Here is a 272,318-nt window from a genome sequence, read left to right as displayed (position 1 = left end):
AGTGAATAAGGGTGAGTCTAAAATAAATTTACTACAATATGTATAATAAATTAAATAAATGTGTGATGAAAGAATATCACAATTTTACCTCGTTATTGATTTAAAAAAAAATATTGTTTGAACTGGACGGATCAACCGATTGGACTAGTCGGATTAAGAACCGATTCGGGGAGGGGCTTTATGGTTGAACCAGACAAAAATACTGGTTAAACTAGGCAGTTGAATAGAGTTTTTAATTTATCATTATTATTTTTAATTTTTAACTTGTAATCGTTAATACATTGCAACTAAAATCAAGTGTGTTACTTGGTTTGCAGCGGGGAAATCTTAGAGGAGAGTGATGTAGATTTTTAAGTGCAAATGTTAGGTTATTAAACTGATGTGTGTTAAAACTTAAATCACTTGTTATACGAGATTGAAAGATAATAAATTATTTCTTTGAATAAGGCACCACATACATTAAAAAAATAAAAAGAAAACAACGTAAATAACTTGTTATGTTTCATATTTTTGTACACATATAAATCAATAATTTTGTTTAGAAAAAAATGAAAACCAACAACTTCCTCGTGATTTTACTGAAATAAATATTTTGGAAATGGCAAGTGGGTGAGAGAGAATATGCATGAAAAACGTGCTATTTCATTGAAAAGGAAAGGAAAAATAAATGAGTGGTTGGATTTGAATATAAAATATTATAATTTGAAATTATTTTTTTAAGGGTTTAAGATTTTATTATTTTAGTACTTTTTTAAATCCACAATCAAATATGAATGGTTGAGGATGTAAGTTTAAATATGTGGAGGATAAGAAATCTTAAGGGTGTGTTTGATTGGATGGAAAAGTAAAAGGATGAGAGAAGGAAAATAAATTTTAGGTGTACTTAATTGGGAAGAAACGAGAGAGGAAAGAAAGTATCATTTTTCATCCTAATGCTTCTAAATTGGAAAGATAAGATGAGAGAAAATAAGAGAGATGTGTATCTTAGTTCAAATCCATCCTTTTAATTTTCTACCCCTTCAATTTTCCATCATTCTAATTAATTTTCTTTCCACTTTACCAAACAAAGCTTAAGGGACCTATGAGTGCCTATAAAAAAATTTTTTGGTTTATGTTCTCAAGTTACGACCCAACGGGTGACAAAAGATGATTACATGGTATTCATTCTGCAGAGCACACTCCTTTGTATTTGACAATGTAAGTTTAAATTTATAGAGGCACACTTAAAAGTGATAAAACCTTAAGAGACCTATGAATATTTTAAAAAAGATAAATTTATATATGTTATGATGCCATGACCGAACAAGTTGAATTGAATCGTGACAAAAAAATATTGCATGAATTAATAAATTAACTTGAGCATCATATTAAAAAAAATGTAAAATTACACGTTATTATTTTTATCCTTTCTATCCCATTTTAATTTATCAAAAATTTAAACATAAACTTTGATTATTTTAATTAATTATTTTTATCAATAACAAATTTTATCACGTTTAGTACCTAATTGAATTAAAAAAAAATTATATACTAAATTGAAATCGAGTTCAAATATCAAAATGTATATAAAAAGCAACTCATGATTTTGCACCACATATGAATGGCTCTACAATTTGACTCTCTATCATTTCCATGTGGGTTGTGAGTTCCATTACATATATTGCCTCTATAAAAAAACCCCTCTCCTCACATGAACTCTCCAACCATTTTATATTCTCTCTTTGTGTGCGCGCGCGTTCCTTAGAGAGATGGCAGCCGCCATGAAAGTTGTATGCATGATGTTTCTTGTTGCCATATTTCATAAACACCATGCCCATGGCGCAATATCAGCAGATACACAAAAACTTATCGATGAAGCCAACATGAATGGACCTTACTTAGGCTTGCTCATTCCAAACCTTTTCGAAATGAACCCTCTTCTTCAACATCCAAACTATACTTCCACCAACTTCACCATTGATATTGCTGGTATATATATATACATATAGTTTTGAATAGGGATAATATATAATTTAGTCCTTGAATTTTTCTATTTTTACCTAGTTGTTCCCTAAATTTTTTCTGGACCTAATTGGTCTCTGAACTTGTATTCTGTTAACCAAGATGGTCCCTCCATACTAGCACCATTAGTTTGTGCTGGCATGACAATTTTAACCAATCTGGTGATGTCATGTGGCGGCCTCTCAGAACGACATGTGACAAACATAATTTATATATTTTTATTTTTATTCTTTTAATTTATGTTTGTCAAGTGGTACACTAAGAGGCTACCATGTAGCACCATCGGATTGGTTAGTAGTGTCACGTTAGTACAACTAACAATGTTAGTGTGGAGGTACCAACTTGGTTAACGAATACAAATTCAAGGACTAATTAAGTAAAAAAATTAGCGGCCAACTAAGTACAAATAGACAAATTTAAGGGCCAAATTATATATTAACCCTTTTGAATAAAACCAATCTTTTTTCTTATTCTTTTCTATATAGTTATATATATTTGTGTTTGTGGGTTTTCCTAGGAAGGAGATTTCGGTTCGGGAAAATTGTTGAGAAAAATGTTATATTAGTCATGACGGGACTGAGCATGGTATAATTACTAATCCATGTTTTTTTATTTAGACTAAATTATATCAGTAGTCACTTAACTATATCTTTTTTTATTATTTAATTATAAAAAATTACAAAGTCATCCTTCAATTATTTGATTTTATTTTTTTAGTCACTAACAGACTAATATAAAAATAAAAATACTCAAAAATTTAAAATAGTTAGATGACAAAAAAAGTTAAACTTTTTTATAATTAAGTTACAGAAAAAATAATCGGATGACTACTAATGTAGTTTAGTAATTATTTATGTCTAACTTGTTATAAAATAGATAAATGCAGGAATAACGAGTCAGCTATTGTTAACTCTATTCAAAATCGAAGGAGTTGTCCATTATGGAATAGCTGGAAATGCCAACCCCTCCTTACACATTGGCTTTGTCACTATTCCTCAATATTGGTCACACTCTGCCCTTTGGAGTTGGCAGGTACACTACCTTCGGACCAATTTGAATTTTAAAAAATCTAAATTAAGCCTAATTGTTTCATATTATAACAATTTTTAAAAAAGATATTGACTAAATTCAAATCTATCGGACTTAGACTCTTTTTGGATTCTATCACATTTTGTTCTTTTAATTTAAAGAAAATCTATTCGAAGAAAATTGGTAACATTATGAATCAGTTGAATTGAATTAAAAAAAAATTGATTGAACTGGTTTTCTTTATTTTCTAATATTTTTATTTTAAATATTTTTAATAAATTATTTAATCAAATTGGATCAATCATTCAAACCAATCAAATTGAAAATCAATAATGTGACTGGTTCAACCACTAGTTCAGTTTTAGAAACCTTAAATTTTAATCTAATTTTTTTAATAATCAATTTTTATTCTCCTCTCTACCGCTACATTTGAATTCGAAGATATATTTCAACATAATTTTAAATATACATAAAAACGTATACACGGTTTAAGATATGTAACATAGTGCAGAGATATGGATATGGACCCTCTGACGAGCTCCCCCTTGAACCAAATGGAGACTATACAAGAAACATCGGCTACATAAAATTTGCAGATTATGCCGAAAACGTGACTGCCTGTAACTTACACGACAACCTATTGAACAATGTTTGGTTCCAACCAGAGGAAGTCTTCCCCGTTGACGGTACTCCCGAGCAACGACAACACGCCTTTTGGATCCCTGTCGATCCTCTTTATTTCAATATTTCTAAATCTCTTGAGGTATGAGCATTGGATACATTGATAAACACAACGCAATCAAAAACACAAATTAAAGTTCATATATGTGTGTGTGAACAGGACATGGAACTAGAGAACTGCGTAAACGCAACGACATGTTTGGACGAGACACCGAGAGTAGTCCAAGTCCACCGAGGAACAAGCGCAGGCATTTACGTAGACAACGCTGCTTATCGAAGCTTCATTTACAAAAAGTTCAACGTAAGCCCGGTCGACATGGAGAGTGCAGCAGTGGCACTGATATGTATGCAACAAAGGGTTCCTTTTATCATCATTAGGGCTCTCTCCGACTTGGCCGGTGGTGGCTCGGCTGAATCGAATGAGATCGATACTTTCATTTCCCTTGCTTCAAACAATTCAGTTAATGTTGTTGTGGAGTTTATCAAGCGCCTTGTCAGTGACCATTAATGTAGTATCCGTATGTGGCCTAAAAATTCTAAAAACTTAAATAAAGAGATGTTCTGAAATGATCTCAAATCATTTTCAGAATTTCCCATTTCCATGCCTTTGATTTTGCTTGTGTAGTTATGCACTTATTTTGGTGAGTTGGGGGGTTTATTGTTATGGTCTCAATGGCACCACTAAAGTAGACAAACTACAGAACGGAAGCCATGACATTAATGGAAGATCATGGTTCGAGATGATGGAAAACTTATTTGCATCATGATTCTAATAATCAATCGATTTAAGATTTAAAATAAACAAAAATATAGTAATACTTAAATAATAAGAATAATAATAATTTTTACTTGGAAATTGCAAGTGAACTTGTTTATCAGATATTTGGATTATTCTGATGACATTATTCAAAGAATTTTATTTAAAATACCACTCGGCCTGAACAAAATTAAATATATATGCATTCTAGATATCAGGATTTTTAAGCTTTCATATGTTGTTTCTATAATTCTTCTTTGACATGGGGCATACAGGAAAATTAATATGTACCTAATTAGGGTGAGCAAAACTCGATCCCATTTGAAAAATCGAAAAAAAATTGAATTCCGAGTTAATCAAATTGAGTTATTCGATTTTTTTGAGTCAACTTGAATAAATAATTTGAGTTTCAAGTTCGAGTCGAGTTGAATTTTACAATTCGAATAACAAGTTGGTATAAATACTCCTTTGGCCCCTGTCAATTTTGAAAATAAGCAATTTGGTCTCTCTCGACAAAAATTACAAAAAAAATTAAAATATTTATAAAAATTCTAAAATTTATATATAGTTTTAAAAAATCTAAAGAATATATAAAGAAGGTTAAACATTTAAAAATTGTCTAAAATAATAATTTTGGGATCTAAATAAGTTAATTAATGATTCAAGTTTATCAGACTAAAGTTTCTCTCTTCTTCTTTTTTTTCTTATTTTGCTTTGAAAAAGTTTTCAAATATATATGGTTTCAAATTTACGTGCTCTGGCATTGAATTAGTTATGGCATGTTTAATTTTTTTAATTTAACTCGAACAATTTCATTCGACTCGATTTGAAAAAAAATTCAAATCAATTTAAAATGATAAAATAGAACTCGTCAACTCGATTAACACAAAATTCTTTTATTCGATTTGATCAAAGGTTGACCATTATATCTAACATAGAAATTATAACTCTAATGTATTTGGGCTAGCACTATATTTTATTGCCCAAGCGGTCATAACTGAAAGGGAATGGGTTTCTACTTTTTAGTATATCGCCAGACTTAAAAAAAGTATATAAAATATAGGTAGGATTCAAGTATTTACTGTTTGAGTTTGATTTTATATATCAAATTTCAATCTATATTAATAAATAATACTAACGTGTAAACATATTAAAAATTTTAAATTGCCTACATATAAAAATTTATTGAATATTAAACTTAAAATAGAATAGCGAATTTAGAATGAATTTAGGTTACCTATTTATAACTATGGTGAACATAAATAAAAACAGAATGGAGTTAATAAAAATAAAAAATATTAATATTATTAATAAACCTGATGGATAAAAGCCTCTAGTTTGTTCACATGTCGATGCCATTGACATTGGTGTTTCAAGGCAAAACAGAGCAAATTTACTTGTTTGAAATTTGCTTTTTTCACATATTTTCTTTTGGTTTCTTCAGCAGACTTGAGCATCCTTGTTATTATTACATAATAACTTTGAACGAATTAAACAAACCCTATGTTGAAACTTCAATATCACTAAAGTGACCAATTATAACATGAAGTTGAGCAACGAATCTATGTGGACTTATCATCGCCATCTAGATACAGTACAAAAGCTTAAACTTCAGCATCTGGTTCCCATGAAAACCAGATCACAATTAGTTACATTGTTTCTCTCTCATCAGATTCTATTCTTTCATGGTATATAATTTGGATTTTCTGTACCAGACAAATTACAAACTTTTATATATGTCGATTACAAGAAATCCCGAACTATTTTTCCGTTGCTTAGCTTATACATTCGTCATTAACAGTCAGATTTAGTGGAAATATGGAAACTTAGATTATTATATTTGTAAGAACTTTAACCACGATCATCCCTTTCATTTCATATGGTCCACGGATTTGTCCATATTCAATGCTGAAATCGCTACAATTATTATTAATGTAGTTGGGGGGTTATGACATGGTGGAGGCGTTGAATATTTATACTATGGGTTTCATTGCCAACGAGATGTTGTAATTTTGTGTCCGCTAATGGGGCTGATTTATTTATGGTTTGAGTGCCCGAATATGCCCACTCATGATTGGGGATTTCTGTTTGGGTCCTGGGAAGGACGCAAGAAAATTTGGCTTCATTAACAAGTTGTGGTCAAGAATCGACATGATTGGCAGCTTAATTTTCAACACATCACTATCCAATTGTCAAACACTAATTTGCAAATTGCTAGGAAACAAAATGAAACTGACAAGATGTGTAATTATATTACAGGGCATCCATCTTGAACGGCTTAAACCTAGGCTATCATGTTTAATTATATTACAGCGAAAAATAGATGTTGCTTCAGCTTGTTCTATGTTAGCTCGGGAAGGAGAGGACCATTGGAAGACATCGGCTGGAGTGGATTTGGTGCCTGTCTTGTCTCGAGCGGGTAAAAATTTTATTTGGCTAATGGCCGATAACCGGCTTAATACAAATGAGATACGTAGAAGGACGAATACTGCAGCTGACGCCGCATGCATGGTTTGTGGAGCGGCGAATAGATCTTATATTGCGTCAGTGTATCTTTGCCAGGGATGTGTGGGCGATTTTAAGGGTGGATTGGGATCATTGCGATTTCTTTGTGTTACCGTTTCGATAGTAGCTTGAGCAGCATTATCGACGGTGACTTCGTGCTGTCTGTTACCATGGGGCACTATATTCACTGTGATCCTCTGGGGCGAAACTCATCGTTGAACTCGATGCTTTGCTGGTTGTTCGGCTGCTGTCTCAGCCAATGAATGATGATCACCCGCTGTATACATATATAAGGGACTGCTCGACGCTGATGGACAGGGAGTGGATTGTGGAGCTGCCACATATCCTCCGGGAATTCAATGGCTTTAATTTATCCACAAGAAAGCATCGGTCCACTGCTTCAGGGTGATGCAGAGGGGCGTGGGATGTCGAGGTTCTCATGTTTCTGTATTTTGTCTTTTGTACAGGAAAAAAGAGTTTAAGCTTTGGTGACCATGATAGCCTAGGATTAAGTCACATTATGGAAGTAGCTTTTTCAATTTATTTTGTACTTAAATTAATTTTTTTTAGGTTTTATATAAAGGTAAAAATAGCTAAAATGAAAGTTTTATATTTAAAGTTCCCACCTTTTCTTTTTTCAAAAAATTCACCAACTTATTGATACGTGAATTAGCTTCAAATTTTTTTTTAAACAAAACCATCGAAATGCTTCCTGATGCTTTGTTCAAAAATTAAAAAGAAAAACATTTGTCAACGAGGATTTCAATATTATTAATAAATGTTAAGGTCTTGAATTTAAAATATTTAGGTTCGAGTTTCATTATGCGTAATTATGCATGTATTAATCTTTGATCTCATCATATACAATTGTGAATACATGATTTTAGTTCAAGTGGAAGTTCTCTCTACATATTTTGACCAAATTTGATTCTTGAAGTCCACATTGTTAATTGAATTTATTTAAATATCACCTTTGATCTAAACAAAAATTAAACTTAGTTTATAAAACAAGAGGACACTTGTGATTATAAAAAAAAAATTACATGATTTATTTATTTATCATATTTACTAAATATGAAATATATATTATATTTTGATTTAAATCATTATTTTTTTATACTTAAAAGTATTTATTTGTTATAATTTTTAGTATTAAAATGAAAAAAAATAAGTATGAAAAAGAAAAAACGAATATACTCCAAAAAATCAAATCATAAATCATATACAATATTTTTAATCATCATACCAACATTAGCAGCTCAAAAAAAAAAAAGAAGTTGCAAGCAACACTGAAAATGTGAATAAACACTGTTTGAAATGGATACTCATTGCAATCATTAAAATTGGACCCTCCAGTCCCCACTAATTAACAAAAATTATTAACCCTTAATTAAAATATAATGGAATTGCTTTTGTTGTGGGGAAACCCTAATTTTGTCTGCCACGAAAAATGAATGAAATAAATACTATATTATAAATGTAGGAATCAGGAGAGACAGGAAGAGACCATAGCAATTACAAGTGTTGATTTCTTAGTGCAATTGAAACAGTAATCCCTCTTATGCCAAACTTGAGACCACCTTAATATATAAACTTAGGGCAAGTGGGTCGTCCATATTTTCTTTAACCAATTTCACCCATTGCGTTTTGTATAATCTTGTTCATGAAGTGCCCACTGCAGCAGCCTTTGCTATTAATCTTGTTGTTTTCAACAATGGGATGATTAATCACTTCTTTTCTTTTATTGATTCACACAACCGCATCATTGAAAAGCTTTGAGCTGAGATTAAGCTGATTCAATATATTAGGGATTGAAAGATTAACTTTCTGACTTGTATGATTTTGTTTAAAAAAATTGCTAATAAGTTGACAAATTTTGAAACAAAATCTTTGGGCTATAATAGATGTTAATATTGTGAAAATAATCAAGCCTATCAATAAAGATCAAGTCATAATTTAGAAGAACACATTCTAAGGATTGGATCGAATCGAATTTTACAAATCAAATCCCTTGAATTAAGGACGTTTGAATTGAGATAAACTTTGAAGACTTATCTCTAACAGCCCACTTTATATTGGTCTTTATTATTATATTGCATTTGTGCTATTTTAGTTGGCGTTAATAAGGGATTGGATTGTAATCGGTCTCTAGTATGTTAGTAAATCTCACATTTTTACATATTTGAAAAACTTGTATAGGTTTTGTCACTAAGCATTTAGAGCACTTACCTACTCATGAAGGAACATTTTTGTGAGAGTACATTTGATACAGTAAAACCAATTTGTTGTTTGGTTTAACAAAACTTAGAAGTGAGAGGTCTAGTCTTTAGATATAAAAGTGTGATAGAATTTAGATCACTCGTTGTATTGGGATTAAAGACAGTGAATTCTTCTTATCAAGCTAAACTTTATAGACATAGGGAATTGAATTGTCTAAACAATTTCTCATCTCCTATATATTTTTATTACGTTTCACGTAGAGCCATTGGAAGTGTCCACTTCTATTGTCACTTTCATTCATATTCTATTTTACTTAACAAACTAACAACTGTTCGAATGTACAAAATTGGTGTCGAGTTGATTTGTAACATTAATTCAACTAATTATTTATATAATATATATTTCATTAACTGTTTATAAATCAAACGCAAAATGTTTAATTTTTTTTTTTGATATTAGTTGGGCTACATATGTGTATATATATGCATGTATATTTGGACCAAAATCAGAAGGATCCAGAAAACAAATTGATTTATGATTTTATGTATAATTAAGCATATGCATGGTCCCAAGTCTTATCTTTACACAGAAGCAATAACTATAATTAAAAATTACATATTGAGCTGACAAAAGTGAAATGCTTGCCATTTCGAGGCAGATTGAAAGTTTTTCAAAAATGTATTAATTTTTCAATCTTTGGTACTGGCCAACACATGGACCCCCAATCACACTTGTAGTCAACCTTACTCGTACTCTCTAATTATTATAAAGTATGCAATATACCCAATTTCCCAAAGGGGTATGGACTATGAATTCATGATACACAAGGCAGAATCATCGAATTTTGGGGTTTTCTAAGAAAATTTGTTCATGGAATAAATCATCGTGGCTTTGGAATTCAAAGGGAAGCTTTAATTTGTTTAATATTCCACTTTGGACGGTGACATATTCCAATTGGTGCTGCAATATCGATATTATTGACGTAAGAATTGCTAGGTCTGAGTTCATAATAAGGTATTAAATGTTTTTAGAAATTTAGTGATTCGTTTCTCATAAAACCCTCAATCATGCGTTCATGATTTCAAATATACAAGATATGTCAATTAAAGTTTATTTTATTAGGAATATTTTAATTTTTATATATTTGAAAAGCTGGCATTAACTTTATTGTTAACGGGTATTAAATCAAATTAAAAAATTTACGAGTCTTGGAAAAATTGAAATAACATGGTTTAATGGTAACTAACGTAGACAAAGCTACAAATAATTTAAACACAATAAAAAACTAATCATTCTTTGAAACTGTTGTTTGGCCTTTTAATTTAATATTTGATGCCTTCGTTAGTCATTGTTAATTAGTCATGTCATTCCATTAACAACAAAGTTAGTGTGCAGGGACTAAATATTAATTTGTCAACATACAAGGACAAAAATATTCCTTTAAATAGTAGAGGGATTAAAATGAATTTTATGATATGGTAAAGAGACTTGTGATAAACTTTAACCATTAGTTATTAGCATCTATACTATATCTAAATTTGTGATTGAGTTGGTATTGATATTGTAGTCTCCAAAGTTTTAAATTTACCATTTCAATCAAAGCCTTATTTTTTATAAGCGAAATTTATAAAACAAAACTATTGAGGCAAATTTTTGAAGTGATTGTCTATGTGCCAATAGAAATGGCCACTATGATCATCACCGTGACAGACAACTTACCATATTTGAAATTGTCAATTTTGAAACACAATCTTTTGATTTTGAATGATGCTAATAGTGTGAGAGCATGCAAGCTCGTCTACAAAGATCAATATATTTGAAGAAAATTATTTTGAAGATTGCATTGGATTGAATCATACAAATCGAACCCCTTAGATTATGGAAGTTGGATCGAGACAGACATTGAAGACTTATCTCCAACCATCCACCTTACTTTGGTCTATATTATTATATCATATTTATGCTAGTTTAGCTACTAAGAAGAGGGGATTGGATTGTAATTGATCTTTTAGTATGTTCGCAAGTCTCAACTATTATATATTGATAGACTTGTATAGATTTTGTAACAGGGTATTGAGAGCACTTATCTATTCATAGTGGAATGTAATTTGTGAAAGCATTTGAAAGAGTAAACAAGTTTTGTTTACCGCCTAAGTTCTTAGGAGTGATCTAGATCTTTAAGTACAAAAGTAAAGTTACTATACTGGGTGTGATAGAATTTGAATCAATTTTTTTTATTGAGATTAAAGATATCACTGAACTAGTTTACACAGACATAGAAAAATCGAACTATATAAACAATCTTGTATATTAATTTCTTTCTTTGTTTTATTACAATGACGACTAAAGTGACTATTGCAATCAACACTATTCTACTTTTACTTAATAATTAATGGTGGTTCATTAGTAGGGTTATATAAATAACATTAAAAATCAATTTAAAACGTGGATACTAAAAAACTTAAAAGGTCCCAATATTATCAACAAAACAAAAATATCATTTATAAAATTATTTACATTTTTTATTATCTTATTAATTATTATAATTTTTTAAATAATTTTATATTATATTTATTGCTTCCATCCATATAATATAAATAGGTGTAGGATAGAATAATTATAAGTCTTTAGCTTTTTATGATTATGTATCTCTCTTTAACAAGTTCAATGTACTGGCCAAAGAAAAAAAAAACGAGTTAGAATGTAAAGTATGTTAAAATATTTTCTCCAAAGCAATCAATTGGAGCCAAAAATATCTCAATCGTTAGAGATTGTGTGAATCAAATTTCGTCACTTGTTGAATCCGTATAGTATTAATTTTTTTCTATTTGACTTTGATTAGAACAAAAATTTTAACCCTTAAATAGATGTAGTTAAAACTCCTCTTGTATAATTTGTTTTTCAACATTAATAAACTTCTCTTCATCTACCCGTGATTTTTTCTCGAAAGAGATTCATGTATGTTCTTTTTTTTTATTGCTTTATGATCATTCTACCGCAATTATCGATGTTTATTATTACACCTCCTAATTGCCTTCTTCCATTTCATGGCATTTGACCTCCAAATTTATGTAAGCTGGTTTTACGAACGTAGCTCTTAGTTTAGCAGCACTAAGTTGTATACCCTAAACACTTACATTAAGTACTCAAATTACAAAGCCCTATTTGTAGTGTTATAATTGACAATAATTTACTCATGGTAAAAGAAGTGTAAAAAAGATATTATCATGAAATTAATCAATGTCCCCTCATTGTATTGAAAATATGTAACTTGGTCATTGTTATTTTATGTTGGTAAATACGGAGAGAGATAGAGGTTGTTGACTGGCAAACCCAAAGCCGCAATCGTAGTCTAGTTTTGACCTATATATCTTGTTGGTATTTGGTTAAAAGGCTACCAAGACTTGTAAAGCTACAATTCATTGGGTTAGCTCGAAATCGTCATGAAAGACGACGATGTCGACACTACGCAATGCATGCTTTTCCCTCTTTCAATATCTTTTCCAATATTCATTTCCTTTCTTCAAATATGTTTGACTCATTACGGAATCTTCAGTCACTGTACATGTATGTGTATATATGCACACTAGCTTTATGACGCTCAAAGTATTGTAGAGATTTTTGTATTAAAAGTTTAATTATATTATATTTTTTTATTAAAAAATGAATAAATTAATCGTTGTATGTTAAATTAAATATCAATATTAATCCTTCTATTAAAGAAATTACTAAATTCAGTCATTCTTCACAAAATTCCATTCGTCTCATTACTTTTTCTATAAATTTAAGTTTAAAGAAATTAATGAGATTACATATTTATATATTGTTAGAACTTTGATTTTTTCTTTGTTCAGTTCAATGTTCAGACAAATGTTTGAACAGAGGTTTGGACAAAACCACTTAAGCATATCAACGCAAGAAGCAAAGTAATGAGAGAAATAAATACAAATTCAAAATGTAACACGGGATATTTGTTAATGCAGTTTGAATTCACCAATTCTCCTCTGTAAACCTTCGCTCGGAGAATGAATTTATTCAACAATTCATCCGGTACAACTATTGGTTTTACGGTAATGTTGAATAAGGAAATTAAATATATTTTCTCATATATTCTTTTAAGTAAAGTTGTAATGATTTTAACAAAATTAGAATTGGGTTGTGAGAAAATTATTTAATTGAGAAATTAATTTAGTTAATTTAATTAGTTTAATTAATTAAATTAATTGAATAAATATTGTTTATTTTGAAAATAGAAAACAAATATTAGGTTAGTTTAAATTATAAAGTGTTGGGTCAAAAGTCCAAGAAGCACGTATAATTAGACCTAATACATGAGAGATCTAAAATCCCCTCCTTAACTAGAGAGGGGCAACAACCCTATTATTGTTAACTACGGTGTGACACCCACCCTTTCTCTAGTTAGACTAGGAGAGTGTTTTCTATTAAATAAATATTATTCCTAAAAGGTTTGTTCATCCAAAAATCTTCTATCTCTCTCTATAAATAGATTGCATCAGTTGACCTAAAAAAAATATTTTTAATGATTGAATTATCATTATTCTGCCAAAAAACAGTGGTAGTTTATTTACTTAGAATAAATTCTATTTTTTAGGAATTACAATCTTTATCGATTTCTATTGAGAGAAATACTTTCCTACTAAAAGTAATAATAGTATTTCTTGTTTTATGTTCGGTTCGTGTTGCTTGAGCCCACACTCAACACAATTTGTGGTACGAGAACAGCGAAGAAAATTGTTTGGTTGAAAGTCAAGATCAACTCGAATCTGTCTCGTACAAAGCATAGTTACTTTTCGGTAAAATTTTTTGTTATAATAAATGTCGATAACGGTAGAACGATCACAAAGCAATAAGAAAAGAAAAATAAGAACACACAGATTTTACGTGGAAACCCTTTCTGGAAAAAATCACGGACAGGAGAAAAAATTCACTAATGTTGAAAAACAAATGATACAAGAGGAGTTTCGACTACATCTATTTAACGGTTGAAAACACATATTCTAATCAAAGTCAAATAGTAGAAAGATAGTTCTATATGGACTCAACTTGTGCAGTATGGTCCGTACTGCGGGGGCTCTGCCTCACACTCCCAGTCGCAACCCCAGTCCAATTTTGTCAAAAAGCCAATAAGAGGAGGTGAATGATAAGGAAGAGTTTGATTTTGATGTTACTATTTATATTTTTGTTACCACTTTAAAAGTCTTATTCCCTTGATATCTTTGTTTTATGCATGGTGAAAGGAGGAGCTAAGTTGATTATTTGCTAATAAGTTGTGTCAAAAAAGCCAAAGCGAATGATTGTTAGGACCTTATTTTTTTATTGTATTTATTTTTTCAACAAGTTATGGATTCGGGCCACACAATCTCTAACAGTTTTTATTGCTATAAATGTCATAAACTAGCTTGATTTTGAAAATTTTAAACTTCTACTATAATTGTAAATCGTATTCTTAACCAGATTTTTCCAACATGAACATGAGGAAAAACTTCATACACAGTACAAATAAGGTCCCAACTGTAACATCCCTTACTCGAGACCATTTTCGGAGTCAAGCATGAGGCGTTATCTAACTTAACTTACTAGTTCGAAGCATAAAAATTTGCTTTTAGAATTAATTTCACTATTCACAACAAAACTGTCCACTTGTGCGACTGTCACTAATTTAATTATAACTCGAGTTAAAAAACTCAAAATTTAAATCCGTAAATTTTCCCTGAAACTAGACTCATATATATTCTTACCATAAAATTTTTAGAATTTTTGGTTTAGCCAATTAGTACAGTTTATTCATTGACGTCTCCCATGTTTCCCTGTCTGACGGTTCTGACCACCACTCACTAAAAATCAATTATCTCAATATACAGATTTCATATGATGTTTCCTCTTGTTTCTATAGAAAATAGACTAACTAAGGAATATATACATATAAATTATGACTCATAATTATTTCTGTATAATTTTTAATGAATTTCTAAAGTCAGAATAGAGGACTTCAAAAATAATTCTGACCCTATTTCACTAAAATTCAAATATCTCAAAATATAAAATTCCTTTGCCTACACCATTTCTTTCATGTAAAAATAGGCTTAATAAGCTTTAATTTTATATATCATTCACTCTCTAACTCCATTTCTAATATTTTTTGATTTTTCAAATTCACATCACTACTGCTGTCCCAAAAACTGTTTCTTTGCAAAACTTTTACTTTTTATATTTTCTTTGTTTTCATTACCATTTAAGCATACATAACACCAAAACATATTCTTTACTAACCATTTCAATAGCTAATCTTTAGCCATATCATATGAACATACTCAAAATGAATAAGTCTCTATACATGCCATAACTTTAAACGTTTTGAAATCACATAATACCGAAATGTCTGTTGATAGTGTGATACAAGGCTCTGACAATCCCCAATTCGAGCAAGCTCAAAACACTATAAAACAAAGGAAAGGAAGAAAGATGTAAGCTACTAATAGCTTAGTAAGTTACATGTAAACAATAAGTACTCATTTAATAATTAACATTTTTAACATATAACTAATCAATACATTTCTTAGCAATTTCAATCACTTACACATGCACAATCTTACCAATTCACTTGCACATACATTTACAAACTTAACCTTTATCACATATGCTCATTCTTTCAAATGTACCTGCATACACACTTCATTTCATGTTCACTTTAACTTATTATTAATCCCGTTGAACACTCGGAATATACACGGATACGTAGAGAATTAGCACATAAGTGTCACACTGATATGTAGCCAAAGCTACCACTGAAATGTAGTCGTAGCTACCACTGAAATGTAGCCGAAGCTACCGCTGAAATGTAGTCAAAGCTACCACTGATCAATAACACTAGAAATGTCCACGGGCCTGCTCACACAAGCTGTCAGGTGTCCGTAACACATGCTAGATCACCCAGCACCCAGGACTCACTGTAACACTATAACACTGGTCTCTAGTGACATGTCACTTGTATCCACTTCTATTCCAAAGTTCAACCGGGAATTTATACTTAATACTTTATTTTAAACACTTTATCACTTGAATAATTCATGAATAATTTTCCTTCCGCATTCAATACTAATTCACATATCAAATATAATTCATAATTTATAAAAATATAACTATTATTTACACGTAACTTACCTCAGATGCAAAACGACTATTTTCGTAAATTAGTCGATAACCTTCTCTTTTCCCCGATCACTTCCACTATTTCTTCTTTCTTGATCTATATTAACACAATTTAATATATTTTATCAACATTCCATTCAAATACAATTCATACACAATATTTTGGCAAATTTACATTTTTTTCCATAACTTTTCAAAAATTACACTTTTGTCTCAAAGCTCGTAAAAATAAAATTCACTAAATTCTTAAATTTCAAACCTCACTAAATCATATTTCATGCTCATAACAACCCTCAAGTTCACAAAATCACAACTTTATGCACACTTTACTATCTTTCACAATTTAGTCATTTTTCAACGTTTTTATCGAAATTTATCTAGTAAAACTCGTAATTAACACTTCAAACATTCATTATCTAACATCACTCATCAAATTACAACTATATCATGAATGGGTCAATTTTTAAACTTTAATTCCATTTAAAATAAATGGTAGAAACATGAAATTCAAGCTTCAATAAGCATAAAAATACGAAAATAATTAAAAACGGGGCAAGAAATCACTTACAATTGAGCTTAGAAAAATCAAGAACCCTAGCTATGGTAACATGAAATTTTTGGCAGCAAGCTCCAATTTTGAAGAAGATGAACACTTATTTTCATCTTATTTTGTCTTTTATTAATTTTGACAAAAATGCCCTTGACTCATTTACTTAGATATTTTTCTAGAATTACCCTTATGTGTCCATAACACTAATTTATGGTCTATTTGCCACATAAACACTTCCAATTTCATGCAATAATTCAATTAAGTCATTTAATCACTAATTAGACACACTTTGCATTTTTTCTCAATTTAGTCCTAAAAATTCAATTAGGCACTAAATCATTAAAATTTCCTATCCATATTTTCACACAATATTTCAATCAATCGGTAATTAATAAAAATTTATAAAATTAAACTATTTCACTTTGGATTTGTGGTTACGAAATCACTGTTCCGGTTAGGCCCTATTTCGGGCTACCACACCAACAATCCTTCGCTTTGGCTTTTTTGACACAACTTATCAGCAAATAATCAATTTAGCTCCCCCTTTCACCATGAATAAAACAAATATATCAAAGGAATAAGACTTTAAAGTGGAAACAAAAATATAAATAGTAACAACAAAACCAAACTCATCATTATCATTCACCTCCACCTGTTGGCATTTTGCCAAAACTTACTGTAAATGATAACACTCACAACACATGAATGAAGTACAAACAAAGGGAACTAAATTAGAACTCCTCTTGACAAGATGCATCATGCTAAAAACTCCCTCTAAGAGGTAAAACCAAGCTCGAACATATATTCCCCTATTAACATGTTTGTTCATCACATTTTCACCCAAGCATTAATTGACTTTATTATTGCAAACCAAACACAGGATCACCTTTAAACAACTCTTAAGCCGACTCTGATACTAATTGTTAGAACCTCGATTGGCTTTTTGTTTAGTTAAATGTTCAAACAGAGGTTTGGACAGAACTGATTAAGTACATCAACGTAAAAAGCAAAGCAAGGAGAGAAATAAACACAAATCCAAAATGTGAGTCATAAAGATAAGTAAAAAGATAATCAACACACGATATTTGTTAATGCAGCTTAGATGCACCAATCCTATTATGTTGAGCCTCACTCAGAGAATGATTTTATTCATCAATTCATCTAGTACAACTATTGGCTAAAGCCTAATCTACCCTCTCCCAATGGATAATTTCAGCCCCAAAGTCGAACCCAAATTGTTACAAATCACGCTCTCCAAATACCTCACATTACATGTGATATCTCTCTATAAAAATTCCTAAACAATGAGTGCCCAAATGCACTCCCAAACGACTCAATGAGGAAGTAGCTCAATAGCATATTTATAGGCTAATACAAGAGTCCCTTTAGCATAGCTTTGATAGACTTTGAACTCTCATTTAAGACCTGCATATATCACTTGAATTATCTTGAATATTTATCTCAAAAACTCTTTCATAAGCAAGCTCCCCAACAGATATAAATTCTTTAAAAAGAATAAGGATAAGGATAATGCTTGAGATGAGATGGTAGATCCTTCTTCCTCCTACTCTTCCCAATTTCAATCAACAACATTTAAAATATAATAAAACATGGCTTATGGATCATTTGCTGATGGTGTACCATACTATGAAGATCAAAGTAAAAAAAATGCCAACTTTTAACTACACTTAGCTGTCTTGAAGGCATATCTAGATTATTGCCCAAATGTTTGTACATACAGTTGTTCAAACAAGGGATAAAACATGGTGACAAAACATACAGTTCAATGAGCTATTTGAACATAAGGAGAAACTTCATATAAGGTCCCAACAATCTCTCACTTTGGCTTTTTTGAAAAAAAAAACTAATCAACAAACAATTAATGTAGCTCCCTCTTTCACCATGTATAAAACAAAGATCTCAAAGAAATATGACTTAAAGTGGCAACAAAAATAGATATATCAACGACAAAACCAAATTCCTCTTTATCATCCATCTCCTCATTTGGCTTTTTGATAAAACTTGCAACAAATGGCAACACTCACAACACATATAATTGAAGTGCAAATAAAGGGAACTAACTTAGAATCCCCTCTGACAAGGTGCATCATGCTAAAGACTCCCTCCAAGAGGTAAAACCAAGCTCAAACATATACTCCCCCTATCAACATGTTTGCTCATCACATTTTTACCCAAGCATCAATCGGCTTCATTATTTCAAACCAAAGACAAGATCACCTTCAAACAACTCTTAAAGCCCACTTTGATACCAATTCTTAGAATCTCGGTTTACTCTTTGTTCAGTTCGAAGTTCAAACAAAGGTTTGGACAGAACCATTTAAGCACATCAATGCAAGAAGCAAAACAATGAGAGAAATAAACACAAATCCAAAACATGAGTCATAGAGATAAGTAAAGAAAGAATCAACACATGATATTTGTTAATACAGTTAGAATGCACCAATCCTACCATGTAGACCTAAAGGTGCTCATGGGTCGGGCGGTCCGGCCCGGCCCGATGGCTCACCCGAAATATGGGTTTGGGCAAAAAAAAGGCCCGTTTAGAAAACGGGCCGGGCCTCGAGCACCACTTGTTTTGGCCCGGGCCCGGCTCGAATATAATAAATATTTATTTTTTATTTTTTATTTTTAAAATACTTTTTTATTTTTTATTTTTAAAATAACTTTTTGGTGTTTATTAAAAAAATGGGTCGAGCCGGGCTGGGCTCGGGCTTAGGAATTTTTTCTCAGGCCGGGCCTGGACAAAATTTCAGGCCCATATTTCAGGTCAGGCCCAGGCCTAGAACGCCGGCCGAAATTTTTTCTGGGCCCAGCCCATGAGCACCTCTATGTAGAGCCTCATTGAGAGAATAATTTTATTTAACAATTCATCCAATACAACTATTGGTTAAAGCCAAATCTACGCTCTCCCAATAGACAATTACAACCCAAAAGTTGAACTCAAATTAATACATATCACTCCCCCCAAATACCTCACATTACATACAATAGATCTCCATAAAAACCTCTAAATAAGGAGTGTCTAAATACACCCCAAATAGTTCAATGAGGAAATTGATCAACAACCTATTTATAGGCTACTACAAGAGTTTCTTTAGTAGAGTTTTGGTAGTCTTTAAACTCTCATTTAAAAGTTGAATATATCAATTAAATTATCTTGAATATTTATCTCAAAAAGCCCTTCATAAATAAACTCCCCAACAATTAGAAATTCTCTGAAAAGGATAAGGTTAAGGATAATGCATGCAATGAGATTGTCGATCATTGCTCCTACTCTTCCCAATTTCGACCAACAGCAATCAAGATGTAACAAAACATGGCTTAAGGATCATTTTCTGATAATGTAACATACCATGAAGATCAAGGTAAAAAATGTCAACTTCATACAATATTTAATTGCCTTGAAGGTATGTCTAAACTGCTGTACAAAGATTTATCCAAATAGTTGTTCAAATAAGGGATAAAACATGATGACTGATCATGCAAAGAGCTATTTGAACACGAGGAGAAACCTCAAATACAGAACAACTAAGTTCCCAACAAATAAAATAACTTCGTTAATTTTAAAACATTTAAAGGAGTATTTATGCTAATTATTTTTTATAGTTAAATTCGAAATTGAGAATATTAGAACCTATTAGATTTTAATTCGACTAAATAATAGTATAGATTGGGTTTTAATTGGACTTTGGTAAATAACCCTAACTTTGTTATTATGGTATGATCATTTGAGACATAAAATTACCTAAAACCAATGCCAACCCTCCACATTTTCATATATTCCAGTGATCAGATTGCACATATTTAATAATATGAGATTCCAAAAACTGCAGATCCCTAATGAAGCAGCACAACCAAAAGCTTGGCAACATTAGCATCACCAAAACCAAAAATATTATTCTTTCTTGCTGGGCCATCAAGCACAAACAAAATGACAATATTTATGTGATGGCTACCTTTTATTTTCTTCCAAGAAAATGAAAACCCCCATGTGCTGCACACTCATAAGCTGCACTCTCCTTAAAACATCCCAACTATATTCAAATACACTACATAGTACATACCTAGATGAAGCCTCTAAAATATATATTAATTTACCATGTAATTTTTATAGAATTTATATCTCATATAAATATAAAGAGATTAAACCCTGTGTCTTGTAGTGCAAAGGAATTCCACCAATCAAGATTCCAAACATGTTGTCCCTTACCTTCTTAACTTTTTCTTTCCCCAAGCATTTCTATAAATAGCATATGGCATTTTAGCTCTTAATTAACAATCCTAGCTGTTGTCCTTAATAGTTTCTTTTTTTGTTTCTTCAGCTGCATATACCTGACCCTATTCTTTATCTCCCTCTCAGATGGACTCCCTATCACTTTCAGGTATTTGCAGGCACCAGTTTTTACCCATAACCATGTTGGATTTCAATCAATCCAATCATAGAATAGAGAAGGCTGGTTTTGTTAGGAAACCGGAGACGGGAGGGTTAACAATCACTCAAGTGGCGAGTCCGTTGCGTCGGCCGGTGATTGTTCCATCGTTAGATAACGAAACCGTAGACCGTCGTGATCGGAACCACGTTGCATGGACGAGTGTGAGACAAGAACGATGGGAAGGGGAGCTAGTTGTGCAAGGAGAAATACCTTTATGGCTGGTACGTATACTTAAGAAAATCATGAATTTCTTTAGAATGGAATTTAATTTTTTATTTATTTTTCAGATATAAAAATATAAGTCTAACAGTTAATATCTTTAAAATTTTTATGTTAAATTTAAGTTTATAATATCATTTTTTTATCACATGGCTATTGTATGGGTATTTTTTATTTAAAAATATCACAGTAATGAATTTAATAAAAAATTAATATTATGCATGTTTATTTTACTGTTTATATCCAGGGTTTATGATTGTGTCTTCCAACAATTTAATTTAAATTATAAAATATAAAAAATATAGGTACTAAATTTCTATAAATAAAAAAATTCTAAATATAAAACAAAAAATAAAATACAAGGACACATTTTAACTTTTTTTTTTTTGGATAAAAACATGTTTATTCACATCATGTTTACTTCTGCGGGTCCTTCTTTCCTTGAAAATGTCGAAGAAAATATTTAAATTTTGCTTCCAAATAGCTTAAAACACAAAGAATACATCAAACTTTGTATATTTCATCATAATTAAAAAGAAAAAAAAGGTCCTAAGGGTCCCTTAGGCTGCCACTGAAAAGCAGAGCTACTTTTTTTATTTGCTTCTTTCAATAAAATTCTATTTCTTCCCAACACCTACGTTGGTCCACCGTCCACTTAAAAAAAAAACAATCAGATTATACGTGGAATCCATAATTCATCGTATTTTACATCACCTATGTATATAAACTATATAGTCTATATGGCATAAAATCTTGACGACTTGATAATATTTTTATGAAAGGGTTTATATACCAGATTTATATTAACATAAAAATGTTTATCTTATATGGTGATTAAATCATTAATTAATTTACCGTAATGACATGCAGAAAGGGACGTACTTACGAAATGGCCCAGGTCTATGGCATATAGAAGATTACAACTTCCGTCACCTCTTTGACGGTTATGCAACACTAGTCAAGCTCCAATTCGAGAACGGCATATTAATCGCCGGTCACCGACAAATCGAATCCGAGGCCTATAAGGCTGCAAGGAAAAACAAAAAGGTTTGCTTCAGAGAATTCTCAGAAGTACCTAAATATGAAAACTTCATGGCTTATGTTGGGGACATCGCAAAGCTTTTCTCCGGTGCTTCATTAACCGATAACGCCAACACCGGCGTCGTCAAGCTTGGAGACGGCCGAGTAGTTTGCCTGACGGAAACTCAAAAAGGGTCCTTAGTTATCGACCCTAACAGCTTGGAAACATTGGGGAGGTTGGAATATAGTGATAGTTTAGGGGGATTGATACACTCGGCTCATCCCATAGTGACTGATGCCGAGTTCTTGACCTTGTTGCCTGATTTGGTGAACCCTGGTTACTTGGTGGTGAGAATGGAACCAGGGACAAATGAAAGGAAAGTGATTGGGAGGGTTAACTGTAGGAACGGACCAGCTCCCGGTTGGGTTCATTCATTTCCAGTGACTGAACATTATGTTGTGGTGCCTGAAATGCCATTAAGGTACTGCGCTCAAAATTTACTCAGAGCTGAACCTACTCCATTGTATAAATTCGAGTGGCGTCCTGAATCTAAAGCCTTCCTTCATGTTATGTGTAAAGCTAGTGGAAAAATCGTAAGTGATTCATTTTCTTTTTCATTGTGTTATGTTACTTATATGCTGAACTGAAAGGGTTTAAAATGTGGGGAAATCTTTTTGAAGGTGGCGAGTGTGGAAGTGCCATTATTTGTTACATTTCATTTCATCAATGCGTATGAAGAGGAAGATGAAGACGGTCGGGGGACTGCTATAATCGCCGATTGTTGTGAACATAACGCTGACGCCACCATTCTTGATCAGCTTAGGCTTCAAAATCTTCGCTCTTTCAATGGCAAGGACGACTTATTACCGGATGCAAGGTAATTTTCATCTTGAATGGTTTTATTTATATACATATGGTTGATGTCTCCCGGCTCTGTCGAGAGCTCTATGGGTTCATAGGCCAAGGGTACATCATAAAAGTTAAGTATCTTCTCCGATCAAAGTTTTATCTTTTAGCAGCACTGCTGAAAGCCCTGTCAAGTTCATAAGGTAGAGTGCCAAAACAAGAGAAATAGAGAAAAGAGTTTGTGCATGATTAGACCCGACCCTATACTTTTTTTTTTTGTTGAGGATTAAAACTCTCAGCAAGTTCAATATTGTTCTCAATCAAGGTTTTATCTTTCAACTCTAAAAAAAAACACGTTTTGGCTCATAGAGTGCCTTGGAATTCCATAACAAGTGAAACCATGAAAACTGAAGATTTTTGTGCACAGTTATACTTAACCCTTAACCTATGATCTAAGTAGTAGCATTCTCACTTATAAATGACTTGTATGTCATAGATCATAGAGTCGAACTTTCGACAATAAGAGGGGTCATACGTATATATAGCTGAGGTCAAAAGGTGTAGGCCAGCATAAAGTCACATCCTTGGGCTATTTATATGCTTAGATTTAGTGATCTTGATTTTATATAGCATAAAGGGACTTCCTAATTATGAGTTCAGAGATTAATACAGTATGATAGAAATTAATGACGTTGTTAATTGATTAGCAGGGTGGGAAGATTCACAATTCCGTTGGATGGGAGTCCCTATGGGAAGTTGGAGTCAGCTTTGGAGCCTGATGAACATGGCAGAGGCATGGATATGTGTAGCATCAACCCTACAAAGTTGGGTAAAAAATACAGATATGCTTATGCTTGTGGAGCCCAACGCCCATGTCATTTCCCCAATACCCTCACCAAGGTAAATTTTCAATTCTGATGATGATTGTGGCGGTGGTGATGATGATGTGCTGAAGTTCATTTGTGTATGATATGGCAGCTTGATTTAGTAAAGAAGAAGGCAAAGAATTGGCATGAAGCAGGAGCTGTGCCGTCTGAACCATTCTTCGTGGCTCGGCCAGGGGCAACCGAGGAAGATGATGGTGAGCTATTGATTGTATTCTTTCAAATGGATTTTCAGCAAAACTATTGATAATCTAATATGATTGAATTAATCTTCCTATCCCTTTTGGTTTTTTCATAAAATGTTGCAGGTGTTGTGATCTCCTTGATTAGTGAGAAAAATGGAAATGGGTATGCTTTATTGTTAGATGGATCAACATTTGAAGAAATTGCAAGAGCAAAGCTCCCTTATGGTTTACCATATGGACTACATGGATGTTGGGTACCCAAAGAATAAAAATCACTACTTCACCTTCCTCACAACCAGAATCTTCTCATGGTTCATATATAAATCATGACCAAATGCTGGTGATAGCCTTGCCATATGATAATACATATGCATTTGACAAATTAATATGAAGAAATAGAAAGAAAAGAAAAGGCACTAAGAACAAAAGAGACTATATAATCAGCCATGAGAGAAGTTTTGAACTTCACAACCGAGATTATCGACTGATACATACGTTTTTCCCCACTTGTGAAGTTAAAAAAACTCCATTACCAAAGTATGAAATAGAAACTCTAAGAAAAAAATAGAACGTATAGTTAGTTTGTGCTGTGTAGGAGTGAAAGATATGTAAGCATTCTTGACAATATATGTAAGCAAAAGTAATAAACTATCAATCTTATTATAAATATAGCAAACCAATCAATGCCATAACCTTTACAATAATAAATATTACTTATTATAAAAAATGAGAAAGAGGAAATAGTATTTTGTACCTGTAATAGGGGAAGCTTATCACAGTAAATAAAATGCTGAATGTACCAATGCTTCTGTTGTTTTATTATGATTTTAAATCACTATTTTCCTTGTGCTGAAGAAGGAAGGCACTCCTTTATTAACTCCTGGATCCGTTTCTTCAAAATCTTATCCTTGACACCTGTCAGCATGTTTCGGTAGAACAATTCCAACCTAACAAGCCCACTACGATCTGATGACTCCAACATGTTTTCCCATTCCCTTGCAATATCAAAAGTGCCAGAGTTCTGCAACGAGATCGGAATATCTTGCACTTCAAAAGGTTTACCAAAGATTGAACCATGAAGTATGCTTGCATAGCGTTCCATGGTGGAAAGTTTTGATTGGAGGAGCTTCATCTCTTCCATGGCCAAAGATAACTTCTTCTCCATCTCCGAGACTCCATCAGAACCCTTTTGATCTACAATTTTATCATCCTGATTCAGCTCTTCTTGCTTGAAATCCTCATTCAGTGGTGGCCACAGCACGATTGTTGGGCTGAAACAGTCAACAGTTTTACCATTTCCAAGAACTCCACTCCTTCCCCTGCCCCAGGACCATAGCTTGTATCCATCATGTGCAACAAGAACAGTATGTGCAGCTCCACAAGATACTTGAACCGGATCATTAAATTTAGGTCCGTGTATCCTTAGGGGAGAAATGGCGTCACCTGAATCTGTTCCTGTAAAACTAGCATCGGGGCATAGACCTAGACCCTTTTCCATTCCCCATGACCACACATCTCCGGCTGATGAAACAACACTAGTGTGAAACAATCCACAGTCAACAGAAACCAGGTATACAGGCTGCGGTAACTCTTTCACAGGTTCAGGAACCAATGCACTTCGGGTGGTTCCATGCCCAAGTTGCCCCCTGTCCCCAAGGCCAAACGTCCAACACATACTCTCAAGTGTGTCACTTGGTCTCTTTTTACGAGTAAGCAAAGCAGTGTGGAAGGCACCACATGCTACCTCATAAACCGTCCATTGAATGTCCTGGCTAAACGTTCCAACAATTTCAGGACGAGCCCTACTCTCTGTATCTCCTAGGCCTAATTGGCCATGGCCGTTGCCACCCCAAGAGTAGCATAGGAGATCATCACCTTTATGCCTTTCTCCAGCACTGACTAAGGCTACAACATGCTCATTTCCACATGCAACCTTAACAACAGTATGGCCGTGAAAATCCCAAACAGGAGTTGGAGTAAAACAACTCACAAATGTCAAGCTTCCGTCACCATTGTTATTCTCCTGTGGACAATTGCCCCACATCCAAAGGGCTCCAAGATTATCAATAGCAAGAGAAGTCATTCCTCCAGCCTTGACTGCACAAATCTATGGTAGAACAAACAATGAGAAGAATATAGAACATAGCATTTGAAGTGAACTCCAACAGCAAATAACTTATGACATACCTTAAAGGGTGCTTTACTCTTCGTCTCTAACTCATCTTTTGATTGACCAGGGGAGCCCAATTCAAGAAACCGCTCCATCAATTGAGGTGCCAAAGAATTCTCCCCATGTAGACCAAGTTGGCCATCCATATGGCAGTCAAGGGATACACCAAAATATATAAATCAAGAAAACATATAAAATAGATGATAGCAATGCAGTTTCCAGGAACAAATTTTGCCATAAAACCCACGATAAAAAGGATACATACGTTATAACCCCAAGACCAAACTGATCCATCATCTGCCATATATTCAGTGTAGCATTTTAACAAACATAAAAAAGACTGATTCAACAAAGAACAATTTGCATAGTACCTAAGAATATAATAATAAACCTGCAAGAGCAAGACTATGATAAGCGCCAGCAGCGACAGCTATAAGCTTAAGCTCTGAGTTCTGGAACTTGACCCGAACCGGGAAAATCTCGTCGGATTCTGAACCAGTCCCGAGTCTCCCAAACATTCCCCTGCCCCATGAATACACGTACCCATCCCCTGCAAATTCCATTCATTGCAAAAACACCTTAACTTTGAAAATTCTTATCACCATATAGAGATTAGGGAAGAAGGAATTGAGGTAATAAACGAGAGCTTACCAGAGAGAGCCAAAGTATGAGCTTCACCGGCGGCAACCGCAACAACTTTGTGCGGCATGTTGCCGGAATCATCGGCTGTCCCGGCGGCGGATTCCATTTCTTTTCCAGAGAGTATGAAGCTTTAGTATTGATATAGTTGAGAGAGAGGTAAACACTACAAAGCATATGAAACTGATATAAATCGCGCTGGTTAAGCATGAAATAGAGAGCTTCGTTGATGTCTGAAAACGATTTGACTGCTTGGTAATTATCTCTAAACATTGGGGACAATTTTGACTAAAAAATAAACTCTAGTGTTTTCTCATTTAAAATTTTTAATATTCTCAATTTTTAATTAATGAAGTCTGTTTTTTAAAAATTAAATGAAGTCTTTTTTATTTTTATTTTTATTTTTATCTATATATAAAGAATTTGTAAGAACTATGTATCTGATAGCAGAATGAATCAAATTTATTTAATAAGTATTGATTTACATGAAAACTCACATTTGATTGAGGATCCATATTTGATCTATATTTTAATAGTCTATATTTTTATAATTTTTATCATTTTTAAAGGACAAAGTGTAATTTTACATTTACTAATTTTAAATTTTAAATATTTTAAAAGGTCTAAATGAAATTTGTTTTTATTTTAGGGAGGACTGGGCCCTGGCCTTGGCCCTGCCAACCCATAGCTACGCTCCTGGATAATTTATATTACAAATCTGATCAAAACTACTAATTTTTTTATCAAAAATTTGTGATTTAGCTTTTGATGCAACAAGTAAGGGAAAACTGTTTTTAATTGTTGGTATCAAAAGTAAAGTTGTTGATTCGGTGGCGTGAGCTGTAATAAGAGCTTAGTGACATTATATTAATAAAAAAATAATAGTGTGGTATGTTAAAGAAATGAGACTTTGTAAACTCAAAGGCTTGAGAACATACTAAAATTAAAAAGAGACGTAACTGTATTAAAGAAGCAAATTCAAATATAGGATCGGTTAGTAAATAGTGAGCTATTGAGGAACAATAGGACATTAAGGATGTTAGTATAATTATACATGTGTATGTATGTATGTATGTATGTTATCAACAGATTAAAACTAAATATAATAGTTTATCTTTATCCAAAATGTATGATCATAGTTGGAATTTACGTGTAAATTCGTTAACCATTTTTTTTTTCATCTCGCATTTAAAAAAAAAAAAAGGATGACGTCCATTTTATAATTTAAAGCGAATTACGTGTTGGAATTCTATATAATATCGGTCCAAAATGAATGAACCAATGAAATTATTATAAGGTTATGGAATCAAATATTCGGACTTAGCGTACGTGTGCATATATGGTTGTCACCAAAATGACTTGAAATTTGAGGGGATAGAGACCAATTTAATTAAATAAACAAAAGTATTCCAAGGTTTTATCTATTAAGGTGTTAGAAAATTAGGATAAGGGCAGCTAATCGACATATTTTACCATATCAAACCCAATTTCTCTTTTATTTGCTAAACTCATTGCACGCTCCAAGTGCATATCATATGGTTTCAATTCACCGACTCACAATACGTATTATTTTCTCATAACTTTTTTTTTGTGAGAAACAGTATAAAATTTTGTATCCGTTATTAATTATTTAATGTTATTGAATCTTAGACCTTGAATCTAGGGTCTAGAGTTTAAAAGTTCAGGATCTAAGGTTCAAATTAAAAAGATTTACTAAAATGATGTGTCAGTAACATGAAAAAATATTAAAATAACACATAATGATGTGACATTTCTGTTTTATACAATCTTTTCCATTACTTATAATTAATTGTATTGTTATTAAATTAATGGAAACTTTTAATTGTGCAAGGTGTATGAAACTCTTACATTTAAACGGTAGTTTCTTATTCAATTCTATGTTATGACTAAACGATAAGTCAAATGCTCTCATCATAAGATAGGCTATGAGTAGAGGTGTTTATAGGTGGATCCGATCTATTATTCAAAAAATAAAAAAAAATATATTAAAAATTTTATATTAATATTTTATATATTTTATGGTAAAATTAAATAAAATATTTTTATTACTTTTAAAATAGTGAAGGGAATCATTTTGGCTGGCCAAGTCTATTGGGCTCGGACTTGAATTTTTTTAAAAATTGGGCCTAAGCTCAACCCAACATGAATGTTTTAGTTGAGTAAGGATGATGGGAGAGAAGTTAACAACAAAAACGGTCTAGTAATTTTATTTTTAATAAGTTTTCTTTAAATTTTATAATTTTATAATATTTAAATAATTTTAATAAATTTACATATCTATAATTTTATAATATTTAAATAATTTTAATAAATTTATATATCTTTTAATTTTTTATAATAATTTATAATTTTTTAATTTTTTTATAATTTTTATAATTTATACTTTTTTTAAATTAGAATTTTAATTTTTTTACTTAAATAAATCCCTCATAAAATAATTAAAAGAAATCAAACCATTGTAAGATAATAAAAATTTATTTAAGCCTTCAAGTCATCATTCCATGTCCGCCGTCATGTCATTATTTTTCATGTCAATCAATACGTCAACACTTAACAATCCATTAGGGACTTCAACGAAAAAATGAATTTAAATAACTTAATTGAGTACAAATCATGATTCAAATGGCTCAACTAAATACACTTTTCGATGAGAAATTTATTTAAAATTTTATTTATTTTTGGAAACTTTTTTAACATTTTAGCCCAAAATTAAATAATTGAAAGTTAAGTAGGGTTGTAAGCCTGCTGATAGGATGAATACCGCACATGAATCCTGAATCCAGACTGGGCGTTTGGGTTCTAATGTAGGCTTTACCGCTCATTCCATTCATTATTCTACTTCACTAATCACTCCATTGGGGGCTTTTTTTATTATTATGGTTTTTAGTATTCTTTTTAGGTTTGTTTTAAGATTTGTGGTTGCCCTTTTAATAATATTATCTCCAATATTTAAATTTATGTTCTTTTTTTTAAAGTAAAATATGTCTTAACACTGTAATCAATAGTTATTAATTTTTATTTATTATTTTTAATTTTAAATATACATTTAGTTCACCATATTTGTATTTCACTGAATAATTAACTAAATATCAATAAATTACTATATGAGTTTCAATTTCATTAACATCATATTTAAACTCTTACGAATAAATTTATCTTTTTTAATGTGAAATTCATATGTTCACTTAAACCATAGAACATTTACACAACTCAATGTAAATACAAAATTTATTACGATGAAATTTGAACATAGACTTTCAAAGTTTTAATTAGGGTTACATTCGATCCGTTTTGTTTTCTTATGCCAAAAATTGAATAAAATGAATTATCTATATAAATCGTATAAACTAATCGATTCGATTTTTAGAATTTATTTTATGTTGTTTGAGTTAGACAAAAAAATATTATTTTCTAATTAAGGTCAATTTTCTTCTTTTTTTTTTCAATTTCAATTTTTCTTTTAGTTTTTTTTTATGGCATCACTTTTGATTTTTTTTTTATTTTGTTATTGTATCACTTTTAATTTTTTAGGTGAAAAGTTGATAAAATGGATGAACTAAATTGAGCTTTAAAAAGTAAAATTTTATTTTTTTTATATTTTGAAAACTCTAAAAGAATTTTTTTTAAGCCATTTGCTTCTTCTTTTTTGTTTTGTCTAGCGACGATGTCAACCTCTAAGTTAGCTACTGTCCGTCTTTTTCTCCCTCCCACCAACCCTCTATTTCTTTCTTCTTTATGTCCACTCCATGTGTTTTCTCTATTTTTAGTTTACAAATTTATTTTGTGGGTATCCTTATTATCTTCACAAGTTGTGAATGACAGATTACGATTTTTGTCATTGTTGAAACTCCAATAGCCACCAGCAGTTTCTCTTGAAAAGTGGGTGGCTTTTCATCGGCTTCTTAATCTATTTCTATTTCTTTTTTGATTGTATTTCAGAATAATAAATAATTTCACGAGTCGATTTTGATCCATGTTATATTAAGTTTTATATGTTTTTTTTGTTTGTTTTCTATTGTTTAATAAGTCTTCACTTTTAGAAGTTTTTGTATGCTCTTGTAGCATCTTTTTTTAGTATTGCCTATGCATGTAGTCTTACTTTTACAAGTGATTTTAAGAATAGTTTTGTCGCCGTCCTCTCCAATTTGGTGGATGCTCGGTTCTTTTTCCAATTTTTGCCTATCGCTTTAGACCATCAGGGGTGAATTTCCTTATCATGTTAAGTGTTTGCAATCACTCTAAATATCTCGTGCTTGAGTTGTGACAGGGTCAATTGTCAACATGTCATAATGTTGTACAGATTCTGAGGCTGAAGCCTTTATTGTGTTGATGAAGATTGTCCTTTACCGTCTATGACGGTGAATAATCCTTTATAGGCTTTTTATTATTTAGCTTATATACTAAATGATAAAATGAATATCTTTTCAAATTCATTTTTTTTACTTTAATTTGGGTTTTAAAGTTTAATGGGTATTGGGTCTAAAAGTCTTAATAGATTTCGGCTTTTAGGAGTATTGAAATTTAATGGGTTATTTAAGTTTAATATTTAAATTTAGATATTAAAACCAAAACTCGACTAAATAAATAAATTAACCAAATTTTAAAATCGATTAAACCGAAAATTTTAAAAACCAAAATTGAATCCAATACAAATACAAATAAGCAATTATATTACCATAAGTGAAAGGGTTTACAAATATTTATAAAATGATAATAAAATATCCAATACATTATTATGGAAGTTTTTACACTTCACTTCTTAAAAGTATAATAAAAAAAATTAATCAAGCGGCAAGTAATTTTAATTTAATTTAACTTTATAAAATTAAAAAGAATTAATTGCCATCATCATTGCATCTAAAATAAATTGAAAATGCATGAAACATGAAGTATTGGCAGTAGCAAAATCATAATGATGGGCCAGAAGTGGGCCAAATCTCTCTATTTCCCCGCCGTTAAGTGGGGCCCCACTTCGTTAACGGCCCGCCCTAACATCTACCTTTTTTTTTTTAGACCCCCATCTCACTCGGAAAAATCTCATTTGACTGCGCGTGCTTCTTCTTTGATTCTTCACAAAGTTTGAAGCTATTACTATAGCTCATGCTACGTTACTCCAACATTTATACTGTATTATATATATATATACATGAAAGTAGGTACATTGAAAATCATGTCCAAATTTTGGTGCAGTCTCCTTTCTTGTGCAATTCACATGACAAAATCCTATGAGACACCCTTCTTTTATTCACCCAAGATATTGCTATCTCCATTTTTTATTCTTTCTTATTTTTAAATATTTGTGTCTTAAACCATATATTTCAACATTAAATATATACAAAGCATATAAAAGAATAGGAGTGAAAAGTAGGAGAAAGTTTACACGATGTGTGGAGAGTCGTTGGTGATAGTTTAAAAGTATTTGGACAATTGTGAGCAGAGTATCTATGCAGGAGAGAAACTTCGCGTTACTAAAATGAGATGTCATATATAACCCGATCATACTTTGAAAAATGTTGGTACTAAACTTACGGGGTCTTATCTTTGTTGCATGTGAATCTAGATGTTATAAGATCAGTCTTCGAATAGATCTTGATGTGATCTGACGCCAGTCTATAAAATAACCTAATAAGAATCTTTAATTAAATCAATTTTTTTTGTCATCAAAGTGACTGATTTGATGAGATATATTGAGCAACTTTTTGTAATGATATAGAGAAGATTAAAGAAACACAAGTGTATGATATACTTAAACTACACGCTTGTCTTGTTGCTGTTAATTGCTCACCTACTTTTTATGATGTTCGTCGTTAACTACAATCTAATTTGTAAACATGATTAGAGTTATAGGATTCGAATCTTAATCCCATGATGATATGGGAATTTGGAGGGCCAAATCTTATAATTTGCCACTTAAGTTTTAAGTTTTCTTTTCTTATTTTTTTAATTATTTTTTAATATATATCAAATATACAAATTTCAATCTATTGACGATATTAAAATATGGGTCACATATTACTGTTTACAATCCTTGTTTTGGAACCAGGTTTTGAAGAGTTGGAACGAGGGCCAACGATGGCGGAGACCTATATATAAGGAGGAGGTCAAATTTTTGTTTCGGTCTCTCTAATTTTGATATTTTATATAATTTGATCACTTTATTTTTTTATAATTTTTTAAATAGTTTATTTAATTTCTATAATTTTAAAAATTATTTTATATGTTTCCTATCAAATTATCCTCTCTAAATATTTTAAAATAAAAAATTATAAAATAATAATATTTTTATTTAACTAAATCTATAAATAAAAGTATTATAAATCATGTGATAAATATATAAATAAAAATTGGACAAACGGGATATATTTACTACAAAGCAAATATAATTTGAAATATAATATATTTTTAATGAATATATTATTTTTGAAATTACAATATTTAAATAAAAATTGGATGTCTAAACTAAAATTATTTTAATTATTGTTTATAATTATGCATTGCACGGGTATTAAATCAAATCACTAAAAAAATTAATATTAAACGTAAATTGTTTAAAATTATATAGAAATTATAAAACAATTTAGTATGATTAGGTTTAAGGAATAATTTATTAATATCATAAAAATATAAAATTTAAGTTATTAATAATATAATATTGGTGTTTAATAATTATTAATAATTTGGTTTAAATATATTAATATGTTAATAATGTCGATGTTTAATTAATAATTTTAATAATTTTTTAAATTAAATCATAAAGTTAACTTATTTTAATTATAAAAAATAATTATATATTTTAACTAAAATTTAATATTTTTTATTTTATTTTATATTTTTTTACAATCATAAATTATTTATTTAAAATTAACATATTTATTGAAGACTATAAATGATCTAAATAATCTAAGTCATTAATATATTATTAATAAATTCATCTAAATAATTATCTAAAAATAAATCATTTAAATTATCTAAACAATTTTTTTCTAAAAATTATCATAAGTTAACTATGCATTTTTTAAAATTAAAAATAAATTAATAAATTATATGCATAAATATTATAAAAACTATCTAAGTAGTAAATCAAGCTAATATAGGAAGAGTTTCAAAAGTTTCTATTAAAAGTAGCATATGAGAAAATAAAAAGGCTACAGATAACTTTTTAGAAGAATACCAAATCCCCAAAAAGAATTCCAAGCAAAATACCCATAAAAAACACCAATCAAATTTATCCAACCAAAACCCTAAAGAGATTCCTTGGAATTTCGATGGGTGTTCCAGGGCGAAGACGGCTCTAAGGTCAAGTACAACAAAAATTGGTGACATCGACGATGATGGGCCGCATCAAGCTACGGTGAACTCCAAAGATGAGGATAGTTTAGAGCGTTGTTAAAGCTCTTGAAGTCCATGACGCACATAGAAGTGACTACGAAGTACATTGTCCTTTTGTTTTATGATTTAGATCATTAGATATGTGTTTGTAGATACGACTTCACAAATATGCACATATATTGGCAAATTATAATAAAATTGCATACATATTTTATTGATCTTTGATTTTAATAGATACGACTCCATAAATATGCATAGATTTTTAATCATTTTATTATTTTAATAAATAATTAAATACACAATATTTTTCAGGTATTATTTATATTAATATATATGTGCACAATATATTTTAGTTAGATATTATTATATATTTATCCATATATATATCTTTTAGGTATTATTTATATTGAATATATGCCCAAAAAAATAGTATATATTAATAATTATCTATGTATAAATTCACAATAATATACCCTAAATGCACGTATAATATCAACTATTGATTAATAATCATTTTAATCAATAAAATCTATATATGCATACATATATATATTATATGCACAGATAATATCCATTTAATTATTTATCCTTAAAAAAATGGTTTAATGTTCAAATTTTAAAAAATTAATACAATATAAAAATGATCATCAAGATAAATAATATTTAATTAAAATAAAGATAAATAATATTTATCTTAATATTTAAATTTCTTATCACTAGATTTTTAATAATTGTAATTATTATTTAAATTAATTATAAAAAAATATTTTTAATTATTTCATTAAATTAAAAATTATCTTAAAATTTACATTTAAATTAAAATTTGGTGATTGATTGCAAGAATACCAATATGTTATTTTTTAATATTTATTGTTGAAAAATACGAAACTAGAAGTGTTAATAAAGTGCCCACTTTACTAGTACTGGAGTTGTTGAGTGACAATTTTCATATTTGAGTATTGACAATTTATTGAACGGTTTGAATAGATCATATTATTCGCGAGACTCTTATTGAAAATTAGATCGAATTAAATCACTCAAAAGAACATGGACATTTGAATTGGATTGAAATTCTATATGATTAACTGACAAGAGTCCACGGTTGGCTTGTGGGGTGAACTTAGCTGCGAGAGTATTGTTCTTCAATGTTCGAAAGTGAGAAGAATCATCATGGGGTGTATTATAGATTAGGTTCACTTGTTGTAACTGGTGAAGAGGGTGAATATTTCTCACCGAGCTAGGCTCCACTGACTTAAAGAGACTGAACTATGTAAACAATCCCATGTGTTCTTTGTGTTTTTAGTTTCCAGATTCGGTGCCAAAGAAGTGTCTACTTTCCTATCACTCCTTTCAAGCACTTAGTCTAATAACTAGTTTAATAATTTCATTTATCATACAACATAATTTAAGGATTATAAAATACATAGTTAAACAAAAATCAATGGCCAGCTAAGCGAGAAAAATTGAAAACCGACTTGAATTAAGGTATTTAGACGGTTAATGGAATGCAAGTTAAAAATTACCCCGAAGTCGAATTGAATTCTATTGTTTTATTTAATTTATAATTTTAAATAAAAAACATTTATTTTATATCGTAAAATTAAAATTAATTATATAAAAGTTATTGATTATTATTTATTTAAAAATATTTATGAAAAATACTTTAAACCTTTTCTAAGTAATATTCAAAAATCATAAAATAAAAATTTAAAAATTTAAAATCTAAAATTAATATGAAAAATCGAAAACCTAATTAAACCAAAATGAATTATAAGGTATGGTTAAAAAATAACAATAATAAAAAAATTCAACCAAATCAAACCGATAATTACCACTAGATTTCGCTGCCATTTTTAGAATTTCAAAATATTTTTAAAAAATCTACATTATAACGTCCCAGAAAGTGGATTGTTTTTCCACCTTTGTTTGTAGATTAATGTTTGGTCTTTATAAAACACTATTATACAAAATTAAAGTCATTGCCTTTTAAAAACTTACACAGGCCAGGAGGACATGGTCAGCTGGCGTCAACCTCACGTTACAACCTCTTGTGGGGCACGCGTCAAACCATTATTCGTTGATCCATTTTTAAAAGAAAAAGAGGAAAATTTTAAAAATTTGAGCGCAATCTTCTTAGTGGCACCGTTTTCAATGGAACAAGCGGGAGTGGCGGGGTATGTTAGCACTTTTAGCAGCCACCTTTTTTTTTTTATTAACAGCCGTTGACATCTTGCAATAAAATTAATTAAAAACAAAATTACCACTAAACAACACCAATTTACTCTTCTTTTTTTTGCCCTTTTGTATTAAGCCATTGTTGTGTCCCATTCCACCTTTATCTTTTAAGCTTAAATCAAAGACTTGGTTAACCTAAAGTAGTATAAATTAAGGTTTGACATATTTGGTTAACCTTTATCTTGGTCATTTGTTTGGATTAATTTTAAAGTCATTACGTGTATGGGTTTTTTACCATCAAGTTTTGATAAATATGACTACCATATGTGATTGAGCTTGTTGTGAACAATTGCACTATCTTGTGGTAGTGGTCTATCCCCTTTTGAGACAACATATTCAAAATTTTAGTTATGTACCATGGAGTCTCTGCGAATCTAGCCTCAATACTTTCTATTGTTCTTCAAATTTTGCATCTGTGCTTTCTTTTTGCAAGCTAGTTCCATCCAGTCCAACAATGGTCAATGTTTTCTTAGATTTTTCCGGTTTAAAGTGGATTTTTGTCAGCTCTGATACCAATTAGTAACGATGTGGGTAAATTTGTAATTGAATTTTTTAGAAATTAGGGACATAGAATAGAAAGAATGAAGTTTTAGAAGAGAAATTTCTGCAATTTCATTTATGATTCCGATATAGATTCCCTTTTATAGGTGATTCTGTTACAACAACCTGTACAAGTATTTATCAACAATTGGCTTAACTTATTGCAGTCGTCCTTTGAACTCTAGGCTTGCTGGGCTCATGCTTTCACTGACCCGGTTGCATTTGTCTCTTCTTTGATTTGCTGGGTTTGTTCGAGTTTGGTGAATCAATTTAGGGTCTAGGTCAAAGATAAGTTTCATTTCCCTCTATTCTTTTATATGTATAACACAAATTTAAATCAAAATTGAGGATTGGTAATTTTCTTTACGACGAACCTATTTTAAAATATTTTTTTGTAAAAAAAAAATCCAACATTAAAATTGAAGGTAGAATGATTGAAACAAGAAATGAATAAAATGTAAGTATACGTAAATGTAAAAGAAAAAGACGCGTAGTATAGCCATTGATAGCGGATAAAAAGTCTAATTAAGGATGCGGGTAACCCAAGAATCAAAGCATACCACTTAACTTGGTCTGCCATTGCTTTGCCCTTATTTTTTACCCAATTGCTTAAAAAATTGGAAACCTCGGATTTTTCTTTTAATCCCTTAATGATAATTAAATTGATAGGAGGACCCAAGTGAAAAGGGTTTGAAATTGGGATTCTTGAGATGACCCTTCATTGACTTACCAAATATTTTTTTTTTCCTTTAGTGGCATTGACTCGTTTTGTCTTAGAAAGAGATCCATCAAACAAAAAGGTGAATTCCTTTGACAATTCTATTTTAAGTGATTAACTCTCAAGATATATGTTATAATGAGTATTGGTAAAGCAAATCCGACTGAGTATTAAATAAGTTTGGGGATTTTGAATTTTAATTTACTTATTCGAGGGTTAAAATATTGGCATAATAATTTTTTGGCTTTCAAATTTTACAAAAAAAAATATTTTAGCTCTCCATTTAATTTTTAGTATTTTTTAGTCATTGAACTTGTATTTTTTTTTATCAAACCACCTCAAAATAGATGAAAAATTAACGTTTGTTAACTTGAGGTACACATCCATATGGCAATTCACGTGTATGCAACCTCAACAAAGTTAAAAAATGTTAATTTTTTCATTAATTTTGGGGTGATTCAACAAAAAACACAAGTTTAAGAGCTAAAAATGTAAAAAAAAAATTAAATGAAGAGCTAAATTGACTTTTTTGTAAAGTTGAAGGGCCAAATAAATTATTATGCCTAAAATATTTGGGAGGTCTCTGTATTACATGGATTGGATCAAATTAATCATTTTATTATTAAATAGATCAATTTAATCCGTATGCTATTAAAAATAAAAGAAAAATCCAAATACGTACTAAATATCAACCCATAAAAATATAGCTAGGGATAAACTTCAATGTTTTTGATAAATTTATAGTTTAATCCATTTTCTATTATAAGTTCCGTGCAAGTTAATTTTAAAGAAGGAAATGGTAAAAATTTAAACAGTGAATGTCGCAAAATATTTACTCCCCATTTTAAAAGTTCATATTTTTAATGTTTAATTAAAGTTATTAATGTTTGATAAGTGTTGAAAAAGTTGAGGTTTTGAGATTTTAAAACGGAATTTTGCCCATAATTTGGTGACTCATATTGTAGTTTACTCTTAATGCAAAGTATCGTAATTCAAAATAATAACTAATTAATAATTAAGTGATAATTAATACAATAAAAATAAAATTAGCACAATTTTTAAACTAATAATTTGTAAAGTATAATTATAATTATCACAACTTTTCCTTATATTTTATTTTTAGAGTTGTATTAAAGTAATAACTCAATTTTAAAATCAGTACAACTTTTTAACTAATAATTGTAAATTAAAATTTACTTATTTTTAAATGCGTAATTTCCACAACTTGTATTAAATTATAATTATTTTTAAATGTACAACTATCACAACTTTTACTTTATTTCAAAATTTTAAAATTAATAATTCTAAATTAAATATTATAGTTATTTTTAAACGTAAATTTAATAATATGATAAAAAATAAAATGTATTCTCGTGAGGTCAATTTTTTATCATTCCACTTTACTTTTTGTACATTTATTTCTTCACCCACGTCATGAATATAACTTGACATGATATATATACGTATAATTCACGTATTTCGAAAAAATATAAAATCTAAAATTATGGTGGAAATGGGTACGCTAATAGAATAGACGTTTTCAAATCATTTATGGGGAACAGCCCATTCTTTGGAGTTATTGATAATGAAATTAGGCATTGTAATGGAGATGGCAAAGTATAGGCGAAGAAATGTAGAGCGTTGGGGGTGATGTAGCATAGCATCCTAGGAAAAAGAAAATACATGAAAGCATATATTTGATTATTATGTCACAATATAAGGGAGTTAAGATGATGATGATTCATGATGGCGACGATGATGATGAGAGAGGAAAGGTGGTGTGATATATTTTATTAGAAACCAAGGCCGCATGCATTCTCCATAATTCTTTTTTGGATAATGTAGTTTTTCCTTCATATTCACCTTTAAACTTTTTTTTTATCCATTTTGATTTCTAAATTTGTAATTTTTTATTCATTTAAATTCATTTTGTTAATAATCGTGAAAAAATAGAGACAATAATGTCACTTTTGGCCATTCAACTTGGCGAGTAGATCCACATTGGTCTTTAGGGGTGAGCATTTTAAATTGATCGAATTGAGTAAAATTTTTTTGAGTTAATCGAGTTGACGAGCCCTATTTTATCATCCTAAATCGACTTAAAATTTTTTTCAAATCGATTCGAGTAAAATGAAATTCGAGTCGAGTCTAATCGAGTGAAATTGTTCAAGTTAACTTAAAAAATTTAACATGTCAAATTAAAATCTTGTTACAATGTAACTGATTACATGTTAGATCATATAAATTTGAAACCATATATATATATAAACATTTTCAAAGCAAAATAATAAAAAATAATATACTTTAGTATGATAAACTCAAATAATTAATTAACTTATTTAGGTCCCAAATTTATTATTTTAGAAAATTTTTAAAATTTTAATTTTCTTTATATATTCTTTAGATTTTTTTTAAAAATTTATATATTTTTTAAAATATATAAATTTTGAAATTTTTATAAATATTTTTAATTTTAAAAACTATTTTGAATTTTTTTTGTAATTTTTGTTGAGAGAGACTAATTAACTCATTTTCAAAATTGACAGGGATCAAAGGGGTATTTACACCAATTTAATTTTCAAATTATTCAAATTATTCGAGTTATTCGAATTGTAAAGTTCAACTCGACTTGAACTTGAAACTTGAATTACTTATTCGAGTTGACTCAAATAACTCGAATAGCTCGGTTCAATTAACTCGATATTCAAAATTTTTCGATCGGATCAAGTTTTGCTCACCCCTATTAGCCCCTGAACTTGACAATTAGCTTCATTTTGATACTTGTACTTTTTTTTGGTCCATTTGAACTTAACAACTAAGTCCATTTTGATCATTAAACTATTGAAAATTCTAATAGTTTGATGATGTGGCACAATCTCAGTGCCACATCACCACTTGAAAAAAAAAAGATGATGATGTGATACAATCTCAAAGTGTCATATGCAGTATTTTAGTAATTCAATCAGTTCGACCGTCGAACTAACAAATAATTAAAAATTCATAAAAATCTAAAAGTCCAAGTAAATTAATATTGTTGGCCTAATTGTCAAACCGATCAAATTAGTTGAATTGATAACTCCTGGTCTAACCTATTGAGCCATGGGTTCGGCTATTAAAACACTGAACAACTCTCTTAGATTGTACCACATCATTGTCTAAAATTTTTTTATTTTTTAAACTTAGAGTGCCACGTAATCCAACAAAGCAGATTTAATTAGATTAGAGAACCATGTTAAAGGGAAATTTCACTAAAGAAAAAGAGAAGGAAAGCAAGCGCCTAAGTTGAGAGTGGGGATCCGAGTGAGTCTATCATCCAATATGTAATAGTGTGTATACTATATACTACAGTTATTGAATATTTTAGTTCAACGGAGAACCTTCGAGGGCTCTCCATTTATTTTTATTTTTTCACATATATTTTATGTTGTATATATATTTGATATTCATATAATATCATTTTTAAAATTTAAAATTATATAAAAACATTTAATTATCATTAAATTATAAATTATATCACATTTTAATATAATTATATGTTAAACATAATGTAATTTTCAATTAATATATGTAAGTTTTCTTTTAAGTTATAAGTATAGTTATATTGCGATTACAAAGAATACATTCGGATAACTATAATCAAAATATATAATTTAAAATACGTAATTATAAAAACACCTTTTTTATATACAAATTAAGTTATATTTTATAAGGGTGTGTTTTTATTTTTATTATTATATAATAAATCAATAAAAATTAATAACGCAACTTCAACCTGAAAAATCATACATAATTAATAAATTAACTATTCTATTGTAACAAAATATCAATTAATTTTTATATAAAATTTTAATAAATATATTTATTAAAAAAAATTCACCTACATCGTAGATGTATTATCATCTAAGTTATCATTATTTTTTAATATAATTAATTGAAATGTCACAAAATTAATTTTATATATAGAATTATCTTTTATATTTTAATATAATTATTTTATATACTACAAAGTATAGAGTTTTTTTAGAAACTTGATAAGTAGGTTAACAAAGTAAAAAATATTACTTTATTTATATATTTAATTTTTAAAATTTTTATTATAGACATTTCTTAACTTTAAACCTATTTATAATATATAAAAAAAACTGTTAAAAAACCTCCACATACTATATAAAATAATATTTTCATATTTGATTTTAATTATTTTTTACGTGATCGATTAAGTCTTAACTCGATTGATTTGAACATTATTATTAATGAAACATATTATTTTTCTATTTAATAATTGAGAAAGAGCTATAATTTTAAATATTGTGTAAAAAACCACCTCTATCCTATATTAAAAAACATATTTTGACGTAAAAGGCTGACAACAAAAATTAGGGAGTGAAACAAAAAAGGAAAAAGCAAGTAGTTAAAGAGCGGTTTAAAAGAGAAGTAATTTTCCTTCCAACACCCCCAATCTTCCAGTTTTCAACCCTTCATATCATCTCTCTGACTCTACTCCCTCACTTTCATTTCCTTCAAACACCCATCTTCCTTATTTTAACACCGCCCCCCCAGCCTGAAACTTTCTCACAAACCTCTCTTCTCTTTCTTTGTCACCATCCACAAACAAAACATTAACAAAAACACACCTCTATCATCTTCTCCAACATGTTCCTTCCTTTGCTGTCGCCACACTAACACAAAACCATCTACAACAGCAACCCAAACCAAAGATTTTTTCTTTTTTTTTTCTTTGATCTTTTTGAGAATTCGAATGGAGTTTTGAGGTCCCGCCGGTGATCCGATTGCGTTTGTAAAAGTTCCCAGAGAGAGAAAAAAGAAAAGAAAAGGGTATGTTTTGTTTTTCTCCTTTTTACTAGTACTATTATAGATGTATTCCTTTACGCATGCATTTGAAAAAAAAATTTATTGTTTTTGTTTTTTGATGGGGGAAAGACGTGATGATGGCGGTGACCTCATCCTGCAAAGAAGGGAACAAGATAGCAATGGATAATGGGAAATATGTGAGGTACACACCCGAGCAAGTCGAAGCTTTAGAACGTCTTTACTATGAATGTCCTAAGCCTAGCTCTATGCGTCGTCAACAGCTCATTCGTGAGTACCCTATCCTCTCCAACATCGAGCCTAAGCAGATCAAAGTTTGGTTCCAAAATCGCAGGTCATTACTCTTTATATATATATAAATCCACAACCTTTTTTATATAGTAATTCACTCAGTTGAGTTGATGATGATGATGGGTTTTCGTTTTCCACAGATGTAGAGAAAAACAAAGGAAAGAGGCATCTCGTCTCCAAGCTGTAAACAGGAAGTTGACAGCCATGAATAAACTGTTAATGGAGGAGAACGATAGGTTACAAAAACAAGTTTCCCAACTTGTTTGTGAAAAAAGCTACTTTCGCCAACAGTCTCAACAGCAGGCGGGGTTAGCCACCACAGATACAAGCTGTGACTCAGTGGTGACAAGTGGTCATCAACACCATTTGACTCCTCAGCATCCTCCAAGGGATGCCAGTCCTGCAGGGTTAGTGGTGGAATTCTCTTTTCGTTATGTCACTTTCTGTTCTCGCTTCTCAGAAAATTAAAACCATTGTTGGTGTCTTATATGGTTTGTATGGTTTCTAGACTTTTGTCTATTGCAGATGAAACTTTAACAGAGTTTTTATCAAAGGCCACTGGAACCGCTGTGGAGTGGGTCCAAATGCCTGGGATGAAGGTTTACTGCTTGCTCTCTGTCATTATTCTTTTTACTCATTAAACTATATACTCCATTATGGTTTGTCATTATCCAGATCAATATCTTTTCTGTAAAAAAAGTAGAACAATGTTGCTAATCTTCTAAGCAACATCAAAACCCACATATTTTGTTATGTCAATATCTAGGAGGATAACCCCACTATCCCACTTTCTCTATTGCTTCATGGGTTAAGGGTCTTCATTGTTTAATATACTAATGACAATGAATGCCTCTTTTGAAATATTATATCTGTCCTAGGATAACATGCCTTTTTTTGTGAAGATGAACAACTCTTTCATTTCTAACATGTGATTCTTATCTCTGCAGCCTGGTCCGGATTCTATTGGAATCGTTGCTATTTCTCATGGTTGCACTGGAGTGGCAGCACGTGCATGCGGGCTTGTGGGACTTGATCCTACCAGGGTAACTTTTATTTCGAAAATTTATAAAAGAAGAAGAAGAATTTATTCGAGTAATTAAGTTATTAAATTTGATATTTTACATCTCAAATATCCAAATTTTCAAATAACAAAACAATGTTTTGGAGTTTAGGCTTTTTTTTTCTTTGGTTTAAATTCCTCCTTGATTCCATGTTAATTTTTAAATTAAGTAAATTAATCCCTCAAATTCAAAAAAAAAATCAACTAAACATTTTTATAAAAATTATATACTATTAAAAATATTTTTAAAAAATTAAAAAATTCAATAAAATTTTTATAAAAATAAATATAAAGACAAATCTTTAAAAAAATCATTTGAAAATTGAAAATAATTACATAAAATTCCAAATAATCTTCAAAAATCCAAAAATTTATTAAATTAGAAAAATTATGAAAGAATAAAAATTATATAATATTAAAAAAACCTTAAAAAAATCTAAATTCTCTTATTTTTCTTTTATGTTAATACCTGTTCTAACTTGGAATTTAGTCAAATTGTCATCAAGGTTGTAATTTAATTTGTCTATTTTTTTTTATTTAACTCAAGAAAAGTTTATTCGATATAAAATAGGACTCGTTTTCAAATTCTTTCATTGGATTTGACCGAATGCTCACTATAACTTTATGTTTGGATAAATAATTATAAAGTAAATGCATTTTAGTAAAGGAAAGTAATATATATATTTGCAATATTTATTTAATTAAACTTGGAAAGTAAAGGAAATTATCAATTATATCATTTTTTATAACATAACTTACAAAAAAAAAAAAAGAAGATAAAAATGTTAATTTACATTTTAAAATAAACCTACTTTTTTGTCCATAGCTTCTCCGGTAAATAAAAACTAAATAATTCAAGGAAAAGGAAGGCTTTCGAAATTATTAAAAAAAAGAGTGTAAAAATGTTAATTTACATTTTAAAATAAACCCTACTTTTTTGTCCATAGCTTCTCCGGTAAATAAAAACTAAATAATTCAAGGAAAAGGAAGGCTTTCGAAATTATTAAAAAAAAAGAGTGTAATTTTCTCTTACTTTCCTTGTGTTAGTGTAATCCTAACGTAGCCAAGTGTGAGAACATATCTTATTGAAGACTTAACTTTTACATATGTATATATATCCTTCAGGTCGCTGAAATCCTTAAAGATCGGCCGTCATGGTTCCGTGATTGCCGAGCTGTGGATGTTATAAACGTGTTGTCCACTGGAAACGGTGGGACCATTGAACTGCTTTACATGCAGGTACACTCACTACCCCCATTTTCCTTTCCCTTTCAATTTCAACAAAAGTACCATAAAATTTCATCATCTTCTTTCAGCTCTATGCGCCAACAACTTTGGCACCAGCTCGTGACTTCTGGTTGCTGCGCTACACATCTGTTTTAGAAGATGGTAGTCTTGTGGTATGCTACTACCTTTTGTTATTCCTTTACCGTAAAAAACTTCATCTGTTATAGTTTTGATTGTTATTGTGACAATATTGCTTCTTATAGGTATGTGAAAGATCACTTAACAATACTCAGAACGGTCCGAATGTGCCGCCAGCAGCGAATTTCGTTAGAGCAGAAATGCTGCCTAGTGGTTACCTAATTAGGCCTTGTGAAGGCGGTGGATCCATCATTCACGTTGTTGATCACATGGATTTGGAGGTATACATACATACATACATATATGCAACTTACCTTGCTTACTATTATTATTATTTTTATTATTATTAACATGGACAATATATCACATTGTTGCTTGTATGTAGCCCTGGAGTGTTCCTGAAGTGTTGCGCCCCCTCTATGAGTCCTCAACATTACTTGCTCAGAAGACAACAATGGCGGTAAGTAAGACTATTCCTAGAATCTATAACAACTAAATATTTTTCATGGTTTGGATATGACAAGTTTTATGACTTTTTGTCATTTATGCAGGCTTTGCGTCATTTAAGGCAGATTTCTCAAGAAATATCTCAGCCGAATGTTACTGGTTGGGGAAGAAGACCTGCAGCTCTACGTGCACTCAGTCAGAAATTGAGCAAGTATGTTCATCTCACTCTTTCATAATTCGATTAAACTACCTGGCAGGTCCCTATGTTATAAGTCAATGAGTAAATTGGTCCCTTCAGTGTACATTGTTTGTGCAGCAGATCATTTTTCAATATACATATGTATACACACAGAAAAGCACACACACACACGCACACATATATATATGGCAATCTAACTCGTTCTATTTCCAGGGGCTTTAATGAGGCTGTTAATGGATTTACTGATGAAGGATGGTCTATGTTGGAAAGTGATGGTGCTGATGATATTACCCTCCTTGTGAACTCCTCTCCTGGCAAGATAATGGGTATAAATCTTTCTTACAGTAATGGATTTCCTTCGGTAGGCACCGCGGTTCTATGTGCCAAAGCATCCATGTTATTGCAGGTCAGTTCTACATGTGTTGCAAGTATGTGAATTAAAGCAGAAGATCTAATTACTAGTTATGAAGGATAAGAAAACTCAAGAATGTTATAAGAAAACTCAAGAATGTTCTTTCTTTCTATTTGTTAGAATGTGCCTCCAGCAATACTTCTCAGATTCTTACGAGAACATCGATCGGAGTGGGCTGATAGTGGCATTGATGCTTACTCTGCTGCTGCTATCAAAGCTGGTCCCTGTAGTTTACCGATGTCTCGAGGTGGAAGTTTTGGTGGTCAGGTCATTCTTCCCTTGGCTCACACAATCGAGCATGAAGAGGTACAAATTTGTGTCGAATCCTCGCTATCAAATTGGCAATATATAGCCTAAAATTAGCTTTTATGTGTTTATTATAGTTCATGGAGGTGATTAGGCTGGAAAATATGGGTCACTATAGAGATGACATGATCATGCCTGGTGATATCTTCCTTTTACAGGTACTGACAAGTCGCTAACAATCTTTCAATTGAAATTATTTAATGGCGTGAACCAATATAATTATGATCACTTGAATGAATATTTCAGCTGTGTAGTGGAGTTGATGAGAATGCAGTTGGAAGCTGTGCTGAACTCATCTTTGCCCCCATTGACGCTTCATTCTCCGATGATGCACTTATTATTCCTTCCGGTTTTCGCATCATTCCCCTCGATTCCGGAACGGTAAGTGTCTATTCGTTTTCATTCACTATGTTAGTCCCTTACTAATCGAATTCGATTCTAATGTTAGGATGCATCAAGTCCAAGTCGTACACTTGATCTTGCCTCCACACTTGAAGTTGGAACTGCTGGAAATCAAACAACCGGTGATCGTTCTGGTCGATGTGGGAATTCAAAATCAGTGATGACAATAGCATTCCAATTTGTGTATGAGATCCACCTTCAAGAAAATATAGCTGCTATGGCTCGACAGTACGTTCGTAGTATCATTGCCTCGGTTCAAAGGGTAGCATTGGCACTGTCTCCTTCCAACTTTGGCTCTCATGCTGGTTTTCAGTCACCTCCTGGTTCTCCTGAAGCACAGACACTAGCTCGTTGGATTTGTCAAAGCTATAGGTGTGTGTCAATCAAATCTCTCTTTTTTTTTCTCTGTTCATTTTGAACCCAATTCTTAGTTATTAGTATATCTGTTTGAAGGTGCTTTCTAAGGATGGAACTGCTCAAACATGAAGGAAGTGAATCCATTCTAAAATCGCTTTGGCATCACACAGATGCAATTCTATGTTGCTCTATGAAGGTATTTAGGAGAGTATTTTGAATTAATTCAATTTTATTTTATTTATTTTAATATTATATTATCCTATAAAAAATTTACATTTAAAATATAATTTTATTTAGAATAAAGTGAAAAATTTAAAGAAAAAATATAGAATAATTTTTTTTTCATAATTTGAATTTTATATTTATCATATAATTTAGTTATATTGAAAATTTTCACTATTTATATTTTCTGCACTTTACTATGGAAATAATTCTTGATTGGAAAGTTGATGCTTGCTTGTTTGATAAAAGTATGTAATAGGTCTCATAGGGATATTATATTATTTTTTATTAAAATAAAGAGTTAATATCTTTAAAATTTATAGATTTGGAAATGAAATTTTTATTTAGAATTGAGTTATTAATAAAAAAGAATTTTATTAAATAATAATACTAATTTTGTTAAATTTTAATTAATTTGATTCTTTATAGTATTGTAGTGATTAAATTGATCCATTTAATAATAGAAAATCTAATTTAATTTCAGTTGTTATAATAAAGATATAAAACATACATGGTAATATATGCAGGCACCGCCGGTTTTTATGTTTGGCAATCAAGCAGGACTTGACATGCTTGAAACAACCGTGGTAGCCCTTCAGAACGTAAGCTTGGAAAAAATATTTGATGAAAATGGAAGAAAAGCCCTCTTTGCAGAGTTCCCACAAGTAATGCAGCAGGTCATATATTCTTTTAAATCATTTCTCATTTTCCCATATATGAGCACACACATATATATATACTGTGGATAAATGGAAAAACAAATACATAAAGGAGGAATATAATATCAAATCTTCATGCCCATGAATTATCCAGTCTTAACCACTTGGTACCAAACATAAATGGTGATTGAGTTGTTTGACAAAAAATCTATTTTCTAGCTATCAAAATTTCATCCCAAGCAATTATATAAAAGTAACATGGAGACCTCTATATTAGGATTCGGTTCAATTTCTGCTGTACATCAACATAATGTCATTGTTTGATTATTCCATCAGTTACGTCAACTTTTAGCAATAAAAATGACTAATTTACGTATAAGAACTAATTTATTTATTTAATATTGCTGGTGATTTGAGATACATGGTTTGTTTTGATTGAGCAGGGTTTTATGTGCCTACAAGGTGGTATTTGTTTATCAAGCATGGGGAGAGCAGTCTCTTATGAGAGAGCAGTGGCTTGGAAAGTGGTAAATGATGAAGAAAATGCTCACTGTATCTGCTTCATGTTCATAAACTGGTCTTTTGTATGAAAATTCTAAATATATAAAAATAGGGTCTAGATAGCAGATTCGAGTAGAAAAATCTCCCCCTTTCAACTGTTTTCTTTTAGTCTTTTTAAACCTTTTAAGTGATATGATACTGTTACAATGATGTTGAGCCAAATGGTGTAATGGGGGCCTCCATTTTGGTTTACCCTCATTTTCTTTTGTATTTGTTTCATGCTGCATTGAGTGATCACTATCGTTGCCCCGGTTTTCTCTTTTTCTTCTTTATTTTTATTCAATTTCATCCTTTCTTTTAAATATTAACATGTCACATCATGGTTTAAATTTGGGCTTCCACTTGTCTTATTTCCTGCGTGGTTTATTGGAATATAAAGTCAAAAAGCCTATAATACTATGTTTATTCGAATTCTGTCAAGATTCTATTTGCAATCATCTTCAATCAAAGTTGGAGAGAAAATGGCGAAAACATTTCTCTAGTTTTCCTTATAAAAATTAAAACAATTTAATCTCTATATATAAATATTAAAAAGTGAGCAATTAAGAATAATGAATCACGTGTTTATATCTTTCATCAATTATTTATAATTTTGATTGGTATAATAATAAATTTAATTGTCGATGTTGACATATTTTGTCAATTTGATCTTGATTATTCTAAGAAATTCAACAAATTTAGCCTTAATATTTACACATTCACAAAAATATTGCAAGCTATTTGTTAAATTATGACCAAATTGATAGAATGTGTAAATTATGAGAGCTAAATTTGTTATTATACCAATCGAATTTATGTACAATTGACGAAATACATTAACAACATGATTAATTATCCTTAACTGCTCACTTTCGAAATTGATAGAAATTAAATTACTCCGAATTTTTTTAGAGGGATTGGAGAAGCCTTTTTAGCAAGAAAAAACTTGAAATGCTCACTTTCGAAATTGATAGAAATTAAATTACTCCGAATTTTTTTAGAGGGATTGGAGAAGCCTTTTTAGCAAGAAAAAACTTGAAATGACAATAAAGGTCAAAAGGGTGTTGATATTTCTATATTAAATAATTACATTGAACTCCTTCTAAATTTGAAGTATAATCCCATTCAATATTATTTTCTTTATTTACAAAACTTTGAACTCGAAACCTCATTTAAGAGATATCATTCTCCTTCCAATTGAGTCAACAGACATTGATAGTAGTGCTTGTTGAAGTGTGTAATGAGATATGGAATGATGAATCTGTCCAACTTCTATTGATTCTTTTGGTTCAAGATTCAATAGAGTTGCATGACCCTTTCTTCTTATATTCCCATCCTTTTTCCCTGATGTTGAGGATCACTATGTTGTAGAATTGGAGGACAATAATTTACTTTGCTAAAGACTTCCACTAATAATAATAAAACATATTAATTATTATCAAATGTTCCATATCCTTCCAAATATTCCTCAGACTTGGGGCCAAGTACATTTTATCCTTACCTTCCTTTTTTGACCATTTCACATTCCTTAATCTTTTCCACAAAACCCAAAGCATAAACCAAGTATGCAGTCTTATCATCTGTTCATATTCTTTGCTTTATATTTGAATCGTTGGTCTAATTTTTTTCCATTCACATCTTGAGTAGTCAATGTCAATCCAACCATCCACTAATGATTACCAAAGGTTCAAATCCTCTCTCTTATACCTACCCCACCAAATTACAATCTTTAGAATTCCATCACTGGCCAATATCTTGATATCAGGGAAAATATTAATAGTAACAATGTTGTCATTTCATGCAATGCTACACCATGTTATGCTTCAATGCTCCTCCAATTGTCTTGTGTGGTTTTGTGCTCCTGGATTTGATTGTTGTTGATGTAAATACTGTAAATCCAATATAAATCCTAAATAGTTAAACTGATATATCTCTTATAATTGTGGACACAGTTAGGAGAGTAGCGATACCCAATAGTTACCATTACATTTATTATTGTAAGTCTTATAACTTGTTTTATTTAGAAATTGATAATCTTTTGAAATAAAATATTGGTAACGTGATTCCGTTGTATTTTTTATATATGTTTTGGGTTAATTTTGAAAATCAATCCATATGAAGAAAAAATTCATGAAGATTCGATCAAATTGAATCCTCTATTTCAAGTAAATTGGATTGAATGACTTGAAGACCCTTAATTTATCTTGGACTTTATGAGGATTGTCTCAATGCTATTTTTACTATTACACTGACAAGAATTGTGATTATAATTGATCAAATATATTAGCAAGTTAAAAAAGCATATATTCTCGTACTTACATTTTGTAAGTAAACAAGTGAGTCATTTGGTTTATAAATTAAGTTTTCAGGAGAAACTTAGTGGAGGGATACTTAAATCTTGGGTGCAAAAGTAAAATTACCATACCGGTATGTGATAGAATTTAAATTATTGATTGTACAATATTAATGATTGTGGATTATCTCTTTAAAAATTGAAGATAGTAAATTATCTTTTTGAATAAAATCTCGTAAATATAAAGAAGCCGAATTTTGTTGTTTCTTACTTACTCTCTGTATTAACAAATACCGACAGATTTTTCGAAAAAAAAATCATATTGATGCTTCATTTATAAAGATTATTGTTGTGCTTCATTATGAATATGATTTATATAGAATAAAGGACAAATGCCCTTTATTTGTGGGAAACCATACTGGCTTATAGTCTATAAATGGGAACGTCATTAATGGAAAAGTTTCTTTTAAGCAGCCCTGGGGAGCGCTAGCTTGGCTGATTTGATATGGTTGACAGTTTACACCCAATGTATGGGGAACAAAGGCTTGTGGAACTAAAGTTTTGAGACAAACTAACAGCTCATTATTTACCTTTGTGATGAATTATTTTGACATTATGACCGACATTTTTCAAATGATTCAGACTAAAACCAATGTTTATGACACTGTATGGAACACTAATTTTTCTCCATAAACAAACTTATGTTATGGGGTTTCATTCTTTTGGGTTTATATTAATTTATCTCTTGAAATTTTCAGGGACTACGTACTATAGTACATTTTAGTACTCATTAAACTTAAATTTTCATGGATGTGACGGTAAAAGTATTATAGATGCCCTTATATTAGGAATTAGATTCTATTTTGTCATTTCTATTTAAAAAATGAATAAATTAGTCTTTGTATATCAGATGAAAGAGCAAATTGGTCATTTTTATATTGTTAAAAACTGACAGGGCGGATAGAATAACTAGATAATGATGCTTGGCGTGTCATGTGTACCCCATGCTCACGTATAGAGACCGATTCAATTTTTATCCGTAGAGATAGATGAAATTTTTAACAGAAAGACCGATTTACTTTTTTATCTAGTGTACAGAGACTAATTTACATATTTTTTAACAGAGAAATCAAAATACAATCTAATTCCTGATATAAAAGCCTCTATATTAGTTTTACCTGAACATTAGCAAATTATGGAACAACACTAACATTATATAATTTAAAACAATTTTGTACTTAAAAGGATTCGTCAAACTGAAACTCCTCATAGATAGTTTTAAGTAGGGACATGATAAGATAACCAATGGGATGCACGTGTATCCTATTATTACATTTTTCTGCATTAAAACTCGTAAAAAAAAAGAAAAAAGAATCATCTGTCTTAGAACAAAGAAACAAAATATGAAAAATGTTTTGTGATGTGCAAAAGATTGCTTTTGATAGAGTGAGTTGGAAAAACATTCAAAGACATCAAATTGAATGGAAGAAGAAATTAAATGTAAAAAACAAAAAGAAAAGAAAAGGAACTTTATTTTAATAGAAGAAAGTAGTGGAAGAAACCTTTCTCATGGTCTCCAAGAAAGCTATAATTGATATGTTGAGACTTTTAAGATGAAAAAAAAAAACATAATCTATGACAGCAAAACTGAGCTGGGTTTGGTTTTGGTTTGGTGTCCTTGAAATGTCAACCAGCTACTTCATAGATATTATACATATTGAACTATATAGTAATGGAATCTTCTAACAATGTGAGCTCTGGTTGTTGTTATCAATTCCATTATTGCTTGGGAGAGAATGGAAGTGAAAAAAGAACAAAAGGGGGTCTCAACATAATGATGACCACATTGAAGGGCAAAAGTTGGTCACAAGAAAGGTGGTGAGCAGGTCCCTTGGTTAGAAAGATAACACCCACCATCTATTTTGCCTTCTTCTTTTGACAACCCCCTAGTGGAGTGTGATAAACTAGCAACTCATTCAGGTCTTTCGATTTTTTTTATTGAAGACTTAAAATCAAACTTCTTTACTATCAAATATTAGTTTACTGAACTAATTTATTTGATTATAATAATCGATGTAATTTCAGGTACAATATATTTAATCATTACAAGTATTGAATTAAATAATTAACTTAAAATTATTTAATTAACAAACCAATTATAATTAATTAAGAGAATTCACGTATTTTACATAAAGTGAAACTTGAAACTACGAACTCAAGCCTTACATTGCCATATTGATATAGTTGTAACACATTACATAAAATTTGTAAACTGTTTAATCTTAAATAGCTTAGTCCAGCTTTTAAGTGACTTGGGAACTCCAATGTCATAGTGTGAAGGGCAAAAAAGAAAAAGAAAAATGCACAAGTCTTGGAATGCGAGGTCAAAAAGGATACATGGCAGCATTTTTAACAGTTCGGGTGCCTCAGTGCCTCATCTAGCTAGCAAAGCTTCTTTCATTTTACATTTTTGCAGGTAAGTGATTGTCAAATAGTACCTACCAAGTTTGCTAGATTCCAAAAGAGTGTGTTCCGACAGTAGGACAAACCATATCATCAACCCCCCTCAGGATTTTATTACACAGTGTGGTCCCCTTTCGGCATGAACTATGTTCCTGTTTTCTAGCTCTTTGACTAAACCACCTGATCAGGACCTCTCATCTGTTATGGTCTCTTCTCTAATTCACTATTTTATAGCTGCTGGGGCGTGAACCAGGCCTTCACTGCCCTTGTTTTCGATTAATTTATCTTATGATCGATTTCTTTTGTCGGTTATTCTTCAGCATTTAGTAGTCACAAGAATATTGATTAAATTAAGTATCAAGTCGAATTAAGTCGAATTCTATTTTGAGGGACAAACTCTCCTAACATTTTTTTTTATTTACAAAATTTAAACTTGAGATTTTATTTAAAGAATATTGAGCAGGAGTATTGAACTATTTATCCCTCAATGCAATAAGCATAGTTGATATTTACATTGTAGGTTTACAAACAACTTAATCTGTCTCCATAAAAGGGAGTAATTTAATTATGAACATTTTATTTTAAAGCAAAAAATTTAATTTTAAACAACAATACAATAATTTTATTTTTTGAAAGGAACAACAATAATGTTAGTTACAAAAAAAATACTTGTCATGTTTTAAGGTGACATAGTAAGTATGAACCAACAAGTAGAGGCACAAGCTCTCTTCCTCACTTTAAATTTTTGCCTAAATTTCAGCTGATCAGCTCTCTCAATTTCCATAAATATTATTAGTGGCTCTTGACACCATAGTATCAACCATTTGTAAGCTCTAAAATCATATCTTGTATCAATAATTGACACTGTCAATAAAAATTTAACGTGAAATTGTGACTTTATCACACAAAGATATCTTAAGAGAACATGAGAATGAAGCAAGCTGCAACTAACATCGTCAATATGAATAGAACCAATATTACTAACAACAAACTAAACAATGATACTTGCACCATCCTCCTCATAGCTAAAATGCTCATCAAGCTGATTATGATGGTTATCCATACAACTTCCTCACGCCAACAATATTATCAGTAAAACCCACTAGTAGAATTAATTCATGGTTTTGAAAAACTAGCACAAAAATTTGTGGGACGCTTCTCAGCGAACGAGGTTGCACTAAGAAACCCACGGCCTTGTAGGTTGTGAGACAAATGACAATGAACGCCTGTAATATTATATACATCGATTAAACATAGCCATTATGAGCATCAAAGGCCTAACGAATGAATGGGTCATTCAAGCTTTCATAGCAAGGGTAGATCATAATCATTTGAGGTATGCTTTTACGAAACACAAACCAGATAAGCCATATTACCTCTATGAAAAGGCACAGTGAAGCAGAAGAGTTGAATTCCTCAAGTTGAGAGATCATGAGAATCGATGTGAGATCAAGAGTTTGTGATAAGAAGAATTGATGGACTATAGATAGGTCGCCAGCCAGATCAGGAAGGAAATCTCATATGGGGGTCAATACAGGTAGACAACAATCTAGGACTAAAGAGAGATCGTTGATCAGCCAGCTCTCTTCCTCTACTGAAACTCTGCCTAAGTCTCAAATCAGCTTCCCTAGTATTGGTAAACACCATTAGTGGCTCTCAGCAATACTACAATGTAAACCACCTGTAGCCTCCATTACCAAATCTTGTATATAATAAATGATGAGATTCAAACTGTCTTAATGGTAATTAGATAAATCTACCAAATTGGCTTATGAATTTTGAAATAAATTTTAACTTTTGGTATAGAGATATTCATTGGTCGAACTAGATTGTAATTCTGGATCTATCCAATTGACCTATTTTATTGTTTAAAAAGTTTAATATTTTACTGTTATGAGTAGAACATATTTTAGAGAAAAATATTATTTAAATTTTAGTTTGTGAATTTATAACATTTAAAATTATTTATTATGAAAAAAATTAAACTGTAGAAAAAAAAAGAATAAAAAATTTTGATGGATACGAATAAAAATAATTATACAATAATAATTTAAACAATATATTAACTTAAATAAAACTTATGAACACATTTAATAATAAATTTATAACTTTTTAAAATTAAATAACTAAACCATAAAATTTAACATAGATTAGGCAAATGAAAAACCGATTTGAGGATTAAGCTTATAGTCAACAATTGATAATTACAAACGTGGAAGTGAATAAGTTTAAGCTCGGTTTTTGCTGGCGTTGTTGCACCAAATCTATGTCACATTCCGACAGCATGCAGAGATACTGTGCTGTGGAAAATAGAGCTCATCATGATGAGACAAGACGGAATATAGGGGAAAAATTAGAGGGAGTCGGCAGTGTAAATATTTGGGTTTTCATCCAAAGGGGACACAAAAAATAAAGAAAAAATTGCATACTTAAAGAAAGAAAGATTAATTGTATGATTACTAGAATAGTACATTTTGCATGTTAAGCCACCTCATTTGTTTCGAGCGCATTATTTACCAAAACAACTCACTATATATTTACGAGTAACTTAAATAATATAAAATAGATAACCATAAATTCCGAAAATTAATCATAAAAATTAACATAAAATATAAAAAAGAAAAAGCGACTTAGTGAATGAGTCACAATCATGAGTAATGCAATAATCGAAGAGAAAGGCAAGTAAAACAAGATCTTCAAAGATTTACACCATCTATCTCTAAACAATAAAAAGAAAAGGAAAACTGTACTAATTAATTCATATAATGGCATTTAATTAGTTAATCTACATTTTTTTACACTCAGTAGTAAAAAGTATATGCATACCATCAAACAAAACATTTGAGTGACAAAAGAAACAGTAGAAACCCAGGTGCGTAGAACAAAAATAAAATAAAATTTCTGAACAAAATCATGCTATATTATTAGGAATTCAACCCTAAACAGGCGAACTAAAATTTAAGCTTGGGAGACAAGAACTTGTTCTGAAAGCAGATTTTAAGGTTTCGAATACATCAGCCGCGCACGGCCGAGCAGTGGGGTCGCCGGCCGTACAATGGAGAGCTAAATTCATGGCGGCAACGATCTGGTTCTGGTTGTTGATGGATGCTTGGCTTTTAATAACAGGATCAACCCACATATCAAGATGACAATCTGAGTAGCAATAACGAGCCCACTCCACCATGCTTGAATATTGCACTTTAAATTCAGCATCTGCCGGAGTTTTTCCCGTTAATAGTTCTATTAAAATCAGACCCATTCCATATATGTCACTCTTTTCATTCATTTTTTTATTCTCTCTAGCTTCTGCCAAAAAAAAAAAACATTAGCAAAATGTTCACGTGATAATGTTAGAGACTTTAACTCCACCAACGTGATACATGATTTTACCTGGTGCAACGTAGGAGGAAGGAAGGAAGGGCTGGTTGTCAACGAAAGGAAAGATGAATTGTAGCCGAGGTTCATCTTTTGCATCGATGATAATTCTCTCCGGCGACATGTCTCCGACGAGTACACTCGGCGAACAACGAGAGTGCAAAAAACGTAGAGCTTTCGCAGTCCCGATAGCAATTTTCCACCGCCTCTCCCAGCTTAAGTTGCCAAGGATTTCGCTTAAAAGTTTCCCTTCAACGTACTCGTAAACCAAATACGCACCCTTGTCCGACCGGCATTTTCCGATTAATTTCACGAGATTCGGATGCTGAAGCTTGCCGAATTCTGTGATTTCAGACCAAAAACTCGCCGTAAATGAACTGACATGGTGCATTTCTTTGACGACGATTTGCAAATCATTTGAAACGGACTTCCCTTTAAATGAAACGCCTTCCTTGCATCTAGAAATAACATTTGATTCTTTCAAAGAAAGTGTGATATCATCCATTGTTACAGATTTCGAAACCTTGGGATCAAAGAACTGTAATTCCCATATCGATCCGTCTCCTTTTTCTACTCTTTTAGGCTCCAAATTGTTCCTTCCTCTCATGAACAAAAATCCAAACCCAGTAATGACAAGCAACAGTAAACCGGCGAAAGAACAAGCCATAAAGGGCCACCAATTGGCTCGATTCTTAAGCTTCTTGCATGGCGGTAAACCGCTCGTGGTGTCGCCGCCGCAAAGATCATTACCGGCAACCGCACTTTCCTTTATAGCTAGAAAAGCCCCGGTGGATGGTAAAGCACCAGTTAAATGGTTGTAAGAGATATTCACTTGAACCAATGATTCAATTTGTCCCAACTTTGCCGGTATTTCACCGGATAACCGGTTCTCCGACAAATCAAGATGACCAAGAACCGGCATGTCGGCTAAGCCAGATGGAATTTGACCACTGAGTTGATTGTGGCTTAAATCTAAACGTACAAGCTTCTTGCATGAAGATAAATCCTCCGGGATTTCACCACTCAGCTTGTTTTCACTTAAGCTTAATTGCATTAACTCCGTTAAGGTCCCAAAACGTGGATTAATGGTACCTGAAAATTCATTTCCCGACAAATCCAAGAACTCAATCTTCGGTGCATTCAATAAATGAGGCAACAACTTGCCTGAAAACCTGTTTCCGGCCAAACTCAACATCTCAAGCGACGGCATATCCCAGTTTTGCTCTCCGATGTTGCCGGAAAGATTGTTGTTCGAGACATCCAAGAAGTACACTAATGGCAGCTTTGTAAAGGACAATTCACCTACAAGACGGTTGTTTTGGAGCCTAACTCGTTGCAAACTGGTGCAAGTGCTCAAATTCCTTGGAATCTCACCTTCAAGTGAATTCGAGAAAAGAATGAGCTTAAAAAGACGACCGGAGCTGCAAAGTCCGTCCGGTATTCGACCGGAGAGATTGTTGGTGGAAAGATCAACAACGGTGAGATTATTATATCTTCCAAGACTTTGTGGAATTTGACCTGAAAATCTGTTGGACCAAAGTTGAAGAACTTGAAGATTAGGTAATGAAGTTAAAGCATTTGGGATTCGACCCGAAAATCGATTCCCGAAAAGATGGAGAATCTCCAAGTTTCGAAGTTGAGCTACGAGTTCCGGTATCTCACCGGATAATGAATTATCACTAAGATCAAGAGAAACAAGCTTTTTAAGGCCGAAAATGGAGTCTGGGATCGATCCCGTAAGCTTATTTTGGTAAAGGAAAAGATAGTTAAGATCTTTAAGGTTACCAATGGAAGATGGGATTTGACCTGTGAGGTTATTGTAAACAAGATCAAGATGATTCAAGCATGTTAAAACACCTATTTCTTTTGGAATTTCACCACTGAGATTGTTGTACCCCAAGTATATCCATTTCAAACTCTTCATTTTGCCTATTTCATGTGGAATTGAACCGACCAATTCATTGGAAGCCAAAGTCAAGTACTTCAAAGTGGTAATGTTGGATATCAAGATAGGAATTTTCCCAAGTAAAACATTCCCACCAAGGTCAAGAAACTTTAAACCGGAAAATAATCCGATTTCCCTCGGGATTTTCCCGGAAAACATATTGTTTGAAAGATCCAAAATCACAAGACCCGAAATGAAACCATTTGGGATATGGCCACTGAAATTATTATTACTAAGGTTAAGGTACCGAAGTGAAGAGTTGGCAAAAAAGATGTCTGGTGGGATTTCACCATACAAGTGATTGTTTGGGAGATTTAAGGTTTTAACGAAAGGTAAATTGAAAACCGACGAAGAAACTAAAATCCCAGACAAGTTTTTAGCTGAAAGATCGAGTGTTTCAACATGGGACAGGTTATTACAAGTGATGCCATGCCATTGACAAAAGGTGGTGGCTGAAGGATCCCAGTTTGATAAAAAACCAGAAGGGTCGTGGACTATTGAAGACTTGAAAGACAAAAGAAGTTCAAGTTCTCTACCATTGTGGGATTCAGACACAACAAAATTGATCAAGAACATAAACACGAACAACACGACTGCATTAGCTCCTTTCTTGTTGGCCATTTCTATTATGTTTTCAGGGTTTTGAAACTGCCTCCACGAGATCCCAAGCTGCTCGACAAAGGCAAGAAATTAAAGAAAGAATTAATACATACATACATATATTTATATAAAATGAGTGTGCATGAACCTATACTCATAACCAACAATCATTTTAACGGTATAAATAATTTGTAGGTACAACTGGAAACGATATGATTGTGAATGAATGAAGAACATGCATCACATGAAAGCAGTACATTTTTTTTTCTTTGCTCCAAAATAGCATCTTACCTAAAGATAACCATTAGATTAAAGTATAAATCTCAGAGATTTAATGGATTTAAAAGAGAAGAGGAGGAGGAAAAATATTGGGTTTAAAAGTAGGGAAGTGAAGATGGTAAGGAGGGTGTGGGAAAATGAGTGTGTATATATAGATGGTGATTAAATTGAGGGATAATTAGGAGAATGCAGCTGGTTGAATAATGTCTGAACACCAACAGGTTGAAACAGGGACAGATGTTGGAAAAGCCTCTGATTTTGTCGGGTATTACCAAAATCATCTTTTTTGACTGATTTCAGAGTTAGATAGATAGATGATCATACTCTTTGTGATTAGGATTTTGTATCCCTTGAAAAGCTTTCATCAATTTTTTCTTTTTCTTTTGCCTTTATTTTATGAGCTCGTGTTTAATGATATCGTTTTTCTGTTTTTTTTTTAATTTGATAATTAATTCTTAAAAAAATAATCAAATTTAAACAATATAGCATGATAACTTTGACATGTTTTTTTTCGAAATAATATGAAAAAAATATTATTTACCCAAATAATATGGATTGTGCATGAGAATCCCAAATCCACATGACGATTGACGATTTGAGGTGAGAACAATGCATTTATTCTGTCAGAATCAAATAACACAGTATAGTAAACTCAAATCCACAGTCAACATATCGATTTAGAATTCTCTAAATATTATTGTCAAAAAAAAAGTGTACAAGGATTGAATTGAAAATTTCCCCTTTCTTTTAGTTTTTTCTTTCTTTTCAATATATTATTTTATTGGTGAAAGTATCCTGCCAGTTCCTATGTTATTATAAGGAGAGCAGAGAAGTCCCTCCACTAAAATACAGAGCAATTAGATCCCCATATTTCCTAAATATGTAAGCAAATTGATGAATCTGTTAACATTTCTAACGAAAATCATCCAAATGGATAACACGACAAATGATTTTTCGATTTATGATGACATGTCAGTAATGATGCTGACATGGCATTTATATATTATAAGTATTTAGATATGACATGAAAATAATTACAAAATTCTTATACACGTGACGACTTATGATTGACTAGATGTAGGACTTTAAAAATAGATAACTCTTTTTTTATTTTAAAATTAACCTAAGAAAAAAGGAATTAACTTAAAAGGAAAGATTCGTCCCTGGAAATAAAGAAATAAAAAATTGAAAACGATGAACCCTAACTCCACTTACCCATTAAATTTTAACCTAAAATTAATTGAACGTAAAAAAATTCAAATTTGTTGGTTATTTGATACTCGTGAGAAAGGGAATTAGATTGTTTTTAAAATTAATGTTTGGGTGATTTATTTTTTCTTTATTTTTGGATGTATTTATTGGAACAACGAGTGCAGGCACTAGGTATTAGCCACAAATTTTAAAGCTAATAATTCAATATTTTTTGGAAGGTTGATGGTTAAATTTAATTCTTTTTTAAAAAAATTTAAGCCAAATTTAGTTAAAAATAATACCTAGTTCTGGATAGATAGAGGATAAACCAGCTGAATCTATCGAAAAAACATTTATTGATAAAATAGATCAATCTTTTTTTTTAATTAGGGAAATAGGTCATTTTTAGAGAGTGTGTGTAAAAGCACGTTCAGCTAGGTGAGCTTTCCTACTGACACGTTAGGAAATACGCGTTTAACTGGACATGTTTTTCCATAATTATAAAGAAAATGTGTTTAGCTGGTCGCATTTTTCCTAACATATTAGCAGGAAAACGCGTCCAACTAACTTGTAGAAAGCGCGCCCAGCTCTTAAAAAACGGTTTATTTCCTTAAATTTCAAAAAAATTGACCCATTTTATCAATTAATATTTTTCTGACATATTTGGCTAATTTATCTGGACAGATAATTTGATTTATGAATATATCTATTAGTAACTTAATTAATTTACTCAATAAGTATTGAAATATTAAATTTTCACTTCAATTATCTTAAATGTTTTAAGTAATTAATTTTTTGTCGTTAATAAATTTTAAATAACAAAATGTGGCTTTTTTACTTAAATAATACAAAAAATAAAATTAATAACTGAAATGGTATGCCCATAAGATTATTTACCAAAATGGTATGGTTTTATTGGTACCGCCGGTTAAATTGATAGTACCATACTGAAATGTAATGATCTAAAGTATTTAGGGATTTGATATGCAATTTTTTTCATTTTGAGTGGCTGCTGGAAAAAAAGTAAAAGGGTGACGCGTGACAGTGTAGCAGCACCAAACCTTAAATGTAGCTAATTGCCTTGTAAGTCCTCCTTATTTATTATTATTTTTTATTCTTTTTCAACTCACTATATTGTGTTTAAACAAACTTTTAACCTATTTTTGTAGTTAAATAAGTCATTAATTTATGATTTTACTCATAAAATCCCTTTATTTTAATATTAAATTAAATATATTAATTTAGTAAATAATCTAATGTACATGTCATTTCAATTATTAATTTTATTTTTTTGTATTATTTAAATAAGAAAGCCACAAAATGTCAAAGCACAAAATCGATAAATTTAGTGGAACGAAAAAGTAAACAATTGGACCGCTGTATTAAAATTTTTTAAGAAAATCATGAAATATTAAGTATGGTTAAAGTAAACATTTAATTCTTAAATTTCGTAATTTTTTTTACTTTTATCTCTAAACTTTTTATCTACATTAGTTAAAATCATGATTATCTTCTTAATTAATCTTTAAATTTAAATTCCGTTAAATATACAATGATGCAGTATTTTAAAATTGTGTCATTTCATAAATTAAATTTTAGTAATTTTATATATTTTTCATTTTTGTCACAAACAAATTATTAATTCATTTATATCACTCACTTTTTTCTTAAAAAAATAAATAAAAAAGGTAATTAAATTATTAAAACAAAAAGAGAGAAAGAAGATATTAGAAAGCAAAGAATGAAAGGGAAAAAGTTTAATGTCTTTACATAAGGTATGGTTAGACAAAAATGGTGGTGCGATCCATCTTCAAAACTGTGGCATTTTGGCTTTTAAGGGAGACCCCATCGGCGACAATCTTTTTACTGAAAGGAATATACAGCGTGTGGTCATTGTCACACCCCGGCAGGCATGCTTTATAGCTTCCATTTTCTAGGGTTTTACAACCTCGTCATTTTCTTTCCCTATTTTTATTTTTATTAATTACATTATATCCCGATTAAATTAAAAATAAATTCAGTCAAATTTTTAAATATAAGTAAAAAAAATTTAATGTTATTATCCACAATATTCGAATTTAAAATCTAACTTTAAAAATATTAATTCTCTCCTTATTTATTAGTCACTCATTTACAATACCTCTTCTACCCTTCTTCATCTTTAATTTATTTGATTTATTTTTATATAATTCTCTCCTTTTCTTACGTCGGAGTTATGGTTTATATGCTTTAAGTTAGGATCTCGAGATGTCATGTATTATCATGCTATAGGCAATTATAGGTGGATAAGTCAATCGATCTGTCATGGTAGATCTAAGTAGGATGGTTAGGGTGGCAATTGAACATATTGTCAATCATTTTGGATGAGATGTGACAATTGGTGTCATAAATAATGTTTAGATAGGCCCTCATATAACTTGGGGTCCGAGGAGTTCTTTTAAGGGATATTTTTGAGGAGTTGCACTAAAAGGTCAAACACAATGAATAAGAGTTTGGGGAGTTTGTTCGAGGTGCGGGGATATAACAATTTTAATTTTAGAAGTGTTGAATTTTCATTACTTTTAATTATAAATTTTAATAATTCACTTATATTTTTAAATTTTCTTAATTTTAAATTTTAAAAATTAGAAATTTTTTTGGTTAAAAAAACAAAAGAAACAGGTTGCAATGCCCATACAGACACCATTCTAGTCACTTTCTGCCCTTCCAAGTCAGGAAGCTTAGAAAGTTAATTTGTGCTTAATCTGTGAAGAGCATTCACAACAATGAGCCAAAACTAGGCTTAGTGCTCTAATTTTGTACTTATCCTAATTAATATCATCACCTTTTACCTTATACTTTTTTCATTAAAAATCTCTCTGTCCTGATATTTAATATTTTTACCCAACTCAGTGAAAAATTTATTAAAGATTTTTTATTTTTACAAACCAATAAATATTATTTTGAGAGTAATTTTATTTTCAGGCTTAGAAAAATATCTGCATATGATGAAATTTCAACTCAGAACATTATAATTTTTAATAACTCAACGTTTTTTTTTGTATTTTTCATATTTGTTTTACAATCCATATTCGAAATTCGTAGTTGTTCCTTTCAATAATAACTAACTTTACCATTTCAACTAAAGTCATATTTTATTATTTTATCAATTTTTTTTAAAAAAATTCGGTTACATGAATTTTTCAACCACGTCATAAATGTGACATAATCAAATACTATAATAAAACTTTTAAGTGAGTTTGACGTCGGTCAGTTGATAAAGACTAATTCAATTAAAAAATATATATCAAACTCAAATAATACAATAATCAGAAAATATTTATAAGGTTGCATAAGTAATTTATTTTTTATTTTTAACTTATTATTCCTATTTATACTTATAAAAAATAGCTTTTTTTTTATAATTCCACTCACATAGTAAGTATGTGTAACAGACAAAAAAAATTAAATGTATTTGAATTCGTAATATTTAAATATTTAATAATAATTTTAACTATTATTCTAAATAAATATTAATTTTTTTTATAATAGTTGATCTAAATGAGGCATACATGATGTGAATCGACCCATATCCCTAGAACAAGGGTCTAAATCCTCTTTAAAAACAAAATTATATTGTTGTAGGGTTTCATGTTCTTAAATAGTGGTCCAGAAAATTATCACCAAGCTTTAAACTTTAACATTACTTTGGCTAAAATAAGAAGACCAATAGTAGAGAAGTTGGATATCCTACTTTCCCTTTTCACAAAGTTGTGTATTTTATTGCATTGTGATCCACAAATGTTGGGCGTAAAGGTCCACCCGCAAACATTATTAATTGATTGTAAGTTGGATTATTAGTTAGAGATGGATGAACCAAAATGAGGGTCACATGGCAGCTGATCAAACACCCATCAATGAAACCTTTCCCGTTTGGTGATTTGAGTTGAGAGTTGGCCTGGAATGACAATGAAGCTACCTAGCTTTCACCAAGAATATGCCTGCACCATTCTTATGTGTATATGCACTCAAAGAGACCAAATTCTGAACTTGATTTTCATTATGCAATTTCAATATAATATGCTCATTTATACAAAGTTTGAGAGAGCATTGTATCGTTCATTAGAAGAATAACTTGTTTTGAGTGCGTATTGTTTTATAAATAAACTGATTCGACCCATTTGTAAGTCTAGAGAATTATATAGGAATAAAGTTGCAACATGAAGAGTGAGAAAATATTAACTCGCATATTATATTATTAAATCATGACAGGTTCCTTTCTAAATAAGACAGGTAAATGTAAGAAAAAATATTAAATTGCGCAATCATTACTTTTTGGACAAGACTCGATAGACATATAAAATAAATATGAATTACGTAATTAATTTATTTATTTATTCTCTTATTTTCTTAATTTTAGATGGATTTTATTCGTATAACTAGAAATTCACTTAGGGTTACTATTAGTAAGCTTAATTGTTATTTAATCTTAGCTTAGCTTAATCACTGTCATTTTCATGGTGGACACACAAATTTGAATATTTAGAGGAATGGTCCAATCAAATGACTAAAAGCTTTCAACTGTTTATAGAAAGGTTGGTCCATGATTAAGGCTTTTAAACCCTAAAGTTGATATCTATCTCACGTGTGCTCTTCATGTTGGATGTGAGATTTTGCAATCAACCTAACCCTTTGCTTAATTTTTCACCTTAATTTGGGGATTTGAGAATTTGGGGACCATCAAGCAATTATGAATATGAACCCCCCACTTATTCTACACTTTCTTCACTAATCCCTATGTATCATTTTGGACGGGACAAAACAAGCAGTCGAGTTGGGAGTGGAATGATAAAAAATACAAAAGCCCGTCATCATTCTAATCAAGGCCCAAGTATTCTTTGTGGACAATTGAAATGTTTTTCTCCAAAACCCAAAATAAGAAAAAGGAATTTCGATTTTCATTTAATTAAATAAATCATTAAATTTTAATTTAATCATTCCGCATCTGTTTTCGAGACAATCGGTTCAACGCATTTTTTCAAATTAATACCACGATCAATTTTCTATCCTATCAGCCAGTCCAATATTATTCAAACAACCTCGATAATGAATGAAAAAGAATATTGGGCGAAAATATAATGTGTGTTGGTCAAAAATTATATTAATGAACAAAATTATACAAAAGAAATTAATGAGATTTTGGGTGAAAATGATAAAATTGAACTTTCAAATGTATGAAAATACAAAAACACCCTCATGTAATATTTATTACTTGTTAAAATAAATAAATTTTAAGTATTTTTCTAATTAAGTTTATGCTCGGCTTACTCGTGATACTAACTTAATCAAAGACCTAATAATAATTAGATTCTAGCACACTCACGTTGTGGATGAAAATTTTGTTTAAAAATATATTTGTCAAAAGTTTATGTAAGAATTAAATAAAATTTTGGTTCAAATAGTAAATTTGAAAGTTTAAAATTTGTAGCGTGTTCGGGTTCGAGGTTTAGTGTGTGAGTTTTTATCAATTTTATGTAACAATAAAAAGACAAAAAAAAAACCATCATCCTAATAATAATATAATTTAGTTTGTAAAAAATATTTTTCTAACCATTTCACATCTTAACTTTATTAGGGACTTTAAGTAATAACTAGACTAGGTGGTGAAAAAATATATAAAAAGTATATATTTATTAAAAATTCATGTAAGAACCAAATAAAAATTTGTTTGAAATGGTAATGTTGAAAATTCGCAACCACAACTCTCTTAATGTGGGTTTTTAATAATTTTATATAAAATATATATATATATAAAAACTCTTTTATAATAATAGTATAACTTATTCTGTAAAAAATAACTTTTTAATCATTTCTTAATTGAATTGACATGTCATTAATTTGTACCATTAATTTAATTTAGGGTTTTAAGTATGGTATAGAATAATATAATGTAATATAGCATGATATGATGATTGATCATATTTAACTTAATTACATGTATTTAGTTTATAAAATGTAAGATTATCTCTATTAATAAGTATTTTGGTTTTTTTTTTTTGCTTTTTTAATCCTTAGAATCTTTCTTAAATATTGTTTCATTTAAATTCATCTATGTTTTTATTTAACATATTATTAGGTATGACATTATTTTAAATGTTATTTTATTTGTATTTTAAAAATTAATACATGTGTCTAATAAGGTATTAATTTTGTGCATCGTGAGTGTGCTAAAACCTTCTTCGCACATTATTGATTTTCAAACTTAATTTTTTTTAAACTTTAACATAGATCCAAAGTTACCTTTTTTCAATTTCACTTTTTAAAATAATTTTATAATATTCCAATCACACCTAACTAAATTCGTGAAGCACATGAAAAGACCGTTACAATGACGTTACAAATAGTGCCAACGTTATATGGAGAAACTAGGGGTGTGCATTCGGTTAACCGACCCGAAATAGTTATAACCGAATTAACCGACCTTCCAAAATTTTTAAACATTAACCGAACCGAACTGAAAAATTATAAAAAAAATTAACCGACCCCCGACCGAAAAAATTCTGTTAACTGACCGATTAACCAAATTCGGTCGATTAACCGAATTTGTTCAGTTTTACCCAAATTATGCATACCCCTAAGAGAAACCTCAATACTAATGTTACATTTTAGACAATTTTACCCCCATTTTCTAAATTAGTTTTATTCATTTTATGCTTAAATGTAAAAAAGAAATCATAAAATAATTAAAAATAATCAAACAAATATCTAATAAAAAAATCCAATTGAACTATTTGAATTATAAATTATACTAATTGAGCTATTTAACATTTTTTTTTATCAAATCTCTTAATAAGCCATTAAATGGTGACGACAATTGACATGGAGGTTAACATAAAAAATGATTATGTGGTAGGTAACGTAGACAAAAATATTTAAAAATTAGTAAAAATTATAAATATATAATTTATTAAAAATTAATAGAAATGATTAACATATCATGTTAGGCCTAAAAATACCAAGAGGGAATAGAAAATGAGAAATAGAACAAATTGAGACTTTTTTCTTGATTTATATGTTTGGATGTTCATGTTTTGTATATTGGAGTGTTATTGATATGTATATATAACAGGAGAAAATTTTGTGACTGTTTATAACAGTTGGGGATAATTTCTAGCCGTTAGAAGTATTGTAGACAGACTTGTATCGACATAACTCACAAAATGTATGGGTAGAAGTGGACTTGTATCGATACATTTCGGATTGACTCAAAAGCATTTAGATAAATTAAAATGCATTTAAAACATATTTTTGAGTACTTTTACCAGTTTTTGAAATGTTTAACAACACTTCCAATAATTATTTTCACCAAATGACTTAAGAAATATAAATAAAAATTTATCTTAAATGTTGTTATATCAAAAGCTTGAGACATCAAAGCTAACATATTATAATTTTTAAAATATTACAAAAATTATAGAAAATTTTCCAAAATCATTAAAAATATATTATAAATTATTAAACATTATAAAAATTTTGAAATAACATAAAATTTTGAAAGATTATAAAATTATTAATATTTATAAAATATTAAAAAATTAATACTCGTTTTTTCGTCATACATTGCCCTATATCATATATTGGTCTGTCCTTATTAACTTCCTTTGCATCTCCTCTCTTCAACCAAAATTATTATCCATCACTTACCTTAAGTCACTAAACATTAAACTCATTGCTGCTCAAACCCCCACTTACTACCTTACACACATTCGATCATCATTAGACTTCAAGCTCTTAATTTTTTTATATTACTGAAATCAAATGTTTCGAACCTAAGAAATAAAAAATATATATAATTTTTATAACTCTTTACTATGTTTTTTTTTTTAATACTTTAATACAATTTTTTTATATTTTATATTTTTAATAATTTCTATTTTATAAATTTATAATTATTTTACTTATTTTTAAAATAAATTTAATAAAAACTTACATAATTTTCTGTTTTTTAATGAATTCCCTAACTTATTTGTAGTATTTTTATAATTTATCTAATTTTTTAAAAATAAATTTTAGGCTAAATGCTAAAAACGCCCTCACAAAATAATTAAAAAATCAATCAAGCTCTTGTAAAATAAAAAAAAAATTAATTAAGCTACCATATTAGCCATACACCATCACTTAACAGTCCATCAAAAGCTTTGACAATAAACTTATATTTTGAGAGTTTAATTGAATGCAATTCATGATTTGAAGGATTTTTTTTTTTTTGGCATTTCTCAACAACAACTACTAATATTACTAATAAATTAAATTCTTCAATTAAATTCTTTAAATAAAATTTTAACTATATTTATTTATTATTTATTGGTCAAAATTAATATATATATGTATATTATATTAAAATTTGTGTATTATATTATGCTTGGATCATTATGTCATTCTTTTTTTTTTTATCATTTTCATTAGTTTTAATAATTATTTTTGAAAAGAACAAAATATGAAATAAAAAATGTAATCATTTAAACAGCCCAAAACCCAAAAGCAACTACCATTCAATGCCAACACTCCAATCAACGACGTGGCATTTTCCCGTTGGTCAGCCTTTCCCTCACGCAACCCATTCAAATATCCCATGGCTGTTAGTTTATACCTCTATAAATAACGCACCTTAGTTTTTTTTTCCCTCCAAAAAGAAAGAAAAAAGATGGCTCATCGCATGGCGTTTCCCTTGTTTATTGTTTCGCACTTTTTATTCGTTGGTTTCATATTGGCGGAGACTTTCTCGGCCGTCGCTTCGGAAGTTGATCCATTGATCAGGCAAGTAACGGACGTTCACGACGATGGAACCGAGCCGCAGCAGCTCCTGACCGCAGCAGAGCATCACTTCTCGTTGTTCAAGGCTCGGTTCAATAAATCGTACGGGTCAAAGGCGGAGCACGATTACCGGTTCAAGGTTTTCCGGTCTAATCTAAGACGAGCGGCGCGTCATCAGAAGCTCGACCCGTCCGCCACTCACGGTGTGACTCAGTTCTCCGATTTGACTCCCGGCGAATTCAGGAAAAGGTTTTTGGGGTTAAACAGGAGTTTGAGACTGCCTAAAGATGCGAACCAGGCACCGATTTTACCTACCGATAATTTGCCTGAGGATTTCGATTGGAGAGAAAAAGGAGCTGTTACGGCCGTTAAAAATCAAGGTACCTGCGGGTCATGTTGGTCTTTTAGTACAACAGGAGCCTTGGAAGGTGCTAATTTTTTGGCAACTGGGAAACTCGTGAGCCTTAGTGAACAACAGCTCGTAGATTGTGATCATGAGTGTGATCCAGAGTTAGCAGGTTCATGTGATTCAGGGTGCAATGGTGGTCTCATGAATACTGCTTTTGAGTATACACTCAAAGCTGGTGGACTCATGCGTGAGGAAGACTACCCTTACACTGCTACAGATCGTGGGAGGTGCAAATTTGACAAGTCCAAAATTATTGCTAAGGTGGCCAATTTCAGTGTTGTTTCGCTTGATGAGGATCAAATTGCTGCTAATCTTGTGAAGAATGGTCCTCTTGCAGTGGGTATAAATTCAGTGTTCATGCAGACATATATTGGGGGAGTTTCTTGCCCATTCATCTGCTCCAAACACCTTGATCATGGAGTATTGCTGGTGGGGTATGGTTCAGCAGGCTATTCACCTATTCACTTGAAGGATAAACCATATTGGATCATTAAGAATTCATGGGGAGAAAACTGGGGTGAAAATGGATACTACAAAATCTGCAGGGGTAGCAATGTTTGTGGAGTTGATTCATTGGTATCCACTGTTGTTGCCCTTAACACCAAGTCTCAGTAGTGCTCCCCCATTGGCATATATAAATGTTTGCACAGGTATTTGGGAAACTTGATGTTTTACATAACCTTTAAATTTCTCATATTTGGCTTATTGGGTGCTGGGTTTTAGTCAGAGAGATTATCTGTTTGTATTTTATGTGCCTAATAGTAATTTGCTCATGTGTAAATTATTAAAAAAGAATCTCATGCTTCAGAATTTGTGCTCAAACAACTGGAATGCTTTATTTGTGCAAAAATTTCAATTATGTTTGAACAATTGCAAATGCATTTTCATAGGGAGTGGTATCTGCACGAATATAAAAAAGAATAATATGAAGTATAGTGTGGTGGTTGCTCATTTTATTCTTCAATCATATGATTGGGTGTTTAATCCCCACTCATAAGAATGAAGTACATTTCATAACCAACTATTTACTTCTTTGAAAAATACTCATAAAAAAGAATTAGTCATTATTATCAGCGATGAATACCCTAATTAAAAGGAAAAAACAAACAAATATAGATTACGCACTCATAAAGAAAGTATTGCAAATGGTGAAGCATGTAATTGATATATATATTTATATAATATATGTGAAAAATATTTAAAACATCGATAATACTGATATTAAAACAAAAATGATACCATTACCCATATAATTTCAATAACCTTGACACTAATCAATTCAAACCCTCTAATTAAATATTAGATTAAGTCACATCTAAAATGTGGTTAAAAATTATAAAAAAAAGTTAAATTAAAATTTTAGATCATCAAAGATAAAACTTTTAGAAAATAAGGGTATTTAAAAAAAATGTTTTAAGAGGTAATTTTTTTCTTAAATATTTAAATTATTAAAGGATATATAAAATACTATTGTAATAAAATTGTCGATCCTCTTTTAAATGGTTTAAATTTTTTCTTGAATTAACTAATAAATAGTTGGATGCAATGATGACAATATTATTAAAATAGATAGTCATAAATTCTGAATATAAATCGTAAAAAATATAAAATTAATTTATTAAATTAAATAAAAATTTGATTAATTGGTGATACGGTTTTATTATTAACATAAAATGGTTGGAAGTCATAACGATGTGTAATTAGTAAATGCCACGTAATGAAATAAAATAAACCCTTTATTAAAAAAAGGAAAATTAAATTTGTTTTTTAATAAATTTAAATGACGGTTGTTAACCGGTTTCTCCCTCTAATTTTTCGCGCCTCAACCGGTTCGCATCGGAGCTGTCTTTCGCGGGTAATGTAGCGTAAGCTTCATTGTACTTTCCCATTTCGTCAACCAACAACATTTTCAAATGTTAAAGAAAATCACCACTCTCTTACGCCCAAACTGTATATCACGCGCCACATCCTTACACCATCACAGCCCTCCATTTTGTTTACTAAACAGAAAATCAGATCTTTGACTCAATCAAACAAATCCACGTCACCGATCTCATTTTAATTTCGTTTCCTTCTCCAAATTCCTCCTTAGCGCTATAAATACCTTCAATTTTCCACTTCATTTCATATCTATTAGATTTTTGTTTTTGTTTTTGTTTCGTTTTTTTTTTCTAAATTTTAATTTTTTGTTGCCATCTCTGCCATGTCAACGGCGGTGGAGATGGAGCAATTGACGTCGGGAGCAAGCAACCGGATAATCCCGGTCCTGAAAATCCTAAGAATCCCTCTTATTTTCATTCGATCAATGATATTGTGCCTCCTCGTCACCCTATTCCCTCGACGCCGGCACTCTCAGAGGGTGGTCGCTGCCGTTGAAAATTCATTTGCGGCGTCCCCTTCGGCAGCTAAAACCGCAAGGCGGAGGTCGGTATGGAGGTCTGAAGAGGAGGACACCTTGAGAAGGAGAGCTTTGGCGGAGGCTTTGGACATGGGGTTTGAAACAGGGGACGGAGAGATTCAGTGCCGGTGGAGCACGTCTCTGTTCTTCGGGGTTCGAAGGAATGCCTTGTTTTGCCGGTCTTGGTTTCCAGTTACCGATGAATTAAAGTAAGCATTAAGTTTTTAGAATTTAGGGAAAGAAATGAACTAAAATGGTTAAATTTTGAATTAAAATAAAGTGTTTATTTCTCAATTTAATATTCTCTGTTTAAAGATAAACTGAAGTTTTGAAAATTTTGAAATTGCTTATGTCTCTAAAGGACTCAAACCTCTGCACAAATGAACTTAATTTTCACCTTCCTACTTTGAGGACGGTATCGAGATGATCAGATTTTTTAATTTTAGTATAAATATGGGTAAATGCTGGTTTGGTTTTCATTTTTACAATTAAATATTTTGGGTTTATATGCAATTTCAGATACTAGTTCTTTACTGGTTCTTTTTACAATTAAATATTCTCTCCTAAGTGCTGCTTGTTTGTGAATTTAGGGGCATTTTGATTATCATACACGGGCTGAATGAGCACAGGTAACGTTATTTTGTTGATTGAATAGAGTGAACATCTCAGTTTTTTTAATAAATGAATCTTATTTTACATGATCTGTCTTTGTGGGTGTTCATCCACAGTGGAAGATACGTTCAATTTGCAAAGCAACTAACCTCTTGCAAGTTTGGTGTATATGCCATGGACTGGACAGGTACATAATTTGACACAAAATTTTCCTTCTTTTCTTTTCCTTTGGCATTTTTGCACTCGAAATTATTAGTTTTAAGTTGTGGTTTGGCTCTTGTAGTTCTTTTATTCTCTTGAAAACAATGGGACAAAAGTGATTGTTCAAGGGCCAAACATATTAACCCTTATAGTAATGACATAAATTCTCTTGCTATATAGGTCATGGTGGAAGTGATGGATTGCATGGATATGTTCCTTCACTTGATCATGTGGTTGCGGATACTGTAAGTTCTCCTTGTTTTTTCTGTATCTAGGATGTGCCTTGAGATTGAACCATTCTGGTGTTCTTTTTTAAAATGTTTGAACCATTCTGGTGTTCTTTTTTAAAATGTTTGATCGGGTTTTTACATGCTCTTGTAATAATTAAACATTTAAATCGTAAACAATTCTAAGGTTACTGACCATCATGACTACCGGTCGGTTATACACTACTAAAACTTCAACTTGGCAGTCTAATCTTTGTTCTATTCTCTTTCTTAAGGGAGCTTTCTTGGAAAAAATAAAATCGGAAAACCCAGGTGTGCCTTTGTTCCTTTTTGGTCATTCTACTGGTGGTGCTCTGGTTTTAAAGGTATAACATCTACCAATTACTTTAAGTACCTGAAGTATCGGTTACTTTTAAATTAATAAGTTCCGAATTCGCAGGCAGCTTCGTATCCTTATATTGAAGAAATGCTGGAGGGAATTGTTATGACAGCTCCAGCTTTACATGTTAAGCCAGCACATCCCGTTATTGCGGTAACTTGCTCCTTGTTCTTGTTTCTTAGTTGTGCTAAATCATGATGTATTGGTCTCAGAGGTTTATTTCTTGAAGAAAAAGATTAAAAAGTTAGAAGTTACTTAGAACCAAACAATAAGTCTACCAAAATATTCTTTAAAGTAAAAGATGTCTGCAAATAAATCCAGAGAGTTATTGCTGGGATTTGCTGTGGTTTAGGGTTTTCAATACTGATTGAAGCAGGTATGATATATATCAAACCATTTTCCCCGTTTAAATTTTTTACATGGTGTCCTTGTTCAGGTTCTTGCACCTCTTTTTTCTCTGGTTGTCCCCAAGTTCCAGTTTAAAGGTGCTAACAAGAGGGGCATCCCAGTTTCAAGGGACCCTGCCGCAATGTTGGCCAAGTACTCTGATCCTTTGGTGTACACTGGTCCAATAAGGGTCCGAACGGGGCATGAGATATTGTGCATTTCATCGTACTTAATGCGAAATTTCAAGTTCGTGACAGTCCCATTCTTTGTTCTACATGGAACTGCAGACAAAGTCACCGATCCTCTTGCTTCCCAGGATTTGTACAACGAAGCAGCCTCCAAGGTCAAAGACATAAAGCTTTACGAGGGCTTCTTGCACGACCTGCTCTTTGAACCAGAGCGTGAAGAGATAGGACAAGATATAATTAACTGGATGGAGAAGAGATTAGATTCCATAGCCGAAAGTGGTGATCGATCACGCAGGATAGATACAGGTGTTCTTTCTTTTTCTCGAAGTTAGAACACTGGTTCAAAAGCAGTAGATGTTCTAGAAACATTGAAAAGCTATTCATCTCCAAAGGGTTCTGGTTTACAATGAAATTTCTAACCATGTATAGGAATTATAAATAGTTTGTAGAAATATCTTCCATTTTACATGGTGATCTTGTTCATTTAGGAATTATAAATAGTTTGTAGAAATATCTTCCATTTTACATGGTGATCTTGTTCATTTGATTCTTTCATTTTATATGGTTGTTTCAATTTTCTTGAACATCACTAAATAGAAATATATATATTTTGGAGTTTACCATTACAAATTCAATCATAAATAGAAATCAGAATATATTAGAACCCTAAATAATATCTTATGGTGGGTCTTTAATAGAATACAATTCAAAAAATCCATATATATAATGAACTTAGAAGGTAAAAATACTATGAAAGCTTTTATATTGGGATTCAGATTGCATTTGCTTCTCTGCTAAAAAAATAAGTAAATTAGTCTTTATATATTAGACCAAAGAGTAAATTAGTCTTTTTGTTAAAATTTTCATTTATTTTTATTGATAAAAACGAGTTTTCGTATGTGAGCATGAGATACATATAGCACATCATGTGCAACTGTTTAATTATTTTATTAGCTACACCGGTTTTTAATAGTAGAAATTAATACAAATTAAAAAAAAGACCATTTGACTTATTAATATAATTAATTTGTCCAAGAGTAAAATGCAATAGAAAGACTCCACGATACCACTACCTACCAAACCTATGCTTTTACCACTTCAAGACATACCAAACCTCTGCATTTGAGCATTGAGGGCATCCTCCATTTTTTTTGCCATGAATTGGAGACTGTTATCAATGTAAGAAACAAAATCTTCCAATTTCATACCTTGAATCGGATCAGTTATAAACGACCACTCGATCTCGCACCCCGCAGGCTTACCATCATCCCCCATTTTTGCCGTTGGCAAGACTTTGAGAGTGGCAACGTAGTTGTTGAGCCCAAAGTTATTTTCCAGGACCTGGTAGCTTAAGGACCAGTTGGTGGGATCAATGGTTAAAAGCTTCTCGTTGACCCATCCAAACTTGCCTACACAGTGACGGACCAAGCCAGGCTGCCCTGGACTTCCCTCCACTCTATAACAGGTATGGATGTCAGGAAACAACCTGTCTAAGTTGCAGAATTCCTCTAAGAATGGCCATATCTGATCTGGGGTTGAGCGTTTCAGCACTGCCATGGCCTTCCCTTTCCATTTTGGCTGTGTTTCTTCGGCCATTCTTGATTTTGTGAGAGAGGAAGGGAGAGAGATGGAGAGATAAGCAGATACAAAGGAGATAAGTAATTTAAATAAGTGGAGATAAATGATATTTTTTTTCTTTTTTTCTTTTTTTGTGGGCATAGAAGAGATAAGGTGATTAAGACATTGGCATTGAGGAAAGCAATTAAGCTTCACATAATATTTTACTTTAAAATTAATTAAAAACAAATATAGGCAATTAAACTTCAAATAATATTTAAGTCAAATATCAAAATATTTAATTTTTATAGTATAATTGTAAGTGTTCTCAACCGTTTTACGGTCTAAGATCAATCTTAACCGGGATAATAAATAAAGTAATAAATATTAATAACAATATATTTGCAAGTATATTGACACATTTTATGTATTTGGTCATGATTTGATCTGAGAAGAGTTTTACCACTATTGTAATGATCCAAAATTCACAAACATTAGAAAAAGTACTTTATCGGGCATCCGTCTTAGTAAACTGAGTCATAAAAAAAATTATTTGAAGTCATTATGAGTTTAGTTGAGTGCTTAATTAGGTATTAATTGAGTGAATTTAGTTTAATTAAGATAAATTAGAAAAAAAGACTAAATTAAACTAGGGGTAAAAGTTGAATTATAGATTAATAGAAAATAAAAATGACTAAAATGACAATTAAGCCATTAAAAATAAATGGGGCGGCATAAGTGTAATAGTAATAATTATATTATATTAAATAAACTAAATAGATGACAAATGTATGGTAAAGATTAAAGACAAGTGTAATAGTAATAATTATATAGGTACACTTAAAATAAAAATAAATGTATGCTTAAATAATAAGTAAAATATTTTTTTATATAATATATTATTAATTATTATTGTTATTAGTTAAAATAAAATAAATAAAGTAAAGTAAGTAAAATAAAAAGACAAAGAAACAAAAGAAGAACAGAAAAGAAACAGAGAAAAAGACGAAAACAGCGGAAGAAAAAAAGGGAAAGAAAGGAAAAGGGGAAAATTGGGATTTTAAAGCTTCAAGTTTAATTGGTAAGCTAAATTTAGCCATTTTCTCTTAATTTTGATGTTTTAGAAGCTTTAAAACAAAGTTTTGTTGAAATTAAGTGGAGGTTATGGAAGTTCATAGGTTTTTGAACACGATTCATTTTGAATAAGTTGTTAAATTAGGGGTTTACTTGATAGAATTTCTAGTTAGAATAGATAAAAAGATTGAATTGTAAACTAAGTTATAAGTTTTAAGGATTAAGTTATAAAAAGTCTTAAATTAGGGTTTAATTATGAATATTGAATAATTGAGTTAAATATGGCAAGAAATTAAGTAGAAAAGAAGTATGAATTAAGTTAGAAAAGTAAGTAAGCTTGGTTAGAATTAAATTGGGAATAAGTAGGAATTGAATAAAATTTAAATTTTTTTTAATGTTGTAATTAATAGTGAAAAAATTTACTATTTTCATAGCTAACAAGGAAAATGAGGCGTCGGCATCTAAAGGAAAAGAAAAGATCGTTGAGGAGTAAACGCGTATTCCGGGTTTGTATTACTATAACTTAAACTATTTACTAAATGCTATATTGAAATTGTAATCATGGGACATTTAAAGTAAGGTAAGTAATAACATTTGAAATTAAGTAATAATATGTGTGAATATTGAATTATATGTGAATTGAAATAATAGATGTTTTGAATTGTTTGAATATTTGAAATTGTTGTGAAAATGAATTCGAAATTGGAAAAGTAAAATAATACCCTATTAACTTATCGGACTAGATTGGATACAAATGGCATGCCATAGGATTTATGATATGATGAGGAGATTTGTAGTTCGGCCGAGAAGATGATTCTGTTATTATATACTTCGGTTTATCCGAAGAGGCATCTAATGCCTTATTGGTGTGTTTGGGAGGATATGATATATTGGTGTGTTATGGAGGATTTATATTATTCCGGGTGTGTTTAGGTTGGATATTCTGGTGTGTTTGGGTGGAATCCGCGTATCTATCAGAGTCCGAAGCTTGTTAATAGGGTAAATAATTGAAATGAAAAATTGAAAATGAAATTGATTGATTTGGCACTATTGAAAAGTACGAGAAAGAATGTATGAGTTAAATTATGAATTGAATTAGTATGTAATATATATATATGAATTTAAGACTTATGAAGTGATATATAAATATGTATATTTAGTTTAAGTGATTTATAAAGCTTATGATTGATGTTTGAAATTTTATTATTATTAAATAGTTTAATTTATAATAATACCACTGAGTATGAAATACTCAGCGTACGGTTGTTTCCATGCGCAAGTTGTAGAAGTCAAGTACTGAACCAGCATCCAAAACCAGACCCGACTTCAGCAAATTTTGGTGATGTATATTTTCTTTTGGTAATGTGGCATGTACATAGGATGTGTATAAATGTTATTATGTTTTGAATATAAATAGTTAAAAATGTTAGTATTATAAGTCTCAGAATTTTAATGAAAGAAGTTTATCCATTTCCATTTAATTATTACATTGATAAATTTAAATTGATATTAAGTTAATTGAGTTTGATTAGAAGGTATTTAGAATAGAAAATGAGAATGTGAAATGAATTTGTTGAATTGGTTATGTTTGGAAATGATATGATTTTATTTGCAGGGGGTTTTATGTAAAAATAAGCAGAAATGCTGTTGAAATATTTTTAAAAAAATAAAAAAAATTTAGAATATTCGAACAAGTTCCGTTTTTTTTATTTATGTCTTGGGCTTTGAGATTCCATTATATAGATTTTTTTATTAAATTATATTGTGAATGTTATTTTATTTATGAATTATTCGTAAGTTGTCTGATATGTTCGGTAATGCCTCGTAACCTTATTTCGACTACGGTTCAGGATTAGGGGTGTTACAACTATTGATAATAAATAATTCTATTAACTGTAAAGTGATTAAAATTAATTTAACGAGAGTGATTAAATTAAAAAATAATCAAAATAAGAACGCGCTAAAACTTGAATGTATATCTAAATAGTTTACCATTTTTTTTAATTGTTAAGAGGTCGACTCTTTTAAAAGAAGTATTCAAAGTATAGTTTCCCCAGCAATTGATTTAATTTCCAACATTAATAGTAATATATACTTACAAGTATGTGGCTTATGTTTAGGTTGGTGGTCCAAGTCCCTTACGTGGAGGTAATTTACATAATTAACGTTACGTACGTACTATACTGATAAATTTTTTTATGAATTTTGTAGGTCTTATCTCTAACAATTTAAAGTGCCCTCTTATGTGAACCCTTTAAGGCTCTTGATAAATACTAAAGATAAAATCTCGAAACCAAAACAATACCTCCTATCATCAAAATTCAACAACAGATGATACAAGTAATCGACTCTTACAATACTGATATTTCAGATTTTTAAGGAGTGATATTAACAAATATATATTCTCTAAACGGTGGCATTAATTTGTATGAAAGTTTTTTTTTTCCAATTAACATTTTTTAAGTGCAAATAGATTTACAAGTAGTATGAGAAAAACAGAGCTGGGTTCAAAATTAATGGGTAATATTTACAAGTATTATGACAATTTATTATTTTTTATTTTCTAGATATATAATTTTTAAAAATAAAAAGTTAAAAATTCAACAAATTAATAAATATCTGATTTGGGAAAAAATTAAAAAATAAAATTAACTCTAAAAAAAAAATTTATCTGGTGCGGTTAAATTAAATTTCAAAAGTAAAAAATGTAATCGGTAGAGCTTTTCGTCTTTCACATCACATCACATAACATAACATCGCATCCATCTCTCATTCGCTTGGACAATTGAGGAAGAGAAATTTTTTTTTTCAATTTATCTCTTGCAGATCTCCAAAATCCCCAATTCCAAAACCCTGAATTCATCCTTCTTTGTAAGAAATAAACCCCAAATTTTTTGGGGTTCTTTTGGGTTTATCAAAGCCAGGATAGGAATATATATAGCCGATGATTCTAGAACCTCCATGAATCTTCACCAAGCTGCCTTCTTTAATGGACGTACGTAATCCGTACGATGCCTGAGCTGCGTAGCCGTGCTCGCAGAAATCGGGCCCCCGTTAACCCTAACTTGAGTCCAACCCCGATTGATATTGTTCCCCAACCCGACACCAATAACAAGGTCACCACACGAACTCGCCAGAGGAGAACCGGACAGAAGAGGAAACGAGAGGGCGTGATCGTCGCCTTCGTTGATGATAACGAGCTTAACAACAACGGACGGACACAATAATATTGTGAGCGGTGCCGGTTTTGAAACAACGCCGTTTGGAAGAAAGGCAGACGAGGATATTAAAAAGCTTAGGGTTTGGAAAGAACTGGTTGTCGAAAAGAAGATGAACGAGTACGATAGTGGCGGCCGTAGCGGCGATAAGGGCCCTGGGGCTGAAAATGACGGAAACACAGCCCCGCTTCCTGAAAAGGTATCTTTTTTCGTTTATCGACTTTAACTTTATTCTGGTAATATTTCTATTTTTGGTTTTCTGGTTTTGTTATCAAGAAGTCCTTAGAAGAAAGATAAATGAAGCTTTGATTATTGAGAATCATTGCTTTTGGCTTAATTTTTTTCGTGCATTTTTGGTTTGGGGTTCTTTACACTGTTCAATTGGTTACCATGACAATAACGTTTTAGAACAATTTGACTTTTGAGGTTGGTCCTAGTTTTAGGCTATATGATGAAATATAAGATAATGTTGAGAATTAAAAAGAAATCCTGTTTAGAAAGTCATATTAGTTCGAAAAATGAATCTTATTCTTTGTTTTTGTCGCAACAGGTTTCGGTTGGCGGTTCCCCTATGTATAGAATTGAAAAGAAACTGGGGAAAGGAGGTTTTGGACAAGTTTATGTTGGTCGACGAATTGGAGCTACTGGTCCGGGAGCTCTAGAGGTGCCTAATGATATTATAGAAGATTCCATTCCATGCTTGAAATAGTTCATATCCCAAATGCTCTAAACCTTTTATGTTTGAATTTTAGGTAGCATTAAAATTTGAGCATAGAAGCAGCAAAGGATGTAATTATGGGCCACCATATGAGTGGCAAGTTTACAAGTGAGATTCCTATCATCTCATTAATTTAGTGGTTGTTATAGCATCATAGCCTTGTTAATTAGGGCTGTATGTCATTTGTGATTATTACCATGGCTTTCAATTGTTTTTGTGCAGTGCACTTGGTGGGAGCCATGGTGTCCCTCGAGTTCATTACAAGGGCCGGCAAGGTGACTACTATGTTATGGTATGTGTTTGCTTTAATGCAATCTCTTAAGTTTTGATACACACAGATATGCCTGTGTTTGTGCATCAAGTTTCAGAGTATGATCTGAGTTGTTGAAGTGTTTTTAACAGGTTATGGATATACTTGGACCTAGCTTATGGGATGTTTGGAATAACAACTCACACACGTAAGTTCCTTGTGAAGTTAAATGGTAGATTTGCTTTATTTATTCACAGATAAACCATTTAATTGCAGTTCATCTTTTCAATTCCAGGATGTCTATTGAAATGGTTGCATGTATTGCCATTGAAGCCATATCAATCTTGGAGAAGATGCACTCCAGAGGGTAATATATTTTTATATTTTGCTTATGACTTTTCGTTTCTTTTTGATTTTAAGATACGGTTAGGGGATTTATGTTGTTAAGAGAATTGGTATGCTTGAATTGATAAATCTTGATAATCAGTCCACTGATTTGAGGTCTCTATAATTAGATTTGTGTGGCAAGGATAATGGTTCCTCCTATATTAGTTGTTTTTTTTTTTTAATTATAACCTTGTTGCTTCTACACCTCGTAGATATGTGCATGGGGATGTGAAACCTGAGAATTTCTTGCTTGGTCTTCCTGGAACTCCAGATGAGAAAAAACTTTTTCTTGTTGACCTTGGATTAGGTAAACTGTATTTTTTTTTTCTTTTAAGATCTATTTCTGTTCAGATCCAAATAGTTTTTGACAGTTCTGTTTCTATTTTGACTTAACAGCTACCAAGTGGCGAGATAGTTCGAGTGGTCAACATGTTGAGTATGATCAACGTCCTGATGTTTTCAGGTAAATTTAAAAAATTGTTAGCCATTTGCTTTGTTTGCTTTAGTTTCCTTCTGTGGTGGCATATAAATTGATTTGCTTATTCATACAAGCTTGGAGTTTCATTTTCCTTTTCTATTTTGAGGTTATGAGGAACTGCTATTGATTATTTCTGTATCACAGGGGAACTGTACGATATGCTAGTGTGCATGCTCATCTTGGTAGAACTGGTAGCAGGAGAGATGATCTAGAGTCTCTGGCTTACACACTTATTTTCCTCCTTCGTGGTCGGTTACCATGGCAAGGATATCAGGTTTGCATTTTCGTAATATAAATTTGTGCATGTATGTGATTATTATCTCTTGCCTTTCTAATGCAAGTGGTTATTTTAGGGTGAAAATAAAGGCTTTCTTGTTTGTAAGAAGAAGATGGCCACTTCTCCTGAAACTTTATGTTGCTTTTGCCCTGCACCTTTCGGACAGTTTGTTGAGTATGTTGTGAATTTGAAGTTTGACGAGGAACCGAATTATGCAAAATATATCTCTCTTTTTGATGGCATTGTTGGTCCAAATCCACTTATTAGGCCAATAAATACTGATGGTGCTCAAAAGGTACTTCTTGCATCTGGTTATTTGGTTAACTTGATATTGAGAAATACATCTCAATTGTTGGAATTTATTCATCGCATGTATTTTTTTCTTGAAGCTTATATATCAAGTAGGACAAAAGAGAGGACGATTAACAATGGAAGATGAAGAGGATGAACAACCAAAGAAGAAGGTTCGAATGGGTATGCCTGCAACTCAATGGATTAGTGTGTATAATGCTCGTAGGCCTATGAAGCAAAGGTATCTTTCTAAATATCATCATCAAGCTTTTCAAATTATTAATAAGAATAGATGTTGATAATTTCTATCTCCTGTTGTAGATATCACTATAATGTGGCAGATGTGAGGCTTGCTCAACATATCGAGAAAGGAAGTGAAGACGGGTTATTTATAAGTAGTGTGGCTTCTTGTTCTAACCTATGGGCTCTTATTATGGATGCTGGCACTGGCTTCACTGCTCAAGTATATGAACTCTCTCCATACTTTCTTCATAAGGTTGGTTGTGTTCTTTTGATTCAGAGACTTGTCTATTGCAATTCTTGCTATATCTATATATAATAAAGCTTTTGACTTAGTTTGGTGTCAATCAACTTAGTAACACCGACTCAGTTTGAAACATACATAAAAACCAGATAATACAATAAACATATATAAGGTTACACGGGTAATTTAACTTTCTTTAACTATATCTCTTATCAACCCACTATTCCTATTTTAAATCTTCTGAAAAGTATCTACCATCACTTTAAGTTCTTTTCCATTAATTTTTTTATTCTGATTATCTTTGTTTTACTCTTTTTTTTTTAGAAGGTTTATTTTTTTGAAAAAGTTTAGTTCTTGCTATATTAAACATTATTTGTATGCTATTTTGATGTTTTCACTAGAGTGCATTTGGTTCAAGGAATGTAACATTTTTGGGGGATAATGTGAGATTCTGGCATATTATTCCCACTTTTGGATATCAAACATTTCCTTGAGCTGGCAAATCTCACATACCCAATAATGTGAAGATTTCGAAATGATGCAGGAGCTTTTATTTATTTTATAATATTTTATGATTTAGTTATATTTATTGCATATTAGATACTATGGATGGCTAGGATTATTATCTTTAGGGTTCAAATCTAGGGCTAGGATAGAACTTTATTTGCAAGAAAGCCTAGTAACATTACTTGCAAGAAAGAAAGCCTATATAGATGAGTTGTAGGCTTTACAGCCAATATTATTGTTATTATTATTTTGACTAATAAGAAACTAGAGGTTTTCTATAACCTTAAGTTCTCTAAAGTTCTAACTTCTTTCTTACTCGTTCAGCCCTAATTCTATCAATTATTGCTGTCCCCCCCCCCAAAAAAAAAACCACATCATGGAATAGAAGGGTAATCTCAATATCACCTCTTTCTTAGGTAACAATCAGAAATTTTGGGCAATTTTATTCTTTGTTTTATAAGTTTAGTCAATGTTGTCCTTTTTTCCTAGCGAGGCTAACATCTAAGTTTAGTAAACCCAATACCTGATCACACAATAAATGTCACTCATTCAATGATATCCAGACATCATTTGGACCTCAGAAGAGGATTAGTTAGCATTTTCGGGTTACTACCATAAAGACTGATATAACACACCAAAAAAATGAATTTTAGCAAAAAGGAACAAAATTTACCCGTATTTATCAAATGATACATTACTTGTTTTAATATAGATATGCATATATATATATATCAGTCATTTTTGTGAAAATTTTTGTTTCACTTACTTTTTCATGATAAAAGCTACCAAATTCTTTAAACAGACAATTGATAAGCCATATAAATAATTTTGTTCAATGGTTGTTCGATTGAATTCAACTGATAAAATCAAGGTGTAATGAAAATGAATTTCATAAATCATCACAATTTTATGGAAAAATTGGCTGAAAAATGTTGAAGGAACTAAACTTGTTGAAAAAACAAATTGTACAGTAAAGACAATTAAGTAAAATGTGCTTTTAGGTAACCTTACGTTCCGTCAACTAAACTCACAAATCTTACATTCTAGCCGAATGAACCAAATAGGGCAATGTAACATATCCTGTAATGGGCCAAAGTCATTTTGCTTTTTGGTAATTCTATTACCAAAGTGAATCTTACACTCCTTGGACCAAACGCTTCTTATTAATATATGTCGAACATAGTTGTGAATAGCTCTTACTCATCTACCAATTTTATTGGTTATGTTCTAAGTCATTTTGCTTTTTGGTAATTCTATTACCAAAGTTAAACTCCTTGAACCAAACGCCCCTTAGTAATATACGTCAAACATAGTTGTGAATAGCTCTTACTCATCTACTGATTTTATTTCTCTCTGAAGGAATGGATTATGGAGCAGTGGGAGAAGAATTACTACATCAGTGCAATTGCAGGAGCTAATAATGGGAGCTCTTTAGTTGTAATGTCTAAAGGTTAGTTTAGCTATCACTATGGTATGTAAAAGGAAATTTCTATTTTTATATTTATATTTATTTATCTTATTTCTATTGCTTTATTGAATGTAGGGACCCAGTATTTGCAGCAATCCTACAAAGTTAGTGATTCATTTCCCTTCAAATGGATCAACAAAAAATGGAGGGAGGGTTTTTATGTGACTGCCATGGCCACTGCTGGAAGCAGATGGGCAATTGTTATGTCGCGTGGTGCTCCATTTTCTGACCAGGTTCTTATTGGATTTGTAGGATATCTGTTATCTGTTCAATGGCACATCATTGTTGTGTTAAATGAAGAGCTTACAGCCTTCCTTTATATCCTTTTCTGGTGCACTTTCAGGTTGTAGAATTAGATTTTCTATATCCTAGTGAAGGTATTCATCGGAGGTGGGATAGTGGCTATCGCATCACTTCAACCGCTGCAACTTGGGATCAAGCTGCTTTTGTCCTTAGTGTTCCAAGAAGAAAACCTGCAGATGAAACTCAAGAAACCCTTCGAACGTCTGCTTTTCCAAGCACACATGTAAAGGTATTGACTTCAACTTTTATCACTACTTATTTCATCCTTTCTTCGTGAAGGTGTAAATGTTTACATAGGGCTTTTTTCTCCAGGAGAAATGGGCAAAGAATCTCTATATTGCATCAGTTTGCTATGGTCGAACTGTTTCATGAACTGCCTAAGTTTTGTTCAGATTCAGATGCAACTCATTTTGTTCGATCTTGCACTTGTACAATGAGGGACGACTTTACTGCTTCAATTTAAGGAACTAAGCTCTTTAGTCAGATTGATTGATCACAGCATTAGAGAGTTGATGTATGCAAAATTCTACTTTATTGTCACCATGATGTAGCATCTATTCTAATGCCTGTGCACTGTCATTCAATCTAGTCAAAATCTTTATGGGCTAAATTTATATCTTTTTTTCCACTAGATGTGAATGTTCTTACCTGTATAGTTTTGAAATCATAATTTCTAGGTTGAAGGCAAGTGCACAGGTTAAGTTTAATTGTTGATGGTGTTCGAGGAACATTCAATGATGATTTTATGCTAAACTCTAGATGCTTTGAGGCATTAAATCTGTATACTATGTCTAGCTTTGTTTCTGGACTAGAAGATCATTATGATCTTTTATCCTTTTTCTTCTGGGATGTCTGATTTGACCCTACAGAAGAGAATGGTAGTTATTTTGTATATTTTGAAGCAACAGTATGTAATTGGTTATCATTATTAATTTTGGGCTATAGTTTTTGTTAGTATTCCTGTTTCATAAAAGCTAACCCAGTGCATCTGAAACTGCCTCATCCTTTTGCCTGTCCAATTTCCCAAATTTGTTTGTTAGGTGTTTTCCTCCCATTATCCTTTTCCAAAGCGGAGAGCCCATGCTATTTTGTTTTGACTAGGTGCATGCTAAAGGCTGATATATCTATTTCCGAAAAGTTAATCTGTCTGTTCTGGAATGAGCATTCAAATATTTGAAGTTGTGATATGTCAGTGTACCAATTTTTTGTTCCATGCTGGCTATTGGATGCCGTTGTGGTTAATTTGACAGTGTAGTCTGATTATGCCATTTACAATTTAGCTTGTAATTTGATCCATTTATGCTAGCTTAATGCTGTACTTTGGAGTTTGGATTTTAGAATGGTGCTTTGTGGTGTGATTATTTTTCCTAGGCTCCAAAATGTGAGCCTATGAGATGGTTTTGTTGTATTAAGAATAGAGGTCAAAATCTCAAAAGAATAAATACTGCAGAGGCTTTTTTATATGTGGCTAAAAGCTTTTGCAAAGGAACTGCAAGGAGACGAACCAACATTTGATTTGGTAAGGAACTTTCACTGGTTAACTTAATTATAGTTGTGAGACTTATTGTTCTCTTTGCTATTGGCATATATTGACAGGTCTTTTCATTTGCAATATTTTGCCAAACATTTTTCAGGTACAACTTCAAGTACACCTGTCTTAGATTGTTTCAACCGTCTGTTTTTCTTTCTTCCGAAGTGGTAAGCATATCATTCCTTTTTCAGAAATTCATATATTATCTTCAATGGGGAGTACCTGATAAGATTCTTGGCCATATCTGATTTTGCCTTGTGTGATTGCTGATGTTATATAGAAACACAAACATCAACCAGTTTCTTGTGATGTTTGCGGCACTACCACTGGTTTTACATCTGTGCATTGAATCATTTTTGGCATAAGATACCTAAGCAACTTTTGTAGCACGCTAAAACAATCAATTATATTGGTCTACAGGGTGGAGGTTAAGGGAGTGGAGAGTTTTACGTTGTTCAGGGACTTATCATATAATGAAGCAATGTTTTGCGCAACTGATTTGCATTGACTTGCCATCCATGCATTTGTGAACCTTTCTAATATAGTCTCTATAATGGTGTCTGGTAACCTATGTTATTCAGACTTGGATATGGATATGTATCCGACTCTGATAGGTTCAATATCTTCAGGTGTTTGTCCTCCATGTCTAGATGTATCAGACACAGGCAGTAAGCAAAATTAAGAGTCTGAGCAACATCGGTGATTCTGGAAAAAGAAGCCTAAAGTAAGCATATCTTAATGAAGCAGTTTAATTATGCATTATAGTGGTAAATGATGAATGAGTTGACTAATTGCTTTCTCTTCAAGTTAATGGCTAGGAGGCTCGGGAGTTTGCAACTTGTGTTGTTGCAGAGCAAAGTGGATTCTGAAATTTATTTGAGAAATGAACTGCCAGTGACGAGTGGTAGAAACATTACGATGATAGATTGATGATGATCATGTATTTTTGGCAGTTTATCAAAGGATAAAAAGCATGTATTAGGGGTTTGCCGGCTGACCTTAACAATGCTTTGGTGATACGATCTGGTGTGGACTGTAAATTTTGTAATTGAGCCAAGTCTATAACAGATACTTACTGTTGAGTCAATCTGAGGTTGTAACCCAACCAGACATTGTATGAGAATTCATATTTCAGTTTTAATAATTTCTCTGAAAATAAACCAACTTACTTTCAGTCTTTGATTTTGTCATTATTTGATCTAATTCACGTTTGCACTTCTAAAGCAGGGAGTAGGCATATTGCTAAAATTATGTTAGGTATATATTAATATTAGTCCCTGTTGTACGGCACTTCTACCTGAATCAAGTCTGGATATTTTAATTAATTTTTTAATATCATTAAGTTATATTTTTTCATGTTCAATCCCTTTTAAGATTTATGATTAATTTTTTCAACAATCTTGTTCTTTTGAAAGTGTAATGTTATTTATAATAAATTTGGGAGTGGTTGGGTCAAAGGATAGATGATTTGAGGACGACTTGCATGCACAGTTTTTGATCAATTTATTTATATTATAAATTATTTGAGGTTATCATAATCATTAAAAATTCAGTTTAACCTACTTTTCTTTTTATAATATTTTTAGAATCGATCTGTGATCGGATTAGTCAAGCCATTAGTTTGTCGATATGATCGGTCAAATTAATTATATCATTAAAAATATAGAAAACAATAAAAGTGCAATTCAATTAGTATTTTTGTTTGTTTCAATCAATCCGTATTGGTTCCCAAATCAATCTGATTCTTAGTTTAACTAATCTATTTGGTCGATTTAGTCAATTAAATAACTTAGTTTTGTCTAATTGTTAAGTTAATCAATTGAATATCCTTGTCTAGACTAATATTTCATTCGATTTTTTATTCAACTCATCTGTGGATTAATTGGTCTCATGTAATTGAGACAGCCTTGATTGTATTATTTCTATTCTAACTCTTGAATATATTAAACCCTAAAATATTGGTGGAGGCTTGCTGCCTGTTGGTGATATTAGTGAATACTATTAGTTGAAACTTGTTACAACGGCCATGTGCATTGTACTCGCTAATTAGTCAGCCATTTAACATTATTTATATGAAAAATTCAAATAAAGTGGGAATACGAAATGGGTTTTTCCTGTTGAAAATGAGTGTAAAATCCTAAGCTTTCAAATTTGAACATTGAACAATGAAATGCAAAATCCAATCAATTTATAATAATAATTTCGTTACTAGCTTTCGGGAAATATTTCAAAATTGGCAAACAAATTAAGATTTTTTTAGAGGACTAATTGAACATTTAACCATTGATTAATATATTATCTAATTATACATATCTTTTTCACAATTATCTTGTCATTGATATTAGAGGCGGATTTAGGGGCTGACGCTCTTAAAATAGAAAATTTATTATTTTGATCCTTTAAATATTTAAAAATTTTAAATTAGTAAAGATAAAATTATATTTTAATTCATCTTAAAATTGATAAAAACTTTATTTAATCCTTCAAAAATTATAAAGATATAAATAATTTAATTTTTACTTAACTTTGCCCCTAATTGATCTAACTTCAATTAAAAAAGTAGAAAAAAAAATCAATGAAAAGGAGTGCGAATGGGGGGTTATACCCGAGGAAATTCATAAATTATTGAAGGAGACTAGGTCTCTTCCCCACCAACAACAATATTATTGGAAATTAAAAAAAAAAGTCAAAAAGTAATGCTTAAAAATAGCTTCACCAGTTACAACCTGGCGGTTTAAATGGAGTAACATTAACGATACCAGAAGGCCAATGGCAGTGGATTTCAGATTTCTACTTTATCAAAATTGAATGACAAATGTTTGTTGACGATGTATGACAACCTTTTTACTTGGGAGATGAAATAATATGACAACCACACGTGGCATACTATGTTTAGTGTCCCTCCTGTTGAGGTAAATAAATCAGCTTTTAATAGTATAAATAAATGAATTTTTTAATAGAATAATTAATTATTTTTTAATTTAATATATTATCTTCTTTAATAGATAAGACAAAATGCAATTATGAGAGAAATAAAACTTACAATATATGTTGCATATTATGTTACCTGTATATAACACGTCGATTTTAGATTTTGTTATTTATTGAAAATAAATTTTCAAGTATTATTGATAAAATTTTATAGTAATTAATATTTTTAGAATCAATCAAATGCTAATTTTTTAATCATCAAAATAGCTTTTTATCTCTTATATTTTATTACTTTTTATTGTTTTATAATATTTTATTACTTTTCATTTGTAGTAAAAAAATCTAATATGTATAAAATGGTATTGTGACGTGGAAATTAAGTCATGAGAAAGGGTTTCTTCTTAAAAAAAATAGCAATCAAATTAATGAATCAATAAATTTAATTTTTCTATTTTTTTCCCTTATATTGTAATCTTTAAAGGAAAGCTATAAAATCATGTAGCCTTGTCTTCAAAGCAATTTCGATTCCCAAATAAATTCCATAAAAGGAGGTTTAATATGTATATTTCATTTTTTTTAATAATTATTAATTGAATATTTTTTTATATTATTTTCATTTTTCTCACTAGTTATCACTTATTAGTGACAAAATCAAAGCTGTTACTCAATTATGTTTTTTTAATATCCTATTTTATTGATAATTATTTGAATGGAGAAAATTTTGAAAAATAAAAAGATAATTATTTGATACATTTGTATTAAATTTTTTTTAATAAAAATTAAAATGTTGTCGCATATCCGATATTTAAAAAAAATAAATAAAACAACTGAAGATTTTTTAATTCGTTTGTAGAATTAATAAACTCCACCGTCATATAACAAATAAAAATAATAAATAAAAATTTGAATTTAGAAAACTACACTCTAATATATCAAATAAAAATATTTGAACCGTGTTTGTAAAATTAAAATATTTCACCGATAGTCAAAATTGATTATAAGTTACTCTCTATGTCTCAATTAATATTGCAATTAGAATTTTTTTTTTATCAAACATCAATTATTTTAAATATTTTAATTAATTAAAGTTAAATATATATATTTAAAAATTACTTTACTAAAAATTTTATCATCTATACTTAAATTTTTAAAAGTAAAAATTCATGAAATTTAAAATGTGAGAAATTTAGTGAAAAAATGTTTAATTATTTTTAGAATCGGCCAGATCAGTTGGTTGAAGTATTAATTTAAATTGATATACTCGTAAATTGGCATAAACTGATTGAACTAATAATTAAACTCATTTTTTTTATTTTTAATAATTTATTGAATTAAATTAGATAAACCAATTAGATCGAGAATGGACAAGTTTTAATTTTAAGGAATGTTTTAATTATAAATAAAAAAACACATTTTAAGAAAAAAAAGACACCCAATAGCAAGCATCCCAATGACGATTTTTCTATCCGTAGAAACAGGAGACCAAAGAAAAACAGCGGAAAAATTCCACTTTCTCTCTTTTAGGAAAAAAAAACGCGGAAAACAGCCGCCCACAGACCACTGAGTCAGCTCGTTTCCACGTTCTCTCATGCCTAACACCATGCTTTCCTTCAAACATTTGCTGGTATTATCATAATATTGTCTCATTAAATTCCTTTATTTATTCTATCATTATTATTTCCACTTTTCAAGTTTTGTTTTTGAACTTGACAAATCTTTATTATATATAGAGAAAAAAAATCTAACAAAAATTGTCCAAAGGATCTTCCTTTTCAAACACCCATTTCTACGTGGCCTGCAGTCACCCACCTTGTACAATTCTCTGGGGCATTGAAATTTTGATTTTTCTGCCCTTTTACTTCACCTATAAAAAGGGGTTGGCTTTTGTTTTCTCAAACAAAAAGCCTAAAGTTTGTTTCTTCAGTTCTGTCCATTTTTTCTTTGTTTCACAGAGACCGGTGTTGGGTGGAGAAGAAAGAAAATCTTGGTGTTTATTATTGCTGAGAACGATGATGAACGGTGGTAATTTAGTGGATAACGATTCAGCTGTTGCTGGTGGTGTTGAGGATATGTATGGTGAGGATATTGCCACCATGGGTCAGCCTGTTACCCCTTGGACCGTCTCTGTTGCTAGGTGATGCTTTATGTTTTATAATATAATATTCAGTTTGAATTACTTGTTATAATTTGTTGTTCAATGTTCATACATTAATTATAGATCTAAAGAAATCTAAATGTTGTTCATCTGAATACTAAATAGTTGAAAGATCATAGCTTTATCGATCTTTGCAGATAATGACAAAAGTTAAATCTTCTACCATATTTCTCATTATTGTTATATTTTCTACAGGATTGCAAATTGCATCATACAATTTGGGAGCTTAATAAAATTTTCATAAATTTTTGGATTTTAATGAGAGTTCTTTAAAAAAATTGGGGTTTAATTAATATTTTCTAAAAAATTCAAGAGAAAAATAAAAAAATTTCAAATTTTCTTTTGGAGGGGGGAAGGCGGCCTAGGCCACCATAATGGTCCGCCTCTGGCATCATATATGACGTATAAAACAATATATCTGTCATTGTGGTTTGCTGTTGTTGCATCTAATTTTGTTGCAATAATTTCAATGTTGGTATATATATATGATGTGTTTGGTTTTAATGTTGTATGACTTGGTACTTGCAAACTAAGCAAAGTGATTGCTTGTAACATAAATAGAAAAGCTACTTTTATTTGTGCCATTTTATACCGGCTATACCATATACAAGCTTCTCCATTGTTTTGAAGTTTCATATTGGTAATCTTTCAACTCATCTTAGATCTTTCTGAATGTTGTTGCAGTGGATATACCTTAATGCGAGACCCACGTCACAATAAAGGTCTTGCCTTCACCGAGAGAGAGAGAGATGCTCACTACCTACGCGGTCTTCTTCCGCCAATTGTTCTCAGTCAAGAGCTTCAAGAGAAGAGGATAATGCATATGCTTCGCCAATATAAAGTTCCTTTGCAACGATACATGGCTATGATGGATCTTCAGGTACTTGTTCATGCTTGCAAATGCTGTTTTTAGCATGTTTTTCGTTTCGAACTGATGTTCTATTTTCCATTTTCCAGGAGAGGAATGAACGACTTTTCTACAAGCTTCTCATCGATAATGTGGAGGAACTGCTCCCGGTTGTTTACACTCCAACGGTTGGTGAGGCTTGCCAAAAGTATGGGAGCATTTTCAGGCGCCCTCAGGGTCTTTACATCAGTTTGAAAGAGAAGTATGTGTTTGATTATGTCCTTTGTATGTATTCCTTTTATGTTTTGCTGTTGAACTTGCATAACAATAACTAAGCATCACATTCTATCAGGGGGAAGATTCTTGAAGTATTGAAAAACTGGCCCGAGAGAAGCGTCCAAGTTATTGTTGTCACCGATGGCGAGAGAATTTTGGGACTTGGAGATCTTGGTTGTCAGGTAATTTGATATTTGTATCGGTGCTGTGAGTTGAAACTGTGACCATATCTCCCTGTCTGTCTAGTAGATCAACTTAACAAACTTCAACATTATGCTTGTTTCAGGGGATGGGTATACCTGTAGGAAAACTTTCTCTGTACACAGCTCTTGGAGGAGTCCGTCCTTCTGCGGTAAGCATTACTAAAACCACCTCGTTTCGTGATTGCTTTTCTTTGTTTCTTTTCTCGTTTTCCCCCAACGGATGAGTTTGTAATGAAAACGGGGTCACGGTAAATGCCATAGTAGTCTCTTAATCGCATATATGGTGTTGGTTCAAGTTTCTATACGGTTCGTCTTTCTGTAGCTTAACCAAATAGGATGATTTCCTGCAGTGCTTGCCTATTACTATTGATGTCGGGACAAACAACGAGAAGTTGTTAAACGACGAGTTTTACATCGGCCTCAGGCAAAGGAGGGCAACTGGACAGGTTTGGTCTTTGCTTCTATATGTTTATATCCAGTCATACATAACATTTTTATGCCATAAATGTATTTATTTATCTGAAATACCTACTGGATTTCCATGGTGTAGGAATATGCTGAACTTCTTCATGAGTTCATGTCTGCAGTTAAGCAGAATTATGGGGAGAAAGTCCTAATACAGGTAATTATCGGTTCACACTCGTTTAGCCATTTACTTCTGGACTTTTACATCCTCAATTCTCTGAATCAGTACTGTTTCAGTTTGAAGATTTTGCAAACCACAATGCATTCGAGCTGTTGGCAAGATATAGTTCTAGTCATCTCGTTTTCAACGACGACATACAGGTACTATTCTCTAACTAGATTCTCCTCTCTTTCTGATGTTAAAATTATAATTAGAGGGACGGGTCCCTATCAGCCCCTAATTCCGCCACTAACTAAGACCTCTATATAGCTTGAGGCGCAAAAACAAGCGCTCACCCGAGTAACCGAGGCTCAACCATATATATATATATATATAAATATATATGTAAAATGTATATAAAAACATATAATTAATTAGTAAAAGAAAGATAAATTTTAATATAGTTGAATTTATAAATTCAAATCGTTGTTCAATAATTATTAGGATAGTAATTACACTCCCTTGTAATCCTAAAGAATTGTAATGCTTTAGACGTATTTAGCTGACAAAGTGTAATTACAATGTAATTCCTTATATCATGTTTGGTAATTACACAGTTACATAATTTATATTTACAAGTTGTAATTAGATATGGTGCAAGAAAACTCTTTTTTGATTTGCATAATTAGCATTGATTGTATAATATTTGAGTTCAGATGTCTAAATAGTGTACAACTTTAATTATAAAAATTTACATAAACTTAATTTTGAAAAACTTATGTTAGGTTAAATTCCTTTTTATAATATGTAAATTAAATCAAAAATAATATAAATTTTATAATATATAATATTTATAAAAAAATTATAAATTTTCCAAAACTTTCTTAACACTTTCTATAAATAATATAATTTTTTCCATAACTTTAGAAAATTATTTTTTTATGAATAAGTACATTATTTTTATAATATATAGCATGAACACATAAATAAGTTATGTTCATACTTGGCCATAATTTTTTATAAATAAATATATTATAACACTTTTATAACATGTAAAATAAACTTTCTAGCCATAACTTTAGAAATTTTTTATGATTTAAATGATATATTTTTTGTTATAACTGTATAAAATACACATTATTTTTATAATATATACATTTTATTTTTTTTCTATAACCATCCCAGACACTCTTACTGCGCTCATGTTTATAATATAATTTTTATGACTTGTAAAAATATTTTTTAAAAATTTAAATTTGGGTGTAATTAGCTGTGTAATAACTCTAATTCTCATTCTCTCCTTAATCCAATTGCACTCGATTTGGTATTAGAATGGTTATCCAAACATTTTATCTTTATGTAATCACGTTCAATTACATTCAAATCTAATTACTAAGTGGCTTTCCCAACACTATCTTATATCGTAAAATAAAAAAACCATAAGAGCGAAATTAAATATATCGTCAGAAACTAGCTCTAAATTTCCTAAAAATGAATAAACAGAAGAATGGAACAGCTCTTTAGTGGGGCGTGCTTTTTTTGCGCCTGGCTTTGCAACAAAGGCACCCAAAACTAGGCGCTCGCCTGATTGAAGTCACGTCACCTTGAGGTGGCTGAGGCAGTAATGGCCATTTGCGCTGCGCCTTAGCACCCAGGCGCTCGCTTTAACATCAGTGCTTCTTTCTTCCCTTAATGGTGGTAACCTTTTGGTTTCTTATTTGGAAACACTTCCGTAATGGCAGGGTACCGCATCTGTGGTGCTGGCTGGGCTTCTTGCAGCCCTGAAATTACTCGGTGGAACCCTCGCTGACCATAGGTTTTTGTTCCTTGGTGCCGGAGAGGTAAGGCTCGATTAACACATTTCCAATAAGGAAACTGAACTTTTTTAGACCATATTTGTTATAAAGAGAGAAAACCTATTATACGTACTGATAAGTCTTAAAAGTGTGTTCTTTTCGGGTGTTGATAGGCTGGAACCGGTATAGCTGAGCTCATTGCTCTTGAGATGTCAAAGCAGGTAAGAGGTTGCTTTATTTTTCTTATGACAAGGACTCGTTCTCTTGGGTTTATGCCTAAACATGTACTGTTTCTTGACAGACTGGAAATCCAATCGAAGAGAACCGCAAGAAGATTTGGCTTGTAGACTCAAAGGTACTGCGAATCTCGTCTAAAAGATGCTTAGATCTTCTTTCAAAATCGGCTTTTTTGTGTCTACCATTTCTCACTGTGATGAGTCTGAACCGTATGGCAGGGGTTGATTGTCGACTCTCGTAAGCATTCACTTCAACACTTCAAGAAACCTTGGGCTCATGAGCATGAACCTGTCAGCAAACTCGTAGATGCTGTCAAGGTGAGCAACTTTGTCTTAAATTAGTCACGATTCAAGAAAGAACAGTTTCATATACGTACATATATATATGCATGCATACATGTATATATATATTTCCCTCTCACGTTTCTCTTGATTAATCAGGCAATCAAACCAACGGTCTTGATCGGGACATCTGGGGTCGGAAAACAATTTACAAGGGAGGTTGTTGAGGCTATGGCATCCATCAATGAGGTTCTTTATCTCTTTCTTCCTTTCTTTCTAACTATATATCTATGTACAACATGTATGTGTGCATGCATGTCAACATTATCTCAACCGAAGAGTTTTGTACTAACCCCAACGGTTGACTTGCAGAAACCTCTTATTATGGCTCTATCGAACCCTACCTCGCAAGCTGAATGTACAGCAGAAGAAGCATATACATGGAGTGAGGTATATGACAACAGTTTTCTTCTACGTCCTTTAAGCTCAGATGCTTTATATCATGATATAGCTCGGAAGTTTTTACCGATTGCAGGTAAAATTAGTCTTAAAAGAAACTTGTTCTTACCATTTTCTTTTTCAATCATCAGGGTCGTGCAATCTTTGCCAGTGGAAGCCCATTTGACCCCTTTGAATACGATGGCAAAGTCTTTGTTCCCGGCCAGGTACTATCATCGGTCCCTCAAGCATTTTTGAAGTTCGAAATGTAGTTCCTAAAACTAACCGTAACATCTCTGTGTTCAATGTAAATTTAGGCAAACAATGCTTACATTTTCCCTGGTTTCGGTTTGGGAGTGATAATGTCTGGTGCAATTCGTGTACATGACGATATGCTTTTGACAGCCTGTAAGTGCATCAAGCCACCTTATATGGTTTACCATTGGTTATCTTTCTGGTCAAACAAATGGACTTAAACTGGTTTTCTTATTCGTGACAGCGGAAGCTTTGGCAGCACAAGTGACAGAGGAACACTTCAAAAAGGGACTAATTTACCCACCATTCTCCGATATCAGAAAGATTTCAGCCAACATTGCTGCTAAGGTTGCTGCCAAGGCATATGAACTCGGTAAGTCCCTAACCATATCCATTTCTGTAACATGTTCGGGCATGGTACCAAGATTTGATCCTCCAAAATATATATCTTTGTCAGACATATGCTCGTATCTGATACTTATGTTGTTGGAACGTGTAACAGGGCTGGCATCTCACCTTCCTCAGCCCGAAGATCTGGTTAAATATGCGGAGAGCTGCATGTACAGCCCTGTCTATAGAAGCTACCGTTGATAGTCAAATATTTTTTGTTGTTGGTCTAATAAACTCCTCTCCAGTTTCCCACACCTTAGCCTCTTCTCAATCAGATTTTTTGTTTATTGCATAGTTATGGGTAGGATCTATTGATTTTATTTTATTTTCCCCTTCCATGGAAACTGTTGTGAGATACTGTTATCAATATATGAAATGAAGCACGGCATTATTCAGTCTTACGGTGACCGCCAAACCAGTCATTTTTTTTAAGATGGTATTTGTTCACTTATAATTACGTATTTTATTATTAATATAATTTAAAAAATTAATGTAATTCCTTTTGTAAAAAAATAGTTATTAATAAGAACATAATACAAATACTCACTCATGAAAAATCATGGCGTGAGCGAAAAGTACGTAAAAAATATATATTTATTAAAAGTTTATGTGAAAGTGAAACTTTGGTCTACGCTCAAATCTCATGGCGTAAATTATTATTGATTTAATAAATAATATTTTTTAGAAAAAAACATTCTCACGATAATAAAATTTCCTTAGATGGTAAATAAATAAATAAATAAAACCATGTTTTTAACTAAGGAATGTGTTCAACTCAATAAGGAGTTTAAAGAGTAGCATAGATAACCATTTTTTATTTAAAAAAAGCACTAGTAACAGTAAGAGTAATTTTTATTTTATATTTTAAAAAGGTAAATTACTTTTATACCGTTTCTAATATAGTACCCGTCTTTTTTTTATAAATTTGACTTATTTTTCCTTTTATCACACGGAGTTGTGATTTTAATATAGCATAGAAGATATATTGGCTAGAGTTTACACAGAATGCCACAAATTGTAGCTGAAACCTGATGTCTGATGTTTTATTTAGCAAGGCAAGGCTACATTCCATACAAAATACTGCTCCCAGGTTATATACTATATACAAAAGTAACACAATATAAGCTCTTACGGTCTATGAAGTTGCAAAGTAGTTTGAGAAAAGTTTAGGATGTATTCGAGAATATACGGATTCTATCGCATTTCATCCTTAACTTGAGAACTCCTTATACCCCAAAATGATTTAGGCTTCAACTTTTCATTTGTTGCAGTGAAAAGCCACCCCATTTGGACGTCACATGATGCGCAGTTTATGATCGTCCATGCATACCTGTGTATCACGGCACTTAAGTTAATATCGGTTTAAATAGATTTGTCGATTGGGGAGAGAGTTGGTTTTGGGTCTAGTCAATTCAAAATTTAAAATTTTCAGGTCAATTTGGTTTGGATCAGAATCAAGTTTGGGATTTTTGGATTCAGATCATTCGGGTTTGAGGCGCAGGCCATTACGAGTTTAGGCTATGATCATTTCGAGTTCAGGTTATTTCAAGTTCTCAAGTTGTTGACCTTCTATGGCCTCCCTCCTACAAAGTTCCAACAACTATTACATGCACCAATACAAGTTTGTTGTGATGGAGTAAATACTCGCTACATGTACACTAGAAAATATAAACTAGGAATGATATAATGAAAATCATGAATGCCAGATCTGAATCAATCACTCTGCTCTTGGCAACTCTATCAATATGGCATGTTTCTAGCCCTATTGTCTTTGGTTACTAACCGAAGCTATTCTAAAGGATTGTTTGTCCAGCTTGAATCTAAATAAAAGTTGATTATCCCATAAGGAAACATCACCGCTCTTGCTAATAGAACATTGAAAATCTCAACCTTCCCATTAAACCCCAAGGCAAATATGATAATCCAATATGTCATGAAAAGGTGTCCAACAATCCATGGTATTTAGCTTAAACGTGATTGGCTAAATGCTAGTCCTTGAGAAAGAGAGTTGAAGAACATACCCAGGAAACCAGCTGTACTCTTCATGTGGTCGGCCGCTGGTAACTAAGCCCTTCGCTTTTCGGAAAGTCATTACCTCATGAACATAGCCGTATGAGTTAACATAGGCACCCATAGGACCATCAGTAGACATCACCAACATATCACTGCGCCTGGCAATTACAGTCTGAAGGGGAAAAAAATCTGGTAAAGACAGAGACCATAGGAATGCATGCCATGCTTTAAGCACAGTAGGGAGCATGCAACCGTATGATGAGGGTATTCATACACAATAGAAAGTAGTACCTTACAGATCTTGCATCGAACACGATCAAGCCTTTCAAGTAACTCAATTTCCCGGCGCAGTCTATATGAAACACCATCAATTTCCAGAAGCTCCTGCCTTGTAGGGTCAGAGATGGGGATTTTACTTGCAATATAAAAAGATAAAAGATCAGGCTTCTTCACAAAACCATCCATGCTTGGGGTCCCGACTATTTGTTTCCACATATCTGCAAAATTAGCATATCAAACATTTAAGTTTTAACATCGTTCAGACATGAGAGCAAGACAAGACCAAAAGGAAACAACAAACTAAGCAACCTATTACCAAATATGAAGAGAATTTTTGCTAAATAATGCCATAGTATGTTTGTGTATATAAGTTATTTTTATTATTTTTTCCAATGTATCACAGAACAAAGAACTTTCATTACAAGCACACCAAGTACGAGGCAATACTCCCAACAAATGACCAAAATGAGTTGCCTTAAATTAAATTCTAAAATCTGCCATGTACCAAAAATCACATGTAATTACTTCGGCAAAAATTCTCTGTAAGAGAGTTGAACCTTATACTAAATACCAGACAAGAAAAAAAATTATATTTTCATGAATTACTAACATAGAAAAATCTTTAAAGTATACAAAGTGAACGAGGATGTGGCAAAAGAGCATAGGAAAACAACCAAAATCAAATAAGAGATACCTGCTGCCTTTTGAGCAAGACAAAATGAGTCGTACATACGATATACCCAAACGGGCGCGAATGCTCTTGACAATGTACTTGAAAGATGAGACCTTGGTTCTGCCACTTTTCGAGCCACGGACTTGGTCCCAATTCCCAAGTCAGAATTTCTAACCTGTTTCTTATGGCCAGAAGGTGAAGAACCTAAGAAGGTAGAGTCAGTGTCACATGGACTTCCTGATTGGCTGTCTGACTCAGATAATTTATTGTCGTCAGCACTACTTGTCGACTCATCCGTCCTATCAGAATCATAGCAGGCACCGATTGCAGATTGATGAATTCTCCGCTCTGTTTGAGTAAGTTCATTCTCAAAGCTTTCCTCTGAATTTGCTTCTGAATCATTTTCATCATTTCTCCCTCCATGTGATAAAGCATTTAAAGATAGGATCTGTTGGCCTCGCAGATTATTTAACGGTACCAATTTTGCATATGCACCTCGAGGGGTTCTAAATGGTATATCTTCCTCAATAATCTGTATCTCTCCAAAAGGCTTAAAAGAATGAAAAATTACAGCAAATCAGCATTCTACCGCACAAGCACTGACAATAAAGATATTTGAGTATATTTTAAAAAAAAAATTGCTTTCTTACTGCTCCTTCTGCATCAATCCAACAGCGTCTCAAACAAAACCGCTGTTGGCCACGAGTAACCACATTAATAGAACCATCCTCCACTGGACGATATTGCCGAATCTGCAAATGAAGATTAAAAAACTTAAGTAAAAATATTACAAAACAACTGCAGTCAAGCTTAAAATCGTTATGAAATGAGAGTGGAACTTACAAGGTACTCATAAGAGTAGGTACAACACATACACACACATAATCTGACCACAATTTTCTCAGGTCCAGGATTGGCAATAACTTTTTCCACACCTACTTATTTCCACCTATACCTAAACAAGTTCACTGTTCAAATCATGAATAACCTTTTTGGCTTTTTCTTTGTGTATATCTCTGGTGTGTGGGAAAACGGGGTTGTTTCCTCAAGCATTTAACAACTCTTTACACAATGCTATAAGTTGTAAGCAATAAAATGTCATAAAATTGTAAAATACACATTAAAGGCCTATCAACCAGAAAATATAAACAAACAACAGCTTTCAGCATGTATACCTCTGCGGTTGTCCCTACTTTTGCTAGCCTTAATGGTCCATCATTAGAGTCTCTGTAACCACGGACCTGGATAAGGTTCAAATCTTGTTTCATTGTACAAGAATAAAAGATAAAAAGAAAGATATCAATATGCTGAAAATTAATATGGAGAAGATATGAGTTCACCTACCACCCCCATGGTGTAGGGAGCATCAACCTGGGTCATTGCTCTGTTAACAGCAGCTACAAAGTTCGGTTCAATAACTCTAAGTGGAAGTGTGGCCTCGGGGAACAGGACTACCCCTGGTAAATATTATAAAGAAAGGGTTTAAATTCTTTAATATGTTAATACAAATATGAAGATGAAAACATCCAGAGACTAATATGAAACCACGTGATCCAAAAACTGACCATCAGAGACCGGTAAATAAATCAGACTTGTGTACAACGTTTCTGAAGCCACTCTAACAAGTGGCATACAAGTCAAAAGTTCAATAAATAAGTCAAACATCTAATGCTCCTAAAGTTCTTTGATTTTACTAACAAACAATAACACACAAACCATGATGAATCAATACCCTCCAGAACCAAAATTTATGAACATGTACAATCACAAACTCGGAAACAAAAAATACATTGCATACGAGTATAAATACCTTCAAGATAGAACAAAGGAAGGTTCAAAACGGCACCGCCGTCCCAAAAAGCAGATCTGTGTCGCGTATCATCAACCTCTGCCATGCGAGTTTGATAAAGTAAATCTCAAACTGTTCAGATAAGATAAGACTAACCAAAAAACTTAATGCTGATAAGTATAGATTATATATAATTACCGCCGAGATATGAATGTAAGGAAGCCAAGTGGGTATTGAAAGTAAAGTGATCAGGTGAAACAACGCCACTGCAATATAGAACAACGAAGTTACAAACTATTATAAACCGCAGCAATCGGATGAATAAATTATTGATTTCAACTACCGCTTTTCAACACTGAGTGCTTGAAATTTTAAATAAAAAAGAACCAAAAAGAAAAAGAAATCGAAATGCCAACAACAATAATCCTAAATTTAACGATGAAAAAGAAACCGAACCAAAATGTGGAAGAGAAAGGAAAATTGTAAAATGATTAGGGTAATTACGTGGCATCGCGATCATCGTCGGAGGATTCGAGAAGACTTTCGACTTCTTCGATCTGTAACTCTTCGTCGTCGAGCTCCAGAATCTGTTGGATCTGTCGCCTCTCAACTTCGTCTTCCATTTTCTTCTTTGGAGTGTTCCAGTTTTTTTTTTCCCTTTAGGGTTATGTTCCAAAATGAAAGATTTAGGAATTATGGTTGTTTTATTTTGCCCCGCGCCATTTGGCAAAATGAAGTCCTTGCGTTTCATGAACGGAGTTCCATTTACCACTTAAACAAATTAGGAAAATTATCCCAAAAGTCATTCACCTAATAGTAAATTTACATTTTAATCACTCAATGTCAAAAAATTACAAATTAATCACTGATCTATTTGAGAGTTTTAAAGTTTTAGGGATCTTTATTCATAGTTGTATTTTGGCCATCATTCCACTCCTACTCCGAAGAAAATATACATCAAACCAAAGCTTTTTTCTTCCTTATTCAATTTTATAGCTTAATTTTTCATAAAATGATTTAAAATTTCGTTGATTTAAACTTAAATACTAACAGAGAAGCTCTCCAATCTCCATCCACTATTGTCAAATGACCAACGGACTTCGATATATTCCTCTTTTCAGTATGCTTTTATAATATTTTATCGGTTAAATCAATTGAATGCCATATATCACGGAGGCAACACACATTAAAAAATCTCTTCTTTTTTTTCAATTTCTTCAATGATTGCGTGATAATGGTAAGATATTACACTAGTGTAGCACACTAGTTAGGCAACATAATTTTTTTTATACAATACTTAAAATTATCCATGACCTTTTCCCAACTCTTAAATAGGAAGATAAACATACTTCAGACGTCCGAATCCACATTCTCTTACATTAAAAACATCGATATCAACTGAGCTAAAATTTAGTTGGCATTTTAATAAATACTATTGAACCAATATTGTTCTAAAAATAATATTATAATTTTTATATTATTTTAATAAAAATCCCCTAATCAAAATTTTTCACATTCTCTCATACTCAAATATTGTTTTAACAAGATTGAATCAACTGAAAACGACTATTCTAATGGTTCAACCAATTCAATATAATCATATTTTGTAAAATTTTAAATAAAAACTAAAATTGAAAAACGAAAAACCTATGGTAAAATCGATTTTGTCTATATTTTAGATTAAAAATAATGAGCTCGAATTCATTAAACCCAGAATTTGGAATTTTTCCCATTTTATTTTAAATTTTTCCCCAGTCGTCCAAGCCCATTAATGAAAACTCATTATAAATTTCGTAGGGTTTCACAAAATTAAAACAAAGATAGAGTAGACAACAAATTCTTTTAGCAGACCTTTTAAGTTCCTTTAGATCATGTTTTGATTTGCCCTTTTTCTTAAATAAATTTAAATTTGTTAATCAAGTTTTAGCTTGGCGGTGACTAGATTGATTCATGGGTTGGGTTATAGTTTCAGGTCCAAAAGTTCGCTTAAAATTTGAGAGGATTTAGACAAAATGAGTTTAAACAAAAAAAATAGATTTGTTTAAAATATAGACCAAGCTTGAGCTTGAACATTCAAAGCCCGAGCTCGGACCAGTCTATTTTTAAGTTTATAATATTTTATATTATAAAAAATAAATATATAATATTACTCTAATGTAAACATTAAAATAATGTTAAGGTGACTATATAAAAAATTTAAATAAATAAATATAAATTTATTAAATATTAAATTAAAATAATATAAATAATAAAAAATAAAAATTAATATGGACGAAAAACAAGCTTAGGTTAGTCTTTTGCTAATATGGGCAGATTTGGACAGAATTTTAAGCTTATATTTTGCATCGGGCTAAACTTGGACAAGTATAAAATATGTTAATATCATACTTAAGCCCAACCCATGAACACCTCTGATAGGCCCATTATTACGGCAGCAGCCATGAATATGTAAGTTTGAGGGCATTTAAACGTATTATCCTTCTAATTTAAGGGCTGTGGACATAGGTAAAAGTAGACATTGTATAAAAACAACAAAATTAAATTTTATGATATATTTTTATTTGAAAGCAATAATTTTAAAATTTTAAATCAAAATAAAATTGAACTTAAAAACTAGTATGATATCCGCGTGAATCATTATCTCAACTCGTAAATGATTATATATGTTGCTAAATCCATTAATTTTAGAGAAAATATTCAGTATATTATCAATGGAATTTAAAAAATTTACAAATAAAATTGGATTGTTGACAAGTGTATATAATATATAGTAAAAAAATAATATATATAAGAAAATAGGACATGTGACAAATTTATAACACCGCTTGTAAAATTAAAAGAGTACGCTACCAATTTACCAAATACTCATTCATTAATTTTAACTTCTTATGTGTTAATTTTCATGAATTAAAGACTTTTTACAATTAATATTTTCATTTTAATTACATATATTTGTAGAATAATTTATATTTGATGGTAATTTACATCTTAGATTAATTTAAGAGCAATTGATTGATACATCAGTGCAATTTTTAGACTCCACAAGCAGATTGAAGGTGTGAAAAGTGACACATTTATTTATATAATTTTTTTACTACATCATATAATACAATTGTCAAACATTTAACCCGCTTATGGAATCTAAAAGGTTCCGCCGATAATATATCAAACTTTTTTCCTTAATTTAACCAATTTACATCATTCAACTTTAATTATTAATAAAACAACTCGTTTATAGTAGGCATAAATATCAAATTTACACATAAACTTTGACTAAATGTGCAATTTGATGCAATTATACACATGAAACTTTAATTTGGTTAATTGCACACATAAAATTTTGATTTTGGTTCAACTATACACAGTTTCAAAAATAAATACATTCATTTATTTTTATGGTTGATAAATATAATTATTTGTATATACAATACATAAATATATAGTGATGTTGCATCGATAACTATACTGATGATTTGTATAAACTAAATAAAAAATTATATTCCACGTATATAATTATACAAAACCTAAGTACATATATCACATTATATACTTAATCAATATTTATATATAATTTTAATGTTTATCCTTTTATAGAATGTCAACAACATAATATTTAATTGCCATTTTAGATAAATTTTTAAAGCTTATGCCTTATATCAAACCTGTAGACTTGGGCTGAACAGTCCACTCCAACGATTGGGCTTGGATAAAAGTTTCTATTTTCACATCCGTTTAGTCACTCGGTCAATTCAATTTAAATAATAATAAAATAATTTTAAATTTTAAATTTAATTATAAATTTATGAAACGAATAAATTTATATTATATGAGTTTTTATTTATATTAGCAAGGTAATTGCATAAATATACATCAGGACTATACTCTATACTTATATAATGTATGTGTTTAATTGAGTTGGTGTCACGTATAATCGGATTTTTACTCTTTTGTTAAATTTATCAAAACATCCCTACTTTAACAAATCAATAAATATTAATTTAATAGTATTTTTTCATTTTATATAAAATTAAGAAAAAGATTAACTCAAAACACCAAACATTAACTTTCATCACTTTACCATTTCAACGAAAGTAATATTTAGTTTTTACGTCAACTCTTTATAAATATATGGATAATTACTTGGCACATGTACTTTAAAAAAGTGATAATGTCACATTTAGTATCTATACATTCATAAAATGTTCAATGTGGTACATGTACTTTGAAAATATTCAATGTGATATTTGAACTATCAATATGTATTTTATTATGGTACCTATACTTTCATAAAGTATCCAATGTGGTACATATACTTTGAAAATATCTAATGTGGTATATGAACTATCAATATGTGTTTTATTATAGTATTTGATGGTAACACCTTTAACAAATTGTTAAACCAGCTAATGGAAATTTGACACATAAAATTTTATTTTTCCAAATCATCAAGTATAAATAGAGAAACATAACATTATATGAAAAACTAAAAAAAAAAACAATTATTAAAAAAAAGGTAAATACTTGCATGAAAATATCTAGAGATTGAATAATAAAAAATATTATTTAAAAATTAATTAAAAATTTATTTCAAATAAAAAAAACTCTTTAAGAAAATGATAATTTAATTAAACGGAGAAGAGACATTATTTGAATGGAAAACTCTTAATTGGCAGCATGGTATAATAATAAGAAATTTCCGTTATTTGTGATGGTTCACAAGCTTTCTAAAAGGGATAATATAAATTTCACATACTGGATTTTTAGAGCTGTTCGGGTTACCCCTTCAGGTCTAAATGACCGAATTTGGGAGGGTTTGGATAAAAATATTAAGTCTGAAAATATGTTTGGACAAAAAATCTCGGTCTGTTTAAAATACGGGTCAAAACTAAGTCTGACCCGACCTGTATTTAAATTTGTAATACTTTATATTATGTTATTTTTATACATTATGTAATTTAGAATACATTAAAAAATAAACCTATACTAAATATATAATACTACTCTAATGTAAACATTAAAATAAAGTTAAGATGACTATATAAAAATTTTAAATAAATAAAAAATTATTAAATATTAAAATAATATAATATAAATATTTAAAAAATTTAAAAAATAATATAGGTGGGGCCTAAAATTGACTTAAATTAGTCTTTTGCAAATATGGATAGATTTGAGCAAAATTTTAAGCTCATATTTCGGGTCGAGCCAGGTTTGAGCAAGTATAAAGTATATTAACATCATGCTTAGGCCCGACCTAACTCGACCATGAACACCTCTAATTTTATTAAAAAGTTATTTATTTGATTTTTTTTGCCTCTTTTAGCCTTTAAACTTACATTATCAAATTATCCAAAATGGTTAATGTCTCTTAATTTTGCTAACACGATATTTGTGTATACCACGTTAGCAATTATTTATTTATTTAACAATTTTATACTTTTTAATAATGTTTAATTTTCAAATATTGTTTGAATTTTTAAAATTTAGAAAAACTACTTAATAAAACAATACGAGATTAAAAAACTAAAAAATAAAAAAATTAAGTAAAAACTAAAATAACTTTTTTTATAAAATTAAAAATAATCATTATGCGAAATTTATATTAGAAAAAAAACCATATGAATTATCACAAACAATGGAAGTTTCTAATTATTTACCATTCTGGTAAGGCCGATAATAACTATACAATAATAGACAATGCAATTAATAAGAAGAAAACAAAGAATGGAGTCAATGAGACAGGTCCGGCATCGCAGAGGACTGACATCATCACGTTTTCACTTACGAGCAAACCGACGAAACAAAGAGAATTATTTTCATTGAAATATCATATTAAAATCAAATATCTACTCTCTTTCACATGTAATTCGTTTTTGTTGTGGTTGGGCCATGTTATTAGCCCCATACCACTATTTGCCTGGAATCTCTTTCTAACCTATTTTATCCTGATTTTTAATTTATTTATTTATATTAAATTATTGTTAAAATTTTTAAAAAGTTAAAAATATTTTTTTTTGACAATTTCATTATATATTGCGATCATATCTGTTATTTTTGGCACAATGCCTAGAATTACTTATAACCTATCCCAACTCATAAATAGAATGATAATATCTTTCAGCGCCCTTAAACCTACTTCTTCCTGCATTAACAACAATGCCCACCAATCGAATTAAGATTTAATGAATAAAATTAAAATATTTTTTAAATATATGTACATTTTATATTTTATATTTATTTTCGAAAGAATATTTTTTTTACTTTTTAGAATCATAACATTTTACCTACAAATCTTGCAAATTCATGCAGTCAGACGGTTCCTATTTCACATTTTAATTTAAAGTTTCAAAAATTACCTCTGTTAAATTTTAGTTCTGCCCTAAACTTTAGGCTTGAATTGAAATACAAAATGCGAACGACGGTGAAGAGAAATTTTGGTTGCTGTTGTGAAGTATGAACGACGGTGGATTTGGGGGATGGCGGTGAAGGACCCAGGGTGTCGTTGAAAAAAAGAGAGAAGCTTTCTTAATTTAAAATTTTAAATATTTTAATTTGAAGTTTGTATAGTTATTTTATACTAATATTTTAATTTGATTTAATATGGAGTAAATAATACATTTTTGAATTTTTGAAAATTTTTATAATTTCATATATTTTTAATTTTAAAGAGTTTTTAAATTTTCACAATTTTATATATTCTTATTGGAAATGTGAAAAACTTTTCATTTTAAAAATGGTTCTGTGATTGTTTATGTACTTTTAATTAGTAAGAATTAATCTGACCAAAAAATATATATAAATTTTGTGTGCTAAAAGAGTTATTTTATATTTTTCTTATAACAGCCACATCACCAAATATAATGGCAAAATTGATAGAGGGATCAATACTTTTAAATAAAAAATATATAGGGACTAAACCCTAAACCCTTAAAATTAAAATATAAGGACTAAAATTTAAATTTTAGAAGAGCACGTGGACCTTTGGCATATTTAAGCCTTTTAAAAAAAAGTGTATGAAAATTAATTAAAAATTAAATAACTTGGATGTTTAGTATATAGAAATAATAATTCTTAATTATTTTAATTTGAATTGATTTAAAGTTTTTATCATTATTTTAAAAATATATTTTATACTGATATTTTATATATTTTGTAATTAATTTTATTTTTAAAAAAGTTTTTCAAATTTGATTTAATATGGACTGAATGAATATCTTAAAGTTTAGAGAGACATTATTATCGTTCATGAAATAAATAACAGATTTTTTTGAATTTCTAGAAGATTTTATATTTTTCATATTTTTAAAAATTATTTAAAATGAATTATTTAAAAACATTTTTTTAATCTCAATGCATTTTTAATTTTTCACAATTTATATATATATTTGAAAGTATGAAGGAAAATTTAATTTTTAAAACATTTTTTGTAATTGTATATATACTTTTAAAGAGTAAATGTTAAATTGACAAACAACTGTTGAAGATTAAAAGAGTTGTTTTACTTTTTTTATATAACAGTCGCATCATTCATTTTAACTTAGAAAATACTCTCTAAAGCTAAGTATAAGGAAATTATTTGAATGGTTAAAATAGGTAAAAATTCATTTAGGATTTGATTAAGACTTAACTAAGTTAAGTTCGGTAATTTGACAATTGGGGTTTCGAGAATTGTTTATTATTAGAAGTAAATTTATTCTTGTATCGTGATATTTTAGCTTTAAATTAATACGTAATAAAATTATAATTTACCTTTAAAATAATAAAAATTTAATTCAATATTTCTAAATCAATAGCTATACATATCGATACAATAATAAAATTACATTTTAACCTTAATAAAAATATATATAAGGACAAAAAAATGTCTTTTACAGATTGTTTTGCCTCCACCTTCATCGAATCAATCCTACACAAGTAAAAGTAAGGGTGTTCATGGTTCGGTTAAAATCAAATTAACTGGTCGAATCGATCTGATTCGGTTAATCGGTCGGTGGCCGAATTTAGTTCAGTCGGAGGTCGATTAATTCAGTTCGAAATCGGATAATTAACCAAAATAAATAATATATTACATATAATTGTTAACTTTTTGTTTGGTTATTAACTTTCAATAGTTATATAGTGTTTCTAATGTCTTATTTGTTGTTTTCTCTATTTAAAGTTTTTTGAACTATCTAAAAAAATGAACAAAAAAACATATAACCGAACTAATCGAAATATTTAAGTTCAATTAATATATTCGGAAAATTTTCAATTTAATTAATAATTAAATATTTTTATATTGTAAATAATTCGATTAATAATAATTTATTTTTGAGTATTAATCGGCAAAAGAGAAGAGAACTCTGACTTTGCTTTGTGCATATACTAACATTTTGATTCAAATCCATGTAACAAACCTAATCAAAATCTTTGACTATGGTTTTAATTATATATATTAACTTGGTTTGAAACTTGCAGGTTCTCTAAAGTCATCAAATCACCACCGCCTGAAAAGATGGAAAATACAGAAAGCTAACATGATTTGGATGTTGCTCTTTATTATTATTAATCTGATGTATAACAAAAATTGATCCTCATTAGTGAAAATGCAAATGGTCAAATGGTTTTCTATATAAAGTCTAAATTGCTCATAATTTTTTTTTAAAGTAGAAAATAGTACACATTTAAATAATTTAAACCCACATCTTTTAAATTATTATAACAATAAGATATTATCCAAATTAAGATTTAGTTGACAATGATTTTAATTTAATTATTACACAAGAGTTTTACTAGAACAGGTTTTTAAATAACCCTATTAACTAAATTAATGTTAAGTTAATCTGTGTTACAAACTCAATTAAACCTATTATATATGTGAAGATAGGAGCGAAAACCCCTTACCCCTAAAGCCTGCCCCAATCCGTGCCCCTCTAACAAAAACTATGCCACGTCGGTTTTTAATTGTAACTCATTTATTTTATATTAACTAGAGAAAATAAAATAGAAATGAAAGAAATTAAATTCAACTCATTATTTTTTTATTTCATAAAAAAAACCAAAAAAAGAGTTGCAACTTTTTAATAAAAAATTGATTTATGAATAAAGGAAAATTCACTTGTTTTATAAAAAGAAAATGAGTTACAATTAGAAAACGTGGAGACACAAATGAGTGTGGAGGATTTTCGTTCGTATAAATAAATATATATATTTTTTAATTAGTCAGTATAGATAAATATTAAAATAGTATAAACAAAAAAAACTATTAATAAAATTTAAAGGTAAACTTATCATTTAAAACGTTTCCCACAAAATATCCCTTCAATCCATTCAACAATATAACACCTTGTTAATGTATAAAAAATATTTTTTATCAAAATCAAGAAATCTATTATGGATGGCAATAATTTATTTATTTATCATAAATTTTTCCGAAAATATATGATCGACTATAAAATATATTCCATTTCCATAATTAAAATATATATTTATTCTATACTTATTTTATTTCTATTTTTTGAGTTCAGTGAACCGAAAGTACTGTAAATTCATGCATTCTCCCTTGCTTTATGATTATCCATTTGCAGTCCTTGTATTATTTTGAATTTTGTTAAAATATATTAAATTTCAGAACACCCACAAAACGGGTCAAAGAAAAAAATATTATTAAAATTATATTTATAACAATTAAATTATAAACAAGAGTGATAAAGATTTTATATAAAAGTTTTTTTAGGTTCCAATACAATTTTTAGATATTTTCTTTAGTTTTTTTTTATTTTAAATATTTTATATAAAAATAATAAAAAACGAAAATACCATTAAATTAGTATTTATTACTTTGATTAAAAATGATTTTTAAATAATTTTCTGATTAGAGAATTAATGTAGATTAGAGAATTATTGCGTATTCCTTTGAAGTTTATATATATTTTTCTCATGTTTTCAACATTTGCATCCACTTTCCAGAAAAAGTGGTCCATGGCATCTAGATTTAAACAAAATATCCATACAAAGGCTTATAATTTTTTAACTTTGAAAAACTCGAATTAATTTAATATTATTGTTACGGTTTAAAATCCTTTAATTAGATTAATAATTATTGTTTTATTTGATGTAATATAATGATAGGTTTGAATATTGAAAACGATATTAAAAATAATAATACGAACTCTAAATATGAATAGTAAACTGAACATGGATGTCAAGAAAAATATAGTGGAAGGTAATTCTATTGTTCTCAAATTAGTACGGTTTTCACCCACACTTCATGTTGGATTAATTATTTAAATTTTGGCTAAATTATAGTGTAAAAATTTAAATTTTAAAATTTACTTAAAGTTTTTGTACTTTTCGTATATTTGAAATTTAATCTTCATACTTTTATTTTTAGAAATTTTATTTTATTTGTTAACACTGTTAGAATTTTTGTGTTGGTGTGGCATTTTGAAAAAATAAATAAATTTAGTGTCTATGTAACAAAAAATAACATTATAACGAACCTGAATTTAATAAAAAAATTTAACGATGCTAACAATTCTTAAAAGTTCGTATAATAATTTTAATTAGAATAGAATATTTAGACTAACTAATGACATTATAAAAGTTAAGGTATCAAATAATGTCAAAATTAAAGTATATAGATTAAATCTCAAATTTTAGCGAAATATAAGGATCAAATTAAAAATTAACTATTCTTATTATCTAAAAGGTACTAGAGGGATTATAATTGACATCTACCCATATGTTCTCATGTCAAAAAAAAAAAGGAAAAAAAAAAACAATGCTCACTTGAAAAGTGGGACGGTTTGGGTAAAAATATATGATCAAAAAATGAGCTTGGAAAAGAAATGAGGCTCATTTCTAAGCGGGTCAAGCCTCGGGTAAACTTTTTTTGGCCCGAGTCCTACTTGAATTTGCAAAAAAAAAAATTACTTTTTGCTACTGTTGCCTGTTTTCACTATTTTTATTGTTGTTTTGTCACTGTTTTGGTGTCGTTTTGCTATTATATTGCTATTATTTTATTTTATTGTTTAAATATTGTATAACTCTTGTTTTATTGTTAATTTTGTTACTATTTTAGAGGTATTTATTTGTTAAGTTGCACATATCTTAGTGTTATTTAAATATAAATTATTTTTTAAAATTTATTTTGAATTTATTGAGAAACATTTACTTTAATGTTTTTAGTGTATTCGATGTATTATATTTTTTAAATTTTTTTATATAAGTAATACGGGTACACCAAGCTTGATTTTTAGCATTTTATCCGGACTAAACTTAAGTAAAATTTCAGGTCCATATTCCGACTCAAGTCCAAACCTAGAAAACAAGCCTAAAATTCTATTGAGGCCCGACTCAACTTATGACCACTTCTAATTAAAATCTTCAGTTGTATAAATTAAGTAAAAAAATAAAGCTACTCAACTATTATTTGTCAATGAAAAGAATAATACTTTTTGTCGCATTAATTAATGTATACATTTGAGGAGTCAATAATAAAGATTAAGCAAAAAAATCGAAAAAAATACAATTACTAGTTACAACCATGGTTAATTTAAAAATAAATTAGAGATGCATTAAATTGAAAAAACTTTTATTATTGCATCCTTGCTTTATCATCATTTCTATTCCGATCAACTAAGAAATCATTGCAAAGAGCCGCAAAAGGCAGACAGCATCAATGATTCACAAAAAGTCAAGTCTCAAATAATCTACCTTCTTCATTCTCGTCATCTTAAATTATAATTTTACGATCACCACCGTGTTTTATTATAATAAAAATTTTCGGAAACAATTTTCAATAACATTTTACATTGTTTTATTGGAAAACAAAATTAACAAAATAAAAATTAGATTAAAACAAAAAAAACAAAAGAAAATCAATATTGTTAAAAAAGAGCCGCCACCAACGGATGCTGCCTCCAACAAAATAAAATTTTGATTTAAGAAAGTTGAATGCTAATATTCTTTTGCTATATAAAAAAGGAAATTTTATTTCCAACCACTGGATGCATGCAACTGCTATTAGATAGTAGCAAAGATGATTATGACTTCCTTTATCCAAAATAAATAAATAAATAAAACTTGTTGTCTTTATTAAAGAATGTTAGGAAGTTGAAACCATTGAAAGGAAGAAAAATTAATTTGAAAAGAAAGAGGATAATGAGAAAACAAAACGTAATATTTTGTTGGGAGTAGAGCCCGACAAAAATTTCTCTGAAAGAAGTCGACCCCTCAATAAATATATTAATTTCTATTCTCATCAATTCGATCATAAAAACAAAAATTCAAATGCATGTTTAATCACCCACCTTTCATAAGTTGATATTTTCAAGTTTGATAGATAAGTCTTACATAGATTCTATAGATTTGAATGGTGATAATTATTGTATTAAATTAGAGTGGCTCTTAACTCGTGGGTGGAATTTTAATTAAATGGGGTGAAAATTTATGTAAAAATTTTATATAAAAAATAAATTACGTTTTAGTTAAAATGGTAAAGGTAAATTATCAAATACGTCTTAAGTTTAAATATCATCTTGTCTAGCCGGTTGAGTATTAGCTCGATTCACATGAACAATTTGTCAATGCATGAGGACATGAAAGTAAAAATAGAAAAGAAGTAAATACTAAACTTACATGAAAGCAAGTGTACTTTTGTGGATAATAAAAAATATTATTTCAAATGGAAAATACTTTAGAGAATATGGCAATTTATTTAGAAGGAGAAGATGGCTTTTTTTACTTATGTAAGCTTAGTTAATTTGTTTTTAATTTATTTTTGTTTTATTTATTTTTCACACAATGTTATGTTATCCATTTAAACTTTGAAAAAAATATATGTATCGAATTTTCATTGGTTGGTAACATCAAGTATCATAATAAAATACATATTGAAAGTTCAGGTACTGTATCGAACATTTTCTAAGTAGAAATACCACGTTGGATATTGCATGAAAGTATATGTACCATAATAAAATACATATTGATAATTCAAGTACCGCATTAGATATTTTCAAAGTACAAGTACCATATTGAATATTTTATAAAAGTTTAGGTAAAAGTGTGAAACCAACTTAAAAAAAAAAAAGAGACAAAAATACGTTCAACAATTTGACCAAAGAAAATATATAATAAAAGCAGTGGAAGGGAAGGGAATCTTCTCGTCGGTTGCCCAATTCCGTCTTCTCGTTGACTTTTCTGTATGACCCAAGTCTCCTAGCTGTCACAGAAAGCTTTTCATTGGCTTAAGCCTAATTAGCTTAAGCTGGACTTAAGTTCACGTCATTTACACTAACCCTATAATTTACAAGTGACTTTTAGATACAGATGAATTTACCTTTATTATTCATTTATTTATCTTTGTATCTTAATTATTTTTTATTCAATTGTTTTCAAATAAAAATAATTAAAATATAATTATTTATAAAACGTTAAAATATGCCATAAATTCTTATACTTTTCATAAATTTGAAATTTAATACTTGTACTTTTATTTCTAGAAATTTAATTTATCCACTTTTCAGATTTTAAATTTTAGGTCTAATTGTTAACACTGTTAAATTTTTTTAATAAATTTGTTAATATGACATTTTGCAATAAAAAAATACTCACTTGGTAACTATGTAATTAAAAATAACGTTATAATGTACCTGAATTTTAAAAAATATTTTACATGTGTCAACAATTAAACCTGGATTTTGAAATTTAAAAAGTAGAAGGATTAAATTTTTAAAAATAAAAAACTACAAAGATTAAAGTCCGAATTTACAAAGACTACAAAACTTCTACCATTTTTTAACCTTTATAAAATTAATTTAATTATTATTAAATTAAATTATAAATTGCATTATATTATGTATAAGAATGTGTTCAATATATGTAACACCCTTACTCGTATTCAATACCGGAATAGGGTACGAGGCATTACCAAAACACATGCACTTGTAAACGTATTTAACCGAGTTATAAAATTTTATCTAAATTAAAACTTTCAAAATAATTAACATGCTCCTATAATTTTTCACAATATATCCTCAAAATGTTATAATCATAATAATTAGGGCTTACGAGACCCGATACATACTCATGCAATTCAATGCTTCATTTCTATTTCCTTCAATTCGCAATTTCTCATGCTCACGATTTAGATCATATCACTAGCAATTTCCATTTAATTCACGTACAATTCAATGACATCAAGTTCAACACTAATACGTATTTACCATTTAACTCAATGTTTATTGATTATACCATTCAATAACACATTTATGAAATTCTCAATTTTGCAATGAAAATATCACTTTAGCTTAAATAACAAAATCGTCCTGATATAAATACACTACCACTTATCCATTTACTTTAATTCTTTTGGGTCCATTTGTCACTTACCATCCTTAATCAAATTAGGGAACGGTTATGGAAAATTGAGTACTTCACTTTCACTTTGCCATAGTATAACTATGGTCTTACGTATGATCACTTATCACTTGTCCCTGATCAGATAAGTGTAGCTAGGCTATCACTTATCACTTTGTCACTTGATCAGATAAGTGTAGCTAAGGCTACCACTTATCACTTTCTCACTTGATCAGATAAGTGTAGCTAAGGCTAACACTTATCACTTTGTCACTTGATCAGATAAGTATAGCACTTATCACTTTTTCACTTGATCAGATAAGTGTAGCTAAAGCTACCACTTATCACTTTGTCTCTTGATCAGATAAGTGTAGCACTTATCACTTTTTCACTTGATCAGATAAGTGTAACTAAAGCTACCACTTATCACTTTATCTCTTGATCAGAAGTACTCAAATTCGACGTTCCGCTTAATTTGATCATTTATTCGATTTTTGCATTTTTATTTTACTCTCATTTTAACACTAAATACATTTCATCATACAATATATATTTCATGAAATTAACACTTAATCATTAAATTTCAGCCATATGAACTTATTATTTCATCATCTATCCACACTCGTTTTCTATGCACATCACATAAGATATAAACATATCATTCAACCATAGTCGCAAGCTAGTGTATTTAAACATAAATCTTTTTGGGGCTAACCACATGATAAACCATTTCAATGCATAACTTATAAATTTAACATAGTATAATCTAGCCACTACTTGGCCAAAGCCTAAGCATATACACCAAATATGTCAGCCAAATACACATATAGCACAAGCATTATAAGCATGGATGAGCACAACACTTATTCATGTATCAGGCTTACCAACATGTGTTAATTCATAAACCATTCATGATATTATTTCATGCCAATCATATACCGAATATACCATACACGCATACTATGAAACTTTATTTTCACATATGAGCTTAAACCATGACGAATAATGCACAAATATAAGCATCATTTCTATTTCATCGTTTATCAATTATAATCAAGCATATGACCAATTATACACAAATCATTCATATATTTCTCAATTTTCCTCCTCCTCCTCTCCATTCCACATCCTTAATGTGTATAACACACTTAAACAACATTAGCTATAATTCACTATTCACTCACATGTATATTCAAAACTGTTTATCCGAGTCAGAGTCACTAAATTATTTTTATCCTGAGCTACAGAGCTCCAAATTAAGATCCGTTAATTTTCCCTGAAACTAGACTCACATATATTCATACCATAAAATTTTCAGAATTTTTGGTTCAGCTAAATAGTACAGTTTATTCTTTAAATTTTCCCCTGTTTTGCTGTCTGATAGTTCCGACCACTCTTCACTAAAAATTAATTATCTCATTGTACAGAATTCGGATGATGTTTTCATTTGTTTCTTCTAAAAATAGACTCATTAAGGATTCTAACCATACAAATTATAACTTATAATCATTTTTTTACAATTTTTAATGATTTTCCAAAGTCAGAACAGGGGAACCCGAATTCATTCTGACCTTGTCTCATAAAATCTATTATATCTCATGATTTACAATTTCATTGCTCACACCGTTTCTTTTATAAGAAACTAGACTCAATAAGCTTTAGTTTCATATTTTATTCATCCTCTAATTCAATCTCTACAATTTTTGGTGATTTTTCAAAGTTACACTACTGCTGCTGTCCAAAACTGCTTTAGTGCAAAATGTTAATTTCCATTTTGCCCCAAATTTCACAGTTTATACAATTCGGTCCTTTCTCAATTAACCCCTCAATTAATCTAATTTTCTCAATTAATACTTTACCTAGACATTATAAGTTGTTACACAACTATTGAAATTCAGAATTTCCACATATAACTCTATCTTCAAACTCTTTTACTATTAGGTCCCAAACATTCACTTTTTATTCAATTCTTTCAATAAAATCAGCATACGAACAATTTATAGCTCTAATTTCATGATAAATAATCATATAATTCAAGCACATATTCATATCAACTTTCAACTTCTTTCATAAAATCAAAAACTAATGAATTTAACAAATGGGCCTAGTTGTAAAAGTCATAAAAATATAAAAATTTCAAGAAATAGTCAAGAATTGAACTTACTTGTAATAAAAATATGAAGAACCAGCTTGAAGAAGCCCTTCCATGGTGTTTTTGCTGATGAGAATTCAGAAAAATGAAGAGAAATCTAGATAATTCCACTTTGGTCCTAACTTTATTAAGCAAATTTTGTAATATTCCAATTTTGCCCTTAATTCTTCTTACTTTCTTGCTGATTTCATGCCTTTGCCGTCCAGCCCAAATAGACTCTATTTGCCTTTTAAGCCCTCTTCCTTTTATCATTTAAGCTATTTAATCATTTCCCAAAATTTTGCATTTATTACAATTTAGTCCTTTTTGTTCAATTAATTATCGGAACTTTAAAATTTCTTAACGAAACTTTAATACTAACTTTTTAACACTCCATAAATATTTATAAAAATATTTATGGCTCGGTTTAAAATCCCCGAGGTCTTGATACCTCATTTAGATTCTAATTATTTTAATATTTATTTCTAGTGCACTATTCACTATTTCAAAAGTTTTCCTAACTTCACATTTAACTTATACTTACTAAATTAATAATATTTTCTACCCATTTGTCGAATTTAGTGATCTCAAATCACCGTTTCGACACCTCTAAAAATTCAAGCCATTACATTTTTTTTCTCGTCAGATTTGTGGTCCCGAAACGCTGTTCCGACTAGGCCTAAAATCAGGCTATTACAATATATGTAATTTTCAAGTTAATGTATGTAATTTTTTTAATAAATAGTGTTGTCTGATTTTTTTTTGGTATTTTTTTATCATTTCTACGTAAATATATGTTAAACATTATAGTATTAATTTAATTCCAATTAAATATTAATTTTAAGATGATTTTCTTATATTTTCCTATTTTATATTTTAATCAATTATGTTTCCATTACTTGTTTCGAAATAATGATAATTATTTTATTTTAAATAAAAATTTAATAAATTCATCTCAAATTTAATATATAATTGAACTAAATATATGTTTAAAATATGTACTTTTACTTAAAATAAAATAAATTTTAATTAGAACTTAATTTTATAGTACTTCAATATAATTTTAAAGTAATTAAATTTTCATTATTTTCCTATTAAAACAAGAAGAAAAAAAGAAAAATATAAAATATAAAATATAAAATATAAAATAAATGGTAAAAAGTAACAAAATTATAAGTATTTTTTTTATTTAAATTTACTTAGTAAATGTGCTTTTCTTCAAATAATAAGGGGTAAGTGGATATTTTCAAAACTTTAGATAGGTAAGTGTATTTTTCAAACATTAGGCAAATGAGTTATGCTAAGTCAAATATTTTTAATTAAAGAGTTTTTTTATGTGCGGTATATGTTTCAATTGCTTCATCACAATGTATAAAGACGAGTCCTCAAAGAAGGTTGAAAATATATGTTGGTTATAAATTTTCTTCCATGATTATCTTGAACCAATAACAATAAATTTGTTTACGAATTAGTGTGTTGATGATTATTTTGATGAAATAATATTATCAACATTAGGGAGAAGAAAAATAAACAATTGGTAAAAGAAATTACATGGGAAACATCATTTTTATTTCATATATATCTTTAAAGAAAGTTGTTACAGGGCAAAAGTCCACGGATTCGGATAAATTAGAATGGGATGAGCTTGATGAGAAGGCTTTGTCTGCAATTCAGTTGTGCCTCACGAATAATGTGTTGCATGAGGTGCTTACGGAGAAAATGACATCTGCCTTATGGAGGAAGTTAGAATCCCTTAACACAACAAAGTCTTTGGCAAATCGATTAGTGCTGAAATAACGCCTATACACGTTCTGTATGGCCGAAGGTGCGTCCATTAGGGCTCACATCAATGAATTCGTTACTCTCGTAAATGATTTGAAGAATATTTAGACTAATATAGATGATGAAGATCAAACTATGCTATTATTGTGTTCTTTGCCCCTACATATAAGACTTTCAAGGAAACCCTGACTTGTGGTAAAGATAAACTCTCATTCGAGGATATAAAGGGAAACTAAAAAATGAGCTAGATTCGAAAAGCAAGATAGATGGGCAAGCTTCAATTTTGGTTGTAAGAGGTAGACAACAATCTAAGGATTCAAGTCAGAGCAGGTCTAGGTCAAAGTCAAAGTCAATGAATTGAGACAATACCTGTGGTTATTGTAAGAAGTTGGATCATATTAAGGTAGAATGTTATAAGTTACAAAATAAAAACAAAAGGGCTACTGAAAGCAACGAGAAAGGAAAGTAAAAAGTCGAGGTAGTTAATGCTAGTGTAGTTGAGGACAAGGATGATGGTTTGTTGCTATTGTCTACAATCGAAAGGTCTAAGCTTACATCCAAGTGGATATTGGATTTGGGGTGTTCTTACCTATATGTCCCAACAAGGACTGATTCTCCACATATAGTTAAGTTGAAGGTGGAGTTGTGTTCATGGAGAATAATTCACCCTGTAAGATAATCAATACTGGTACCGTTCAGATCTAGAAGCATGACGAGATTATCAGGACATTGTCAAGTGTCAGGCATGTGCCTAATTTAAATAAAAACCTCATCTCTTTGGGTATATTAGCCTCGAACGATTCTAGAATCACCATCGAGTCAAGCGGCATTAAGGTATCTCATCGAGTTCTTGTTTTGATGAAAGGTAAAAAAATTCCTCGTCTATTACGGAGTTGGAGTCAACTCGGTTATGACATATGTGACTTGATCAGATGAGTGAGAAATGTATGACCGTTTTGAATAAGAGTCTTCCAATCTCTAAGTTTAAGCACCATTTGGACTTGGTTAATATCTTGCAAATTTCGAGTTAGGCCTATGACGGGGATCGAAAAAGGAGGCATGTTAAAATACGAGTCAATGTGGAGATTTGTGGAGTGTGCCTCACATTTTTTGGTCAAACCAAAGTCAAAGCAGAGGCGATGTCATAACAAGGAATCATATGACGTCACAATAACACAACGATGTTCGAAATAGAGGCAAAGCAGAGGGCACGCCGTAACGAGGAGCCTGGGATGTCGTGACGACACGATAAATTCCAAACTTAAAGCAATTACGTATTAGACTCTCACAAGAGTTATTTTTCCCAGTTAAACTTTGATTACATTAGAGATATTATAGTCATATTAGAACTCTAATCTTAGCCTATTTAAAGGACTTTAGTAACCCTAAAATAGGAGATAAATAACATACAACATTAGAGAGAAAAATCAAGAGAGAGTTTTAAATAACTTTAAGGGAATTTTGTGTTTTAACCAGAGAGTTTTGAGTTCAGAGTTAGGGTTTGTTTTGAATTTCTTCATTTTATACTATTCATTTGTTTGCTCATTAGTGAAGTCTTCTTTACCCGTGGTTTATTATCCTCTTGATTGAAAAAGGAGTTTTTTCACGTATATTGGCGTGCCCAATTTTCTCTATTCTTTCTTTCTTATTGTTTATTTGAGCCGATTCCCAACAAATATAAAATTCACTTAGAAACTGTCACATGTCACCAATTGATTGATCCATCAATTGATTTTAATGATTAGCGTGGTCAAAGACCGAAATCATTAACGAAAGAATTTAATTAATTTTTTTAATTAACGTGAATCTTGTGGAAAGAGAATTGATTTTTTAAAATTTTTTAAGTATCGATTGTGCCTTTAAAGTCTTCCAAAATTGTCTTTCTAGTTGCTGCCTCAATGCTTTACTAGTGGCTAGCTAAGCCAACTATAAAAGCCATGTTGAGCTTCGGCTCAAGTCAAGCTGCCCATCTTAGTTGACTATTCAACCATGGATTTCACAAAAAGGCCCTGTGTTGAAACTAATTTACGAAGCTACCATTACCTACAATCGCAGGCTTCTCATGGTCGTACCATGCAGCACGTTGTTTAAAAGTCAAAATTATAGTCAAATTTTCCGTGGAAAAAAATGGTCAAACCTGAAAATCTATGTAATGGAGATTTATGTCAGAAGAAAAAGGACTAAAAATGTTAAAAATGAATTTAAACAAATTCTTTATATATATTTTTTGAAAGTTTAAATTTTAAATTTTTATTATTGTCTCAAATAAGCTTTCATATATTTATGTTAAGAATTTTGTTAAATATAGATTAAAGCTTTGGTTTATTTTAGCTACCAATAAAAGATTCTGAAAACAATTAAAAACAATACCTACCTACAAATTAAAAATTTTGAAAAAAAAATACAAGTAATTGGTCAAAACTTATTTACCTACAAATTAAAAATTAAAAAAAATAATTACAATTTTTTAAAAAATAAGAATATTGCATTTTATTATTGTAATCAAAACTACTAGAAGCACTTAAAAAAAAAAACTACTAGAAGCAATCGCAGGCCACAGTTTAAAAAAAAAAGAATTCGTGTTACAACAGAACTCTTAGCACGTGACTTGACTTTTTTTTCATATTTCATTTTATCATTTTTTGAGCACGTAGCAAAGTATAAATTAACAATGAGGTATGTATATTATATAAAGTGATTAAATTAAATTAAAATAAAATGTTCTATAATATAATTAAATTAATATTGTTGCATGCAATTATATTATTTTGTGATTTATGTTGAGATTTTAGTTTTAAATTTTAATTATAATTTAATACATGATGTTTAAAATTGTTTATTATTTAAAATATTATTATTAATGTCAAGAAAATCATATTTAAAATTTAATTTAGAAAATAGAGCCCACTTCAAATAACTAAAAAAGAAAATATTTTTAAATTCAAAGAACTATTTCAGAACTCAGAGTTTTCATATATATACAATCGTACATTCTTTTATATAATATATATATGATTAGCATATACGGTGCTTTGATTAAAAATATGATATAACAAAAAAAATTAAAAATTAAAAATCTATTTTAATATTAGGAACACGATTAATGTATAAAAAATATTTTATTAATATGACCAAAATCAAAGTAGAAAATCATTATACAAACAATACAAATAATATATATAAAAATTAAAAAACTGCTTCTAGTTTGTTTCAAATTTGAAATCTTCCCATTACGATACCGAAAGAAAAAAAATATTAAAAACAACGAAATGTAGAAAAAAATGAAAAAATATATTATACCTCCAATGAAATTATTGTAATTGTGAGTAAGGACCTATTTGTAGGCTGAAGAGAATTAAATTCCATATAAATTAGGAAAATAATATTTACAAGGACCTACTTTTTAAAAGGATAAATTAATTTAAATAATTTATAATCCGAGAATTTAAAATTTCAGGGTAAATTTTAATAAAACTGTTTGATTTTTACTATTATTAATTTCAATAAAATTTTTAGATAATAATTTTTATAAGCGATAATAACAATAGTTTAAAATTTTAGAGAATTTATTTAAAGATTAAATCACTTTTAATTAATTTTATTTTAAAAAATTGATGATATACATTATGATTTCATTACCTAATTAAAAATATAATAATTAGATAAATTCGGAGATGCGTCACTTGTTGCAATATGAATACTTGTGTATCTTGTTATATATATGATTTGATATTTATTTATTTATTATTTTAATTTAATTATTATTAACATGTTTTTGTTTAAATAAATATTTTAAAAATTTATTAATTGTGTTTTAGTTTAATTGATATCGTTGCTATTGTTGCAATAAGAGGGTGTAGTTTCGAACACCATAGAACACATTTTTCCTTTGATTTAAAATTTTAAAATATAAATAAAATTAGATGTTGTATTTTTTTATATATATAATTTCAAAATAAATTATATGATGTTTAAGTAAAAAAATATAAATTACAAATAGAAAGATTGAACACGTATTTAATAGGAATAAAGTATTGATTATCATTTCATTGATAAAATTTTAAATAGAAGATTTTCACTCACCAAAATTTAAATTATTATAATAAAATATCAATGGGTCAAGTAATAAAAAACTGGAAAATGATATGCAAAGTTTAAAATTTGTGTATTGTAAATAAAAAACAAAAAAGGTCCGAATCATAAGCAGCAGGGAATCGAGGTAATGGCAAAAACGTAAATAAAGACACATATACCAAACAAAGAGTCAAAAGGCAAAACAAATCTAACTAAAAAAATTATAAATAAAAAAATAAATCTCAAAACAAAATCAGTGACTCGCTCCCTCCAAACTCAGTCACAAATGAAACTTTGAAAATAAACCCGATCAAATTTCCCGGCGAAACAGAACCAAAACGGAACAAATAAACGGCCTCAAAGTTCGGTTCCCATGTCTAAAACCCGGTTCACATTTCTCTTCTTCATCTTCTTCTTCATCACAGTGATTTATTCACAGTCCGTAAACCACAATGAACGAACCCTTCTTCTCAACGTTAAGCAGCAACTGGACAATCCACCGTCCATATCTTCATGGAACTCATCATCTTCGCCGTGTGATTGGCCGGAGATAAACTGCACCGCCGGTTCCGTCACCGGACTCCACCTCCGTGACAAAAACATTATGACAACGATTCCGCCGTCAATATGTGACCTCAAAAACCTCACTGTCCTAGACCTTTCCTTGAATTTCATCCCTGGGGAATTCCCTAGTACGCTTTACAATTGTTCAAAGCTTCAATACCTAAACATTTCTCAAAACTATTTTGTCGGTGAAATCCCTGACGATATTCACCGATTATCAACTCTTGTTTCCCTTGATATTAATGGTAATAATTTTTCTGGGAATATTCCACCCAGTATTGGGAGATTACCACTGTTGCAAACGTTATATTTACACCAAAACCTTTTCAATGGAACATTTCCTAAAGAAATTGGTGATTTGTCCAATCTTCAAACTCTGGGTCTGGCTTATAATGGCTTTTCCGCCATGGAAATACCTTGGGAATTTGGTTTCTTGAAGAAATTGGTGTATTTATGGATGACGGAAGTCAATTTGATCGGTGAAATCCCGGAAAGTTTAAACAATCTTTCGAGCTTAGTGCATTTGGATTTGTCGAGAAACAATTTGGAAGGTCCAATTCCAAGTAATTTGTTTACTTTCGAGAATCTAACTTATGTGTATCTCTTCAAAAATCATCTTTCAGGTGAAATACCCAAAGCCATTGATGCTTTGAATTTGGTTCAAGTTGATCTTTCCCAGAATAATTTGACCGGCGAAATTCCACAAGGGTTCGGCGAGTTGCAGTATTTGGATTTTTTTAACTTGTTTTCGAACCAGTTGACCGGAGAATTGCCGGAAAGTTTCGGTCGACTGCCTGCTTTGAGGGATTTTAAGGTTTTTGACAACAACTTGACTGGAGTTTTGCCGCCGGACTTCGGGCTTCATTCAAAGCTGGAAGCATTCGAGGTGTCGGAGAATCAATTCAGCGGCAGATTGCCGGAGAATTTATGCGCCGGTGGTGTTTTACAAGGAGTGGTGGCTCATACAAACAATCTCGAAGGTGAAATACCGAAATCGCTCGGGAATTGTTCGAGTTTACTCACTTTTCAACTTCAACACAACAAGTTTTCCGGCGAGATTCCGTCAGGTTTATGGAAAACTTTCAATTTATCGTCTTTGATGTTAAGCAACAATTCGCTTACCGGCGAGTTACCGAGCGATGTTGCATGGAACATGTCGAGGGTCGAAATCAGCAACAACAATTTCTCCGGCGAAATCCCAGCCGGAATTTCATCATGGTCGAATTTGGTCGTCTTTAAAGCCAGCAACAATTTGTTTTCCGGTCAAATCCCCAAGGAGATAACCAATCTTACTCGACTCATCACATTACTTCTCGACGGCAATGATTTTTCCGGCGAACTACCGTCGGAAATCATCTCGTGGGAATCGTTGAATACATTGGATGTATCCAACAACAATCTATCGGGTCAAATCCCTGCTGCAATCGGATCCTTACCCGATTTAATCAACTTGGATTTATCCGAAAACCATTTTACTGGTGAAATCCCATATGGGATCGGCAACTTGAAGCTCACTTCTCTGAATTTATCATCAAATCAACTTTCCGGGAAAATCCCATATCAGTTGGAAAATCCTGCATATGAAAACAGCTTTTTGAACAATGTTGATCTATGTTCAGATGATCCAAAACTAAATCTTCCAAGCTGTACTTCCATGGTGAATGAGCCCAAGAGATTTTCATCTAAACATGTCGCCATGATTGTACCACTTGCAATCCTTGTTTCCTTGGTTATTGTTGTACTGGTGCTTTTCATTGTTAGAGACTACTATAAGAGGAAGAAGATTGGGCAATATTTAGAGACATGGAAGCTGACCTCATTTCAGAGATTGAACTTCAGTGAAATGAACATATTGTCCAATTTAGTAGATGATAATCTCATCGGTGTTGGTGGCTCGGGGTTGGTTTATCGGGTTGAAATCGATCGTTCCGGGGAATTCGTTGCGGTGAAGAAAATCGGGAATTGTGAGAAACTTGATCGCAAGCTTGAACAAGAGTTTCTATCAGAAGTTGAAATATTGGGAAACATTCGTCATTGCAACATAGTGAAGCTATTGTGTTGTATTTCGAGTGAGGATTCGAAGCTTTTAGTGTACGAGTATATGGAGAATCAGAGCCTTGATAAATGGCTTCATGGGAATAAAAGGTCATTTCCTCGTGGTGTTTTGGATTGGCCGACGAGGTTGAAAATTGCTATTGGAGCCGCACAGGGATTGTGTTACATGCACCATGAATGTCCTACACCGATCATCCACCGTGATGTGAAGTCGAGCAATATTCTGTTGGACAAGGAGTTCAAGGCCAAAATTGCAGACTTTGGACTTGCAAAAATGCTAATAAGGCATGCATCGCACACAATGTCAACAGTTGCAGGGTCTTTTGGTTACCTTGCCCCAGGTAAAAAAAATATGCTCAAAACATGATTGCTTTAACCCTTTTAAATAACTAGAACATTTATTTTAACACAAAAGCTTTCATTTGTGTCGCAGAGTACGCGTACACGACGAAAGTCAATACGAAGGTCGATGTCTATAGCTTTGGAGTGGTGCTACTCGAATTGGTGACCGGAAGAGAAGCGAATAGCGCGAATGATAGTATGAGCCTAGTGCAAAAGGCATGGCAAAACTTCTCGGAGGGTGATAAATCCATAATTGAAATACTTGATCCAGAGGTAAAAGAATCATGTTGCTTGGGGGCAATGATAATGGTATACAAGGTAGGGATCGTTTGTACACGCGCATCGCCTTCAACCAGGCCGTCGATGAAGGAAGTTCTGCATGTACTCCAACGCTGGTGTCCTGAGGATGGCTGGAGTACCAAAAGAGTGGGAAGTGAGTTCGACGTTGCTCCACTTCTTGGCGGTGCCGGTGCCGCTGCCGGTGCCACATATTTTTCCAGCTACAAGAATAGTGAAGAGGGATCCGAGGATAGAGTTTAGAATGCCTGGATTAGATTAGCAGTGGTGATTCTCAACTAAAAAAAAAAACAAAAAACTGTGGGAATCAGCTTTGTTCGTCACATTAACATGGGATTTCTCAGCTAAATATTCCACTGACCAAAAGCAACCATGGACTATCGTATAGCTGTAAGTGTGTGCACTTGTGCTACTGTCTTTTTAGAATCTTCCATATTCGTTTTAGATTTCATGTTAAACTCATCTCTTTCAACTTGAACTTAAAAGAGATTGTAATATATTTTATCTATCTTACTACTGTTGATTGTAAATATCAATATATACTATCCGATATATGTTTTTCTTTCTTCATGAAATTGAGAGGTTCTTGAGAACTCAGATGCAAGTATTCTTCAAAACAGAATGTTTCCAAAGAGTACTAAAATCTACACTTAATACACTGACACCTCGTTAAAAAACTACTCGAATAATTGAACTTTCTTTATACAATATACTACCCCTAACTAATTTCTGAAAAAGCTAATATTTATATCTATAAATTTATATTTTATATTATTCTTTGTAAAATAAACCATCAAAATTTATTTTATAATAAGAAAATATTTTGTAATAATCAATGTTATAATGCTTAATTAAAACTTAATTTAAATGACATATATTACATATATGAGAGTACATATTGACACATTAGAGTTGTAAGTAATAAATGAAGCTAAACATTATTTAAACGAATACTCATATTTATATAATTACAATATTCATATTTTTACATTAGGTTAAACTATGTTATAAGTCTTTATTAAATTTGAAATTTTGTATTTTTTTTTTGGATTAGCCCTACTTTTTAGATATTAAAATTTAGGTTCAGTTGTTAGCATTATTAAAAATATTTTGTTAAATTCATGTTCATTATAACCCCATTTTTTAGTTACATGAATACCGAGTATTTTTATTTAAAAATGTGACAACAAAAGAATTAGCAATATTAACAATTGAATTTGATTTTTAAATCTGAAAAGTAGAGTGATTAAATTCTTGAAAATAAAAGTACAAAGATTAAATTCCAAATTTGTGAAGAAAACAAACTTATGACATATTTTAACATTTATACTACAAAACATTTATTATTAATATATTTATAATTGTAATAAATATTTATTAAAATATTAATATTGAATATTTTCAATAATATATGAAGAATATTATTTAAAACTATTATTTTTAAATTTTATTATTAAAATAATTTATAAAAATAATATATTATATTTATTAATAATATATTATATAATTAGATATAGATAATTAAATATGTACATTTAATAATGTTAAAGATTATAATTTTTTTATTAATATTTATTGATTTTAAATATTTTTAAAATAAAAAATTTATTGTTAATGTAAACATAAAAAAAATTATATAACAATAAAATCACCAAGAAAGGAGTTTTGGAAAATGATTTACACTTTTCATAAAACTAATACAAGAAAATACAAAAAGATATTTTTCAAAAAACATTTTCAATAAAACAAACGAAATTTAAATCCAAATTCTTTTCAAGTTAATCCTGAATAGATGTAAATAAAACACTAATGCCCACAAACTATTCGAGTTAAATTTTAAAAAAATTGATATTTACTTTGATAATTGCCAAGTCAAACTCAGACTATCGATCGAGCAGCTTGCATTATTAAGGTTTTTACATTTTATATTATTAAATTACATTATTAACCTTAAATTATTGAATTCAAGCTCGAGCAAACTTTAATCGAGCTCGAAAGACACGACTATATCTTGAGCCAAAATCAAACGTAAAAATTGAGCTAAGGCACAAACTCGGCAATATTCAGACCCGATTACACCCCTAATTACATGTATAAACCCACAACCTCTAGGCGAACACAAAAACATCAACGTCAATTAGCTTGCACTCAATTAGCACAATGGAAGTTTTTTAATAGTTAATTAAATGCGCATTAAATAAATAATTAACGAGTACGCAATATATATACTCTTTTTCCAATCAATCTCTTTAACAAATTTAGCTATCCAGTATCCAACTGTGGGCATCCATGCAGGGGCGTTCCTGTAAGAGAGAGATGCGTATACAGATAATGACTTGAAAGCACTGAAAAACTGTATCACAAGTGTACATAGTATTACATAAGATTAAGAAGAAAAAAAAAAAGAAAAGGTCTAAACGTTACACGGCAACACTCCAGTTTGATTTACAATTTACTTGATGAAGAGTTGTTCATTCTTGAATGGGAGGCAAGAAGCATGCGACAACACTCAAGTAGCAAATATATATATATAAAAAAAGAGATGGCAAAGTCTTAAAAAGAACCAGAGGCACTTTAGTAGCTTCTTGGCTCTCCTCCAAAGGTTAAAATAAAACCCAAAACACCACAACCAAACCTAAAAGTATAAGCCAAACAACGCAGCTCTCCACTGCACGGGTCGAATGTGCTGCCAAGTCCACTCACACTCGGTATACCTGTAAAACCATAATGTAAGCCAGCAAATAATGGGACACTTACTGAGGTGTACTGGCCTTACTCCTTGGGGCAACAAAGGTTTCTCCCGACGCCTCATCTACAACACATTATGCCGTTGACTTCAAACTCAACCTGCTATAAATAAATCAAAAAAAAAAGAAAAAAAAAACAGAACAGCAGAAAGAGATCATAACTTGCATAAAGAAAATTGAAGTTCCAAAAAACACATGCCTCATCACTGGCTTCTGCAAAGTTTCTGACCTAGCTCCATCTTGTGAATTTACAACCTTTCCAACTGAGATACTTGGCTATACAACAAAATACAGGTAAAAAAAAGCTAGTTAGGTAAATAGGTCACCAAAAAAGTTAAGTCATAAAAAATATAAGAAATAAGAGGAAGGTCAAGCATCTGAGCCTTAGACACAAAACACAGTCAAGGTCTTAAGCACAGTTACTGGAAAATAGCACGTATGATGGTGGAGCAGGACCTGCCACCACATATGCACCAGTTAGGAGATTGGCTGATAATTAAGGTGATAAAAACATTACGGAAGACAAAAAGCTACAAAAAGAATTGCAATGATGACAGGAAAATCACTTAAGAGATTCCTAAAAACACGATAAGTAATGAGATTTTCTAATTCTAAATCATCAGATACCAAAATTTTGCTCCCACACCATCAAACATCAGGTCATGAACATTTTTGAAAATAAAATTCAAAAACCAGGATTGACAGCCATAATGACCCAACGATACAGAAAAAAAAAATAAGGAACAAAAAAGCTAGCCTATATAGAAAGCAAACAGTAAGAGAACAGGCTATAAAATAGAAAAAAAATATGCAAGTAATTTATGTCCAAGTGTTAGATTCAAAACCTTTAATTCTTCAGACAAGCTGTTTTGGAAAACAGCACTAGCATTCAGGTGCCCTTTTTCCAGAAGTGAATCCAAATCAGCTCCGCAGACACTACCCTGCAAAGACCCCTGACTCTCACTATCTCCAGAACTTCCAGTATTCTCACTGCCATCTGCTACAATCTTTAACCCAAATACCTCAAACAAAGAAACTCACCTTGCAATTGAGGTTCTGCGCATTGGAACTTGACCCAAATACACTTTCAGCAATTTCTACCGCTGCTGTTTGATTACATGCTTTGACCACCTCTTGATCGACCTCGGCACCCACTCCTTTCCAGTTCAAAATTCTCCTAGAAGATCCAATTTCAGGATCATTGATGAAAGCTGATGTCGAATCTGCAGTTTTCTCTTGATTCAAGCCAGCCTTGCATGTTTCTCTTGTTTCAAAATCAGAAACTTCACATGGAGAAAGCAACTCCTGCCTAAACGGTAAGCCTATCTGCTCAGCTAACTCTACACTTCTAACTACTGATGAATCATCTATGTCTAAAGAAGTCTGCCCTCGTAAGCTATCAAGATCCACAGTTCCTCGATGCTCTACTTTAACTGCTTGACCATTGCTATTATGAGATGTTCCAACAGACTTGCTTGTAATAATATCTGGAGAAACCGACTCCATTCTCAGGGGGCTAATTGAGGCTCGCTTCTCAGGCTTGTTCAATTTTTCATCAACTGTCTCATCATCACGTTTTCTCTTAATTTGTCTTTCCGCAGAGCCTGAGCGGGACGTCGTGACATCTTCACAAGTTTTTCCAGTCTGCTGGCTTGGATGCCTCAATGATCGAGGCCGTCTATATCCATCAGGGAAAACAAACGCTGGGAGCTGCCTCCTACGAACATGAGAAACATAAATATCCATTCCTGGTTTCCAGTACATGTACATGCTTATCTCTTGTCTGAACTCATCAACTGTTCCACGTATGTCAAATTGTTGACCTTCTAGACCACTCACTCCCTCTTTCCTCTGCAAACCCATGAAAAAAGCACAATGTGGGAACTGCTTGGATGTATCAACATACTCGTTTGGGTAAGGGTGACACTGCAACATTCCATTTGTGTCCCGCTCTATCTGCAGAATGATATGGAAACATCATCTTCAAAGTTACCATAATGATTAAATGAAACATAGTAGCTTAAAGTTCAATAGACTACTCCCCCAACACAGCCAATTTTTTACCTTCAAGGTTAGCTGTCTAAGCCGAGACTCTACCCAGCCTTTCCATGCCAGTAAATCATCAGCATCTGCCGAAACTATGTCAACTTGTAGATAGTTTTTGTATGCCTCAAAGAAAAGATGAGGCTCAAACAAAGCACTCCATTGAGCTTTGTTTAGCTCAATCTCCTACATCAAGAAAAAGCAGCTAAATCATCAATAGTTCAAACTTCAACAAAGGCAGCTAAACCTTAACAAAAAGAACCATGTATTGTCTCACCTCACATATTCTATTACCAAATTGGAACTGTTCCATCATAACACGAAGTGTACTTAAAGAGACATTGTAACTGGAATTCATGCAAGGATATGCAGGAGTAATTATTGGCATATGATGGAAACGGTCCCGATGATTCTTGCGCGGATCCCAGACTGGAAAGCCAAGTTCATCCTCTTCTATTGAACACAACATAACAGGGTTTGGCCACCTCCATTGAGTATAAACTCTGAAAAATCGAGAAACCAGCATGCTAGGTACTGCATTGGGATAAAGTTGGCACACACGAGCAACTAGAAGAGCCCAATTTACACCTCCTAGGAATCCAGTAACCTAAGAGAGTAAACTCAGAAAATTAAGTACATAATATGAAAGCAAAGACGACAATGAAGAAAAAAGTTGAAACCAATAAATAGCAATCTTACATTAGAATAAACTCCACGCCTCTTTGCCCACAACTTCAAACATCTAAGTGTCATGCGGAAGTGCTACAATAGAGTGATAGATTAGAAGACTGCAAAATTAGACAAAAAATAGAACAAGTGCCGCTAGGCATACAAATTATTTACCTTGACATTTGGGACAAGTTTAAGGATTTGATCAGCAACCCTGCACCCATTAAGACTTCGAACAGTTTGCTCATCAACATTATGCAGCACAGATTCGCGTGAGATGTCAAGGTCCTGTTGATTAGATTAAAACAAAATATATATCAAAGTAGACAGCAACTAAACATGCACTGCATTACTAGAATTCAAACACTACATTTTTCATCATACATCTATTTATACCATATGACCATATATTGCACAGCAAATTTTACATTATGAAAATTCTGTATTGGTAGTCCCAACAGCAAAGGTAACATCTCTTGTCTCAAACAGAAATGCAGTTAAAATATTCCAAGAACCCTCCAACTCCTGGTCAAATTCATTTTGAACAAACAAAACCATCAAAATATACTCTCTTTTATTTTATTTTTTTTTCTATGCTAGAAGTTAATTTACTTTTTGCAACTATTTGGAAAATACTAATTAAAAGGTACTGATACCGAATCTCATATACTATGATGTATCTATGAGTTGCAAAAGGTCAGAGATGAAAATTATTATTTTTTTCATCAGTTATGAAGGATAATAAGATATTGTATTCAAAAGAATACAACATTAGGATATCACTATATTTAAGATAGCTTATAACTTATTAAAAACCAAAAATGTTAGAAGGTCTAGTTGACAATGCATCAAAAAACCAAGAAAAGAGAAAAAAAGAGGCAATTTCTTTAGCATAAAATAGCTTGCAACACCCTGCACTATGTGAAGGAAATCATTTTTGGCCTTCACGTGATTATAAGAGATGTAGAGTTGGCAAGAGTGTTCATTCAAAAAAACAAAAAAGGATTACAAACTTACATCTGGAACGACCAAAAGAGATATACTTGCATAAAGAAGATCAATAGATATCCCTTGGAACTTGAACCTCATTACTGGGACATGAGCATCTGGAACCGGTTGAAGTTCAGTAACTTCTTCCATCTCAGCCAAAATATCATGCAAAATGATGAAGAAATCTTCCTGGAGAAATTCAAAACGAATATAAATAAAACTCAAATTAAAGGACCAACAACTAATCTCAAGGTAAAACAAAGACTTAGCTAGATTAAACACACCTCTCGGTTCACATAAGATGGCCCAACACACAAAGTGTCTATGTCAGCCCCAGGTCCATGCACCTATCAAAACAGAACGTTTTTGCTTATTATCTAAGTATAAAAAGATGTCATTGACTAATGCTGAAGAAAAAATAAACACAACAAATTAAACAGAGTAAACATCTAAGGCAATTGGTACATGCCCAGGCACCAAGAGAAGTTATTAATTTTTCCAAAAAACAGAAAGAACAATGAAACCAAAGTATAGTAGCTAGATTTTCAACAACAACCAAATACCATAAGGAACTTTATAGAAGGTATTTTTTTTTTCTCAGTTGCAAGCCAACCTTTATATCCCTTAGGCCATTTTCTTATCCTAAAATACCAGGCAAAACGAGTTTGCTATATTTCAAACCAAATTTCTATGATTGCAAAGAAATGTCATGAAGGTTAGAACATAAGTTTATCAAACAGCAGTTACGATGAAGGAATTAGGAATTTATGCTTACCCCTAAACGGTATGATCCAAAAGTGAAAATGACAGCATTTGCTTCCTCCACCATCTGATCAGTGTAGCCTCTTTGACGAGTTAATTGCTTTACCCAACTTTTTACAATCTATAAGGAAAATAACTCACTAGTTTAGAACCACACCAAAAAATTGGTTTATCCTTTTACTGACAAATGAACATGATAAAACCTTGCAAGTCCATTCCTCTTTTTTATCTGATTATTCTTTCAGATATTTTCTTATAAAAATACAACAAACAGTAAATAAAAATTCAAGATTTAGATCACCATGCAATTACCATAACATGCAAGCCAACTAGGTGCTTATAGTCAATTCATAAGTAAAACACGAACCAGTAGGTCCGAGAAACGCAATTTACCAAAAAATATTCGCATTTTCTTCATTTACGGAGATGAGAAGGCAGCAAGTAAAACAAACTCAATTGTTTGCTAATTACCTCAGAGATATGGCCAAGAACCTCCTCTCTTTTCGCAGCCTCCTCTTTGCTCTCGTAAAGCCCCGACTCTATCAGAAACTACAGAAATAAACAAAAAAAAAGTGAAATTAAATCAACATAAAAATAAGAAATCCTAAAAACAACAGACTAATATATTGCCTTCTCTAATTCCGTATTCCGCTGAATATCAGCCTCACTAGGCCCCGCGAGTGATATTGGTTTCGTGATTCCATAATTCTTCGGAGGCAGTGATTGTTTCTGCAAAGATCCGTTCGGGCTCTGAGTCTCCATCGGTTTCACCACTAACCAGACCCTCAAAAAAAACGCAAGCTTGGATTTAACCCCAAATCCAAAACAAAATCAAGCAATCGTAATGGAGATCGAACCGATATAGCAAATCACTAAGGTAATGAATTTCAGATTAGAACATAAATCTCAAGCAAAATCAAGGAAAATCGAAACCTCTCTCTCTTCTTTTTTTCCTTTTTGGAAGATGAATTTTTGAGGCAAAAAAAATTTCTTTTTTTAAAAACGAACACAAGAGGTAACAGATCGGAACCCTAATTTGTTTGATAGATTCAACGAAGAAGGGTCAAAGACGGAATCTTTCAAGGATGGAGGAACGGATCTAAACACGATGTTGAAGAACAGAGAGAGAGAGAGAGAGAGAGAGGAAAGATCGAGAAAGCGAAGGAAAATTTGAGAGGAAAAAAAGAGAGGAGGCTCCGCCGTTTCGGTGGCGTAAGGGAGCGTTTGGTAGGGTGTTTTCCTTCTACCTTTTTTTTCTTTTTTTTCCCCTTTTGATTAAGATGACTGACTAAAAATAATTAATTGCCAGATTTATTTATGATATTTATTTTAAGTTGAGGATCGGAACCGAAATAAAAATTACTTTGTTGTGGCAGGCGCCTTCTTTTTTCTCCGTTTTATTTTTTCTTTATTCTCTCTTTTGTCTTATAGACTTATACTTTGGCTTTAAAAAATATCTAAGAACTTCATATCTCTGTTTTATAAAAATTATAAAGTTAAATCTAAGAATTTGGGAGCGGTCAAATCCACAGTTTTAATATAAATTATTGCTTCATTGTTCTAATCAATTTAATTTATCTATTCGAATTAATTAAATGAATTATTAAAATTTTAAAAAAATAAAAATATTAAAAATTTAGTTTAATTGATTTTTTGCAATACCAATATCTGAGTTAACTGGTTCAATACTTTATTTTTTGAATCAACGTCCTTACAGGTTCCTGATCTAATCTATCTGACCAATCGATCCAATTCAATTTAAATAACCTTGACCAAACCAATCAAACTATTTATTTTTGGTTCGTCTAGTTTAGATCAAATAATTTATTAAAAATTTATGATATTAAAAAATATAAAATATGGTTCGACCGATTCAATCATTGGTTTAATTGATTTTTAAATTGATTCAATTAGTTCATAGCAACTCACGAATCAATTAAAATTTTGCCTCTCTTTAAACCGATGCCTTAACATATTCTTGATCAAACTAGTTTAGTACGATTTGAAAACACAAATTAAATCTTTATTTTAATACAAAATTGATAAGCAACTCTAATTATTGATAAACACGTAAATTTAAGCATTGATTTTTGCTATTTTTTTCATATAAATTATTAAACTGTTATTTTTTATTAAAAATACTGAAATTTATCACTATCTGATTTAATTGTTTAACGGCAATTTTTTTATCAATTCCTTATATATTCATGAATTGCTAAATTGATTATTTTCAAATTAATAATTAAATTATTAAATTTAATTAATTTTTCAATTTTCATAACGCACGAGAGTAAAATCTCAATAAATGAAAATAGAAGAATTAACCTTTTAATTTTCATAAATTTAAAATTAGACCAAAATAAATAAATAAAAGATAAGACTTTAGTTTATAAGAGTAACTGTTAAATAGTTGGTGATGGTGGGTGGGGTTGTCGGTCCTTAATCATTAAAGTTATGCAATAAAAAACAATAAAAAAAATTACAAATGCCAAAATTTAAATTCATGCTACAAACATTTATAATGTGTTTTTTTAACAATTTCAATTAAAGTTTTATTTTGATATTTTTATAAATTCTAACTTTATTACCCAATTTATTTATTTCAAATACATTATTTTCACACATATAAACATGTAATAAAATTTATAGTACAATATTAATTGCATGTAGATTATTAAATGAAATTAGCATTTTAATTTTTTTTGAGCATATAAATTATGACACAACTAGATAATTGAAAAGAAAAATCAACCAAGCCCTCGACAACCACCTATAGTTGGTTGTGTCAAAATGAACATAGACAATGCAAGAAAACCTCATACCAAACTTGCTTGCTCAGTTGGGATTACTAGAGACAATCATGGTAAATGGATATTTGGCTATGGTCGCAATACTGGGAAATGTAGTGTTGAACTTAAGTTGCTATGGTCTAAGAGGTGGAAATTGGTTGTATTGGAATGTGATTGTTTATTGATATGCACAATAAAAGAACTTTGCGCTCGAATATGGGTGGTTCACATCGTGCATATTTACAGGGAATCTAATGGAGCGACTAATGCCTTAGCTGGTATGATGTTTGACTATAAATTGAGTCTCCATGAATTTGCTTCGCTTCCCCAACAAATTGATACTTTTATTCTAAATAATTTACAAGATGACATTAATGTAATCACGGATATGTAAATTGCTACTCTCTTTTTTTTTGTAAGAAAAAAAAATGAAAATCAAAATTGAAGCATTTATATTTATAGTATACATTTTTTGGATTAAATAAGATAATCAATATTTAAAGTTTTTATATTTAAATATTTAGTTTTGACATTGTAGATGATTTTGATTAAAAGTTATGGAAATTTATTTGGTATATTATTAGTGGAGTTTTTAAATTTTGATAACTAAAGTTAGAGGGGTAACAAGTGTCCTGTTGAGGTATAATATAAAATCAAAAAAATAAATATTTAAAAAAGAGAGGCACATATCAAAATTTCAAAACTGCTTGTGGAATAAAAAAAAGAATATTCTCAGTGTACTTAATACTAACCAAAAAGTTATATATTTTTAATATCTTTTTATATTTGTATATAAAATCTAAAAACATACCATTTTTGAGTTATTAATTTTTTTTTGTGAATTATAATAGGATGGCAAAGCCTTAATAGTAAGATGACTAGCGCCACACCTGGGACAGTGAACACATTGACTATCAAGCCAATACACGAGTTTCTTATTAATACTTTAACTTTATTATTTTAATTAAATTCTCATTTGTTTTTTATATCAATTTTTTTCTAAAATATATTTGTTAGATAATTATTTTCATCTACGTTGTGAGTGTCTCATAATGTAGTGTGCATTATATATCAATACTGTTCTTTTATGCACTATATATATACTATTAATTTATAATGTTAATTAAATAATTGATCGAGTAGTGTCACGAATTAGCTCAACACCAACTCAATCAATAAAACTACTTAAAAATATTTTTATAAGAAAGAAATGAATATTAATATATTGATATTTTTGTCTTTTTTTTCTTATTTTTATATGAAATCTAATAAAACAATCCTTAACTAAATAGTTAAGGACTAAACTAAAATTGATAATAAATTAACTATAGATACTTTATCACTTTATTTATGGTAAAAATATTACAAAACTTCCTATACCCCCACAGGTTCCTTAAAATAAATCTCAATCATTCTTAAAATTTGCAGGCAGGTCATAATTCAATCAAAGAGAAAGTATACCATCAACCCAATGTGCTGTACTTGTATTAATACATTTTGTTCGTGGACCGATGAGCAGCCATCACTTTGGAAGATTTGATCCCTATGTGAGCATTGCTCAAGGATTTAGACCCAAATGGTGCATTTACTCCTTTTCTATATATCTTTTTTACTTTTTCAATTAAGAAATGCATTAAATATATGTGATACAATTTACATACCATTAATAAGAGTAAATCATTACCCCACACATCGCTAGTAGGTAACTCTTGCAATTTGAATTTACAAATTGAATTTATATCATTGAGATGAGTTGAACACTCTAAAATAATGGCACAAACGCTAGGGATCAATTACTTTGTTAAATAGATACAATCGAACCCAAAAACTGCAAACCAGCTTAAATTCTAGAATAGAAAATCAACATTTGAACATAAAACCCAGGAAGGAAAACAATTGCATTATGTGACCAACATCATTAAACTGTAACACATATAGTAAAGTTGCTCTCAGTCCATTTTGCATTACCTTCGGATGAGGTATTCAAGCAGTTTTGTTGTCAAACTGAGCTCGAGAATTCTTCCTAGCGCTTTCCAACACGGTTTTATTAACAGTAATGAAGTAAGCGGCAATCGATGTTGTTTAACCGATAACAGATAAGACATATTACGACGAGAAAAACTGTTATAATCAAATGTCTTAATTGGATTCATACATTAATAATACATAGAAATAATGCATATCACAAGTTAGGACTAGTGAGAATATGATTGCTTTTGAGTAACGCTAATAAATTTTAAGTAGTATAGGTTTCAGAAAACACCTCCACTTATGATAAGAGCTTGAGCAGTATGGTTGAGGTTTGCCTTTGCCCAAGCAACCTTACGAACTGCAATCAACTGAGAAAAACACATAAGGGTTGCCAATTAATTTATGGAGATTAAATTCCTAAAATTTCTAAAAATAAAAGCAATAAGAGAATTAGATGCCAGGAGTAGTGAAAGTATTGTGAGTTCAAGCATATTTTAAATGATCATGAAACTGTAATTACATGTTCTCTACCACTTACACGGACAATCAGTAACCAAAGAAAAACTTCGCAGGAAAATCTTGTAAAATGAAAACACAGGCAGGAAGGAATAATTAATATTGGTATTAATAAAAGAACAACCAATAAGAGAAAGGTTAAGGTTTAACTTACTGTAGGCACAGCGGTAAAAATGCCGGTAATGGCAGCAGCCTTGAGACCGGCACGAATACCTTCTGCATTAGTTTCCTAAAATTTTAATATCTGATATATACATATGTATATACTCAAATTTAATAAAAAAAAGTTTTTTTAAAGCGAATTACAAGGGGAAAATGCAACATGATTTCATGGGATGCCAGCTTTGATCACCGAAAATTTAAGGAAATGAAAGATTCAAAGCCAAAAAAAAAAAAAACCTTGGGAGGATTGCTGGGCTCTCAATTTCTTCTGGTCTTCAGCGGGAGAAGGAATTATGAAGAACTTTGCTCTTCTCTGTACCCAAACATCCCTCATTTCTGACAGAATTCCCACTTTTTTAAAATAAAGATTTGATTCAACAAGATGGGGGAGAATGATGAGCCAAAAAAAAAAAAAACCTTGGGAGGATTGCTGGGCTCTCAATTTCTTCTGGTCTTCAGCGGGAGAAGGAATTATGAAGAACTTTGCTCTTCTCTGTACCCAAACATCCCTCATTTCTGACAGAATTCCCATTTTTTTAAAATAAAGATTTGATTCAACAAGATGGGGGAGAATGATGATCGAAGAGAGTTTAAAGAACAAAGAGAGATGAGGGGTAATTTGATTTGGCAGGCTGCCTGCCAATGCCATAACCTTTTTAATATGTTTATTCATCTTTTTAATATCATAGAATCAACTGACCCAAATTCTTATTTAAATATTAAATAAAATAAAAGTTAAATCCCTATAGAATTATACTTCTTTTATTTTATTTTAGAATAAGGTTTTTTAAACCTTATTAAACTCCATCTATTTGATATTATTTGAATATAAGTAGTTTCACTCCTATTAGAATAAGGTTTACAAGCCTATAAATAAGCATAGTCTACTCCTCTTGTGTTTAATTTTTTTCGACATAGTGAATTTTCTTCTCCTCTGCCTGTGGTTTTTTCCCGAAAGGGTTTCCACGTAAAATCTGTGTGTTCTTTATTTTTCTATTTCTATTTCTATTTTTATTTGCGATATATTGTCATTACAGACATTATATTTTTGTCAAATTGGTATCCGAGCTTTCGGGTTGTTCATCTCAATCACGGTAATGACGTCTTTGAAGTACGAAATTTCGCTATTGGATCGCAACACCAGATTTGCATTGTGGCAGATAAAAATGTAAGCAGTTCTTGCACAGATAGACTTAGAAGAAGCCCTACTAGGGATAGATAATATGCCTTCAACTTTGACGGAAGAAGAGAAGAAGCGCAAGGATCGAAAGGTATTAACACAGTTACATCTACATCTGTCTAACAAAATTTTGCAGGATGTGATGAAGGAAAAGACAGCCACTGGATTATAGAAGAGGTTGGAACAGATATGTATGTCGAAAACTCTAACTAGCAAGCTACATATGAAGCAGCGTCTTTATGCTCATTGTTTGGAGGAAGGTGCATCTGTGCACGAACACTTAACAGTATTCAAAGAAATTCTCTCAAACTTGGAGGCCATGGAGGTTCAGTAGGATAAGGAAGATCTAGGGTTGATTCTACTTTGTTCGTTGCCCCCGTCTTATTCAACCTTTAGAGATACAATTTTATATAGCCGCGAGTCTCTCACAGTTGATGAGGTTTCTGATTCTTTAACCTCGTATGATAAGATGAAGCATCTTGTGCTTAAAACCGACTCTCAGGGAGAGGGTCTTATTGTTCGTGGGAGACAAAATCGAAATACTAATGATGATCGTGGAATGACACAAGAACGAAATCCTCGCAGTAAATCTAAGGATAGATCGAAGTCTTCAAATAGAGGTAAAACTTGTAACTTTTGCAAAAAGAAATGGCACATTAAATCTGAGTGCTATAGGCTACAGAACAAGATCAAAAGGGAGACTGCGAATCAAAATGGAAAACAACTAGAAAATTATGGTAAAGCTGATGTTGTAGAAGATTATAGTGATGGTGAACTTCTAGTCACTTCTGTCAACAATTCCAAAGTGAGCGAGGAGTGGATCCTTGATTCGAGTTGCACCTTCCACATGAGTCCCAATCGGGATTGGTTTACAACTTACGAAATAGTGTCTGAAGGTATTGTGTTGATGGGAAATAATGCTTCATGTAGAATTACATGTGTTGGAACAATTAGAGTTAAAATGTTTGATGGAGTTGTCAGAACACTCAATGACGTACGCCATGTTCCAGAATTAAAGAGAAATTTAATTACATTGAGTACTCTTGAATCAAAAGGGTACAAATACACAGCTGAAAGTAGGGTTTTGAAGATTTCTAAAGGTTCCCTTATTGTGATGAAAGGGCAGAGAAAAACTGCCAAGTTATATGTTTTGCAGGGTTCTACTATTACTGGTGATGTAGCTGTGTCATCCTCTTCCTTGTCAGATGATGATATTACTAAAATTTAGCATATGCGCCTAGGGCATATGAGTGAGAATGGCATGACAGAATTGAGCAAAAGAGGACTTATTGATGGGTAAGGAATTTGCAAACTGAAGTTCTGTGAGCACTGCATTTTTAGGAAGCAAAAGAGAGTTCGATTCACCAGAGGAATCCATAACACGAAGGAAACGTTAGAGTATATTCATTCTGATCTATGGGGGCCATCCAGAGTGCCTTCGAGAGGTGGAGCTAATTATATGCTAACTTTTATTGATGATTTTTCCAGAAAAGTGTGGGCGTTCTTTCTGAAGCAGAAAAGTGATGTGTTTTCCGCATTTAAGTCTTGGAAAACCATGATTGAAAAATAGACGGGAAAGCAAATAAAATATCTCCACACAGACAATGGCTTAGAGTTCTGTTCTGATGAATTTAATAAACTGTGCAAGTCAGAAGGGATCATGAGACACTTGACAGTTTATTATACTCCACAGCAAAACGGCGTTGCAGAACGAATGAACAGAACGATCATGGAGAAGGTTCGATGTATGTTGTCAAATGCCAACTTATCAAAGTCATTTTGGGCAGAAGCAGCCTCTACTGCATGTTTTTTGATCAATCAATCTTTATCCGTTGCCATTGAGAAAAAGACTCCACAAGAGGTATGGTCTGGGAATCCTGCTTACTATTCTGATTTAAAGATCTTTGGTTGTCCTGCGTATGCTCATGTGGATAATAGAAAATTGGAACCGAGATCTATTAAATGTGTTTTTCTTGGTTATAAAGCTGGTGTAAAAGGGTATAAGTTATGGTGTCCTAAATAGAAAAGTTGTGATTAGCAGAGATGTTGTTTTTGATGAAACTGCTATGCTACCTAACTTATCTCTTAAAGACTCTTCCAATAAAGAAAATTAAAAGCAGGTGGAGCATCAGATTGATCTAGAATCTACAACAGAGTCGACTACTAAAGCCAGTACAAAAATTCAAAATAGAGTTGCTTCTTCACCACAATACTCTATCGCCAAAAACAGAACTAGAAGAGAAATTAAACCTCTAAAGAAGTATGCCGAGGCTGATCTAGTTGCTTATGCTTTAAATGTGGCTGAAGATATAGATACAAACCAAGAGCCATCTAATTATTCTGAGGCGGTTAGTTGTGAAGACTCAGAAAAGTAGATGTTTGCTATGCAAGAGGAGATGGAATCATTACACAAAAATCAAACATGGGATCTTGTGAAACTTCCTAAAGGTAAAAAGGTTGTTCGTTGTAAATGAGTGTTTAAAAAGAAAGAGGGGACTCCAAGAGTTGAAGAACCCAGATATAAAGCAAGGATTGTTACAAAGGGTTACAGTTAAATTCCAGGAGTGGACTTCACAGATGTGTTCTCTCCAATTGTGAAACATAGTTCAATTCGAGCTTTGCTTGGTATTGTGGCCATGCATGATTTGAAGCTTGGGTAGTTAGATGTAAAAACTGCATTTTTGCATGGAGAACTTGAGGAGGATATTTACATACAAAAACTAGAAGATTTTACAGTTTTAGAAAAAGATGACTATGTTTGCTTGCTGAAAAAGTCCCTTTACGGTTTGAAACAGTCACCAAGACAGTGGTATAAGAGGTTTGATTCCTTTATGACTTCTCATGATTTTAAAAGAAGTAGCTTTGACAGTTGTGTTTACTTTAAGAAAAACAGTGATGGTTCTTTTGTGTATCTACTCCTTTATGTTGATGACATGTTGATAGCAGCGAAAGATAAAGGAGAGATAAGAAAGGTCAAAGCCCAACTAAGTGAAGAATTTGAGATGAAAGACTTGGGACCAGCAAAGAAAATACTTGGTATGGAGATTTTCAATGATAGGAAAGCAAGTAAATTGTATCTAAGTCAGAAAGGGTACAATGAGAAAGTTCTTTCCAGATTCAATATGCAGAATGCTAAGCCTATAAGTACTCCTTTAGTAGCTCATTTTAGACTTTCATCGGCTTTGTCTCCACAATCAGATGATGAGATTGAGTACATGTCACATGTTCCATACTCTAGTACAGTGGGATCTCTCATGTATGCCATGGTTTTGTTCACGTCCAGATTTATCATATGCAGTTAGTGCAGTTAGCAGATACATGGCGAATCCTGGTAAAAAACATTGGAAAGTAGTTCAGTAGGTTTTAAGATACTTACGAGGTACTACCGATGTTTGCTTACAGTTTAGAAGAACTAGAGATGGAATCATTGGGTATGTTGATGTTGATTTTGCTGGGGACCTCGATAGTAGAAGATCTCTCACCGGTTATGTCTTTACAATCGGAGGTTGTGCAATCAGTTGGAAAGCCACTTTGCAAACTACAGTCGTTTTGTCTACCACTGAAGCTGAGTACATGGCGATTACTGAGGCTTGTAAAGAAGCTATATGGTTGAAGAGACTCTTTAGTGAACTCAATGAAGACCTTCAAATCAATACAGTATTTTGTGACAGTTAGAGTGTCATCTTCCTTACAAAAGATCAAATGTTTCATGAGAGAACAAAACACATTGATGTTCGGTATCATTTTGTTCGTGATATTATTGCTCGTGGTGATATTGTTGTGAGCAAAATTAGTACTCATGAAAATCCTGCAGATATGATGACTAAGTCACTTCCTATAACCAAGTTTGAGCATTGCTTAGACTTAGTTGGAGTTCATTGTTGAAAATAAACCCTTAAGGGGTTTTATGGAAGAGGTGGAGAAACTTGTTCGTTGAGAGTTCGCGATGAAGAACTTGTTCATTAAGAATTCATGTCAAGGTGGAGATTGTTAGAATTAAGTGACCCAAATCCTTATTTAAATAAAATATTGTGGTAAAATAAAATAAAAGTTAAATCCCTATAGAATTATACTTCTTTTATTTTATTTTAGAATAAGGTTTTTTAAACCTTATTAAACTCCATCTATTTGATATTATTTGAATAAGGAGTTTTACTCCTATTAGAATAAGGTTTACAAGCCTATAAATAGGCACAGTCTACTCCTCTTGTATTTAATTTTTTTCGACATAGTGAATTTTCTTCTCCTCTGCCCGTGGTTTTTTCCCGAAAGGGTTTCCACGTAAAATATCTGTGTTCTTTATTTTTCTATTTCTATTTTTATTTGCGATATATTGTCATTACCGACATTATATTTTTGTCATAATATATTTATTCATCCGACATCTCGTAGCCGCCGCGACAGGTGTACCTGATTATGGGTCGGGTTTTTTTTGTTAAAGCTTGAAAGTCCATATCCAAAGAATAAAAGGGTTTACCTAAAAAATATTAATTAATAAAAAATTGTCATTAATAATAACATTTCTTTTTGAAAAAATATTACTTGGATATGTTAACTACAATTTTCAACTTAACTAATTCCGATAATATTTAAAGCAATACTCAAGTATATGAGTTTAAAGTTGATTATGATGAATTAAAACTCGTAAAGGTATGAATAAATGTTTTATAATACATGTCGATGATGAATATTATGTTATATGTATTATTAAAAGTAAATTATAGTGCTACACGAAATATTGTGCTGATAACTAAATTACAAAATTTACAAAAGTAATATATGAAGTATATGATAAGGATTATTAGGGAATTATGGATGAATAGTAAATTTTGAAATATATTACATGTGTTAAAGACAGAGAAGAAATAAATGCACGAATTATTGGTACAAGGATTAAATTGTAAAGCATGTAAAAGCATTATGCGAAAAGTGTAAAAGTGATATGCATGCATGAAATAATTTGCCCAAGTAGACGAGACTAGAACTATTAGGATATTAAGGGAGTTTAGAGTGCTCTCTAATTATTAGCACATCAATGCTCTCTGGTCATTAGCACGTCAGTGCTCTCTGATTACTAACTCGCTCTCTGATTTCTAGCACGTTAGTGCTCTCCGATTATTAGCACATTAGTGCTCTCTGTATAGCACATTTGTGCTCTTTGTATAGCACTTTAGTGCTCTCTGTTTAATAGTGCATAATAATGCATCTCTGTATTAGTCCCGTATATCCTAAGTGTTCTGTTTCGTCTACTGGGCCTATGCTAAAAAGGAAAACAATTTTCGTAACAAGGTAAATGATTATCTCTGATTCATATTTGAAATATTGAATTAAAAAAAAGTATAAATGGATAGTAACAAGAGAACGTACTATTCGGAAAATAAGAAGAGATAAAGTGATGTTAATGTTGATGATAGAAAAAGGTTTACAAGGAAAACAGATAGTGAAAAAATGGAGGATCTAGAAAAGATTTTAAGATCTAACGATGAATGATTATAAAGGAAAATAAGTTACAAAGTTGTGAATAGATAAGCATGTATTTGTAATAAAATAATTTAAAATTGTGAATAAGTAAATGTTATTTAGTTTTGTTTGGAGGTTTAAAAGAGTAATCCTTATAGATAAGAATGAAAATATACATTTATACATTTAAAAGAGTAATCTTGATAAGAAATGTTTTACTAATAGACAAAAATGCTTCCAACTGAGCTAGTTCCGACAGTCATGAAAGTGATATTTGAGTATTTGATAGTTTAAATAATCAAATATTATCAAACAATAAGCATCAAATTAAAATTTGCTAAATAAATATTATATCAATCTAGCATTATATTTAGGGATAAATATCAAATTCATAAATTAATTTTAGTTTTATGTATAATTTAATACATAAATTTTTATTTAATTTTACACATTTAATTCAAATTAGATAAAAAAATTATTTCCAAAAGCAAAATATCAACATAAAATGATTTTAATTCTACAATATCATTAATAATTTATAAAGATTGAGTTAAACCAAAAACTTATATATAAAATCACATAAAATCAAATTTCATGCATAATATTACACACATTAAATTAAATTTATTATATAATTCAAATACTAATCCTTTATGATGGCAACTTTGGGTTTTAATTTTGTAAAAGAGACGTAATTTTACATCCACATAACTCTATACAATATGTTATATATACAACAAGTCTTAGTTTATATTAATTTTATATTATTTATGAAGTCATATGTTCAATTTATTGACTACATGCTACATTCATATCTCTTTTAATATTGTACAAATGTTGTAATTGTAATTTAAGATTATAGTTATTATTTTGAATAATATTACTTTATATTATTTATTTAAAATAAAATAATACTATTTAATAAAATTTAAAAATAAATACATAATATCATAAGAAACTAATTTATAAAATAACTTTAAGAAGATTTAATTTGTTTATTTATCTTTTATTAATAATAATACATTAATTTTAATTAGTGTAAGATTTTATCCGTATTGAAAATTAGTTAATAAAAATAATAAACATCATCCAAATCAAGATTAACAGAAATTTATCGTAAGGATAAAAATAATCATTGGTCAAAATATATAGAATTGGATTTACCTTAAAAACTACTGTTAACAAACCATAATCTCCTTTAAACCCTTAAATATAAAGAAAACACGCAGGCCATCATTGGGGCAAACGATGCAATAGCTTCTGTTAGAGCAAAGCCCAAAATGGCATAATCAAATAATTGTTAACCACGTTTCCAATACCGACAGCAGCTCCCGCTGAAGCAATTGTAGCAGCTCTGGCACCCATTGATTTTGCAGCTTCTAACATATCGGGTTGAGAATTCTCGTCACGCTTTTTTTTATTCATTCATAATTTTTTTTTTGTTATGGATTCCTTGTCGATTCTTCCCTTCGTTCCTTTTTTTTGGGCTTGGCTACATACCAAGCGTGGATCCATAAAATACCATAATTTTTAGGAAGTAGCCACTGTTGGCCCCATTTAAAATGAGAGAGCCCATCAACTTGCTCTTTTAAGGGCTCTTCAAAAAGCAAATGATTTTCTAGTTGTACCACATCTTTCTAGTTGTACCAAAACAATGGTGCCAACTGAGCATACAAAGTTAATGCTGGTAGAGTTTCATAATCTATATTCCCTCCGTACTTAATAAATAAAATGAAAATCTACATATGCAATCATACATGGCAAAAATTTCAACTCTTCATCATAGGGAGTGCAAGGGATATAGGCAGAGAGAGAACACCAATGAAACACGAAGAGCCTGAGCGGGACCTCGTGACATCTTCACAAGTTTTTCCAGTCTGCTGGCTTGGATGCCTCAATGATCGAAGGCCGTCTATATCCATCAGGGAAAACAAACGCTGGGAGCTGCCTCCTACAAACATGAGAAACATAAATATCCATTCCTGGTTTCCAGTACATGTACATGCTTATCTCCTGTCTGAACTCATCAACTGTTCCACGTATGTCAAATTGTTGACCTTCTAGACCACTCACTCCCTCTTTCCTCTGCAAACCCATGAAAAAAGCACAATGTGGGAACTGGTTGGATGTATCAACATACTCGTTTGGGTAAGGGTGACACTGCAACATTCCATTTGTGTCCCGCTCTATCTGCAGAATGATATAGAACCATCATCTTCAAAGTTACCATAATGATTAAATGAAACATAGTAGCTTAAAGTTCAATAGACTACTCCCCAACACAGCCAATTTTTTACCTTCAAGGTTAGCTGTCTAAGCCGGGACTCTACCCAGCCTTTCCATGCCAGTAAATCATCAGCATCTGCCGAAACTATGTCAACTTGTAGATAGTTTTGGTATGCCTCAAAGAAAAGATGAGGCTCAAACAAAGCACTCCATTGAGATTTGTTTTGCTCAATCTCCTACATAAAGAAAAAGCAGCTAAATCATCAATAGTTCAAACTTCAACAAAGGCAGCTAGACCTTAACAAAAAGAACCATGTATTGTCTCACCACACATATTCTATTACCAAATTGGAACTGTTCCATCATAACACGAAGTGTACTTAAAGAGACATTGTAACTGGAATTCATGCAAGGATATGCAGGAGTAATTATTGGCATATGATGGAAACGGTCCTGAGGATTCTTGCGCGGATCCCAGACTGGAAAGCCAAGTTCACCCTCTTCTATTGAACACAACATAACAGGGTTTGGCCACCTCCATTGAGTATACACTCTGAAAAATCGAGAAACCAGCATGCTAGGTACTGCATTGGGATAAAGTTGGCACACACGAGCAACTAGAAGAGCCCAATTTAAACCTCCTAGGAATCCAGTAACCTAAGAGAGTAAACTCCGAAAATTAAGTACATAATATGAAAGCAAAGACGACAATGAAGAAAATAGTTGAAACCAATACATAGCAATCTTACATTAGAATAAACTCCACGCCTCTTTGCCCAGAACTCCAAACATCTAAGAGTCATGCAGAAGTGCTACAATAGAGTCATAGATTAGAAGACTGCAAAATTAGACAAAAAATAGAACACGTGCCGGTAGGCATACAAATTATTTACCTCGACATTTGGGACAAGTTTAAGGATTTCATCAGCAACCCTGCACCCATTAAGACTTCGAACAGTTTGCTCATCAACATTAGGCAGCACAGATTCATGTGAGATGTCAAGGTCCTGTTGATTAGATTAAAACAAAATATATATCAAAGTAGACAGCAACTAAACATGCACTGCATTACTAGACTTCAAACACTACATTTTTCATCATACATTTATTTATACCATATGACCATATATTGCACAGCAAATTTTACATTATGAAAATTCTGTATTGGTGGTCCCAACAGCAAAGGTAACATTTCTTGTCTCAAACAGAAATGCAGTTAAAATATTCAAAGAACCCTCCAACTCCTGGTCAAATTCATTTTGAACAAACAAAACCATCAAAATATACTCTCTTTTATTTTATTTTAATTTTTTTCTATGCTAGAAGTTAATTTACATTTTGCAACTATTTGGAAAATACTAATTAAAAGGTACTGATACAGAATCTCATATATTATGATGTATCTATGAGTTGCAAAAGGTCAGAGATGAAAATTAATTTTTTTCATCAGTTATAAAGGATGATAAGATATTGTATTCAAAAGAATACAACATTAGGAAATCACTATATTTAAGATAGCTTATAAATTATTAAAAACCAAAAATGTTAGAAGGTCTAGTTGACAATGCATCAAAAAACCAAGAAAAGAGAAAAAAGAGGCGATTTCTTTAGCATAAAATAGCTTGCAACACCCAGCACTATGTGAAGGAAATCATTTTCGGCCTTCACGTGATTATAAGAGATGTAGAGTTGGCAAGAGTGTTGATTCAAAAAAATAAAAAAGGATTACAAACTTACATCTGGAACGACCAAAAGAGATATACTTGCATAAAGAAGATCAATAGATATCCCTTGGAACTTGAACCTCATTACCGGGACATGAGCATCTGGAACCGGTTGAAGTTCAGTGACTTCCTCCATCTCAGCCAAAATATCATGCAAAATGATGAAGAAATCTTCCTGGAGAAATTCAAAACGAATATAAATAAAACTCAAATTAAAGGACCAACAACTAATCTCAAGGTAAAACAAACACTTAGCTAGATTAAACACACCTCTCGGTTCACATAAGATGGCCCAACACACAAAGTGTCTATGTCAGCCCCAGGTCCGTGCACCTACCAAAACAGAACGTTTTTGCTTATTATCTAAGTATAAAAAGATGTCATTGACTAATGCAGAAGAAAAAATAAACACAACAAATTAAACAGAGTAAACATCTAAGAAAATCGGTACGTGCCCAGGTACCAAGAGAAGTTATTAATTTTTCCAAAAAACAGAAAGAACAATGAAACCAAAGTATAGTAGCTAGATTTCCAACAACAACCAAATACCATAAGGAACTTTATAGAAGGTTTTTTTTTTTTTTTCAGTTGCAAGCCTACCTTTATATCCCTTTGGCCATTTTCTTATGAAACTCATAAATCCTAAAATACCAAGCAAAACGAGTTTGCTATATTTCAAACCAAATTTCTATGATTGCAAAGAAATGTCATGAAGGTTAGAACATAAGTTTATCAAACAGCAGTTACGATGAAGGAATTAGGAATTTATGCTTACCCCTAAACGGTTGATCCAAAAGTGAAAATGACAGCATTTGCTTCCTCCACCATCTGATCAGTGTAGCCTCTTTGACGAGTTAATTGCTTTACCCAACTTTTTACAATCTATAAGGAAAATAACTCACTAGTTTAGAACCACACCAAAAAATTGGTTTATCCTTTTACTGTCAAATGAACATGATAAAACCTTGCAAGTCCATTCCTCTTTTTTATCTGATTATTCTTTCAGATATTTTCTTATAAAAATACAACAAACAGTAAATAAAAATTCAAGATTTAGATCACCATGCAATTACCATAACATGCAAGCCAACTAGGTGCTTATAGTCAATTCATAAGTAAAACACGAACCAGTAGGTCCGAGAAACGCAATTTACCAAAAAATATTCGCATTTTCTTCATTTACGGAGATGAGAAGGCAGCAAGTAAAACAAACTCAATTGTTTGCTAATTACCTCAGAGATATGGCCAAGAACCTCCTCTCTTTTCGCAGCCTCCTCTTTGCTCTCGTAAAGCCCCGACTCTATCAGAAACTACAGAAATAAACAAAAAAAAAGTGAAATTAAATCAACATAAAAATAAGAAATCCTAAAAACAACAGACTAATATATTGCCTTCTGTAATTCCGTATTCCGCTGAATATCAGCCTCACTAGGCCCCGCGAGTGATATTGGTTTCGTGATTCCATAATTCTTCGGAGGCAGTGATTGTTTCTGCAAAGATCCGTTAGGGCTCTGAGTCTCCATCGGTTTCACCACTAACCAGACCCTCAAAAAAAACAAGCAAGCTTGGATTTAACCCCAAATCCAATACAAAATCAAGCAATCGTAATGGAGATCGAACCGATATAGCAAATCATTAAGGTAATGAATTTCAGATTAGAACATAAATCTCAAGGAAAATCGAAAACTCTCTCTCTTCTTTTTTTCCTTTTTTTGAAGATGAATTTTTGAGGCAATATTTTTTTTCAAACGTACACAAGAGGTAACAGATCGGAACCCGACTTTTTTCATATAAATTATTAAACTGTTATTTTTTATTAAAAATACTGAAATTTATCACTATCTGATTTAATTGTTCAACGGCAATTTTTTATCAATTTCTTATATATTTATGAATTGCTAAATTGATTATTTTCAAATTAATAATTAAACTATTTAATTAAATTAAATTAAATTTTCAATTTTCATAAAGCACGAGAGTAAAATCTCAATAAATTAAAATAGAAGAATTAACCTTTTAATTTTCATAAAATTTAAAATTAGACCAAAATAAATAAATAAAAGATGAGACTTTAGATGCATGACATACTATCTCATTACTTCAAAAAGAATATTATTTTTTTAATATTTTCTTTATTATGATAAATTTAAATGATATTATTTTAAATTATTATTTATGATATTATGTGTCAAAAGTATCCGAATTTATTATTCTCTAAATTATTGTAATAATATCGGATAAAATTAATTATTGATATATATAAAAGATTAAAATATTAAGAAAATAATCCTTCTTGCTTTGAGTAACGGAAGCTTATATTAATTTGTCATCTAAGGCAAAGTAACGTACTTTTTCACTTACATTCATAATACATTTATTATTTGAATAAAATATTTGGTTATATTACCATCCTTTAAAAAATGCAATAAATTGTTTTACTTTTTTAAGTAATTAAAAGGGGTTTCATTAGTTTAGAGTTTTTATTAAAACTTTATAATTATATCAACTTTAATATTTAGTATTGAATTAAATAATTAACTTAACAACAAAATAATTAGATACTTAAATTTATACTATAATGATTTTAATTGAGTTTAGTATCAATTACTTCAACCGCATTATTTTAATTAAATAATGTAAAGTGAAATGATACACTAATAGGGTACTTTAAATAATTTAAATTTTTAATACATAAAAAATCATTTACTTTCTTCATTTAAAATATCAAAATGTGCAATTATTCAACTATTTTTTATTTTTTTCTCCACACAATTTTTTGGGCATATCATAATATAATATATATTCTTATCTTGTCAAAATCCATATAAATATATGACAGAAAAAAATAACACAAACACGGATAGCACGGATTTTTTAATATACTAAAATACAATAGTAATTAGATAGTTAAAAGATTCTTAATTTTTTTAAGAAAGAATATATTGATATTTTTGTCTTTTTATTCTTATTTTTATATGAAATGTAATGAAACAATCCTTAACTAAATAGTTAAGCGTTAAACTAAAATTGATAATAAATTAACTATAGATACTTTACCACTCTATTTATAATTCAATTAGGTAAAAATACTACAAAACCTCCTATACCATATCTTGGATTATATTTTAACTCCTCTATTAAAAAAATAATAAATTAAAATAATGATATGATTTTCTGTTATAAAAGATTTTATATGAAATTTCAATCCCTCTCTCGAGGCTAATCTTTTATTGTATACGTGTAATCAAGGAGTTAGAAAATGTAGACTTTTGAATAAAAATAAAAGAAATGAAGTAATATTATATTAGGAAGATAAAAAAACCCCCATAGGTTCCTTAAAATAAATCTCAATCATTCTTAAAATTTGCAGGCAGGTCATAATTCAATCAAAGAGAAAGTATACCATCAACCCAATGTGCTGTACTTGTATTAATACATTTTGTTTGTGGACCGATGAGCAGCCATCACTTTGGAAGATTTGATCCCTATGTGAGCAAATGCAGCATTTACTCCTTTTCTGTATATCTTTTTTACTTTTTCAATTAAGAAATGCATTAAATACATGTGATACAATTTACACACCATTAATAAGAGTAAATCATTACCCCACACATCACTAGTAGGTAATCCTTGCAATTTGAATTTACAACTTGAACTTATATCATTGATATGAGTTGAACACTCGCTAGAGATTAACTACTTTGTTAAATACATACAATAAAACAACATACAATCGAACCTAAAAACTGCAAACCAGCTTAAATTCTAGAACAGAGAATCAACATTTGAACATAAAACCCAGGAAGGAAAACAATCGCATAATGTGACCGACATCATTAAACTGTAACACATATAGTAAAGTTGCTCTCAGTCCATTTTGCATTACCTTCGGATGAGGTATTCAAGCAGTTTTGTTGTCAAATTGAGCTCGAGAATTCTTCCTAGCGCTTTCCAACACGGTTTTATCAACAGTAATGAAGTAAGCGGCAATCGATGCTGTTTAACCGATACACAGATAAGACATATTACGACGAGCAAAACTATGATAATCAAACGTCTTAATTGGATTCATACATTAATAATACATAGAAATAATGCATATCACAAGTTAGGACTAGTGAGAATATGATTGCTTTTGAGTAACACTAATAAATTTTAAGTAGTATAGGTTTCAGAAAATACCTCCACTTATGATAAGTGCTTGAGCAGTATGGTTGAGGTTTGCCTTTGCCCAAGCAACCTTACGAACTGCAATCAACTGAGAAAAACACATAAGGGTTGCCAATTAATTTATGGAGATTAAATTCCTAAAATTTCTAAAAATAAAAGCAAGAGGATTAGATGCCAGGTGTAGTGAAAGTATTGTGAGTTCAAGCATATTTTAAACGATCATGAAACTGTAATTACATGTTCTCTACCACTTACACAGACAATCAGTAACCAAAGAAAAACTTTGCAGGAAAATCTTGTAAAATGAAAACACAGACAGGAAGGAATAATTAATATTGGTATTAATAAAAGAACAACCAATAAGAGAAAGGTTAAGGTTTAACTTACTGTAGGCACAGCGGTAAAAACGCCGGTAATGGCAGCAGCCTTGAGACCGGCACGAATACCTTCTGCATTAGTTTCCTAAAATTTTAATATCTGATATATACATATGTATATACTCAAATTTAATAAAAAAAGTTTTTTTAAAGCGAATTACAAGGGGAAAATGCAATATGATTTCATGGGATGCCAGCTTTGATCACCGAAAATTTAAGGAAATGAAAGATTCAAAGCCAAAAAAAAAAAAAAACCTTGGGAGGATTGCTGGGCTCTCAATTTCTTCTGGTCTTCAGCGGGAGAAGGAATTATGAAGAACTTTGCTCTTCTCTGTACCCAAACATCCCTCATTTCTGACGGAATTCCCATTTTTTTTAAATAAAGATTTGATTCAACAAGATGGGGGAGAATGATGATCAAAGAGAGTTTAAAGAACAAAGAGAGAAGAGGCGTAATTTGATTTGGCAGGCTGCCTGCCAATGCCATCACCTTTTTAATATATTTATTCATCCGGCATCTCGTAGCCGCCGCGACAGGTGTACCTAATTATGGGTCGGGGTTTTTTTGTTAAAGCTTGAAAGTCCTTCCAAAAAATAAAAGGGTTTACCTAAAAACTATTAATTAATAAAAAATTGTCATTAATAATAACATTTCTTTTTGAAAAAAAATATTATTTGGATATGTTAACTAGATTTATCAAATTCATAAATTAATTTTGGTTTTATGTATAATTTAATACATAAATTTTTATTTAATTTTACACATTTAATTTAAATTAGATCCAAAAGTAAAATATCAACATAAAATGATATTAATTCTACAATGTTATTAATAATTTATAAAAATTGAGTTAAACCAAAAATTTATATAAAAAATCGCATAAAATCAAATTTCATGCATGATATTGCACACATTAAATTAAATTTATCATACAATTTATATACAAATCCTTTATGATGACAACTTTGGGTTTTAATTTTGTAAAAGAGACGTAATTTTACATCCACATAACTCTATATAATATGTTATATATACAACAAGTCTTAGTTTATATTAATTTTATATTATTTATGAAGTCATATGTTCAATTTATTGACTACCTGCTACATTCATATTTCTTTTAATATTGTGTTGTAATTATGATTTAAGATTATAGTTATTATTTTGAATTATATTATTTTATATTATTTATTTAAAATAAAATAATACTATTTAATAAACTTTAAAAATAAATACATAATATCATAAGAAACTAATTTATAAAAGAACTTTAAAAATATTTAATTTGTTTATTTATCTTTTATTAATAATAATACATTAATTTTAATTGGTGCAAGATTTTATCCGTATTGAAAAGTAATTAAAAAATAATAAACATCATCCAAATCAAAATTAACAGAAATTTATCTTAAGGATAAAAATAATCCTTAAACTATTGTTAACAAACCATAATCTCCTTTAAACCCTTAAATATAAAGAAAATACGCAGGCCATCATTGGGGCAAACGATGCAATAGCTTCTGTTAGAGCAAAGCCCAAAATGGCATAACCAAATAATTGTTTAGCCAATGATGGATTTCGCGCCACGGAATGGATCAAAGAACTGAATACGTTTCCAATACCGACAGCAGCTCCCGCTGAAGCAATTGTAGCAGCTCCGGCACCCATTGATTTTGCACCTTCTAACATCTCGGGTTGAGAATTCTCGTCTCGCTTTTTTTTTTTCATTCACAATTTTTTTTTTGTTATGGATTCCTTGTCGATTCTTCCCCCCCGTTCCTTTTTTCTTGGGCTTGGCTACATGCCAAGCGTGGATACATAAAATTCCACAATTTTTAGAAAGTAGCTACTGTTGGCCCCATTTAGAATGAGATCACAACAGATTTGATAGAGCCCATCAATTTGCTCTTTTAAGGGCTATTCAAAAACCAAATGATTTTCTAGTTGTACCATATCTTTCTAGTTGTACCAAAACAATGGTGCCAACTGAGCCTACAAAGTTAATAATGGTAGAGTTTCATAATCTATATTCCCTCCATACTTCATAAAAAAAAATGAAAATCTACATATGCCATCATACATAGCAAAAATTTCAACTCTTCATCACAGGGAGTGCAAGGGATATAGGCAGAGAGAGAACACCAATGAAACACGAAGAGGCATCCCTTTTTATATCCCAAATTTTTGAGTCTCGCATTATCCCTTTGAGAATAAAAGTTATAAATCTGAAAATTTAATCGAAATATCCCTAGACATGAATGAACAAAAAGAAAATGAAGACAGCACCAAACAAACAAACGAAAATGTTCAAAATGGAAATCCTTTACGCAGTGTTTTTTTCGATGCTTCGGCCAATGGCTTGAGACCTTTGGCATGTTTATAGAACTCCAACAGTTCATTTGCCACGTCTTGTGGATGGCATTTAATAAACACATTCAAGAATCGATTTTCTGTCATCCTCAATGCCCTCAACATGATCGATCCTTTAATCTGCGGATAAAGCTCCGTTTCCTTTAGTTTCCGAGCCAACGATATCCGCGGTTTCAATACGGCTTCGAGGTTGCTGAACAACAAAAACGGGTGCTCAAGCACCACTCTTGGAGACAGCTTCATGGTTCCCAAAACAAATGTCATGTTCCTTTGAACCTTATCAACCGAGAGTGTCAAAATAAGAGGAGAACGTCCCAAAAAACTCCAAATTTCTTCCTCCGAACACCCGAATTTCTCCAAGTTAGTCACCTTTTCACGTATTGTCTCCATCCGCGATATTCCGATGAGTGAAACTACGTACTTGTACATTTTGGAACCTTTTAAAACCCCTGTTTTCTTTATGTATTCCATCTTCTCCTCATTGAAAGAAGTCCTTGGGATCAATGTGGGACGTGAGATGAGCATAGCAATCAAATCATGTCCACTAATGCCAATCTCTTCGTACAATGCAATGACTGGTTTCATGGTATTGTGAAAATCATAGGTCAAGAGTGAAGGGTTCCTAACAAGTGCTTTACGAAGCATTTCTCGCGACCCGAACAGGTTAACGAGGAACTCAATCCGCTCGTCGAAGCAATTATTGATACGAGAACAAAAGAAACGAGGACGACAATTGACCATCTTGACAATGTCGGAACCGGTGAGTCCCAAGCTACTCAGCAAGTTGAGTTTGGATAAAAGGGGAGTAGCTTGAGCGTTGCGCAAAGAAGGTTGGCGTGAAAAGATCTTCAACAAATCGTTTTCACAGCAGCCCCATTGCTTGAAAACCTCGATGGAGTCTCTCGGATGCTCTATAGCTTCTTCATTCGGGCTTTCAACTTGGTTTGGGCATATCGTCGAATAGGTGGCGGTAATTCGAAAAACAGAGTTTGATCGTGTAAAGTGGCGGTTCGATGCGAAGACAAGGAACCGAAACTTGAGTAATAGATGAAGTTTGGGGAACATGTGAGCTTTTTCAGTGTAATTTTAAGGGAAAATGTCAGGGAACAGAGTAAGCTGTAGCTGAGGTTTTTAGAGAAAAAAATTGGCCAAAAGAAGAGGAAGCGGAAAAAGCACACACAGCTGTATTGATGCAATAAGGGCTTCTACTTCATGTAATCGGGTGTAATCGGTGAACTATTCAAGTTTGATTAAAACATAATGGAATTTTTATTTTTATTTTTAAGTTTTAGTTGAGCCAAACCTTTAAACTTAAACTTAATGGAATTTTAATTTTTAAGTTTGAGTTTAATTTGAGACATAATTGAATTTTTCAATTTTAAATTTGATTAAAACTCTGTTTGTTTTTTAAAGTAAGTCAACATAAAATTATTCCCTTATTTCCGTAAAAGACATTGTTCACTATAACACCCTCATATTCGCATATTTTCTTAAGTTTAACAATTTAGTCCTTGTTATTATAAAATTTTCATATTTGTCCACAATTTCACTTTTACAATACTTTATGCATATTTTATCATCTCATAACACATTCATTGAACTTTTATCATGATTTCCTTATTTACATATTAATTTGTTTCACACTTAAACTTATGTATATTTTCAATTTAGTCCCTATTGTCATGTAATTTATTTTTCACCATATAAACACTTTAATCAAATAATTCATTATAATATCTTATTTCACACAAGAAATTTTCATGCATATATCACTTCTCTTGTTTCAATTATAAATTTTACAAAGTTTACAATTTAATCCTTAACATCATGAAGATTCATCATTTACTATAATTTCACCCTAACATCTCTTTGTAATCAATTCACTACTTATCATAAATCTCAAAGGTATGTTTGTCTCATTAAAAATAACTTTTATGAAATATTTTTAGGAAATCTGCCAACAATAGAAAATATTTTATACAAATATTAAATTATATCATGTAAAACATTACGTGTCATTTAATAATTAAATTAACAGTTTCAATAATGAATAGACCTAATTGAAATTACATCGATAATTTGAAGATTTAATTAAAATATTTAAAAATTTAAAAATTAATTTAAAATTAAAGACATAATTTAAGAATATTTAATACAATTAACTCTTGTATCTTATTTCTATATTTTCCTAAAAAATTTCCCTTTTCAATCACCATACTTTGGTATAGAGATTTTTTCAGAATAATACCCGCTAAAGACATGCAATACAAATTATCCATAATAAATATTTATCTATAAGAAATATTAATATTCCCCCAAATGTAAATGCCACCTTGGCTTTCCACAAGTAAAATTTTTTAAGTAAAAAAATATTTTTTGTATCATATTTAAAATTTGATAATGTTTTTTTTAATGGATAATAGTTTCAAGCTTAGAATTAATCTCCATAAACATAGCGACATATCTAATTATTCAAGTCATTTGGATTCAAATATTTATAAATATTAGATTTGATTCTTGCGGATACAAATATTGTAGGTTTATATATATATATTTTTTAACAAAAGATCTTCTAACCTTCATTAGATGCTCGGGATCAAAATTTATGCCCATCAGCTCACAATCGTTGTTTGTTGCTAACATTGTTACCAAAGCTTGAAAGTGTTCGAAAATTTGTGGCTATTTTATCAATCTAATCTAAAAAATTTTGATATTTATAAAAATGACTCGTGTTAAAAAATAACTACTAAAATGACTTGAAATGAATAGTAGATTGGGGTTTTGGGAACTCAATGGCTGGCACTACCTAGTGTTTTTAGCCTCATGATTGCCTGATGATTGTGTCATGCTTTAAAATATTATTATTTTTGAGTTTGGAAACCCAATGGCCGAGACCAAGTTTTTTTTAAATTGTATTATACCAGTATTTAAAAAAAATTAGTTTTGGCCATGTAATGGCCGGCACTAGAGATATAAAAAAAAATTTGTGTTGGCCAGTAGATGACCGGCACCAGGTACTTTTTTCGTGTTCCAATGCAATTTTTTTTTACTTTAGGACACTGATGACAAATATCAATGAATTTAAAAAAAAATTGGGTGCTGACCGTGTAATGTTATCTTTTTTCAATTCATTTCATATTTTTTCATATTAATTAGAAGTACTCTCAATATGAAGGTAATTTAAAATTTTTCATATTTTATTTAAATTTTTTGTCAATTTAAATATCATTCCATTATAAATTTTTAAATTTCATTTAAATTAAAAAAAATTCTCATTTCATTTTTTTTTCTTTTTCTTAAAGATATTTTAAGTCTGAAATGTTGGGTCAAATACTAGGGAATAGGCCTGCTAGTGCCGGCCACTGACAGGTTTTTTTACTGAAATAGGTTAGAAAAAAAATTAGTACTAAAATAGGTTGTCAAATAGATTATTTACGAAAATAGTACAGTTTTTTGTATGGCGCCTATCTCAAAGGCGCCAATGAATTAAAAAATATTAATTTTTTTGAATAAAATATTATTATTTTTAAAAAATATTTAAATATAAATACAAGTCAAAATACGGTCAACAGGTCAAAATACGGGAGGAAAATGAGTTTTCAAGTGGCGCCTATCAGGTAGGCACCACTAATTGAGTCTCATAGAGAGGCGCCATTAAAAGTGCCTCATAGGGAGGCGCCAACGACATGGCAGCATATAAAAATATCAAAATCTTAAATTTCATTTAAATTAAAAAAAATCTCATTTTATTGTTATTTTTTTTAGAGGTATTTTAAGCCTGGAATGTTGGGTCAAATACTGGAAATAAGCTTGCTAGTGTCGGCCACTGACACTGCATTACCCATGCAGACGCAGGCTAGGCCTAACAAGTCCTTTCAACTTTTTTTTTTCATTTTATTTATATTTCCAATTCATTTCATTTTTTCATTTTCATTTCATTTGTATTTTCATTTTCATTTCATTTAAATTTATTTTTTCCATTTAAACTTAATTATTTCTCATTCCAAAATTTTAATTTTCATTTCAGTTTTTGTTTTCATTTAAATTTATAATTTATTTTCATTTAAACTTTCATTCCATTTCATAATCATCATTTCATTTTATATTCATTTAACATCTCATTTCATTTTATATTCATTACAAATTACATTTCATTTCATATTCATATTTCATTTAACATTTCATTTCATTAATCTTTTTTCAATTCAATTTTTTTCAATTCATTTCATATTAATTAGAAGTAGTCTCAATATCAGGGTCATTTAAAATTTTTCATATTTTATTTTAATTTTTTTCAATTTAAATATCATTCCATTACAAAATTTTAAATTTTATTTAAATTAAAAAAATTATCATTTTTGGGTTTTTTAGGCTTGAAATGTTAGGTCAAATCTTAGGGAGTAGGCTTGCTGGTGCCGGCCACTGGCACTCCATTTCCCAGGCCTGGTCTAAGATGTCATTTCATTTTTTTTTTCATTTCATTTCTATTTCAGTTTCATTTCATTTAAATTTTTTTTTCTCATTTCATTTAAATTATCTATCTTCCCATTTAAATTTAATTTTTTTTCTCTCATTTCATTTAAATTATCTATCTTCCCATTTTAATTTAATTTTTTTATTATTTCATTTAAATTATCTATCTTCCCATTTAAATTTAATTTTTTTCTTCTTTCATTTAAATTATCTTTCTTTCCATTTTAATTTAATTTTTTTCTCATTTCATTTAAATTATCTTTCTTTCCATTTTAATTTATTTTTTTCTCATTTCATTTAAATTTACTTTTTTCTATTTTTATTTAAATTATCTTTCTTTCCATTTTAATTTACATTTTTTTCATATTAATTTTTCTCTCATTGTTATTTATTTCATTTTAATGTGTTTTAAATTAAATATGTATGTATATTGTATTATATTTAATCAAGTATATAATTTGAATAAAGTATATCATTTGTATAATTTTTCATATTTTTATAATATTTTTACAAGAACATGCGCTCAATAATATATCATTCGTCATCTTCGAATCCGACATTACAAGACGATTGGCAAGAAACACAAATAGGGTGTGGGCAAGTTGATCGGTTGTGTCCGGATGTTCGACACACAGTGCACAGTTTGGGTTCGCCCGTCTCCCTAACGTCCATGTCATTTTGAATTATTGTCGATTGTGGTCGACCTTTAAGGTGTCTGCGGAGACTACGGTCAGACACCATCTCGAAAGCAGGCGGTGGAACTTCCCAATTCGAGACATCGAACATTACAAGAAATTCGTTCCCCCATATACACAATGTGCATTGTAACGTGTAGATCTCGTCTATAAATTGTTCAACATTTAAGTTTATTCTCGCACACACTGCATGAACATGCGCACACGAATATCGAAGAGTCTGAAATATCACGCATTCGCATCGCCTGTTTCGCAGATCAACTGCGTACGACCTAAGTGGAAGACCCGAACGACGGGCGATGTACCCTTGAACTTGGAAAGTCTCCAAGTCACATGAATACAATTTTACATTCATTGTTTGTGCCCTTCGACTATTTACCGCCACGGCCTTTCGGACGGCCTCAACGTACATGTGTTCGACCTCAATCTACTTAGCTTGTCTCTGTAACAGCCCAATTTTGGGTCTAGTCGGAATAGTGGTTTTTGGACCACAAATCCGACGAGGAAAAATGTAATGCCCTGGATTTTCAAAGGTGTCAGAACGGTGATTCGAGATCACTAAATTTGAGGAGTAGAAAATATTATTAATTTAGTGAGTATAAGTTAAATGTGAAGTTAGGAAAAATTTTGAAATAGTGAATAATGCACTAGAAATAAATATTAAAATAAATAGAATCGAAAACGAGGTATTGAGACATCGGAGATTTTAAACCGAGCCATAAATATTTTTATAAATATTTATGGAGTGTTAAAAATTTAATATTAAAGTTTCGTTAAGAAATTTTAAAGTTCCAATAATTAATTGAACAAAAAGGACTAAATTGTAACAAATTCAAAATTATAGGAAATGATTAAATAGCTTAAATGATAAAAGGAAGAGGGCTTAAAAGGAAAATAGACCCGAGGTCTATTTGGGCTGGACGGCAAAGACATAAAATCAGCAAGAAAGTAAGGAGAATTAAGGGCAAAATTGAAATATTGCAAAATTTGTTTAATAAAGTTAGGACCAAAGTGGAATTATCTAGATTTCTCTTTATTTTTCTGCATTCTCATTAGCTAAAACACCATAGAAGGGTTTCTTCAAGTTGGTTCTTCATATTTTTACTGTAAGTAAGTTCAATTTTTGATTATTTCTTGAAATTTTTGTGTTGGATACGGGTAAGGGTTGTTACATTTAGTTAAATACGTTAAATAGGGTACAAGGCATTACTAGTAAAAATAATCAAGAATTGAATTTACTTACAGTAAAAATATTCCAATTTTGCCCTTAATTCTCCTTACTTTCTTGCTGATTCTATGTCTTTGCTGTCCAACCCAAATAGACCTTGGGTCTATTTTCCTTTTAAGCCATTTTCCTTTTATCATTTAAGCTATTTAATCATTTCTTATAATTTTGCATTTGTTACAATTTAGTCTTTTTTGTTCAATTAATTATCGGAACTTTAAAATTTCTTGACGAAACTTTAATACTAACTTTTTAACACTCCATAAATATTTATAAAAATATTTATGGCTCGGTTTAAAATCTCCGATGTCTCAATACCTCGTTTTCGATTCTATTTATTTTAATATTTATTTCTAGTGCACTATTTACTATTTCAAAATTTTTCCTAACTTCACATTTAACTTATACTCACTAAATTAGTAATATTTTATACTCATTTGTCAAATTTAGTGATATCGAATCACCGTTCTGACACCTTTGAAAATTCAGGGCATTACATTTTTCCTCGTCGGATTTGTGGTCCAAAAACCACTATGCCGACTAGACCCAAAATCGGGCTGTTACAGTCTCAACTTCATCCTAGGCATCAATGTGACCAACCTATAGAATGTTGCCGAGAAAACAACAGAAATCAGTAGATGACGTGTGCGCCTCAATACAGAGTTGACCGCCTCTACCAGGTTGGTCGTCATCTACCCATACCAAAACCCATCATTGTAACTTTAAGTCCATTGCCAGTTCTCCATGCTAATCAATCATGTCCGGAGATCTGTTGGTAAAGATGACATCTGAGATTCAAGCCTCGCGAACCTCTGCCTGAATCTTCGCGGTTCTAACTCATGAGCTACATATGTAATTTGGAATCAGTATTTTAAAACTTACAGGTTAAAAAAATTAAATAAAAAAAGAGAGTCAGTTTTTCTATTTCATTCTCACTCAATTTCTTCACTTTCCCTTCTACTAAACTTATTTTTTTTCTCCCAAAGGTTTGTTTGTTCTTTTATTCGGCTTAAATGGGGATTGCCAACACCAGTTCTTGGTGAGAAGAAGAGATTTTGACTGGAGAAGAGCCAACATACCCTAATTCTGAAGAGATTTAAAGGATATATGACTGTTTCATGAATCAACTTCTTTTTCATTTTCGATTTCAACGAAACTGGTGAGAAGCTGCTTGCTTACAAACAAGTTGCTGAATATATTGGTGTATATCCCACATAGTTGGGATACAAAAAGACGAGAGGAGAAGCAGCCTATAAAAGAAGCGGGCTTACAGGAAACAGAGCATACCTTTCTCGGCCTTTTGGCTAAGATCAAGTGTAGTATCTGTTCTTATCAGTTTAATATCTGATACGTGGGCCATTGGCTCACATGATATTAAATTTATTTTTTGAGGGGGAGGGTCCGTCACAGTAGCTTGCTATTGGGACTCTTAAGCGTCGCCCAAGCGTTGCACTATTGCTCGGGCCTGGCGCACCCCACCCAATTCGAAAGCAAATATTAGCCATTTCTTATCTCTAGTTTTGCAAATGTTCCAACCAGTTACGACTACAATGTCGCAACGACATGAAATATTGTATTTTTAAAATTTTATTTTTCTTGTAGTGCAGACAAATACGCTGCCTAAGTTATAGATTTAGTTACTAGTTTAGTAAGGGAAAATACATTTACCGACAAAACTGCAGCCGAATTTTAAGGGTTCTTTAGCATATTGTAATAATTATGTATTAAAATAGTACATTAAATGGATGGAGAATGGTCCACCTTGCACCACCTTGATTCTGATATAATTTCGTTAAAAAAAAAGAGTATAGGAGTAGTCTTATCTGATAGGCGACACACCTAGTATTTTTCTCCCCATACTCTCCCATCTGGTTCATTTTTATAAGGTATTATTTGGTTAAAAAGAGCTATTAAGGTATGTTTGTATTTATTTTTTATTTTTAATGTTTGTTGAAGTAAAAAAGTCTATTTATGTTATGTACAAAGAATATTTCATTTTCTTATGTAATTTATTTATGTGTGTTTTAGGGTTGATTTGATTTATTTTTTATGAAAATTATTTGACATGTTTTTTTGATTATTTATTTTTCATGTAAGTGAAGATTCATTGATATGAAATTTGAAATTTACGAGATAAATTAGGAATTAGTTTATATGTTCTAATTTTTTAAGATTTTATAATTGAGAATAAGAATTTATGCTTTTAAATTTAATTTTATGTTTTTTATAAATGTTAAAAATGAAATTTCTTTTGAAATTTTATGTAAAAAAAATTTATGTTTTTTGACAATAATTAAGTTGAAATGTTATTATATATATTATATTTTAAACCAAAACATTTTACTTATTATCATTTTAAAATAATAATAAAAATATTCATATTTATTATGTATCGTTTATGTTATGTTTTTGTTATTTTTTTATTGGCATGTTATTTTTATTATTTTAATATATATATTTTATGTAGGTAAAAGATTAAACCATTGAGATGGAAGTTGTGAATGAAACCATTGAGTTAGAGTTAGAATTTATAAGATATATTTATTTTGTTAATGTAGTATAGCAAAAAAATGATGTGGACAAAATTGTTTGGTACTTTTTTGTAATTAAAAGTAATATATAAAATTTAGATATTTTGATAAATATTTAAAATAAGCCGGATAGGAGAATAGGGGAGGAATACTAGGTGTGCCGCCTATCATATATGCATCACACCTTTATACTCATTTCTTTTTAACGAAATTGTGTCAGGTGGTGCATGATTCTTGCAACATGCAATTTAGTATTCAATCTATGTTTTCTTTTCACAAATTTAAAGCTAAAATTAGAAATCTGCATTAACAAGGGTTAAAATTATATAAACTCTGATGCATTAAAATCTTCTAAACTTAATTTACTATTTTAACTAAAACCTATAAATATAATTTTACATAAAAAATTTCACGTGTCATAATTTAGTACCTAAAAATTTAGACCCTTTCGAATTGAAAAAATAATTTTGAACCCAAAGCTAAAATTTCAGTGAAAGGTATCTTTTTCTTCTTTTTTTTAAAAAACACCCTAAACTAATTAACGAGATATTAATCTATGAAAAGTGACCGCTAATAACAAATTTAAGTGCAAGTTCTTAATAAAAATGAAAGAGAACATGAGCAAATTAGTTTTATATAAAAATTAACATCAATAGCATATAAGCAGATAACAGAAAATCATTCAGTATATAGTTCAATAATTCCCTTACAAATAAAATTTCCCAACATAAAAAAACCATTTCATCTTCACACCCAACTCTCCATTATAATCTGATATCAAAATAAAGGAAACGGGACAAAATGGAAGGAACATTACCAATGACCAAACAGAAAACTAACTAAACACCCTGATCGATTAGATAATCCCCAAGCCTTTCCACAATCATGTTGCATTGACCAGGTGTTACAGGCTCATCATATATCCCGATGATCAGTGCTTGGTTGGTCTTTTTCACGGTCGCACCGCCGGCACCCTGTATCAGTGATATACTTCAATCAAACCATGCTGCTAATATAGGTTCAATTAAGAAGGTATTTTACTATAAAAACATTACCTTCTTTCCTCTTATTACAGCACCCGGTTCACCTTGGATCACCATGTATTATACACCACCGAGGAATAATCCGGTTGGTGCCAGAGAACCGGGTTCAGCAAAATCATTCATGATTGCACTTATTTCTTCAGGGGTAAACTACAAACACCATCAAGCACACACAAAAAGAACTTTAAGAACCCTTTTTCTCTAATCATCTGATAACGCAAAATTGAAACGTTATAAGAGGAAGAGAACCGGAGGGAAAGTGGAGCTCTGGGCCCAAACGTTGCCGTCGTGGCCGATCATTGCAGCAGCAGTAAGATGGATGGGTTGACCATCTATATCGCACATCAAGTGCTCGTCAACGTACTGCTGCCAAGACATAACTTTCTTTTGAAGTTGTTTTGGGTTTTGCTAATGGGATTGCATCGGAATTTTAAAGAGAAAGAGAGGGAAAGTGTAACACCCATGTTCGGCTTAAGGAACCTGATATAGGAATATTACATTTGGTACCAAATTAATCCTTGGCTAATTACTAATATAATTGAACACAAAACTAATACTAAAACATACCTAATATATTTCATGCATTTCATCAATAATCATTTCATAAAATCATTATTTCCTATATTTCATTTATATTACTCAATTCAATAACTTATCTTATTTCATATCTAAAACCTTACAACATTAGTCTTTCAATGACTATTTCACATTCATTTCAATTTCCCATTACATTTTAATAATTCATCCATCATCGGTTTCCATTGTCAATTCATTTTTTTATATTCAATTTACAATTGTAATCTTTAAATACTCAATTCATACATTAAATCAACAAATATATCTCAATAGCTTGTATTCAATTAAATTCAAGTATTGTTCCACTATTTCAAATTATTTCATTTTCACTTCTCATTTTTACATTACTTCATATTATCAAAATCTATTTAATAAAAATTATCCTTATCTGTTTCTTGAACCATAATTCTTAACCTTTCACATATGTCATATCATTCAGATTTAGTTTTATCAATAACTTTATTTCATTTTCCCCTATTAACTTGACTCGGACTTGGCAGAACACGGATTCCAACCAAACACACCAGTAAACAGTAATCAGTAACGGTAGCAGTAACAGTATTCAACACACAGTGCTGAATCTGTAACAGTAACGGTAACAGTATTCGACACACAAAGTGCCGAGTCGGTAACAGTAACAGTAACAGTATTCGACACACAAAGTGCCGAATCAGTAACAGTAACGTAGTCGGCACATAAGTGCCTGATCAGTAAGCCGGAAAATACCCCGTACTCTTCCATATCCTATGGCATGCCAACTATATCCGACTAGCCCGACTAGTTAATAGGGCATTTAATTCGCTTTTCAGTACAATGTTCCATCTTAGTTCAGTATCAATTATAATTCCTTATTTCAATAAGTTTCACAGTATTGCAGTAATTCATTACTTCAGGATTTTCACAGTTCAATGCAGTACACATAACAGTATTCAGTATTCCATGATTCAGTTCAGTATTAGTCTCACATATCAATTTTCACTTTCTCTATTCAATTTCAAGATAAAATCCATATCACTCACCAATTTTAATATTCCAGTTCAATTCAATAATTCAATTCAAACCATTTCAATTTCTATTCAGTAATCACATTTCAATTCAAATTCAATTTCCACTTCCTAATCTACCAATACATATTCCAGATATTCACATGTAATCATACTTCGATTCAATTTAAACCACTTTTCAGTCGATACTCAATTCACGTATTCACACTTATTCATACTTTAATTCACTTTCATTCAATTCATATATATATTTTTATTTATTCATTTTCCAATCAAATTCAAATCACTAATTACTTTTCAGTTCATATACATTTTAAAGATTCACATATTTTGTTTTTATTTTGTATTTTTTTTCAATAATAAATATATCTCATCATGCATCATATAATTCATGAAATTAACATTTAACCATTAAATTTCAGCCATATGAACTTACTATTTCATTATCTTTCCACACTTGTTTCCTATGCGCATCACACAAGATATAAACATATCATTTAACCATAGTTGCAAGCTAGTGTATTTAAACATAACTCTTTTTGGAACTAACCACATGATAAACCATTCATGACATTATTTCATGCCAAATCACATACCATACACACATACTATGAAACTTTATTTTCACACATGATGTAACACCCCTTACCCATATTCAATACTGGAATAGGGTACGAGGTATCACCAAAACACATACACTTGTAAGCGTATTTAACCGAGTTATAAAATTTCATCTAAATAAAAACTTTCAAAATAATTAACATGCTTCTATAACTTTTCACAATATATCCTCGAAATATTATAATCATAATAATTAGGGCCTACGAGACCCGTCACATACTCATGCAATTCAATGCTTCATTTCCACTTCATTCAATTCGCAATTTCTCATGCTCACAATTGAGATCATATCACTAGCAATTTCCATTTAATTCACGTACAATTCAATGTCACTAAGTTTAACACTAATACGTATTTACCATTTAACTCAACGTTTATCGATTATACCATTCACTAACACATTTATGAAATTCTCAATTTTGCAATGAAGATATCACTTTAGCTTTAAATAACATCATCATCTTGGTATAAATACACTACCACTTATCCAATTGCTTTAATTCTTTTGGGCCCATTTGTCACTTACCATCCTTAATCAAATTAGGGAACGGTTACGGAAAATTGAGTACTTCACTTTCACTTTGCCATAGTATAACTATGGCCTTACGTATGATCACTTATCACTTGTCCCTGATCAGATAAGTGTAGCCACTTATCACTTTGTTTCTTGATCAGATAAGTGTAGCCACTTATCACTTTGTTTCTTGATCAGATAAGTATAGCCGAAGCTATCACTTATCACTTGATCAGATAAGTGTAGCCGAAGCTATCACTTATCACTTTCCACTTGTCACTTGATCAGATAAGTGTAGCTGAAGCTATCACTTATCACTTTGTCACTTGATCAGATAAGTATAGCCGAAGCTATCACTTATCACTTTTCACTTGTCACTTGATCAGATAAGTGTAGCTGAAGCTATCACTTATCACTTTGTCACTTGATCAGATAAGTATAGCTCTATCACTTATCACTTTTCACTTGTCACTTGATCAGATAAGTGTAGCCGAAGCTATCACTTATCACTTTCCACTTGTCACTTGATCAGATAAGTGTAGCTGAAGCTATCACTTTATCACTTTGTCACTTGATCAGATAAGTATAGCCGAAGCTATTGCTTATCACTTTCCACTTGTCACTTGATCAGATAAGTGTAGCTAAAGCTACCACTTATCACTTTGTCACTTGATCAGAAGTACTCAAATCCAGCGTTCCGCTCAATTTGATCATTTATTCATATATCAGGCTTACCAACATGTGTTAATTCATAAACCATTCATGATATTATTTCATGCCAAATCATATACTGAATATACCATACACACATACTATGAAACTTTATTTTCACACATGCCATGACCAATAATGCACAAATATAAGTATAATTCATATTTCATCTTTTATCAATTAAAATCAAGCATATGACCAATTATACACAAATCATTCATATATTTCCCAATTTTCCTCCTCCTCCTCTCCATTCCACATCCTTAATGTGTATAACACACTTAAACAACATTAACCATAATTTCAATATTCACTAACATGTATATTCAAAGCTGTTTATCCGAGTCAGAGTCACTAAATTATTTTTACCCGGAGCTACAGAGCTCCAAATTAAGATCCGTTAATTTTTCCTGAAACTAGACTCACATATATTCATACCATAAAATTTTCAGAATTTTGGTTGAGCCAAATAATACAGTTTATTCTTTAAAGTTTCCCCTGTTTCGCTGTCTGACAGTTTCGACCACTCTTCACTAAAAATTAATTATCTCATTGTACAGAATTCAGATGATGTTTTCGTTTGTTTCTTCTAAAAATAGACTCATTAAGGATTCTAACCATATAAATTATAACTCATAATAATTTTTGTACGATTTTTAATGATTTTCCAAAGTCAGAACAGGGGAACCCGAATTCATTCTGACCTTGTCTCACAAAATCTATTATATCTCATGATTTACAATTCCATTGCTCACACCATTTCTTTTATAAGAAACTAGACTCAATAAGCTTTAGTTTCATATTTTATTCATCCTCTAATTCAATCTCTACAATTTTTGGTGATTTTTCAAAGTTACACTACTGCTGCTGTCCAAAACTGCTTTAGTTCAAAATGTTGATTTCCATTTTGCCCCAAATTTCACAGTTTATACAATTCGGTCCTTTCTCAATTAACCCCTCAATTAATCTAATTTTCTCAATTAATACTTTACCTAGACATTATAAGTTGTTACTCAACTATTGAAATTTATAATTTCCACATATAACTCTATCTTCAAACTCTTTTACTATTAGGTCCCAAACATTCACTTTCTATTCAATTCTTTCAATAAAATCAGCATATGAACAATTTAAAGCTCTAATTCCATGCTAAATCATCATATACTTTCAGCACATTTTCATATCAACTTTCAACTTCTTTCATAAAATCAAAAACTAATGAATTTAACAAGTGGGCCTAGTTGTAAAAGTCATAAAAATACAAAAATTTTAAGAAATAGTCAAGAATTGAACTTACTTGTAATAAAAATATGAAGAACCAGCTTGAAGAAGCCCTTCCATGGTGTTTTAGCTGATGAGAATTCAGAAAAATGAAGAGAAATCTAGATAATTCCACTTGGGTCCTAACTTTATTAAGCAAATTTTGCAATATTCCAATTTTGCCCTTAATTCTTCTCTCTTTCTTGCTGATTTCATGCCTTTGCCGTCCAGCCCAAATAGACCTTGGGTCTATTTCCTTTTAAGCCCTTTTCCTTTTATCATTTAAGCTATTTAATCATTTCCCAAAATTTTGCATTTGTTACAATTTAGTCCTTTTTGTTCAATTAATTATCGGAACTTTAAAATTTCTTCACGAAACTTTAAAACTAACTTTTTAACACTCCATAAATATTTATAAAAATATTTATGGCTCGGTTTAAAATCCCCGAGATCTTGATACCTCATTTCGATTCTAATTATTTTAATATTTATTTCTAGTGCACTATTCACTATTTCAAAAATTTTCCTAATTTCACATTTAACTTATACTTACTAAATTAATAATATTTTCTACCCATTTGTCGAATTTAGTGATCTCGAATCACCGTTCCGACACCTCTGAAAATTCAGGCCATTACATTTTTTTTCTCTCGTCGGATTTGTGTTCCCGAAACCACTGTTCCGACTAGGCCTAAAATCGGGCTATTACACATGAGCTTAAGCCATGACCAATAATGCACAAATATAAGCATCATTTCTATTTCATCGTTTATCAATTATAATCAAACACATGACCATTTATACACAAATCATTCATATATTTCCCAATTTTCCTCCTCCTCATGTCCATTCCACATCCTTAATGTGTATAACACACTTAAACAATATTAACTATAATTTTACTATTCACTCACATGTATATTCAAAGCTGTTTATCCGAGTCAGGGTCACTAAATTATTTTTATCCGGAGCTATAGAGCTCCAAATTAAGATCCGTTAATTTTCCCTGAAACTAGACTCACATATCTTCTTACCATAAAATTTTCATAATTTTTGGTGTAGCCAAATAGTACAGTTTATTCTTTAAAATTTCCCCTGTTTCGCTGTCTGACAGTTCCGACCACTCTTCACTAAAAATGAATTATCTCATTGTAAAAAATTTGGATGATGTTTCCGTTTGTTTCTTATAAAAATAGACTCATTAAGAATTCTAACCATATAAATTATAATTCATAATAATTTTTTTACAATTTTTAATGATTTTACAAAGTCAGAACAGGGGAACCCGAATTCATTCTGACCTTGTCTCACAAAATTAATTATATCTCATGGTTTACAATTCAATTGCTTACACCGTTTCTTTTATAAGAAACTAGACTCAATAAGCTTTAATTTCATATTTTATTCACCCTTTAATTAAATCTCTACAATTTTTTGTGATTTTTCAAAGTTAGACTGCTGCTGGTGTCCAAAACTGTTTTAATGCATAATGTTAATTACCATTTTTCCCCTAAGCTTTCAATAAATGATAATTTCATCCCTGCTCAATTAACCTCTCAATTGAGCTGATTTTTCTCAATCAACACTTTATTCTATCACTTTAAACTACTTTATAACATTTGGAAATCAGAATTTTAGCACTAGACTTTAATTCCAAACCTTTTCACAATTAGGTCCTACAAATTAATTTCTATAGAAATTACCTAATAAAATCATCTCATAAACAAATTAAAGCTTCAATTTCATTATATATCATCATAAAATTCCAGCAAATATTCATAGCAACTTTCAAATTCTTTCATAGAATCAAAAACTAATGAATTCAACAAGTGGGCCTAGTTGTAAAAGTCATAAAAACACAAAAACTTCAAGAAATGATCAAGAATTGAACTTACTTGCAGTAAAAATATGAAGAACCAGCTTGAAAAAACCCTTCCATGGTGTTTTAGCTGATGAGGATGCAGAAAAATGAAGAGAAATCTAGATAATTCAACTTTGGTCCTAACTTTATTAAGCAAATTTTGCAATATTCCAATTTTTCCCTTAATTCTCCTTACTTTCTTGCTGATTTCATACCTTTACCGTCCAGCCCAAATAGAACTTGGGTCCATTTTCCTTTTAAGCCCTCTTCATTTTATCATTTAAGCTATTTAATCATTTTCTATAATTTTGCATTTGTTACAAATTAGTCCTTTTTGTTCAATTAATTATCGGAACTTTAAAATTTCTTGACAAAACTTTAATACTAACTTTTTAACACTCCATAAATATTTATAAAAATATTTATGGCTTGGTTTAAAATCTCTGAGGTCTCAATACCTCGTTTTTTTTCTATTCTAATTATTTTAATATTTATTTCTAGTGCACTATTCACTATTTCAAAATTTTTCCTAACTTCACATTTAACTTATATTCGCTAAATTAATAATATTTTTTATTCATTTGTCGAATTTAGTGATCTCGAAGCATCGTTTCGACACCTTTGAAAATTCAGGTCATTACACATTTCCTTGTCGGATTTGTGGTCTTGAAACCACTATTCCGACTAGACCCAAAATCAGGCTGTTACAGAAAGAGAAAATTTCTATTTGGCGAGGAAGAAAGTTATGCAAGGCAGATTGCGTGAAAAATAAGCTGCGCTGGACATTGTCCAACGTGGACTAATATTATTGTATTAGATTTGCTGTCGCTCAGGGATTTATTATTATTATTTATCTATCAGATATATTGGAATAAGTTAAGTAATTAATCTTCGTAGGCTAATTAAGGGATAAATATTAGTTACGAGTTTCAAAATTGTTCTATGCCCGAGATTGGGATCGAACTCTCAACTACTGATTAAGGTAGGCTTAATGATTATATTATTTTGATCCATGTTTTGGTGGTAATATTGGTGAGGTTATAGGTTTAAAAAATCATCAGTTAAATTGATTCATCCGATTCAAATTTAAAAAAATATATTAAAATAAAAGTTATTTAAAAATATAAAATTTTATTCATATCAATTTGCTAATCAATCAAACTTTTATCTTACTCTAGATATATCCATTAGTTCAATTCGATTTCAACAACTTTAATTTTTATATGATGATTTATCTTTTTAACAAAAGTCGAGGTAAATCCTACTTAATTGACCAAAATAAATTATATTAGTCATTCAATTACACTCGAATCCACGTTCTTCTAATTATTATAAATAATAATGATGTTAATTGAATTAAGATTCAAATTTTTTTATCATCAATTTTTTAGCCTTAAATCTTCCTGCAAGTATGTTATATACATTTAATATGTTAAATTTGTGTAAATTAATACGTTATTAATGACTAATGTTTCTATTTTGAATGCAATTTATATATATATATATATATATATTGCAAAATCAATGTTTGAACAATATCATTAATTTTCCCTTATAAAAAATTTTATATCTATATTTAAAAACAACGAATTTATTTATATTTATGAAAAATAACGAGTAAAACCATCTTCCTATTCATGCTCGCCACTTTGTTGTTGTCATAAGCAAATCTCGGATCACAGGTTATATCATCTGGCATTATTATTTATTTGTTTTTGTACTTCTTTTATTTTGACTATTTCAAACAAATATTTGGTGATGCGAATTTAAGATTAAGAATTGTGTAGACACGAGTAGAGAGTAATCTTTAAATAAATATCAAGGAAGGTGAATTGTACCTCAGATATTTTAGTTGACTTATCCAATCCTGCTGCTATTGTTAATTCGTAATTTTTATTTTATTTTGTTATAAAAAAGAGAGAGGAATTTATAATATTAAAAACCTTTTTATCGCGACAAATTTACTTACCATTAAAAGAAAAAGCGAAGGTTGTGGCATAAATAATGGATGCTTCAAAATTATCCATGTAAGACGTGGCCTATATTGTAGATAGTTGGTCTAATATGCAACGTGCCTGGCATGTCTAACGGACCATTGATACTCTAATCTAGAATGCAAATCTATAATGTCTTTATGTTTCGAATTGTCATTAATGGAATGCCATGGATAATAATAACTAACGTTATATTAAATCGAATTAAAAAGATTGTCATCTTGAAAATAAATAAAAGGAAATGATTTAATAGTGTCTAGTGTAGACCAAATTACAAATAATTTAAACACATCAATTATGTAAAAATAAAAAATAAAATCTAAAACAATTTAGGGTAAAAGCAAAGCAATGTAAACTCTAGCATGAATATCTTTTGGTGCTGAATTCTCTCTGGGTTGGAACATTTTCTCACGCTTGAAGGCCTTATATTCTTTTAAAATATTCAATCATATTAAATATATATAGTTTAATCCACTACCAAAACTAAAAAGTTAAATCTCTCTAATTTGTCAGAATTTAATCCTTGATTTTTTTTAAAGAAATTGAGAGTTGAATACAATTAATAATAAATTTATAATGTTTATTTTTATTATAGAATTTCGTGCATAAAAATTCCTAAACTATTGATATCCAAGTAAACAATATAACAATAAAGCTAGACAATATTTACCCAATTAAACCAACTTCTAAATTTTCTTAAAGTAAAATAATGTGATAATGATAAATTACAGGAACTAATTTTTCAAATTTCAGAAATAGAAAGATAAAATTAAAAATTAAACGTATATACACGTTATTTGTATCTCATACATATTCTACAGATTTGGTACTGAGATAAAAAAATAGCTCCGAAATGGAATATGATTACGGCGAAATTAGGTGAAATATATGAAGAAAATTGTTAGATGGGTATATAATAAATAATTAAAATGATATATAATAAACCAATATAATTATATATAACACTAATACTACACCCACTCAAATTTATAGAAATTCCTGCTTGGGATTATATGTAAGCCCAATGTGTTTATGGACCAGTCAAAAGGTATAACATCTTAGGGGTTTTAGAAATCCTTTTTGAAAAAACCAGTTTGGTTTATAAAGATAATTGTTCAGTAATATAATAAAGAGATCCTCGACTGCATATTCAAAAATTTATACTTGCAAAAATTAGATTATTAAAAAAAATATTAAGACGATTGTTATGTCGAGTGATGATTCAATAACTTCAATAAAATTAATCACATAAAGAATCGATGGTAAAAAGAAAGAAATGTATTTAAACGTAGTCACTATAATATTAAGATAATTACATTAAAATACGAATATGAACTATACAAAAGATGATTCGCACTAAATTGGTCGGAGTGCGCCGGGCCCAAGAAATAGTGCAACACTTGGGCGACGCTCGAGAGTTCCAGTAGCAAGCTACTGTGATGGACTCTCCCCCTCAAAACATAAATTTAATATCGTGTGGGCTATTGGCCCACGTATCAGATATTAAACTGATAAGAACAGATACTACACTTGATCTTAGCCAAAAGGCCGAGAAAGGTATGCTTTTGTCTGTCTAACCCCGCTTCTTTTATAAGCTGCTTTTCTCCTCGTCTGTTTGTATCCCAGCGATGTGGGATATAGGCCTAATCAAAGAAGTTTCTACTCAAAACTAACAAAATTCTCTCTTATAGAAGTCCTGATTATAACTTCATGAAACAGTCGTCATTATAGGAGAAAATGTTTGTTGAAGTGGGGACAAATCTCTGCGAATTTTGCTTCTGTTTTAACTTTCGTGGGGGAGACGATGGAGAAAAGTTCAGGCTAAGAAAGAAACATAATTCTTTGCTTTTATGATTCACACTTTTTCATACACTTGGGCTTTGAGTACCACTTCATCGTAATTGTACGTGAAATGGAAGCTACTATCATATTAGCAGTAGGTGAGAAAAGTGACATACAATGCTAAAAGTAGCCACTGCTCCATCCATTTAAGTCACAACATTTGCAAATCAATTTAGGTTCCAACATAGCATAATTCAGCAGATAATGCATAAACCTTAAAAATCAACTGTTCCATTTTTACATAAGCCCATAAATGTTTTCTAAAGATTTCAACGAGAAGAATTTCGGAGTAAAAAGGCAAAGTAATATATAATAACTTTTATGGCTGACAAAGTCTGAATTAAGAAGGCCAATATTTAGTAAAGGTCAGCATTTAAACTATAATTGGTCGGTGTGCGCCAGGCCCGAGCAATAGTGCAACGCTTGGGCGACACTCGAAAGTCCCAGTAGCAAGCTACTGCAATGGACCCTCCACCTCAAAAAATAAATTTAATATCATGTGAGCCAATGGCTCACGTATCAGATATTAAACTGATAAGAACAGATACTACACTTGATCTTAGCCAAAAGGCCGAGAAAGGTATGCTTTGTTTCGTTTAAGCCCGCTTGTTTTATAGGCTGCTTCTCCCCTCGTCTGTTTGTATCCCAATGATGTGGGATATACACCAATATATTCAACAACTTGTTTGTAAGCAAGCAGCTTCTCACAAGTATTCTTAAGGGGCAAAATTCAGGTATTGTTGAAATCGAAAATGAAAGGAAGTTGATTCATGAAAGAGTCATATAATTGCGGATAGTGTTTGTTGAAGAGGGACAAACCTCTGCCATTTTTTCTTCTACTATAACTTCATGGGTAGATGTGATGATGAAGAAAAGAAGAGAATTTCAAATATAGTTCTTCGCTTTTATGGGTCATCAACACTTCATCAAAGTATCAAATCCTTAGCTTTTGGTAACATCATCATCGTAAGTGTGCATCATATTAGCAAATGGTGAAAGCCTTACAATGCTAAAAATAGCAACGGCTCCATCTATTTAAGTGATAATATTTTATTTTATTTAAAATTATATTATAATATATATACCTCGAACACAGATCATAAAATAGGCATAAAGAATATCAAATATATATAATTTATAAAACTAAGCTTAGCATTAATTGGTTTAAACCAATAAATTAATCTAATGATTCAAATTTAGTTAACTCGGTCTAGCTTAGTTGATTTTAAAATAATTAATTTGAAAATTAATTTATTTGTTAAATTCAATCAGATGATCAAATAAATCTTACAACTGATAATTTTATTTATATTTGTATAATAATTTGAAATAGTTTATACAATATAATATATCATTTATAAAACCGAATCAACCAAATGCTTACCCTAATTACTTTGCATGAAAGATGGTTGATAAGTTAAAAGATAATTTGGAAGTATAAAAGGGAGTTGATAGACATATGTAAAAATATGACGCACAACTTACGTTATTTTCCTTTCTCTTTGATTTGGGTTTGTTGTCTACTATTTGATTTTTTTTTCACTATTTTTTAGTTATTTATGTAAAAAAAAGAAAAAAATAGACCATTTTTCATCCTAATGTAGAAAAATTAATCATTTTAAATTAGAATGATGAGATAAAAGAAAACGATAAAATGCATAAGTTAATTCCAAATTATGCGTTTTTTAAATATTTTATATTATTTTATTTTCTTCCATTTTTCAACTTTACCGAGCAGCAATGGATGAAAATAAAATTTTCTTTCCATTTTTCCATCTCCCACCAATGACACATGGAAAGAAAATTATGTTTTCCATCCTTCTAGTTTCGTACCCATTCATTTTTTTATCATTCCAATTTTCTTTTCACCCTATCTAGTAAAGCTTAAGAGACTGCTTGAGTTTGAAAATCAATACTAATAAAGAAAAGGGGAGATTTTCGAGCAATGATAATGAGCTGACGAGCATGAATTCCAAACTCGAGATATGATGAACCAAATAAGCAAGTAATAATGTGAGACTAGACTTGCAAGATTTCCTATATAAACCTAAGATCCTAAGATTCTTTAACTCTATTTCATAGAGTGGAGGAAATGTGTTTATGGATTGAGTAGGACTTAATTCCAAATAAAAATTTTAAACTTGAGCCCGACTTACTTAGGCCTATCTAAAAAGTTCATTTTACTGTTTGAAAGCAATAAAAATATTATTTATTTATATTTAACCATAACATATATATAAACGGTTTGATGGACCACATGACCTATGAACACTTTCAAACAATTTTAAACTGGTTGCATGATCAAATTTTTATATTTAAAAAATGTCATAAAATTGATTTAATACTTTTGTATGATGTTATTATTTAGACTTCAATTATTAGATCAAAATAGTAGAAAAAATAAATTCATAAAAAAAAACCATTTTTTTAAAAGTTCTAATAGTACAAAGACAATACAATTACAACTACAACACATGTACAAATATAAATATATGTTCGATCAATTACAATGTAAAATCCAACCAATACAATACATAACATATGAAAAATTGGACAAAAGTTGAACTAAACCAGAAAAAATTAAACAAAACTTACATATGGTTGGGAGGAGACTGACAAAATATAATTACAAATGATGGAACTCGATGAAACTCAAACCTGAACCTTCAAAGTCGAAGATCTCAACCTTTATGAACAATACCAAAGTGTCGTTAGCTAAAAATGTAATGGCCCAAAATTCACGGGCATCAGAAAAGTATAATATCGGGCCTCCGTCTTAGTAAATTAAGTTCGAAAATAATTATTAGAAGTATTTACGAGGCTAGTTGTGTGTTTAATTAGATTTTTATTTAGTCAATATAGCTTAATTTAAAGTAATTAGGAAAATGAACAAAATGAATAAAGAACAAAAGATAGAAAGAGGAAATAGAGAGTCATTCGAAACAGGGGAAGGAAAAAGAAAGAAAAAAAAGAAAAAGGAAAAACTAGGGATTTGAAGCTTGAAGTTAATTGGTAAGTTAAATCAAGTCATTTTCTCATAAATTTGATGTTTTTGGAATTATAGAGTGAAATACTCTTGGATTTAAGTTGAAATTTTGAAAGTTAATAGATTTTTGAATAGGGTTTATGTTGAATAGATGATAGAATTGAGGGTTTATTTGATAGAAATTTTGATTAGAATTGATAAAAAGATTAAATTGTAAAAGAAACTATAAGTTTTATGTTTTAGGGACTAAATTGAGGGAAATTCGAAATTAGGAAAATATGCTGAAATTTTAATAGTTAAATTTGAGTTTGGATAAAATTTGAATTGAAATAGAGTGTGAATTGAATTAGGAAAGTAAGTAAACTTAGTTAAGATTAAATTGGGAATAAGGTAAGAATTGATTAGAAATTCAATTATTTATTTTAATTTAATGCTGTAATTAATAGCGAAAATTACTATTATTTTCGTAGCTAACAAAGAACCCGAGGCATCAGCATCAAAAGGAAAGGAGAAAGCTATTGAGGATTAAAACGGGAGATTTACGGTTTGTATTACTATAATTCAAATTATTTATTAGTAAATGCGATATTTAAATTTATATGTATGGTAAGTAAAATTAGGTAAGTAATTGAAATGATAATATTAATTTGAATTGAATCAAATTGAATTGAATGAAGAAATATATGAGAATTTGAAAAGTAATTAATAGTTTGAATTTGATTGGAAAATAAATTAAAGTTATGAATTGAATAAAGTGAATTAAATTATGAATATGTGAATTGTATATTGAATGGAAAGTGGAAAGTGAATTTGAATTTATTTGTGATTGAAAGTCAGAAAAAAAAGTGAAATTAAATTGAAATGTGAATTTAGAGACACTCTTAATTAGTCTGGCTGAGTCGGATATAGTTAGCATGCCATAGGATTGGAAGAGTTCAGGGATACTTCGACCTCGAGTCGATGAAACACTGGGTGTCAACTATTGCTTCGAACTATCCGATGAGGCACTGGGTGCCATTCTGGTGTGTTTGGTTGGATCCGTGCATCCGCCAAAGCCCGAGTTTTGTTAACACGGTAAATAATGAAAAGAAAAACTGAATGAGTTGATCAATCGAGCTATTGAAATGAAATGAAAAGTTGAATGGTGAATTGAAATGTGATATGAGATTTAAAAATGAACCTAAGGTTCATGATATGTCCTAATTCAAATTGTGGATATATGATATTGATTGATGGATTGCTATTGTTGAGATATTGAATTTAAATTTGTGTATACGATTTATGCATTATATGTTTATTATTGTTATAATTTGAATTATGGTAATACCACTGAGAATGAAATACTCAGCGTACAGTTGTTTCCGTGCGCAGGTTGATAGAAATCAAAGGTTCCGGTTCAACATCCAGATCAATCCCGATTTCAGCATAACTTTGGTGATGTATACTTTTTTTTAGTAATGTGGCATGTACATAGGATCTGTATATAGGTTATTATGTTTTAATATAAATGGTTAAAAATGTTAGTATTAAAAGTTTATGAATTATAATGAAAGAAGTTTATCTATTTTTATTTAATGAGAATGTGACATGAATTGGTTGATTTGATTATATTTGAAAATAATATGATTTTAAATTGTAGGGGTTTTATGTAAAAATAAGCAGAAATATTGCCGAAATTTATAAATAAAATAAAATAAATGAAAAAAAATGAAGTCAATTGGTAAACAAACATATGAATTTATGATTTATTATAGTATGTTGGTTATTTATTTAAGAATTATTTGTAAATCATTTGATATATCCGGTAATGCCTCGTAACCCTGTTCCGGCGACGGTTTGGGGTTAGGGAGTGTTACAAAAAAATCAAAAGTGTGTTTATTAACTACATTATCTTTTCACTTAATATAAAAAATTCAAAAAAAAAAGTTGAACATGATAAATAGATAATTACTTATCACTTAATATTGAAAATATTAAATTAATTTTATTATTAAAAATCTTATTTTTGAAATAAACTATTTATTCATTTTATTAAAAATTAAAATATTCAATGCTTTCTTTAATTTTGGATAAAAAACTAATAAGATTAAAATTATGAAATAAAGGTTGAGCTATACTATTAGCCTCTGTACTCTTAATAAACTTAGAATTTAGTCTCTTTACTTTTTAAATTTTAAAAATCAGATTTAATTGTTAAAACTATTAAAGATATTTTGTTAAGTTCAAGTTAATTAGTATTTGTTTTTTTATTTCCCAATGTTAGATCAATAAAATTAACAACGTTAAGTTTTGATATCTAAAAATAAATAATCTAAATTTCTAAAATAGAAAATATGAAAATTAAATTCACAATTACCCGTACAGTTAAATTCAGAGAAAACATAAAATGCGGCGCCTCCAGTTTTTGAACCAACAGAAAAAAGAAGGAACCTGGGATAAGGATCCATTTCGAAATGTTGTCGTGGGCTACATGCATATTGACGTGGGCGATCCAACTCGGATAAGCATCCACCACCTGTTTTTCTCTCTCAGCTCTGATGGGCACTCTGAATCTCTCTTTTCAAATACAAACCCTCTATATGTCACCATCCTCACCCTCTTTTAATACCTTCACCATTTCTTTAACCACAAACAGAAAAAAATCCAACTGTTCACGTTTTTCTTTGTCGATGGGAAATCCCAATGATACCCATACCAAGTTAGTTCCCGGTGCTGCCGGTTTCCTGCTCCAAGACGTTCCTCACTTTACCGATTACCTTGATCATCTCCCCGTACTTCCTCTTTCTGTTTGTATATTTAATGATTCATTAAATGGGGATATTGGAACTTTGAGTGAACTGTGTTTGTTTTGTACTTAAAAGGGTGAAATTGCATTTGCAGCCTTTATTATCTTTTAGTCAGTATTAATGAACCCAGATTTTTTTTGGGGGTGGGGGGTATGTTAATGAGTTACTGAACTTTACTTAATATGTGCTTTCTTTTATTTCTCATTTATTTGTGTTTTATTCATGTGACAGAGTTATCCAAATCCATTACAAAATAATCCAGCTTATTCAGTTGTCGAGTGAGTAAACCAAACCAAACCTTAATTAAGTTTTTTTTTTCATCTGCTAATCAAGATGAGTAATTTATTTGCATGCGTTTTTGTTTCACAGACAATACTTTGTTGATGAGGATGATACCGTCACTGAGGAGGTGAATCCTTCTCTTAGTGCTTGAACTTAATAATTTTATGGGAAATTTATTTAGAAAAAAAAATGAAAGTACATGGAGTCTTCTCTAGTTTTAAAAAATGAGTAAATTAATCCCCATTCGTTAGATCAAATAACAAATTATTTTCTTTTTGTTAAAAATTTCATTTGTTTGTAGAGTTAAAAACTGGTGTGGTTGTTATATGAGCCAGTTCTCAATAGTATAAATGGGTTTTTAATTGAAGGACTAGTTTGTTCTTTGATATAATATATAAGGACTATTTTGTTCATTTTTTAAGTAAAGGGGCAAAATGCAATCCGACTCTTTGTACAGGGGCCTCCATTATATTTTTACCTTTATTTGGAGTATGTATATATATCTATATTCCGTTAGAAACTTTGTTTTATGAAGGAATGCACTGAAATTTTGATTGTTCTCATTTTTGTACGTTCTTAATCAGTAGTATGGTTGACTGACACACTAGTTATTTAATCATAGATTGTTGTGCACAAGGAAAGTGCAAGAGGGGTGCATTTTCGACGCGCAGGACCTCGCCAAAAGGTACAATTGGTCATCTTGGTTCAATGCTATGGGGTTCAAAGTTATAAAATGATAAGCAATGGACAATTCACTGATTGTCACATGCTGTGTGCTTCTCAGGTGTATTTTAAATCAGATGATGTTAATGCATGCATTGTAACATGTGGTGGTCTATGTCCTGGGCTCAACACGGTCATCAGGGAAATCGTGTGTGGCCTCTATCACATGTATGGTGTCCGAAAAGTTCTTGGAATCGATGTAAGCAATTTCAATCTTTAGCCATTCAAACCTATAATAACTTGGTTTAGCATCATGTAGTAATCTCACTAGCACATATGCATGATCCATATTTAGGGAGGATATAGGGGTTTTTATGCGAAGAACACTATCACCTTAACACCTAAGTTTGTCGATGATATCCATAAACGTGGCGGTACGATTCTTGGAACCTCGAGAGGAGGTCATGATTCTGTCAAGATTGTTGACCGCATTCAGGATCGTGGGATCAATCAGGTGCGTTAAAGCGCTAGAGTAGAGGCTTTCATTGGAGCCTCCTCTCTGTTTTATTTGAATACATGCCAACTACATTTTGTTGGTTCTAATTATATCCTTTAGCGGTTCAGGTCTATATAATCGGAGGTGACGGGACACATAAAGGAGCAGCTGTGATTTTTGAGGTATTACCATTAGCTATTTTCTATAAATGTCAAATCATGTATGCTTTAGCTTAACTAATTTTGCTCTGGGAAGGAAATAAGGCGACGTGGTTTGAAAGTAGCTGTTGCCGGAATTCCCAAAACCATTGACAATGACATTCCGGTACTTATCATAATCTATAAACTTTGTCCTTGTTACTTGATCGACAAGTTAGTTAATCCGTGAATGGCGTATTGTGCGCGGTTACTGATTTTGTTTTAGGTTATTGACAAATCATTTGGTTTCGATACTGTGGTTGAGGAGGCTCAACGTGCCATTAAAGCAGCACACGTTGAATCTGAAAGTATGGGGAACGGCATTGGACTTGTAAAGCTAATGGGACGCTACTGCGGTATGAAATCATGACCAACTGTTGCTAATAATGCTAGGTGTTTCCTAGCTTCATATCTTTGATCCTCCGCAGGTTTCATCGCGATGTATGCTACTCTTGCCAGCCGTGATGTCGATTGTTGCTTGATTCCAGAGTCACCATTCTATCTCGAAGGAAAAGGTGGACTTTATGAATATATAGGAAAACGACTCAAACAAAACGGACATATGGTCATTGTAATAGCTGAGGGAGCCGGACAGGAACTTCTTTCCAAAAGCTTGCAGTCCGTGGACCAGCAAGATGCTTCTGGTAACAAGCTTCTTCAAGATGTTGGGCTGTGGATATCTCACAAGATAAAGGTGCTACCTTCAATTGACTAATCTCTGGCTTTTGTTCGATACATGGCTACTGATTCGATATAACATCTTAGACTAAAATACTTTCTTACATATATATAGGAGCATTTTGCAAAGAAGAGAATGCCCATTAATCTTAAATATATAGGTTAATATCCTGTTCACTTTATTTTTGTTTTCTTCCTCTTAAATATATGTGTGCAATATATTTGAGTTGAGAAATTTGGTTTGCAGACCCTACATACATGATCCGGGCTATTCCTAGCATTGCTTCAGATAATGTCTACTGCACCCTACTTGCTCACGGTGCAGTTCATGGAGCAATGGCAGGGTATACAGGCTTCACCGTTGGTCCTGTCAATGGCAGACATGCTTACATTCCGTTCAACGTATGTTTATTAACTTCTCTGTTAGTGAACACGGTTTAATGTTAGAAACCATTAACCTCAATCCAGTGGTCAGTCCGATTATGTTTAATCATTGATTTTTGTTTGGACTACTTTTTCCTTACCAAATTTGTTTCACCAACAGCGAATCATCGAGAAACAGAACAAGGTTGTGATTACCGACAGGATGTGGGCAAGGCTGCTCTCTTCAACAAACCAGCCAAGCTTCTTGAAACCTAGAGATATAGCTGAAGCCAAGAAAGAGAAATATCCTGCGAATGGCATCTTGGATGGGAAGATTGTAAAGACAATGTCAATGAATTGACCAAAGACATGCCCTTGAAAGTTCCATCGCATAGTATACCGTCACTAGATATGTAAATATTTGGCTACCATTAATGGTTCAGAAACTTTAGACGTTCCTTTGCTGTTACAGGCCACTGATACAAATCATAGTAATTTAACAGTGGATTACAAAAGAAATGCATTGTGTATGCCAACACTAGATATGTAAATATTTTGGCTACCATTAATGGTTCAGAAACTTTGGACGTTCCTTTGCTGTAAGACAGGCCACTGATACAAATCATAGTAATTTAACAGTGGATTACAGAAGAAATGCATTGTGATTTAACAAATATATGTTATTCCTACAAAGATTGGAGACACAAGCAAAGTAAGGATTCATGGAATTTAAGTAACAGAACATTCTTTGCATAATCAATAATCAAGAAAAGAATATAGAGGAACAAATGTATCTTAAGCTTTATATATGCCAGATGGATCAGCATTCTGAACAATCCATGGATGCTCAAGAAGCTTATGTAGTGGGAGGCGCTGGGAAGAATCTTTGACAAGCATCTGTAAATAATGTTGAAGTGTGTTCAGTATATGCCAATGATGGAGCATTGACGTTATATTTATGTATTTGCAACTAATAAAAGCAACAAAAGATACCTGACTAATGAGGTCCTTGGCTGAAGATGAAACTATTGGTTTTGGAGGGAACTTCAAATCCACTTGCACAATCCTATGAATGGGGAAAAGAGTGAACAAGTTATGATAGGTACTCAAAGGCCTAGTGAACAAGTTATGAAAAAGGAAACTTAAGTTTCAATCACGTTCTCTTTGTTTCAGAGCTTGGATTAATATTCTAAGAGTGTTCCTGGTCCCAAAAGAGGTACTCTTAGCTCAAACTGAAACAAAACTTGAACCTTTCTAAAATGCATATCTTAGCTCAGATTTGAAAATTAACCAAAAGCCCTAATCATGTTCTCTAGCATCCGCAGCTCGGATTTACCTTGTAAGAGTGTTACTCAGTCTCAAATGAGGTACTCTTAGCTCAAAACTGAAAACAGAACTTGAACCTTTCTAAACTGCATCTCTTACTCAAAATTGAAAATTAACCAAAAGCTTTACTCATATTCTCTAGTGTCCGCAGCTCGAGTTTACCTTCTATAAGTATCTGAATGTTCTTTGGCCTCAAAAGGCGGGACTCCATAAAGAAACTCATAGCACAACACACCAAGGCTCCAGATATCTACACTGGCATCATGCTCTACACTTTCAACTGTGGAGAACATAAAATATAAGGTGAAACTTAGTTCAATGAGATGACAAACAGTGCAACATTACAGTGTACCACTTAGTTCTATGGTTTACTACATACCCATTTCAGGAGGGAGATAATCAAGTGTACCGCACATAGTCCGCCTTCGGTTAAATGTATGCACAGACCATCCAAAATCTGCAATCTTTAGTTCACCCTGACAAGGAATCCGAATTGACTAGATAAGCACAATGAGACTTTCATTGAATAACCAAACGAGTACTAGGCATAGGTTAGGAATCACCTGTGCACCGATTAACAGGTTCTCAGGTTTGATATCTCTGTGTATGACATGCTTTCCATGACAATAAATGAGTGCCCGAGCTAAAGAGGCAACATACTGCAGCAAAAAACATAAGCAACATATAAATCCATCGAACACAATACAGGCACAACAATCCAATCGGGAAATGGAAAAGAAGAAACTCACGGTAGCAGCTCGTCTTTCGCTAAAGTATTTACATTTTTGCAGTTCTTTGTAAAGTTCACCTTTGGCTGCATATTCCAGAATCAGATAAACACGTTTCTGCAAAAAGGTTGTATTCAGAAAACCAAATGTTAATTCATACATAACATTTTCAATTACATACATACATCGTTGAATCATCAATATAGGCTCATACCTGATCATAGAAATATCCATAAAGCCTCAATATATTGGGATGGCGCAGGTGACTCTGTATTTCCACTTCTCGACGTAGTTGATGTTCAACTTGAGATTGTTGTAGTTGGCTTTTAAAAAGAACTTTGAGGGCCACAATATGATTGCTCTGTTGGAAAAATACATAAGGATCAGCCTAGTAATATAATTACAATGGGTGAGCATTTGGTTTTTCCGATCTATTTTGTCTGTTTTTCGAACTTACCGACCGAAAGGAGAAATGAACGAAAAAGGAAGAAATAATTGAAAAAAAGAAGAAGAAACAGACCCTTTTTTCTCTGGCTAAATAAACGTGGCCAAACTTCCCCCGTCCAAGAGGCTTCCCAATGTCAAAATCGCCAAGGGTCCATCTTTTCTTTTCAGCTGCCGGAACCTCCGAAGAAACCTATAATGGATATCAACAAATTAAAATACATACATAAAAGAAAATCCCTAACATTGTCTCCAAAAAAAAACCAAGTTATATTTAAAAAATCCACAACATTGTCTCAAAAAACCCCAAAATTTCAAAACCCGCTAATCCTAGATCTCAAAGGGCACAAAACAGGACGCAAAATTGTCAAAATTCTAAACTTTGAAACTAGAACCCTAAATCAACCTTATTGGAGAATTGAAACTTTCCATACGAAGAAAACCCTTATCGGAACTGTTCTCCATAAAAAACCCTGAATTTTTGGGCTTTCTTTGGTTCTTTAATGATTAAAAACAAAACACACACACACACACACAAAAAAAAAACCTTCACCTTCTCTTGTTGTTGAGCCTCAGCGATCGCCATTTTTTTTTTTTTTGAAAGAAAATCTTGGGGGAGGCCTACAGAGTTAAGGAAGAGGGGTTATGGAGGGATCTGGGAGGAAGCCCCCATTGCAACGGTCGGATTAGGAAAATGTGCCACGTGGGAGGGAACGGTTGTTTTTTTAAATTGTCTTCTTTTGAGATCTGAAGAGGGGAGCGTCTATATTATGAGGGAGAAGAGGCTAACGTCACATGGTTGTCATGTTAGCTAGTTAACGTCCTACGGCTACGGTCCTATTTATTTCCTTTCGTGGGCCAAACAAGGGCGTAAGTAAAAAAACAATTGGACTCGTCTCAAATTATTACTAATTTTTTTAAGGATAAACTACTTATTTAATCACTTAAGTTTACTCGTGTTCCTATTTTGATTACCTATTTTGATCACCTACTTTAAGTTTTGTTATTTTAGTCATTTCTATTAGATAAATCATCGATTTTAGTTCTATTAAATAGTAGTTAAATTATTTATCACAAAGAAAAAATGATCCATAACCACGTTTTACTTTTCATCTATTATGTAAAACTGATGAGATAACATCAATAACTTTTTATTTGGGCTATGAATTATTGTTGTGAAATGATGCTACATACACAAAAGTCGTTTGCCCAATGTACCAATTTTTGATTACTTATCTATTAGAACTTAAGCTTTCATTTATATCAAAGAATACGAGTCACGCATGCATAGTCTATCATCTACTCAGGATTAAGGTATGCCACACTATGGTTGACACAAATTAATAAATTCATAAACAAATTTAGGATTTATTCTACTTGGGTTATGTCCAATATACTGTCATTTTAGTCAGTCATATCTATGTTTCTATCTTTCAAGAGTCGTATACTTCGATAACCAACACAATGTATCTCCCCAATTAGACTTGATATATGACATACTAGTCTTTCTATCAATTGCTCAATCTCGATTAAACTGAGGACATATTTAGATTATCTATTAATATAAGTCGTCTTTCCACATTACGATCCGACCACATAATACCGCTTAATATTAGTTAAATGTTAGATACCAGTGAGCTAATATTTACTTTCATCTTGCATTGTGTGCAAAAATCGTCGACGACAATATATAGATATACTAATGAAACTGATGCATATTTCATTAAACCAATTTATTCGAAAAATACAATTACATATAGACGAGAATACTACACCAAAGGCACTAGATCCGAACAAGTTCGACCTGGCAGCTATCACTGCATTGTCTTAGATCCACAATTACGTGCAAGGTAAGCATAATACGCCCCCAGGAGCGGCGGACCATTTGGAATATTGAAGGAAATAAGCTTGCAAGTAGAGCTAGGGATATGATGATAATATGAAGGATCTCGAATTAAAAGTGTTAAATTTACTGCTTGGTTTGGTGTGTTTTTTATCCAAATTTGCAAGCATGCATGCATAGTAAATAATATGTTTTTTGCGGTTTATAATTTGTTTACATTCTCTTTTGTTTAGAGTGTAGCTCCACGGCCAGAGGCGGAGGCTTGGTCCCAAATGATAAATTTTCAGTTTTAGTCCCTTTAAAATAATACAATTATAACTGAAAATTTTAATGAAAATTTGTGCTCTTAAATCCGATATAGAAAAAACAAATCATCCTATATTATCAGTTGGATCTGCTAGGGTTATTTTACCATCCCTTTCTCTCACCTTCCTTACAAGTTCTCAATTCCTCTTCCTCTTTCATTTTCTCACTTTCTTGCCCATTTTTTTTGTCGTTGATCGGACCAGACAATCAGAGCCGTTCATCATGTCAAATGATCGAAACAAACGCGAGACCATAACTCGGAGGCTCAACAACTCAGCTCCATCACCTCGCCAGACGGCCAAGTTTTTGACGGCAACCACACTGGGGGCAATGTTTCTTTTCTTGTCAGGGTTAACCTTTACTGGCACAGTGATCGCTCTTGTCATGGCGACACCACTCATGGTGTTGTTCAGTCCGGTTGTCGTCCCAGCTGGGCTAGCCATCTTGCTTGTCACAACCAGGTTCTTGTTCTCAGGTGGGTGCGGCGTGGCGGTCATCACCGCGTTGTCGTGGGTCCATAATTACGTTCAAGGTAAGCATAATACCCCGCCAGGAGCTGCGGGCGATTTGGAATATCCAAGGATATGATAATATGAAGGATCTCGATCTAAAAGTGTTGCATTTACTGTCTGGTTTGGTGTGTTTTTGATCCAAATTTGCATGCATACACCGTAAATAATATGTGTATGGGGTTTATAATTTGTAACATTACATGCTTTTCTCGGGTTCTCTTTTGTTGCTGATTAGATTCATTTTTGTTTTTATTTTTTTAAATTATTACTTTTTGTCTTCCGCAACTGAGTGTAGTTCCACGTACACAGGCAGTGCCAGGAGCTTGGTCCAAATGGTAGAATTTCAGTTTTCGTCCCTTATAAAAATAATATAATTATAAAATTACATTTAGTCTCAGAATTCATAATTTAAGTCTTACCTCCTTAAAAAATATGGGTCAAATTCTACTATTATTCCCCGTGTTATGCGTACATTATGAGTTTTATACTTTAATTTAGTCATTTTAGTCACTGTACTTTTTTATTTGGTCAATTTTAGTTTTTATATTTTCTGAATTTTGGAATTTTAGTCATGACCTAAATAGTAATAGTTGAATTCATTTGGTTAGATTTTGTTATTAGTTCCTTGCTATGTATAAAGTTGTAAATTTAGTCAATGTTCTCTAATTTAATCATTTTTAGTCTATATATTTTTAGAATTTTGAAAATTTAATCTTGTCATACATAAAGACCATTAAATCAATTAACTAATTTTTTGTGAGTAATATATGAAAATAAAAAATTGGCTTGACATTTTATGTGTGATAATATATCTGCCTGTTGCCATATAAGATTTTGAAAATAGAATTTAATGAATTTAACTGATAGCATCTAGTTAGGATTTAAATTTCAGAACTTGAATAATCTTATTAAATTATAGGGACTAAATCTACTAATATCATAGTTTAACCAAAAGTTCCCCATAAACAGCTAAGTTCTACTTTCTACGAGCCAAAAACATGGGGGTTAGTTTCTGCGGTCAACTTTCCAGCATTGAAGATCTCGAAAGTTCGCTTTGGATACCGGTTCATGTTAAAACCGGTACCGGTCAAAATTCAGAAGTATAGGTTTGGTGGACACGTAGACCAGCTATTTGTTGTTTTATTTCTGGACGCGAGGTTAGACGTGCTGATGGTCTGATCGATCGTAAGATATTTAGATAATTTTAAATTTGGGTTCTGTTTAAAAAGTAAATTTATTTTTTTGTCTAAGTTTAATTTAATTTAATAAAAATAAATCTAACTCGACTCATTATTTATTTATTATTTATATTAAATTTTATTTAAAAATAACTTTTTAAAAATATAATATACTATAATAAATATTTTAGTATATTAAATATAAATTTAGAAAAATATTTTGGTTTAGATTATTTAATTTGATAATTTTTTTAGGTTTTAAATTATTAATTTAATTATTATTGAATTAATGATTTAATATAAATATTATTTAATATATATAATTAATATAATTTTTTTATAACAAAATATATTGCTCAAACCAAAATAATCTTATTCAAGGCCAGAAATTTTCGAAGGAGCCTTCCAACTTGAGGGGCGGATGGTTTGTTCCATCAGCAGTTATAGGTGAGGCCATCCGGTCCCCAAACCGCTGTTTGGTCAGGGATCTTTACTTCAATGAAATCTGGGCTTAAAAAGCCACATCCATTCGTGCACCGAAACAACAGCTTTTTGAGTTTTTCTCAGTCTATTGCACCATTCATAGTCGTTGCAATTTGACATATTTCGTTTTTAAAAAAATATATTTACAAATTAATTTATTATTTTGTGTATAATTCTGACGATGGAATAAAAAGGAATTATACTACAATCATGCGTTTGTTTTTGAGTTAATATTTGTTAGAGAATAAATTTAATTCCACAAATAATGTTAGAAATATTTTTATTTACGGGGTAGATCTAACCTATTTAATTCTGTTTTTTAGTTAATAGGAAGATTTTTTTTTCCAATCCGTACAAAAGGTGATTCAGGATGACATTTAAACGGTCAAAACACACTGAAATGTTAATCGAAACAAATATTATATTACTTTATATTGATGTAAGAACAATACATAAACGATCAATATGATTCATATCAAAACTGTATCGACAATAATGATAAATATATTTATTTAATTTTAGTGCCGCAATAGCTATATTAATAAAAAAGACATAACAATTTATTTGATTCTTCAATTTTATATAAAAAAATATTTTACTCTATTTAAATTTTCTCACCTTCAAAATGAATGGAAAAATTAACATTTGTTAACATTGTTGATGTAGCATGCATGTGAATACCATGTAAACATTTAATTAATTTTTTTAAATTCAATTAAAAAATATTTAATTTTAAAAAAATTAATTACTTACATGCATACACATAGTTTACCACATAGATGCTACATCAACAAAGTTAATCAAGGCTGTGATGATTTGACAAACAACGCACGTTTAAGAGCTAAAACAAACAAAAAATTAAATGAAGGGCTAAAATGATTTTTTTATAAAGTTAGAAGATCAAATAAATCATTATGCCTAAAAAAATTACTTAAAAAACTTTACATTTTATATACACAAACAAACCCTTGATCTTTTAACTTATATTTAACCGATACAAGTGAACTCTTAATACACCTCCCACTTGAAAATAAAGGCTTTACTTGAATCCAAATCAAAAGGGTTATTTGAACCGAACATAAACGATGATTAAGGCAAAATTGGTTGACATTCCCAAGAGTTGGTTCAGCTACATTTCTGAAAATTTGGTTACAGCAACGATTCTCCTTACATATACAAGTAACAAATGGCGGTTCATACAATCATTACTTATACATCTTAAACGACAATGTCTCAAGATTGCTTGGCAATATTCTGGTCTCGTAGCAGATACGATGGCAGATAACTAGGAATAATCAATGCCGATACTAAACACAGCACGACAAAGGCTACGACCCACCATGCATAGTAAGGGATGCCCAACAACAGTTCATCGCAAACTGAAAAAAAAAATCGAGCTTATTAGCATACTAAGCATAAGACATGTTATCTTGTGAATATGAAACTGGTGTTTGCACCAGAAGGATAGGTCAAAGGGGTATATAAACGAGTGCCGAAAGAGATGGAAACAAACAAGCAAATGCCAGAACAGGTTGCATTTGATGATGCAGATGGCTTATTCAATATAACGTGGAAATGTTGCGAATCAGTAAAACGAAATGTCTAGGGAAGTAATGAAGAAGATTGAATCAGGTTCAGAATACAATGACAAGTTGCCGTGCGCATTGGCCTCACTTGTGAATTAATTGCAATGTGTTACTAGTCTCTAGGTGTGTGATATATCAGTGAATGGTATTTTCAAGCTGCCTGCAGCCATTTTATGTACTAGGTCCTACAACTGAAGCAGCTTATGATATCGTAGTAACATAACTAGCAGGGTGTGACAGCATATAAAAACTGAAACTACTCTCGAAATGGGCGGTAAAATTTTGAATTTATTCCACTACTCACTACTGTGATGTTTTATCTCAACCACTGCACTTTTCGTCTTCTTCAACCATATTCATTTTTCATCACCACCACCACCTATCATCGCATTTATTTCGGGATCTGCTTTATTTTTTTCCTTCCATCATTTTCATCACATTATGTTAAAACAAATTTGTAACTTTTCCCCTAACCAATTTCAAAGAACCCTCTGCAGGATCAAAAGGGCCTAAAAGGAGCTAGGAAATAGTTGGCTTACCTATATTGAAGATGATGAACTCTCTTTCCTTTGTGTTGGGTATTGCCACAAAACCTTCGGGCTCCACAGTCACCAACACGTGCAATCCGCCCTGAGCAAAACCGAGCTTCTTTAGCATTACTCTGTGTGTGTGTGTGTGTATATATATATGTGAAGAATCCACTTACAATCTTACATTAACGTAAAGGGTTAAATCACTTTTCGGGGCCTGAACTTGACAACTTTTCTCACATTGGGGCTTGAACCTTTTTTTTTTGCTCAAGTTAGTCCTTGAAAACCCTAGAGTTTAGGCCCCAATGTGGGAATAATTGCCAAGTTCAGGTCCCAATATGGGACAAATTACCAAGTTTAGGGACTAACTTGGACAAAGAAAAAGGTTCAAGCCTCAATGTGGGAATAGTTGTCTAGTTCAGGCTCTAATGTGAGAACAATTGCCCAAGTTCAAGGTCTAACTTGAACAAAAAAAAAAGTTTAAGCACCAATGCGGGAAAAGTTGCCAAGTTCAGACCCCAAATAGTGATTTAATCCTACTGTAAAACTAAAGTAGATTTACAGACTTCCGTAACTTTTTTTTGTAGATTAATATCTTAACAATCCAATCATTGAATTTACCAATATAATTGTATTTGTCATATACTGCAGTTCTGAATTGGTTCAACATCTCTATCATATCAATCAAGAATACCGTCTTCAACATACATGATCAATGTGAATAGAACATGAAATATACCCATCGAACTCATACAAAAAGTTACAGAAGCATATAAAACTACTTTAATTCTATATAATATTTCAAACATTGTAGACTAAATTTGCATCAAAAGAAAGTTCACCAGCATAGGCCAAAACCTGATCATTAATGGAGTCAAGATTATCAGTCTTGAATATCAACTTCTCTGTATTCAACAATCTTCTGTTCCTGTTTAACCCAGACTCTAAATCCCCTTTCTTCAGTTGCAAAGAAAAACTAGCGGGAATCTTTCAATAAAAAATCAAAGCTCAGCTTTTGAAACTGAAAACGCCACAAATAGGCAAAATCATAGTAAAGAAATTACATACGGAAGCTGGATACGAGATCTTCACTTCGTACCAAGTTAATGATTTTAGACCTTGCAGTTTATAGACTCGAGAACCCAATTTAAGCGGCAAAGTTTCCGCCTTTAGCTCCTCTCCAACATTCAAAACGGCGCCGTCTAGCCTGCAAAAATAAAAACAAGGGAAAACAGCGACATTCTTATCTTACAAGTGAAAAAAAGATCAAAGAAGTGATTGACACAAAAATTGATAGTTTTTTTTAGGTTACTTGCATTTTCCCATGACTGAAGGTTGAGCTGCTAACAATGAAGATGACAATATAGATTGGGATGAAGAAATTGAAGTTAATTGAATGAAACATTGTAGATAAGAAGAAAATTTGGCTCCTCAAGCTCTTGAACCTGGCACACCAAAATCACAGGTAGGAAAAAAAATAAAAATAAAAATTATAATTGAATTAATGCCAAGAAGCAAAAGCTTTCAGCTTTCAAGCCCGCCAACTATTCGTCAAAATGTGTAAAAGAATAATTAAAAGAGCATGAATTGATTCCCCATTCGAAATGAATTTAAAAAAAAATCCCAAAACCCAATTAATTATGTAAAAATTTCATTAGGAGTTCATGAATTTGACAGTACTGACCGGAACCCGACACTCTGATCGGTCTCAGTTTGAATCTCTGTTCCAGTCACCGCAGTGAAAATTCTATTTCATATTTTGAGGAAAGGCGTATAGGTATGGCGTTTAGGCCTTTTAAAACAAAATCGTTTTCTTCTCGGAGGAAGGCTGGACCTGTTATGCTAATTGTTTTGGTCAAATTCTGCGGTTAGACCCTGTACTTTGAACAAGTATTTTATTTAGTACCTATACTTTAATTAATTAATTTTAGTCTCTATACTTTTCAAATTGGCCAAAATTAGTTCCTTTTGCTTTTTCAATTTTAAAAATTTATTCTTAACCGAATGATAGTAGTTAAGTTTATTAAATTCTGTTGTTAGTCTTATATTATGTATAAAATTGTAGATTTCGTCTATATATCGTTCTTAATTGATATATTTTTTGAATTTCAAATTTCTAGTTATAATATAAATGGTAGTAAACTGACATGATATTACACATGTAATAATACGATTGTTGTATCAAATTGTGAAAACAATAGAATTTGACTTAATGAGTTTAAGAACTAGGTTAAAAGATGCCACATGTCCTTGTACTATTTGTAAATTTAAAATTTAGTCCATGTACTTTTTATTTTTAAGAATTTAATCTTTTTACTTTCCAAATTTCAAAATTCATGATCAATCTTTAACACAGTTGAAATTATTTTGTTAAACTCAGGTTTATTATAATATCATTTTTTTAGTTACATAGCTACCAAATGATTTTATTAATTTTAAAATGTCACGACAACAAATTTAACCAAAAAATTAACAGCGTTAACTAGACCTATTACAAAAAATTTTTAGCTCGGCCCGAAATATGGGCCTGAGATTTTGCCCAGGCCCGACCCGAAGAAAAAATATGGGGCCTGAGCCCGGCCCGGCCCATTTTTAATTAAAATTAAAATTATTTTTTAATAAAATTAAAACTAATTGTTATTAAAATTAATTGTTTGTAAAATTATCAAATTATTAATTGTTAATTGTATTAATTGTTGTAATAAAATCTAACATTTGATTAGTAAATTTATCAAATTATTAATTGTATTGATTGTTGTAATAAAATCTAACATTTGATTAGTAAATTTATCAAATTATTAATTGTATTAATTGTTGTAACAAAATCTAACATTTAATTAGTAAAACAAACTTGATGTTTTATTATTATTATTTTGTAACACTAGTCAAGGAAATGAAAGTAAATAAACTTAAAATAAAAAACTATTATATTTTAAAAATAAAAAATATATATTTAATATTTTTCGGGCCGGGCCGGGCCAAAAAAATCTTGCCCGAGGCCCGGCCCTTTTTTAAACGGGCCTAAAATTTAGCCCAAGCCCATATTTCGGGCATATATTTTTACCCAAACCCTCCCATATTTCGGGCGGGCCGGGCCGCCCGGCCCATGGGCAGGTCTAGCGTTAACAATTGAATTTGAATTTTAAAATCCGAGAAATAAGACTAAATTCCTAAAAATAAAAATATAAGGACTAAATTTAAAAATTTTGAAGAATGCAGGGATTATGGCATATTTTAACATAATAGCTACCATTCTAAAATTACAGGGACTGAAAATACCAAAATAAAAAAGGGCAAATAACCAAAAAATGCCGTTTTTTTCAAAAGTTACCGAAATGGGCCGATTTTTTAATTATTTACCGGAATGGGTCATTTTCCGCAAAATCGCGTCCACGTCAGCGCGATGTCAGGGTACGCGCAGGAAATCGTGTCCATGTCAGCGCGATTTGCTGACGTGAAAGGAAATCGCGCCCTTTAGGACGCGATTTGCTGACGTGGCATGAACAGTGTGTTTTTAGCTTGGAAAACTTTGAAAGGCCATAACTTTTGGCTTGGTTGTTCGATTGAGACAATTTTTTTTTTGATTTCGAATAAATTTTCAAGATCTACGCGCTGGAAAACTGCTTAGAGATGAATAGGGACTAATTTGTAAAGTATAATTTGTTAGTTACGAGTATAGGGACTAAAGTGTAATTATTTCAAATTTAGCACGAAATTTTTGTATTTAAGAATATTTGAATGTTATGGAAGGATGAAATTGAAATTGAATTGAAAAATGAAGCTTAGATTTGAAAATATGACTATTTAGGTTTTAGGGACTAAATTGAATAAAATGGAAAATTTTAGGGAACTTCTCAAAAGTGGAATGAGCTGACTTATACCTATAACAGGATGATATAAGACAATTCTGTAAAAAAAGATCCGGTGTTTACTTCAAATAAATGAGGAAAATAACGATTTGAATGTTTCAAAATTCAATTTTAAACCGAAAAAATCAAAATTTAGGGGCAAAAAAGGATCTTTTTCGACGAAAACTTCGGCAAACCGCCTACGGCATTTGCCAGCGCGTAGATCTCGAAAAGTTATTTGAAATAAAAAAAAAATCGTCTCAATCGGACAATCGAGCCAAAAGTTATGGCCTTTCAAAGTTTTCTAAACTAAAAACACACTGTTCACGCCACGTCAGCAAATCGCGTCCTAGAGGGAGTGATTTCCTTCCACGTCAGCAAATCGCGCTGACGTGGGCGCGATTTCCTGCGCGTACCCTGACATCGCGCTGACGTGGACGCGGTTTCGCGGAAAATGGCCCATTCCGGTAAATAATTAAAAAACCGGCCCATTTCGGTAAATTTTGAAAAAAATCGGCCTTTTTTGGTTATTTGCCCATAAAAAAGACTAAATACACAACTTATACATAATACAGGGACTAATAGCAGAATTTAACCTATTTTATTTGCCCTTTATTGCTAACGAGAAAGTGAAAATATTAAACCTGAAAAACCCCCGATAAACTAACAATGGAACCCGCCTAAATCTGAAGCAAACAAAAAACCCCCCAAAACAGCAACTACTCGAAGAGTCTCCTCAAGGCAGCTTTCGTACGAGGAAGTTTTTAAAAAAAAATGGTGCGTAATTGTTTGGTTCTTTAATCTTGTATTGACTGGTTTCGAGAGGAGTGAATTTTTTTTAAATTTTAAATTTACTTTGTTTTTTTCGTGTGTTTGTGTCTGTTTCAGTTCTCAATCGCAGCTATTAACGACACAGATTCCAGAGGCCAATGGGAACCCTTAGCTCCTACTAAAGAAGCCCTGGTATGCTCCTATTTCTTTTTCATAAGCGTGACATTGAATGCAATTAATTAGAGTAAAATTCTGTTCCAAATTTCATTTTTTTTCATTTTTGCCTCTGTTTTGAATCTTATTTATGTTCATAATGTCAATCTCAAGTTTGACAAAGCTAAGGTAAAAACAAGAAGTTGCTTTGCTGTTGTGATTCTGTGAATTATTTTTTGGGGTTGGTTGAACAATTTGAAGGTTTTGTTTTTTGGTTCCCTAAAGAATGAATTTAGGGTCCTTTTTTGTATTTCAAAGAATAAAATTAATTTCTTGAATCATATGTTGCAGGAATTCCATCTTACACAAGCTTACCATGATGGGCTTCTCAAGTTACAGGCTAAAGACTATGAAAAGGCTCGCGAACTGTTAGAATCCGTTTTGAAAGATCCTCTTATTTCAAATGCTGAAGTATCTGTTTGTTCCATGAAATATATTTCAGCTGCAAATGCTTTAACATATAGATATATATTATATCCTTAAAATAATTATTCTTTTTTTCTAATTTATTCAGGTGGATAACAATACTACCGATGGTCATCTGTTACAACTCAAGTTAAGATCTATCTCATGGACTATATCTTGCTTTGTTTTTAAGTAGTTTCCTTGCATAGTTTTGATCTTAGAATGCAAAGCCACTACACCTAAAGTCATTGGCTTGAAGTTTTATGTAAATTGTGTCCTATAAATTTCTGTTAAGGTTTCATTTTATAATAGTGTTGATTAATTCAAGCGTTGCTCTGGTTTGATTAAATAAAATTTCTGTGATTTAGATTTATGTGCTAATTGTATGTTTCATTAGGACATCTAAATCTAGTAAGCATAAATGTTAATGTATTTCATCTAGCTCTGTGCAGATTTTTGGTATTGAAGAACCTTGCCACTGTTTTTCTTCAACAAGGTTCAGGTCATTATGAGAGTGCTTTGCGTTGTTATCTTCAAGCTGTAGAGATTGATAACAAAGATTCGGTTGTCTGGAACCAGCTGGGGACTCTATCATGCTCAATGGGTTCATTGAGTATTTCACGTTGGGCTTTTGAGCAGGGACTTTTGTGCAGTCCTAATAATTGTGAGTATTTATATGCTTCAGTCGTATCCTGTGTTTGCTTCTCTTTTTGTGCTCTGTCTGCTCAACTTTCATGATGCATACAATCCATTTATATTGTGTGTCAGGGAATTGCATGGAGAAACTGTTGGAAGTTCTCATTGCCATTGGTGATGAAGTTACATGCCTTTCTGTTGCAGAGTTGATTTTAAGGCATTGGCCATCACATTCTCGTGCTTTGCATGTCAAAAATACTATTGAGGAAACAGAATCAGCTCCTTTTGCTCCTAGAGGTATAGATAAGCTGGAACCTAAACATGTACGTCTTAAATTCCATGACAAGAGAAAAGCACCTGATGAGAATCTAGATGAAGGTACTGCACTCAAAAAGTTGAACCAGAACATAGAATTGCAAATTGCAGAAGCTTCCTGGGCAGCTCTCATTGATGGACTCCTGGGAATTTTACTTCCGCTAAATGGTTGTGGTTCTGAGGTCGGGACTGGAAAATTGTACAGATCTGGGGATGTCAGGTTAAGCATTCTCTTCCCTCCTTGTGCCGAAATTGTGATGGAGCCTGTGGAAAAGAAAGAACCTACTTTAGCTCCTAGTGGTGAAAGCATGCCTCCCAATGATAATGACTTTCAAAGAGCTAGTAGCTCGAAAGAAAAAGAATCAAATCTTTTGGAAGAACAACCACAGGAGAGACGGAGTACTCGTCTTGAAAGTCTTAGGAGCCGTAAACCTGGCAAAGAAGAATTAGATTTTACTGCAGGTAAGGATTTGGCCAAGATTGTGCTTCAATTACTTGAATCTTTTGTCATCAGTAAACCAGACAGCAAAGGTTCTGAAGTTATTGGTAATTGTTCTGTCTCATGTGCTGATCAGGCTAATTCCTTGGATATGGAAAGTAGAGATGTTGCTAATTTTGTAAGAGAAACTTCAAAAAATTATGGTGCTTACCATATAGGTCACTTGCTTTTGGAACATGCTGCAAGTAAAAGCCTTGTGTGTCTAGATGCGCACGTCAAATTCCTTGAGTTGGAGAAGCTTCTAAGGAATTGGGGGCAGGATAGGACTCCTGAATGTAGTCTTTTTCTCGCCGAGTTGTATTATGACATTGGGTCTTCTCCTTCCAATTCCAACAATCTATCTGAATTCTTATCAGAGGCATCCTACCATCTTTGTAAAATAATTGAATCAGTAGCTTTAGATCATCCATTTTATTCGACATTTGGGAATAAGAATTTCTCTTCATTTAAGAGTTTCCAAGGGACTGATGCAATATCACCTGATAGCTCCATTTGTGAAAGTTCACATTTAGATAGTTCCTTGTTATCCAACAAAAGTCCCTTCTGGGCTCGTTACTTCTGGTTGAGTGGAAAGCTATCTGTTCGGGATGGGAACAAGGCAAAAGCTTACGAGGAGTTCTGCATTTCCATGTCACTTTTGGCAAAGAATGAAAATGCAGACAATTCTTGTATGGTGCAGCTGCCGCATTGTAAGATTTCTAAAGAGCTAACTGTTGAAAGGATTCTTCATGAAATCAATTTGTTAAAGGTTGATTTCTTGTTGGAGAAGACTCTAGGTGAGATGATTGAGAAAGAGGTGTTTGTGGAATGTGTAACTTTGCTTGCTCCTCTTCTTTTTTCTGCCAATTCTTTATCACCTTCACTGGCATCTGACCCAAAGGGTGATGGTGTTACCCCTGTTGAACTATCAGCATTAGATATATTAATTAAAGCTTGTCAGAAGATAAAGCCAATGGATATGGAGGTGTATTTGACTAGTCACACACGAAAGCTTCAAATACTCATGGCATTAGCTAGAATGGGTGAATGTGTTGCTTTTGGTAAAGCCTTTCATCAGAAGTCAGTGCCAAAAATGCTTTCTGGTCCTGAGATGGTATCAAGTGACGGTACTAGCAAGCACTGGAATGACCTGGTTACAGAGGAAGTGAAGGAGATTTTACAATGTGTTTCACAAGTGAAAAACTTCATTGATCAATCTGGAGAGTCTGTAAGTAGTATTTTCCATGCAGAAATGCCTGTTATAATGTTTGTGTAGATTTAGTATTAGTTACTCTGGAATCCATGAACTTCAAGTAAGATCCATGAATGTGTTGCTAATAGGATTGAGGAGTGTATTCTTTATCAGAAACTTTAACCAACTTAACATGATCATAGTTCTTCAATATTTGAGAAATATATTTCTTCTGTTCTTGACTCATGGTTAATATTTAAAGTAGAATATTTCCTTTTACTTCCCTATACTGCATCTTGACTTCATGTTAGCTATGGTTGCAGAATGGCATTGGTTTAGTTAGCATCTTTAGTGACATTCAATCACTGCTTCTGGCAATCATGTACAACATTGCAAACAATGTCTTTTGCAAGAAATCCTCTATGCAAGTAAATGCTGATCACCTGGAACAAAAGCAAAGTAATTGCTTCATTGATGCAGCCATTGCTTTCTGCAAGCTTCAACACCTTGACTCTTCAGTAACTGTTAAAAGCCAGGTGAATTTTCCATTAGTTTTCATGAAGAAGAAATTGCAACTCACTCATTTTTCTATTGATTGTTCTTTTTCTCACAGCATTTGTTTGCATATCTATATATCTTTAAATTCTGTTTGCTGTTTTCTTGTCTTAGGTTGAATTAATTGTAGCAACTCATGACTTGCTTGCTGAATATGGGCTTTGTTGTGCGGGTGAGGGAGGTGAAGGGGAGGAAGCAACATTTCTTAAATTTGCAATAAAGCATCTCTTGGCCTTGGATATGAAGCTAAAATCCAGTTTTAACTCTTCAAGCAGGGAGATAAGTCCAGATGACAGGCAGCCAAGCAATGATAATGATTTCAAAACATCAGAAAATGAAATAAGTTCAGATAAGAAAGGTGAGAGAATGTGTGGAACTCATAATTCTGAATCTATTACTGCAATGAAGGATGATATTGAAGGGATTACTTCTAAAGGAACTCCATCTTTTTCTGGCCAAGAGAAAGACAATGCAATAGCACTTCAAAAGCAATGTACTAATGTCGACAAAATCAATCTTGGAGAAAAATGTGGTCATCAGCTTGATGAAGGTGACGATGAGCTCAGTGAAGATGAAAAGGAGGAACTTGAGCTAATGATAGATAATGCTTTGGATCAGTGCTTTTTCTGCTTATATGGTCTTAATCTTAGATCTGACTCATCTTATGATGATGAACTGGCTGTGCACAAAAATACTAGTCGTGGTGATTATCAGACTAAAGAACAATGTGCCGATGTTTTCCAATATATTCTTCCTTCTGCAAAAGCTTCTTCTGTAAGTAGTTTTTCTTTCTTCACAAACTCATACAAACTGCCACAAACTTGAATGCACTGGGGCCTATGCATGTGTATGCAAGACGATCTATATATATATTAATTATTAAAGTTATTATCTAATTATGATTTAGGTGACATTAGCTCAATTACATTATTTTATGTTTCAGAGAACTGGATTGGTCAAACTTCGCAGAGTGCTAAGAACCATACGTAAACACTTTCCTCAACCACCTGAAGAAATTTTGGCTGGAAACATAATAGATAAGTTTTTTGATGCTGATTTATGCGAGGAGGAACTGTCGGAGATGGCTGGATCTGAAGGTTATCTGGAGACTGTAACAAAGATGCTTTTTCCTGATGGAGGAAACCTCAAACAGTACAAGGCATCATTATTACGGAGGTATATATTTGTGTTGTTCTGATAGTATGCTTCTTTGTTTCTTTGTCAATTGTTAAATGTGTATGTTTTCACTTCACCGATATGCTATCTTTGCGTGTAATTATGGTTGCAGCTCTGAGCCATATTTGGATGTCTATAGCAATCTTTATTATTTCCTAGCACAGTCTGAAGAAATGAATGCAACTGATAAATGGCCTGGCTTTGTTCTCACCAAGGAAGGGGAGGAATTTGTTCAGCAAAATGCAAACCTCTTCAAATATGACCTGCTCTATAACCCCCTATGCTTTGAGAGTTGGCAACGTCTTGCAAATATTTATGACGAGGCAAGATTTATTTTTATGCCATCATTTTATTAGTGAAAGATGCACAGACTGTTAAAACCTTACTATAATGTGGTTTTCTATATTTTCCTAGAATGGGATCAAATTGTTTACAAAATTCTCTTTGGCTTCTGTTAAGTAGGAGGTGGATTTGCTGCTAAATGATGGGAGTAAGCACATAAATGTATCAGGATGGAGGAAGAATATCACTTTGCCTCAGAGAGTTGAGACAAGTCGGAGGAGAAGCAGGCGCTGTCTATTAATAAGTCTGGCTTTGGCTAAGACATCAGAGCAGCAGGTAACTCTATGCCATTGATTCATATGCATCTTGGACAATGATTTGGATTTTAGTGGTCATTCTTAGACATTTGACGTTTATATTCCTTATACTGGTGATCAAATGTCATTTCTCAAATTTGTACACCACACTACAATAGATCTTAACGTGTGAGTTAGTAAGAAGGGATAGAAGAAGAATGGGTCCCATTGAAAGCATATTCACTACGTTATCACTTATTTTGTTTATTCTTTTGGGAGGTTCCTTGATACAAATAAAATGCTGTGGACATTTGTTTAGTACGAGGCTTAATAGAGATCGACAGTCATAAAGAGAATATGTGAATTTTATTCTTGGTTAATATTTATATGTTTGCTTAATTTGTATCAATTTATTGCTAATTACTGTGTAACTTTGCATTATTCTAGTGTGAGATACATGAACTATTGGCATTAGTGTACTACGACAGCCTTCAGAATGTTGTTCCCTTCTATGATCAGCGATCACTTGTGCCCTCAAGGGATGCAGTTTGGAGGATATACTGTGAAAACTCCATGAGGCATTTCAAAAAGCCTTAATGCACAAGTACTTCTGTTTTTCTGGATTCTTAACTTTCCACTTTCTATCTCACTTTTTATTTTTTAGAATTAACATCATAAAATGTCTACCTTCAGCTGACTCCATTATGTTATAGGCAGGACTGGTCACATGCATTCTACATAGGAAAACTCTGTGAGAAGCTTGGATACTCATATGAGACATCGTTGTCCTATTATGATAAAGCCATTGCTTTGAATCCATCAGCTGTTGATCCTTTCTACAGGATGCATGCTTCACGCTTGAAGTTACTCTGGAACTGTGGAAAACAAAATGTTGAAGTTTTAAAGGTTTCTTTAATCCCCCTCCCTCCTTCCCTCTTCCTAGCAAGTAAAATTAAATTATTTGCCTTTCCTTCTCCGTTTTAACTTCTTTAACTTGAACCTCTCATGGTTTAATAGTTTACAGTTTTTTGTTTCTGGACTTGCACAAGTTGACAAGTTCACCAGATAATAGTTATCAACTGAACTCTCATTGATTGTGTTCTAGGTTCTCTCAACGTATTTTTTCAGTCAATCTTTGAAGGATGCTGCAATGGACATTATCAGCAAAATAACTCCTGAAACTTCACTTTTGGAAGAAGATAAATTGGAAAAAACAGAGAAAAGGGAGGAGGTGTGGAACATGCTCTACAATGACTGTCTTTCCGCCCTGGAAATTTGTGTTGGAGGAGATCTGAAACATTTTCATAAGGCCAGATTTATGCTCGCCCAAGGATTATATAAAAAGGGGGGCAGAGGTGATTTGCAGAAGGCTAAAGACGAACTTTCTTTTTGCTTCAGATCATCTCGGTCATGCTTTACAATAAACATGTGGGAGATTGATGGCATGGTGAAAAAGGGAAAGTATGGCTGCAACCTATATTTTATGTTCCAAGCAATTAGATTGTCATTACCTAGATATTGAACCATTTCTCTGCTTTAATGGACCAGTCAAGTTTCATATTTTACCATTTTCATTTTGGGGTGGGATGGGGGCGGGGAATGCTAAGAATCGGGATTTTTGATGGTTGAGATGATTTTCAATATGGTATCCTTTTAAGATGTTCATGTCTTTGATGTTGATAATACGTTTAGCGACTTATTGGCTGTTATTATATTGATCTAATCTCTTTCATTCTTGTATGTTCCTTTTTGGGGAAAAAAATCAGGCGCAAAGCACCAGGCTTAGCTGGGAACAAGAAGGCCCTTGAAGTAAACTTACCAGAGAGCTCTAGAAAGTTTATAACTTGCATCCGGAAATACTTGTTGTTTTATCTGAAATTGTTGGAAGAAACTAGAGATATCTGTACTCTTGACCGGGCTTATGTCTCCCTTCGGTCTGATAAGCGGGTAACCATTCAATCCTTTAGAAACTTACTTTGATTTGTGTGTTTTGTTCAGAACATAAATCTCCTATCGGCCAATGCATCTATTCTTAACAAGATTCAGGAGATAAACAGTTTCTAGTATCATTTCCTATTGGAGCCTGCCTATCCTCCCCCACACATACATGCATGCTCTTTAAGGATCGTGAAGAGGGCGGGGGGGGGGGGGCGAGGGAATGAAAGAAGGGAGCAAAGATCTATGTTTGCAGTTACATTATTTAGGTGTAATAATTGCAAAAGTCATACCCTCGGTTAATACTATTTGTTATCTGATTTTTTTTGCACTCAGTTCTCCTTGTGCATTGAAGATCTTGTTCCAGTGGCACTTGGGAGGCACATCAAGGCTCTAGTTTTATCCATTAATCAAGTTGAGACTGCTGCTACTGATCCTGCATCTAGTTTTGAGCATCAACTAGAGAAGATATTTGGTTTGTTTATGGAACAGGGTACCTTATGGCCTGAGATCTGCTCTTTGCCTGAGATTAGAAGTCCAGAAATATCCGAAAGCAGTTTATATGGGTAAAGAGTGTTTTCTGAGCGTGTTATTTACAAATTCTTAGAATACATGGAATCTTTAGCATGTAACCTTTAGTATGTGATAATCAGGCAACCTGCGCTGCCTGTCCTTCAACTGTAACATAACTAGTGTCTTTCCTTTTCATAAAATTCTAATAGTTGGTGAACTTGGCTCAGGTATCTTCACCAGTACATTGTGTCGCTGGAAAGAAATGGAAAACTGGAAACACTTGAAGCAATAAATGAGAGGATCCGGAAACGGTTCAAGAACCCAAAATTGTCAAATAGTAATTGTGCCAAAGTTTGCAGGCATGCCTCTAGTGCTTGGTATCGTTCTATTATAATTGGCTTGGCATCAATCACTCCTTTGCAATCTGGATTCTCGAATGAGGTTCAAACTCTTAGCCAACCAACAGATGGTGTTGTGGAAAGCAGTCAGCAGCTTTGTGTTGATCTGCAAACACATGAAATATGGAATTCATCATTCGAGGACTCAACTCATTTGGAAAGTCTTCAAGCAAAATGGAACCCAACATTGGCAAAAATTAATAATATTGTGATAAAGAAAGCTTCTGATGGAGATTTGGAGACTGCCAACACTTTGCTTAGAAGTTCATATAATTTCTATCGCGAGAGCTCCTGTGTAATGCTCCCTTCCAGTCTCAACCTTTCTTTAGTGCCGTCTCGACTAGTAAAAGAAAAGCAATTTCCATTGAGCATAGAAGGGGTTGAACCTCTTGATCTAAGCATTCCAAGGAAGCTTTTGTTGTGGGCTTATGTGCTGTTGAATGGCCGCTATGCCAGCATCTCGGTCGTTGTAAAATATTGTGAAGAAAATGCTAAGGTGTGAAAGTTTAGAAACTTTTTTAGATTGCTAGAGCACACAAGATTGTCTTTTTGCTTGGATAGTGTTTTGAGTGTACTTGTAGTTCTTCGTCAAGAACGAAAAATGGTATAGGTTTAATGGATTTCACCTTTAAATATCTACTGAAATACAGAACAATTGTTAGCACGAGTAAAACTTACTGATTGGCCTTCTTTTGTTCCACAGTTGAAGATGAAAAGGGGAGCTGCAACTTCTTCTGCACCTCAAAATACGAACACTAGCATTGCTGCATCCAGCCATACAGGTTAACTCTACTACTCGAGCAATTGATTACTTTATTTATTATTTCTTTTCTTCAAATGGTTCGATGACTAGTAGACCTATCACATTTAGCATCCATGGAAATGCAGCTTTATTAGCCAACAGTTCATTTGAATAGAAGAGATAAATAAACCCCCATGTCTTCTTATCTTTATGTTTTACCATTTCAAAACTTGGAGACTACATTCCCCAACTCAATATAACCTCTGATGAACTTCCAGCTGCCGGTAGCGGCAAAGAAGCAGCAAGTCATGGTGGAGGCAGTGAAGTGGAGACAACTGTGGTGACATCGGGGCCACCTGTTGTAGTGTCTGAAAGTGATAGCAGACATTCTGCCAATCCACTTCCATCGTCGAGTGAGGGTCAAAGAAGCTTACTCATGGCTCCACAGCTTCATCCCTGTAACAACAATGAAGGGGAAAGGGGAAGGAGCAGTGTTGGACACGAAGGAGATGATACTAACAAAGGCTGATTTTGTATAGTGGATTGATTGTTGTAAAAAAAATGTCATACATTTGTTACAATTGAAACTAAACTGTACTTAGGTTGAGTTTCATTATTATAATTGCAAAGAAAACGGAGGGGCAATGGTTTTGCTTAGTGAAATTTCTCAAAATTTAACTTCGTTACAAGTAGTATATGATAAGAAGATGCCGTTCAATGAGTACAAAGTAATTTACTTATAAATATAACATGACATGTGACGAGGGTTCAAGAAAAAATTATATAAAAAAAAATGTTTGGAGTTTAAAGTTAAAATTTTATACTAAAATAGTTTAAATTGAATTTTTAACTTTTAACATGGGTCAAAAATATAGATTTTTTATTTAATAAGGAAATTAAGTTAATAGTATTTAAGAGGAATTAAAATTATAATTGTACCATTTAATCAAGTTAAATGCCCGATGAAATATGATACTTTTATATGTATGTTGTTAAATCTAATGATAAGTTCACCATAATATATATATTACAAATGATCTAAAGGAGAAAGCGGCTAAGAGTTTTGTGTTGACATAAAAAAAAAAGACAATATAGGATGAATCCTTTTTATAATCATTGTTTCAATGCACTCAAATCTACGGTTTTTTACACTAATAATAATGTCGTTGTCAATTAAGTTAAAATTTAATTAACTTGTTTATCAAAATTTTAAATCTTATAAAGCGGCGATTGTTATTTTGACTACCCTTCTCAATAACATCATATCCAAGGTTTGAGTTTATCTTCCCTGGAAAGTGAAATGACTTTAACAGTGCACTTAACACTTGTTTAACAAATTGTTTGTAAATCTTAACCTATTCGGTCTGCAATAGTATTTTTATTTAAGACGTGTACAGTGAAATGGATAATTTAGGCATGTTGGGTCAACAAAAACCTTTAAGAATAACATTCTGGGCCGAGTAAAAAATTTAGGCTCAATATTTGCTTCTGGGCCTGGAACCCAAATTAACAAAAGCATTTCACCATTCATGGCGATAACATTGCAGATAAGAGTGGTAGTGTAGTTACTGTATCACTTTCTCCAATCCAATAACCAAAGGCATCACAACAATGGGGAGCAGGGCTCTGCTGATGCTCACAAACTTCAATTTTAAAACCACTGTTTCTTCTTTTGGTTCTGCTTCAAACCCTTTTTTTCTTATTAAAAATAATCTCAGAACCCGAAATTTCTCCACCAAAACAAGGTCTTCTTTGCAGCCACCGGATTTGCCTGGCTTGGCTGAAACTGCTCGAATTTCACTCGCCCCAAATGAGGTTCTTTTTGCCCCCATTTTTATTCACTTCTTCATTCATTTTTAATTTTTTTTTTGGCTGAAGTTGATTTCTTCAACCCTTTTTTCCTTTGGTTTCAGGTTGAAGAATTTGCTCCCAAAATTGGACAAGTGATAGACTGGTAATTTCTTTTTTTCAATTCAAGTCAAAATTGATATTCGATAAGTAATTTAGAGATGTCCCTACAAACTGGGTGCTGGGTCTTGGGTTTTTATTAATGATTTTTAGCTGTTATTATTTATCAGGTTTTCCCCGTGATTCTTGTAAAGATAAAGCTTGTAGAAATACTTTATGGTTATTATGCTCCAAGTATTTACTTATAATCAACGATGTAATCATCATTTTATTAGCTCAGAGGATGTAATTCTCATCACATTACAACTTGAAGATTGGAAAAATAAAAGATGAAATTTTCTTTTAAGTTTTGGGTTCTTTATTGCAGGTTTGGGCAACTTCAAGCTGTTGATCTTGACAATGTCTAGCCTGCTATTAGAGCAGGTACTTAGAACTCATTTATATAAATTGGTATTCTTTCTTGTTTGTTGGTGTTGCTATTGCACTGTGCATTTCTGATATGTGTTCGAAGGAGAACTAATCGAGCGTAATTGAGGCATTTATTAACATATCAATGAAAGGTAGTTTTTATACAGTTGCTTGGTTCAGTCTTGGCAAAGGTGCAAACCATGCTTTAGGTGCTAGGACTCCTAATGGTCCAAGGCGCAAGGCACAAAAATTGTTCTTTTTCAAGCAAGATAAGGCGTGTTTATATATGCACCATGTAAAGTAGATTTTAAACGGTTGATTGATTGTCTGTTTTAGTTGTCATGCAGTATTCTTTCTTGTCCTAAACACTCTACAATCTACATGGTGGTCTAGTATTGTTTCCTATAAAAAAGTAATAGTTGTAGTTAGGTATCTTAACAAAGCGGGGACTGACAAATGTGGAGTGATAGATACAGTTTGTTCTAAATATTAAGCTCTAACAAGGTTTTTCGCCAACTCTATTCTAAATTATGATTTTGGTGCTTCTACTATGCTCAAAGTTGGGATTTACTTGCTATTAAACTACTTGGACTAACTAATCACATTATAGAAGTAGAAAAGTCATATTATGCCAAATTAAAGTCAATATTCCGGAACTTCTTCTTAAAATTACCCTTCTAACTCATGATGCTGATTTATTTTTCTGTGTTAGAAGGGTGTTGTTAAGAAAAATCCACATCAGCATTTTAACCAGAATCACTAACGGTGTTAACTATTTAGACTAACTAATGATATTATAAAAGAAAGGGTCCAAATCATGCCACATTCAAGTATAGTGACTATATCTCAAATTTTAGTCTAGTAGAGGGACTAAGAGCATAATTTGACCTCTGTAAAACTACTATGGTTTGAATGTATAATTAATGTGGAGTAATAGATGTGTCCTTTTCTAAATCTTAAGCTCTAACAAGCTTTTTGCCATTCTATTTATTCACAGACACTGAAGGTGATAATTTGCGTGAAGATGCCCCTCAAACATTTGAGAACAAGTGAGCACCTGCACTGTGGTTTCTGAGTTGTAAATTTCCAAAGGGTTACTGTCCGGTCATTTTAACTTTGGGTATATTCTAAACAGGGAAGCGCTGATAGCGTCTGTTCCAAGTTATGAGGAGCCATATATCAAAGTTCCCAAAGTATTGAACAAGGAGTGACACTATTTGGGTACTATATTATACTCAGTTTGATTCCGAAAGAATTGAATTTCATAAAAATGACGTCGGGTTATCAATTAGATTTGCTTCTCAGGAGCATGATTTCACCACATAATATTCATGCATTGATGTCTCTGTGCAGAACAAGTAGAGCCATTCATACACTTAAGAAAAAGGGTGCATCTTAATTTGCAAGAGAACATTGAGTACTATGAGGAGGGCAGGAAGGAAGCTTTCTCTTGTAACAAATGCATTTCGGGTTTTCCTGATGCTTTCAATGTAGGTGAGCATTTGTTTCTGTTGTGTTTTATTTTGCAAGCAAACTGTTGAAATCAGTCATCTTAGGGAAGGAAACTTGATGGCATGTTGTCTCCCAGTTGAGGATTTAATGGAATAACTGGTTTAGTCATGGAGATGACTTTTTCGATCACTTCTTTTTCTTTTTTGATAAAAGGTGGGGGAGGAGTTGTCCAATTGAACGTAGGTCGCAAGTCTTTTGCCACTGCACCACGAGCTCGATTGACAGCTCTTCATGATCTTGAATGTCATTATTATACTGGTTGGCTAGAAACTTATACCGGTGTAAAATTAACATGGTTTTACCCACTTTCGTAACTTCTTTTACGATTGATGTCTTAACAATCCAACTATCACAATTCATGTTCCATTAATATAGGACATGTATGTCAAGTTTGGAGTAAAAAAAATTATTAACTAATTTGTTTTATATAAAAAAACTTTTATATGTTAAATATATATTAATATAAACAATATTTTAAATCGATATGATAAAAATATCGGATTAATTTGAAATGTTACATGCGTGGCAAGTACAATTATATTGACATATTCAATGATTGGATTGTTAAAATATCAATCATAAAAAAAGTTATGGAAGTATGTAAAGTCATATGAGTTTTACATTGATGTAAGTGGATCCCTCCCTGTATAGCACCTTAACTCTCTTTGGCGTTTCTGCTTCCTTCCAGCAGTTATCATCAATCTTCTCCTCCTACAGTCTGAAATTACTTTTGCATAAGAAACTTGGGACTTTGGAAAGCACCCATGTCAGGTGCTCAAAGGCAGCAGCGATTGTGTAGAAATAGTGGCATTGTCACCCTTTTCTGGTGATGACATAGGTGGCCAAAGTCCCGAGATTGCCTTCTACATCATAGTAAAACAGAAGACCTGTAGCTGGTTCTAGGTCTGGGTCTGGCAAAGCCGCTTGTGAAGTGCAACCTACCAGTTGAATCGTGACCGAACGCTACAGCATGAAGCTCCAAATGCTGCTCAGCTGGGCAACAATAAGTTAACTATCATATATACTACATTGTCTTTTGGTGTCAATATGTTTATGCAAGTATCCATCATTTACTTGTCACTTAAGAGAGTATGCAGAAACCTGCACGTTTTCAGGCAACTACTGAAGAACTCTCTCGGCATGCCATTATAGATTTAATTATCATTGGTAATCACAAGTTTAAAGCAACACAAATTGGTTAAAAGGGTGCCCATGGTTTTAGAATGTGGTAACATATACACAACTAAATAAAATGGACTATGTAGTTGTTTTTTTTTAATTCAATAGGATAATTATCTTATTGAAAAACTTTACCAGTGAGATTTAAGAAATTGTGAAATGCTTTAATAAAAAAAAGCACCACATGGTAGCCCTCCTTTATTAGTGTTAATGTACACTACAATTATCTTATCATATAGGACCATCGTTTGACATTGTCAGTATTCTACAAATGGACTAAAAATATATATTCTTTTAAATACGACGTATGGATAACTTCACTTGTTCAATAAAAATTTTCATTGTCAACGTAGATAATAATTATCCTATATATTATATGGTATATAGGATAATTATTCTCTACACTTGATTTCAAGATGTTATCATGTGTCTTTTTTCTTTTCATTTTTATAAAGGCATATGATCACATTTTAAATCTGCGGGAGTGTATAGAATAATTCTCTTAATATATAGACATATGGATTATTACAAAATCAGAATAATGACCCGTGTTTCATTTATTTATTTTTTAAAATCTTTTAGATTACTATGATCGTCATTTTAAATTGGTTTTCAATTTTCAAAATGTTCTAAATTATTGATATTATATCATTCCATTATTGAAAGCATCAATTTAACCATTAAATGTCACATAAAATCTTATATGGCATAATTTTTAAAATGAAAATTTTAAAGAAGATTAAAATGAACATTAAAAAACTAAAAGAAAAACAACTAAGACTTTTACAACATTCTTTTTTCACTTCATTTTAGCCCATATCACGTAAAATTTAGTCTTTCATTTAACAGTTAAATAAAAGATTTTGTAACGAAAGGATCTTATTAATATAAAATCAGATCATTTAGAGATGGAATTAAAATGTTTTAAAATTTGAGTAAAACTCATTTTGTGCAATTAACCCAATTTTTAATTATGTTGTGAGAGATGCATATGCATGCATGTACCAAAGGATTGTTGATTCGTAGTTGTTTGACAAGTGGGTGAGAATAATAGTAATCATAATGGTATAGGCCCCATTGATATGAATAATGGACCTACATTTTTGTGAATGCAACAAAACAGAACCCCCCAAAATGCAATAACCCATTTTCAAATTCAAACCAATGAATTCCAGTTTTCTTTACTAACCCTAACAGCACGTTTGGTTCGCTGTATTGGATTAGAGGTGTATTGGATTAGAGGTGTAATGGAATAGAGGTGTAATGGAAAAGCTGTGTAATAGCAAATCAACTGTTTGGTTGAATGTAATGGAATAGAGGCGTAATAGTAATCCTGTGTTTGGTTGAGTGTAATAGAGGTGTAATAGCATAATGAAAAAACTAAAATGACTAGAATACCCTTAGCAGAAATTTGTTTTGGTAAATGATTATTGTTATTGTTATTTAAATTTTAATAAGATTATTATTATCAATAATAAATAATTTAATCATATTTAAACATAATTATTATTAAATATATTTTAATTAAAATATATAATTTAATAAAATTCTTAAAAATTAAAGACTTTTTGACACTTGTGAAGGGTTGCAAATCTGGTTTTTACTGCTGCTTGTTCTCTTAAGATGATTAATGCCATGTAGCCTGCATAATAATCAGCTTACTGTTGAATCGAAAAACCAAAGCTTTTACCAGTTTGATTCCCAATTTTTTTAGCCCAAGGAAAACTAGCTTATGTTTGCAAGAGAGATCTCAACGGCCGAAACACAGGTCAAGCAAAACACCAAACTCATATTTCATGCCATAGTATAATCAAAAGATATTGGGAAAACCAAATACAAAGCCTCAGACGCCATAAGAATTAATAAAGAACAAAACCAGATTTAGTTCATCACAACATGAAATGTCAAACACTTGCATGGAGTTTTTTTTTCTTTACACGAAAGTAGTATCATCACCCTGTTCGTATTCTATCCAACAGATCAACACTTTTGCGAGCTCTTTCCAACTGATGGTCAACGTTTTTCCGGGACTTCTCATGGCAATCCACACTCCTTCGAGACTTTTCCAATTGATCGAAAGAGATTCTTAGCTTTTCTAGCTTATCCAAATTATAGACTGGTTTTTCAACTTCTCAGGCCTGTCAGTGCTCTTCCTTGGTTTCTCCCTTCGATCAGTACTCTTACTTTAAACCTCAAATGCATCAGTACTTTTCCGAGACTGCTCAAATTGGTCTGTGCTTCTCCTAGAACTGTACCTTTGAGAAGGAGATTTCTCAACAGTTGATATGAACTTCTTGAGATGTCTTATATACTCAGGGTACTGCTCTAAATCACAGTGGTTCCCTCCTTTAAGCCATAGAGGTTCATACTTCTCTTTGCATAGTTCCCAGAGTTGCTTTCCATGGGAGCAATCAACAACTTCATCCGAAGTTCCCTGCACATTGATATAAACAGACTGGCCTCAAAAGCCATAACTGGTGGCCTATGAAATCATTTTCACCTTCTATGAGGTAATTTGCAAACAATATTCTATGTGGTAGTCATTTACTAGTTCAATAAATGAAGACAAATACAAAGGAAACATTGACAGTCAAATCTTATAAACTATACTGACACAGGTATGAGAATATGTCTCTCTCTCTATATATGGAAAAGCAATATAGCACACGTACTCGTATTGGATTTACTCTGGAGTTTGAGTAAAATAGATCAAATATTTTTATGCACTATGAAAGTATAAGGAAGCCAACAAATTGAAAATTTTGATCATAATCCGGAATCATGCATTAAATTGAATATAAGGATGAGGATAACTAACCTTAAATACAACCTACAGAAGATTTACTTGACTAAGCAAAAGGAGCCAAGAAAACTAAATTTCAGCGCACTGTCTAATGGAATTATCCATATATGGCAGAGATGCAGAAAATTTTCAACAATGTCAACTTAAGGCAAGGTTTCCAAACCAAAATTCAGGCATAGTAATCTGGGTTAGCCATCAATGGGGTCCATACAGACCATTCTTTCACTTCAAGATACTGCTCAACAATCCTCCCTAGATATGGATAATCTGTCCTAACAGTAGCCAATTTATTTGTCCTCATAAAAGTAAATTAACAGAGATTGATATTTTTAATTCTTTCTAGGTAGCAAAACAAGGGTGTGGAATCTTCATCGTTTCCTATAGTTATTTGTTGACTATCTAAAGAATAAACTAATAACAAAATGATGGTAAATCATAAAGAAAACAATGGTTCAATCATGATCCTCTTACTTCTTAATTTACACCTCAGTAGAGAAGATGAAAGGGTGTTTAAGTTGCAAGAACTCTTAATTCTATGGACTCCAATTAATTTACTTTGTCCGGAATGCCAATCCTCCAAAACTTGCAATTATTTACCCATTGCCAAGACAGCTATCTTTTTGTTTGTACTTGAGACACTGCATGGGCCAAAGTTCAATGCAGATCTATATTTTGTCAGACTTGACTGAAAGAATTGGACCTTCAAGAGAAACACCGTAGCACTAAACATGACAAAATCAATGATCAGATATGACTTTATGTGAATCAAAACTGTAGAAAGGTCTACAAAATTCATTGATAGCCCCCCGCACTCCCCCCCCCCCCCCGCGCCAATATTTTCATTCAGACTGCAGGCCAAAAGCTCTAATCATCAATTCATCATCCAATGAAAGTGGATCCAGGGAACTTTGGGTAAGAACAGATAAGTTATTACAACAAACATATCAAAGGAAAATGTAGGGGAAAAAATTAAAATTCAAGATATCATATGAAGAAAATGTTGAGTGTTGCTTTAGTATGTCATCTTTCAATAATGGGGGTATCCTTTCAAGTTTCAACCTAAAAAAGTTCAAAAGTAATTTTGGACTTTGAAGAAATAAAAGAAAAATGAGAATTCTTTAAGTTCCATTATAATTATGAAGAATTCAATGTAAAAAAGATAAGAACAATATAAGTAACATAATGGCTCAAACATAAAGAGATATGTTTGCATGTGGTAGGCTTATGAAATTTATAATATATGAAGTCTTATAGACTGTCAGGATTACAGATACTTACATGAATGATAAGAACCGGACAATTGACAAGTGGAATTTTATCAATATTCTGCAAACAAACAGCCCAAAAAAGAACACATTATTTTTGCAATATTCACATAAATAAATCCTTATTAGCAGAATAATCTGGAGAAGCAAACTTATACAGCTTTCTGTTACCTTATAAATGTCAAACCAATATGTACGCTTTACAGGATACATTACTCTTAAACCAGAAAGTATGGGACTGTGCAAAACAACAGCTCTTAACCGAGGCAGTCGAGCTGCTAGATCCAAAGTGGGGCCACTACCAACAGATTAACCATAGAGGATGATATCTTCCTGTTTTGTACCATAGCTCTCTTCAAGACATTTATATGCAGCTTCAATATCTGCATATGTGCTCTGCTCACTTGGCTGTAAAAAGATAAAAGTAAGAAAGAGCTTTATATAATCCTATCACCTTAGAGATAATAACCATATCTTTTACAGAGAGATAACTTTAATTTTCCTTTCCTTTCAAAACAATATGTTTATTTTATATACCTTTCCAGAAGATTGTCCGTATCCAGAATAGTCATAGCTGCAGAATATCACAGAAAATCTATTAGAAACCTATACACCATTAGTTTATTTAAGGAGTAGCTAAACTGAAGTTTCTTCAACGGATAAGAAACATGCACAAAAAGGTCATTCCAAGACATCAATCATAATTCCTAGAGGTATGAACAAACAAATCCATCATTTTTCCCTTTGCCATGGTGATAGCTTCTTGCACCAGACGGTAAAATATTCACTTAAGGCTAAATGAAAATGATGAAACCTTAATTGCTAGCCAATGAAGACCAATTTACCAGGTTAAACTAGCAATTCTTGGTTATCCAGATTCTTTACTTTTTTACAAAAGTAAATGTACTCAACACATATTCAGATATGGTATTGGCATACAGTCCTTGAAAAAAACATAGAAAAATTTAAGCATAATCGTTGTAACATAGTGGCAATGTAATGGTAATTAACTATAAAGTATCAAGATGAACAAGACTAACAGCAAGATCTAATCCGTCTGATTTCATCTAAGCTAACATAAAAGCAATGCAAACCCATAAACTGATTTCCATGTTTAATATCTAGCAACATCATCTCCCAGAAGAAGATCGTTCAGCTCCTTTCCAAATTAAATCACACTGTTAAAGGAACCAAATAGCCAATAAAGTTTGCATACCACCAAACATATCTAAATTTTCCATCTAATATCACCCACTCAAAGCTCCTTTCACATAGAAATCTCCATTTCTAGTCGATTCAATGAATTCAAGAACTAAATGGGAGTTTTGGTGTGCGGCGCAGATAGGGTTGGGAGGAAATGGGGAAGAGAAATTAGTCACCGAGACGAGAAGAAATGATGAGGACAGATAATCAACGGAAGCAGTGGGAAATGGGAGGAGAAATTTCGAGGACAGCAGAGGAGAGGGTCGGGTAGGGAGGGAGGGTAAAACAGAGAGATGGGGAGGGAAGCCGGACGCAATAGCTATTACAGCGAATTGGGAAGGGATTAGAAAACACGGCAATTTGGGGATTAGGGGCGTAATGTAATACGCGCGTAATACCTATTACAGCGAACCAAACGCCGGAATAGGGGCGTAATGTATTACAAGCGTAATCGGGGTGTAATGGATTGGGTAATACACTGAACCAAACGCTCTCTAATAATTTGATGCCCATAAAAATCCACCCAGCCTTTGTAATTCCATTTTAAAATAAAACCAAAACTCTGAACAGATGATAAGTGGAGTGGGGCCTCCATGATAAATAGGGTGGGAAGTGCAAAGTAAACCAACTCACCCTTAGCTCTCTCCCATTTCCTTTACTTATGGATATTAAGGTATATTTAGGGTTTAGATCAAAAAAAAACATTAATTTTTTAATTGGCATAATAATAAATTTAGTCCCTAATATTTTCTTATTTTGATATTTTGACCTTTATTTTTTGGGGGTAATTTTAGCTCTCAAACTTTAAATTTTAGTTAGGTTGTTTGTCTTTGGATAAAAAACTGTCTGAAATGTTAAAATTTTAACGTTATTGATGTGATTACTTGCGTGACAGTCCATGTATAATTCATAAATATTCAAAACATATTAATAAAAGATATTTTAAAATAAACATATTTTTAAAAAAATTCATAAGAACTTTTAGAACAGTTATCTAGGTTAGCAGTGAAGTATACGTAAAATGTCACATGAGCTACCACGTCAATGCCATTAGAATTTAACAATTCAGTCAGTTTTTTTGTCCAAAAGCAAGTATTTTGACTAAATTTTAAAAGTTGAGAGTCAAAATGATCCCAAAAAAAGAATAAGGCCAAAATGACAAAATGAGTAAATGTTAGGAACTAATTTTATCTTTATGTCTTTTTAATTTAATCCACTTTTTTATGTTAAATAAATAGTTTTTCAAGCTAAATTAAAAGTCAATTTAGGTGTAAAATTATAAATTTACCCTTCATTTATATCAACTGTAAAATTTAAATATGATTTAATATATTTAAATTAAATTTTACAAACAAATTATATTAATAACTCAAAAAGTATTTAAATTTTATATTTCACAATTGATAGTATTAACAATGATTTATCATAAATAATTTTGTTATATTTATACTATAATCTAAGTTGAATATTTGTTAATACTAAAATAATAATAAGGCATGTGGACAACAATAATGCGAAAATAATGATATTTTATATTTGAGTCAATTATTCTATCGCTCATGAAATTTTTATTAATTTACAAGAGTTATGTTTACATGTGGATTTAATATAAAAATATAATTTATACATTCGAAATAGATTTTAGAAATAATTTATAATAATTTCTTAAAAGTATTTAGAATTTATATTTCATATATCATAATATTTTAATGAATTTGAATATTATTTTAATTTTTACTTTATATCCTCATATTATAAATAAACATTTTAACTTTTCATGCTATTTTTTACAATAATACCGAACACTTAGAAAAATTTAAACTAAACATCTTAAGAACACTATACATTTTTCAACAACAATGTTAAACTAATCCTAATTAACGGATGACAAAGATAATATCAATTTGAGGAGTTCCAATATGATTCGACTTTAGAAAAAATAATTTAATTTTTCTTTTTAAAAATCTGATTTCGAAGTAGGACAGAGAGTTTTCATCTGCCTTTTCAAATTTATAACTAATTTTATATATTCTAATTACTTTTAAGAGTTTATAAAATTTTATCTATTATATATACTTGTTAATATAAAAATTATTTAATATTAGTAGAGTTTTTTTTTTCGAGGTTAGATTCAAGTATGGAAAATTTAAAGAAAATAAGGTTGTATACAAAAAACGAGATGCATGATATAAATATTAAGTTAGAATCAAGAGCAAAAAATCACTTTGTTTCGCTTCGTTATCATCTCTAATTTTAATAATTGCAATCTGCATATAGTTTTGGTCGGTTAAGTTGGAGTTTGAATTTCTTTTTAGTGTTTCGTGAGTTTACTATTTAAAAAAATAATATATTAATATAATTTATAATAAATTTGAAAAGGAAAAAGAAAAAAGTAAAGCTTTTCCAACTCTATTCTGATTTGTGTACATGTCCTACAAAATTTGTTTTGTTTTCTTTCTCCCTAGTTGCCTGAAAACCGACCAATTAAAAGAAAAGTTGTAATGAATTTCCCAATGCCCACAGTTGTTAAACCTAAAACCAGCAATTTGCTATGTTTGTTCAATTGGCAAATAAAAAACCGAAAGGGACTTGTTCAAGTAATTTCCTTTTCTCTTTTGCTTTTATATATTTGCACTTTTGGAGGAATTGCAGAAAACACGCTACCATGGAACGATTCCATAGTTCACTGGTTGAGTCATTTGCCAACAATCTTGATGCATTTTAAGTTTTGCAAATGGAGACTCTAAACAAGGGTTGAAACCAGGGATAAAATATAATTTCACAGACTAAATTAATATTTTATTATTTTGAGGCTCAAAGCACAATTTTTTTTTGTATATTAACTTAAAACCCTAACTTTGAATTTAATCGAGACTTAAAGTAGCTACCAGATATCAAAAGTTAGATATTAAAAAAAATCATAAATTCCCAACTAAATCAACAACTTTAATTCGAATAAATCATTACAAATTCATTAATGAATTCATACATAAATAGGATGAAATATTAAAAATTTAAAATCCTAAACTACAGTTTGATTAAAAGTGAAAGAGATGGTGATTATAAGAGTAGAAACCTAACCCAACCCATGACTTTTGGTTCAACTTAATTGGCAGATTTGTCATTATCAATTACTCCAAGTAAAAGGGTTTGAATAGAAACAACTTGGCATTAATTGAATAGTTTTTAGCACATTATCTTCCAATAAAGTAAAAAGCTTTTTAAGATCCAAGCATGTCATCCTAATCCAAAACCCATCTTTATCATTTAATAGATTATGTGAATTTATATTATAAATTTAGACATTTTAATTACCATATGTTATCTGTTTCACTTTTTTTTTATATTAACTTTGAATGTTTATTATCCAAATCCAATAACGGATTTGATATTCAATAAATAATTTATTTAATTCAAAATTAAAAAATTAAATTTAGATTTTAAAATTATAAATATCCGAATCCTATAAAAGGTTTGGAAATAAATAAACAATAAATAGTGAAGAACAGACTTTGTAGTTGGATGTATTTATACAATACAAGTAAGGGCGAAGTCAAAAAATTTCTTTAAGGGTCCAAAGTTAAATTGTAAGTTTTATAATAATAAAAATGTAATTTCACAATTTTAATAGTCTATACATTTATAATTTTAAAGAATTAAATTAAATTTTTATCATTTTTAAAGGAGTCAAAATACAATTTTATTTTTACTAATTTAAAATTTAAAAAATTTAAAAAATTAAAATGAAAAAATTTCTATTTTAGGGGTTAGCAAGTGAAAATTTAATAAAAAAAGAAAAGGAAAACAAAAACTTAAAAGAAAAAAAAAGCTAAAAGTTATTATGATTCAACATTTTGTCCCCCAAAAGTAAACCAAGTATTGAACTTATTTAAAATGCTGATAAGTGAATATTTTAAGTTATATTATAGTTATTGGCAAAACATGCATGATTAATATTTGAAGTAGATATAACAACTTACATCAAGAAAATAAATGGAAAAAATATATAGATAATAATTTAGATTGCTTTTAATGTAATTCAAAGGAAATATAATCACTCTCAAATTTTATAAAAAAATATGACCTAAAATAAGAAGACGATGAAGACGAAGAGATTTGACGATGTGTGGTTCCATAGCAAGGGTTGGTTAACAGCTATGTACTTAAATGGCATTACAACCATTCTCGAGACTCAACTTTGGGGCGTCCTCAATGGCTTGGATATGGCTTGCTCAATGGGATATCGGAAGCTAATTGTAGAGGTGGATAATTTAAGGGCTGTCAAAATGCTCAAGGGTACCTCCGGTTCTCCACCTCCTAGTTCTTTGGCTCGAGCGTTTATTGGGATGTTTAAACGTGAATGGCAAGTCAAAGTAGTTCACATCTACCGGGAGGGGAATATTGTAACGGACAGGTTAGCTAGTTGGCCATGGAGCATGACATAGGTTTGCATATTGTTCATCAACCGCCTATGGAGCTTTTGGCTGAAATACAGAAGGATAAAGAAGGCGAGTCACCATGAGACACTGTAAATTTTACTATTAAAAAAAATATATTGTCAATTAAGTCTTAGCTTGATTGATTTTGGTAATTATTGCCAGTGAAGGGTGTGGGTTTGAGTGATATAAAATGCGTTTTATCTTCCTATTTAAGGGTAAGAGTTAAAATCATTATTTAGGACATGAACTTGACAACTATACCTATATTAGGGCTTCAAAGTTTTTTTGGTCTAAGTTAGGCTTGAATTAGACAACCATTTTCACATTAGAGCTTGAAAGTTTTATGGTTTAAGTTAGGCCTTAAATTTAACAACTATTCCCACATTAGAACTTGAATTTGACAACTATTTTCACATTTGGACTTAACTCTTTTTTACCCAAGTTAATCATTGAAAAAACTTATTATCAACCTATTTCAGATATGAATCCATCTGATTCAGAAGAAAAGAATTTACACCATTATCTCAATTTCAATTAAAACATGGGTTCGATTCACACTCAATGTTCTGAGAAACATTTACCACCCGAAAAGTGAAAAAAAAATCTTTGTCTAAAGAAAAATGTTGAATTTGACTATTGTTCTTACATTGGAACTTAGATTTTAGGGTTTCAAGAAAATATTATAGATTAATTTAGACATAAAAAAGTCAATCCCCAATGGAGAATAATTGTCAAGTTTAGGGCCTAATTTAAACAAAAAACTTCAGAGATAGATGTGAGAAAAATTACTAAGTTCATGGCCTAAGTTGAACAAAAAAAATTTTAAGCCTTAATATGAAAATATTTGTTAAATTTAAACCCAAAAAATGATTTAACCCAAAAATATTACTTATAATTTTAATTGACTAAAAACTAAAAATAACACATTTAATTTTTTTTATTTCAAAACTTAATATTTGTAATTTTGTAAGTTTCTCCTCCACTTGAAGTTCTTAAAAAATATGAAAAATAATGAAAAGCAGGTACTAACTGCATGAACAAAACGACAAAGATGGGTCAGAGGCACGGAAATCCCCCGTCCGAGCATCACATGCTACAAAACCCTTGTGGATAAATCTTCAATTAAATTTTTTTTAAAAAGAGGAATATGAAAAATCAAGGAACAGTAAAAGCAGAGTCAAAGATCACGGAGATCTCGAGAGATCAAAATATCAGAACTAATAAAAGAGGATGCCACGTGTTCGAATCAAAGTGAGATTAGATGTCAGTGTCAAAAATTAAGCTCCCATAGGCCGCCACCTTTCTGCGGCACCAACCACGTGTACTCGTCTCTTTGACTGGAGCGGCACATGTCACGCGATCCGTCACACGTGTCGTCGTACGGAATTCTGGGTAGATAAGGGGATAATTAATTAATTAATTAATTTTTTATTTTTATTTCCTATTCGTACGGATCATGTGCTCGCTCGTTTTGTCGGTTGCGAAATTTATCGAGAAGTGAGTGCAATCACAGCCGTTTATTTCCATAGATTGAGGAGATCTGGATTCTAGTACCCCAAGTGGACCCCAAGTGGAATTAAAAACGATGCTGTTTTGGAGCTATTTCAATCAGTAATGTCCTCTTCGGCTGCAGTAGTCTCCGACATACTTGGGACTTTGGGACACAATCCCATTCAATAATAATTTTGTTCCAGTGCCACTTGCATGCGTTAAGTCAGAATCAAACTTTATCGCCTAAGTTTCGGCCGCCACTATGAATTTAGTCCACTGCAAAAACAAATAGCTTTATTTAATAAAGTGTTCAAAGTGTGGTGTTCAGAACATTTCATAGAGCACTTAACAATTAAATGTATCATCTTATGTAAGAATTTTGTCTTTTGATTTCATGAAAAGTTTTGTAAATTTAAGGAGTTGGAGCATTTCGATTGACGGAGAAGATATGTACTTGGAGGAGAGGCAAAATATTAATCATGGAGGATGTGCGCGGAGATTTAAACCACCAACTAAGAAGGTTTTTTTTCTTTGAGAGCATGGTACCGTAGATTTTGAGGGCTTTTTGTAAAGTTGGGAGACAAAATCCCAATATAAGATAATACCTTCAACTGTTAAGAGCAATGTCGACTATGTGATAAACGACACTTTGAAGATATTTCTCGAAAATATCGATTCCCTCAGCACCCCTACCTTGCTTACGAATTTGTGTAATTTATTTAAACGTCAAATTTGTTAAACATTTAAATTTATTATGTTGATGGGATTTTTTATTTATAAATACTTGAACTCTTCGCAGCGTCAGCCGGCAGTAAGTGACATCGTGATGAGGGAGGTTGGTCGTCGAGACAAGTTCCCCATTTTTGGCAAAAATGTACAATTTGGTACCTATTACATAGTTTCCAGGTACATTCATTCCACAAGTTTAACTTATCATTACTTTTACTTGATCCAAAACTTATCAAATTATACTAAACAAATTCAAGCATTCAATCCAACCTTTTAACAAGGCATTCAACACTTATACATCAATTAAACTTAACAATTCAATGTCATGAAACACATACCTACCAACCTATCCAAATATCAATATATACCTATGTCATATCACATTGAATCATACCATTTCACTTCAAATTGCAAACACTTATGTACATTATATCCATTAATAGTTTATAGACCTTTAACATGAACTAAACCAACCATACACCAATACATATCTCAAGCATGACAATGAAACATATCATTTTAACTAGGCATCAAATTAGCTCTTTTACTTATCTTATGCTACCAGCATAAACCTACCGAGTTTAAATAGGTTCATATATCAACTTCTCAAAAGCATCAAACATAACCAAACCATGCATTAACCATGTTAGATACCATGGCCAACATTTAAAAACAACAATTGCCAAAATCATCCCAAACCTTTCAATTCACCAAGACTTATATACATTAGGGTAACATATATACATGCAACAACCCTAAACTCAAAATGATCAAATAGCTATCGATTTGGTGATAGTGTGAGCTTCAAGACGATTCGACTTGATGAGTTCCGCAATATGACAATCTATAAGGAAAAGGGAAAAACAAATATGGTAAGCATATAAGATATTTAATAAATTCATAGGTATTAAACAAAACTTACCATATTCTTACCAACATTTCTAAATTATTTTAGCTTGGCACAATATTTGACTAGACATGACAATAAAAATCATCATTATTATAAGCATTTTGATTAAAATCAATAACATATGATATCACAAATACTCAATATGCCAATTCATGTCACATTAGATAACAATTTCAAGTTCATACTCAATCAAGGGATATTACATTCACATACATATCAATGGCACTCCTCAAATCAACGTTGCTTGCACAATCCATTCAATAACTTACCGTTTGAAAGTCAAGTTCATTTCATCCCATTTCAATTTCTCAATTTCGTTTAAACTATCTCGCCTGATGAACCCTAGTAAACGGACTCGGATACAAAGGTATCTACACCACACCAGTTGCTTGTCTGAGCTAAATATATAAGCATGTCAAGTTACACATCCGAGATAAACCTTTAGAACGACACATCAGGTTATTCCTTCGAGCTAAACCTGTATCACATATATTTGAAAATCTGTAACAAATGTTGGACCTCGGTAACATTTGTAATAAATCTTGAACAAGCACACAAAAGACCCTATTGGCATGTCAATTGTATCTTAACATTTACTAAGTTCACACATGCATCTTTTACACATAAAAATATTACTTTTCAATTTAGTCCAACTGTAGCCTTACGAACCAATTCACAACCAATTAATCCACAATAAAACACATATACACAAATCAATTACATAACAACTTAAGTAAATAAATACCATATAAACTTACTTGATCAAAACAACAAGAAGTTGGTTTTTTAGAGACTATTCAACAACTTTTGCTTTTCCTTGATTATCTCCGGTTTGATCTAATTCTTGATCTATACAATTATTTCATTCAATCCATCAATACCAACATTTGTACATTATGTCATGACACGAACGAGCCTATATAATCTCATTTTTTGATAACCCTAAAATTTTACATTTTATTCAATTTAGTCCCTAAATTCGAAATAACCATATCTTTCAATTTTGAGCCTCAATTTGGAAACTGACTTCAATTACATACATTAGGGACCCTCTACTTCCTATTTATACCTAAATTTCAAAATAATTTTACATTTTATTCACTTTAGTCCCTATGTACAAAACTAATAATTGAACTTTATAATCTAGTCATTTTCATAATCTAAGCTTAAAATCTATCAATTTAATACCAATTTCTTCAAGAAATCAACAATGAAAACTTTCAAAAATTTTAGCAGTACAAATTGGTACATGGGCTAGCTAAATCAAGCTCCCATGACCTCAAAAATATAAAAATTATAAGAAAATGACTTAATTTGCTTACCAATTGAAGGACCGAATCTTTTTGATTCAAAGAGTTTTTCTTTCTCTCAAATTCGGATTAAAGAAAAAGATGAATGAAAAAGATGACTTCTTTACGTTATTTTAACTTATAGAGTGTGATTAAGGACTAATTAATTTGATGAATTAAGCTAATCATACTTTAATTAACTTAATTAACCTATTTAATTAACAAAGGTGGAAGATGCCATCATAAGTCACTAAATCATATTGAAAAATGGTTAATTTACCATTTTTAACATTTGACTATTTGCAATTTAAATCCCTAAGTCTTTAGCTAATTAATAATCTTTAGCGATTAGATTTTTACAATTTAGTCCTCGTGTCTAAATTAACTATTAATTCAAAAAAATTAACAGACTAAACTTTAATATATTGTTATACTAACCTTGTAAATATTCATATTTAATATTTATGGGCTCGATTTATAAAAATGAGGTGTCGAAATCGTAGTTTTTGGCATAATTGAAAATTAGACTGTTACAATGTACATTGTCTTTGATGTGAAAGGGCCTATATAGGTTGATTTTGTGGGACACGTGACTATTTTTGGTTGGTTAGCTAGTTTCTTCCAAGATTTGTGATAGGTGGGCAATGTGACATCACTTAGGTTACACGGGATGTAGGTGACAAGTGATGATTGTTTTGCCGAAGTAGCTTGGTTGTTGAAAGTGGTCGGCTTGCGTGTTCCCCAAGGCTTAGCGGTACAATACTAGTGGTGGAGCAATACAAACCAAGCCAAGGGGTCCTAATGCTACAAAGAATGTCGTGAGTTAATAGAGTTTTCATGTGTAACAGTTTTAATGCTCAACAATTTTGTACAACACGATATCTAAACTTAAGATGTTAGTGTAAAAATATTAATACACAGAGAAAACATGTTAAATGTTAATGGTTGAATGTTAAAATTCTACTACGCTTTTAGTTATATTTATTTATATTTTATTTCATTTATAAAAGAAATGTTTATTTTGAATAGAAATTATTTAGAGTGTTTGAAGGGTTCATTTAAAGACGTTTGTTTATTTTTAATCTAAGTTAGGTTCTGAACTTGACAATTATTCCTACATTGGGCTTCAATTTTTTCGTCTAAGTTAATCCTTGAAAACCCTAGAGTTCAAACCCCAATGTGAGAACAATTGCCAAGTTCATACCCTAAATGGGAACAAGTTCCAAGTTCAAGGATTAACTTAGAAAAAAATTCAAACATCAATGGGAGAACAAGTACCGAATTCAAAGCCTAACTTAAACAAAAAAAAAGTCAAATTCAAAATAAAAAAAATTACTAGATTCAGACACTAAATAATTATTTAACCTCTTTTAATACTATTCATCTTTAGGGGCCAAAAGAAAATAAAATACTATTATTCATGTAACTTATCTAATTAAAAAGTAACTTTTTTTTAAGCATGATGGTTTTATGGTATATGAAAAAATAAAATTACTTTTAAAAATAAAACCTATATGTAAAGGTTTTTCTTTCATCCACTTTATTCGTGAGACAAATTCTAATTTTATTTTACTTTAATATCTTTCAATTTAATATTTAAAAGTTAATAACATGTTTTGCTTATAAATTTCGATTTGTTTTATTACTTTAGTGGCATATATTAAATTATTTATCTAAACTATAAATATTTTAATTTATTAAATTAAATAAACACCAATCAATAAATATATGATATATACATATTATCCTAATACATACCTCGTCATCCGTGTTAATCTCAGCATTATAATATTCATTCTGAATGAGCTTTAATTCGATTAATGTGAATTTAGTTTAGATATTTTTGGAATAGATGGATCGATCACTTCTTTAAATTTTTTTAATGTTGTTTGAATTGAGTTGAATCAGGGTACTAATTTAAAGAAAGTTGATTCAGGAATTAATAGGAATTGGTTGAATTAAATGTTTTATTTTTAATATTCTTACTTCTAAAACTTTTAATAATTTATTTAATTAAACTTGAAAATTGAATATTTTCTCATCTAGCTATGACAAGTGGCAGAGGAACAAGAAGCCAAATCATTGCCCATTTGCGCATCAACGTGTCGATAGACTAATTGATCCACCAAAACCTGTTTATATCTTATTAGTATATGCGAAAACTCGAGATCAACCTTCGAAGTTACTAGTAATTTCATTTGAAACATCTTCAAAGTTTCTTTCAACTATGGTTAACAGAATTCAATCCGTTGAGTCGAGTGAATCCTTTTATCTCAAGTCATCTCTCTCATTCTACCTTCTCTCTTATCCTCTTTCACCATCTCTTTTTACGACGGCCGGCCTTTTATCTTTCGAAGGTAATTCGTCATTCACTTCCGGATACGAAAACTAAAAGAACAAACAGCTGAGCTAAACTTTATTCCGCAATAAGCGACAAGTTCTCTTAAAAATATCCCCAAACAATCAATTTTCGAATTCATACAAAGACAAAAAGAGTTGTGTCACCCGGCAGTGATGCATTTTATCACAACCCAAGCACAAAGAGATAAGCACAAATAATAATAATAAATATTAGTGAAATAGCAAAATGTCCCCGGAACCCGCTCAGAATGACGCCCACAGTAAAGATTTTACCTAATGACTTTCAAATCACCGGCCCGGATAAGCCCCTCACTTACATTAGTTTTACCGTCACATCGACCGTCCTTTTTACGATTAAATTAAGAAAGTGGATGAAAGGGATTATTTAACCGGTTCATGTAATTATATTTTTAAATATTTTAATGATTAATTTTTTAGATAATTATAGCGTTCTTAAAAAAATATATAAATATTATTATTAGAGCATCAAATTGCTTTTATTTTTAAAATTGAGGGAATTTATATTATATTAAAAATAACAAAAAGAAAAAAAACCTGGTTTTGTAATATTATTATTTTCTGTTAATAAAAGATTATTACTCGATTTTACAAGCAAGATTAAAAATTGGAAACGTTTTTAATTTTTGAAAAAAAAAATGTTTTTATTTTTTTTAGTATTCTAGAAATATATATATATATATAAACTATATGATAGATTTTTAACTTGGATTGTGAAGTAAAAAAAATAAAAAAAAACTCAGTTGTTATCAATATTGTTGCTTATTGAAAATGTAGGTTAAAATCTTTTATTATTCTATTTAAAGGCTATATATCAACAATTTTTATTTTTTAAAATATAAAATTAATATATGTTTTTTTTGGGTTAGTTAGAAGAAAATGTTGATTTTAAAATTTAATTAGGAAATTAGGCTCTTTTTTCTCAAATTTAGGGAAATAGACCAATTTTGAAGAGAGAAACAAAAAATGCGTGCTGTTGGACTCATTTTCATCCTTCCAAAATTTTTTTGTTGGGTGTTGGAAATTTGGGAAGAATTTTGTGTGTGTGTGTTTGTGTTTTAGGGAGAAATTGTAATAGTTTTGAGGTATGTTGAGTTCACACAGTGATGTGATGACGCTCGGAGACCTACACATTTCATTTCCCGTGTGTGGAGTGCACCATCACCTTAGAAGATGTTGCATTGCAACTCAAGCTCTTAGTTCACGGTGGTTATACGGTCATGGGTTGAAGTATAACTAGGGCTCCCAGTTAACGGTGGTTATACAGTCACGGATTCAAGTATAACTCAGGCCCCTAGTTGACAGTGGTTATACGATAACGGGTTCAAGTTTCATGCCACCAGAAAAGGATGCTTTACAAGCCCCATACATAAGTTTGTGATCATAATCATAGAGAAAAATGGGTTCACCAGTATAATCAACCTATTATTTTTCTCCATCAAAGTAGTATCCTTAATCTTATTGTCCAAAACTTGTGACAAAATTTGGAGTAAGAAGACTTTTAGCGGGAGGAGTGTCTGTGATGGTTGAGAAAAGCTAAAACGCGACTCAAGCCAACAACGATTGTTGTGATTAAATAACTCATTAATAATTACAATTGTTGCCCTTCGACTCGCGTTTCAGCTTTTTCTCCACCATGACAATCACTTTTGCTTGAAAGTCTTCTTACCCCAACCTCTGACAAAGGTTCTGGACAACAAGGTTAAGGATACTCTTTTGATGGAATAAAAAAATAAATTGATTATACTGGTGAGCCCCTTTTTCCCCTATGATTATGATCTCAAACTTATGTATGAGATTTATAGAACATTCTCTTCTAGTGGCATGAAATTTGAACTCGTTACTGCATAACCACCATCAACTAAGGGTCTGAGTTATACTTGAATCCGTGACCACATAACCACCGCCAATTGGGAGCCCTAGTTATACTTCAACCCATAACCGTATAACCACCGTAAACTGGGAGCTTGAGTTGCAATGATGGTGCACTCACTACATAGGAAATGGAATATGTGGGTCTTCAAATGGCATTCACATCATCATAAACTCAAACATACCTTAAAACTATCACAAATTTTCCTTAAAACACAAACACAAAATAAATCTCTCTCTAAATTTTTCAACACCCAATACAAAAAAAAATTGGATGGACGAAAACGCATAGGATGCGCTTTCAGCCTCTCTGCTACCACCTCAGCTGAAAACATGTTTTGTTGGACGCATTTTTTATTTCTCTCCAAAATTGACCTATTTTCTAGGGAAAAAATGACTCAATTTCCTAATTAAGTTTTAATATCAGTCTTTTCTGCTAAATTTCCCTATATTTCTTAACCTTGTTTGTGAGTTAAAAAAATTGGCTTATAACATCATAATACTTTTGAAAATTTAAAAAAATTCGCTTATAACATCAAAATACTTTTGAAAATATCACTTTAATCATTATATAATGATTAACATGTTTGAATTAAAAATAATATCAAATTAATAACTATTTAATATAATAATAATGGATAAATTACACCAATAGTCACTCAACTTTGATGTAGCTAACAAAACAGTCACTCTGATTTCAATTCAATCACTCAACTTTCAAAAAATAACAAATCAGTCACTAACACTATCGAAAAGTGACAAATCAGTCACTCATTAACATTTTCTGGTATAGGCCTAACGGGACATGTGACGTGGCCAATTAGCTAGCTGACGTGGACAATTAACTTGCTACATCGGATGAGGCAAAATTTAAATTCAGTCACTCAACTTTCAAAAAATAACAAATCAATCACTAACGTTATCTAAAAGTGAGAAATCAGTCACCTATTACATCGTTATCGAAAAGTTACAAAACAGCCACTCATTAACATTTTCCATTACAGGCCTAACGGGACAGGTGACGTGGCCAGTTAACTTGCCACGTTAGACGAGGCAAAGTTAAGTGACTATTTTTTTCATCATTCATTTTTCATTTTTTTAATAAATGGCCCAATATTTTTACTTTTTGCGCAAATGACCCAATATGTATATACTTTTTCTCCATCCCAATAGTCTCGCCGTCGCCGCCTCCACCACAACCATCTTTGGTGTTACCATCGTTGACCTCCAAACCACCACCCTTCTTTTTTTTTTCTTTTTCAACCCTCAATAGAGGAGCCACCACGATTGGGATTTGACTATCTTTTTTTGCTTTCCAAATCCATTAACTCTGAAAAACTATATCAAAATGGGATTGGAGACAATTTTGGGTCAAACTATTAGTACCCACAACCAAACCGATGAGGAGAAAATCCTCCAAAGCAACATTCAAGTGATTCAAGAACCAAAACGACTCGAATTTTTCGAGATCTTCATCGGATATGATGATATAAACAAAGGGTCGTTGATTAAGCTAAACAACACTAACTCTATTGCCAACATTATCAAGTTGCATAAAACAAAATCAAAAGCAAAACAAGGGGACCATCCAGACAAACCAAACAATCGATTGAACCTATGATTTTCGAGAACAAAGGAAGTGGTTCCAAAGGGACAACCAAATGCCGACAACTGAAATTTTGGGTTGGGTCAGTGATTGCATAAAACAAAATCAAAAGCAAAACAAGGGGACCATCCAGACAAACCAAACAATCGATTGAACCTATGATTTTCGAGAACAAAGGAAGTGGTTCCAAAGGGACAACCAAATGCCGACAACTGAAATTTTGGGTTGGGTCAGTGATTAACAAGATCCCAAAGTCGAGGTGAGGTAAGCCCAGTCCATGGAAAGGGATTTGAATCGGGTCACAGACCTAAGGGGTAATCTAGAAAAGATATCGAAAAGGGTATTTTGGGGTAATGAAAATGAGGAAGCCATGGTTCTCAACTTTCTTCCTGAACAAGAAGAATTCATTCAAGGGTTTTAATTGTGTTTCTTTTTGGGTGTCTGGTTTTTTGAAAGTTAGTAGGGTTGATTTGTTATTTTTGAAAGTTGAGTGACTGTTGGTTAATTTACCCTTATATATATTTTGGGTTCGAAATAACGTGATGGTCGGTTAAATGCCAGGTCATTTTTCTGTTACATTTGTAACGAAAAATGATTAGTAAGATTAATTTATTATTTTTTGAAAATTTAGTGACTGAATTAAAATTAGAGTGACTGTTTTGTCAACTGCATCAAAGTTGAGTGACTGTTAGTATAATTTACCCAACAATAAACACAAAATAAATAAATAAATAAAATCTCATATATCTTCTTTTTTTTGGTTAAATAAAGTCTTAAATAAATTTAATCTCAGTAATATATAAATTACAATATAAAATAACTCAACCATGATTAACGGGAAACAACTAGGGGTTAGAAAAGCAGTTTGTATTAAAAGGGAACCGTCCTCTCCCAAAAAGTTAGAATAGCAGAACGAAGGATGTCCAAAATATGATGATCAGAAAGCCCATTACACGATCCTTCCCCACCGTCAATATCCCCGACTGGGAAACGTTAAATGATTCGGCGGATAACTTTCCGGCCGTCGGCTTTAACTGCAATGCACCCTGCAGCCCTTGTCCCGTCGAATACCTTGCGGCGCTCCGCCGTTACCTCCCCTCGAACGATCTGGAGCTCGACACCCTTCTCGACGACTCCGACGTACACATCATCGATGCATTCTCGTGCGACCATTTCCGTATGTACGAGTTCAAGGTGAGGAGGTGTGCTCGTGGCAGGTCGCATGACTGGACCGCGTGTCCGTACGCCCACCCAGGGGAGAGGGCTCGGCGGAGGGATCCGAGAAAGTTCCATTACTCTGGATCCGCTTGCCCGGATTTCCGCAAAGGAAACTGTAAAAAAGGCGATTCGTGTGAGTTCGCTCATGGCGTGTTTGAGTGTTGGCTCCACCCAACTCGTTACCGGACTCAGCCATGCAAGGACGGTACTTGTTGTAAACGGAGGGTTTGTTTTTTTGCTCACACGCCGGAGCAACTACGGGTCTTACCCCAGCAGAGTCCGAGAGGGAATGGGTCCGGGTCCGGGTCCGGGTCAAGTGATATGGATTACTTTGGCTCGCCTATCCGCTATCGTTTAGACTATGTTTCTTCACCAACTTCCATTTTGGCTTCGCCTCCAATATCTCCACCTTCTGACTCACCACCTACGTCGCCGAGCGGCTCATTTAACTCGGTAAGTGAACTCACCTCTTCCGTACGTAATCTACAGTTTGGTAAAGCTAAAATGGGAACTACTTGTTCTCGGGGATCATGTTTTGTTTCTCCAAGGAGCTCCATGCTCCGACCCGGCTCTCCTCTCACTCCAACTCGTACACCGACTCGGTCCGGACTCAGTAAGTTTGAGCTCTGGGAAAGCAATAATGCGTTTGACGAACCTGCAATGGAGAGAGTGGAATCCGGGAGAGACTTGAGGACAAGGATGTACGCTAAGCTGAGTGAGGAAAATTCTCTTGACCTTCTTGATCCTACCGGGTCGGGTCCTGATGTTGGGTGGGTATCGGAGTTGGTCGGATATTGATGGTGATTTTGATTTGGGTAATTTGCATTGTAAATAGAAGGCGGCGAAAAAGTGATCGGGAAAAAAAGTTTTATTTTGCGGTGGTGGTGCCACCGTTTTTTCTTTGTTAATTTTCTGGGGAAAACAAAAATGGAAAATCGGAACTCTTTGTATAGAGATTTGTTTGTCATTTTGTCTCGTATATTATCTCTTTACTTTCTTTAATCAATGTAATATATTTCTTCATCTTTTTACTAAATTTGCTTCTCTTGGATTGCTGTTGAAAGGAAAACTATTTTCCCATTAAACAAACATAATTTGGTGTTCAAGTTTATTTCTTTTTAATGCGAAATTTATGTCAATCATTTCTTGTTATTACATAATTTGATCAACTTAAATCTAGTTGCTAAATTTAATGGGACACTTGAATCAATCAATTAAACCAAAAATCATCACGAAATATTGTATTTAGGCTGTCGATCCAAGTTTAATCAGAGAAGATGAGCGGATATAAAACATAACATTGGTCACTGGAGTCATCCAAACAATCGATCAAATAGGATTTTCTTGGCCATTATTCAAAATAGTATTCAATATCATGCAAATTACTAAACAAGTATTAGTGAACCATTCTCGAGACATATCAGTCCATATTTTGAGACCTATAATCTTTGGAGTATTTACTTGCATGCTCGGTTTGGTCAGACTTAAGTATGATATTATTATATTTTATATTTGTCTCAGTCCAATTCAACCCAAAAATAAGCCTAAAATTTAATTCAAAGCTTCCTATATTTTTAAACGGTTAATATAAGCTACATATTATTTAAAATTATTTGTAAAATATTAAAATATTTTTAAATTAATATTTAATAATTTTATATATTTTTCACATATTAAAATTATATATATATGCATATTAAGATTTTTAATGTCTACATTATAGTATTATATATTAATATATATTTAATTTTTGTATATGTTATAAATTACATAATATAATATATTAGAAACTTAGAAATGAGTCGAGATGGGCTTGGGCCTTGAATGTTCGAGCTTGACCCATATTTTAAATGACCTTTTTTTTATCTAAGCTCATTTTTCAAGCCTAATATTTTTGTCCAAACTTTTCCCAAATTTCAGATAGGACTTTAGGCTTAGACAAGTAACCCGACCCATAAATAGGTCTACTTGCATGTCTCGAGAGTTAGCCCCCATGTCTTAAGGCATGCATACTATGTCTTTAGACATACACTTGGAAATGCATGTTTTAGGCAAACATGCTCTTTTTGTCTTGAGACAAAGCCTTAAAGTATAGAAAATTGGCATTTCAAGTCGTGCAATCACCTAAATATGTTAGACACTAAACTAATACAAATATCAAGTTATACATATCAAATCAAGTCCATACCTATAATATCATGCTTAAAAACACATTAAATCAAAATCAGGACTCCAAAGTAAATGAAAGAGTCATATTTCCATATTCATAACATCAATTCTCATTTATACAATTGAAACAATAACAACATAAGAGTTCGAAAGGCTTCAAGAATATATCAAAATACCAAAGGATAAAACATTGAGGATCTCTAATACAAAAAAAAAATCTTAAAAGACAAGTTTAGTGACCTAATTACATGCCACAACTAATAGAAAAGTTGAAAAACCATCATAGCTCAATTGATTTTGCTGAGAACTCTTGGAACAATATTGCTTACCCATAAAAACTACATTCAAGCTTCCTATAACCTGCGCACGGAACAAAAATCTACATGTTAAGCTTTCCTCAAAGCTTAGTGGTCTATATCCAATTTACAACAAAACTTTATGGTAAAGCTAAATTGAAAGAATACTAGACATATATCAACTACATCATATAAACACCACTTAACATTTTACCAAAATCATTTAAAACATCATACATGGTAAGCGTACATAATAAGACTACATTACAATCATATGCTACATGAAAACATTTTGCATATTTAGTCTTATCACACAACATTAACTAGCATAACCATCTAATAATAAATTCTCATTCTAAAGTAAATTAGCAATTCCTTGTTAAAGTTAGCCCTAATTAACTGAACTTGGAAATGTACCGTGTATGCGGATATCCACCTAGTTCTTTGAAAACGAATAAATATGTAAATACATATAATGAATCTTTGATACGTGTAAAACATAACTCATCCAACTTACACTCCAAGAGTGCACAAAGTGCTATGTAAAAATCTCTAGAGTGCGTCAACCAAACCCATATGCACTCAAATATCTAAAGAGCTCTATATACCCTATGACATGCCAACTTTACTCAGTAACTTTCCAAAATCGTTTAATCGGGGGCATCTTTAATGACATAAGCATTCTCAACACAATCTAATAACCAAATACAACACAAAATTAGAGGCAACATTATTCTATATTTAATGATCCAAGCAACTACTCCAAGCAATCAATTTCTACAAGATCATATACTTCAACATACATGCATACCATACTTACAATCAACCAACCGATTCTCCAATTATGAATTTAGCTACTAAAATTTTTAAATTAAATCTTAAGCAATCAATTGGCAAAAACACAATGTTTATAAAAAATTATAATGCACAAACCAAATCACTCATCGACAACTTTTGCAGTAGAGCTTTTTAACCACCTCATCAACTTCAATTACACAACCAAAACAAAGAATCAAGTTATTTTAACAAGTATTAAACATCGAAAATCCTATATTAACAAAGAACAATGCAAACGATGAAACGAGAACTAATTTCGCTTCCTAAGAGCTCAACTTGGGCCTCCCATAAACCCAATCTAATCTTTTCCAAATCTAAAACCTAATGATCAAATAATAATTTAAAACCTAAAAACATACAATCTCCAATCTAAATCTAATAAAGAATTCTCAATTTAAAAAACTCTCTCTCTAGAATTTCAACCTAACTTTCAAGAACTCATCTTAATCCCTCTTTCTTTTTTAAGGCTCTTCTACATCACTCATACATCTTGGCCTATCAAGAATGGTGATTTCAAATATTGGTTTGTTATGACCTAAAGCTCTTACATGTAGCATTTGTCGTGTGTCTTCATGATTGCTACGGCATCGACGTCATCTCAAGTAATGGGAATATAAAATTCTCTATAATTGGAATCCCTATATGCTTTCTCCAGTTATGTTTTGATTTTCCTTGTTTCCATTTGTAATTTTTTCTTTTACTCCTAACCATAAACCCTAAATATTTACCAATATACTACTCAAGTATACCATAAGAAAAAATCAATCATAAAACAAATTTCAAATGTTTGATCTTTAATATCATAAAACCAAAAATAAAAAAGTATGAAACTAATGTACTAAAAATTTCCTTCAAATCACATTCCCATATTCTAATATCAAATGAAAAAGATAAAGACTTACCACCACCAAACTTTAGCAAAAATTTCTTTTCTTTTGAAAATTTGAAAAGCAAATAATAGCTTCCAAAATGCATCTAATCCCTATATTATAGAAGTCCTTATCGAAACGCCCTCAATTGTTTCAGAGGCTTTCCAATACACTATCATTGTGTTTAATGTAGTCATTTCAACTATTTCCATGACCATTTATAGCGCAACATGTTACTCTTTAACAAATGAAAAGTTGTTTATCCTAATATTTAAACACTCCACGTGCTCCATCTCCTAGATTTGCATATTCACTACTTTAATAGTCGCCACATGCACATTTCACACACAACTTGAATCTCAAAATTCACATTTGGTAACCTCGCTAGAAGCACACCCTGCTAGCTACATATGGTCTTAAGGAAGGTCACTTTGTAGCCTCCCCACAGACTAGGGGCAATTTTTATGCATCTCCACCACACTTGAAGGGCCCTTTATAGTTAACTTGTTGACCACCAAAAAATACATTTCCAAACTCTTCTTGGAAGGACCTACTAAAGGGTCAACTCTTGGTCATCTCTTTGTTACCTATCCAACTTACAAGGCTGAATCATGTAGACTAAAAGGTTTTTAGAGGCAACACCTGACTATTTCATCACATCTAAACACATGTGTTGAAGGCTCACCATGACTCAACTCCTAAACTTTTTAAGACATACACTTGTCCCAAGAGTATAAAAACAACCCCCAAGGTTAAATGAAGACAAGATACTTATTTTCAACTAACTAGGTCTCACCAAATCTCTCTAAAGAAACTTCTAAAACTAGAAACATGTACCTTATAGCTCTCCACACGACTATTGTGTGGATCGTCTCCAACTACCAACATTCATACTTTGTATCAACAATAATTTATACTCTTTGATCTAAGCATTGTACTTTTAAATTTGACCCATTTCTCACATATTTTTTCCTGCTAACTTAAGCATCAAAAAGCATATTGAAGTACAAATTTCAACATCCTTATAACTTTATTTTCTTTTAATGATATTTTACCTAATTAGGTCTAACCTACTCGACCCCAAAATACATCAACCATCATCATGCATCAAGTTATATCCATTTATTGTGTTATGTAGGTTTATTAATAATATTACAAACCAATTGTAATTTTCAATACAAAGGATATAAGGTGGTGCTTGGTGACAGTTCACATGTTGGCTGTATAGAGAGTCATAAGATGTAAGGGAAATGAGGGCAAAGAGGACATTGGACAAAACAACGATATATTTTCATGTCCCCTTGTACGATGTTCTTTGAGTGGTTCCTATGCAGCCAGTTGCCCTTTAGATAGTAAGTTTGATAAGTCATGTCAAACACGTGCCTTTAGTGGCTATGAAGAGTCTTGTCTTCATAGGTCAACTCGAGTAGCCTATGACAGGACCTTTCAAGGTCCACGAGACAAGAGAGTGATGAAATAAGTAGCATTGATTATATAGTATGAATTACAGTCTTCTGACAAGATTCGTCACACGAATATTGACCTAAAAAATATAACACTAGTAAATATTAAAAAATCATTTAATACATTATTAATGAAAATTGTAAACTTGAATGACAAGATTCAAAAAGTAATCCATTCCTTCAAAAAGTGTAAACAAAACCTAAAATCGAGACCTATATAAACCCCTATTGGAAGCTATTTTGATTCACAAAAGTCTTGATTTCCCTTTGGGTCCTTCGGAATATATCTTCCATTGTGTGAGTAAACAAGGGGCTTAAAATATTTGAATTGATGGGGCACCCAATACAAAGAAAAAAGATCAGGAATTCTATCCAAGTGATTAGATTGATGAGGTGGATAAACGGAGTCCTTATCTGCTGATGATGGTTTAGTTTATCTCTTCATCAAGAGCCACTTGAATGTGTATGAGATTAGTTAAATTAATCAAAATAATAATAAGTTGATGTGAAAGTTTAATGGGGGAGAGACAGGACATGGTCAACTGCACCCACTAATCTCTTTGGAATAAAATCTAGGGGACTGTTTCTGGTTTCTTCATACTCTTATTTCTTTATTTCTTTTTTATGATTAAAGAGGCCGACAAACAACGTGGACGATACTTCCAACATTTCTTTTCTTTTTCCTCATATTTTGTATGAATTTAATCATAATTTATAACTTCAATTTATGTAACACGTCACTATATATTATATTATTTTAGAATTTAATATCCATAATTTTATTTTCTAAAATTTAATGTAGAAAATTTTCTGTTCAATTTATTGGTTTAATATTTGTTAAGCTAAAAAAATGATTTGGTATCTGAATATAACAAAAAAAAAGTTGAGGTATCAAATTATGTCAAAATTAAAGTAGAAATTTAAAATCTTAAATGTAAGAGAAGTGTTAAGAGTTGTATAATCCGAACCCCGTTTGATCCAGCCTGAAAAATACGATGTGCAACTCACTTGTTAAAGAAATAAAATAGAGATGCAAAATTGGGGGTCGAAGGTCTAAGGACCAAATCTTGCCGCACAAGTTGAATCCGTATAAAACTATACTTTTTTATTAGATGAGTTGTTTAGCCTTTAAAAACTACGCATAGCCGCAAACCTCTTGTATTATTGTTTTTCAACATTAGTGAATTCCTACTCCTCTACCCATAGTTTTTTTCCCAATAAGAGTTTTCATCGTAAAATTTACGTGTTCTTATTTTTCTTTCTTATTGCTTTGCGATCATTTCTACCGTCATTATCAACGTATAGTATAACAAGAAGTATAGAATCAAAAATCTCAAAAAAAAAAAAAATAGAACCAACTCTTATCATGTAAAATAAAATTCATGACGTATTAAATCAAAGTTGGTATATAATTTTAACATTTACTCCTTTAATTTATTTGTTATTTAGTTTCTAGTTTTCAATGGTTAGTTTGTTTTTCATTTTCGACTTTACTATTTTATCTCCATTAATTTTTGTTGTTGAGAACTCCTTGAATATTAATTGAGTTTATTCCTTTATATACACTCAACTTTAGGTTAATAAGATGATAATTCAATTCCTATCTGTTCTCGTTGATTGACTCTTTACATTGTTCTTGTATTTGACTCCACTCAATCTAATCCTACCTTATTATATATATATTCACCATCTCAATTACCCAATTCTTTTTTCACATAAAATAGATATTTAAGATTTTATTTAAAATATTTATATAGAATTTGCTATATTTATAATAGACATGATAAAGTATCATTGAGGTTCCTGTATTAAGAGTCGGTTGCATTTTGCTCTATCTACTCAATAAATAACAAATTGGTCCATGTACATTAGATTAAAGAGCCATTCGATCATTTTTGTTAAAAATTTCATTCATTTGCACTTTTAAAAACTAATATGATTGACGGAATAACCAGACAGTGACATGTTTCATGCCACATGCATATACCTCATGCCAACATATGAAGATTAATTTTTAACAGCAGAAATAGATGGATTTTTTAATAGGACTTATTTGCTCCTGGATCTAATGTACAGAGATTAATTTACTCATTTTTTTGCAATCTAACTCGTAATACAAAATTCTCCACGGTAATTTTACTAATGTATTCCACTTTTTTTTTTCTTTCAAATTATTACCTTCACTTAAATTTGTTTGTACTTTAAAATGGAAAAACCAAAGTTGAAAGCAAAAGGTTGAAAGGAGAAGAAACCGTCATGGAGGGACCAAAGTCTTTCCATTTTGGTGGAGTAGAGACCACGCACCTTTGTTTTCTGAAACTGTCTCAAAGTACCCTATTCCTCAACCCCATCATAAATTAATCCAACAAAGTGACCATTTTATTTCCCCACAAAAATATTTATATTTGATTTTTATTGGAAGAAACAGATTTCTGGATATGAAGTATGAGATGAGATTCTTTGGGATTTGGCTTAGATTTGAAGGCATTGGTGGATATGTATTCTCCAATACCAAAATCAGCCCATTGGGTCCACAATCTTTAATCAATTATAGATTTCAACCAATTTTCTTTTATTTTTGGAGCCATATTATTTGTTAATAAAAGTTAATACTACATGTATTCATGGGTCGAGTTGAGCTCATGTAAAGTATTTAGATTAATTTTTTAAGTCTAGTCTAGCTCAAAAATTAATTTTCTTTTATATAAATTTGACCACCTAATTTAAGAAAGGTAAACCTAAACCACTCATATTTGAATTTTTTTAGATTAGTTTTTATTTAACAGTATTTTTAAATATATATATAATGCACTAATGCACTAAAAAAATGCTAAAATAAAAGTTTTTTAACACATTAAAAATACATTAAAAAGTATTTATATTAAAAACACTACCATAAATATAATAATTGTTTTATTGTATTAAATATAATTTTTAAAATTTTATATTTTAAGTTGGGTAAAATTTTTTTTTTAGGTTTTGAGTAATGAGTTTAATTTTTATTGAGTTAGTGATTTAATATACATATAAATATATATAATTATTAACATTTAACATATATTATCAATATAATTGTTTTTATAACATAACATATTCGGGCCAAGCTAGACTTAGGCAAAAAAAAAATCTTACCCAAGGTTCGGCCAATATAAAAAACGGCCATTAAATTTTTCCCGACCCGTTTTTCGTGTCTCGCATTTTTTTCTTCTTCCAAATTTCCTATTTTTAAACAGGCCTGAACGGGAGACCTGGCCATGAATAGGTCTAGATAGAACTTAGGAAGATATAAAAGACGTTATCTCCTCTTATTGTTTTAATTATTTAAAATTTTAAAAATTTATATTTGAATTTTTGTTATTTAAATTATAAGAATGAAATATATTCTTTAGGTACAAAGCTATAATTTGATTAAAATTAAATATCATTATATATTTTCAAATTTGAAATACATAATGTCAAATCGGGATTTTAATTAATGAAAGTAAATATCATTTGTATATATATTTTTTGAATAATTTTATTATAAGTTCTGATTTTTTTTAGTATAATGTCTAGAACTATTTATAATTCTTGTTTAACTCATAAATAGGAGGATAATGCATTTTAGCACACTTGAACCCACATCCTCCTACATTGACAACAATACCGATGCAAATCGAGTTAAGGCTCAATCAACGATATCATTTATATATTTAAAAGTTATAAAATATTAATATTGATAGAGAAAGAAATATGACTAGATAAATTATGAGATTCTAAGTTGGTTAAATTATGATTTTCACCCAAAATGCGAGATTAAATTGATTATAAAAAAAATTTAAAATCATTAAAATAAAAGGAGAATTGAAAAGTAATATTGTAACATGCAATAAATAATAAGGTTTTAATGAAATTAAAAAGCTGAAGATATCATTGTTCCATGGGTTGTTTTTTGCCCTGCAATTTGTTAAAAAATATTTCTATTATTATAATTTTAAAATTTCCAGAACTAAATGAGAACAATTTATAGAAAATAATAATTTTAATGTATTATTTTTAAAGAAAAATAATTTTATTGTGTAATATAGATAATAAATTGTTCAGTTAAATAAAATTATAATACATAAAAATGTTGACATTTAAAAATAAAATATTAAAATTGTTTTTGGAAATTTTTTTAAGAAAACAATTTTGAAACTAATTATTTTAGAAACTCAATGATTGCAATGTACTTTATTTATATAATCAAAATGGAAATGAGTAAAATAAAATTATTATCATTTAGAATTAATTTATTTTAGAACTAAATGAAAAAATTAAATTGTTTTAAAAATATTATACATTATGATTAAATTCTCGCATAATTAACAAATAAATTTACCATATTTTAATGATTTTTAGAACTTGTTAATATGAAATAATTAATTGTGGACGTTTATTTTTCTTTATTATTTAAAATTAACGCTTTTACATTTGGAATAGGAGAAGTATACTATGAGATACGTTCCACATATTACAAAAAAAAAAGGTAAAATAGTCACTCAAATAATTCTGTATTCTTGTTTTCAATTTAAGTACTAATGTTTGAATTCATTTTTTTTTGGTGACTCGTCGTTAAATTGATAACGGAAAGTCTTTTTCTAACCAGTATAATAACACATTTAGTCCTTAATACTTACATGTCCTGTCAATTTGATCTTAATTCTAAATAATTTAATAAATTTAACCATTCACATTTACTAATTCTATCAATTTAATCCTCAAACTTCCTAACCGAAGCTTTCAACTTTAAAACAAAGGCATCCCACAATTATAAATTTGTAAAACCCAAAAAAGAAAAAGAAACTTCTCTTAACTAACAATCTGTTATCTGAACTAATTCTTGATACCAATGAGTTTATCTTGAAACTTTAATTTCCTTATCTCTTTTCTCAAAATTAAAAAAAGTATAGAGACTAAAATTGACAAACTTAAAAATTACAAATACTAAAATTGATAAAATTAAAGTACATGTACTAAATCTACAATTTAACCAAAATACAAGGTCTGATAACAGAATTTGACATTTAAAAAAATGAAAACAAAACCTTTTGAATTTTATATGCAATTAAAATGGTTAAATTATGACATTCAAAACAATTATTTCTCCACTAATTTATCATCTAAAATTAATCCAATTTAAATGTTGTTTGATAATGTGAAAAAAAATCAAGTATTTAAAAAATTAAAGATTAAAAAATTAAGTACTGAATTTATGTTATAAATTTTTTGGTATATCACTTAAAAAGAGGTACCGAATATAATTAGATTATTTAATAGATATAAATTTTTTATTTCATATGTTTATCTTTTTTTTAAAAAAATTCACATTATTTAAATAAAGTCAAACTTTAAACGTAAGATATTTAAAAGATAATATAATGTTAAAATAAAATAAAAATATTTTAAAGAATGATATAATGGTAAAATAAAATAAAAATAATTGAAACAAATTTTACATTAAGTGATAATAGTTTGTTATATACTTATTCTATCTTTTTTTCTTATTATGAATTATCAAGAAAATTTAAAAAAAATTAATAAAAATATTAATTTTAGACTGAATTAATGTTTTTAATTTGTTATCAAACAAAAACTTAATCTCATTATCTAAAATTTTAATAGTATTAGTGGTTTAAATTAAAAAATAATATAATAATAATTAAATAAATTAAATTATATCATATTTATAAACCATAACATCAACCTTACTAATGAAATCTAGGAATGTAATGTGTGTTTTGGGCTGTAATAGTTTTAAACTGCACAATGGGCTCTCCTTTCTTATAGGGTTGGGTTAATTTTTTATCTCCTCAACTTTTAGATGCTTCAACCATGGCTTGAGCTAGAGAGGAGATGATTTTCTTTAAAAATAGTAAGTTAAAAAGATTTCTTTCCTCCTCAATTTTAATATTAACTAAATTGGTCCTTCTTAAAAAAATCGAAATAATTTAACGTTATTAATTTTGAAAGTGAGCAACTAAGGACAATTAATCATGACGTTAATGTTTTTCATCAATTCTACATAAATTTGATAGATATAATAACAAGTTTAGCTTTCATAATTTACGCATTCTTTCAATTTGATCATGATTTAACAAATTTAGTCTGCAATTTTTTTTATAAATGTGTATATGTTGAGGCTAAATTTTTTGAATTTTTTAGAATCAAGTCCAAATTAACAAAATATGTAAACATTGAGGGCTAAATTTTTTATTATACCAATCAAATTTATGTACAATTGGCAAAATACATTAATGCTGTGGTAAATTGTCTTTAATTGCTCACTTTCAAAATTAACTCGGATTGAATTGCTTCTATATTTTTTAGAAGGACTAATTTGCTCAATTTCAAAAGTGTAAGGGGGCAGAGAGATCTTTTTACCAAATAGTCAATGATTCATTTATGAGGAGTGATCCAGTTACTCCCGTATAAATCTAAAATAATATTACACATTTTCGTATTTAGAACAATTAATATTTTAACGATTTAACTAGTATATTTCATATTCCATTTATATAGATAATGCATATTAAATTTGACGTAAATTAAATATTTCTAGCTATTTGTTTGTTTGTTTTTTTTGTAAAGAACTTTTAATCATTCAATAAATATTAATATATACTATTTTAGATCGATATAATAGAGATGTTGAATCGATTAGAAAATTTACATGCATAGTAAATACAATTAGGGTGCGTTTGGTTCGCTGTATTGGATTAGAGGTGTATTGGATTAGAAGTGTATTGGATTAGAGGTGTATTGGATTAGAGGTGTAATAGCAAATCAACTGTTTGGTTGAATGTAATGGAATAGAGGCGTAATAGTAATCTTGTGTTTGGTTGAATGGAATAGAGGTGTAATAGCATAGTGGAAAAAACTAAAATGACTAGAATACCCTTAGCATAAATTTGTTTTGGTAAATGATTATTGTTATTGTTATTTAAATTTTAATAAGATTATTATTATCAATAATAAATATTTTAATCATATTTAAACATAATTATTATTAAATATATTATAATTAAAATATATAATTTAATAAAATTCTTAATAATTAATATTCTTATATGAATTTACTCAAATCATAATATATGATACCATAAAAGATAATTTGAAATAATTAATATTAAATATATTTTAATTAAAATATATGATTTAATAAAATTTAAAATAATTATAACTAATAAATTATCTTACATGAATTTGTATAATTTAAAATAATTATTATTACATATAATTTAATAATATATAATTTCATAAAATTCTTGATAATAAATTTTCTTATATGAATTTATACAATTTAAAATAATTAATATTAAAAAGAACTAAAAAGCACGTCCCGATGAATTTGGATAAATGATTGTCTAGATGCACTTGAATAAATAAATTCATTCTTGATGTAAAAACCTTTTTTTATATTAATTTATAAAATTTAAAATTTCAAAATACTAATAATATAAATAACCACTTATTAAAAATACATATAGAATGGATCAAGATAAATAGGTGTCCAAATTCAATTGTATCTAGATAATATTCAAATAATAAACATAAAACAGAATGGAATGAAGAGGGCAGACAATAAAAATTTTGCCATAAAAGTATGACTGCGGATGCCTGCTAAATAGAATGCATGTCTTACAAGATCCACCTTGTTTCTCAAATGATTGGATAAATTTTTCTCACACAATTATTTTCTTATCATTACAGCCTAATCTTTCCAACCCAGATCACCGCACAAGAGAAAAGGGGTTAAAACAACAGAAACGGTTCAGAAATTCTAGTCGAGACCAAAAGCTTGGCCATTAAATTCACAAAGATGTCAATAGCCCCAGTAGTCATTCCGGATCTCATCATCGAATTTCTTTTTAAGCTCTGGATGTTTCTCAAAGTACTCGTCTGCGGTCATGGTGCTGATCTTTTGCTGTTCATAAAAAAAGATAAAAAATTCAGCAATTGTGATTTGGAACACAACAACACACATTCCGGCATTGTTTTATTTATTACCTTAAGTTCTTGAACCTCGGCAATTTCTTTCTCCAATCGCTCAGACTCTTTCAAGGATTTCTCCTCTGCCTCTTTCAATTCTACAAGCTATAACCACAAATAAATAACACATCATTCGAGGAAAAAACTTGGAGACAGGGTAAAAGAGAGTCAATTATCCTGTTGATTCTCACCAATTCATCAAATTTTGGTTTGTATTGAGGAGTGACGGTGTCAACAAACTTGGGGATCTCTACACCTGCAATGGAAGAGTATATAACATTTGTAACGGTGAATCACTCAAAACTCCATCCAAACCTTATAACAAGCATGATAAATATGATTACTTCGACTTCTAGAAATTGCAGACAAGTGAGAATTGAGTAGCTAGATGTCTATATTTTCTTCATTCTACTTTGAACATAAGTATAGGAGTATCTCAAGTTTTGGTGTCCAGAAGAATCTGATCACATAATAGCATTATTGAAATGAAACATCTACGGCATTAATCTGAAATTGTTAAATGCTAATAGCATTCAACAAGTGAATTGCACATAAATAAGAATTGTATTTGCAAACAAAATAGCAGCCAATTTAAACAATGTCCTCATTGGCAATTGATTTCCATTGAACTTTCAGTGAAGTATGGGGCATGGAATTGATCTAGGAAAGATCAAGGAGATCTGGAGCTGGAAAATGATTGATAACTGTGTTACGCAAACTCGAGTGCAAGTGTCAGATCAGGCTAAATGTCCAAAATGGGTATGTTCAGCTTTTTTCCAAGAATTTGTAGGGTCCTTGAAGGGTCATATCCCCATATCTATGGTCCAGATATAGGTCAGGCATTGATATTTCCGTAAAAAATAGTCAGAGAAATATAAAGCAATAGCAATATAAAGCAAAGGGCACAGAAATCCTCAGGAATCAGAAAGCTCAATCTGAAACTGCAAATTCCATTCTAAATACTATCACATGCTATGACCAGCAGAAGGGAGAGGAGTATCTTGGCTGAATGAACCATGTAGAAGATCACCTGTACGGTGGAAGCAGACGATAATTGACAATTTCAAGCACCAGAAGTGTCACCGCAGGCTTGCTCAATAAAGAAGCATTCCTCTGTGCCAAATGCTGCAAAGAAGGCATTTTAAAGAAATCCTATTATTCTATTAGCAAGTGACAATATATTTTTGTAAATCCATAAAGAGAGAATAAGGAAATCAGACTTTAGCTTTGGTCTAAATTGAAAAAATCAGCAGTCAGACAACAACTAAGCCTTCTCCCACTACATGGAGTCATCTATTGATCATAAATCATCATTGGCTCTTATATAAGTTGCCAATGGATGGTTACAATGGGTTTGGAAAGAAATTTCCAAAGTGCAATTTTCTAAATTAAATGATTTAATAAAGGGTGAATTGTTACATTTAGTCAGTTAGTTGGTTTGGATGAAAAGTAGCATGATCTTGAACAGATGTCAGGAAATCTGAAAAACAAATATTATATTGACAGATAAAGTCATTATAAGTCAAAATTTGTTTTTCCAAATTAGTAGGATGATTGACTTACTTTCAGCCAGTAGCAAGAATGAGGTTACAAGTATATTGAAAGTGGCAATTACTTCTTAAGACTTCCATTAAAAATGAGATGGAATAACTTTTCCAATGGACAAAATTTATACCACAAATCTCGAAAACTGCATGACACTAATCCTTTACTAAGAAATCTTCTAAAAGATAAGAAATAATAACATTAGAAGGGAAGCAAGTTACACTGAAGTGCGAACAAAATAACGAATGAGGTGCAATGAGCAACAATCTGGTGTATGTTTCAACCATAGCAATACTAGGAACAACCTGCGTCAAACGAATCAATACCAAGCATTAGAAATAGTTTGAAAATCAGTAGTGATCCAATTGTCAAAGACCAAATAAAAATTAATTAAGCCTACAAGAAAATAGTGATCAATTTATAAATTAGATTACATTACTCTATTCAGGATAATACCTGCCCAGCAAATAAAGATTCTTCCATTTGAAAGACCAACTTCAAATAAAGATTCATTGAAAAGCCAGATAACAGTGAAATAGGCAATGGACTAACTTCCCGCATCACCATGAATCTCTCATTGGGCTGTACATTTGCTTCAGGTAACAACTCTGTAACTCCACCAGAAGATAACCAATTCATGACCGTTTCACAAGCTGGCTGCGCCATCGTGTAGGAGACAACCCAAAACATCCCAATTGATTTATAGAGAGAATAAAAAAGGAGCTAGGGATTAGAGAGAAGAAAAAGACCTGGCTGAATTTGGTTTGTAAAGTAGAGTTAACTTCATCAAAAGTGCGACGAAGAGCAGCGAACTCTTTGCGAGCCTCATCGGAGACCAAAAGCTTAGCCATCCCTTCCCAATCAATGTTCTTTGATGCTTTGAACGCGACATCGACGACTTTCTTCCCCGGTCTGCTCATTTTTCTCGCACTTTCTCGCTTCCCAAACGCGAGACGGTGGAGATTTGGTTCGAAGAAAACTGCTGTTGATGTTGGGAGGGAGAGGGTGGGGTGGAGCAGCAGATTTTGGCTGGGGAGGGTAAAACAGAAACGATTAGCTAATCCTTACTTTTGAAACGGATTGGCTAATCGTTGTTGAAGCAGAGAAAATGAGGAATACATCCGTGTTGTAATAGGCCTGTAATAGGCAATACATCAAACCAAACACGGGATTAAGTGGGGATTAGTGGGGCCCACGGATTAGGGGTGTATTGGCTAATCCAATACACCCAACCAAACATGCTGTTATATCGACGAATTCAATTATTAATTTGTTAAAATATTAATACAAAATATGCGAAAAGGTATAAATCGATATAAGTGTATCCCTTTATTTTATTTATTGAAAAATTATTTGACACCCAAGCCTTCAATTTCTTAAAACCTTTTTGAGCTATGAAATATTTGTTTGAAAAAGATGGTAAATTTGCTGAAAATTTTTATCTCATTTAAATTATTCTTGTATCAATATTTAAAAATAATGTAAAAATTATATTTGACCCCTAAAAATTTTTTTAATTTAGTTTTAGTAATATTTTTAATTCAATACAATAAATTTGGTAACACTTTTAATAGTGCATCATTTATTACTTTTAATTTAATTTTTATAATTTCAATTAGTCAAATGAATATTGTTAATTAAATATTGCACACGCAAGTATACGTATTGAGACAAATAGTATTAAAAATATTGATCCCACAAATAGTTTTTACTAATTATAAAGCTAATCACCAAATCTTACTCTAATACCTATCCAAATAAATCGATAATATAATTTTCTCAAACTAAATCACATAAATAGAACTAAACAATGCAAATTAAATCGAAATAATCAATCAATAACAAAAACCTATGATCACAATTTTATCCAATATAGTAGCTAATTGTTCTATCTCCACTCAATTTATCCAAATAGAGTTAATTACTAACCTGGGAATTAAAATTCCCTTAATTCTTTTCTAAGGAATTAAAGAACTAATTTAGTCTAACTATTGAGCTATATCTCTATACTAATAATTTAGACCAAATTGATCAAGAATAACTCCAATTATGGCTACCCAAGGCAATCAGTTATATTTCCAAGTGGCGGAGCCAAGAGGGGGCTGGTAGAGGCTAGCTCCCCCTAAAATGGAAAAATTTTCATTTAGGCTTTTTATAATTTATAAAATTTAAAATTAGTAAAGGTAAAATTGCACTTTGGCCCCCAAAAAATAATAAAAATTTGATTTAATCATTTAAAAACTATAAAGATATAAACTATTAAAATGGTGAAATTGCATTTTTACTATCGTAAAAATGTACAATTTAATTTCACCCCCCAAAATTTTTTTTGGCTCCGCCACTATATATTCCTATCCTAATTACAAATCACGAATTGACTCATCTTGTAATACCCTAAAAGTTATTATAGTAAGAAAGTAAGATATTGTTCTTAATATAGTAAAATAAGGAAATAAAGTGACAAAAAGAGAAATTTTGAGTTATGTCAACATTGGGAAGTATATTATGATATATTAATTCAAGAAAGGACTAAATCACAAAAGTGAGAAAAGTTTTGTGGCCCAAGAGTAAATACTCAAAATTTGAGAGGTTAAAGTGTAAATATAAAAATTTAGAAGGACTAATAGTGCAAATATTTTAAGGATGGAATGATCTAGAAACTAAGGAAAAAGGATGAATTAGGACCAAATTGAATAAGTGGAAAAGTATGAGGGGTTAAATCATAATTTTACCAAAATGAGTGGAGTCAATGGAGAAATTTTGAAGAATCATAAGGGGCAAAATGGTCATTTAGCAAGAAAGATAATTTTGAAGAGTAATGATGATGTTGGTGATATTTTAGATTAATTAAATAAATATTAGTTTATTAATATTTTGATTTGGCTTTTAATTATATTTTATTATTTTATTTAGTATATGAGGAAAGAAAGATGAAGAACTAGTAACGTGAGAAGAGAAAAGAAGAGAAGAGAAGAGAAGAGAAAAGAAATAAAGAAATTTTCTTTTCTTTACAAATTGGTCCTTTTACCAAAAATTCACCATTTTCACCAAGAATTCCAAGAAATTTTCATAATCACCAAGAGACAGAAAAGTGATAAGGAGACTATGGAGAACAAGAAAATCACCTTGGATTCAAGAAAATGAAAGTTAGAAGAGAGAGAAAATCAAGTTAAAGATTGAAACCAATAGGACAAGGTAAGAACATTAAGATTTCAATATATTTTTAAGTTTGATATTATTGAAAAAGCATGAAAATGATGTTAAAGTAGAGTTTTATTATATAAGGTTCTATGTTATTGATATGTTAGTGAAGGGAAATAAGAGGAAGTGATGAGAAATATTGTAAAGAAGAGGGTGTTATAAACTTGGTTATAAACATTTTGCACTAAAATAGTTTTAAACAGAAGCAGTAGTCTGACTTTGAAAATACACCAAAAATTATAAAAATTAAATTAGAGGTTAATTAAAGTATTAAATTAAAGCCTATTGAGCCTAGTTTTACATAGAAGAAATGTTGTAGGCAAAAGAATTTTATATTATGAGATATATGAATTTTTGTGAGACAAGGGCAGATTGATTTCGGGTTCCCCTGTTCTGACTTCGGAAAATCATCAAAATTTTTTCAAAAAAATTAGGGGTTTAAATTTATATGTTTAAATTCTTAATGAGTCTATTTTCAAGAGAAACAAACGGAAACATCAGCCAAACCCTGTACTAAGAGATAATTAATTTTTAGTAAAGAAAGGTCGAAACTGTCAAACATCAGAATAGGGATAAATTTGAAGATTTTACTGTACTTATTGGCTAAATTATAAATTCTAAAATTTTTATGGTAGAAAGATATTTGAGTCTAGTTTCAAAAACATCAACCGGATCTTAACTTAGAATTCTTTAGTTCAAGATGTAAATAATTTAGTGACTATGACTCAAGTGGACAGCTTTGATATGAACACATAAGTAAATAGTGAAATTATAGATAATGTTACATATAAGCATGTTATATACATTAAGGATGTGGAATGGAGAGGAGGAGGAGGAGGAGAATATATATGAATATTCAGATAGCATGAGTTTACATTAAAAATAGCTAATTTGCATGTTTCAGGCTCAGGGACTAAATTAAAAAAAGTAAAATTTTAAGGGTAATTTTGTAAAAATGTCAAAAATGACCAAATTGCATGAAATGAATTGTTTTATTGTCTAAATTAATATATTGAAAGAAACTATTAATACCAAGTGGGTTTAGAGCTTTAATTTTGTTGTATGATGATACTATAAAATGATTTTCTTAAATATTGATGTTAGGATCAAATTGTGAAAATGGTTAAAATATTAGGGTTTGGTATTAAATTTATATTTTATTAAGGGTTGTATGATAGCCTAGAATATTTGGATAAATTATTAATTGAGAAAAAAATTAGTTGATTTGATATATTAACTAGTTAAGGGACTAAATTGCAAAAGTTGTAAAAGTTGGGGTAATAGTGTAAATTTAAAAAATTGAAGGGTATAAATTGTGAAATGAATTGGAACTGAAATATATGCTAATGAATGAGTAATTTTATACTTTAGATCAAGATTCTGTAGATACTCGTAAAAAAAAACAGCGGAATAGTCCTTGAACTCCTGCAATTATTACAATTCAATTCAGGTAAGTTCGTGTAACTAAATTGTGTACATTTACATGTTTGAATTAAATGTTGTATATGTAAATTATGTAATTGCTATATATATGAAATTAATCACATATTCGACAATGCCTGATAAATATTAAACCCTGTTTGAATACATGAAATTCGATTGGATACAGGGTTCCCGTATTGGTTGTGATCTTGCATATGTTGCAGACACACCATAGCTCGAAAGATCGTCTCTTTATTAGCTCTTATGAGCTTTCCGTTATATGGTTATTACGAGCTTCCCGTTATATGGTTGTTGCGAGCTTCCCGTTATATGGTTCTTGCGAGCTTCCCGTTATATGGTTCTTGCGAGCTTCCCGTTATAGCTTTTCGGAGCGCCCCGATATGTTGTGATCAAGCATGTGTTGTGGAAACACCTTAGCTCTTATGGGCATCCCGATATATGGCTCTTTGTGAGCTTCCCGTTAATTGGCTCTTTGTGAGCTTCCCGATATGGCTTGCTTAAACTTCTCAATATATGGCTATTCGGAGCTTCCTGATTAATGGCTCTTCGGAGCTACCCGTTATTGGCTCGCATGAGCTTCCTGATTATGGCTCTTATGAGCTTCCTGATTATGGCTCGCATGAGCTTCCTGATTATGGCTCTTATGAGCTTCCTGATTATGGCTCTTATGAGCTTCCCATTATATAGCCCGGATAAGCCTCCCGATATTGGCTCACATGAGCTTCATGTTTATGTGCTCGTATGAGCATTCCCGAATATGAATTGACGGATTACAAATTGTACACTTCGTGTGTACTACTCGTGTATCCATCGATATTTAAATGGTTCAATGGGCAAAGTTCTGGTATGAGATAATCTGAATTCGATATGAATCATTACGAAAATAAATTTGAAATATATAGATATGATTTGTACCTATTATATGGACATGTAATGTGGAAAGTATATGTATATGGAACTTCGATTATTATTGAGTTCATACATGTTTCTTGATATTTATACGAAATATATGGAAATGATGGTACACGATATATTGATATAATGAAATGAATGATATATGATTATGAAGAAACGGTAAGAGAATGATATGTATCACGATATGTACATATATGAATATTTTTTATATGATGATACAAGGAAATTATGTAAGCTGAGATGAGTAATAAACTCAAGTGTGACATGTTGAGAAAATAAGATTATCAATGTTGAATTTATATGAAATATGTTTAAATACACTAACAAGTGTTGTTTGATGCTTAGGCAAGTGCCAAGCTATTGGTTAAATGGTAATATGTTTATTTATATGATGCATTTAAAGGGCAAGTACTCAAATGAAAATATGCTAGTCCTCATGAAAGAGTAGTAAGGTTTAAGTTCTGCAATTTATGAAATGATTTATCATGTAATTAATTCGAAAAAGGTCTATGTTTAAATGCACTAACTTGTAGCTATGGTTGAATGATATGCTTATGACTAGTGTGTTATGCATATGGAATGAGTGTGGAAAGTAAAGAAACGCAAATGAAAATAAATAAATTTTGGAAGAATTAAAGTTGTTTAAAATCCTACTATGCTAGGAATAATATGTATAAGTGATACTGTAGATTTATTCACTTAGTGAGTTGTTAAATATAACTTCATGAGTATTGTGGTATCAATATTGGATTATTTTTATGTATAAATTTCATATTTGAAAAAAAATATTATGATTAAAGTTTATACGAGCTTACTAAGCATTTATTGCTTATGTATTTGTTTTCCTTTACTTTTCAGATTATCGAAAGCTCGATTGGGTTGGAAGCTTGTTGGAGTTGTATCACAATATCCATCGGTTCTATCGATACTTTCGAATGTTTTGATTTTGGTTATAATGGCATATGTAGGTATTTTGTTTAGTGATGGTCTATATGTAAATTGTCGAGTTTAGCCACTTATTTTGGCTTGTTTTGGATGTCTAAATATGGTTTGTTGATATGTGTAATGTCGATTGTAGATTGACATAGAATTGGGTGAGAAATATGGCTTGTAAAATGGATTATTTTCGTCCACACGGGCAGAGATACGGGCGTGTGTCTCAACCATGTGTGACACACGGCCGGGTGACACGGTTGTGTGTCCCCTATATCTTAAATTTGTACAAAATAGAATGCTCACACGGTCTAGCACATGGACGTGTGACTTGGCCGTGTGACCCAAGTCAGTATATTCACACGGGCACGAACATGGGTTGAGACACGGCTATGTGTCTCTATTTCGAATTCCTACACGGCCTGAGACACGGGCATGTCTCCAAACCGTGAAAGTCACACAGCCGTGTGACCCCTGCAGTGTTGAAAATTTTAAATATTTTCGAAATTTTTTTTAAGTTTTTGACTTAGTCCCTATTTGTTTCTAATGCGTAATTTGGGCCTAGAGGGTTCGTTTAAGGGACACTATGTATGATTTTGATTGGTTTCTAATATGAATGCTAGATGAAATGAAATGTCTGATAATTAATTTGTAAACTTCGGTAATGCTTTGTAATCCTGTTCTGGTGATGGATTCGGGTTAGGGGTGTTACACATCTAATTTAGACCAAGAGTTATTCATTCTAGACCTAAAATGAAAAATCTTATTGTGATTTCTTTAAGTTTTGTCAGATTAATAGTTGGCCAGACTATTATCAATAATGTATAAAAATGAATAAATAATCAAATTTCTATCAAGATTAAAATAGATGAAAATAGAAAACTATTCAATTAATTTATTTTAAATATTACATAGATTAAATATGTTATATATATATATTATATTATTTAGTTTTAATTTATAAAAATAAACACATTTATTTTAAATATGTTATATGTTATATTATTTATTTTAATTTATAAAAAATAAAAAATTTTATAGAAAAAATCTATGGATTTTGAAATTTACATGGTTTAAAATGGATTAAATAAAAGGTCAAAATTTTCCATTAGTCCTTATACTTTGAGAAAGTTATGAATTTAGTCCTTGTACTTTAATTTGATCAAATATAGTCATTGTACTTTTCGAATTTGTCAAATCTAGTCATTTTACTTTTCAAAATTTGAAATTTTAGTCTTAAATCAAACAATAGCAGTTAAACTTGTTTAGTTAAATTCAATTATTAGTCTTATACTATGTGTACAGTTGTAGATTTAACCTATACTCTCCAATTCGATCATTCTAAGTTATTATATTTTTGAATTTTGGAATTTCAGTGTTGACGTAAATAATAGCTGCTAATTCATTACCTGGATTTTAAGTAAATAATATGTGAAAATAACGAGCTGATATGATATTACACATATGATAATATATTTGCCAACTTAGATATTGAAAATAGGATAATTTAACAATTATCGTTTGATAGAATTAAAATTTCAAAATTTGAAAATATAAGGACTAAAAATTATCAAAATAAAATATAAAGATTAAACCACAATTTTCATATTTAACCAATGAAAAATTAACTCTTATGAAATTCAACTTGAATTTATATTTTCAAATACAAATTCATTTTTTTATATCCCAACAAAGAATTTAAAATATATTTTTATTATTTAAATTAAATTCAGATAAATAAAATAATTTTAATTTATAACCTATATATAAAAGAAAAGTCGAAAGGACCTTGGTAGACACGTGTTCGATATTTATATTCATTTATTGAAAATTGGTCAAATATCACTTTTTGTCTCTCTACTTGACACATGTTCAATTTTTTTTCTTTTATTTTTTGCATTTTATAGAAATTGGTCGAACATCACTTTTGGTCCCTCTAGGTCTCTACTAAGTCCAAAATTAATATTTATTCTTTATATACAATAATTTAATCCCTATTTTTTTTATATTGCTTAGTCCAAATACTTAATATTATTCATTAGTCCGATAAATTTTTGATGTGAATTAAAAAAAATTATTTTTAACCAAAAAAAATTATTTTAGGATGATGAGTTGGAATAAATCTTTTTAAAAAAAAAATCCACATCAATCACCAAAATTATTAATAATGCTAATTATTCAAACTAACTAATCACATGGCTTCCCCCCTTCTTTAGTCATTATAAGATAATGGTAAAATTGTTATTTTGACTTATGTACTATGATCACATTTGATATTTAATCTTTATATTTTAATTTATATACTTTGGTCATTTATTTTACAATTGGCTTTAGTTAGTTCAAATAATTTATATATTTATATGTAATAGTTATTTTATTATTTTACTATCATATTCTTTGTATGCTGACAAGTGTCCAAGAAAAAAAATGTTATTTATAGTTGAAAGGTTAAAAGTAAATTTTTTTAACTATTTATAAACGTTTTGGCAAAAAAAAAAAAAACTATCAACATGGCAAAATGGCATTTTATCTATAAATTATATAACAATGGTCAAGTTTCAATTTTAGTCCCTATACTACTCTCAACTTTTATAATGTCATTGATTAATCCAAAAACTTTATTTTGATTAAAATGATGATGCAACTTTTAGGAGCTGCTAACACCATTAAAAATTATCTATTAAATTCATGTCTATTATAATATTTTTTATTACATGGCTACCATGTGAATATTTAAAAAGAAAAAAAAATCAAAATGTCACTCTAGCGAATTTAACAAAAAAAAATTAATGGTGTTAATAATTGAAGTTAAAATTTTATATTTGAAAGTAAAATGACTAAATTCTTAAAAATAAAAATATAATGACTAAATTCTGAATACACAAAGATTATTAAGACTTTAAGTATATTTTAACCTTGAAATTTTATTTTATAATTTAATTAAAAATAATTAACTCAACGCGAAGTGTGATAACTAACCTACTAATTATTAATAAAGATTATGGCCTTACATTCTTCTAGCATTTTCATTAAGGGGAAGAGTCAAAAAAGAAGAAGAAGTTATTCATAATTCAAACTTTGTTTTTCTTCTATATAATTCAAACTTAGTTATTTTGTAGATCAAAGGTGTTGAAAGATCAAACTTAGTTATTTCCCCATTTAATTATTTTAATAAAATATTATATGATAGATATTCTTCACCCCTTTATTTGAAACATTTATTTAATTGTAGTTCAGTATATATATATATATTATGTTGGCAGTCAAAAATTTTAATTATATAAATAATATTAAGAATCTATGGTATCTTTCATTTTGATTAATTAATTTTTTAATATATATTATATTTAAGTTTTTGATTGAATTTAGGTTGGGAGTCAAATGAGGTATTAATTTAATTGAGAAATGATTAAAAATAATATTATTTTACAGAATAAAAAATGTTGGTGTGTTTTTATATATTTTATATAAATTCCTATAAAAGAATCAGTTTAAATCCAAAATAAATCTTTTTGAGATTTTTCACGTCTGCAAATTTACTAATTAACTTCATTTGTATGTCTTACGTTACTAATATAGTATATTAAGAGTAAAAGATTTACACATCACCAATGAGGCAAGTTATACTTCTTGTATCACATGAAACAAAATTATAAAATATAGACGTAATTTTAAATTTAGTTTTTAATATTTATATTTTTTTGTCAATTTAGTTATTATTTTTGTTTTTGAGTTAAATTTGATTCTCAACCTTTTAAAAAGAATTAAATTTAATCATCAATCTTTTGAAAAAGAGTTAAAATGATTTTTTTAATCTAAAATACTAACTAAAATGTTAAACTTTTAAATGCAGCAGATTGCATGACAATTTACATATATTCCATGCTAATTTTTCAAAATTTTATGAACTTATTTATATTTTGATTTTGATTTTGATTTTGATTTTTTTAATAATTTTTGAATTATTTGTTGAAGTAACATATAAGACAAATAATGTTATGTTAGCAAGATGTCGGAAAGAACTATCATATGAGTTGCCAAGCTAGTAGTGTTAAAAATTAATATTTTAGTCAATATTTTTGTTATAAAAGTGATTTGACTCTTTTTTTGAAAGGTGAAGGGTCAAATTCAGCTATTCAACTTAATCGCTAATCCATTTTTTAAGTGTAACTTAAGCTATTCAACTTTTTTTTAGAAAGTAAATTTATTGAAAGACATAAATATACACACAAATTTTAAGTTGAAATAAGACTTGAAAAATTGGAAACAAAAAAAAAAAGTTTATAAAATTATGAGTTACAATCTTTGGATAAATTCTTTGATGCTTCTCTTCAATGAAGCTTCGGTCCAAGGGTTATCTAAACTTGATCTTCGATGGATACAGATCGCTTCAAGGATCATTGAGACTTTATCTTTATATTGGGTTTGTAAAGATGCTTGCTTCAGAGTTTCATTTAATTTAGATTCAAGGTTTTTTAAGACTTTTATCTTGAATCAATGAAGTCTACTCCAAGGATCGTCGAGATTTGATTTTGAGAATGGATTTGGAGAGAGTTTAGATCCAATGGTCTTTATGGTTTGATCTTGGATGCATGGTTCTGCTTTAAGGGTCTTCTAGATTTGATCGTGAAAATAAATTTTATCTTCTCTATGTCAACGCAATTGGGTTACGAAAAGCATTGATTTTAAGGGTTTTTGAGACTTGATCTTGGATGGATGATTCCGCTTCAAAAGCCTTCCAAACTTGATCTTGAAAACATGTTTAGCCTTTTTCTATCTGCTGAACAAGATCGAGGAGTTATTTTCTTCAAAATTAATGCATTGCTCTTCAAAATTTCTTCAAGTTCTTGAATTTCTTTAGATATTTTGGAGAGAACTTCTAATCTTCAAAATTTCTCATGTTTTAATTTTTAAACTTTTGGATTTTTGAAGTTACAAAGTTGTGTTGAATGACTTAGAGGTGACCCATCTTATAGTGCTATGAATTACATAATATATAAAAATAACATAATATAAAACATTACTAACTTAAGAAAAAAAAAGATTGAGTTGAACCAAGTTCGAGCAAATCTTCAAACTTAGACAAACAACTCAGCCCATGAACAGATTTATTAACTACCCTAGATATAGCTTACACTCAACAAAAACTATGCAAAAGTGTGACTTCAACCATCTCAAATCATCAATCCAAATGGCTCTCCACATTATCCATTGTGTAAATCGTTTCTATCTTAATAGTTGTTCACATAAATCGCCCTCATTGTATTATCCAACATCATTTTGTAACTTTGGTGTTACAGCATATATTAATCAAAACATGAATTACTATGTGTTAATATTGATGTATAAAATACAACTGAATACTTAAATTATCAAATATAATTATATTCTTTCATGTCAGCTTTCCACTTTCGATCTCTATTCCACCAAGTAAAAAATTCTAAAGCAACTTGGAAAAAAACAATAGACACAGAAAGTGGAGTGTATTTATAATATATATATATATTTTAATATTTAAGTTTAAATATTATACCAAACATATTTTATAATTTAAATTCAACGACTAATTTTTCAGTACTTAAATTTTTAACGCTTAATTTTTTAATTTATTAAACATAGCCTAACATAACAAACAATTTTATAATATAAATTCAACATTTAAAAATTTTGAATTTAATTTTTTAATTTATCAAACAACACTTAAAAATACAATAAATAAACTTTTAATAAATATATTTTACTTCCACTCCTATAGTGGATCTACATTATTTCTTTTATATAAAAATTTTTACTTTAGTAAAATAATTCAGTAATATTATTATAATTTTTGCACTTAATTTATATATATATATATATTAACTAGGACTTATTAATCTCTTATAGGACATAATAATATTTTTAAATCATTCGGGGGAAAATAATAAAAAGCAAATTAAGATAGAGAATAATGAATTAATTATGGACATCTATATTATTAGTTTATCCTCAATGATGCATTGAATTTTTACCTTTTCCCGACAGAGAATGATTTGACTGTGTCATTTAGGTGAATTTGTTCTTGTTTATTTAAGTACTTCTTTGAGAGAAAAAAGAGGTGTTAGGCAAAGATTGGAAGATGTATTTTCCTTGAATTTCTCCTCTTATACATTTTAGTCAAAGAGGGATTTAACATGCATCCACCATTGACCAACATGTAGCTGTTTGAATCTGTATATTGCTACCTTGTTTTTATTTAATATTCACACACTTAATATTAATACCTATCCCAAGTCTTGTAGTTATCTATCTCCACCAATTTGTATTTTTTTTTCATAAATCATACACGATTCTTCACAAAAATCTAAAACAAAACACTAACACAAAAATAATAATTTCAATGATTAAAATACGAATTAACTTTTATAAAAGCATCACTTCAAAAACTTCTCTCGAAGCATATATGGTGGATATGAAAGAAATTATTTGGACTGTTTATAATCATAAATTTGGACAGTTAAATTTATGATGCAGCAATAAATAAAATAATATGAAACATATTGCTACTAATTTGGAGTATACATAGTGCTCTTAGTCATGAATTATGAATCATAAATTCGTCACGTGATGTTTGGAGAAATTAAAACTCACAGATTTACACTGTGCAGTCAAAACTCATGAAACGTAAAAAGCTTTATGTAAAATACCAACAGCTGAAACTGAGACAAGCCGGTGTAAAATGCAGAAAAATATTGGTCTAATTATGGTTTTAGTCCATTAACTGTTGAAATTTGAAATTTAGCATCTTTATTTTAATTTCATATAATTTGATATTCTACTCTTATAATATGTTTTGTAAATTCAAATTGATAACACTATTAGCTATTGGTTTTCTTTAGTATTATTCGGTCATACAGTCAAAGCAATGTGAAAATCCAGTCAAACATGTTCAATTAATAATAAGTTTAGATCAAATTATACTATTAATTCCTATACTATGCATAAGTTGCAGTTTTAGGCTTCACTACATTGTTTTGCTTATGTTCCGTACAACATTTTACCATTGGGGAGAAAGCATAGAAAAGCATGTACCTATGAGATTCTATCTCACCATGGTTGAGATGAAAAATTAAGAAACTTTATCCTAAATTGGTCATTTTTAATATTTATACTTTTTTTCTTGAAATTTCAATCCTCATATCCATTCGTTAAGTTAAATTCTATTATTTCCAAAATCCTATATGGCAAACATATTATCGCATCAGTAATAATATATCATCTTGTTATTTCCACTTGATAATCACAAAAAGTCACACCACTTTAGTTAATAGATTTAGTGACTACTAGATTAAAATTTTAAAATTAGAAAAATATAAGAACTAAACTTGATCAAATTAGAGAATAGGAGTTAAGTCCACAACTTACATAGAGTACAAGGCTAACAACAAAACTTGACCCCATGTATTTAACTTTTATTGTTTGAGTCAAAATTGAATTACGAAATATATATATATATATATGGGGGCTAAAACTAACTCATTTAATGTGCAATGACTAGAAATGTAACTTATGCATAGTATATAAAGAAGTTCATGTCACCATTTTAACCGCAACAACAAATGTTATCATTAAACTAGACTTACTAAAAATATTATAAAAGTAAAAGAATAAAAAAGAAAAGATTGAATCTCAAATTTCAACCTAATAAAGAGGCTAAAAGAAGAATTAGACCAAAAATGTTACTTTGCTCTCTAGAAATTGAAATTAAATAATAAAACCCTAGGTAGCTACTATAAAGTTTGCCACACCTACATATTTCTGCTATAAAGTTCCCATAAAACCCTCACCATGAATTGGGAATATACCTCTTCTTATTTTCCTGGGGAAGTGGTAAATGTAAGTCCAACGTAATTATTAGGCTTAATTTGAGTAAAAGAGTCGTTGGGTCGATTTCTTTTCTTCTAAAAATTAACCTATATTTTAAACATTAGGGTAAATTTCTCTTTTTTACTTTAGGGTTGGAATCAACCACGGTTTTTCTTTTATCCAACTAATCAAAGATATATTATTGGTAAATTTCCCACTGTCATTCGTCCAAGTCTAGAGGCTCATTTGAAAAGTGAGTTTTTGAGTAAAAATATAAACCCAAAAAATAAGCTTGGACAAAAGTAAGGCTCATTTTCTAAACGGGTCGGTCCTCAGGTAGAACTTTTTTGGCCCGAGCCTGGGCCGAATCACATGGCTATACTTTTTTTTTGTATTTTCAACTTGTTGGGAAACATTTATTTTAATATTCTAGTGTATTTGATGTATTATATTTTTAAATTTTATTTTTATATAAAAATAATCTAAAAAAATTTTAAGCCCATTTTTCAGACTAGATCGAGCCCAGACCTAAAAAGCAAGCATAAAATTCTACATCGGCAAAAGTAATTAAGGTCAATAAATTTAATGAGAAGGGTAATTAAGGTATAAGATTATAATTAGTGAGTTTGAACATGATTAATTTAGACATCATTACTAGATAAAAAATTGTAGATTCATGTACTCATTATTTTATATAAAATTTTACCTATATCAATAATTTGTTTTATATTTTTTTACAAGTTTGTATTATGTTTATGTTATTTTCCATGTTTCAATTATTGTATAATATTTAAGTTATTTTTGTGTATTTAAAATATTATATAATTCTATAATTAGAGGATTATAAATTTATATTTTGTTTTATGTAGATTTTAACAAGTTCATGTTTTGATTTCGATATATTATTATATTTGAATTATTTGAATTTTTCATCATATTTCATATAGTTTTTTCAAATTATTTTTTCATATTTTAGTATAATGAGTTTAGGCTGAGTTGAATATTAGTTTTAATTAGGGATGGCTATATTATATTAATTTTATAAGATTAAATAGAATACATATTATAAATTTTATTAAAAATGAAATATTTAATTTTTTAGGGAAAACATAATTAAAATGTTATAAAGCTTTATAAAATGTTCAAAACATTCTAATTAAAAAATATAAATTAATTATAAAATTAAAAGAATAATATTTCAATAAACCTTTCGAGATGGAGTGGTGCGTGATTCATCTAAACCTAATCCTAACCCCAATTTAATTAACTAAAAATCAGTCGGTCCAATTTGAATTACTTAGTCCCCAAACCCCAACTTTAATTGGCTGAAAAAAGGTTACTAATAAATGAATCAGATCAAAACAGTCAATATATGTGAACGTTGACTGGGTCCTACAATCTTAACAGACAAGAAAGATGCAGAGAAGAAGAGGGGAAAAAAAGTTTAAAATCCGCCTATAGTCCTTGTACTTCTAAAAAATTAGAAATTTAGTTATTGTATTTGTAATTTTTAGGAAGTTAGTTTCTCTATTTTTTCAGATTTTAAAATTTAAATTCAACTGTTAACACTGCTAAATTTGTTGTCATGACATTCTAAAATATAAAAAAAAACTACTTTAATAGAATACAAAAAAAATTGAACTTGAATTTTAAAATATAAGAATTAAGGAACTAAATTGTACAGGGACTTATGATAAATTTTAACCAAAAAACCACCAAGTAAAAAAAAATAGTTAAATGTTTATTCTCCAAATGGGTTTCAATATTTTAATAATTCATTATTATTTTATTAATGGATTAAATGTTTGGAAATAAAATTCCAAAGAAAATAGTCATACAAAGTCAAGTGGTATGCAAAGGAAAAGAGGGACGGGGAGGCAGCCACCAATATTATAAACCCCAAATTCACCATAAGAGGTGCCCACTGTCTCTTTTGAAACCCCCCTTTGCGTGTCTCAATTCTCCTCTCTCTCTCTCTTTCTTTCGTTCTTTCTTTCTTTCCCTCTCAGTCTCTCTCTGAGTGTTTAATTTATTCTGTCTTTGGCTTGTCTTTTTTTTTGTTTGTTTGTTTTTTAAGGTCACACAGTAGTGATAGTGAAGGAGCTAAGTAGGCATGGGGAGAGCTCCATGCTGTGACAAAGCTAACGTGAAGAGAGGCCCTTGGTCTCCTGAAGAAGACGCCACCCTCAAAAACTATGTTCAGAGCCATGGCACAGGTGGTAACTGGATCGCCTTGCCCCTTAAAGCTGGTATATCCATCAAACCCATTTCACCCAAATGAGGGTTTAAAAAGACTGTTCCATCGTTTTATTTTCAATTTTTTGATTGTTAATAATTACCGTACTTTTTCTCCTGCAAGAAATTAAAAAAAAAAAAGGAAAAGACTGGCCACTTTGTTTTTGTCTCCTTGTTGCATGATCTTTGTTCAAAGTACTGTTTTCATGTCTGGGTATTTTATTCCTTTTTAGTCTCAGGTTCTATCCTGGTTTAACTTTTTTGATCATCAAAGAGAGAAAACAGTAAAAGAAATGTAAATTTTGTTTTAATTGAAGCAGGCAGCTTCAACTCTTTGTTTTCACGTTTGTTTGTAAGAAAAACGTTGAAATTTTTTTTTTTGGGTTCTTGTTTGTCTTTGTCATTCTTTTATAGGCCTTAAGAGATGTGGCAAGAGTTGCCGATTACGATGGCTTAATTATCTCAGACCAGACATCAAACATGGAGGTTTTACCGAAGAGGAAGACAACATTATATGCTCTCTTTATAGTCAAATGGGAAGCAGGCAAGCTCGTTTTGTCTTAAAGTTTCTTGTTAACTTATTCAAATGTCGGCATTTTTTTTATAATTTAAGACATTTATTATTCTTGATAGGTGGTCTTTGATAGCTTCTCAACTCCCTGGAAGAACCGACAATGATGTGAAAAACTATTGGAACACTAAGTTAAAGAAGAAGCTACTTGCAGGGAAATCAAGCTTTAATGTGGAAAACAATGGCGGATTATTAAATGCTAACAACAACAATATCCCAACTCAACCACTGCCTTACAATCTTGATTACTCAACTACTTCACTTCCGATTTTATCTGATGTTAGCTATGGATTCTCTGTCAGTAATTGTAGTACTTCACAAAACATGGGTTTAGACCCAGTCATGCAGTTTTCAACTCCAGACACGATCACCAATCTGTCACAATCAGGTCCGAATTTGGACAACAGTCACAACAACATAGTTGTTGTCTCCTCCTCTCAAGAAGGATCCGCCTTGTCGGATTCTACTGGTAATGGATATGATGAAGATACGGGGAGTATTATTTTGATGGATGATCAACAGTTCAGCTATGAGTTCCCTTATGAATTCGTCAATGGCGTCCTTGCAGGTCCAAGCTTTGAGTTCTCCCATGGTGATATAAAGACTAGCCAAGGGCTGAATCAAAGTGTTGCTACTAACCCTTATTGAGCCACAAATTTAATGCTTGCCGCCTACAACAAAAGATCAAAAGCCATGTGCAAAGGAGAGGAGATGATTGGATACAATATATATGTTTATATTTTTTTAAGAATTTTCTTTCCACATGCTTTATTATCGATGATGATTTGGAAGATTAGGTTTTGTGTAGATAAACAAAAATGATTATATTAACCTATGTCTGATTCAAAGTCAAGTCACTGTAGCTTTAATTTAATCTCAGATGTTGATTTTATAGCTAATTTTCTTTCTTCTCTTAACCATACCCTTTCAACTTTCTAGACTTAATCCCATTGCCAGATTATTCCTACCTATACATATACATATATATTAATAATTCACATAAAAATTAATTGATTCTTTTATTACACTTATAAATTTAATAGTTTATTTGATTGATCAGTTTCACCAAATAAATATATATAAAAGAATTATAATTTTTTTAAATATTAAAATGAAATTTTATCTTCTTTTTTTTCCACCAACAACTATCTTCTCTTAGTATTCTAAGGAACCAAGGAGACTAATGCTCATCCTTCACCTACATATAGGACTATTATGGTGGAGTTAAAATTGTCATGTGTTGTAGTATAATCAGGGTGGCGCTAGTCTCACCCCATCTCTGCTTTCTCAGAAAAGAGTAAAATAGAAATTAATTCATTTTGGAAATTATAAAATTATAAGTAGTAACATAATAAAATTACATATTAAATATCCAAAAATTTATAATTTAATTTTAATTCTCACAAAAATTATTTTGGCATCACTCCTAAATATAAAGATATATGACAGCTTTCTAATCCAATTTATGAAGTTTCTTAACTTCATTGACGATGGATAAGATAATTATTTATATATAAATATGTTAACTACCAGAGACGAAGACAGAGGGGCGGGTAATGGCCTTGGCTCCCCCCCCCCTCCCCACCCAAATGATGATTTTGCTATAGAGGACATTTAAATTTTGTTAAATAATAAGTTAGTATAATAGTAAAATCATACTTTACCCTCCCAAAAAAATAATTTTCTGGCTTCACCATGTTAACTGCTAATGTTTAATATGGGAAATTTGTGTGAGAGAGAAAAAAAGTGGGGGTATTTGCAAAAAGAGATTGTTGGGGGGGAGGGAGATTGAAATAAAAGAGTGAAAATGCAAAGGAAAGGGGAGGGTGGGCATGGGTGTGAGGGTGATTCCATCATCATGTCTGCCTGTTTTTTGCTGTTTGAGTGGTCACGAAAGTTGCATGGGTTTGGTTTTGGCCTGTTCAAACCTCATCATGCATTTGCTGTAAACGTATTCTCTTCTTACAGTAACCATAATATCTCTTTCTCCCCCCTCATAACTTATTCTCTATTATAGTCTTCGGTAATGTGATTGTGCGTTGTTGTTCTTGTCAGGTTTCTTATTTCTTTCCTCCATTATTATCATTCCATTTACAATTTAATTATTTTATTATCATTAAACCTTTTCACCCCTGTTTTACCATTTAATATCTATCCACATTTTTCTCCAACCCTCAATTGATCGATAATTTAATGAAGTTCTAACGTTTTTTATTTCTCTTTTTCCACATCCATGCATCTGACTTTCTTACAACCCGTTTGCCTTTTCTCTACCATCTTTCCATTTCAAAACTAAACCACCCAAAAATGGATAATCAATTTTTGATAGACCAAAATATAAATATAAGTAATTGCATCAACTCTAAAACTAAAATCGAAATATATCTAATTAGACTAATCTATAAGATAATTTACGCATGATATATCATATAACCTAGTAATTGTCAACACGTTATTGGAAAAAAAAACCCTAAATATTAAAAGCTTTTCTACTTTTAAACATTTATTTTTCTGTAATTCTTCTTTCCAATTTCCACTTTTGCTTTCTCAAAATAAACAACCTTTCTCTCAAAGCAAACACACACATACATATATATGTATTATATAATGTGAAATGAGAACCTTGCCAACCTCATTATTTTATTATATGATAAAGGCATTTTTCCCCTGGGGCCTCTACTGTCAACATTTTTTTCAACAGATCCACAAATCTGCTGCAGTAAAGGGTGCTAATTAGCAGAAAAAACCAACAGTGGTTTAATTTGGAAACTCTAAGATATACACCCTGGGTGAATGCAATTAATCTTGTCTCAACTTGTCACCATCAAAACTACCCCAGTTTTGACTATCAGCTTGTTCAATATAACTTAAAAGCTTAGTTAAATTGATTCATGAATTTATTTCGGATAGAGGTGAATTTAGAAATTCTTTAAGAGGTAAATAATTAATTACAAGGGGTCAAAATATAATTTTATCATTTTTCGAGTGATTATTTACGAGAAAATTAAAATAATATCCTTATATATAGAGGTGGCCGGGCCGGGTTCAGGTCGGGCTCAACAAAAATTTTAGGCCCGTTTGCTAGGCCCAGCCCAAAAAATGGGCTTAAAATTTTACCCAAGCCCGACCCAGATAAAAATGTTAAAACCCGGGCCCGACTCGGCCCGCCCATATTAATTTTTATATTTTTTAATATAATTTTAAAATATATATAATATATCAAAAATACTAAAAATATAAAAAAAATATTTCCCAACAAATTGAAAATAAATTTTAAAAAATATGTATACTTAAATAACACTAAGATATATAGATGCAACTTAACAAGCAAATGCCTCTAAAATAATAACAAAATTAACAAATGTCTTTAAAATAATAAAAAAATTAACAATAAAATAAGTTTTATACAATATTCAAACAATAACAACAAAATAGTAGCAACATAATAGTAAAATGGTAGCAAAATAGGGACAAAACAATAAGAAAATAATATTTAAAAAAAAACAGATTTTTTTGTCCTATAGTGAATTCGAGCCGGGCCGGGTCGGACTCGAACAAAAAATACCTTACCCAAGGCCCGGCCTGTTATACACCTCTAAATTATAAAATTATAATTTAATATAATAGTAAAAATCAATTCTAGCTTTCTCATTGCCATTCAAAATTCAAAGTTTGAAAAAGGTTGATTATAGAGAGTTTATTTTTCTTTACATGGGGGGATTAAGTAAAACAGAAAGGCCCTCAAAGGTGGGCAGACATTTTGTTCCCTCTAATGTTTGCACATTGCACTTTCAGACAATTTTTATCATAATGTCTTTTAACTATATCTTGGTGTCATTACATGTAAATGAATATTCCTTGTTTAAAAG

General features: G+C 31.0%; 27 protein-coding genes, 1 long non-coding RNA gene, 3 other non-coding genes and 3 pseudogenes across 52 annotated transcripts; 15 read left to right on the top strand and 19 right to left on the bottom strand.

The window, feature by feature from the left end:
- The first annotated feature begins 1,599 nt into the window (after positions 1-1,599).
- Positions 1,600-4,307, top strand: LOC107953843 (bark storage protein A). 2 transcript variants are annotated; one of them, XM_016889272.2, is made up of 5 exons: positions 1,600-1,968; positions 2,519-2,586; positions 2,878-3,033; positions 3,542-3,793; positions 3,872-4,307. In XM_016889272.2, exons 1-5 carry the CDS (start codon positions 1,749-1,751, stop codon positions 4,217-4,219), a joined length of 1,044 nt encoding a protein of 347 aa, XP_016744761.1. In that variant the 5' UTR covers positions 1,600-1,748; the 3' UTR covers positions 4,220-4,307. The 2 variants fall into 2 exon arrangements, with proteins under 2 accessions (XP_016744761.1, XP_016744763.1); XM_016889274.2 differs by lacking the exon at positions 2,878-3,033.
- Positions 4,308-21,227: 16,920 nt separating this feature from the next.
- On the top strand, positions 21,228-25,062 carry LOC107953845 (carotenoid cleavage dioxygenase 8 homolog B, chloroplastic). Its single transcript, XM_016889276.2, has 6 exons — positions 21,228-21,588; positions 22,457-23,200; positions 23,288-23,484; positions 24,164-24,353; positions 24,432-24,534; positions 24,646-25,062. Exons 1-6 carry the CDS (start codon positions 21,295-21,297, stop codon positions 24,789-24,791), a joined length of 1,674 nt encoding a protein of 557 aa, XP_016744765.1. The 5' UTR covers positions 21,228-21,294; the 3' UTR covers positions 24,792-25,062.
- A 91-nt stretch (positions 25,063-25,153) lies between these two features.
- LOC107953844 (ultraviolet-B receptor UVR8) lies at positions 25,154-27,534 on the bottom strand. Its single transcript, XM_016889275.2, has 5 exons — positions 27,344-27,534; positions 27,084-27,242; positions 26,954-26,989; positions 26,710-26,834; positions 25,154-26,629 (listed from the first exon to the last, which is right to left on the bottom strand). Exons 1-5 carry the CDS (start codon positions 27,438-27,440, stop codon positions 25,358-25,360), a joined length of 1,689 nt encoding a protein of 562 aa, XP_016744764.1. The 5' UTR covers positions 27,441-27,534; the 3' UTR covers positions 25,154-25,357.
- A 15,089-nt stretch (positions 27,535-42,623) lies between these two features.
- Positions 42,624-49,522, top strand: LOC107953846 (homeobox-leucine zipper protein ATHB-8). The gene is made up of 18 exons (XM_016889277.2): positions 42,624-43,010; positions 43,116-43,338; positions 43,436-43,702; positions 43,804-43,894; positions 44,243-44,338; positions 45,481-45,594; positions 45,672-45,755; positions 45,846-46,001; positions 46,106-46,180; positions 46,272-46,378; positions 46,580-46,772; positions 46,899-47,084; positions 47,162-47,242; positions 47,331-47,465; positions 47,533-47,858; positions 47,940-48,039; positions 48,593-48,742; positions 49,168-49,522. The coding sequence occupies exons 2-18, from the start codon at positions 43,121-43,123 to the stop codon at positions 49,312-49,314; spliced, it is 2,526 nt and encodes an 841-aa protein (XP_016744766.2). The 5' UTR covers positions 42,624-43,010; positions 43,116-43,120; the 3' UTR covers positions 49,315-49,522.
- A 7,255-nt stretch (positions 49,523-56,777) lies between these two features.
- LOC107953847 (leucine-rich repeat receptor-like serine/threonine-protein kinase SKM1) lies at positions 56,778-60,362 on the bottom strand. Its single transcript, XM_016889278.2, has 3 exons — positions 60,232-60,362; positions 57,411-60,009; positions 56,778-57,326 (listed from the first exon to the last, which is right to left on the bottom strand). Exons 2-3 carry the CDS (start codon positions 59,959-59,961, stop codon positions 56,959-56,961), a joined length of 2,919 nt encoding a protein of 972 aa, XP_016744767.2. The 5' UTR covers positions 59,962-60,009; positions 60,232-60,362; the 3' UTR covers positions 56,778-56,958.
- Positions 60,363-70,037: 9,675 nt separating this feature from the next.
- LOC107953848 (probable cysteine protease RD19B) lies at positions 70,038-71,419 on the top strand. The gene has a single exon (XM_016889279.2). It carries the CDS (start codon positions 70,094-70,096, stop codon positions 71,225-71,227), a length of 1,134 nt encoding a protein of 377 aa, XP_016744768.2. The 5' UTR covers positions 70,038-70,093; the 3' UTR covers positions 71,228-71,419.
- Positions 71,420-72,738: 1,319 nt separating this feature from the next.
- LOC107953849 (monoacylglycerol lipase) lies at positions 72,739-78,144 on the top strand. The gene is made up of 8 exons (XM_016889280.2): positions 72,739-73,219; positions 73,601-73,639; positions 73,739-73,809; positions 74,004-74,068; positions 74,326-74,415; positions 74,490-74,582; positions 74,866-77,642; positions 78,070-78,144. Exons 1-7 carry the CDS (start codon positions 72,816-72,818, stop codon positions 75,334-75,336), a joined length of 1,233 nt encoding a protein of 410 aa, XP_016744769.2. The 5' UTR covers positions 72,739-72,815; the 3' UTR covers positions 75,337-77,642; positions 78,070-78,144.
- LOC107953850 (lachrymatory-factor synthase) lies at positions 75,994-76,723 on the bottom strand. Its single transcript, XM_016889282.2, has one exon. The coding sequence runs from the start codon at positions 76,721-76,723 to the stop codon at positions 76,103-76,105; it is 621 nt and encodes a 206-aa protein (XP_016744771.2). The 3' UTR covers positions 75,994-76,102.
- A 2,209-nt stretch (positions 78,145-80,353) lies between the features above and the next one.
- Positions 80,354-88,721, top strand: LOC107953851 (casein kinase 1-like protein HD16). 6 transcript variants are annotated; one of them, XR_005915888.1, is made up of 20 exons: positions 80,357-81,052; positions 81,404-81,517; positions 81,606-81,679; positions 81,794-81,863; positions 81,974-82,029; positions 82,117-82,188; positions 82,421-82,515; positions 82,605-82,671; positions 82,831-82,960; positions 83,040-83,258; positions 83,353-83,495; positions 83,576-83,750; positions 85,605-85,695; positions 85,789-85,946; positions 86,057-86,245; positions 86,329-86,530; positions 87,467-87,535; positions 87,651-87,714; positions 88,177-88,271; positions 88,366-88,721. XR_005915888.1 is itself a non-coding variant. In XM_016889283.2 (16 exons), exons 1-16 carry the CDS (start codon positions 80,825-80,827, stop codon positions 86,386-86,388), a joined length of 1,941 nt encoding a protein of 646 aa, XP_016744772.2. In that variant the 5' UTR covers positions 80,354-80,824; the 3' UTR covers positions 86,389-86,970. The 6 variants fall into 6 exon arrangements, 1 of the variants encoding a protein (XP_016744772.2); XR_001699359.2 differs by lacking the exon at positions 86,329-86,530; XR_001699357.2 differs by lacking the exon at positions 86,329-86,530 and having other exon boundaries at positions 88,355-88,721.
- Positions 88,722-91,923: 3,202 nt separating this feature from the next.
- On the top strand, positions 91,924-98,322 carry LOC107953852 (NADP-dependent malic enzyme). The gene is made up of 19 exons (XM_016889284.2): positions 91,924-92,102; positions 92,431-92,612; positions 93,318-93,513; positions 93,591-93,742; positions 93,833-93,938; positions 94,043-94,108; positions 94,310-94,405; positions 94,510-94,581; positions 94,662-94,745; positions 96,267-96,365; positions 96,494-96,541; positions 96,622-96,675; positions 96,776-96,874; positions 96,998-97,087; positions 97,211-97,288; positions 97,429-97,503; positions 97,594-97,684; positions 97,776-97,904; positions 98,034-98,322. The coding sequence occupies exons 1-19, from the start codon at positions 92,067-92,069 to the stop codon at positions 98,120-98,122; spliced, it is 1,842 nt and encodes a 613-aa protein (XP_016744773.2). The 5' UTR covers positions 91,924-92,066; the 3' UTR covers positions 98,123-98,322.
- Positions 98,323-98,939: 617 nt separating this feature from the next.
- Positions 98,940-103,419, bottom strand: LOC107953853 (uncharacterized). Its single transcript, XM_016889285.2, has 10 exons — positions 103,180-103,419; positions 102,874-102,941; positions 102,697-102,774; positions 102,231-102,343; positions 102,062-102,127; positions 101,537-101,638; positions 100,908-101,436; positions 100,226-100,431; positions 99,943-100,106; positions 98,940-99,251 (listed from the first exon to the last, which is right to left on the bottom strand). Exons 1-10 carry the CDS (start codon positions 103,296-103,298, stop codon positions 99,116-99,118), a joined length of 1,581 nt encoding a protein of 526 aa, XP_016744774.2. The 5' UTR covers positions 103,299-103,419; the 3' UTR covers positions 98,940-99,115.
- A 21,735-nt stretch (positions 103,420-125,154) lies between these two features.
- LOC107953854 (receptor-like protein kinase HSL1) lies at positions 125,155-128,812 on the top strand. Its single transcript, XM_016889286.2, has 2 exons — positions 125,155-127,962; positions 128,055-128,812. The coding sequence occupies exons 1-2, from the start codon at positions 125,376-125,378 to the stop codon at positions 128,501-128,503; spliced, it is 3,036 nt and encodes a 1,011-aa protein (XP_016744775.2). The 5' UTR covers positions 125,155-125,375; the 3' UTR covers positions 128,504-128,812.
- A 1,771-nt stretch (positions 128,813-130,583) lies between these two features.
- On the bottom strand, positions 130,584-136,783 carry LOC107953855 (nuclear poly(A) polymerase 4). Of its 9 annotated transcripts, none has more exons than XM_016889290.2 (14): positions 136,102-136,779; positions 135,943-136,020; positions 135,485-135,592; positions 134,994-135,056; positions 134,737-134,898; positions 133,894-134,007; positions 133,750-133,812; positions 133,328-133,657; positions 133,072-133,236; positions 132,049-132,963; positions 131,853-131,948; positions 131,207-131,283; positions 131,037-131,110; positions 130,584-130,974 (listed from the first exon to the last, which is right to left on the bottom strand). In XM_016889290.2, exons 1-13 carry the CDS (start codon positions 136,231-136,233, stop codon positions 131,083-131,085), a joined length of 2,331 nt encoding a protein of 776 aa, XP_016744779.2. In that variant the 5' UTR covers positions 136,234-136,779; the 3' UTR covers positions 130,584-130,974; positions 131,037-131,082. The 9 variants fall into 9 exon arrangements, 8 of the variants coding, with proteins under 8 accessions (XP_016744779.2, XP_016744783.2, XP_016744785.2 ...); XM_016889294.2 differs by having other exon boundaries at positions 131,237-131,283; XM_016889296.2 differs by having other exon boundaries at positions 131,037-131,107; positions 131,237-131,283; positions 136,102-136,778.
- A 3,176-nt stretch (positions 136,784-139,959) lies between these two features.
- Positions 139,960-141,579, bottom strand: LOC107953860 (uncharacterized). 5 transcript variants are annotated; one of them, XM_041097048.1, is made up of 5 exons: positions 141,327-141,579; positions 141,147-141,245; positions 140,902-140,963; positions 140,770-140,809; positions 139,960-140,599 (listed from the first exon to the last, which is right to left on the bottom strand). In XM_041097048.1, exons 1-5 carry the CDS (start codon positions 141,556-141,558, stop codon positions 140,583-140,585), a joined length of 450 nt encoding a protein of 149 aa, XP_040952982.1. In that variant the 5' UTR covers positions 141,559-141,579; the 3' UTR covers positions 139,960-140,582. The 5 variants fall into 5 exon arrangements, with proteins under 5 accessions (XP_040952982.1, XP_040952980.1, XP_040952981.1 ...); XM_041097046.1 differs by having other exon boundaries at positions 141,147-141,569; XM_041097047.1 differs by lacking the exon at positions 140,770-140,809 and having other exon boundaries at positions 141,327-141,567.
- A 7,390-nt stretch (positions 141,580-148,969) lies between these two features.
- On the bottom strand, positions 148,970-153,288 carry LOC107953861 (nuclear poly(A) polymerase 4). The gene is given in 11 exon segments (XM_041097044.1): positions 148,970-149,453; positions 149,455-149,739; positions 149,847-150,011; positions 150,103-150,432; positions 150,525-150,587; positions 150,669-150,782; positions 151,513-151,674; positions 151,770-151,832; positions 152,283-152,381; positions 152,732-152,809; positions 152,891-153,288. Coding segments are annotated over 11 exon segments (1,626 nt in total). The 5' UTR covers positions 153,023-153,288; the 3' UTR covers positions 148,970-149,318.
- Positions 153,289-155,087: 1,799 nt separating this feature from the next.
- On the bottom strand, positions 155,088-156,631 carry LOC107953859 (early nodulin-93). The gene is made up of 4 exons (XM_016889298.2): positions 156,302-156,631; positions 156,057-156,118; positions 155,682-155,757; positions 155,088-155,495 (listed from the first exon to the last, which is right to left on the bottom strand). Exons 1-4 carry the CDS (start codon positions 156,555-156,557, stop codon positions 155,401-155,403), a joined length of 489 nt encoding a protein of 162 aa, XP_016744787.2. The 5' UTR covers positions 156,558-156,631; the 3' UTR covers positions 155,088-155,400.
- An 859-nt stretch (positions 156,632-157,490) lies between these two features.
- On the bottom strand, positions 157,491-158,011 carry LOC121219239 (ATP synthase subunit 9, mitochondrial). The gene has a single exon (XM_041097043.1). The coding sequence runs from the start codon at positions 157,773-157,775 to the stop codon at positions 157,506-157,508; it is 270 nt and encodes an 89-aa protein (XP_040952977.1). The 5' UTR covers positions 157,776-158,011; the 3' UTR covers positions 157,491-157,505.
- Positions 158,012-158,194: 183 nt separating this feature from the next.
- LOC107953862 (transcription termination factor MTERF9, chloroplastic) lies at positions 158,195-159,658 on the bottom strand. Its single transcript, XM_016889301.2, has one exon. The coding sequence runs from the start codon at positions 159,480-159,482 to the stop codon at positions 158,355-158,357; it is 1,128 nt and encodes a 375-aa protein (XP_016744790.2). The 5' UTR covers positions 159,483-159,658; the 3' UTR covers positions 158,195-158,354.
- Positions 159,659-163,424: 3,766 nt separating this feature from the next.
- On the bottom strand, positions 163,425-163,997 carry LOC107955980 (uncharacterized). Its single transcript, XM_016891747.1, has one exon. The coding sequence runs from the start codon at positions 163,995-163,997 to the stop codon at positions 163,425-163,427; it is 573 nt and encodes a 190-aa protein (XP_016747236.1).
- A 2,096-nt stretch (positions 163,998-166,093) lies between these two features.
- Positions 166,094-166,289, top strand: LOC121219755 (U2 spliceosomal RNA). The gene has a single exon (XR_005916646.1). It is a non-coding gene; the product is annotated as a U2 spliceosomal RNA (small nuclear RNA).
- Positions 166,290-168,069: 1,780 nt separating this feature from the next.
- On the bottom strand, positions 168,070-168,950 carry LOC107956588 (profilin-3-like; annotated as a pseudogene).
- A 9,340-nt stretch (positions 168,951-178,290) lies between these two features.
- LOC121219777 (U2 spliceosomal RNA) lies at positions 178,291-178,486 on the bottom strand. Its single transcript, XR_005916668.1, has one exon. It is a non-coding gene; the product is annotated as a U2 spliceosomal RNA (small nuclear RNA).
- Positions 178,487-179,155: 669 nt separating this feature from the next.
- LOC121219766 (U2 spliceosomal RNA) lies at positions 179,156-179,351 on the bottom strand. Its single transcript, XR_005916657.1, has one exon. It is a non-coding gene; the product is annotated as a U2 spliceosomal RNA (small nuclear RNA).
- Positions 179,352-184,229: 4,878 nt separating this feature from the next.
- Positions 184,230-187,821, top strand: LOC107953863 (ATP-dependent 6-phosphofructokinase 6). Of its 2 annotated transcripts, XM_016889302.2 has the most exons (13): positions 184,231-184,524; positions 184,771-184,817; positions 184,909-184,948; positions 185,444-185,506; positions 185,606-185,743; positions 185,840-185,998; positions 186,109-186,162; positions 186,236-186,304; positions 186,404-186,533; positions 186,606-186,871; positions 186,971-187,016; positions 187,103-187,257; positions 187,400-187,821. In XM_016889302.2, exons 1-13 carry the CDS (start codon positions 184,291-184,293, stop codon positions 187,577-187,579), a joined length of 1,581 nt encoding a protein of 526 aa, XP_016744791.1. In that variant the 5' UTR covers positions 184,231-184,290; the 3' UTR covers positions 187,580-187,821. The 2 variants fall into 2 exon arrangements, with proteins under 2 accessions (XP_016744792.1, XP_016744791.1); XM_016889303.2 differs by lacking the exons at positions 184,771-184,817; positions 184,909-184,948 and having other exon boundaries at positions 184,230-184,524.
- LOC107953864 (serine/threonine-protein kinase Aurora-1) lies at positions 187,762-190,529 on the bottom strand. The gene is made up of 9 exons (XM_016889304.2): positions 190,270-190,529; positions 189,793-189,909; positions 189,487-189,633; positions 189,294-189,389; positions 189,108-189,203; positions 188,924-189,020; positions 188,707-188,824; positions 188,212-188,284; positions 187,762-188,115 (listed from the first exon to the last, which is right to left on the bottom strand). Exons 1-9 carry the CDS (start codon positions 190,300-190,302, stop codon positions 188,014-188,016), a joined length of 879 nt encoding a protein of 292 aa, XP_016744793.2. The 5' UTR covers positions 190,303-190,529; the 3' UTR covers positions 187,762-188,013.
- A 1,169-nt stretch (positions 190,530-191,698) lies between these two features.
- Positions 191,699-192,830, top strand: LOC107956589 (oleosin 14.9 kDa). Its single transcript, XM_016892199.2, has one exon. It carries the CDS (start codon positions 191,890-191,892, stop codon positions 192,451-192,453), a length of 564 nt encoding a protein of 187 aa, XP_016747688.2. The 5' UTR covers positions 191,699-191,889; the 3' UTR covers positions 192,454-192,830.
- Positions 192,831-195,127: 2,297 nt separating this feature from the next.
- Positions 195,128-197,962, bottom strand: LOC107953866 (uncharacterized). 2 transcript variants are annotated; one of them, XM_016889305.2, is made up of 6 exons: positions 197,839-197,962; positions 197,471-197,599; positions 197,223-197,361; positions 197,013-197,141; positions 196,164-196,254; positions 195,128-195,417 (listed from the first exon to the last, which is right to left on the bottom strand). In XM_016889305.2, the coding sequence occupies exons 2-6, from the start codon at positions 197,557-197,559 to the stop codon at positions 195,272-195,274; spliced, it is 594 nt and encodes a 197-aa protein (XP_016744794.1). In that variant the 5' UTR covers positions 197,560-197,599; positions 197,839-197,962; the 3' UTR covers positions 195,128-195,271. The 2 variants fall into 2 exon arrangements, with proteins under 2 accessions (XP_016744794.1, XP_016744795.1); XM_016889306.2 differs by having other exon boundaries at positions 196,997-197,141; positions 197,839-197,920.
- A 2,686-nt stretch (positions 197,963-200,648) lies between these two features.
- LOC107953867 (calcineurin-binding protein 1-like) lies at positions 200,649-210,566 on the top strand. Its single transcript, XM_041097042.1, is given in 19 exon segments — positions 200,649-200,779; positions 200,891-200,965; positions 201,278-201,397; positions 201,501-201,541; positions 201,844-202,055; positions 202,160-204,048; positions 204,336-204,548; positions 204,682-205,341; positions 205,511-205,743; positions 205,856-206,066; positions 206,206-206,361; positions 206,769-206,933; positions 207,015-207,227; positions 207,427-207,782; positions 208,088-208,268; positions 208,593-208,822; positions 208,997-209,663; positions 209,871-209,949; positions 210,188-210,566. Coding segments are annotated over 19 exon segments (5,955 nt in total). The 5' UTR covers positions 200,649-200,776; the 3' UTR covers positions 210,439-210,566.
- An 895-nt stretch (positions 210,567-211,461) lies between these two features.
- LOC107953868 (glutamyl-tRNA(Gln) amidotransferase subunit C, chloroplastic/mitochondrial-like) lies at positions 211,462-213,845 on the top strand (annotated as a pseudogene).
- Positions 213,846-216,685: 2,840 nt separating this feature from the next.
- LOC107955981 (alpha/beta hydrolase domain-containing protein 17A-like) lies at positions 216,686-219,735 on the bottom strand (annotated as a pseudogene).
- A 16,049-nt stretch (positions 219,736-235,784) lies between these two features.
- LOC107953869 (zinc finger CCCH domain-containing protein 23) lies at positions 235,785-237,156 on the top strand. Its single transcript, XM_016889308.2, has one exon. The coding sequence runs from the start codon at positions 235,833-235,835 to the stop codon at positions 236,916-236,918; it is 1,086 nt and encodes a 361-aa protein (XP_016744797.1). The 5' UTR covers positions 235,785-235,832; the 3' UTR covers positions 236,919-237,156.
- Positions 237,157-249,271: 12,115 nt separating this feature from the next.
- LOC121219238 (uncharacterized) lies at positions 249,272-249,888 on the bottom strand. The gene is made up of 2 exons (XR_005915887.1): positions 249,783-249,888; positions 249,272-249,699 (listed from the first exon to the last, which is right to left on the bottom strand). It is a non-coding gene; the product is annotated as an uncharacterized lncRNA (long non-coding RNA).
- Positions 249,889-250,790: 902 nt separating this feature from the next.
- LOC121219475 (mediator of RNA polymerase II transcription subunit 23-like) lies at positions 250,791-252,229 on the bottom strand. Its single transcript, XM_041097722.1, has 4 exons — positions 252,092-252,229; positions 251,766-252,032; positions 251,531-251,614; positions 250,791-250,889 (listed from the first exon to the last, which is right to left on the bottom strand). The coding sequence occupies exons 1-4, from the start codon at positions 252,227-252,229 to the stop codon at positions 250,791-250,793; spliced, it is 588 nt and encodes a 195-aa protein (XP_040953656.1).
- Positions 252,230-267,446: 15,217 nt separating this feature from the next.
- On the top strand, positions 267,447-269,302 carry LOC107953870 (transcription factor MYB36). 2 transcript variants are annotated; one of them, XM_041097041.1, is made up of 4 exons: positions 267,447-267,560; positions 267,721-267,892; positions 268,293-268,422; positions 268,512-269,302. In XM_041097041.1, the coding sequence occupies exons 2-4, from the start codon at positions 267,757-267,759 to the stop codon at positions 269,095-269,097; spliced, it is 852 nt and encodes a 283-aa protein (XP_040952975.1). In that variant the 5' UTR covers positions 267,447-267,560; positions 267,721-267,756; the 3' UTR covers positions 269,098-269,302. The 2 variants fall into 2 exon arrangements, with proteins under 2 accessions (XP_040952975.1, XP_016744798.2); XM_016889309.2 differs by having other exon boundaries at positions 267,560-267,892.
- The last annotated feature ends 3,016 nt before the right edge of the window (positions 269,303-272,318 follow it).

This window comes from Gossypium hirsutum, chromosome D07 (genome assembly GCF_007990345.1).
Source record: "Gossypium hirsutum isolate 1008001.06 chromosome D07, Gossypium_hirsutum_v2.1, whole genome shotgun sequence".
In the NCBI taxonomy this organism is placed as follows: Eukaryota; Viridiplantae; Streptophyta; class Magnoliopsida; order Malvales; family Malvaceae; genus Gossypium; species Gossypium hirsutum.
The sequence above is the reverse complement of the archived record's forward strand: the minus strand, read 5'-3'. Positions and strand labels throughout refer to the sequence as shown.

Excerpts from the sequence above, each read along its gene's own strand:
- LOC107953862 (XM_016889301.2), bottom strand. The coding sequence starts at position 159,482 with ATGTTCCCCAAACTTCATCTATTACTCAAGTTTCGGTTCCTTGTCTTC.
- LOC107953848 (XM_016889279.2), top strand. The coding sequence starts at position 70,094 with ATGGCTCATCGCATGGCGTTTCCCTTGTTTATTGTTTCGCACTTTTTA.
- LOC107953849 (XM_016889280.2), top strand. The coding sequence starts at position 72,816 with ATGTCAACGGCGGTGGAGATGGAGCAATTGACGTCGGGAGCAAGCAAC. Across the intron at positions 73,810-74,003 it reads ATATGCCATGGACTGGACAG|GTCATGGTGGAAGTGATGGA; the intron begins GTACATAATTTG and ends CTTGCTATATAG. Across the intron at positions 74,069-74,325 it reads ATCATGTGGTTGCGGATACT|GGAGCTTTCTTGGAAAAAAT; the intron begins GTAAGTTCTCCT and ends CTCTTTCTTAAG.
- LOC121219475 (XM_041097722.1), bottom strand. The coding sequence starts at position 252,229 with ATGAGCAGACCGGGGAAGAAAGTCGTCGATGTCGCGTTCAAAGCATCA. Across the intron at positions 251,615-251,765 it reads AATCTTTATTTGCTGGGCAG|GTTGTTCCTAGTATTGCTAT; the intron begins GTATTATCCTGA and ends CGTTTGACGCAG. Across the intron at positions 250,890-251,530 it reads TATTTTGTTCGCACTTCAGT|CATTTGGCACAGAGGAATGC; the intron begins GTAACTTGCTTC and ends CCTTCTTTGCAG.
- LOC107953845 (XM_016889276.2), top strand. The coding sequence starts at position 21,295 with ATGGACTCCCTATCACTTTCAGGTATTTGCAGGCACCAGTTTTTACCC. Across the intron at positions 24,354-24,431 it reads TCCCCAATACCCTCACCAAG|CTTGATTTAGTAAAGAAGAA; the intron begins GTAAATTTTCAA and ends ATGATATGGCAG. Across the intron at positions 24,535-24,645 it reads GGCAACCGAGGAAGATGATG|GTGTTGTGATCTCCTTGATT; the intron begins GTGAGCTATTGA and ends AAAATGTTGCAG.
- LOC121219239 (XM_041097043.1), bottom strand. The coding sequence starts at position 157,775 with ATGAAAAAAAAAAAGCGAGACGAGAATTCTCAACCCGAGATGTTAGAA.
- LOC107953853 (XM_016889285.2), bottom strand. The coding sequence starts at position 103,298 with ATGGAAGACGAAGTTGAGAGGCGACAGATCCAACAGATTCTGGAGCTC. Across the intron at positions 102,344-102,696 it reads TCCTTTGTTCTATCTTGAAG|GGGTAGTCCTGTTCCCCGAG; the intron begins GTATTTATACTC and ends AATATTTACCAG. Across the intron at positions 99,252-99,942 it reads GAGTACAGCTGGTTTCCTGG|GTATGCATGGACGATCATAA; the intron begins GTATGTTCTTCA and ends CGTGATACACAG.
- LOC107953869 (XM_016889308.2), top strand. The coding sequence starts at position 235,833 with ATGATGATCAGAAAGCCCATTACACGATCCTTCCCCACCGTCAATATC.
- LOC107953844 (XM_016889275.2), bottom strand. The coding sequence starts at position 27,440 with ATGGAATCCGCCGCCGGGACAGCCGATGATTCCGGCAACATGCCGCAC. Across the intron at positions 27,243-27,343 it reads TCATACTTTGGCTCTCTCTG|GGGATGGGTACGTGTATTCA; the intron begins GTAAGCTCTCGT and ends TGGAATTTGCAG. Across the intron at positions 26,990-27,083 it reads TCATAGTCTTGCTCTTGCAG|ATGATGGATCAGTTTGGTCT; the intron begins GTTTATTATTAT and ends AATATATGGCAG.
- LOC107953847 (XM_016889278.2), bottom strand. The coding sequence starts at position 59,961 with ATGGCCAACAAGAAAGGAGCTAATGCAGTCGTGTTGTTCGTGTTTATG. Across the intron at positions 57,327-57,410 it reads TTCCTCCTACGTTGCACCAG|AAGCTAGAGAGAATAAAAAA; the intron begins GTAAAATCATGT and ends TTTTTTTGGCAG.
- LOC107953860 (XM_041097045.1), bottom strand. The coding sequence starts at position 141,558 with ATGGCATTGGCAGGCAGCCTGCCAAATCAAATTACCCCTCATCTCTCT. Across the intron at positions 140,964-141,146 it reads AGCCCAGCAATCCTCCCAAG|AAGGTATTCGTGCCGGTCTC; the intron begins GTTTTTTTTTTT and ends AAACTAATGCAG. Across the intron at positions 140,600-140,901 it reads TTTTTACCGCTGTGCCTACA|TTGATTGCAGTTCGTAAGGT; the intron begins GTAAGTTAAACC and ends TGTTTTTCTCAG.
- LOC107956589 (XM_016892199.2), top strand. The coding sequence starts at position 191,890 with ATGAAAATTTGTGCTCTTAAATCCGATATAGAAAAAACAAATCATCCT.
- LOC107953843 (XM_016889272.2), top strand. The coding sequence starts at position 1,749 with ATGGCAGCCGCCATGAAAGTTGTATGCATGATGTTTCTTGTTGCCATA. Across the intron at positions 3,034-3,541 it reads CTGCCCTTTGGAGTTGGCAG|AGATATGGATATGGACCCTC; the intron begins GTACACTACCTT and ends AACATAGTGCAG. Across the intron at positions 3,794-3,871 it reads ATATTTCTAAATCTCTTGAG|GACATGGAACTAGAGAACTG; the intron begins GTATGAGCATTG and ends GTGTGTGAACAG.
- LOC107953870 (XM_041097041.1), top strand. The coding sequence starts at position 267,757 with ATGGGGAGAGCTCCATGCTGTGACAAAGCTAACGTGAAGAGAGGCCCT. Across the intron at positions 267,893-268,292 it reads CGCCTTGCCCCTTAAAGCTG|GCCTTAAGAGATGTGGCAAG; the intron begins GTATATCCATCA and ends ATTCTTTTATAG. Across the intron at positions 268,423-268,511 it reads TATAGTCAAATGGGAAGCAG|GTGGTCTTTGATAGCTTCTC; the intron begins GCAAGCTCGTTT and ends TATTCTTGATAG.
- LOC107953852 (XM_016889284.2), top strand. The coding sequence starts at position 92,067 with ATGCCTAACACCATGCTTTCCTTCAAACATTTGCTG. Across the intron at positions 97,088-97,210 it reads CTATGGCATCCATCAATGAG|AAACCTCTTATTATGGCTCT; the intron begins GTTCTTTATCTC and ends GTTGACTTGCAG. Across the intron at positions 97,289-97,428 it reads AAGCATATACATGGAGTGAG|GGTCGTGCAATCTTTGCCAG; the intron begins GTATATGACAAC and ends TTCAATCATCAG.
- LOC107953854 (XM_016889286.2), top strand. The coding sequence starts at position 125,376 with ATGTCTAAAACCCGGTTCACATTTCTCTTCTTCATCTTCTTCTTCATC. Across the intron at positions 127,963-128,054 it reads TTTTGGTTACCTTGCCCCAG|AGTACGCGTACACGACGAAA; the intron begins GTAAAAAAAATA and ends TTTGTGTCGCAG.
- LOC107953851 (XM_016889283.2), top strand. The coding sequence starts at position 80,825 with ATGATAACGAGCTTAACAACAACGGACGGACACAATAATATTGTGAGC. Across the intron at positions 82,961-83,039 it reads TACCATGGCAAGGATATCAG|GGTGAAAATAAAGGCTTTCT; the intron begins GTTTGCATTTTC and ends TGGTTATTTTAG. Across the intron at positions 83,751-85,604 it reads CTCCATACTTTCTTCATAAG|GAATGGATTATGGAGCAGTG; the intron begins GTTGGTTGTGTT and ends TTCTCTCTGAAG.
- LOC107953866 (XM_016889305.2), bottom strand. The coding sequence starts at position 197,559 with ATGTTTCATTCAATTAACTTCAATTTCTTCATCCCAATCTATATTGTC. Across the intron at positions 197,362-197,470 it reads ACCTTCAGTCATGGGAAAAT|GCTAGACGGCGCCGTTTTGA; the intron begins GCAAGTAACCTA and ends TTATTTTTGCAG. Across the intron at positions 195,418-196,163 it reads GTTCATCATCTTCAATATAG|TTTGCGATGAACTGTTGTTG; the intron begins GTAAGCCAACTA and ends TTTTTTTTTCAG.
- LOC107953846 (XM_016889277.2), top strand. The coding sequence starts at position 43,121 with ATGATGGCGGTGACCTCATCCTGCAAAGAAGGGAACAAGATAGCAATG. Across the intron at positions 45,756-45,845 it reads TAGAAGATGGTAGTCTTGTG|GTATGTGAAAGATCACTTAA; the intron begins GTATGCTACTAC and ends TGCTTCTTATAG. Across the intron at positions 47,859-47,939 it reads TGGATTTGTCAAAGCTATAG|GTGCTTTCTAAGGATGGAAC; the intron begins GTGTGTGTCAAT and ends ATCTGTTTGAAG.
- LOC107953850 (XM_016889282.2), bottom strand. The coding sequence starts at position 76,723 with ATGCCCACAAAAAAAGAAAAAAAGAAAAAAAATATCATTTATCTCCAC.
- LOC107953859 (XM_016889298.2), bottom strand. The coding sequence starts at position 156,557 with ATGAATAAATATATTAAAAAGGTGATGGCATTGGCAGGCAGCCTGCCA. Across the intron at positions 155,758-156,056 it reads TTTTTACCGCTGTGCCTACA|TTGATTGCAGTTCGTAAGGT; the intron begins GTAAGTTAAACC and ends TGTTTTTCTCAG. Across the intron at positions 155,496-155,681 it reads AGCACTTATCATAAGTGGAG|CATCGATTGCCGCTTACTTC; the intron begins GTATTTTCTGAA and ends TCGGTTAAACAG.
- LOC107953864 (XM_016889304.2), bottom strand. The coding sequence starts at position 190,302 with ATGGCGATCGCTGAGGCTCAACAACAAGAGAAG. Across the intron at positions 188,825-188,923 it reads TTATCTCCCTCCTGAAATGG|TTGAAAGTGTAGAGCATGAT; the intron begins GTATGTAGTAAA and ends TGTTCTCCACAG. Across the intron at positions 188,116-188,211 it reads CCAAGGACCTCATTAGTCAG|ATGCTTGTCAAAGATTCTTC; the intron begins GTATCTTTTGTT and ends CATTATTTACAG.
- LOC107955980 (XM_016891747.1), bottom strand. The coding sequence starts at position 163,997 with ATGTACGTTGAGGCCGTCCGAAAGGCCGTGGCGGTAAATAGTCGAAGG.
- LOC107953855 (XM_016889288.2), bottom strand. The coding sequence starts at position 136,233 with ATGGAGACTCAGAGCCCGAACGGATCTTTGCAGAAACAATCACTGCCT. Across the intron at positions 135,593-135,942 it reads TTCTTGGCCATATCTCTGAG|ATTGTAAAAAGTTGGGTAAA; the intron begins GTAATTAGCAAA and ends TTTTCCTTATAG. Across the intron at positions 131,949-132,048 it reads CGCAGAACCTCAATTGCAAG|GGTAGTGTCTGCGGAGCTGA; the intron begins GTGAGTTTCTTT and ends GGGTCTTTGCAG.
- LOC107953863 (XM_016889302.2), top strand. The coding sequence starts at position 184,291 with ATGGGCACTCTGAATCTCTCTTTTCAAATACAAACCCTCTATATGTCA. Across the intron at positions 186,872-186,970 it reads GGATATCTCACAAGATAAAG|GAGCATTTTGCAAAGAAGAG; the intron begins GTGCTACCTTCA and ends ACATATATATAG. Across the intron at positions 187,017-187,102 it reads CATTAATCTTAAATATATAG|ACCCTACATACATGATCCGG; the intron begins GTTAATATCCTG and ends TTTGGTTTGCAG.